General features: G+C 39.6%; 3 protein-coding genes across 9 annotated transcripts; 2 read left to right on the forward strand and 1 right to left on the reverse strand.

Moving 5' to 3' along the window:
• Window positions 1–4,792: 4,792 nt before the first annotated feature.
• MYRIP (myosin VIIA and Rab interacting protein) lies at window positions 4,793–209,385 on the forward strand. Of its 6 annotated transcripts, none has more exons than XM_054273385.1 (19): window positions 4,793–5,067; window positions 18,788–18,937; window positions 96,607–96,828; window positions 156,138–156,274; window positions 157,952–158,032; window positions 158,637–158,734; window positions 159,052–159,132; window positions 160,668–160,817; window positions 173,060–173,237; window positions 174,130–174,225; window positions 177,639–178,288; window positions 185,668–185,907; window positions 194,472–194,534; window positions 200,284–200,478; window positions 204,226–204,387; window positions 206,011–206,115; window positions 206,212–206,272; window positions 207,054–207,172; window positions 207,861–209,385. In XM_054273385.1, the coding sequence occupies exons 2-19, from the start codon at window positions 18,828–18,830 to the stop codon at window positions 207,891–207,893; spliced, it is 2,781 nt and encodes a 926-aa protein (XP_054129360.1). In that variant the 5' UTR covers window positions 4,793–5,067; window positions 18,788–18,827; the 3' UTR covers window positions 207,894–209,385. The 6 variants fall into 6 exon arrangements, with proteins under 6 accessions (XP_054129360.1, XP_054129359.1, XP_054129363.1 ...); XM_054273384.1 differs by having other exon boundaries at window positions 4,794–5,067; window positions 157,949–158,032; XM_054273388.1 differs by lacking the exon at window positions 174,130–174,225 and having other exon boundaries at window positions 4,794–5,067.
• A 2,987-nt stretch (window positions 209,386–212,372) lies between these two features.
• Window positions 212,373–214,335, reverse strand: LOC128935784 (prolactin-releasing peptide-like). Its single transcript, XM_054274330.1, has 2 exons — window positions 214,188–214,335; window positions 212,373–212,590 (listed from the first exon to the last, which is right to left on the reverse strand). Exons 1-2 carry the CDS (start codon window positions 214,333–214,335, stop codon window positions 212,412–212,414), a joined length of 327 nt encoding a protein of 108 aa, XP_054130305.1. The 3' UTR covers window positions 212,373–212,411.
• Window positions 214,336–226,091: 11,756 nt separating this feature from the next.
• Window positions 226,092–234,562, forward strand: EIF1B (eukaryotic translation initiation factor 1B). 2 transcript variants are annotated; one of them, XR_008482951.1, is made up of 5 exons: window positions 226,092–226,365; window positions 228,499–228,662; window positions 229,357–229,458; window positions 230,035–230,220; window positions 231,580–234,562. XR_008482951.1 is itself a non-coding variant. In XM_054274001.1 (4 exons), the coding sequence occupies exons 1-4, from the start codon at window positions 226,335–226,337 to the stop codon at window positions 230,077–230,079; spliced, it is 342 nt and encodes a 113-aa protein (XP_054129976.1). In that variant the 5' UTR covers window positions 226,092–226,334; the 3' UTR covers window positions 230,080–231,363. The 2 variants fall into 2 exon arrangements, 1 of the variants encoding a protein (XP_054129976.1); XM_054274001.1 differs by lacking the exon at window positions 231,580–234,562 and having other exon boundaries at window positions 230,035–231,363.
• Window positions 234,563–288,358: the final 53,796 nt, after the last annotated feature.

Here is a 288,358-nt window from a genome sequence, read left to right on the forward strand (position 1 = left end):
CTGTGAAGTCAAATCCTGCTTAATATGAGCATTTTCCTGTTTAGTTGGAGACTTGCGTGGTTTTTCTTATTCCTCCCCTGGGCACCACAGAGCTTTTTCTCTTTTTTTTTTTTTTTCAATTTGTGGAGAAGAGAGCAGAGCTGAGCCATACTGGAGATGCTACCACATCCTCAGTGCCACTTTGCCCAGGACACAATTGCAGCTCTAAAGAAAAGCATCAGTGGACCACATCCCTCCTGCTGCTTGCTCATCCTCGGATTGATGACTAAGAAGGAGTTATTGCTTGAAAGGTGGGGCTAAATGGAGAAAAAATAAACAAAGAAACAGAAAACCACCCCCTGAGGATGAAGGACATCCTCACATTGTTTCATATGTTTCAGCCACTGCCAAGAAATGAAGTCTATTCTTCAGGGAAATTGAAGAAGTCACCACACCTTTTTAAGAATTTTCTTTTTACTTGCAGAAATGTAGGAACTTAATGTCGTTGCCCATACCCATTTAGTGACAGTCATAAGGGAAGAGCACCAAAAGAGTCTTCATTTCTTTGCATGCAGCTTCTTCTGCAAACACCTTCAAGCTTGCATTTATGCACCCAGAAAGAATGAGGAAATCTACAGTAACAGCAATACAGCAGCATCATGTTCTCTTCTACAACTTATTAGCATTCTGATTATTCCCATTCTTACCAATAATCATGGAAAGAATTTTTCTTACTAATTATGTATCATATGTTTTTTCTCTACCATCTCTCTTACGAACTCATATTCCTGTTATTGCCTTTTCATTGACCACAAAACCACAACAAAAATAACAAAAAAAAACCCCTCCTTTTTCTCCTCCCACTGATCATAAATTGTTCTTTCTGCATTAGTTACAGTATGTCTACAACTGTTTTCATCCCAGTTGTGAGTGTTTGGTAAGTTTGTGTATTTTCTAAGCATTCGCTTGCCTGAATTCTTTGCTGCTTGGTAAATACCAAACTTCCTCAAGCTCTCTCCCTAACTAGTGTAGGTATATAACCCTTATCCTGTCTTCTCTCAGATTTCCTTTTACTCTTTCCACACTTAGCATTTATCAGAGCTCCTCCATACACTGTGAGGCTTGTGGGGCAGGGAGCATGGCTGTTGAAATTTCCAAAGGAAAGTCATGGCAAAATGTAATATCAAATGTAATGCCCTATATATGAAGTAGTGTTAAAAATGTGTCCATTCTTTTCAGTTCTTTCTCTTTGTACTCATTTTCTTATGGCCTATGAATAACTTAAATATTTTAACTTATTTATCATAATACTTTATGTTTTGCATGGACATTTTGCAAAAATTATTTACGTTTATGAAGTTCTTTAGGACCCTAAGATAGAATGTTACAATGACTTACAAGCTATTACCCTCAAATTATTGTTATTTAAACTTTGTGAAAATACTCTGAGGTCTTAAGAGATCAGTTGAAATTAAGAGAAACTTAATTATTTATTACTGTCTTCATTTGCTGCCCTGAGATACCAGTAGGCTGGAATAAATTCATAATTTGTCCTTGTGGCTAACATAGCAGCTGGTGGCAAATCAGCAGGTACTGTCCATATTTGCATCTCCAATTTCCCTATAAAACTCCCTATAAAACTGAGAAAGTTGGGACACTCAGAAAGCAAGCTTCATAAAGGCCTCCTGGAGTAACCTGTGATTGTCAACGAATAATCCAGCATGACTGTGCACATTGGCCAACATCATATTTCTGCACCGCCCTGGGTATCCTCTGAGGGAATACCAAACCAGCAAAAATCTTATTTTCCCAAAAAACTATTTGAAGGTTTTGCAACAATCATATGCTGTACAAAAGATGGCCAAATCTCCTGATCATATGAACTGTGCTCCAAAAATCTTCCTATGACTAGCAGCCCCATTCCATTGATGCTGAGGGCAGAGAGTTCTTTGTAGAGTGGGGCCTCTGACCCAGAACTACTGCTGTCTGGCTAAGGCAGGGTCCCACAGGCTGCCCTGACCTCCTTACACCAGTGCAGCCTGCTGGTTACGCAGCACAGCTTGGGGACAGCCTGAAGAGTCACCTCTCAGCCACTGCAGCCTTGTAGCCACTGTTATGGCGTCACTGGATTTAGTGCTGAGCATTCCAAGCAATACCAGCCTGCTTATTTCGGTCTGCATTTGGATGACTTTTTTCTTTATGGAAAAAGGCTGTATTGTGACAAGAGAAACTTACCACCATGAAAACACACTATTTTCTTGTCCTGCACCCCGTTATTACCGGATCTACCTCCCATTTTTACAAGACTTTTCTCATGCTGCTGCCTAAACAGCACCATGGTTGCTGTTACTACACATGTGTTCCCTGGGCCCGACTTCTTTTTTGCTTGTCTCCACACTGAGGTTATTATCACTGAAAGAGTGCACGGTCTGTAGTTTATCTTAACTGTTGTCAATATATGGAGAACTGGGAATTTCAGAGCTATAGGATGTGAAATAAGCATGCAGGGCAGTCTTCTTTCCCTGATGATGGCTCACTCTTGCCTGTATCCCTTGCACCTCTCAGTGCCCTGCTCCCCTCTGCAACTGCCAGGCACTGGGGGGGAAGGTGCTTGGGCACATGCTGCTCATGGGGTAAAAATTGCCATGCCACCACTAGGGACTTGCCTCTGGATAGTTTCTCTTCCTTTGACTTCTGTTTATTCTGCAGGCTTATTTAGATACTTATTTTTATTAGTCAATGGCCGTATCTCATGTGATTTCAGGGAAAGCCTGGCATATCTCAGTTTCCCCATCTATCCCTTATGATTTGGCTTGTAGGGGTGAAAAAGAGATTTTATGCAGGTTTGGGGGTTTTGTTTTGTTTTGTTTTCTTTTTTTTTTACTGTGAAACACCTGCTACAGATGTAAAGAGAAGTTGTTTTCTCTCCAAGTGAGACACCAAAACCTGTAGATGAGGACAAATAGAGCATCTAACAAGTACAGTGGAGAGACATACAAATTGAGAATTCCAGCACAGTAGCCACAAGGTAATTACAGTATTTCTTCACTTTTGCATGGTTCCCTTTCCCCTCTTTCAGTGGCACTCTGTCAGTTGTTAACGGCTGGCTTATCTGTGTCACTGATTAATGCCTTCCCTGTGGAGTACTCTTGCAGTAAAAACATGTAAATATAAAGATGTAAAAATATACTGATTTACATGTAAACATGTAAAAATGTATTGGTTACTGTACTGGTGTGGAATGAAGGGTCTCAAGTCCAATGCTTTATCTCCAGTGGTGAAAATGTGAAATATTACCTTGAAAGGAAAATACACTCTGTGTACCTAACTGCAGAATGCTGAGGCAAGGGCGAGACATTACTCTTGAACTCAGTATTAGCGCAGTAGCTTGAGTGTGAGGAGCAGGATCTCAGACAGCTTTATCTGTTTAACTTAATGGTTGTATAATCATAAGCATTCTAGAATTACTGGTATTGGTGGCTGACTTTAAAACATCATTCTTCCAGTGTTTCAGCTGGAATCATTCTTCCAGTGTTTCAGCTGGAATATTGGAGAGGGGTTTCTATCCAGATCTTTTTCCAATTATTAAAAGTGCTCAAGTGTGTTATCGCTTACTCTTCTAACACAGGCAATGTGTGACCTATTGTTTAAGTCAATCCCTGATTTGTTGCCATGTCGTGTTGCTCTTGAAAAAATGTTACTGCTGAAAATGACTGCTTCTTTTTCTTGTTTTATTTAAAGAAGAAATTTCTTCTGTTTGGGAAACACCGAGAGACATGTATTTACCAATAGATGTGTTTGGGAAATACAAAGTGATGTCTGATGCAGAGTACTTCCTAAAGTTGTTTTTGTTTGTTTGTTCTTTGCATACACATTTAAAATGAATGTGATGTCTGCCTCATGGAATGGCACCCATTTTACTAACAGAGGCAAGTGTAGGTTAGCATAGAAGTAAACGTTTGCTAAACTAGTTAATTTGTTATACCGTGAAATTCATGTAAACAAAAATACTCTCCCAGAAAATGTTTTCTTTGAACACCTGCCAAAGTTTATTGAATTCATCTGTCTTGACAGAGCACTTTGGCTGAGATCAAATAAGTCCATACCTTGCAGTGAACAGCTGCAGCTACTTTAAAATGCAGTTAAGCAAGCATGGAAAAAAAAACAACAACAAAAAAAGGGGAACGAAAAATAATACCAGGAGAAAAGTAATTAGCCTGTTACAAATAAAATCTGCAGTGATTCAGGACATAAAAAAGCGCTTCCACGTTAGAGCAGTGACTCACAGATGAGCTGAGCGACTGACCAGGCCGCACCTTCCTTACGACTGCCCGGTGCGCCGCATCCATACGGATGAAATTCTCGTCCGTTCCCAACAAAACGGCCTCTCCTTTCCTTTGCTAGACACCCGCCACGGGCGGCCCGCACCCGGCAGGGCCTGGACAGGCACCGCCGGGCAGCACCTGTGCCTCTCCCCGCCAGCTGGGGCTCAGGTGGCGGCCGGGCCGCAGGTGTCCCCCCCGGCCGGCGGGTGTGACAGCGGCGGGCGGCGGCCCCGGGGCACTCGCCGGGGCGGCGGGAGCGCAGTCCTTGCCTGTCGGGGGCGCAGCTTTGGGGATGGATGCGCACCGGGGCGCGGAGGTTCGCGCAAATCCCGCCCCTGCCGGCCGCGCCGCCCCCGCCCCTGCCCGGCCCCTTGCCGGCGATTGGCGGCAGCGCCCGGGCAGGTGCCGGTGCGCGGCGGGAGCTGCCGCCGCTGGCACCGCAGCAGCACTCGGCGCGTCCGGCGGAGCGGGGAGGGCTGAAGGCGACAGCGACAGCAGCAGCGGCGGCGGCAGAAGCAGCAGCAGGAGGAGGAGGAGGAGACAGCGGCTTTCGCCTTGCACTGGCCGGTGCGGAGCGGGATCGGGGCACCTGTGCCCGGCGGCTCCGCGTAGCTGGTGGCCGGGGGCCGGCGCGGGGCGGCCGCAGACCCCGCCGTGCATGAGGGACGGGGCGCAGCCGCCGGAGGTGCCTCTGCCCGTGCCCCAGAGCGAGGCGCTTCCCGCCCGCCTGCCATTGCGGTGCAGCCCTCGCACTTGGCCGGGGGTGAGTACGGCCGGGGCCGGGCCGGGCTGGGCTGGGCTGGGGGCCCCCCTGCCGCGGCAGCGCGGGGCCGGACGCGCCGTGGGGCGGCCTGCGGCAGGGCCGAGGTGCGGGGCCGCAGCGCCCGTCGGGGCCGGGCGGGCTCGGGCCGTGGGGGGCCCCGCGCCGCTGGGGAGGGGCCGGGTAGGGCCGGGGGTCCGGGCGGGCCGGTGGCCGAGGGGCCGCCGCTCTCCGCGGCGTCCAGGAGCGAGGCGGGCCGCTCCTCCGCGGCAGCGCGGCATTAGGCTGTGCTTTAATTACCGGACAGATGTCTGAGCAGCTTCGTGGTGTTCTGCTGGCCGCGTGGCTCTTCGAGCGCTGTCACTGCAGTGCATCATCATCATCCTTATCATTGGAGTGTTTTACTCTGATCAACTTCCCCGGGAGCCCGGGGAGGGTTTCAATGTGGCGCTGCCGCTGTCCCCGTTTCGTGGGAGCATCCCGCCACGCTGCGCTTGTAATTTATGCCTCAGACAGAAGCAGCGTGCGTTTTCCTAGTATCAAGGTCAGTTTATCGTAACTGCTGAGGAAAATACCATATGGCTCAGACTGACTTTTCTTAGGGAATCTAATTAAGTCGGAGCCTGTGTTGTGCTGGGATTTGTGTTATGTTTCAGGCAAGCGTAACCGAATTAGATTGCAGAATGCCTTATAGCGCGTGTGTCGCTCCTCAAGCGTGTTTGCGGGGGCATTAACTGTAACTAGCAATCTATTTTGACAAATTATGCTTTTTTTGCCTCATACCTACCATTTTACTATTTCCTGCGTTTCTGAAAAGGTGGGTAGCTGCCTCCCTGTGGAGCCAGGAGTTTTTTATAATAGGCACAGCAAAGATTTTAGCAATAAAGGCTTTCACTCATTCCTTTTGTAAGCCTTTTCTGGAACGCTAGAGAGAGAGAGAATGGAAGGATAGTTAGTCTAGTTCTCATACTACCAGACATCTTTCTGATTTTGATGGACTGTCATCAAACTGGACAGGTGTTTATAGTTGCTTATTTATGGTGATAGCTATTCTCCGTTAACTGCTTTGGGACCACTGACTAAGCCCGTGTTGTTAAATGTCAAACAGTAGTGTTTGCTGCTTAATTCTACCTTTAGGAAATGAACAGAGCTGTGCAAAAAGCAGAAGATGCTGTATCTTGTACGTAGCCCCTCAGGCTACTGCCATACCTGTCATTGCTCAGGTATCAGATTGTATCAGAGCGTATTTACTGATGCCTTATGCCTGAGCATTTAAAAAGGTACTTGGCTCTTGTGTAGCCTTCCTGGGGAGTTTGTCAGCTAACTTAGTAGATTGCAGTTAGAAACAGGGGAGTAGCCCTCTCAATATCTTTGATATGTTAGTTATGCCGGTGGTGAGAATGCACACAAGTCAATTCCGCCCTGGTAGCCCTCACAGGGGTGAGATGTACTTAGAGCACTACCCCCTGTGACAGGATTTGCTTCTTGGACCTGCTGCATGTTCAAATGACACAATATTGTCTTTTCAGGCAGGGTAGTGCCTTTTTGTCTTCGTCTGAACCACTGCTGTCTGGATGTAGAAAACTGGGTTAGAACTTTCATTTATTTTCCTGAGTTGGTTTCTTGCTTCCATGCTAACCTGATGAATACATCTGAGTGCACTACATAGAGTGTACCCAAGTGTATAAGCACAGTAGGAGTTCACCCTTCTCACTTCATAGTTGCAGTAAACAGAACACTTGAATGACTTGTATTTAAGTAAAGAAAAAAAAAATCCCCAAAGCATGCATGGGTGATGATGGAGCAAGGCTGTATGTACCAAGTGCGCTATTGTTCATAAACAGTACATTGGTATGAAAATGCGACTTCTTTGTATTGCTGCCAGCATTAACATGCCCTATTGTTATAAGGCTGGAAATCATGGTTTGGCAGTGTAAACCACCTTAACTTGCCCTTGGAAAGCTGGACAAGTTGAAAGAATCTAGCCGAATATAATTCCATGAAAACCACAGGGACAGCTTTTCTTATTGAGAATACCCATTGAATTGTTTGAGCAGATTACTGCTGCCTTCCTGTGGAATGCTTTATTCACCTTCCTTTTGGATTCAGGTAGGTTATTTTTTTTTTTTTTTAGATAGATTCTTAGAGATAATAAAGGCTTCTGACTTACCTGTGAACCACTGACAGCCAGAGAATAAAACAGCTCCAAGTTTCTTATACTCAGAGATTTATAGCAGCTTACTTTCAGAAGAAGCTTTTAGGGCTTAAGGATGAGGCAGGTGAATGCTATATTTTGGTGTGAAGTGAAGCACACCATACTATTCCTCAATTTACCAAAGAAACTTCAACATTATGATAAAACCAGGCAATTTTACAGAAGGGCTAAATACAGTGTAATTTGATATGATTTTAAGCAGTGGTCTAATTTTGCACATCTCTCTGTGAGATTAGTCAAAGATGCCTGTGTCTGAAATGTTGTGGATTTACAGAAACTGAAGAGGAAAACCTCCCATATATATCTGATACACCAGTTCTGCCACTCATGTGGTAGGCTAGTGATTATGATGTGCTTGCTGTTTAACTTTCAGTTAAAACATGCTATCTTTTTTTTTTAACAATCTTGTAGACAAATGCCATGCTGTATTTTTTAAAACTTCATTTTCTGTGAATCAACATTATGTTTGGCATCCTGTGTCCTGAAAATAAATAAATGATGCACATGTAGTGGAAAGCAGTTTAATCATAAATGTTAGCAGCTTTATCATAGATGAAGAGGGTATAAAGACTGCAATGGCTTGATTGGTCAAAAGCTAATATCAGCATATTGCAATAATGACAGATTTTTAGATCTTATGCATGCTATTCAGGGAATAGAAACACAATAAATTTCCAAGCCAGTATGTATTAAATTTCAATACCACAGCAATGTATTTATGTGTATATATAATACTTTTTAAAGAGTGTTCTACTAGTAAAACACCTCATGCAGCAATTTTTTACTGACCAATTACCTCCTGAACTGAGTAAAAGAAACAAAATCTCTTGTTACTTTTTATCATTTTATGCTTCATTTACCTTTTGATCCATTGATGATCAGAAAAAGAAAAACTAATATTGATGTTTGGTATTCAGATTATTGGAATTATTTCTATCTACTGGTTGTTTTAAGATATAAAGCATTACCACAGAAAGTGAAATACACCTTCTTCAAGGCAAAGTTTACCTCCAAATAAAATATCATGCATTGGGGTGGAGCTGACTACTGTGGAGATCAGTCTTGGTGAGACACTTTGAATGGCATTGTCCCCATTGGCTTGTGGTAATCAATTCTGTAGTTTTCTGGAATTTTGCTGGCATTGAGTTTGCAGGCAGGCAACTCTATCCTGTCCTCTTGCTGAGCACCCAAGCTCAAGTTCTGCTATATAGCAGTTTCAAGAAGCTCTTTCTAGACTCTTTTTTGCAGAATGCGCTGCTTATTGATGGAGAAGAATAAATGGGGCAGCCGTAGTTCCTGGATTAAGTCTGTTTAAAGGGTGCAGAGATAATTTTCTGTAGAAAGTGTAGTATCTTCTTGTGATAGCAATCTGAAGTGTAGGCTCACTCAAAGGCTGTTAAAGTTCATGGCGTTCCCACTGTCTTTAATGAGTCTTGAAGCCAGGCAATATCCTGAGGTCTTTGGGTTTTATTAATAACCAAGCAATCCCTTCCCCAGCACCCTCCACCTGTTACCATGCAGAATAATAGGTGGTTCTGCTGTTGTAAACCAACTTTCTGCTCTTGGAGGAAGACAGTACATAATCGGTTGTTTTCTTTCTTGAAAGCAAAATATGTTTATAACTGGTGGAATAAACTTTCTGTTCTGCTCTTGTGATGAATTTTATCTCTTCTGAAACGAATACAAGAGCTTATTCTTTGCTTATTAGGCATTACTTGTGGGACAGAAGATGTTTTTAATGGGGTTTTCTTCTGGCCCTTTTGAGCTGTATGAACAGGATTTTGTGTCCCAGGATAATAAAAAAACCCCCACTGGTTTGTGTCATCAAGATTAATTGCTACAGCATGGATGTGCAGAGAATGATTTAAGTGCAGTTGACAGGGATGCAACTAGCACTGACCAGAAATACCTCAAATTTCAGGGATGCACCTATTTTTCTATCCATTGTTAAACTTGCAAGAAATTGATTACTTTTTTTTTCCCCTTACGAGGACTGAATCCTTTTGCCTCTCGGGGATCATCCCCAGGAGTGCTTGGTGTAGCTTTCTGAAGTTATCTCAGCGCTTGCATCTTTCTGTCATAAGTGCTTTGATATTTGTTTGACAGACCGTGACTTGGATTCAAGTTAAATCACAGTGTGTGAATTGGAGCACCATCAGGTCTCAAAAACAATTGAAGGAGCTTTGAGGAGGATTCAAAAAGGTGATGTTGTTTCTCACTACATCAGTTGGTCTTGATCTAAAAGTGACAAAAATCATCCATGTGTTGATCACTGCAAGCAGAGAAACCATGAATTGAGTCCCAAATGAGCAGGAATCAGTTCACCTCTAGAGGAGGACAAGCCTGATTATTCTGTCTCCCACTTCTTTTCTGATGTTTAATGATAAAGTTTCAAATTCCTGCTCCAAGGTAGTATCACAGGTCAAAACAGGCAAATCATTGGAAATACTGTGGACTTGGGTTCTGCACATGATTAAGTGAGGAGCCCTTGTTAGCTCCTAAAGGTGGTGGCTTGACTTGGTTGTGCTGTTCAAATAATAAGTTCTGTGGGACTCAAAAAGGGGTGTGTGCTGGTTGGATGATTTCCTGGGCCTGTAGGAGGATGAATTGGTTCTGTAGTTAAAACTAAAGGAGCTGTGACTCTACTCCAGTTTGGTTCCAAATATCGGTGAAGCAGCAGTCAAAACCTGACACTGAAGTTGGCCTTTGAACTCCAGAGAATAACTGACTGTGTATTCTGCTTGAATATAAACATGCTTTATTTGTATAAATTTATGATCCAGAACTTCAGGTGTGTATTTATTGGTCTAGGCTCAGGTTATCTCCATTGTGCAGTGTCAATATAAAAAAAAAATCAGCTGAGCACTGGTCCAAAGCAGAGTGTCTTCTGAGTACTGTGTGGAGTAGGTCCCAGTGTCAACAAACGGATCCATTAACTCCCCCACCTGGCAGATTAACCCAGGTCCTTTGGTTTTCACAGGCTTTCTAAAGCTCTGGCTCTATTTAATTCATGTCTTATGTCACTTGACAAATGGTTACCTAAACAAACCAAAGACAACCTGCTACTGAAACCCTTTTTACAGTGCACAGGGCATACGGTGTGTGTCAGCCAACTGCAGCTCGTCACAAAGTCTAAGTGAAATGGGAGATGTGGCTTTATACATTTCACTTCATTGTTGTGTATCTTGTGATTCTTGCTTCTTCGAGGGTAAATCAGGGTTAGAAGCATTTTGCAAATGTCACAGTGAATGTGGAAGGCACAGTCTTACGAATTTATTTTAGCTTTTTATTTTGTTAATTTACTTGCTAATCTGTAAAATTCAGTAATTTGCAGTGGGGTTTCCTTTCAGTGGTTTGAATTAACAGTGATTTACTGTATTAAATTTGTTTTCACATCTGGCAGCACTAGAGAATACTGCCTCATTGTGGCAACTGCTGTTGGAAGCATTTTCTTACCTCTAAAAATAGAACTTTTGTCTTTCTTCTAGTCCTGCAGGAAGATTCTCTCAGTGAAAGTTTAGTTCTTGGATAAATTTTAATTATATGTTCATGGGTGGTATTTCATAAGAGGGATGAGGGATATCAATTAGTGCAACAGATGTTGTAGGGAAAAATACCAGTTTTACTGTATAGGATATTTTAAATGTGCCTGTGGTATGTTTGCGTATTAGTTGGATTTTATGTTATGGATGTTGTAGTAGCAGCCAAGCAATCCACACTTAATTGTTTACTTTTGTAGCTTGCAAGGATTAATCACAATATGGCTTTCAAGTTATGATGAGTTTCTTATTTTGTCATAACTCTTTTGCCTGTATTATTGAAATGCAGAATTAAACACAGATGCAAAATGTGTAGTGCTTCCAGAGCTGTTTGACTTTAGACAAAAGCTTCACCTTTTCTCTCTTTTTTTTTTTACACATTAAAGATGTTAATAACTCAGATGAGAAGCCTTGTCACCACTTAACTCAATAGTGATGCTCTGGCATTGTGGAGATGAAAAACTTATCTTAGTGGACCTATTTTCTTGGTTAGTTTATTGCATGTTATCTCTAGTTGTTTTAACAAATAGTGACTGCTGTGGTATAGGGGAAGGCATTTAACTTCGATACACATACTTGTCATGTGCTGCTCCACAGCTTGTATGGCAGGGGACCTTCTGTATCGTTCAGTTGCTTCAGGCCATACAGGAAAACAGGATGTTGGCATCTGAAATAGGGATCTGCACAGTAATATCCAGAATGGGTCAAGTTGGAAGGGACTATCTGGTCATCTGGTCCAGCGTCCCTGCTCAAGCTGGGCCATCCTAGAGCACATGGCACAGGATTGCATCCAGGTTGTTTTTGAGTATTCCTGATGAGGGAGATGGCACAACCTCTCTGGGCAGCCTGTTCTAGTATGTGATCACCTGCTTGAAGAAGCTCTTTCTCATGTTCAGGTGGAACTTCTGACCACCAGTCCCTGTCCTTTGCCTGTTGTGCTGTTTGGCACCACTGAGACAAGCCTGGAAACAAACATCCTCTTGGCATCCTCCCCCCCCACCTTCAGATACTTACAGGCATTGATGAGGGCTCCTCTCAGCTGTCCTCTACAAGGAGGGAGATAAACAATTGAGCCTTCCCAGACTTAATCTGGCATCTGACCTGAGTTTTTCTGGGTGCCAGTACTAGATTGGTATTTGCATGTATTTATACTGGTAAAGTAAGTGCTCACTTCTCTGTCTGCCTCTTAGAATGAGAGAGAAACCCTGCAATTCTTTGAAGGAACCAAGAAGTATCCACTATTTCTTTCATCTCCCTTCAATCCATGTAGCTCGTTTGAGGGCCATTGATTGTGAAATGCGGGGACTACAGGTGTCTCAGGAAAAGTTGTGGCATGTGTAATGCAGCACAGGTGGGTGAATGCATTTTTGCAGTCCTCACTCTTGAGCTGACGCTGAGGGGAAAGGTAGGAGTACAGATGAGCTTTTTGTTTTGTATCCTTTTCATGCTGGCTCAAGCTTAGCAAGTACAGTGTGAAGCCTGATTTGCCAGGTGTGTTCTGGTTTGTGTTTTGATGCAAAGGTGGAAGAGGCATAACTCAGTTCAGTGGCTGCTGCTCTCTCTGTGCAGGGAGTCCAGGCATATAGAATTAAGCTCTGAGCCCCAGTTTGCAGGTTAGGCATTCAAAGGGAAGCCCTGCAGTCTTGTGCTTACAAATGTGCAAATTTCTGATTGTGTTGGATTGTTTGGGATCAGTTGCATTCCCCAAGTGCACACACTGGCTTTCTTGCTGGCCTGTGATGATTCACTCTGGAGTTGGTTGACAGTCCATTACAGTAATGAGCTGGATTTCATGCTTTAGATTGAAGGCACATGGAGAAGAGGCAAATCATCCAAGATACAATTCTGTGTCAGCACATTACTGCTCCAATTTTGTCTTTTTCTCCAAGCTGTCTTCTTCATTTCTGGAAGAGCGATAGTCAGTCTCACACAGTCAGAATATTGTCAGACCCATCATCTTTACGCACTCTTCCATAAGACAGTTGCTATTAAATAGAGAAAATAGAACTGAACATGATTTGCCTAAATTCACATAAACAATGGAAGAGGAGACTGAAGTAGAATGAGAATATACGCTAACTAGGAATCCACTTGCATGTGAAATATGTGAAATCAGTATATGCCAGATAAGCTATGATCTTTAGCAGCTGCAGGGATTTTTGATAAGACTTGACTCAGTTTTACCAGTGAGAAAATTATTCTGGTCCATCAATTTAGCTTTTGTATCACATTTTGAATCCCCAATGCAATTTGTACTTGTGTATTAGTTGTAGGCCTGATACATAAGTATAAAATGGTCATTAGTTGCTATACAGATTCTCTTTTTTAATATGACTTTTTTTGAACCCTCAGAGGTAAATGACAAATTAGGTTCTACAGTGCAACCTTTAGTATTTTCTAATTTTTTTTTTTTTTAAATAAAGTAGGTTCTGTTTTTTTAGAAACACTTTTATGTGCTGTGTTCTGCCATTAGGAGAGTGCTATCCTTATATGAGAGATACCATTCTTTCTTGAATGGAATGGGACTTCACTAATATTTTTAATTCTGTGTCATGGTTTAACCCCACCAGCTACTAAGAAGAAAATGAGCTCTATCCAAGCTTTCACATTCTGCTATTTCATATTCAATACTTAAAATAACATAAAATATACAAGCAAGAAGAAGAGCGTGAAACTCCTGTTTATTTCCTAAATAGCTTAAAATTTAAAACCATGCAGTACTAACCTTTGACCTGTAAGGTTTAAAGTTTCACCCATTATGGTATGTTCCAGCAATATTTTAGATAAATGTACATACAAGTATTGTAATAACTTGCATTAATAAGAAACATTTCTCCCTGAAGGAACTGAATGAACTTCATGTTTTAAAACCTGCTGCTTTACCCCTCACACTCCCCAGTGGAACAAATGTAACTTTGCTCGGGAACTTGCCAGCCATTTGTTTTGCTGCTTGCAAATCTCTCATAAAATTAGTCCAAGGCTGAAAGCAAGATAATTTTTTTTTGCTTTGGTTGTAGACCAGAAAATATGTGCAGTAAAACTCAGCTAAAATCAGTGTGGGTACAAAGAATAACATTGTCTTTGAGATCTTTATCTTTCATCTCATTTAAAATGTGATGCACCAGATACGAGTCAATCCCATGTTGAAGTCAGGTGGGTTGTATTTAATTTTTCAATCAAAGAGGTGGCCTTTTATTTCTGATGAGTATATTTTCCCTTTTCTTATTTTGAGACATTTGTTAATTTTGAGTGTAAAGAGAAGAATACTCAGTGTTTTTTACTCAAGCTTCTAGACATTCTAGGAGTTTAAAAAAGATTAACAAATCTGTGGCCAGAGTTAATTATGCCTCATTTCGGACTTAATGATGTGCTAGCTGTAGTAGAACTTACTTTGGACAGTGATGTTTTTAAAATGTTGGCTTGTGGCTGAAGTCTATTTTATTCAAGTGTGTTGATGTAACTCAAAGCGCTATTACCTTTTATTTTTCAAATGAAGAGTATGACATAATGTCACAGTTTTGTGATATTTACTTTTAAAAATTATCATAATGACTTCACATGATCAAAGTAGCAATTTCTTTTGGACAATTCAGTAAACAAAACTTTTTAAAATACGAGGGTGGTGAAGGAGCGCTGTTGAGGACAAGCTGCTCGTCTTCCTCTGTCTTATAAAGGTGACTGTATTGTATGATTTAAAAGGGGAAGAGGTTCACCAGAAAGATTATACAAGGAATTTCTTATAGTACTAAAAGAATTCTGGAAAGAATGGCAAGAAAGATTGAGCAGTATTATTTGGGTCCTGACAGACTGCTAAAGGAAGGCAAGATGAGCTTGTTGATGACAGAAGCAAAGATATAATTGCTAGTAGGTTTCTTCTTGATCTTCTACCTGGAAATTTTCTAAGTGGTAAAGTAGCAAAACAGAGTAGAACAGTTCTGATTAAGAGTTTGGTGACTCTAAAGCTGAGACTATGGGGGGAAAGGTATTATATATGAAATATTTCAGTTGCAAATGACTGGGTTGAAGGAGTTTGTGGTGTTGGTTCCTCAGGTGTTACGTTTCATCAATGCACATCAACAACATTTTAGAGCAAAACTTATACTGTCTTGTGACAACCAGTGAAATCTTGATTAAATACGTGCTCAGAAATTGAACGAATTGTAGGATATTCTTGTTTGGAGAGCTCTTTTCAGATACCCATTGTATATACTCCCCAAGCCTTCTCTTCTCCAGGCTGAGCTGTCCTAATACTCCCATCATCACTGCCTGTGAAGGGTGCTCCAGTCCCTTAACCATCATTGTGGCCATAAGTATCTTTCTTGTCCTGGGAAAGCCCAAACTGGACACAGGGGTCCAGATGCAGTCTCACTAGTGCTGATTGCTTTGCTACAGCATAAAACTGAGAGATCTGTGTTGTACAATATTCAGTGTGACCACTTGCATAATTAACTTTATAATGTAGTTCTTTGTCAAGCCAAGAGTCTGTCTTAAATATTAGTTGTCACTTAGCCCAAAAAACTTTTTTTTTCACTCACCCTCCCAGTAATGCTAATCATCTGCTGAGACTCCAAGTCTAAACAGCTTAGCTGTCATATGGGTGAGTAGGAAATGAACTACTTGCCCTTGTTTCTTGTGTTGATGCCCTTGTGTGTGTTAAAACCATGCATTGCTTGCAGTTCTTGAAAAACATTTCATTTGCTTGTTTTTCTTTTTGCTGGGGTTTGGTTTTGTTGTTAAGGTTAAATTCAAGAAAGGTTTTCAATGTGGAAGTTTTAATTAGATTTTAAAATAGACTGTAAGAAATGTGAAGATTAGAGTATTACTCAAAACCCAATCCTGTTTTGTAAGCCTAGACTTTTCTGTTACAGTGTTTTAATTTGTTGAATAAAAGTTTTCTAGGGAGTGATATTATTCCTTGTAAAGTCTGTGAGATCTTAGGTTTTGTATTCAGTTTGAGATTTACCAAAGAAGTACTCATGAAGGCAATCATCTGAGCAGCCTCATGTAAGTTATTTTAATTCAGGCCAGAAGTTATTTTAGGCTTAGAAGCTATTTTGTGTGTTTTAAGGTAGTTTTAAGTGTAACTTGTTACATTTTCTCTAGAGGATTTGCCATTGTGTATTTCTAAAATGCATAATCTGGATCTACCACAGAAAGGACTTTTGAGAATTGTTCATAAATATTTATAAACTGCTGTGATACTCCCAGATCAGAGGTGATTTAGTAATGTGATGAAAAATTATTTCCTAGGAAAACACACAGCATTCCTTAGAGGTTAATGTAGTATTGGAATGCAAACTGAGAATACCATAGAGAACTAAACCACAAGAAAGTCTAAAGTTAAAGTTGCTTTTGATTTTAAAGCATATATACTTGAAATGAAGTCTTTGCAGGCCCAAAAAATTAGAGGTGGTGGGGCTGCCCACTTATTCCCAAACTTAGGGGTAAACTTCGCCTTTCTAATACATGGTCACAATCAGCACTGGCAGCTGAATCAAAGGGACAATTGCATCTCTGGAAAAACATTATTGGTTTTTAAACAATTTCCAAAAGGGTTTTGATGAAGACCTGAAGGGAGAACTTATTATGAAAATGTTAATTCCAGTTGTTGACTTGATACTTAAGATACTAGGAGATCAAAGAGGAAATTCCAGTTACCTTCATCATCTCATGTCTCAGAAGACTGTAGCCCTAGCATGCAGGTGTCTCTACTGGCTCCAGGAATTGCTTAAAAAGGTTTTATTTGCTTTGACTGTGCATCTTATATTTTCCCTTTAAGTGTATATGCATGAAGAAAGTTACTTGGAAAAGCCCTACTTACTTCCCATGGATGTGGCTCTCCTTTAGTGAAGCCCTACCATGTTTTCAGAAAGGCAGAGATACCTTTGCACTCAATTGCTTTCTTTGGGAAGAGCTGAGCAGATATCCCTAAGCCTGAAGGGAAGGATGTGTCCCAGGACATTTCATGCTCTGTCTTTGAGCTTCAACACAATGTTACCTCAGCAAACCCTTTTCTTTTCCTTGCCAGTGCTCAGTGAGGTTTTGGTGCAAGAACTGTAGGCGTGAGGACAGAGGAACATCTTAATATTTCATTGAAAATTTTGAGAAGATTTGTGCGCGTGTGGCATTGAAACAAAACCATCTTGCCAGTTGTTCCTCACTATGTTTTAGCCAATCTTTAATTTAAACATATATTCTTGGTCTTGCAAGTGAGATTAATGAAGACTACATAAAGCCCTTTGTTTCTTTGGCACTTTTCTTCTATGCAAATTAATTTTTTTTAGAAACAAATTTTTTAAAGCCTTTATTAAATACTCATTGTCATCTTCCTTAGTAGATTCAGAGTCAAGCTAGAACATTGTGGCCTTTTTTTTCATCTGTATGGGGAACATATATCTTGTTGGAGGCATCTTGTTGTCTTGATTTCAGCTAAGCTTGTGTACCATCAACTTGGTTTTAGTGAAGTGTTGTTTTCCTGAGCCAGGAGTTTAGAATAAACTTCATGAATAGTGTAACCAAAACAGCCTAACCAAAAAATATGCAGTTCCCCCCTTTTGTGTGTGTATGTTTTTCTTTTTTGAAGAATGGTAATCAGATAATTGTAGAAAGGTAAATATTGTACTAAAAAACCTCCACCAAACCAACATAAAAAAAAAAACCCCAAACAAAACCAACCAACCACATCCCACATCATTATCTGAGTAGCAAAACAATTGTTGAGAAAATAAAACTGACTTTTCCCCCCATGCTTCTACTTGCAGTAGTACTTGGAGTACTTAATTGTATGCCTTAGCAGTTTTCCTTAGAGGTATGGTATTTTTGAGCCAGAACCAGCTTAGATGCTTTACATAGCCTCATCCAGTTGCTACTCACCATGGATGAAGAGTCAGTAATAGTTTCCTCTTGTATACTGTGGTAGGAACTGTAATGTGTTCATGGTTATTATGTACATTGCTGGGGGCTCATAACAAAGATGCAAAGACTGTCTTATGCTTCTGAAGCTGTAACACAACGTGGAGATGGACACCTCTGTGATTGCCCAAATAATTGCATAAATCAAGTGACACAAGTTAATACTGAGAGCTGAATTCATAAGAATTCAATTAAATGAGTAAAAGTCATGAGAAAAATAAGAACAGATTTCATTAGTGAAACTTAATGGACCAAGCTCTAGTTCAAACTCTATAGTACCTTCAATTCACACATAAGATTAACTACTTTTTTTTCTCCTCCAACTTTATAGTGGTGACATCTAAATATAGATAGTGACATCTAAATCTTTTCAGTCACTCTGGGAAATCCATTTAAAATTTATGTGCTTACTTTTATAAATGATGCTTTAAAATAATTCCTGATTTTGAGTGTTACAGCAGAATATGTTCTCTGTTCATACACAGTGGCAGGGATTGCACTGCAAGCAGTTTTATAAAATCTTAAGAAATGTATAAACCTGATTTGACCTGACTGAGTTAAGCATGTTCCTTTTTGAGAGCTACATGAGGTCTGTCCTCAGCATCTCATATTATCCCAAATAATTTATCTTTTTCATTTATATTTGAATGGGGGGTGATTGCTTTCAGTGTGTGGAACCTGCCGAATAATTCTGAAATGAATCCTTCAAGTTGTACGAGGGAAGTTTAGTTGGGATTTTAGATGTGATTCCATCACTGAAAGGTTTGTCAAACATGGAAAGGTTGCCCAGGGAAGTGGTTGAGTTGCCATTCCTGAAGGTATTTAAAAGATGTGCAGGTGTGGCACTTAGGGACATGGTTTAATGCTGGACTGGGCAGTGCTGGGTTAGTGGTTGGACTCAGTGTAAAAGGTGTTTTCCAGCAAAAAGATTCAAATGTTTTCTTTTCTGATGTTTATGGCAGCAGCTTTCTTTTGTGCCTGTGATCTCCGCGCACTTGTGAAAACTATGAGTGCTTTCAATTTATTTTTCTATTTTATTTTCCTTTTCTGATTTCAGGTATTCCTTATAGTTATTCATATCCAGGACCCAGTGTAGAATGGGGAGAAAACTGGACCTTTCTGGCTTGACTGACGAAGAGGCAGAGCATGTGCTCCAGGTGGTTCAGCGAGATTTCAGCCTCCGTAAGAAAGAAGAGGAAAGGCTGAGGTAAGGATAAAAGCAGGATTAAAAATATTGGTGTATTTTGATTATGACAAACTGGCTTTGGAGGAAACCGGAAAACACTGCATTTTGTGGTGTTCTGTGCATTAATAATCATTCCTGTCACAGAGGCAAGAAATATTCAAACTCCTCCACATGAATTCAATTACTGAGTAGTAATTAATTTTTGCATTGAGTCTATCTGAGATTAAACCACAGAAATGGTCTCTAAATCACCTGTGTATATCTCCTGGGTAGAGGCTAAGTAGTTTTTGATGTAACAAAAGCAGAATTTTATGTTAAGAGAATTTTTTTCCCTACTGTAGTCAGTTCCGTCTTTTTATTCAAAAACTTTGTTTACATGCAGACATCTGAAAGTTATGAAGTTCAACCCATCTCTTTCCCCCGGAGCAGTCAATGGGATGTGTTGTCCATTGTGTTGAGATAACTTAACTTTGCTTTCAGTAGTCTGTGTACAAAATGATGGCAAACAGAAATAATCCAGAAGAAAACAGATGGAACTTGTTGGCAAGGTAGCTGAGGAAATTTGGTATGTGACAAGGGGACTATGGATAGAGACCTGAATTGGTAGATGCACTATTTTTCTTTCTAGTTTCAACAATATTTCCTTGAATTATTATGCCTGATTTTTTACTACTTTCTTTGAACACATAGTTATTTATTATCCAGAATGCTCTGAAGTCTCTATCTATGGTTGGCAAATGCACATTCTCTTACTGTGCTGCTTTTATCTCAGGCATCATCTGTTTCATTTATTATCAAGCTGAAGTCAACAGAGCAGGAAGATGACTGAACTCAACAGAAAACTAGGCATATATACCATGTGCAATTGAAACTCCCTCACCTGGAACATTAGGAGCAAGAAATGTGTCTTGCAGCATAGGCCTACTTCAGTTTTAGCATGCTGTGCACATTCTTGCTTGGGTTGGTAGTGCAAGCTTGCTGCAGGGAGAAACCACTGCATGAGGATGGAACACAGATTTTTTTTTTTTTTTTTTTTTTTTTTTTGACTGTTTGTTGCACCATAGGTTGTTCTGATTACTCTGGTAATTTTTCACAATACAGCCAAGAGATTCTAGAAACAGCTTAAGGAGGGTGAGTGTGTGAGCTCTCTCTGGCTTTTTGTACCATGACTGGTTGTATCTTACTGGAGCCAGCATACCACATCTGGGAAGTGCTGGGGCATCTTGCCTCTTCTGTAGGATAGATTTATAGTGGGAGGAGGAGGGGCAAGGATGAAAGGCGTACACACAGAAAATTGACTGGAAAGCCTAGATAGAGAAAATTTCTGCTGGCGTTTGTGTTTTTTCATTTTGCTGCTGAAGTTTTTTGTGACACCTAATTTTCATGACACTTAATTTCACAAGTAGAAAGCTGGTGTGAGAAGACAGCTAGAACACTGGGAAGGTAGGTATATTTCAAGTATATATGACTTTTGTCTTCTTACAAAGTTATGCCTTTTGCAAGTATTAAGGTATGTTAAAGTGCTGCTGTATAAGGAGCTGTAGTGACAAAGCAGAAGTTCTGAAATTCAGCTGTTATTTAAGTAGTTTCAATGACACTAAAATTGTAAGTGAAAATCAAAGCTTACTTCTGACTTAAAACTATGACCTTTTTTATTTTCCTTATTTTAAATCAGGCTACTCTGGTGGATTTTGGTTGCTTCGTTTGCAGCACACCTTTTTGTCTTACTATCTGATTGAAAATATATAAGAAAATTACATGATCTTACTATAGATTAGATTTTTCAACATGTAAGAAAAGAGATTAGATTTCCTTTGATGTTCTTGGCTCTATTGTGTTTGTATTTAGAATGTTATCAACTGGCAGAGTTTACCATGTAGTTTCACTTTAGGAGTGAAACTCTTTAAGGCTCTGTAATCTTTTCTGAGATAAAAAAGCTGGCGCATATATATATATATATATATATATATATTATTTGTTAGACTTTTAGACTTCTTTTAACCAAGCTATATCTAATGGTATAGTTTTGACTTTCTTTTTTTTTTTATTCCTGTAATTAATTTGTGGTAGCAGCATTAGACTTTAAACAGAACTGTTGAAGTTTTTGCGTGTGATACTTTCTTAAAGTAGGATTTCTGTATAATTTTCATATCATTGTTATCTTTGGGTGCTTTTCCCCACCAAGATTTAAGTAGCTATTTCACATATCTCTCTCTGTATTATTGCCATTGGTAACAATTATTTCTAAAGATCAAGAAATACTTAAAGGAATATATGCTAGATTTCCACTGTATCAGGAGAGTAATGAAAGCTAAAAATCTGTGAGTGGTTGATAACTTCAATTTTGCTTTTCTAATGGCAGCAGAACAGTTAACTAGCATACTACAAGAAGTGGAGCTTATCTTTACTTCTGATAAATGTTTTAAGGTGGTAAAATAACAAATGTTTTAGAGCTAACATTCTAATGTTTTTTATAATATTGCTGGGTTTACATGCTAACTAATTTTTTCATATTCTGTAATGCATGGAGACACAATGCATGGAGAAAAGCCATACTGTTGATCTGCATTTTCTGCTGCAAAGCTGTTTTGAATTTCTCTGCAGTGAGGATTTTTGCAGTGGTTCTCTAATTTAAGTCTTCTCACAACTATATCTCTGCTGTTATCAGACAGTTTGGTCTTACACATTTTGTGAAAAAATTAGTTGGCTACAGCTGGTAAGATAACAATAAGATAAACGTGTACATGTTTAGTGAGGAGTGGTTGGTTTGTTATGCCTTACTGCTTAGTATCGTTTTAGTTTCTTTTTTTGCTATGGCTTTCAACCTGATATGAGATTAATAATACTTATTGTTCTTTGACACTTGTTCACTCATTATCTTTCTGGTTTGATTATGTGTTTGTTGTTGTCTTTGGCAGTGGTGTTATTTACCCCTGTGTTAGTGTAGTCACCCAGAGCCATTGTGGCTAAAATTATAATACAGACTTGCAAATGAATGGGCTGAGTTTACTGTGAATCGGTTGAAGTGGACAAACGAGGCAGATCTGGTGTAACTAGGAAGGTGATTAGTTTGAATTTCTTGGTGTGTATGCTCAGGACAACCTTGTGTACATCCCTTCTGCCACTGAAGCTCTGCAGGCTATCTCTGGGCTCCTGGGACACTAAGAATCATACATGGCTTTTTGAGGAAGTTGACTGGACATGCTAATGACTTGTTTCCTCATCTACAGATTTATTAATCTTGAATTTCAGACTGCATGCAGCTGCAGAATGTCAGCAGTGGAAAATACTGGACTGTGTTGAGCATTAAACATCTAATATTTTAATATTTTGCTGTGCATAACATCTTTGTTGTCTGCAGTTCAGGAAGGACTGTGTCCTCTTTTTTTTTAATGTTTATTTTTTTGAAAGAAATGTCAGAGGACAGCTAATAAGAGCTTCCAAGCCCAAATGCTTGTGTGTGAGGTAGGCTTTATACATAGCCAGATGTGTAAAAGTGTTTGCTGTCTTCTATTTGTTGCTTGCTTATTCAGTTTTCAAGACTGCCTAAATATGCCACTGTTTATTCTCATCCACTGTGGACAAAATCAAGTCGCCCTTTGGTTTTGTTTTTCCAGTTCCTAATGTATTTATAACACGTGTATCCATTTGTTTTAGGTCAGGAATGCTGAGAAGTCAAGGTGTTTTAAATAGCTGAAATTATAATTTCACAGAAAATAATTATAATTTTGTGAAATTATAATTTCACAAAAAATAATTTCACAGAAAATAATTGTGGATCACCTTATTGTGGTATATGTTCCTGATCTGTTATGTTTTAGCCATGTGGACAGGTTGAAAAGTGGCTGTTCTGATTCTAACATTCAGAGTGGGCACAAAGGGAGGCAAATTAGAAGGTCAGAAGGGTTCAGGCATGGAAAGAACTTAGTGGACATCAGCTGTAAACAGAGCAGACTGCAAAAGGAGCAGATGCTTTACCTGTCAGCAGCTACTTTACCTTAGGAGGCCATGGTTGGAGTGACTTAAGCTGTCTTTCTGTAGTCATTGGCTAAGAAGAGTTTCCATCACCATAGTGAAAGCTGGATCAGCCATTGGCAGGCTGGTGTTTTAGTGGTAAAACTTGCACTGGGCAGGGATGAAAGTGCTTCTTTGCAGGCAGCAGAGCTCTCTTTTGTTTGAACCACTGCTGTTAATCACCTGATAAAATGTATTTATAAAGAAAAACTACTGACCTTCTGGTGCCACGTGGGTATGTGATCATAACACTTTAACAACTTAATATATTGATGTGGGGTTTGCTGGAACAGCGCAAGGGAAGTGTTGCATCACCATGTCTTGCTTGATGTTGTGTCTTTCATAGCTGGGTTGCTGTATATCAACTTTGCTACCTTTATTTATAAAGTCACATTTTCAGTTGTAGTAAAGGCAGATGCAGTGATTTGTGATTAGTTTTGCAGAAGTGTTTTATTTGCAGAAAAAAATGAGATGTCTGTGCTCACAGGAAGGCCCTCTCTACTCTGGTTGTTCTAATTACCTTTTTAGCCAAAGAATGAGTAAGGGATTAGGACAGAGATTTGTGTAGAAGATTATGAAATGGTTTCAGTTACTTTTACCTACTTTATTCTTTTTGCTCCTTTAGAAGTATATCCTATTGTAGCATGAGTAGGCCTGTGAAGAGGCTTCTGCAGAAACATACTTGACAAAACCCAGAAGCCAGTTTGGCACTTTCTTGTCAAACTACAGTAGACTTCAGTGTTTTTACAGTATGTGTCATGGGTCTTGTAGTGGATAAAATATTGAGCTCCTTCCAAAGCTTGTTAATCAAAATATTGCTGGTGTGAGTCATATCAAACTGGCAAAATGCCAGGACAGACATTTGGGTAGCTATCTGTTGATTCTACATATCAGTCCTTGTTCCTCCTTCCTGTGGCAAGCTTGTACTAAATACCTTAAACCAAACAAAAACCAATCAAAAAACCTCTCCTGTCTGTTTTCCCTCTTCTTTCCTCCAAACAATGCCATTTTATAGCTGTTTTCCTAGTGAGGAAAGGTCTCATTGTGTCAAGCTTCAGAGTTCCAGCAGATGAACTTGTTGATCAGTACCTTAATTGCTTGCAGGGATTTCATAAGGTCAGCCTTCCTGCCCTTCACTCTGATGAACAGTGTGGGGGAAGCCCATTATGCTGACTTTTAAATTTTTTTCAATTTGAGCTGGTAGTCACTGTTCTGCTTCCTGGGTTGTCCTGACAGATACGTTCTCTCCCTGTGATAAAAGGTCTTAGAGCAGTTAGCTCCTCTGAGAAAGTTGTTCTTTGTGATTCTTGTGTTAAAACAGCTGCACACTTCTCCAGTGTAAGGTTCTGCTGAGCTGTCATGAGTTTAGCACTCATATGCCTGGAATTATTTTTGGGTGCAAGAAATGATTCATCAGAATCATAGCTGCTGAATAAATACATTATTTTGCTAGGGCTTTGACTTATAAAACAAGATGATTAAAACATATGTAGGGCACTACAGCTCTTTCCTGGAAGTAAGGGTTTATTAACAAGATAAGGAGCAAGACATCTTTTTTTTTTTTTTTTTAATAGCTTATCACCAGTTTTGTTACATAATGTTCCAAGATGCAAACCTGTTTTCTAGCTCACACAGCCTGTCAGGCTTAAGAGTTGTCAGTAACTGCATCTGTGTACTAGATGCTTAACCCTGCTACTGTGTTGCCCTCTCTCAACAGCTGTGTTTAATATTTTAACAGCTATCCCTTAGCAGTGTTCTCAGGTCAGGATAAGTTGCTTATCAAAAAATGGCTAGCTACTTGGATGAATTCTGCATGCAAGTCATAGCTAATGGTTGCTTTTGCTGCAGTCAGTAAGGGTGCAGTTCAAAATTCATTTAGAAACTGTTAGTTGCTGCTAATTTCAGGAATTTTGATCCAAGCATGCTGCTTGCTATGTGATAATGCCGTGATTGGGGTTAGACAAGGAAGGAGGTGTCTCAGCAGTGATGCAAGGTCTTACCTTGTGCAGTGCAGCAGCATTTTGAGTCCTTTCTGTGGTTTGCCCAGAACTCCCTGCTTTGACACCTCAGGGTGCAAAGGTGGTGAGTGTGTAGGTTCTGCTGACTCTGATGTTGATCCCAGTCTCACCTGTAATTGGAGAAAGTGATTGCAGCTGACTAAACAGTAGGATCTAGTTTATGCTTTACAGGAGAGAAACCAGGGCACTGGGAAGAATCTGGCCTTTGAAGCAAAGAACTGAACAAAGAATCTGTTTCAAGTTATAGATTTGGGCCCAGTTTTTTTGCTGCCTAATGGAGGAAAAAATGCCAGGCTGCTTCCAAAGAGCAGCTTATGCTTAGTTGCCTCTAAAACTAGTTCTGTGCATCTTGCTTTTGAATATCATGGGAACCCACCATGAAGTTTCTTGCTGTCTGAATGGCATGTAGATGCTGTAGGAGAAGCGCAGATGGAACTTCTCAACAAATTCTTTCTGCCAAGTATTTGAATAAAGGCAATGCCAGATGTGAGTTTTGGCTTTTTCAAAATGTATTTACAAATGCAGCTTCAGCTGAGAGGAAATTCTGGTGAACCAAGCATCATCTCTCCTGTTTCTTCATGCTTATGAAAAAGTGCAAAAAAAAAGCTTAATTTTAGGGAATATTCAAGAAACTTGTATAGAAAGAAATGTTTCCAGCTCACATTTTTAATATTGGACAGGCCATAAGAGATGTAGCTGAAGTACATCCCACGTTCAGTGTGCCAAGCTTGCATAAACTGTGGCTAAGTATTTAAAGAAAGCAGCATGATGTTGCAGAGATGTTATAAAACTTATTGCACAATTTTTTGGTGTAATTTGGTCTTCACTGTGGGTTATGACTAATCAAATTATTGGCTACAATTTAGCTAAAAGCAGTGAGTGTTCCTGGTGATAATGAACAGCTATAATGTAAAATCAATATTTAATCTCCAATGTCTCGTGTATGAAAAGTCTGAGCTGTCAAACGTGACTTGTAGTAGTAATCTTCTTTCACCTGACTGGCCCTGCAGTGCAGGCAAGGGATGTTCTCTTGTGTATGAACTCCTGTCTTTACAGTTTAGTCTATCTTAAGTGTTGGTTTATCTCTTTGCATGTTATTATAGCAGTACAATTGGTGGTACTTTGAAGCTGTGGCAGAACATGTAAATAAACATGAGAAGAATGGCTGAATAATGTATTTTATTCAGGATTTATTCTTCATATTAGATTTTAGAGAACAGGGATACTCTGAGTGCATTTCCATAAAATGTTCAATAACTTGTAAGTAGTGCCAGGTGTTACAGTTTTGAGGTGTTGTATTTAATATGCTGTATTTAAAATGTGGGTTGGGTTTTGGTTTTGGGGTTTATGGCAGAAGGGATAGGTTTTACTGTAAGTTTCTATTGCAACATGCCATAGGCCTGCCCTTGTCTACACTCATCTGGATGGAGCTGTCTGAAGCTGCAAGCCTTCCTGTCTTTCTTATACTCACCTTTGGTTCTCAAGAAAATAAGAAATCCTGCTCATCATTATGAGGTTAGCTTATTATGAATCTGAGCTATGACTTTTCATTTAGATGTGAAATTTGACTTGTAATCCTTTTTTTTAGAAATATGCATTATGGAATTGTAAAAGTATACTTTTGAGAAACACTGATGTTTCTGAAAGTAAAAGAATTTTGCTTCTGCCTACAATATATAGAAGTATTATAATATTTCAGAGACAGGACATCTAAGGAAATTAATATTGACTTAATTTACTGATGTTTTTATTTCCAGTATTGTTGGTGAATCAAGGGATAATATTTACTTTGCTTATTTCAAGCATTTCCATGTTCTGTGTTCTTCACAGACAATGAAATTTCTCTCGTCATTTTTTTGTGGCCAGCTTCTGTGCCCTGAATTTGGAGTAAAACCAAGAACAGCTGTAAGAAACAGCACAGGAAGGTGACAGAATGAAAAAGGGCTGCTGTGAAGTACAGTTGCCCTTGCAGCTGAGCAACTGACTATGGAGCTGTATCCCACTGTCCATGCTTTTTGTTATAAAAAGGTGCATTTTGAATACTTCCTAATACTTCTTTTCTGAATCCTATGAAGAACTGAAAGCATTTTGGAATCCACATGACAAATAAATCTTCTGGATTTAGATAAAATTTCTGGGTGTGGAAGGAGCACTTCGGGGAGGTAAGGCTGCTGTACTGAGGAAAATTGGGTGTTTTGTTCACTGTGCTGAAGCTCAAGGGACTATGTCACGAGATCTGCCTCAGCCTATTGAATCAGCAGAGGTGAACACTAATAAATTGCTTTGGTGATTTTTGTATTCACCTAACACCTCATCCTTCAGGTTCTCAAGTACTCTTGTCTTTTGTGGCTTCCTTCTCAAAGCTGTGCCAGAGGAATAAGCTGTGCTAAAGGGGATGTGGTTTTTAGAAATTCGTCCTGAGTCTAAGAATCTGTGCCTTAGAAGGCCCGTGGAAAAAGAGCTACTTTATAAATCACTTGTGCCAGGCTCTTCACTGTTATACTTCATTCCAAAGTGAACTATTGCAAACTAGAATCTGCTTGCTTTCCAGAAATGCCACCATGTGTTGGTTAAGGGGAGTTCAATTTTTAGTGTTTATAATAATGTTCTGTGTTTATTGTGAGTTCTAAAGACTACCAGTCAGCTTCTGTGAGGAATGGAGGTGACTGAGTTAAGGTGTATATTAGAGATCGGCGATCTCTGTTTCCAAAATGCCGAGATTTTCAGCATGAAATTTTCTAAATGAAATTGTTGAACATTTTCAGCTAAAGCAAAGAGGGATATGCATGTGTGGGAGAATACCACAGATGTCAAAACACTTTGTCAACACTTCCAAAGTGTAGCTTCAGAAGTATCTGTGTTACAGTTAAAAACTATCTCCAAATTCTGCCACTTGTTGGTTCATATTTGACATAAAATGGATTTGCTTTGGTTACTTTTGTGAAAATAATAGAAAAAGAGTAGTAGTAGTAGAAATTAATAAGTCAAGTTTTGCATTTATAATATTTTACACATACAGAAATTGTCAGGTGTATCTCAGCTGATGGTATTACTCAATATACCACAAAGTTTTGCTGCAGTGGGTGTTGCCTAAGTACATAAACCTACCCTATGATAAATACAAGATAATTATAATTTACCCTTGAGGGGTACAGTAAGGAAATTCATGTTTGCCTAAGGGAAGGAACTAACATATGGACAGTTACTGCAGTCATACTTTTTGCTGTAATTTAACTTGGGATAAGTTGTTAATGTACTGTTGCCTTTATTTACAGTTGGTATATATTTGGCTCTGTGCCTGAGGCAAGAGCAAGTCTTTGAACTGCCCACCAGAGTTGTTTTTTATTGGAATGAATTATATCTGCTGTCTATATTTGCTTATGCATCTTTTCCTTTATTGATATAATAATTTGATTCTCTTTCTAGTTATGACTTCAGGTTCTCTTGAAAGCAGTTGAACTCAAAGATACTTTATAAGCTTTTTCCTCTGTGGTACTTATTTTATCCATTCTGCTATCCTAATTCCATAAATGAAAATAAAAATATCTCTATAAAGCTGGTTTACAACATAATGAGTATCTTAGAGCATCATAGTAAGTCTTCATTAATGCTGTTCTTCAGTGCATTAGGAAGATGCAGCCCTAATGCCAGTTTATGGCAAATTACATGTGGTTCTTGGTACAGTTTGGGTTACAGTTTGGCTAGTAAATATTGGAAGATATACTGCAGATGATAAGGTGTTTCTGCAGCACATTCGGCTTGAAAGGCTGTTCTAAATTTATCTTGGTTTTGTGAAGCACATTGGAAATGGAATGAAGCACAGAAGTCAGTGTTTGCATCTCAATCAAAGTCTAAATCAGGAAGTAATTAAAAAAGATGTCTGATGGAGGTGGCAGGGATTTCATAATTTTTTTCTGCTGTATGGAAACACTCTGATTGAGCTTTAAGAAAAGAATCTTTAATTAATCTCTCTTGACTACTGTGTAGCATTTGTCAGTGAGGGTGGCTGATTATGTGCTGGTGGCATCTCTCTCCTTTATCCCTCTTCAGTTTTCATCAGTGCATGATGGTCTTTATGGTTTTTGTCAGCATAGCACTAGGAGGGAGGGGACCATTGTATTTTGGTAGAAGATTTATCATTAAAGGGGGGAAGCTCATTAGTGCTGCACTGTGGTTCTGTGGTTCTAAAGTTCTTGAACCTGCAGGAAATGTTGAATTATTTGCTTCTGGTTTGATTTTTTGCGTTCTTTTTCTCATTTGCCTTCCTGTTTAAGAATAAAAATAAACTTGTGTTCTTCCAGAAGAATGTTGAACATATGATGAATTTTAAAGGCTTTTTTGGAGCTGCATGTAGGCTGTCAGTTATCCTGGAGATAATCCTGTGGTAATCCTTCCACTATGTTGGTCTCACAAAAGAATGAACCTGTCTTTTCAATTGATGTTCCTTCAGTTGATAGCAAGATGTCACCTGTGACTGTCTTTTGAAAACTTCATTTTATTGGATTGTGGACTAATGTGAAAATAGTCACATACTTGTATGGCAGGTATGGAATATCTCTTGCTAGATAGGAGACTGTAATCTAAATAGTGTCACTAGTAAAGAAACCTGCTCCATGCCATGAAATATTGTTTGGAGTTTCTATACGTGTGATAGATTTTGCCTGTTGTTATTTCACTGTTAGACTATTACAGGTAGCCAAATTTAGTGCATAAAAGGGGAATGTGAATTTGTGTTTCATGTATAATTAGTTGGTTATCTAGATAAAAAGTAATTTTGTTGTAAATCAATTACAATTACTGTGAATTTGTATTTATTTTACTTTCATATTTTATGCACTGTGGTTCTTGAGAACAATTCTTCAGTGCTAACATGATACCTAGTTAGCTAGTGTGATCTGTGAACTGACAGATTTGTTCTATGGTAAGTGGTGAATCTGTGTAAAATTTGGTTTCTTCAGTTTCAAGAAGGAGCTCTTAAACAGTTTATAAATCAGTCCAGGACTGGTGAATTTTCTGTGTCTCAGCAAGCAAAGTATACAGTAGCCTGAGCATTGTTTTCTTTTCTTTTCATTTTTTTCCCCCAGAAGCTTTACTGTTCTATCATTATTATACAATACTAATAATATTGACTGTTTACTAGTTTTCTACTAGTATAGCATATAATGAAATGCTCATACAACCACACTAGCAAAGTGTGCCTTCAGATTGCCAGAGCAGGTGAGAAATCAGAGGAAGACAGCCTCTGAAATCAGAGGTTTATAACGAGTCAGACATGTGTGTTCGTGTTTGCTGTTAACACAGGCTGGACTTGCAGCTCTCCAGAGATGCAAACTTGTGATTTAAAAAACTAGCTTAGAACTTAGGAAGCAGCCCAGTTTCAGAAAGGCTGGACAGAGATTGAATTAACTTTCATGTGTTTGCAATTGTCTTAAGCACAGTCTTTTGGATGGCATATAATTCACAATATGCATGTTTGCAATCAACAAAAATTGTCTTTTGCTTCTGTCAGCAAACTGTAAATGAGGGTTTTCCTGACATAGAGTACATCAGCTCTCTCTAAGTTCCTGCTTGAAGGAGTTTTTAGTGTTTTATAGTGGTCTCAGGAGGAATAGTCTTTAAATTCCTTAGATTTGCCAAATTTTAGTTCCTTTTCAGGCTGATATTCTTATATTTTTGTATTCTGAATAAAAATGAGGACAGAACACAAGTATTAGTAACACAAGTGGGGATAATTTTTCTTTCTAGTCAAATAAAATATTATTCTAGGCCTTAGTAGAGTCTATGATCTCCAAGAAGTGTTTTTCTGGTCGACAGTTCTCTCAAACTTCATTTCTTTAATCAATCGATGAAGCAGTTCCAGGCACTCTCATGCAAGCCATTTCTGCCCTCAGGTAATCTAAAAATATGCAGCATTCCATTAATCAACTTAGGACTCAGTTTCATAAAAGGAAGGCAGTAACTCCACTGTCACAGAAATTACTTTGTCCACTTTTCGAGAGTACTTTGCTTTGACCTACATGTCTCTGGCTAAGTTGATAGCTTTGGCATTTTCGTGGTAACACAGACTATTTTTCAAAATTTTCCCCAGTCTCATGTTTACAGTAGCTGAATTAAGTAAGGTATGTTTCAGATGCATATCAGTAATGACTCCTGCTAGGAATAGCAAGTGAGACTGCTGGGTTCAGTAGTTAAGTGGTTTTGTATGCTATTGAACAGGAGATTCCTGACAACAGGAAAGTCCTGTAGAGAACTCTTCATTAAAATGTTCTTTTAAGCAAATAGTCCTGGCCATACAACATCTATTTTTAATGAATTACAGCAGACGATAATGTTGCAAGAGGAGAAGGTGATATCATCACTTTGAGCAGAAATTATGATCTTAAATACATGTTATCTTGGCATTGAAATCATTTCTGCTTTAGCATCAGTTATTGACATTAGCATTAATTACAATTAATGTGATGAATAAATCAGCAGTACATAATTGTAGTGTATATGAACAGGTAACAGTTTTTAAAACTGCTGTGATGCTTTTTTCATTCAGAGGAAAAATCTTCAAATACTGATGTTTGCTGCAGAATAGCAATGTCAGAAATTTGCAGAGCATTTTAGTCATGTATTTGATGTCTCCACATTTAACTTGCTTAATATGGTGGCATTTTCCTTTGATTAGTTTGCTTCATCATTTTAACTTTCTAATGGTGATTTGGGTTATCTAAGATAAGGGATATTAGGAAGGAGACAGAAGAAGAAAGAATATCTTTGAAGTCACTGTTATCTAGTAAAATCTGATGTTCCCTTTCTCTGCTTATTTTCTCTTGATTTGGCTGCTTCTGTTGTGGCTTATGAGTTCAGCTCAGTTGGCTTTGCATAGATTAAACTCCTCTTCAGCACTATGGATTTCTTTCTTCACTCAAACAAATACTTTAGTTGTAGACAACAGCAATTAGCATGGAGGATGTAAAGTCAAGACCTAGTCATTTTTTTCTGAATAATAAAAACCAAACTATGAGGTACTACAACTCCAAGATACATATATATTGAAGTCTCTGCATTTGTAGTTGCCTAATGTAGCAAAACCTGAGACCAAAATAGCTTATTGTAGATGGTAATGGATGTTAGGCTTCATGAAGCAGTCAGAAAATGAAGCAGGCAGAAATAACAAACACTGTACCTTTTTATATGCTGCACATTTTGATGAAACAAACATTCTCCGTAGATATCTGTGGTGAGAAAAAGTCTGTTAGTGCTGATTAGATCTGTTGATACATGTTATATGGGTTGTCTCTCTTTTTGAACTCTTCATTTGTTTCCAAGTATTCTGCTGTTTTGCAAAGCTTTAAGTTGTGCTCTGTGTTCATTTTTACCTACATGGCTTGTGAGCTACTATTTACTACCTCGTGTTGATCACACATGATGCACTTCCTAGAGAAGCATTTAGGTTGCTTTAATAGATAAGCAAATGTTGAGAAGATTGCACATATTGCCATAGTTTTAAAGATTGAGACAGAAAATATACTTCTATGGCCATAATAAACCACATAATAAATAGAGTGGTATTTATTGCAGAACCTGTTAGTTATATAATTACTCTCTCTGTTATCAATGTCAGAAAAGGCAATGAAAATAGTACATTTAAACAAAGCATGTGCATAGTCCTGATGATGGGTTGTTTGAAAGTGGATGTTGCTTCCTGGCAGGGATCATTTGTCAGGGTGTCCATTTTCCCTCTACCTTTTGAGAAATCTGGTGAAATTACCCAGGAAACTGACTGGAAGGGGAGCCTCAGAAGGAGCTGTGCAAAGAGCAGCTGTCATTAAAAGCAGAAAAGCCTGTTTCCTGTGTACCAGAAGCCAGATGCCATTGGCATTGGGGTGATCCTGGCTGTTGATTTAAAGCACTGGGGGTGTAGGAACTTTCTTCTTGTGTCGGGAAAGTCTCAAATGGCACTAGGGTTTTGTCATGCTATCCTTCATATCCTGCCTCATCCTTGGCTCATGAAGTGTGTAGTAGGGGAAAAAAATGCCCTGATCTCACTGAGTGCCTGTGTGTGTGCACACAGAGGATTTCGGGTGTGGTCTGGAAGCTCTTCTGTGTGATGCCAGAATGGACTCACAAATCTGTCCCACCTTGGGGAAGAGAGGAAGGCTTCGCAGAGTTTGGCTGACTGATTTAGCAAGATGCAGCAAGGTGTGCTCATGTGTGACTTAATGAAACCCTTTAATGTGCCCCTACTTCAAAAAACTTGAATGAAAAAATTCTTATTCAAAGTTCCATATTCACTGTTTCTTGGTATTCTTTTATCAAATGCATTCTCTACCCCCTTGATACTAACTGCAAACTTGACAGCTGCTGCGAAAGTTGATCTGAGTTCTTTAAATTTGATTCCTTGATGTCCTTTTAAAATCCCTGAAGCATTGGTGAGATGGAAGTATTCACTTGTGCAACCTTTTCATCACCAGTAGGGTTGCATGACTGTGAGTAATTAGATTTTTTTGTAGAATATTGCACAAAAAGTAATAAAGCCATCTGTGTTTTCAATTTAGCAATGTTATGTCTTCAGGGCTTCTGAGGAATAAGAAGTTATATACTGATTTTCATCAAACAAGTATGAATACTCACTGGGAGAGAGTCTGCAGTATAAAAAAATAAGAGAGCTGTGTTTCAACTCAAGTTAATATTTCTGGAACCATTATCTCACGAAGGCACCCCTGAGATAGTAGCACTTCAAGAGTTAAAATTTTAGACATATTGAGCCTTTTGTTTAAGACCTGTTATTTACAGTTGTCCTAATTAATATTTTTAGTTTCCATGGGTTAGATGCAAATGAAGTACCATTTCTGTGTCTGTTAGCTAAAATGAGTCTATCATATGAAGGGCTTTAGCTTTCATTACAGACCTAAATCTTCAATAGTTAGAGAACTGGGATTGTGTCTTTCATCTATCCATTTACAATTGTCACTCAATGTTAATTACAAAGAACAGAATTGTCACACAAAAGATAATTTTTGTTGATTGCAAACATGCATATTGTGAATTATATTAATGTTTACTATACCTCAGGGGGTTTCCATTAGCATTGGCAGATAATCTGTCATTACCTTTTGTAGCTAAAAGTGAACTGGTTATTTAAATGGTTAACAGTGAAGTAGGCTTTTAAGGTCTTTGCCTACTAATGTTTGTCTTGTGCGAGAAACAAAATTCATATAACATTGCAAATTGTAGTATAAATACATCAAATGGATTTTTTTTTAAAATTTCTGAACTCATCACAAGGATTTGGTAAGACTCTTCCAGGTGATATGACTGCATTTTCCCCCGTTTCCTGCTTTGGGCAAATGCAGTGTTCATGCCTTCAGTCTACTGTACCTTTTTGCTAATGAATGACAGATTTGTTTATTATTTAGTTACTGAACACAGCAGTGGAGTGTAGGCATTGTATTGATATCTGGCACTGAGGCAATTTTTCAACATTCTATGTAGCTGTTATTCTTGTTAGATGTATCTATAAGGAGTAGTTAGCTATCATGGGGATAATACTGTAAAAACTTTATTCGTCATCTGAAGGGAATTTTAGATGGCTGAAGCCTTTATCTTCACCAGCAAATGACTGTTTGAAGACGTTTATCTGCTTATATAAAATAAATGGTTCCAAACTCAGTCGATATTGGCTAAAATACTGTCACTGCTTTGAAGAAGGACAGGTGTTCACTTGAATGTTCTTGAAGCCTTGCCATAGGCCAGTTTTCCATCTTGACAGAAAGAGGAGAGGGACTAATCTTCTGGGTCAAGACAGTTTTCCAGGGACAAATCAAAGCTCTGTTCACTCACTTGCATCTTCCTGTACTTCTTTCCAGCTGGTCTGGTATTATTTCATTAACTCTGAAATGAGGAGAATGGAAGATTGTAGACGATTAAAGTAAATGATTCCTGATACTGAAGAGGTGGGAGAGCCTGCTTGTCTCTCACCTGTCTCTGCTTACTGGTAGGAGGTTGAGAACACTTGCATAAGAAGGGTCTTTGTTGCATTTACTGCCACATTCTCTTTTCTCCTTCAAAAACTTTCCTTTTTCCCTACAGATCAGTGCATCTCCCTACAGTCCCCTACAGATGGTTGCATTGACTGGGAGGTGTACCTTGTAGTTGTTAAGCCCATCAGCATGTTTTGTTCTTGCCTTTTGCTGGAGGAGTGAATACCTGTTCCGGGCTCTAAAGAGAGACCAGTGCAGCAAGACTGGGCCCCACTAAGCACAACTATGGTCTCAGGGCTGAAAGGGACGTATTCCCTGATAAATCCCTGCAGGGCTTATTGGCTCCCAGGCGGTACAAACAGGACTAAATTGTTTCTGGAGTTAAACAGATTTGTTGTGCTCCTGACTGTGCTCCAGCATGGATGCAGTCCTAGAAGAAAAATCTGTGAAAGTGCCTACATGAAAGAACCTTGCAACAGAGAACCAACTGCTGTTGTGTAAATGGTGTTTCACTGAACTATGTGTAAGGGAGAAGATAAATCACCTCAGTATTGTCAACTCAGGTATTAAAAATACAACCCGCCCTACAGTAAATTGTTTTTCAAAGACCTCTGGTATAAGAAGGCGAGAGTTATTAACTGTTCTTTTTACGTCCAAAGGATAGTATTTCCTACTGTCTAGGAAAAAAAACCCTAAAACATTTTATGTTCCTAGGCAAAAAGAACTTTGCTTTTTAGGTGTTTTTCTGTCATCTTTCAGAAACACTTGGGGAGACTAAAAGAAATACAATGTCAGTTTCTCATTTTTATGTGCCTCATCTTGTTCAATAGGAACTTCAAATGTGTTGCAGTGTTAAATAATCTATTCCTGACCTAAGAAAATTGAACTTGGCTCTTTTGAATGTAAACATTAAAACATGCCTATGTTTTAAAAAAATGTTTAATATTGTAAGCAGTATACACAGACTCTTATTGCTTGCTTTCACATAATTAGGTTGATGTCAGCTATAAGTTGCTCATTCAGCTGGAAGAATGGACCTTTATAGTGTATCAGAGAAGTCTTTCAGTTTGATGAACTCACCAGAACTGAAGTTGTGCAGTGATAATTGGTTCCAATATATTTAGCTGCCAAGTGTGTTAGAGTGGCCTTTTTTGAAATGTGAGTCACGCATCCCTGGCAGGATAAATGCAGGATCATTAAGGGTTATTCAAGTTCTATAAAATCCTCTGTAATCAATTTGATAGTACTTGAGGGACCATAGATGACAGAGGCATGGGTCAGAGGGAGTTCAGAAAGGTTTCTTTGTTTTGGGGAAATAAGCTTAATCTGAGTTGAGTGTGCTCTTTGTTTTTTCCCTCATCCCCTGCAACTGATTTTAAACCGGACTTCTGGTAGAGCCTTTTATAGTAGAAGTATTCTGGGAAAGTTTTGTAGTTACTGGAATAAAGTATTTCACGCGACAAATGCAACCTTCACACCTCTAGCATGTTAGTGCAATTGCTGTTGTCTCCATGAAATGTTTCTGATTGCTGTTGCAGCAGCACTGTTTTGACCTCATCTCTCTCAGCTGATCTCACTGCAAAGCTCTTCAAAAATGTCACATTCATGCTGTATGTCTAATTCTTACCTGTTTCTGGTTAATCTGTGTGTACTGCAAGCCTCTCGCCCTTGCAGGTTTTCTTTCCTGAGCATTTGAGCATGAGTCAAGAAACAGAAGAGGGTTGAACTTGTCCAAGGAGTGAGGAGTGCTTCTCTTGATGTAGCCAAAGGGCAGCTCTAGTACAGTGTAAATAGTGGTGCATTTCATCTGAAATTAACTCTGCTATTAGCTGCTATGTTAATTACGCTAATTCAGAATTGGTCTCAACTTGGCTCTGCCTCAGGGGAATGTGGGGCAAAGGAGTTGGTTTGCTTTGTGGATCTTTGGTCCTGCTCTGAAACTAGCAGCCCTGTCTGGTTCTGAACTGTGCTGCTTCTTGGAGGTCTCCAGTCTGGCTACTGACACTTCATACAGGAATTTGAAACCAGACAGGATCAATGTAGATAGATGAGAGGCTGATAACCAGTTTAAGCATCCTGGGAAATAAACTTGATCCTCATCTGGTAGACTTGCAAGCTTAGCTGAGCACATTCTCGACCTGAGGAAACCAGTGGTGATCTGTGGGTACAAAGACTGTAGCTGGGCAGAGACCTTTACTTAGCAAGGGATTATCTGGGTTCAGTGACCTGGGCTCCTGCCTCAGTTGTCCTGAGAGTGTGTTGGGGTTTTCTTTATCTTCTTGAATTTGAGTTAGGACTTTGGCATTTCTTGAAATAAGCTTATGTATCTGATTTAACAAGGTTTTGTTCTTGCTCTTTGTAGTATTAATAAAAACCAAAGGTTTAATCTTGAAGACACAAGCTCTATGGAACCATGCACCCATGGAGATTTGTCAGCTTTAATCCTGTATGTGACCTTCTCAGTAGAGCATAAGAGGACCATTGTTGCTGTCTTGGCTTGTACTCTTTACACATTGTAGCAATGGGACCAGTGATTTAAACTTCAGTTTTTTCCTTTATGTATTAAAGAATTCTGTCAATAACTATAAACTCTATTTTAATTAGGTAATATATAAATGAGTTTTTTTTGCTTGCATCACTTCCCCCCAAAATTAAGGAATAAAATAAAGAAATGTTGGAAGAGGGAATACTTGGCAGAAAGAGAGTTTGTCAAGCCAGAAAAGTTCCTTTGAGGGAATGGACAAAGCAGGACAAATAAGTTTTCCTGTGTCAGGCTGCAGTAGAGGAAGCAAAGCAAGTCAGATTAGTGATGCATACAGATTTTAGTGTTTGTATACTTCAACACATTAACATCAGTGCTAACAGCTAGAAGAGTTGGGACAAAAAAGTTGGGGTAATAATCATATAAAGGTGTAAAGGTTTTTTTGTGGGGTTTTGGGAAAGAGTGGGGGAGTCGTAAGACCAGCTTCAACCTGAATATAATTTTATTACGTCTGTTTTGCTACCCACTTTAGTTTCATTCTGTTTTTCTATCATGATGAGTTCTTACTCATCTCATTCAAGAATGTGTGTATTTAATACTAGTTTTTTCACTTTAAGCCTTTCCTTTGTCAACATACTGTCTTGTTTTCTAAGTCTTAAAAATGCTAAAAGATACTTCGAATCACATTCTTTGCATTTTGTCATCGAAAAAGTCTAAAATTACAAGAGGCTGTATCTTTTGGGGAGCATTTAATGCATAGATATTCCTGATCAGAATGAGACTTTTGTCAGACTTTTCACAGGTGGAGTTGGTCATTGCATTGAATCTGTCCTTTTTTTATCTAATAATTGTGATGTTAATTTCAAAAATGAAGTGGAATGTGCCTGTAAAGAAAATATATTGGAGCTTCATGTGCTTCTGCTTAATATGTTGTTATTATGTTTTTTCATCATGTTACCAAGAATTAAAGTTAGTTTCTGACATACTGACAGCTTCATTCCCAACTGGTTTTCAGCGTCTTTTGCTTCAAAGTATTGAAAAAATATTAGTGTTTCAGAGGTGCCTTATCTTTGATGTTTGACAACCTCCACCCTCAGCTAAGAGCATTGAAGTGCAATATTCTGTGGGCCAGGCATGTCATGCTTAACTAATGCCTGTGAACCTCAAGCATCCACATCCTCCTTTGAGAAAAGATATATTCCAAGTGACAGGTTGTCTATAAGTATATGTGTTCTTCTTTTAAAGTCGGGTTGGGACATGTTCTCTGCCAAGCTGCTGACCTTGGCATGAATACATCTATAAAATGTGATTTTAGAATACGGTGTTGGAATAGCAGCTATTGTTGAAAAATAGATGGAGGACTTGAGGTTTTAATTTTCTTCATTGTCTTCCACTAAATTTCAAACCTTTAATTTTTAATGTTTGGGAAACACTTTAAAGTGTGGCAAAATCTGTCAAAATAATTTGTTATCTTTCCAGTAAACCGAAGTGTGTGCTGCAATAATTCACAGCAGGCATAGTTGCAGCAGTTCATTTGATGGACATTTAACCTTCTACCCATGCAGTAGAAGTATTACCTGACCTTTTTTTTAAATTTCAGTTTTATTACACGAAGGCCACAGGGATAATGAATGTATTTTTTATCTCTGCTTCCTCAACAATTTGTTGTAGGCTTGTGAAGCCCCTTACGAAGATGCAGCAACATCCCAATTTGTGCTATGTTCCCAGTGCAGTGGCTTTGGGTGAAGCTGTGAGCTGAGCACTGAGTGGGCTAAATTTCCTATTGTTTTTCTCAACTTACAGCATCCCTGATCTCTTGAGGTAGTGGTAGGAATTTGCCTAGGTGAAGTTCATTTGAATACAATGTCGTGTAAAATTACTCTTCCCTTGTGTGCTGGACTAGCTGTGGCCATAATGCCTGCACTACTCCCAGCACATGACAGGTGCCTTTGGCAGCCGAGGCACACCGTGGTGGCAGGTGCTCTTCTCAGCAAGGGTGGCTGTAGAAGAATGCTATCTTTTTTTAATACATGGCAGTTAATGGCTGTCTTTCTGACTGAAAGTGTCAGGAAGCAGATATGTTAAGTAAAACTGTGTCCTTTCCCCACCCCAGCTACAGGTAATTTTGTAGTGAGTAACTATTCTTTGATCTGTTTGAAGCTGGCGTGTATTATTCATAAAGGATAGATTGGTTTTAATAAAGATAATTCTCTTCAGATAACGTAGAAAAAAATACTCATTTATTTGGTTCAGGTTCTTTGTATTCCTGGGGCACTGGTTGTGAACAATAGCTCAGATATGGTAGCTTTTTTCTTTGTGTTAAATTAAATGGTCTGGATTTTTTTTTTAATTTTATGTTTTTAACTAGACTCCTTCTGTAATTAAAAATATCTTTTGTCCTTCCTCCTTCTGTGTGTTGGCAAACATCCACAAATTTAAATGGAAGCAGCATGATGTAGCTAGCAAGCTTGAGATGTCCAAATTTCTTTCTCAGCTGCTTTTGGGACACATTTAGTTCAGGCTCAAGCTACCTTTTAAACTAATGACTGTTGGGAAAATTTCTCTTGTAAGCAAAGCTGATATCTTGTAAATATATCTATGTAGATATATAGATATAGATAGATGGTCTATAGTGGTTTATCAGCCTTCTGATACTAGTGGCTTCTGACTACAGCATGGGAGATAAGGGGAGCTTCGTACTGGAGGTACCTTATTGAAGAATGAAAAATACCCTGAAGGTCATCAAGACTGTATCAGGGGCAGATTTCAGGAGTATCTTGAAGCTCTAGCATGAGATAGTGTAATTAAAAGCTGACTCCTAATGTAGAATTAATTAATGACACATTCTGTCTGAATTAATGTATTTCCTGACACTTGTTAAACTGTGCAAGCATGACATCCTGTGGTGCTACTTTTTTCAGTAGAGTGCTCATTTGTTTTTAATTGGAAGTAAAAATAAATTTCATTGTCTGGAAGAATTTTCTCATCATTGTTTTTTCCATGCATTAGGCTCAGTAAATGAAGTCAGGGGTGCTTCCTAGTCCTGTCTCATTAAGAGACTATCAGAGAAGTACTGAGTGTTCCTAGCTCTGATTCTCTGTCTGAGAGCTGAAAGCACAAATGTTTGCACAGCAGATGAGGTATATGACCCCACCTCAGTTAGGAGATGCCTCCTGTAATGTTACCTTGTTCAGGAAGGGTGCAAAATTGTAAGAGTTGCATCTATCTGTGGTTTTAGAAATGTTTTGGGGGTTCCCCCCCCCCCCCCCCCCCCCTGAATCCTGGGCATTGTAATCAGAGGGCATTTGTAGAATAGCATATATTCTGCTTAGAGTTGTATAATAGAGCCTATGAGTTTGAACCTAAGCAAGATGTTTTGGGTAGTCAAACCAAATTAACAATTAAATTCATGTGAGGCCTAGAACTGCTGGTGGGGCTGTTCCAAAAGTTTTGATTGAATGCCTTGGGGCATGAGGGAACATGTTTTCATGTATTTGTTTCCAGATTTTTATTCCATCAATGATTATTAATGGATGACTTTAAATTTACAATGAGGAGAAGCCAGTGATATTTAAACTGGCATGCTCTAGATGGGTATTTCCATTCAATGCACTTTAACATGAAAATTGATGAATTAGAGTTATTGTATTAGGTGATGCATTATAGTAGTCTGTTAAATCTTTGTCTTTGTACTGTGCTTGTCCAGCTCAGGGTCTCATTTTGGAAACAATGTGGTCTTTGCCTGTTTAATCTTTGATGGATGTCTCTTCTTGTTCTCTATTTCTGCCATGGGTAGCATTTGTCCCATGATAATTTCATGCTTGATTGATATTGCTTTATTAATTAACCTTGCCAGAGGCTTATTCAACACTGTGATTTATATTTAATATCAAAGCATAGTAAGAAAGTGGAAATTTTTTGCCTTATTACTGCAAAAAGTAATTCTCAAACATAATTTCATCCATCCTAATTAAAGTATTGATCCAACAGTAATACTTAGAATTTTGCCAATCCATACATATTGAGCCACCTTCTAAAGATTGCTTCATTGATGAGACGTACAGCTCAGCATTTAGTAAGATTGCTGAGGTTTAAACACCATGAGAAATTTAGAGTGCAGTTTATTCTGAAAATGATAAATTGCCATACTTCTTTCATTCTTAGCTGCTGTTCACAAAATCATAGCATGGTTGGAAGAGACCTCTGGAGGTCCTCTTGTCCAATACCCCTACTGAGGAAGGACCACCAAGAGCCAGTTTCCCAGGGCCATCTTCAGTGACTTCTAAATTGCTTCAAGGAAAACTGCACAGCATCCCTGGACAAACTGTGCTAGTGCTCTCTCTCTCTCATGTCTCTCATGGAGGTGACTGCTGTTTCCTGATGTTCAAGGATAACTTCCTGGGTTTTAGTTTGTACCCTTCATCTTTGATCTTGTCACTGGGAGCCTCTGAAAAAAGCCTGGCTTTGTCCTCTTGGTGCCCTCCTTTCAAGTATTTATGAAAAACTGATGAGATGCCCCACTGAGCTTTCTCTTCTCCTGGCTGAACAGAACCAGTTCTTTTTATAGGAGAGGTGCTATAGTCCCTAAATAGTCTTAGTGGGCCTTTGCTGTACTCCTCGGGATGTCCATCTCTCATTTGTACTGGAAGCCCAGAACTGTTTCTTATGGATATCATAAATACCCCATTTGTTTCAAGGTTTGATGTCCACATTTTTAAAATGACATGATTTACCCATAGCAATGACTCAGTCACCTGTAGGACTTTTTTTTCCGTCAAGAGAGGAGAATAGCAGCTAGTCCCATTAGAACGTCAGCTGGATGTCTCGTATTTTGCATCTCTGTAAAGCTAGTCCCACCGACAAGATGCAGCTCTTATGTGGGTCTGCAGGCAGGCTGACTTTTCAGGAGCCATGGTATTGAGAGGTGGTCCTTGAGGAGTGATGCTACTTATGTGGAAAGTTATCACATTATGTATGAAAATGGCCGAGGAAGAATGACCAGACCTCAATTTGCCCCTTTTTCTTTTTACTGAGGACCCAATTTCAAAGAAAAAATGTATTTTGAAGACAAAGGTCAGTCCATTTAATAAAGTGCCTCAAGTGGAAAACTTGTTAATAGCTTTGAGAACACAAGTCAGAGTAAAGCTTCTTTCTACCTAAAAGCTCCTTTCACCAACCTTACTTGGTGCTTCTAAACTAGAACCTTCCTGTCTGCACAGTTGCTTGGGGCTAGTTCTGTTGTAGAGAGCTGTAAGCATATTTTTTATCCAGGTGAATGCTTGTTGCTTTTCACTTTTGTTTCTAAGGATAGGTGTGCAAGTGGTCTCATACTGGTTCACTTTGCTCTGGTATACTGTTACATGAGGATTAAATCAAAGTGTGACTTGTAGGCACAGCACAGCCTCCTGTGAACTGTTTGCAGAAGCAGGACTCAGTAAGTTTGGCTTTCTGTGCTACTTGGAGCGTTTCAGTAGTGCTATGCCCTTATTACCGTCTATCTGTGTTTTGTTCTCTACTTTTTTAAAATGTTTATTTTAAAAGGATCAATAATAAAAAGATTGCTATAAAATATTCCTGCTACTGCATTCTGGAAAGTGTAGGGAAAGATACACTTGTGTCCCGTCCATAAAAGCTGGATCCATGGTTCTTATAAATCCATCTGCTTCTGATCACTTTCAGTGTGACATCCTAATCCTCTGCATATGACACACAATCCTTTTCACAGCAACCATTTGTGAAAAATATTTAGGATTCCCAACATTAATATAAGTTGGGTTTAGGCCTAATTAATTGTTGTTAATTATTAGATGTTTATTTATAGGGAACAGAATTTTAAAAGCTGTTGTGAAGGTTCCGTAGGCATATTAAATTTAACATTGGCAAGTCAGTTTTCACTGCCTTTTTTTCATTTATTGAGCTCCAGCTTTTTAGCTCAAAAACCTTTCCTCGACTGCATATAATCAATATTCTCAAAATACAAATGGTCACTTAGATGCGGTTGACTTGCAACAAGTCATCCTGGAATACTAATTCATGGTGCCTAAAAGACCTACTGCAAAAGCATTTCTTTCTTACTGAAAGAAAATGAAAACACATTTCTCAGGTTTGGATTGGGTTGATTTGTTTCTTGTTGGTTTGGTTATTTCTTGCTAACCAGACGTGTTTCTGTATTGCAGTTACTGCTTATTTGAACCTCTGTGATTTATCTTTTCTTGGCAGAAAAGAATTTGTGTTCTACTGTGTGCCAAAGGAACTGTCTTTTAGGAGTTTGGTCTTTTATGATCTAAAAGAACTATTTATGCCAAACAAGCATCTGATCAGAGTTTGTGGCAAGACTGAGCCCTAGAGATCACTGGAGAAGTAGCATTAAGAAGGGTAAACAAGCCCAGAAGCTTTCAAATTTTGTATTTGCATTGAAAATGAAAAATTAAGTAATCGCAGTATGTATGTGGTTACAAACCTTTAGTAAATAAGTAAACTAGAGTGAAAAAAATTATCTAATATATTTTACCTATTTAGCCAAACAAAACCAAGCCTATGCATGCTTGATGTGTGTGTAGTTTTTTTACCACTCAATGACTCCAATTCTGTAGTAATTTAAGAGACATAGAATGGTTTGGATTGGAAAGGGCCTTAAAGATTGTCTAGATCCAAGCCCCTGCCTTGGGTAGGGACATCTTCCACCCGATGGGGTTGCTGAAAGCCCCATCCAGTCTGGCCTTGAGCACCTCCTGGGATGGAGTATTCATAGCTTCTCTGGTCAACCTCTTCCAGTGCCTCACCACCCTAATGTCTCTCTCAGTTTAAAGCCATTCCCCCCTTGCCCTGTTACTCCATGCCTGTATTAAAAATCCCTCTCCATCTCTCTTTTAGCCTCTTTAGGTACTGGAAAATGCCCTAAGATCTCCTGGAAGCCTTTTTTCCTCCAGGCTGAACAGATCCAGCTCTGTCAGCCTGTCTCTGCAGCAGAGGTGCTCCAGCTCTCTAATCATCTTTGTGGCTCTCCTCTGGACTTGCTCCAGCAGGTCCATGTGGATCCTGTGCTGGGACCCTAGAGCTGGATGCAGCTCCCAGATGGGATCTCACCAGAGCAGAGCAGACAGAATCCCCTGCCTTGTCCTGCTGCCGTGCTGCGTTTGATGCAGCCCAGGGCTGGATTGGCTTTCTGGGCTCTGAGTGCACATTGCCAGGTCATGTCAACCTCTCATCTAGCACCACCCCAAAGTCCTTCTCAGCAGGGCTGCTCTCAATTCATGTTTTGCCCAGCCTGTATTTGTGCTTTGGATTGTCCCAGCAATGTGCAGGACCTTGCACTTGACCTTGAAGAAGTTTATTCTGTTATTTAGATGGGATGGACATAACAGACTCAGCTGTGGAGGTGCACAACATAAAAATCTTCTTTTTTTTTTTTTTTTTTGCAGGTGGGGAGGAAAGAAAGGATGAAAGGCTTGAAATTTCAAGTAATCTTTATTAATTAAGGATAGAAATACTTTGCATTGCAAAATCGAGTCCATATGTAATCCTGGAACTGTTGTGTTACAAGCACACAATTTTGTTTAATTGCATTCAGTGGTCAGCAAGTTTGGTCTTCATAGTTATGTCACTAGTTGAACAGTTGACCAGTGTCTCTGATTTTTTAAAGCTTATTATTTTTGGACTAGATCTTATGTGTCTTTTGCCTGAGACTGAGGAACGATGGCTGTGAATATGGAAGCCTTTTATTCTTTCAGAGCAATTTCTACAGTGGAGGTAGTGACACTGCTGTACCCTTTTTTTACTTTTCTCTAGTGTTTTGAGTTACAGAAAGGATTTTAATTTTAAAAAAGAAATAAAAGGAACAGGTAAAAGGAAAGGTGCTTGGAGTCAGGATGAATTATGTTGAAAGGTAGAGACTCAAGAAAATGTGTCTAATTAAGGGTAAAGTCTAAAAAGAAAGAAAAAAGCATCAGAAAGCTGAATGAAAGATTTGTTGAAAATAAAAATGCTTCCTTTAAAAAGTGAAGGCAATATCCACTGAAGAAAATGGAAAATATGTAAACACTGCCCTTTTAAAGACAAAATAACAAAAAACAACCCCTTAAACTTGTGTGTAACAGCTATTGATACATAATAAGCAAGAAGCAAGTTTGCCAGGAGTCAGCAAAGCTAATAACTATTAAGATGAAAAGGAACTAGTACAGGTGGATAATGTGATTGCAGCACACTTAATTTAAATATTTTTTCTTTGGAGTTCATATCTGAAAAACTCAAGAGTGTTTGCTCCATTGAAATATTAGACAAGAAGTTGCAATATGTTGACAATTTTTCATTATAGAGAAAGATTCTTGTGAATCAAAAGCAACCATGAAAACTTTGAGTTTTCATTATTTAAGTGGGGGCTTTGTGTTTTCAGTATTTAAGTGCAGATGGGATAACTTTGGTAAGTACCAAGCACTTTACATGGTGAAGAAAGGAAAAAACTTACAAACTGTAACCTTTAAATTAATAAATCAGCTGTTGCCATTAAAGAAGGACTTATGTCTTAGGAATTGGTTCAGTACTCAGTAGTTCTAGACTATCTAGAAGGAATCTAAAAGGATGTTGATGATAGACTAGTAAAGGAATAGAGAACAAATCAGAAAACTTCATTAGTACAAATGCTTTAATTTCTACTGCATCCACATTTCAATATTATGCACTTCCCTAATGTTATAGTTATCTTTAAAATACGACATCAGTAGTAAATAAATAGCAAAGATTGTCATGCTTGATCAAAGGTATGGAGTATTTTCTGTCTGAGGACTAAAACTTAGTGGAAAAAACCCCAGCTGTTTAGGGACAGTTTAAACAGGCTTTCAAAACCCTGAGTGTAGTGAAGAGTGTGAATATAGACTTTGTTTTCATCATTTTGCATTGGTGGTGTGAATTATACTGCACGGGGAATAAGGAGGAAACAACTTATTTAAAAAGAGCAAATGAATGCCAATGACTCTTCCTTCAAAGACCTGAACCTGTTTCTACTGGTGGTATGGCCAAGATTGTCTACAGAAAAAAAAAGAAGATAAGATCTGTAGGAAGAGGTTATATCCTTCTTTACACCAAAAGTCACAGTCACTAAAATCAGACTAGACTGAAAAAATTCTTGTGTGTTGGAAATATGTGTCCTCCTTCTTCACCTCGCCTGCTGCATGAGCTTCTCAAATAACCAACTTGTGGAAGTTACCATGGATTAAATGAGCATGTACATTATGTTTAAACTGCATAGATTAAACAAAGGAAAAGCATTTCTTTAGAACACAGATTTTCTTGCATCTGTACCTGGTTCTTCTAATGAATCCTTGTCTCTCCATGACAGTGTGAGCATTGCAGACTGATGGGTTTGTGTCAAAGGCTCAATTGTTTCACTCATTTTTAATCTCTCTGGCAGCTGTTGTGCCAGTAATGCATTTTACTGTAATAGTATTTTTAGGCTTTACATTTTAAGTTTGACAAACATTTAAACTGATTATCCCCATTTCCAAATATGTGGCCTAGTTATTGATAAAGGCTGCATGTTCTTAACAAGCCCAGTTTTGAAAAGCTGGACAATTTTGTACGGTGTGTAAGAAATTATTAGATCCATATTTATGACTAGCTGTAGTCCGACAAAAGTTCAGATGTCTTTTGTGTTGTTTGCATATTTTTCTTGAGAAAAGCCAGTCTATTCTGAAAGACAATCTAGTTGACATGTTAGATGGAGTCCCTTTAGAAAGGGAATTAAAGGAGACCAACTAGTAAGCAGGATGTCTGTGAATCATCTAGTCATTATACCAGATATAAAAACTGTTACTGCATCAAATGGCAGAAGGATCTGCACTCTCTCTACTGTACGTGAATATCTTGCAGTTAATCCTTTTCTTCTTTTCCCTAAGACTGAACTAACTTTGATTTTCATTCTGCAGTTCCCCTAAAGCTTAAATATATGGCCTGTAATCTTTCAGATTTCCAAGTCTGGAAATGTTAGCATTCTCCACTGATTAATGTTTTAAAAATATAAATACAGCAGTGTTATTTTAAGAATAATTAAAATAGTCTTGTTTAATTAATCACTGATTTGAACAGATAGCCCTCTGGCTTGTCAAATTATTTTCATTAAGCATGAGTACTGTTAAGAAGAAAATAAATTGCAAATTTATTTTATTTTTCCTTCTGAAAGTTAAAATCTGACATACTTATTTCCTGAGGGGAAAATGGACCATTTCAATACTCTTGTTCGCCAAGATCTAAAGATGAGCTGTACATCTTGCTCATCCTAGTGTTTTGATGGCCTGTCACATTTCAATTCACCTAATTATTTTCTACTTTTTCTGCTTATATACATATGTTTGTTCTAGTTGTTTTTGCTATTGTGTTAGTCTTTTCAACTCTCAGTGTTTTGATTCCTTCCCCACTTAATGTTTTCGACTTTTTGACCTGTAATTATATGTGGTTTTCCTGGTTTTGGATTGTACTGTTTTTCTGTTTTACAAGAACAGCTTCTGGCTTCTGAAATGTCATGCTTAAGCCTTTCCTTCCTCCAATTGTTGCTTACCTCACTGAGAAATAAAGAAAATCTCAACTAGGAAATTGCTTGACCCTTTCACTCACTTGCAGATCATCTTAGTTACCCATATTTGTCAGGTTGAAAAATTGTGCAGCTTTAATTTTTAACTCACAAAATACTTATAAAGTTATATGGAGTTGAGAATAGTATTGTTATGTTTTGAAAGATGCATAGAACATTAAGTCAAAGAAGCAAACTTTTAGTTTGAGAGAATAAATTTGAGGATTTAAGTCATTCTCTCCTTGCCCCTTAATCCTTCCTCAAGTGGGACAACACCCCTGTGAGATGGGCACTGTTGTGCTGGATGTGGGCAGCTACCCAGCTGACCGTGTACCCAGCATACTCATTTTCCTAGTGCACCATTTACAAGCTCACCTCACTATTTAGTTACAAACATGCCTTCATCTAATAGAAGCATTTATATCCTGTAAAGTGTAAGGAAAAAGTTATACTTTTACATGCCCAACCTCCAAATGAGCTCCTGTTTCATAATCTCAGGGGCCAGATGGCCTGAGGTGCTTTGTGGACATGATCCTATAGACAGAAGAATGCTTTGACTAAGGCCAGTATGGATTCTAGCAGTCACTATTAAGTAATGGCTCAGCTACAAAGGGCAGACTTATTTCAACTGAAACTTTCAATTGAGGCAAAGAACTTTTAGTGTCTTGTTTAGTTTTATTTGTTATTTACTTTTATTTCACTCTGGTTCTTATTTCGAGAGCTGAGTGTACAGTGAGACGGTTTAAAAATTCCCTGTGGTTGCTATAGCTTTGAATAAATTTTTAGAGTAGGGACAGGATTAAAGTTGCTTGACAAGGTGGGATTTTCTCCTCAGCTCCCACTGTTGGTATGTTTATTTCTTTCAGTAGTTGGTGCATTCAGGGTGTCTGGGTTATGTGTGTGTACCTGTGTTACATCTCTAACACCAGGAACTGGGTTGGATTCATATTTTACTGATGAAAAACTCATGGGGAAGGCAGTGAGTTTGTAATGTGTGAAGTGTGAGAGTAAGAAATGCTCCGTGCCTTTTAAATAGCGCAGAAGTTGTTCATATGAGGGTATGGAAAGGGAGAGGTTGCAGCTAGCAATAGTACAGGGGGAGAAGCTGGATACCTTTGTGGAGAGAGCATTCTTGTGAGCAAAGCATAGCCTGCTGATCTGTTGGCAGCTGGAGACAGCCTTGGAGCAGAAAACTTGGTTCTGTATTGCTTCTCCTTGGCTGCTCTCTTTTGTGGCAGTAGGAATTCTTAACTTGGAGCTCCAGAGGCAGCATTTGATTCAAAAAACTTTCTGGACATAGGGAACCATATGTGTTGCAGTTCTCACAGAGTGTAATGACAGACATCTGTATTCTGACAGTATAGCTGACAGGAAATACCCCTCCCCAAAAAGGCTGGAGAAGAAATATTGTCAAAACAGAGGGAGTAAGAGGAGAAAGAAGCAGTTGGCATCAGCTGGTTGCACACACAATATTACAATCTCTCCCTGGTTATCCTTTCCTTCCTCATCTTGGGGGACTCCCCTTTGCTTTCCTGTTCTATGTTCTTCTTGGAAACCACTGGAAGGGTCAGACCCCAGTGGACCCAAATTGAAACTGGAAGTCCTGTTAAGTACTAGTCAGCATCAGCATCTGCAATTAAGAGCCACTTGGATTCTGAATTTATAGGTTCTATTGATTTTTTTTTTTCCAAAATAAACTCGCAGATGTTGCCATGTGGTACGTCAAAAAGACAAGAAGCAATCAGTGCACTATATTTAAACATTGCAATTATAAATAGACAAAACTGCTGTCTTTAAATGATTCATTAAATATAAATAATGGAGCAACTTTGCCTTTTTTTTTCCCACACGAGAAGAAACAAAGTGCACTAATGTTTGACTCAAATTTTAGTTTGAAAAGACACTGTCAGTACTGATGTAACATACTTACTCTTAATTATTCTTTATCTCAGGATTAAGATAGGTTAGCTAGAACTGGTTGGTGACTTCTGATCATTTTTAACTGTAATTCCATAAAGCTTCAAAAATTTTATGTATGTCACAAAGCACTGGATGTTAGTATAGGTCTGAGACTAAAGAGCAGCATTCTTTCCTGTCTCCCTGTCTCAAGAGTTTAAATTAATATAATAGGACAAAAAATGAAAAGGTATTTAACACTATAGTTTAGTGATGCAAGATTTGGTTGTTAGATAAATGTTTGAGTACTGAGGCCTCCGTCTATTTGAAAGTGAAGTAACCAGCCAGTGGTTGGGGGGGAAAGAAGTCTATGTAACTTTTTTTAAGAGGAAAGAAACACAACAAAATAATACAGTTAAATACAGAACTATTTTTTTGTTGTTGTCATAATGGCACCTGCTTGTTTCTGTGTCATATAATTTAAAATTTGGGATTAAAATGTTACAGGCATACTAACTAGTACTTCTAGAGGAAAGGGGAGGGAAATTAGAGTCCTCACCCAGGTGGAGGGGGGCAGCTGATGCTGTTGGAGTGCAGTCCTTGCTCTCTTAGAGCAGCCCTCAGGACAAGGCATGGAAGGGAAGGGCAAAGGAGAGAGAGAGCATTCATTTCTGCAGCCCGGGCTCAGTGATGAGGGCAAGTAGGAAGCATGTTCCCTCCTTAACTCTGCCTGGCAAAAAATGTTGAGTTTGTGTCATCCCAGGGCTGCTTAAAGCACTGGCTTCAGTATTGCCTTGGGTTGCTGACTTGCAGCAGTGTTGTGCAGAGGAAACCATCCAGGTTACCAAGATTATACTTCTTGAAGCAGAGGGCATAGAAGGGGTGGGGGTGAGTGAGGAATGAGAAATGTCTTTCAGGATTTAACTGGTGCTGGTGGCTATGAGCTGTCTTCTTTACCCTTCAGAAGAGAAGAAAAAGATCCTATGACTTTCTTTTCTTGTGTCACCGATAAATGCTCTCTCATGGGGTCAAGATTGTCCCCAAGTTTACTGAAGTGTAGGTAATTAACTCACCTCCATTAATCAGCATTCTCCAAACAAATACTCGTGGCTTCTCTTGCAACTCTTAAAAATTTATGTATATTTCCAATCAAACAGCTCATGCAAGTCAGGTGTTTTAGCTCTGCTTTGTTTGGTTCCAGTGCCTTGATGGCCCAGTTAAGTGAGCCCAGCAATTAATGCACAGTCTTCATCTGGTGATGGAGAGTGAAGTGATGCTCTCATAGCTGATAGCAAATCATCTTTGGCCCTGAGGTGGTGGCATAAGTTAGACGAGCTGAAATGATGGGAATGAAAAATAATTGCAAAGAGGGGATAAGCACAAAGTGGGAATGTGTTTTAGGTGTGTGCCCTGCAGGTTGCAAAATACGTAGGAGTACTGTGATAACAAAATACTGACCTGAATGGTAGAGCAAACAATAAAAAGTCCTTTTAAATGAGAGTACTTTCTTGTAAATTGTTTTAGTACTGTAGCGTGAAAAATAATGTTTACCAAAAAAAGTAAAAAAGGAAACTGTTTCTACAGTAATTGCAGTAATTGTAGAAATTCAGAAATGGAAGAATGGGTGTTAGAATTTGCTTGGCAGATTTTTGACTGGGCTCTGCTTGTTTTAAGTTAACAGGAAACATTTCTCCTAGGTTTACAGTAGCTAAATCATTAAGGTTTTTTTACTTTATGAATGTAAGTTTCTTGTTTTTGTCAATGTCCTGATACTTTCCATAGTCCTTGTGAAAATAAAATCTTCTGTTTTGTTTCTTATTACTTTCTTAATTGAGCCAGTGAATCTGGACTGCTGTTGACTCAATATATTTTCTTCCAGCTTCTTGTGGGTGCTTTCTTTTTTTATTACACATTACAGTGTGTACTGTAATGAACTCTTTTTTGTATCAAGTTTGCAGTTTCTACTTCATTTAGGGTCAAATGAGACTTTGCAATGAGTCAATGTTCATTCAACAATATCTCCTTCCTGAAGGATTCCATCATTTTGCTTTCATTTACTTCAGTTCTTTCTGCACTATTATATGCAGTTAAAAATAGCATCAAAACCATCTCCTTTAAAATCACACAGAGTGCAGAGGAACCTCTCTGTGAAGAGTGAGAGCCTGTTCTGTTTCCTCTCTACCACGGGAGCACCAACTCCCCATGTGTTTTCCTATGGCTCCCAGGCAAGGAGCAGTACTGGAGGGAGCTCTCCTGGTGCTGTTGGGGCGCTGGGGTGTTCCTGTTGCCAGGCCTGTCAGTGATTACCAAGTCAGCAGGGGAATAGCTGAGCTTTCACTTTAGGCTAAACAAAACTGCTGTCCTCTCTGTTGGAGTCTGACCCTTCTGATCACCTAATGAACTCTGTGCAGTCTTGACTTTACTGCTTACTTTAAAAATCTTGAAACCTGCTAACAGTCTCAACTCATGTAAAAAATACTGCTCTGAGAGAAACATCTTGCAGCAATCTACTAAATGCAGGCAGATCCAGATTTTTTTGTCCTAGATAAGAGTATTCAGATGCTCTTGGACACAGCCAGTCTTGGGATTATGCTGTGTCTGTTAAGAAGTGCTTCTTCAGCACAGAGATTCCTTCAAGTTTCTTTCTGTTTCATAAATTTGTCCTTCCTACTCTGTCTTGACATTGATTATGTTGGCAAAAATTTGTTGGTCTCTGAGTGTTCTCCAGTTTTGCGAAGATGAAAATGTTTTCTACATATTAAAATTTATTGGAAATAGACTTATTTCTGTGTTTCATCCATTCAGTACAAATTTGATATGTATAGGCATAATTTACAGGTCTAGTATATCATTGTAATTTGAACTAGAAGCAATGACATTCTTTTTCCATAGTTACTTCTTAGACAACTTAGAAACAGTGTAATTTTTCTCTATATAGAGAAGTGTATGATCTTGTTTTACAAAGTAATGGATCATTTTTGACTGCTCCATTAAGGAGAGAAAAGGAAGTTAATTATCCATGGTATTAAATCAATGTTTATTCTTCAGTCCCATTTAGCTGAAAGGTTACTGTTAAATTTTTGTGTTGAAAGTAACTTTCATTAAATTTCAGTGTGTGGCTATGTAGGAATTCAAAACACAATAATAGACTCCATGTTCTTCATTCATACTTTCTTGGAGTAGGGATATGGTTCACCAAGGAGAAGTACAAAGTCTTGCACGTAGAGAGGAACAGCCCCAAGCACTGATGTATGTTGGGGGCTACCCAGCTGGAAAGCACCTTGTCAGAAGAGGACCTGGTGAACACCAACTTGAACGTGAGCCAGCAATGTGCTCTTCCAGCAAAAAAAGCCCTAATGATGCTTTGGGCTGCTTTAGCCAAAGCACTGCCAGCAGTTTGAAGGTGGTCATCCTCCTCCTCAGTGCTGGTGAGGCTGCACTTGGAGTGCTGGGTCCAATCCTGGGCTCCCCAGAACGGGTGAGATACGGGCATACTGGAGGGTGTCCAGTGAAAGGCCGCTGAGACTATTAAGGAACCACAGCATCTCTCTTACGGAGAAAGGCTGAGAGAGCTGGGACTGTTAAGCCTGGAGAAGAGAAGACTCAGGAGTAACTAATGTACCAAGTTCTTATAAATACCTCAAGGCAGGGTACCAAAGGGGATGGAGCCAGGCTCTGTTTGGTGCTTCCCAGTGACAAGATCAGAAGCACTGGGCACCGACCAAAACACAGGAAGTTCCCCCTGAAAATCAGGAAAAATTCTTTCCCTGTGAGGGTAACTAAGCACTGGCACAGGTTGCCCAGGGATGTGTTTTGAATTTGGAATCCACTGTAGTGAAAGCAAAGCAGAAGTGGTAGGTAGCTAAATGGTGTTATATAATAGATGAATATAATGGAAAAGAACAAAATAAAGAAGTAGCATCCTATTGTAGAACTCTAACATGTACTGTGGTAATATAAAGGGCAGGAACACACAGGTATGTGTACAAACATACATTCACTCATTCTGGGGGCTTAATTATGCAAAACATTTTATAATTAGGAACACTGCCTCATTAAAACTAATTGCAGAATATAAAAGTTTAGAACATCACATACATTCGTCACTCTTTAGGAACGAAACTACTGACATATAATTAAATTGCCAGTAATAAAGCCATATAGCGGTTAAAAAAAACCCCTCACTGTAATTGGATAGGATTTTACTTTGTGATAATTAGTAAAATATGAGGAATTTTTGCTCTTTAGTAACTTCAAATGAAAAAGACAGGATGTATACATCATCTGTATTGCTGAGAGCAATGGATATCACAGGAATATCATCAGCAGAGGAGCACAATGGAAAGGTACACTCTGTGCATCACATTTTGTGGCAATGACTTCACAGACCCTTCCTCCACAATTGTTTTCAACAGACTTTGCCATTTACATTACTGTTCCTATGTTTAAAGAACTAAATAATTATAATACATTGATGACAAGGATATAAAGCTTTTTGCCTGAAGATCACAAGTTCAAATTTAAATGTAAGTGGCAATGACAGAGTAGTTGCCCTCTGCTGAGCAATCTGTCGTAGAGGGGCTGTTGGTCCTAGCCTTGAGCTCTGTGGAGACATGCCCATGTAACACATGGCATGGGAGTGATCAAGCTTCCCAGAGGGTATGAATTAAACAGGCATCTGGACACTTAATTATTCTCTGACTCCTAAAAAGTAAGTTTATTTTTGAAAATATGTGGTCAGAACAGCAGTCAAACTCAGATGGATTGCCTCTGAGTATTTTTTTTGCCTTGACTCTTTCTGAAGCTGAGACATTATATGAACACCAGCTCAGAGATGCGTGCGTACTTCTTTAATGTAACGCATAAATGGATGTATTAAGTGAGATATGTTTAGGGAGAATTAATTTTTCATGTGTTTTACTTCAACTAAGTTTCTCCAGTAATGTCAACTTTAAAGCTGTCCTGACTCTTATTATTCATAAATAAAATGTCTTGTTCATTATTATTTATAAATTTTTTAAAAGAGCGGTTATGTGGATGAGAGATGAGTTTTTTTCCCTATTTAAGTATTAATGAAGAGTTTTTTGCTTTTGTCAACCCTTTTTTATAACTGTAATTCTGTGGCCAAAATGTATTCTTGTAAATGCCTCTTACACACTTTTTAATCTGATAAAAATATCCATTGACATGTTTAAGTTGCACTGGAAAAATTCGGGGTTAAAACTGGCTTCTAGAGCTACAACTGCAATCTTCCAAAAAGACACAAAGCTTTTTAATGTTACACTTCTTCCCCCTCTCACTTGTATTTCAAGTAGGTATTTATTAAAAGGCCTCAATGGATACACCTTGGGCAGTACAAGAGCCCAGCCAGGGCTACACCCAAGATGAACCCAAAATGGACGACCGGTCATGAGGTCTCTCACTTTTATAAGTTCTGGTCCATCAGCATATTGGAGTTAACTGTCCAATTATAGCTTTAGATTATGAAGTTCCATCCTTCTTGTTTTCTCTCTTCAGTCCACCATTGTTTATGATCTTGGGCCTGAAACTTGGATCAGTTGTCCTTGGTCCTAAGCTAGAAAAGGAATTGTTTTGTCTACCTACGCTGGGAAGAGAGCTTACCATCCCTTAATATGAAGCTCAGAACTACACACTAAAGAAGCACAGAATCAAAAAAATATAGAAGTTAAAGTCAAGGTTTTGGTTGGTTCTGAGGACAATCCTCCCTGTGCTGTTTCTTCCTTTTTTCTTTTTTCTCTTCTATAGGCAGTAGTTGCCAGTATACTCTTGTATTGCATATGTGAATTCACAGATGTTAGAGAGGATAGTGTATTTCTAACTCTCTGAAATTATATAGAAATCAGTATTTTTAATACTGTTGCTGATTCCAGAGGCTTTATCAGATTGTGGCCCTTATTTAGTTTGTACTTTATCCATGTGGAGAGAGAGAGAAAAAAGGTTCCTGTCCAACATTTTGACTATTCCATCATGAAAAAATAAACCACTGTTACCAAATTGATAATATACAAGGCACTGAACGCAGGGATGTGCGTGGGGTTTTTTGCTGATTAAATCATAACAATTATGTTGAAATTGGAGAAAAGAGTTAAGAACATAAAATTAGGCAGAAATTAAGAGTATGGAGGTTGATTTTGCTTGTTGACAACAGTGTTCTGAAATGCTGGAAGCAATGTCTGGAAATTGTTTTTAAGTTGTTAATTTTTTCAAGGGAGATTTCTCAGTGATGCTAATTTGGGAACAGTGCAAGAGAGAAGAATAAAATAGCTGAGATTTACAACTGTGGTCTGCTGAATTTTTTTTATTTGTTTTGTCAAAGCTGAATCTAGATAGTTTACAAAATGTGCCTGTTATCAGTCTGCTGTCGTGTCTCAGCTGACTCCTTCCAGTTAAATATGAATTTTTCATTGCATTAATTAGGGTCTTTTGCAGGCTACAAAGACAAAATTAATCAAAACACAAATTTCCAAATATAGCTATTCCAACAAAAATTAAGGACTAGTTTGTCAGTTTGAATTCACCTTTTATTTGGCATTTCAGTATGTAATGAAATGTTTTGTATTCATTTTCTCACACCTGTAACATGCTCTAGTCATAAATTATGCTTCATTTGTCTGGATTAAAGTAGAGATATCTCTTACTATGGCAAATAGAAGTGTGTTATTGGCAATGACAGTCTCCTTGACTCAGGATTGTTCTGTTTCCCTGACCAGGTCTCTTTGTTATGTTCTGCACCCTCTACCCAATCTGTTTATTTCCTCTTTTATTCCTTTCCCTGCCTGTGAATTTCAGCCTTTTACAAACATGCCGAATACATATCGTGAGCATTTCATTTTAAGAAAGGTGAAGAGACATAGAAGGTACCTTTGGAAACCAGCCTTTTTTTTCTAGACTTAATAATTTTTATTAGGTAGATGTTCTTTTTATATTTTTTATTTCTAGATCTCAGATCATTCCAGTTGTGCTGCTGACTGTATTTGCTTGGGGCCTATATTGCTGAAAAAGAGTACCTTACTCCAGTTTAAGCAGCTGACCTGAGACCTTACCTGTGTAAAGCAGGGTTGTTTGAGGTGTTTTTCAGGTTGTTAGTCTGTCTGTGCTTTGTGGTTTTGCCGTAGTATTGAAAACATTGTTGTCTTGTATTCAGCTTTTGCTATTCTCGGACTGCTCCACTGTTGTCTTCATCTTGTGTTTGCACTGTTGATTCTCTCCGTGTAAGTCTCCAGCCTTGGATTTGTCCCTTACTGAATTTCACAGAGGTTTCTCTTTAGCCAGTTTACCAACAATCTGAATTATGTTGAGTTTCTTCTGAATGCCTTTGTCATCTGGAAACAAACATATTCTTTCTTCAGCCTCATTAATTAACAGTGAACAGCTGGCAGCACCACTTAATCTCTTTCCATTTTGAGGGATGTGTTGGCAGCTTCCCTTTGTCTACAGTTGGCCAATCCATTCAGCATCTATATTTCTTATTGTCAAGACTGTGCAGCACAGATTAGTTCAACTTTATTTTTAATGTTTTTTCATAAATGTCATCTAAATGTTGTCGCAGACATCTTTTATGAAAAATCCTTTCTTGGGATTTTTCCTTCTGAGAAGCTGCAGTTTCAGCAACAAAATGTAAGCAATGATTATCTGCTGCTGTAGAATGCAACTTGTTTACTTGTAATTAGCTTATCTTGGATGTTTATAATTAGTAGTCAATGAAGGACCGAGCTATCTCGGACAGAGTCCGAGAGAGCTACCTTTGTTATCATTCTTTTCTTTTCTATTCTTAGCTTAGCTAGCTTTCTGAAGGAACCTTTCCTTCTATTCTTTTTAGTATAGTTATAGTGTAATATATATATCATAAAATAATAAATCAAGCCTTCTGAAACATAGAGTTAACATTCTCATCTCTCCCTTCACCTGAAAACCCCTGTGACCACTGCCACAAAATGTTTGTAAAGTTTTATAAAGTTTTCATTAAGAAGTAAAAGGGAAGCTTTTTTGAAGGTCACTGAAAAACTCAGAGTTAGTTCTTGCTGTAATAGTCTTGTAAAAACAGCTTTTTCTCTCAGATGCAATTAATGGAAATTGTGTAAGGGAAGCTGATTAGGTTAGATTTTGCTACAGGTTGATTGCACTTAAATAGGACATAGTAAAAAAATTAAACTCTTGCCGTGATTTCTTTGTTCTGTTATAAGCTGGGTTGCTGTGACTAATCTACATCACCCCATTCACCCTCTGAATTCTGAAGCAATTTTGCTTCCATGTTTGTCATGCTCATGAGAACTCCTCAGTCCCTACATTAGCCTTGAGGAGCCTGGTTTGCACCAGTGGTCTCACATAAAAATAGAAAATCATGTGACCAGAGCAGAGGCGGAGTTAGAAAACTTAGACGTCTGCCCTTGGGGAAATGAGTTTATCCCACACCTTTTGGAGATACTTGAGTTCCTTCCATTGATTTCCTTGAGGTAAATGTCTGAGTGCCTCTGAAGGGCCAAGCCTGGCTGTTTATTTTGAGTAGTTGAAGTTAAGTAGTTGAAGGCTGTGCTCCACACAGACACGGAGCTCCCTGCCGTTGCAGGCAGGGATGTTCAGCGATCACATCACCATGTTTGACTGAAATCTTACTCTGGATCAAATGGACTATGTAGTACCCTAACACCAAAGTAAATAAGGAAAAAATGCTAAATGGCAGTCAGGTGCCAAGGTCTCCTGGTTAATGAAAAGTTAAAAGAAGAGGTGGGTTTGACTGTAAGACTTTGGTGCTTAAATTGTCTCATCAAATTCTAGCTGATGATTTTCTTGAACTTGTACGGGTTTTGATACATCCTAAGGGATATCCAATATACCTGTATTTCTCTTTACCTTATTAAACATTAGATTTGCTTACAAAAGGGTTCATTCTTCCCACAGAATTCTTTGTCCTTTTTTTTTTTTTCCTTTTCATAAACTCTTTAGGAATTTTTAGAGAAGGAGTCTCAATCTTCAAAATGTTTTTTTTTCTGGGTGGGATAGTCAAATTTGTGTAATAGTAGATTTCTTTCAATACTACTGTGTAAAACCTTCCTTGACTTCATCATTCCTCATTATGTTCATATTCCTTCCTTTTCCCATTGAGTTGTGTTGACCTCCATCATGTAAAGAATGAGTGTACATGGGCTGTGTCCTTGCATATTTTGTGAAATGTACTTTTGATGCAAACTATTTCAAATTTTTTGGGAGGTCCTGCAGAGACGACTTTCTTCTGAAACTACATTTGACTTCTGCTGTGAATGTGGTCTCTGCATATTTCACTGTGAAAAATGTTGAAGACCTGGATGATTTCTTTGTAGTCCCTTTAACTCAGGTTTAGAAAAGAAAGTGTTGCCTTCCTTTTTTTTTGAGATATTTGTCTCTTGAATGAATCCCGTAGTTTGTATTGGCTTTACTCTGACCCAATGGAGCAGTGAGCACAGATCATTTTGTTTCTGCAGCTTTTATTTGATATATTTTAGTTAATTATAATTTGGGGAAAGATAGCTTGCCTGCAAGCAAAATTCACTTGTCTGCATGATTTAATTAATAGTTAATGATATCAGAATCTGTATATAATTAAATTATGCAACCACATTTGTGTGTAAATGATTCCTTAAAACTGACATTTTAACATTGATAGTCTCAGGAAATAAGAGCAGTTTTGTGCATTTTCAGCAGCCTTTTTGCTAGACTCAGGAGACTATTTCCTCCTCTTGCTGAAGGTGATAGGTGTTTGGCTGGATAGCACTGTGGGTTTAAAGAAAGCTGTTGGAGTCAGTCTAATTCCCCAGTCTGGAAATGACATGATGCTGTTCTTGAATGTCAAGAGCTGGCTGCATGCTGTTTGGGCAGGGACTTAGCCCCTTTCTAAGGCTAGCAGCTGCTTCCCTCTCTGGCATTACTTCTTCCTGTTTACTTTTAAAGCTTTGTAGTCTTTGATAAACACCAGAGTTGTCTATGTATCTATTTCACTTATTAATATGTACTTAATCTTCAATTGCAGTAGTATCTGCATACCCTGTTCTCTGCAGCCTTTTATGCATCCCTGAGACTTCAGGATAGCCGGGTAAAATTGGGGTGCAGGTCAGAAGGCAAGTGGAGGCCAGAACACAAGAAGTGACTTGTCAGATGTTGCAGAGGAGTTCTCCATAGTGCAGGTCACTACCTCTGGTGTCCAGGCCTTAGTTCAAGCTCTCAGCTTGCCTTTCCTCTGCCTAATTGTCCTGAAACAACCATTTCCAAGGTACTGTTTTCCACATATTGCAAAATATGTGGCTGAGGGATGTGTTATAATAACAATGGTGCTGTCCTTTGGACTTCAGAAGTATAAATAATAAATTTTTTCAGTAACTGGTTGAAACAGGCCAGAAAGTATGGGTTTTTTCTGCCTCTTTAAATGTGTGTATGTGTGCACGGAGAAGTCACAGTACATCATTTGCAGAAGTAGCCTGTTTTGCCTGTCTCTGTTTCAGATCTAATTTTATGTACTGCTTTCATTTCAGGGTCCTGAATAGCACTGCTTGTTTGTGAAATTGTGCGTATTCTGAATCTTAAATTTCTAGTGTATCTATATTTGTACCCTCCTAATGAAAGTGTCATAAATAAGCACCCTTTAGAGACCTGGCACATTAGGGATGTAAAAGCAGATAGAACCAAGCTTAGAATGTAAAAATTTGTGATATATTGCTGAATGCTTTTATACCAGAGAAAGAAACCATAAAAAACCCCAACCATAAAAATCCCCACCATAAAAGCTAACTTTCCTTTGGATTTTTGACACGAAACATTTTTTCCCTTTATATTATCGTATAAATTTTTCAACCTAGCTCTCATGATAGTGGAGTAATTGGTATCTTGAAAATTAATATTTAATGTTTCTATTTGTTCTATGTTCTGAATTTATTTGTTAACTGCAAGACATAAAAAGGAACATAGTGGAATGAGGATTACTAAAGCAGAAAGTATTTCAGAATTGTTTCATTTTAGATGTGTTTAGCTGCAGATCACTTTTTTTCACTCTTTTTTTCTTTCTTTTTTTTTCCCCCTTTCTCTAAGATGAGTAGCTGTTCTTATTTTCAGACTTCTGTAAGTCTGGAATGTCAGCATTGTCTGGGTCATCTCACATGTAACTGTCCAAAGTATTCACAGTAATGTTGATTGGGAGGAGAAGAATCAAAATTTTGAAGTTACTAGAAAGGAAAGTGTTATGAGGGATTTAATTTAACTGAGATCAGTTGTTACAGTGGTAGTAAAGGGGTTAGCTACCCCTCTGTTGCACAGCAGCTTTCCCTGACATACTTTGAGGCCACATTGCAATGGGGGGTTGTGTGCCATTATCTTGATATAGAGTAGGGACCAAAAATGTAAGTCTGAAGTTAAGGTAGGGTGGATCCACTGCTTTGAGTAAAGGGGAGTGAATACTTTTTACTGTTTTGCCACCTGTCCTGGTGTAAAGGTGTATTCAGTAGAAGTGAACCTAGTGCATCCCACATCTCTTCAGAGGTCTGTGGTACAGAGAAAAGGTGAGCAAGCAAATGAATATGGTAAAGCCAAAAAGACAAAGGTGTCGGGAAGTTTGGCTTTTGTAAAGGTGGTTTTGTCTCTTAAGGTTGAAAATGTTTTAGACTGAAGTGCAGTGGTGAGCTCCTTGGGTGGGAGGACGGTTCAGGCCTGTGGGTGGTGAGGTCCTCCATCCTCCCTCAGCAACCTTCCTGTGAGCTATGGAGGAGGAAGAGGAAGTGAGCCAGATGTGCCTTTGGTAAGGTCCATGTGCAGTTTTTTCTGCCTTATTTCTTTTCTTCTTGTTTCTGCCCTCTCCACTTCTGTGTGATGTGGCAATGCAGATGTGGAGCAAGCATGGAATTACTGTGGGACAGCTTTATATGTTCTTCCTCTCCTTCCCAAGATTTTTGAAACACTCCTAAGATGCCTGTTACAGAAAAAGTAGTTTTTCTTTATTCCTGGCGTACATAGTGTACTCAGAGCTGTCTAGCATCGATATACATTATTCAGACTCTATATGATGGCAAGCAACCAGCAATGTACGTAATCATAAGATCAAAGAGACCTGGAAAAGAGCAGAAAAGAGGCTGTTTCCTCATTAAATTTAGAGATAAGGACATAGGCAGCAGTTGAAATGAACTTTTTTCATTAGGGAAGAAAATTAATGCCTGCAGAGCATCCCAACTGTTTGCCTAATACTGCCAGGCTTTAAAGTGCTTGCAGGGCTTGTGTTCTGTGCACCTATTTCCTTCATAATGCGCCTTCCTTGGGCAAGATAATCTCTGTGAGAAGGGGACAATGTGACCCAGAAACAAGGCAGCTCTGGTCTTGGGAGAGCTGGGAGAACATTGTGAGCCCTGTGACCAAGTGGTTGTGTGGGTCTTGGCAAGTTAATTCTCTTTGTTTCTCAGTGCTTTGCCTAAGCAGGCAGGGCAGGCAAGGCCGGTTAGCAGCACAGTTAAGGTTTCTTAATCTCCACATGTAGAGTGCCTAGTACAGGTTATTCCTCACTGTAAAAGGCCTACAGTGACAGAGAGAACACACGTTGTGAGCTGTACAAAACAGTTTCAAACAGACCCTCCTGGACAAATTGTAACGTGACACAGTTTGTGAATAAGAAAATCAATACTTACTAATGTTTTTAATACTTTAAACTCCAATTTCGTAACTTTGATCCTTTGGTAGATCCCCAAATGACGAAAGATTTTGATGGCTAACTGTAGAGAAGGGAGGCAGTGGGATAACATGCTGGTTAACTAAATAAATGTTGTAAAGAATGTGCAGTATTTTCCATTATTAAAAATTTTAATTCTGTTCTCCCAGGTAAATTTTTCAGATGTGTGTTTTTTTTACCCAAGAGATTGGAATTGCAGTTAAGCAATATTAAAAAATGGATGTTATGACCTAATAGGCCAACAGTGTTGAATGTACATAATTACATTTCCACAGCTTTTTTTCCCCGAGTTTGTAATGTTAATAACTTCTGAATTGTTAGGTATTTTGGATGTTTCTTACTGAAAGAAGCAAAAGGTTTCTTAATGGCGAAAGTAGAAATAAAACTACAGTCCTAGAACAGACTTTTTTTACTGAATTCATTCTTGGAATGAATCTAGGACGTGTACATTACCCTGACTCTGTTTTTCCCTTTTGTGGGACAGCTGGCACTATCGAGAGATATTTTGGAAATATGCAAAAGAGTATCTCCCAAGCTGAGAAGATTTTTCATTAGTTTAGGAAAACAGTTTAAAATAAATCACATGCAGAAATTTGGACCCAGTCATCTGCCAAAGTCCATATTTACATGGACATTTAGATGCTTATGGTATGGAAGTGTGCCATCCTAAAAATTAGCTCTCTTTCCACAGTTATTAAAAGTATCATGACTCAGATCTAAGTTTTCAATCCATGCTAGCCAAAAACAACAAAAAAAGGTGAGATCTAATAATAATCTAAACTGTATGATAACTTATTATTGAACGTAATGGGAGGTCTCATTTTCTCTGCAAAGTAGATATTTTACAGTATGCAACATCCCAAATTCAGATGACCATATTTGCCTTATTAAGATGACATTTGCATGAAGTTGAACACACTTTCAGTAGTTTTTAAGTGGACTAATGGCAGTGGTAAGGTTTCATAGTTTTTGGGGCATAAAGTACCAAGTATCTCATGTAGTAATCAGTATGCTAACTCCATGATCTTTTTCCACTTCATTGGTTAGCAGAGGAGTTTAATAATTCAAGCTACCAAGTTCTATTATTCATGATGCAAGGGATGGGACATTTCCATGAAAAATCAAAGCTGCTATATATATAGGTGTCAGTGAGTTGTATTTCATGTTCAAGTGTTGACCATTCTTTCTGGTTTGCATGTTTGAGTGCATAACCCACTCAAAAGGCTGAAGACCCTCAAGTGTTCAGTGAGGAAGCAAAACACAGCAACAATATAACAATATTTTGGCTTCACAAAGCTCTACTGCTAAGCAAGTCAATGCAGAATCAGCCTTTGCATATTGATAGAATGTGATGGAGCAAAAATCCTATAAACCCTCACTAAACACAACCAGAGATCAGGAAAATTAAAATGTTACTATGTTTACTAAACATAATTTGAGAATTTTGCTCTCTTGCATTTGATCAAAATGATTTAATTCGGTTTTGAATTTTACAATAAATTCTATCTGGGTATGTGTTTGCTTTAATGTTGTTTTAGGTTCTGTCTTGCCTCTGGTGTAGTTTTTCATCTGCATGAGATGTGGCTGAGTGGGGTGTCTGCCTTACTCAGGAAAGTTACAGTCTGTATCACTGTGGCCTTGGAGAACCCAAGACACCTTTATTATTTCCTAAATGGTCCCATTTCAAAGCTGGAGACTGAGGCTAATAAGGTGATGTAGTTAAGCCCTGATGTATTCAGGAAGGACTTTGTGAAGATAAATCTCTTAAACCCTGAAAAAAGGAACAGCTCCAGTGCAAGAGAGGGTCTCTTGTGCCCAATGTGGAAGGAACAGGTATCAGAAAAGCTGATCTAGACACACTGTGGGAGCAGGGCTTAATATCCTGCAGAGGCAACTCAGCCTTCCCACCCTTGTAGGTATTGCCCTGAACGCTGCCCCAGCTGGGCCCCTTTTCTGGTTCTCGCCCACTCTGGGTCTCTAAACTGGTTGCTGTCTTACTTGATAATGGAGAAAAATGCCTGCCTCGATAAAAGATGATTAAATGCCCTCTACCTCTCTGAGAGACGTTCCAGTATGTAAATTTAAAGGGATTGTCAGAAAAGCCTTAAATTTTGTTATCAAGTCAGATAAATTTCCATACTTCAATGTCTTTGTAAATGTAGCTTAAGATTTTTGAACTCACTGAATGTGTGATTATATAAATAGAATATTTTTAAAGGTCTTTTAAAAAAGGAATAGCTGAAGTTTATTTCTATTGGGGATTTATATTTCTTGCCCAAATGTTACCAATATTTTTACTTACTTGCATGGAAGTGAAAAAACTCTGGTTTTCAGCCCTAAATAGCCAGACCACAAGGGTTTGAGCCTGTTCTTATTAAAAGTGGATACCTTTAATAGAAGCACCTTTTCTTTTTTTTTCCTCCTCCAAAGAAATTATGCCAGTGTATGCTTGTGAGATGTTTAATGAAAGAACACTGTGAAACTGTCTGGTAGATTAATGCAGCCCCTAAGGCTTATTTCTATATGTTAAAAGTAAAGGAGCATTTCTTGAAAATTTACTATTCTGTCTTGGTAGTGGTGAGGAGACTATGCACAAAGTGACTGTTGAAAATAAAATGAGACTCTTATTTTTCTCTCCAAGCAATTTGAAATGAAAGAAGCCTGAAGCTCACCAGAAGTGCTTTAAATAATGAAATTTGAGAGATTGTTTATTCCTGTATGGCAACAACAATATCCACATACTCAGGGTTCATGGAGCTGTATGTTTGTCTCATAAGGGCAAGAGGAGTTTCATCATGTAAAGGCTTGCAAGGTCATTCAGCAAATGACTGCAAGTTTAAGAGTTACTAAAGCAATGTGCAATTTCAGAAGTAATTTTGTATATTTGTATATCTGGATGTTATGAGTAATCTCTGCACTGGTGAGTGACTGGCTACAGCTTACACTGTTTTAAAGAGGATGAGAATGTCTGAAAGCTTATCAAATGAGGGCATGCTGATTTATGTGTGGGGGTGTTTTTCCTTACTGGCAGTATTACTGTGATTACTTAATAGATACTGTATTTTTAGTGACAGTGTGGAGCCTTAGACTTACCACCTTGAGCTGAAATGTATACTTTTGGCATGTGAAAACAATATAAGGTTCTTTGAAAGCAAATTATGAAAAACGCAACCAAACAACCAAAATCCCCACAATAAGTTCCAATCTCTTGTTATTTAAATAGCAACATTTTACCCTGTTGTATGGCATGGTTTTTATTCTGTTGTATTAAAATCAATTTTCCTTTTGTTGGGAGCTGATATGTGTAGAAATCCATCCAGTGGAAAAAAATGCAGTTAATTAAAATTACTGTTCTGTTTGCCTCTGTTGGCAGAACAGTCTGTGTCCACAGGGTATCACATGTCCCCTCCATACAAAGTAGAACTATATATATTGTGTAATCCTATTCACTCTCATTGTGAAACAGGTGACTGCTGAGTGGATTTTGTGGGTTTATCTCACTCCATTCTCTCAGCAGGCAGTATCAAAAGATGCACTTGATATAGCTGGCCTGAAATGCTGAACATCATGTACCATAGAATTCTGGAGTAAAACACAAATTTGAGTGTTTCTGTAACTTGCATTGAAGTTTCTATCACTTTAGGTTTCTGATAAGATTTATTTCTCCCCCAAGCTTTTGTGTTTATATAGGATAGCTGGAATTTTATAGGTATTTTGATGTGCTTTGAACATATCATACCAATGCATGCTGCAGATTCTTTGTTTCCTTTGTTTTTGGATGAAAGCAGAAGAGGACTGTCTTGAAATAAGACAGATTATTTTTCAGAATATATTTTGAATCATTCTGTGGCTTTCTAGTGTATCCCCCTCCTGGTGTTCGCTTAAAATGGTCTAAATTTCATATAGATATTTATTTTTGGAAACCACACAAGTAAACTCCTCTATATTAGAAAACTAGAAAACTGAACAGTGGTAAAACCTGCTAATTGCCCTACTCTGCCCTATATATACATATACATATACATATATATATATGTATGTATGTATGTATATATGTATGCATATATATAAACAATTGAAATATTTAGTTACAGAAGTGAAGATAAATGAAGTGGGGAAATAATAATTTCTCTGTAACCTTTCAACATTTTTGGCTTACTTTGTAGCTGCAACTCAATGAAATATTTGAGGCGTGTTCCAGCAAGTTTAGATCAGAATGAAAACGCATGAAAAAAAATTCCATAATTGTGAGTTACCACATCATATTCTCATTCTTAATTAGTCCTTTCAGGTTCTCTAACTCTCCTGAGATATTTTAGTTTATCCTGGTGAGCATTTGTAAAGTTAATTAGGCCTTTATGGTTTGACCTTCTTTTATTGAAATTCATTTAAACAAAGCTGTCATGAGTAATTATAGGTGTACATTTGTAAGAAGCAAAGGAAAAACTTTTCATCTTTGCCTCTTTATTGTTGAATGTTTTACCTCTATCAAAAATTAAAGATACATGGGTTTGATTGACATTGTGTAGCAGTTTGCTGTATGACAAGACTCAGGCAGCGTTTAGACTATTAAAGCAAGTTTTATTCAAACTCTGGAGATGAGAGAATGTGGGGAACATGAATTTCAAATAATCACAGACAGGCAGTCTTCATCCATCCAAAGGTTAAAACCTAATTCCATTTTTGTGTGATACTAAAAATTTCATTACATTTGTGCTCTTATTTTTGCAGTGTCAGACCAGGGTGAAAGTAGGAATCCTTCTTGGGCAATTTCAGTGCAAGAAAATTAAGAGTAACCTGAACTCGGTCAGCTACCTGAGGAAACACCTTCTAAAATAAAGTGTAAAATGATTGCAACTTCCTATTGTAGAGTTCCTCTATTTCAGATGCTATGCTATTCTGTATTGCAGTTATCTTAAATAAGAATTTTCAGTTGCTTAATTGAGATGCTGAATGAATGAAGTAACATAGGGTGGATGCATCTTTATTGCTGCTTTTGATAAGTCAGAATAATACAGTTGTTCCTGAAAAATCTGATCAATTTGGATAAGTAGGAACTCCAGGCTTTGGAGAGATCTTGAGTTATTATTCCTGACTGTTTAAGATTGAAAGTAGCTGTGAGGACTCCATCTCTTTAGACTGGTACCACATCAGACTTCGATTGTAGTGTTTCAGTGTTATCCATTTTCACCTAGCATTCATTTCTACTGCAGGTTTCAGTGCTTGATGGGTGATCTTGCTCACTTTGTTAACCCTAAACTGCTTTCTATTTTCAGGAAAGCTATTGCATGTTACATAGAGTACTTTTTGACCTCTTCTTGTACCATTCTGCATATGTGGTTTCAGCCCAGGCAAAGTTGCTTCAGAATAATCCTATTTGTGTGATTTACTCAGGAAATATTTTCACTGTGTGCTCAAAAGATCATCAAATGAGTGAGTCAGTGAGGTGCATAGTACAAAATGTAAGGCAATATCTTTAGAGTACATAAAAATAGGATAAAGGCTGATTTCATGGTTGGTATGGAAGAAGTAGCAGAAGTAATGAATTTTAGTTACATAAAGATTTGTTGGATTTCAAAAAACTTTTTTTTGTTCATTTTGTAAAAATTATTATGTTAATTTTTAATATACCGTGTCATGTCTGTGCCTGTCTTCCTTTGTAAAGATTAGTCTTATTGAGCTGATGGATGTGCATGATGTGTACACTTGAGTCAAAGAGGTTAAATTGTCCTAATTCCAACCTCATTAAATGTTTGTCATATATTATTAGCCCCTTGGACAGACAATAAGTAAGTAGATGAAATCTATTGTGCATTTTCCTTTCCATTGTGGCCTTTAGAATGTGGGCTGGAGGAAAAAAGAGAAGATGGGGTTTTAAAGTCTATGTGTTATGGACCTGATTGTTAAGCTTACAGGAAGCAGGTACTTCCCCCAGTATTTTAACTTAATTCACTGTATCTGCTGTGGCATATCATTCAAGCTACTACCTTACACAGTCTCTTAGATACAAAGCTTGCTTTGGCAGATGCTTAGTAAGGTGTGGAAGGCAGTGGCATGAACTCCTGAGAAGAGGATGAATGGTCCCTGACAGTCACATGAGAAGAAGGAAGATCAGCGTGTATTGAATTAAAAAACATGAGCATGTGTGTTCTTCCCATTTCCTCATTTGATCATTTCTGATGTATGGTGAAAGTGGCAGGAACTTTCTCAGTAGGTGTGCATCTCCCACAGCTTCTAGCCTGAATGCTTACTGAACAGCTGCTCTGCAACACGGAGAAACCTCAATTAGACAGGTGAAATAAATGCAGTGTGCACCGAAGAATGAGTCTGAAATACCTCAGAGGTCCTGCAGCCTAGCACAGTCAGGCTGATGTGTACTGCACAGACTGAATAAGTAAAAAATTGGAATATTGGAATAAGAGCGGGGATAAACAGCTGGTGTTAGGTTATGAATTAATCTGTTTAAGTTGAAGGGAGGGTTCACATGGAGAAACACCATTAAATGCTGAGGGTAGTGAGACCTTATAGTGCTTACCTGCAAAAACTGCAAGATCTCCATTTCTAGCAGTGTTTTGGAATAAGGAAATACTCACTAGGAGCTGTATAGATGTAAGTGAATCAGCCTTGGGGGGAGGCATGAACTAAATGTTCTCATGAAAATGCTTCCTTGCCCAATTTGCCATAACTCACCTTGTATAATGTAGGGTGATTGGTTGCCTGACACACACCATCTCAAAAAGCATAAATTTCTGTCTCAGTGTGTCAGGTGAAGCACCAAGACAGACATCTCAGCTGCCTTGATCTTTGCTCAAGGCACTTCTAGTCAGCTGCCCTTTAGTAGAACAAATGACAGGAGGTAAGACACTGAAGATAACATAGAAAATTTGTATTCAAAAGTTGTCTGAAATTCCATGTTTTGAATTTTGAGTTAAAACTATCTTGTAATTAAAAAGAAAAGGGGGAGGAGGAGTAGAAATACAGGTGCCTAGATATTGTATGGTCATATTACTTGTGGAGAAAAGTGTCAAATTTTGACCTACATGCTTTTTATAACTAATATCCTTTTGTCCATCAGCCACAAAAGCTTAGAGTCTGGTTTGATGAAATACAAAGTTCTACAAATACTTAATGAAACATTTAATTTAGTCTCTTTTGTTTCACATTCTTTTCAGTCTTAATACATCTGCAGCAACTAAGGTTGCAAGTAATTACAGCCAAAGCTCCCAGTAGTAAAATGTCTTGATATGGAAAATTAGTAGAATGAAGTTTTAAGGTATCCAGCACCAAAAGAGGGGAAATGTTTCCTCACCTAACCACTGTGCGAAACAGAACCATGCCATGTTCTTTTCTTTAATCTGTGAAATACAAGTGGTGTTTCAGTGTGTTCCAAAATACACTGCTAAGATGTCAACTGTGGTCATTATCACGATGTAACTTCATAATATCAGTGGTCACCAGGCATGGAGTCTGTTAATAAGCTGTGCACTGTCCTTTCCCAGGCAATTAGTCCTTCTAGCCCAGGCCAAGAGCAAATGATGGTTGTTGACAACTGGCTGTCCACGTGAACTTACAGCACTGCACTCTCCTGCGTGTCTCCACTGTATCACAGTACTGACTTCTTTGAAATTGAGAATTGTTCTGAAGTTGCTGCTTTGTATTAAAAAAAACAGCAACAAAGCAACAAAATTCTCCAATGGCCCAATTCCCCATCATGCCCACTTGTTAGAATTTAATTTCTTTAATATGTTCTAATGTATCTCCATTCCATGTGTAACAAATTGGGGAAAAGCTTTTCTTTTTTGTTGTTAATCAGGAGTGATACTTCCATTGAGGAAACCTAGAAAAGCTCACCCTCATGGTCTAATGGACCTTATCTAGATACTGGGTTAGCCTGTGCTCTGACCCTTCTTAAAATGGCATGGCTAGAGGCAGCCAGGGTGGTCTTTTTTTTAGGAAGAGAAAGGCATGACTTTGACTCTGCTATGAGCTTCTTTTTCCCTGCTGGAATTTAATGAACTCAGGGTTTTTAGTTGATGAGACATATGGAGCTATTAAGACTTGGCATCTGAACAGCTACTTTTTTCAGTACAGCAGAGCTTTCATTCTTTCTTTTAATAATAAAGTGCCAATAACAAAGTAAGTGATTTTGTACATATTTTTCTTGGTGCTGAGTATGTTTTCTTTTCCCACTGTGTTTTATATTTTTACATTTTTGAGGATATTGGAATTAAGCAGCTGATCATGTTACAATATGTGAGAATAAAAGTCTATAATGAAAGTAAATATGAAATCAGAATGTTACAGCTCGTTATTTCTGATTAATAAATTCTCTCATAAAACCAACCTAAATTCAGTGTTAAGGCACCTTTACTGAGGTTCTTTATTGGACTGAGAAAAAGAGGACATTACAAAAAGAGTGATGAAATAACATTAGAACATTAGTTTTTTAAGTATGTTTTGTGAGCCTGGCTGTGTGTTTCACTGAGTTTTAGAAATCCTTTGCCAGGATTTTACAATATTTCACATTTAATTAATCTAAAGAAATACAGAATTTACCTAGTGTATCCATAAGAAAGAACAAAATGAGGATTGTCCCTCAAACTGGGATGCATGCAAAAGTGAGATTGCTAACATTAGTTTTAATTGCAACAGATATTTTTATTACAGTGATGCTAAGGCTTTGACTGAAATTGCATTAATCACAGGGTTTAAAGGGCTAGAAGAGACAGGTTGTGTGCACTTTCTTGCTGGACACTGAGATGTCATGCCCCTGGATCTTGAGTGTTTTCTAATTGTACTTTTTGAAAGGAGGACAATCCATTTGTTCACTCTGGTACAGCAAAGGTGATAGTTCATGGTTCGTGGCAGACATTAAGGAAACTTGATCACACATGCAGTGACTTGGAGATGTGCTCTGTGAAAGTCTTTGTCCCAAAAGCAAATGCCCAAAACCTGTTCTGCTTCCTTAGAGCTGAGTTGTTAAACTGTTGGGATTTTTTGCTGCTGAATTTGCTGAGCTTTTATTTTGCAGTGGTCTGTAACACAAATGTTAAGTGGCTTAAATGAATGAATAACTATAGCTTTTCTGTCTTATTGGATGTGGAAGTTAAAACAAGATGGAATCAGGAAAACTGCAGCTTCACTGCAGTCACATCAGCTCAGGTACAGATGCCCAATGTTATAGCTAACTCAGGTATCTCTGTTTGCAAAGCAGCAGAAATTGCATGGAATTTAGTGTCAGTGCACCAATCTATTTATGAGCACCACTTTTGGAGGGGTCTCTGCTGCCCTGCATGTGTGGATGGTACTGGCCACCCTCCTAAAGTCAGCTTGAACTCCTCAGTGTAGTGTTGATGAATGTGAAGCAAGGTGTTAAACTTCCACCTGTCAACATAGTTCTCAAGTGTCTCAGTGTCCTTGAGAGGGGTTAGATAATAGCAGGTAAGGGAAGTGCTCTTGTAGCAAGGTATGACTCAAGGCAGAACAGTCCTTGTGAATGCCTGACATGAAGCCTGGCTTCAGCCAACCCTGTTTGCACTGCTGGGAAACAGGAAAAATTGTAACTTCCTTGAAATGGATACATTTCCACTTACTATCGTAATAATTAAGGACAATTATGTTAAACAAGGCGTTTAATATAAATTCTTCCTCAGAGGAGAAGTTTTCATATTTATTGACTAAGTCTGTATTTGCAAAAAATGACAAACTTGCAGTTTCTGTTTTTGGAAGTTTTGGCAGCAGTGCTGCATGTAACTTCACTTACTCATCTGGCCAGCATCCCATGCAAAGGTCAAGAAGGTTTTGATGCTTTTTCCTATGAGTTAGGTTTTGTTAGTGTATGCTTCCTTATAAACTGTGCTGCTACTGAAATATACTCCTTTTTAGCATACACCCCTGTGTATGCTCAGCCAAAGCTTGTAGTGCCATCTACTTGATACACTGACAGATCCTAAATTTTGGAGCTACAGCAGACTCCAGGATGAGACAGAAAAAGATTTCTGGGATTAGGATCTTGGTGTGTTCATAGCTGGTTTGCATTCTGGGCTGTGAGCCTTGCATTTGATGGCTTCACATTTGGCAGGTGACATTTTTAGAAGCAGTTAACATCAGGGTGAAGGAGTGTGCCTCATAATCCAGCCTGGGGCTCTGAGGGAAGGTGACAAGAGTGTGTGAAAGAGAAGCCATATGTTGCTACTCTGACTTCTGCTCTGTGCAGCTCTCTCCTCTAACGTTGTTACTCCATTGCGACCCCGTACAAGCAGATGAAGCAGGATTATTTTCAAATTCCCAACACACCTTTTCCCTTTACTTAATGTAATGCAATCAGTTGACTTGACTCTTCATGCCAGTTGGTTCACATGAGCAAAAGTTGACTTCAGTGTGATTCATTGGAACCATCCTAATTTTATGTTATTAAAAAAAAAAAATCAAAGATCAAGCAAAAAAAACCCACAAGAACTTCACAAATTCCTTTTCCCTTTTCCTTTTCCTGTCCTTTTCCCATATTTTATCCATGTTAAGTCACAATAATTTTAAACATCCATCCAGTTATGGTTACAAATCTAGTGATATTATCGCATCTGAGGACTGTGAATGCTGCCAGGACATGGCAACTGGGCAATCTCATTATGTTTCCGAAAGAGCTGGACACACAACTTGTGCTCTGCTGTTTTCACAAGCAGGTTAAAACTAAGTTTTTTCAAAAGTGCTTAAAGCCTGCTGATTGGGGTAGTGGTTGTGGGTGGACTATAATGGTTTAATTTGGAGCAGAAGGAGACTGACTGTCCAATAGAGCATATAAGTTGGATCAGTGTTAATTTTGTGTATGTGAAGTTACTGGTTATTTAAAACAGGCAACTTTTAAAATGTTAAGTTAAATAAAATTACTTTCATCTTTGAAGAGTTATGCGAGTTATAAACTGTAGTTTGAAGCTCAAAGATCACAAATTGTGCTTTTCTGAGTATTATATTGCTGTAGTATTTGAATGTTTTTGTGATTCTTAAAAGGGAAGGAAGGGAGGGAGGGAGTCTTTCTTCTCCGTTGATAATCAATTTGTTTAGAAAGGAGAGTCTTACTCAACAAAATCTGAGTAAAAGTCTGACCAATGTATCAAAACAGCTGAGCTGCTGTGAGACTGTAGGAAATGATCATCTAAGACTGTGGGAACTGATCATGTAAATTTTGCCCCTTGATTTGGTAGGGATTGGTACAGCATTGCTCCTCATGTCAATACAAAAAGTCCAAGCTTGAGCTGGCTGTCATCTCCTGTTGCTCAATACACTCCTTCTCAGACACAGGAATCTTGCATGTTCAAAAATCAGGAAAAAATCCACAACTGGTGTTGGACTTTGATTTTGGCCTATGCAGTGCTTTGGTATTTTTCAGAGAGGTTTTCACTCAGAGACAGTGGTGGTGAGAGTCAGCTGTTTATGCAAGACGGCAAGACCTGCTGGGGAGCATATTTCCCTTCTCTTCTAGGGCACTGTGTCAGGAGCTGAGTGGGAGGGTCTCTGTCTCAGTGGGTTTCTTACCCTTTTTCTGACTGGGATGGGGAGCTTCACTTGCCTAAAGGACCTCTGAAGAACTTCAGAGTGGGATTTTACATGTGGCTGGTTCTCTTCTTCTTCTTACTTTGGTATTCATGTTTTTCAGACATACTGCTTCGTTGCAAAGGGGCAGGGTGGAAGGGCATGATAAGAAATCTCTTGCACTTGCCACACCCTGGAAATGCAGATTTGGGAAATGCTTTCTCTGCTTCAGAGACAGTAGGTGGAGCTGTTTGTTACACACTTGAAACCTGCTCCTTCAAAAAATTAGAATATCAGACATGTCATTGAGAAACAGTTTTCATTTTTACTGACGGAGTGATGTATCTTAGCACTAGGTTGATCACCTTAGGGATCTGAGACGCTAGTTCTTTAAAGATCTATCAATTTAGAAAGAAGAGTAAACTGGTGTTTTAAAAATAATGCAGCTTCTTAAATGCTGTTTTATCTGTCGAGTCTTTCTTCTACTATTAATGCAGTTTTCCATACTGATCAAATGGAGCAGTTCTGTCCTGCTGTAGTGCACTTGGCTCTTCCAGTTTTGTCTTCTTGTAAGATTACACAGATGTTTGTGATTAAAATGCTCATATTTTTAATATGATTCATTTTATATTGGTTATGTCACAGTAGTAGAGTCGATAATTTACTTTTTGTTTTGTTTTGTTTTACATTATAAAAGATTGGTTTTTTAAACGTAGTCCTGTGGAGGACCAACATTCTTCTCCATAGCTCTGTTTTGCAAAAGTGATGTAAGTTGATTTTTCCTGTACTGAACAAATAGAAATCCAGCACAAGTATCAGCCAATTGACCTTTGAATAGTTTCATTTGTGTAGAGGAGCTCAGTTTGATTTACATGAGATAGAAGAACTTAGGCTCAGAAAGGATGGGCCTGTTTGGATATTACCCTTGATTTTCAGTGCTATGAGTGAGGATCAGGTAGATCCAAAGAGATAATCCGGATACTGAAGGTGGTCCAGGAGTTTTCTCTGAGAACTTGGGTCACTTACAAAGATCCCCGACTCCTCTCTTTGTTGAGCTGCTGTGCTCCCTGCTGGGCTCTTGGAGGTGTTCTACAAGAGCTTTCTCAATCCCTTTGGGTAGCAAGATCAAAATGTTTGGCTTAAGGGAAACTGACATGATAACTGAATTTACATAGATACATTTATGTTGCCTGTTTGCAAGGTTAAAGAGCAAAGTTACTGAACTAAGCCATGAAATACTTGGTAGTAATGGATACTCTTCTGTTTTCTTTTGTTAATTAAGCCAATAAAATGGTAATTGCAGTTTCTTTTGCCAATCTGTCCTGAATAATAACCTTTGATATAAATGAACTTCTTTCATATAATAGCTTTCTTTCCAGTGTTGGCAGGTGAGAAGATTAAAGTAAGCATATAATTTAATTTTCTGCAGCAGGTAATGTAGCAGAACATTATAGTGCACAATCAAGAGCACCAGCAAAGTATTAGTTGCAGTCTTTATTTTCTTGGTGTTGCACTGGACACCAGTTAGTAAGGTTTATTGGCGAAATAATCATGTTTACTGGAGAAATAATAAGAAATTAACAGCAGTATGTTATTTGAAGAACCCCTGGGTACTCTTGCTTAGTTAACTGTATGCTCAGTAAAACTATTCTTGGAAACCAGAGGGATCTGCCTTTACAGTATTACATAACTGCCGACAGAAGTCAGGAATCTGAAACTTTGAAAAAAAAAACAAAACAGCAGCAAGAGCAGCTCAGCATCTCATTTTAAACCCAAATTACCTAATGACTTCTAAAGCGAATTACTCAGTAATGAAAAAATAGCAGTGCATCATTCGTTATTGCTATTATTCATCTTATCATCGCCTCTGGTAGACTTCAGGGTGTTCCATGAATACAGGATTGTATCTTATTCCAGTCATTTGAAAGCTCTCGTGTAGGTGATGGTGTCTTTCTGTAAGCCAGTGATAGTAGATTACTCATTTCTGAAATACATTTGGCATTTTTATGGAATGTGATTATTTTCATAAAAAAAAAGGATTTCCTGCAGGCATATCCCCTTTGATTTTGAAAATTTGAGCAAAACATTTGGCCACAGTTTTGGAAGTTTATGATTTATGAGGAAAACAAATTGCGCTGCTTTATGGAGAAAGCTTTGGAAAACGTGATTAGAACCAAACCAATTAAGTCATGTTTGCTGATTTTGCAGAAGGGCTGAAATGGTTCTTTGGAGGTGTAAATTACCCCATTTGTATTGATTCGGGTGGCAATATGGATGCTCTTAGTGGTAACTATTTTCTGGCCATCAAAATGTTTAGGGAAAGAGAAGTAGCAATCTATTACTAGGACTTGAAAGGAAAAGGAAGTTTCTTTGTAGAATTACTAGCAATTCAGTTTTGATTACTTCCTTTGGTTTTCTGTAACATGGGTGACTGAACTGGCCAGTGAATTAGTACAGCTAAAGTGCTTTTTAAAGATGGGGAAGTAATTAAAAAAAAAACAACAAACCAATGAGCCAAAAAACCTCAGAATTTTATGCAGATCTACCAAGAGGAGGATTTTCTGGAGTATTTCTGAACGAGTCTGGTATCTGAAGAGGAGGATGGAAAAGGAGCACTACAGGAAGATAAAGTCAGTTAATGACTGCAAAAGAAATTGTTTGCATTGACTTCCTTTGGTTTTTTTGTTTGTTTTTTCGTTTTTGTTGTTGTTGTTGTTTTGTTTTGTTTTGTTTTGTTTTCATGGAAGAGTTTAGAAGAATTTTCACATCAGTCTCTCTCTGTGTGAGGGCTGCCTTAATTGAAAGTGTCAAGGGAAGGTTTTAGACTAAATCAGTAAAGAGAAATAGGTCTCCAGAACCAGATGGCAATTGCTCACAGGTTTTACAGTAACTCAAAAATGAAATGTTTGAACTGTGATATGAAAATAACATCCTAAATTGTTCTTGATACCAGGAAAATTAATGGATTTTATATGTGATCCTACTTTCTAAAAGAGGATGCAGGAATGGGCAAACTGCACACCAGGAAGGCTGACTTCTATACTCAAAGAATAATGAAATTGATAAAGAAAACAGTCATACTCAAACCAGGAATACCGGGGAGGAATCCACCTGATTTGGGAGATAAAGTCACTCCTTGCAAATCAGGCAAAGGACCTTGAAGGGTCTGACAAACGTGAATTATGGTGATCAAGTTGCTGTACTGCACTTGGATTTAAAAGGTTTTCAGTGATGTCACTCAGTGGAAGCTCTTGAGGAAAGGAAGCTGTTGAGCAGTAACAGGGAATGTATTTCGTGGATTGAATACTGATCTTTAAAAATCAGGCCAGGCTGAAAAATAGGACTAAATAATCACTTTTCTTAGTATTAGATTATTAGTGGATTTCCTTTTAAAACTGTGTAAGAATAAATAATGAAATAAGCAAATTCGCTGAGAAAAGTTGCTTCTGATCCTTAGTCACTGCGTGGGAAAGCAGCATGTGAGACTGTTGATTTATTCCATTTTTTAAATATTTTTTTAATGGAAACACACTGGTGTTTCCTTTAAAAAAATTATATAAAAAACCTTAAGATCTTCTCTTGTGATATACATTTTTTGGTAGGGAGAACAGAATCCATCATAGGAAAAGCGTTAATGATCATCTTAATGTGCATTGCTTGAAAAATTTGAGCCCAGTTTGTGATTCATGCTGTTGTTACATTTGGGAAGATAATTTAAGCCATTTGGGAAGACTGTTAAAGCATTTTTATTCTGCTTCTCTATTCAAATGTTGATAGCCATTTTTGCTTACTAAAGGTTGAAAAGATTTGTGACTGAGTCACAAATAGATGTGTAGAAAATTATTTATTTAGGCCTACACAGAGCAGGAAAATGAAGTTGCTGTTGCTTAAAGTAAGTTCTAAAAATGGTTTCAATTGTAATATTTTCTTCAATAGAAGCTTAAATGTGCTTGGGAAAAATCTCTCTCTTATGTTGGAGGAAGATAAAATTTTCTTAGGCATGCCTGAATAATTTGAACACAAGAATATGTGATGAGGTTCAGAAGATAACCTCGCCACCATTTCTAGTAAAATATTTTGATGTGGTTTGGAGTTCAGCTAATTTTATACAGGCTGCAGTGTTCCATGTATGTTTTGGTTATTCTGAACTATATTTAAATACAATTGATTTGTTAACATAATGAAAAATCTTTTTAGCTGTTTGTTATGTTAGACTTTAATTAATAGGATGAAAAATTATTATAGATTTGGAATCATCTTACCTTACATTGAAATAAAAGTATGTTTTCAATTTTTAATGCCATTATCTCTAGCAACAAAGAATAAATTAAGATGCATCCATTATATAGTACTTTTCACTTGCAGGTGTGATGGTGCCTTAACAGAGTAAATGTTGTCATCTCCATTTAGCAAATGAAGCAAGAGGATTGTATTATTAAGGAATTGGGTCCAATTTCAATTAATACATTAGTGTTTGTCTGAACATTTAAAAAGCAGTAACCATAACATCTATAGTTTATATCAAACTCTGTGTGTCAGAGTTAAATTTTGCATCTTGAATTTTTTTGCTATTTGTTCTGCCAAACTCCATAGTATTAATTGTTTTGATTTCCAGAAAATGTTTGAAAAAAAAAATCCTATTAAAACAGAAATAAAGAAAAGGTCATGATGTTATCAGGAACTTAGAAATAAAGAATTGTTACAGACTAGAAACTGCAAATAAATTAAGGAGTAGGAACAAACTGTGAATTTTCAGCTTTGGTTAGAGGCATGTGGGGCTTCATGTTAAAGGGCTTTTGTTCATTAAGTTTTTAAACAATGATTTAGAAATGAATGACAAAGTCTGCAGAAGCAACAGAAGGGTTTCAGTCAGGTTAAGTCAAAGCTGTCTCCAAGGATGGGGGTAATAGTTTCTTTCAAGCTCTGACTGGATTGGGATTTTTTTGTTTTTAATTTTTTTGGGGGTTTTTTAGTTTGTTTGTTTTTAATTGATTTGGTTTTAATTTTTCCCCCTCTATTTTTTATTTCTTTTTTGCCCTTTTGACAAATGCTGGGCAATGCCACCTGGATAGAGGAACCTAGCCAGGTGTGTTGTAATGAGCTCCAAAACTCATGGGAAATAGATAGGAAGATGCCTCATCAAAAACTGTACCCGAGGCAGGCACTAGAGGATGTAAAAATTATGATGAATGCAGTGCTGATGCTCTTGTAGTTCCACTGGCAATCTGAAGGTGCCTTCTTGCCTAAAATGGTTTGCTTCTGATCAGGATAGAAGCTAATAGATAGTAATGAGAGCTTTCATTAGCAGCTTTCTTGTTAAAAGAAACATGAGAATTTGCCTTACAGAAGGGACAAGAAGGGATACAATTAAAGTACAGGAGATCTACACGGTATAGAATTAAGTGTTCTTGTAGTTCCTTTTGACAACACATGTAACATCATCAACTTTACACTACATAAATCCAATTATTTTTGCATGGTTAGGCCAGGGAATTCATTTTTCTAGTAATACTGTGGTTCATTTTTCACAGGATTTTTGAACAAGCAGACAAGCAACAAAAATTCATGCTCCAAGTCCTCGATACAATAGCAACTTTTGGAGAATAAGACTGTTTCTACAGACAGGAGCAGGGAGGGAAGATAAAAAACCCCAAACTTTCTTTGTTCCAAAAACTCCTTCCCATCCCAAGTGTTACAATGGACTATAGTCAATCATGGAATTTACTTCTCAAGCCTAAAGTTACTCACTGCACAACTGTTAATCACTAAACTGAAATATGGAGGGGAGGGGAAGAAGAAGGAACAATATGAAGATTAGACAGGGGAGGTAACCTGATCAAAGAGAGGGAGGTATGTGTAAGCTTCAAAGTCTGTTACAGACAGCCCAGAACGCAGCCTTGACAAACTGTTGTAATGCTGATTGCAGGTTTTGATTATGCTCATTTCAAAAGAAAAAAAGTGTGAAATTTAAATCTGAGATGGAGTTTTTAAGTGAAGGCTGAATGAAGAAGCTGTTGAGATAAATTACTAGCTGTTGTTTAAACAATTAATTGAAAATATGTTTTAAATATTCAGTTTTAAGTTATAAAGTCTCCCAAGCTTCATGTATGTGAACAATCCAAATTCTGAGAGCAGAAGGGAGAACATGATAATGCTGCTGAATAACAGCAGCAAGAGCACAGCGTACTGCAAGTGTTCCATACATCACCTGCTTTAGACAAATGGATTTGGGCTGGCATGGAAAAAGCATGGTTTATGCAGGAGCCTATTGATTTTTATATATATATATATATATATATCTACACAATAAATTTTTGTGCTAGGGTAACAGATATTTTTGCAATCTGCCAATGAATTCTTTGGTCTCTGGCAGACAATTAACTATATCAGGTGCTCTAGGGTCAATATAAAGGAATGCACTCAGTGCTCTAATACTCAGAAGGTGAAATGAAACCTTTAATAGAGGCAGATAATTTTTCATTAACTCAGGGTGAGAATTCTGCTGGAAAAGATCACTGGAAATCTAAAAAGAAGAGTAAATTAACAATATTGGAGAATATGAAACTATTTTTTCCCTAAAAAACTTCACAAGATAGGTTTTTGCTTCTGCTTAAGCAAAATGTGGCATAATCTGGTTTAAAATTCATATTGGGGAAATAGTAACAGAAGTAATATGTGTTTAGCAGTATTTGAGTAAATAAGCATTTTGCTTAGGAATGGTGAAATTTCCAGAGGGCAGTATTGTAATGACACCTTCCTAGTTCCTTTTCTTTTGGCAACATTTGGCACTGTGAAATGCAGTGGGAATTGTTACTGCACAGTTAGGCCTTGGGTTAGATGAAGTAAATGTTGCTGGCCGTACGTCTCCAAAGTGACATTGATGCTCTCAGAAACGCATCAGTTGCCATGACTTCCTTTCTGGATGTGCCAGCACAAAGCCTCTCATGACAACAGGTGTGTGTGTAGTTACTGCTTGTAAGTATTATGGGATGGATTGCTGCATTAGCAGAACACAAAAAAGCAGGAGGGGCAGAGGTGAAGGGTGACGTTGTTCCTCTGTGCAGTGTTACAGCATGTGTACTGTTAGCTGATGACTTGCAAACATGCAGGCTGTTGAAGGGAAAAAGTAAAGGAACTACAAAATAAATGTTGTGAATAAATTTTCGGTGCTCCAGGAAGACAATCCTAAGTAAAACATTGAATCCCAAACAGTGTATTTTAATATCATCTCCAAGCTGGAGAAAGATATCCCCATGTGTGGAAGAGGAATATTTTCACTGACTTGAAGGGAACTTAAATAGCTTGAGTTACTGAATTATATAATAGCCCTTAAGGAACCACTTTCAATGGTTGGATAAAATGGTACAAATCAGGATAACTGGTAATGGGATGCCAGAGATGTCTTAGAAATACCAAGCCTACTAATTACAATCAATGCCATTGCTCTTACAATTTTTTTCCTTCCAAGCAGCAGATCCTGTTATGCTTGTTGTATCTGATGTAGTGTGTAATATTGAGATACTGAAGTAAGTGAATTTTGTGTCACTTATATTAGGTTACATACATTCATACCAAAGTGTTGTGGGTTGTACCAAATGACTTTTATTATGCTCTTATTTTATTGAAGGGCAAAGCCCCTGTCAATCTCAGATGTGCAACTCAGGGTGCTAATTAAATTTAGGTGTCATGGTTTTATTTTATTAGGTTGTTTGGGGCTTTTTTTAGTAGTGTTACCCACGAAGTCAAAATGACTCACTTGTGCTTTCTTGAATAGAACATTAGACCTCCTTAGATGAAATACATGCCTTTCCAGGAGGTTGGGTGGGATTTTGGTTGTTGTAATTGCATAAACACAAACATAACAGGCATATAATGCATATTTTAAAATGTCTCTCCAATTAAGGTAGCTTACTGTTTTCTTACTGCATCTCTGTTTCTTTGATCTTTTACAAACTTGCCTTTATGTTCTCCTGATTAAATAATAAATATGGAAATTTCTACCCTCTTGTAAACAAATATTTTACTTTTAAGGGTTTTGACGAAGTTGAAGTCATTGAACATTTCAGAGATTATTGGAGAAACTTCTCAGCTACATAGAGTAGCTGAAAACTACTCTTTTGTAAACTATATAAAATTTGTATAGTTTACTTCAGCACAGCATTTTATTTTACCTGGATATTTGTAGTATAACTTTAGGATAGAAAAAAATGTGCAAATATTTTTGTACGGTGTGTTGAATATAACCCATTTGAATGGAGTTGGACAAGAGCTGATATTGTACTAAGTAGCAATAGAGCGGAAAAACTCTATTTGATCAGTGCTGTTGTATCTTTAAATTTTGAGATATGCGAAGAGAGAAGAAGTGAGGAAGAAATTAAGGGGCTTGATTTTCAAGAAGGGCTAAGCCTTCCCTGAAAAACAAACTTCAGTAAAACACCTGTCATTTTACATTTCATAACTGAGGAAACAAATATCTGATCTTTAACATCCTACTTGAGTTATCTGCAGTACATGAATGGTATGATCTAATATTCACATATATCTGTACAGACAGGCTGAAAACATTCAGAATGAAATTTTGAAAAATACGTACTGAACACAGAGTACAAATGACTAAATCTAATAATGACAACCAGCTTTGCATTGCTTGGTTGTGCTCTGGGGTTTAGCTGGGCACTGTACAGCCAAAAATCTCTGAAACTGATGCTAGCTTTTATAGCATCACTATAATTATTTATTTATTGAGTGTTATTTGAGCTTAGTCTGTTCATTTTCTAGCTGTTGAGTGTAGCTGATGTTGATCTGTCCCATGTGAGACCTTAAGTGGTATTTTTGCCAAGTTAGAGATCAAGTTTTGTAAGTGTGCTGGGGAGCTTAAATGTATTTGTAGAGTGGTTTAAGTATTTCTTGGGCACAGATTTTGGTGGCACTGTTCAGAACTGAACTGAGCTGCAGTCAAGGGAATCTTTGTAACCTCAGTGTTTCTTGCAAGGAGAAAATATTTGAGATGCTACAGCTTTCTCCATAATTGATTATGTGTGTTAGAGCCTGTGCATACTTTGCCTATATAGCAGAAAGAGAAATGCTTTGCTTTAATTCCTTGCTGATTTCAAATAATGTTTTATATAAATCAGCTGCTCTTCTCAAGTCTGCTTCTGGTTTTTGAATTAAAGCTTTGCTTTGATTTATAAACTGCTGATTGTACTCAGAGCTTTGTTTTATCTGCTTTTGTAGTTACACAGATATAACCAGAGTACTAAATTCCTCTAAAGCTTTTCTTCTTTTTTTTTCCCCCTCAAAGGGAGACTCTTGATTATAAGTATTGCTGCATTCCAATTTGTGTTCCATAGCTCTCAAAAATGTTATGTATAATTAGCCTTTTGCTTTTGGAATGAATTTGTGCAACTGTTTTTCTCAGCAAAAAATAAGTACCTGTCAATCAAAATGTTTAGAAAATTTTTGTGTTTGTAGGTCTGTAAGTTCTAAAATACTGCCTTTTTTATTTCTGATTTACACAGGCTGCCACAGTAACTGCAATTTGCATGCCTGGCCTACAATGGTGTTTGAAACCACCTTGAAATGTTTAGGAGCAAAGTAGAGAACTGTGTGAAAAATCATATAGCCTTGTATGTGAAGAAAACCATCATCTTCCTCTCTCTGTATTTGCTTCTGTTTTTTCTACTCTTGACTGAATATAAGTGGCTGCTAAACTGCCAACAACTAATTCTCGCTTACTTGCTTCTTCCACCCCTGCATCTGGGGAGACCTACTTGCCTTTTCTTGTGATCCACCTTTGATCTTCTATGACATATTTTCTGAATTTAGCTTGCACCTTTTGATGTTTGTACTCCAGACAGAAAATACATAAAAGTGTAAAAGCTGTAAAGAGTGTGGCATGAGATGGAAGTGAGCAAACAAACAGAAAATGAATGGTGATTGCTTTGCTTTCTGTGGAAGGGAAAGGAATGAGAGAGCACCTTCATGGTTAGGAAATATTTCTAGAAAACATAGTTATACCTTTTCTAAGCAGTAAAATCTTGGTTAAATATGAATTTTAGAACTGTTTTGAAGGAGATCTCCACTTGCATTTCTCTTACCCTTTAAGCATCCAGTTGGTCACTCTTTAGACTTTTCACTTTAGTATTTGCAACTAAATGTATAAAACTAAACTGAGGACTTAATTTCTTAAAAATAAATACTTATTTTGTCAACACTAGAATTTTAAATTGTTAATTGTATAATTTTTAATTATATTGTAATGGTTTCCACTGGAGAATCTTTTTCCACTTTGTAAAAAACAGAAACTTGCAATTTAATTAAATGAATTTTGATATTTGTTATAAATCAACCAATATTTCACTTACAGAGGTAATCCCTTGTGACGACTGAATCATTCAAGTTTTGAAGTCCTGAATTTATGGACATGCCAAGGCTTTTATATTCTAGTGATTTTGAAAGATCAGTGTTTCATAGTTACTCTTTTTTTCCTTAAGAATAAATGTTGGATTTTGAGAACAAATTGTTAGTTTAAAAGCAGTAATTCTCCTTTTGATGTATATAATTTAAAGTCACTTACAGTCACACATCAGAAGCAGATTTCATCTGTAATTCAGGTGATGGTGCATCAATGCAGAACAGGGCTTTAGGAGGGACTATCTGCTAACAGTTCTCTGCTCACAGGCTGTCACTCCAGCTGCTCTGTCCAGAAGGTAAATACCAGGTACCTATACCTTTAAGGAAAGCAGCTTGGTAGAGCTTTGGTTTCATTTGAAAGCATGGTAAGGGAAGGAGGAATTAATTGAAGCACAGACATCTGCTATGTAGCAGAAAAGTCTGAGAGAATGTGTTAGTATTTTCCTGAGAGAATCCCTAGATTACTCTGTACCCATTTTCTGCTGCTGAATAAAAACTGACAGTCTGGCCATTCTCTGGCACTGTATTTCAGGCCATAGCTACAAAGGTGTAGCTTTTGTCTCCTTGTTCCATTACCTTGTCTGTCTTCTTGGACCACAGCGCTGATGAAATTCCAAAAGTGACACCGCTGTGAGCCAAGGCAGTGCTATGGAGAATTAAATCAGTTAGCTTCAAAGGTATTTCAAACTAACTGGTGCAAATTAGAGTCCTACTGGGAATGCTTTATAAATCTAAATTTTAAGTATGACAATCCAGAATATGTCTTGAAATGAAGTGGGTGTAGGATACATTGAACTTCCAATGTTATTTCAAAGGAAATTTTCAAAAGCCCATGCACAAGTCTTCTGGCCCAGTGATTTCTTTAAAAAGAGAAAGAATTCCTAATCAGAAGCTAGCCTACTCCTCCTCCTCAGTTATTACAGCATGGTTTACAGGCTGGTTTTGGTGTGCACAAACTAGATTCCTTCTGGAAATAAATAAATCAATGTTTCTGAACCAATGAATCACACAGCCAGAAAGGTTCAGACTATGTGCAGTGCCGGAATGTTTGTTCCAGGGAATGCTGTCTTCCCTGAAGCCGAGCTGTGGATCTACATGCTGTGTAGGTGTAGTCCTTCAGCATTGCCTAGTTCAGGCTACTGGTCTGCTCTTGGTGCAAGCAGATCTGACAAATTCAGACATAGCCAGAGGGTCTACCCCAAGTATGCCAAGCAAGTCTGGGGTCTGACTGTGCCGTAAACTCCGCACAGAGGAGATGTCTTCCATTTGAAGAGAGGAAATGCTCAAGGGAGAGAAGAGAGGCATCAGATATCTGAATGGTACTATCCACAGAAGAACTGAATAGTAGTATTTGAAACTCTTTTATTACAGAAAAAGTAAGAACAAAATGACATTTTTCAAATTCAAAACACATTATTTTAAAAATGGTGAGGAACCATAGTGTCTTTTCCAGATGTGTACCACCTAATTACCTTTCTGAATTCTAATTGTGAATTAGGTGAATTTCCATTTTTCAGAAGCTTTTGTGTTATTTCAGTTGCTTTGCCATTTACCAAAAACATCCCACTGAAGTATGTTTGGTGTACTTCAGATTGATAGGAGCTGAGTGGGAAGATCAGACAGCACAAACAGGCAGAGAGGAGGAATGAAAACGACAGCTTTATGAAGTTCCCCTTCGTTCATTTTCCTCTGGGACAGATGACTGCCCTTAGCTTTCTGTGTCTGGCTGAGGCATGCTATCAAGGGCTAAGGAAGATTTACTGGCATTCATAGAGCTGTAGGAGCATCTGCACAAGAGGACTTTTATTTATCTCTAGTTCCTTAATATGCTGTTTATCTGGTAACCTGGCTTTCCTCTTCTCCAGCTAAATTGTCTTGTCAAGGACAATCCATACTACTGTGTTTCCATGGGGATGGGGTATGGAGAGTACCAGGTGGGTGAGAATCCTGATCTTCACTGTCAAGGTGTATTGAATAATGCAGTTTAGCTATAAGTGTATGCAAGCTCACACACATAGGCAGAATAAAACTAAATAGTGGCACTTCTAGTCACAGCTACAGAATAAAGATGATTATTTTCTAAATAATTTCTAAATTATTGGGGGCTTTGTTTCTTGTGGTTGCTTATGGATTTACTTTCAGTCTATTAGTGTATATGTTAAAATACCAGTAAATTTTTAAATTTGCAGAAGCATTCCCATAATGAAAAGCTTCCAGATTAAGAACATCAACTGTAATATAGCAAAAGTGTTATAAAAATGCTAACTGAAGATTATGTCTTTGTTAAATACAGGTGTTACTATAGGAATAGTAAATGCCAATATGTTTTTAAAGGACTACCCAAAATACTTGTGTTTGAATGAGGAAGTGGAGGTGCTGTCTATATTTCTTGGACCTTTGTAGATATTTGTCTGGTTTGTAAGACACAAAATGATACTGCATTCAGAAGGTATCGATATTGTTGATATGAAACACACCAGGGTAACACGTCATGTTAAATATAAAATATATTCTGTGAAAATAGATTCTTTTGTCTGCCAAAATATTTTTCTTGTGTACAGTACAGGTGAGTGGTAGTTTTAAGCTTCTAAGTCTTTGTCTTTAAAACAAACAAACAAAACCTACATGGAATATGCAAATCATTTCTGTAGTTGAAAAGATAATTGTTTTTGTGCTTAAATCTGTAAAAATATCAAGCTGCTGGTTTTGACACACACTGACTATTTGGAATTGGAGGGCTTGCAGTCTTAAAGCTACTTGAATTGCAGTCTGTGTGGAATATCAAAGAACTGCAGTAAACTCTGTGATAGGAGCATGGGCAGTATGAAGAGGAGTTGGACTGGGGAAATGGGCTTTAGGAGCTGTGTTATGCAGACTTATTGAAAGGACAGTGTTGAGTGCTATAGTTGCAAGGAATTCACTCTGAGACCAAGTTAATGGGAACATTGTGGTGTGATCCTAGGATTTCACAGGAGTCTCACCTGAAACAAGCCCATGGGTGGCCTAGTGCATTCGTTAATGCCTTCTGCTCTCTTCTTGTGCCACATTGGGGCTCCAGGGGTTGTTGCAGAAAGTTGTGAAGTACTCAGTGGATGTTGGCGTGGGAGGATATGTGCTGATTTGTGTACTGCATTCCCCATGGAGGACTGTGGAGGACAGGGCTTCCCAATGTTCCCATCCCACAAGAAGGCCCTTGAGTAGGCAGCATCACTCATCCTGTCTGTACACAAACCAGCATGAACATCTTTGGCTGTTCTTTCTAACAACACACTCACAGTCGTCTGGCACTGACTCGCCAGGCTGTGAGACCCAGCTCCTCAGCGAGCTCTGCTGTTTGCTCTGCTGCCTGCTCTTGTTTGTTCTGCTGTGTGATCTGTGGGGAGGGGTCAAGTAACAACAGCAGTTCTAGAACAAATCTTTCTACGCCTGCATTGCTAGAAGTCCAGCAAGAAAGAGGGAAGAATGACTCATAGTGAATACTTCAGGGATTTTCAGAGCCAATGTCTCAGTTACTCTCCTGCTGTACACTAGCCAGGCTATGAATTGTGCTTTATGAGGTCAAGCCAGGTAGCACTGTGAAAGGAGCACTGAGAGAATTGTTTAATGTAGGAGGACTGTTTCTGTTATTAAAGGAAGTTTTTCAAGTTAATATGGGCATAAAATTGGATTCCCAAGAAAGGTAGACTTACAGATGCCACCAGTGATGCAAAGAATGTATTGCATGTAACTATGATGGATTAGTATGTACATTTAAAAAATATTTTCACTAAATGTTTTTGGGATTTTTGAATTGAAAAAATGCTTTATTTTAAAGAATGCTTGTCTGTATTTATCATTCTCTAGGAATGAACCTGTACTGAAAGTCAGGACCTGATAGGAAAAAAGGTCTCCAGGGGGAGGTACCAGACAGGCAGTGAGAAATACACTTCAGGGAGAGCAAAATTGCACTTGTTGAGAGGAAATGAGATAAAGGGAAATGTAGCAATATTTGTTTAACTAAAAATCACTATCAAATGTGGAAAAGGAAAAAACAGGAAAGTGAAATAAGAAAGGTGGTAAAGCTAATGATATTTTGCCAGGTTGTTAGGAAGTTTGATAGGGTAGTACAACATAAAGTATTACGTGTTTGTCATCTAAGAGGAAAGTGCCCCAAAATGCTACTGTAAATAATAATTTAAGCTTACCATTTTGTAGTCACATTGTAGGGCTGTGGAACATACTGGCAAAATTATTTTAAAAAATCACTCAGATTGTAGTGGTTAGTGGTTAAATATGGACATAATAGGGGAAAAAGGAGAAAACTTTCCAGCTTATCACATGCAGTTGTCCAGTATGGATACATACCTTTTGATCATTCTGAGTCAAACCCAGGATTTAACCAGAGGTCCTGTAGGATTTAACCTGCAGCAAAAGTGCTTGTCCCTGATACTGACCCATTATTTCAGCTCAGACTACTGTACCTTACTGCAGACCGAGCTGTAACAGAGGTAGGAGAGCAGATGAGAAAGAAGAGTGAGGGGCGGAAAGTATGTCAAAACCCAGCTTTATTTTCATGTCCCATGTAGCAGTAAAAGAATGGGAGGGCAAAGGAGTCCGTACTCATGGTGCTGTCTTGAAAAAGATCATTTCAGCTTTCATGTGGAGATTCCAATGTCCCCAGAGCTCCCCAGAATATCTCCTCTGTAATTCAAAACCTGCTTCACCCTTGCTGTTCCACTTGCCCACAGGAGGTTTCAAAGCCTAACAGTTAGATGTGGTGCACAGTCTGTGCTCCTGTGATATCAAACATGACAAAAGAAAATGGGGTTAAATGCAATGTCCCTTGACAATTTATGAGTTTATGAAGTGAAAAGGAATTTAAAAGAATACCAGTATAGTATTTATTTAATTTATCTACTGTGACATGTCATTCAGTTCCATGATGATAGACACTGACTGACAGTGCTTGTGCTTGCAAAAGAAAAGGAAACTAATAGCCATTAGCACAGTGTCAAATTAATACAGGAGCACTCACTCATTTTGTGAAACAGCTTTGCCTCAGCATGAAATTGTTATTGGAGTAGGATAGAAGCTGGTATGACAAACTACGTATGGTCTGGGGCAAGTGCACCACAATTTATCTTGGTGCTGACTCTTTCTAGCAAATGCAGTGCCTCAGCTGTGTTTTTTGACAAGGGTAAGTGTTGAGTATGTTGGCATTTTTCTGATTCTCTCAGCAGTTTAATTGGTTCAGCTGTGATTAGCACAAAACTCCGCAGGTTAGTCTTTACAACATTTATTTTATGGCACCTAGTAAGAAATATTAAGCTGTCAAGGCAGTTTTTTTCCCAGTGTAAGAAATGTTTGCAAATCTTAAAAAAAACCAAAAAAACAACAGTGTTTCCACTGTGATGGATTTCTTTTTTAGAAAGAGATTGTCCCCAGATCAGAGTATAACATATATGCAGCATCATCACTGTTTACTCCTACTTTGATGAGAGAAGGAAAGAAAAATATAAAAAGTGAGATTTTATAGGAATACATATTAATATTATAGAAATTTAATTGTATAGAAATTAAAAACTGAAGAGGGAAAAAAAACCTCAAGAGATGCTGGTAAGATTTTAAATAAAAGAACACAACCACAGTGGGAGTAATTGGACTGTGAAATATTAATCTTCCTGATTTTTGTACAAGTGACTTACTCATAACTATTTATGAGTTTCTTAGCACTCAACTCCCCCTATCTCCCCCCGAAGATTTTGTGTTTTGCTTTTTTGCTTTAGGATGTTGTTACTTCCATTACACCTCCCCCTTTCCCCCCATTTATGGTACAGTCCCTGCTTTCTAATCCTCCCGAAAAATGTCAGCTACCGCTGCTGGACTGATATCCCTCTGAAGAGATTAAAGTGATGTGTGTTCCTCCAAGGCTCCCCAAATGCAAGTGGTGTGCTTGCATGTGTGCTAAGCATGGCTTTTTGATAGTACCAGCAAAGTGTAGAGCACTATTTCATGTGCTGAGTGTTAAATATAGCACAAGGCACAATTGTGATAGCATTGATAACAACTTAGGAAAAAAGGCCTTGATTATAAGATAATGAATTAACTTGGCATTTGCTATAGTACTATCCTGTGCTCCACTTTTTCAGACAGAAATTAGAGTTTCACTAGGGGAAATTTAGCAAAGACATAAAAAACAAAAGGGTGGTGTTTCAGTACTGTCTGGAAGTTGTGTTAGATGCCTGTCTTGATGGAGAAGAATAAACTACTTTAGAAGAAGAGGCAGCAAAACGAAATTAGCACTGAACCCTGAGAGAATAAATAACAATGGAGGCAAATTCTCCCTACTGGGAGAAATTGGTTCTTAGTGTGTACGGCAGAGGGAAAAGGTGTATGATCCTTTCAGCATAGAGCTTCACTCCCACTTGCACCATTCCACAGTTTGAGATGCAAGAAACCTGGAAGGGATTAACCACTGAGCAGCTCTCCTTGGCAATTTTGGCTTGTTCTCTCAGATCCCTGCCTAGGAGTCAGGCTTATAAAACTTCCACTGAGTGTTTTTCCTAAATGTAGCAGCGTTTTACTAACCTGGTTGGTGCATTTTTGAGGGTTTGGGAGATTGGGTGAAGAAGAGAGGAAGTTAGGGCTGAGGTGGGAACTACTTGCAGTTATCAAATCTAGGACCTTGATTGTCAACTTGAAAATGTGTGAATGGGAGAGAAATTTCAGTCACTGTACTGGTAATCGAGGAGTAAGAGTCTGTCATGTTCTCCACAGATTAAAAGGTCTTTACCCCAGCTCTGGCATCTGGTGCACATCTGGCAGGTTTAAGGAGAGTGGAAATGGGAACACTTAAGCCACTTAATATGAAAATCCCTTTGTCCTCCAGCATTGTAGATTAGAGGGTATTGGTAAAACCTGTATTTTCAGGTGATATTTGTAGCCCAAGAAAACTTCTAGCCCAATACACCAAATTTGGATTGACTGTGCGAGTGGAAAAACATGAGGTGCAGTGGTGAAAGTGGTCTCTCTGGAAGGCTGGAAATGGGGATATCTGCTCTCCAGAATATGCAGAAATCCAGATTTTTTGCTAAGCAAAAGGCCTCCATAGCTTGTTATGCATGGATGAGTATTAAGGATGCCTGAACAGAAAAGCATCTGAAGGTGTTCTTTTCTGTGGAGGGAAACAGCATTTTAGCAGTTTTCAAACTAAGATTGAAACCAGTTTTAAGAGGACTTAGTGATCTTCATGCACTGCTCTGAATCTATTCTGTGAAGTGAGGCAGTGCAAACAAGTGCAGGGAAAAGAGACAACCAGCTACCCAGCTGAGCAGAACACTTGTTCTCCTAAGAAAAGCACTTTGCAGTGTGTGCTATGTGTTCATTAGTCTTTGAAGTAAAAAAGGCTCTAAGGCCAATGAATAAACTGTGGCTTATTCTATGAAATAGGTGTAATTTGAATTAAGAGGACAGGAAAAAGAAGAAACAGAAACCCTCATCTCTAGTACCAAAGGAGAAAGTTTCTACCTGTCTTTGTACCTTGTAAAAGCACTGCTTCTCTGTTCATCAGGAGGGAAGAGAGGTGAATCTAGGAATGTTGTCCTTCCATTTTCCTCTTTGCCTGCACAGGCAACTAGAATAGATTTAGCCTCTGCTCTACTGGGGAAGATAAAAAGTGTTTAAACAGCAGGAAAAATTGTACTTATCCATCACTTAAGAAGGCAGCAGAGCAAATGGGAACCAGTCCATCTGGACTTTGCCTTTGAACTGCCAGGTTTAAACTCCTGAAATGGAGACTGGTGTGAGACAAGAGTAAGATGGTACAGGCCAATCAATAACTGGGCTCAGAGAAGCCCTTAGAGAAGAGCAGAGAGCTCCATTTTGGGGAGCCTGACAGACAGACTTGCTTATACACACTCTGTCTTGGAGCTCAAACCAGCTATCAGATTTTCACCAGGAACTGTTCTCTTTGTTATATGAAAAACAGGGGAATTTTTAGCTTTTTGTTGTAATACAATTGCCTGTTTTATGGACTCCTTTGCATTGCTGCACCCAGAGGTTTAGAAATTTATTAGAGGAGAAGGTGTTGTTCAGGCAAACATCTAAAAATTGTGTTTAAAACTGCCAGACACTAGGAAGAAATTAACCATACCAATGGAAGCTATTTAATTTATGTTTTAAAAAGTCACAAAAGCATAATGGGTGGTGAGGGGAAGACATCTATTCACCCTCAGAATATAACTGAAGAACCTACATCCAAAACAGTGTGATGGAAAGTGTTCCTAATCTGACTGTTTGTGGGAATTACAGGCCAGGAGTCTATCACCCAAAACATTGACTGAAATTATTAATTTTTTTAAAAACACAAACTGTTTAAATTAATTGATAAAAGCTTCTAGAAAAATTTAGTATTCACTTGCATATTTTTGAACTTATTTGGAACTTGGAACTCATCAAATGTTCTTTGACAGAATTGGTGATAGACATGTTGGATATCTATTGAGTATTTTTTGCTTCTTTTGTACTTGGAAGCAATTGGTGAAATGCAATAGCTTGAGAAAGAAAATGAAACCCGATCTGAGATTCATTCACACAGCAGGAGTTCTCTTCTCCACAGGTGCTTATTACTATGTTACACATAATCATAATAGCTGAGCCCCATCAGTTGTGGCTTCCAGATCAGTTCTGTCATTTGTCGTTCCCACTGTTCTGTCTTACCCCTACGTTTTTTGTGCAGTTGTATTTCATTGCTTGTTTTATTTGCACACATATTCTGTGTATACATCTCTGAATACATTGCATTTCCTCCTTGGGGAAGTAAGCACACACAAATACAGATTCATAGAGGGAGAGGCATTCTCCCTCTATTTTCTGTCTCATTCCCCTCAGCTGTGCTTTGTTGGGGGAAACAGTGTTGCATGGGGAAGAAGGGGCAATGTTTGCAATGACTGGCTGGTTCAACCTTCTTAGAATAGCTCCTGCACCAGTGGCTGTTGCATTTTTGGAAGCAAGTTTCACTTTGTGACACAATCAGTTGTTGCTGGCTGCTGCCCTTTCCTTAGACCATTCTTACAATCTTCTTGCGCCAGGTGATTTGAACGTCCTGAAAGTAAAGCCTGAGTTTTTCAAATGTGGGTGCCTTGAGGTTCCTGTATTTCAGTGCAACAAACTTTCTCAGTGTGTTAGCATTGATGCCTGCATTAATCATCCCACTCAGGGTGATCATCCAGATGGAGTTAAGTCCAAGTAACGTTTTCTCCATATTGCTGAGAGTATATCAGGGCCTACTTTTCACTTCAGCTAATTTCGTCTAACTAGGAAGGCTTAATTGCCCAGCAGAGTTATACAGCACTTTGCTTTCATATGATACCCATGTTTTGCTTCCAAGGAAAGAGTGTGGAGAGGAGCCTTTTGGCTTTAAATGACAAGTCCAGTTGACAGTCCCTTTTGCCATTTGACTCCTTATAGAATAGCCTTTGGCAGGGCGGTGCGCGAAAACCTTAATTTGTTACAGCTGTCAGAGAGACGTGCATTGCTTTCTTTTCTGTTCTGCCTGCTTTCCTCTGGAAATGAGGTTTTTTCTGTCATGCTCTCCCTCTGACAGGCTGTCCAACCCTATCCTATTTACTTTTTTAATCCATTGGCCAATTTTAGTCCTATTTAGCACTGAGGCAGATGCCTTAATGATATTGAGTTCTACCACTGTAATGAATACTGGCAGCCAGATAGAGGAGAGAGATGTAATTAATGCCTATTCTGATGAAGAGATTTCAGTGTGAGCTCAGCTTTTGCTAGGTATCAGGCTTTATTAGCTCTGCTGTGAACAAAACTGCCTGGGTTTATATTGTAAGCATTATTGTAGCACTTTAATTGGTGGCTTTGCCTCTGTGATTTATCTTGCTATCATGCATCAGAGCCCTAATGAGGGTTCAAAATGCCATTGAACATGACAATGTTGAGTATGTGGGCTGATACCACCAAACATCAGCATTGCTAAGTCCAGGAGATAACAGAACTACATAAGGACAAAAATCTCTTCTTTCATTACTCCCTCTGCTGACCCTGAACTCCTTAGCTGTTCTTGTTTTATGGGAGGGCCAGTATCTGGTGCCTGGGGTTTCCATCCTGAAGCAGAGATTGCAGCATCTTGGGCTGCCAAACACCTTTCCATGCCAGAAATCTTCCTTGAATCATACAGAATTCACCTTCACCAGCTTTTGTCCTGGGAGCCGGGGTTCCTGCCTGACCTTCTGTGCAGAAACAGTGCTGTGTCTCATCCCATTGCTGCAGAGCAGCATGCCTGCTGTGGATGGAGGAGCAGCGTGGAGACAGTTCACTTCCTCCCTTGTTCCACTAGAAAGATTGTCCATGTAGTACCATGGAGGGAGTAATGGAGATTAGGACAAACTAGTCTAGTTATCCCATTGAATTTCTGGGATAGTTATGTCAGTTTACCCAAGGAAGCCAGTTTGACGTGCATAATTCAGACATTTCTTCTCTCAAATGATAATCTCTTACCTTCTGCATCTTGCACATTCTGTAAAAATGTGGCAGAACGAGCATGTTTTGCCATCTGGACAGAAAAAAAAAATCATAATGATTATTTACTTGAAATTGCAAAAAGTATGTGTTTGAGCACCTAGTCTTATTTAGTCAAACCCTTGCACAGGGTTTGAGCACCAACACCACACATTGTTTCTAAATTTTAAATTTATTAAAAGGCATATATTGGGAATACGCTTAAATGGGTTGTATGTGCAAGTTCAAAAATTATATGGTTTAGATCACTGCTTTACTTGTCTTTTAGATTTGAGGTTTAGAATTGACCTGTCAGATTTTCATAAAACAGGCTGGTTTTACTTTGAGTTATGAATCTGCCACAGAAGTGGCAAATAAGGTGATACATAGCCCAGTAATGTGATTCTTTTTAAAATTCCAGGCTTGGCTCACAATGATGTTCATAGATGATCTTGGTTGCCTTCCTGAATAAGTATGCAATAAGAGTATTCTTTTATTCTTGTAGCAAGATATTTAAACATTAATTTAAGAGTAAGTCAGCATGTCATGAATAAATACTCCTGCAGCTTAGACTGCTCTGTGGTACCTCTAAATTTTATTTAGATTTTTGTGTTACTCTAGTCATATAAGTGGTTTTTATCAGCAATTGGAAATTGTAAGGTACTCACCACTAATTCTGATAAATAGAGAGAATGAATGTAAGAATGTGCACACTGTGTTAAAAGCTTTTATTTTACTTGTTTTTCATTGCTTCTTATTTTTTCTTCCCATAGAGTATGTCCTAGTTGTACATGCCAGAAGATGGGTGATGAGTTTGCAGAGCTGTCTAGCTTCACAATTCTTCCTTCTGCATGCTTTTTTATTATTCCTGTCATGGAATATATTGCCTAATTTTTAAATATGAAAAGCACTGTAAAATGAGAGATAGCAATTTACTTAATACCATGCATGCACAATTTATGTCAATTTTTTAAATAAATGAGCTCTTCTGTTGGAATACAGGAACCTTTGTGCAGAGTGCCTACAAACACTTTCACAGTTAGCAGTTGTCTTAATATTGGTCCTAACTAGTAGAGCACCCAAATCTCTTTGAAATGAAGGATATCATAAATGTTGCTTGACAAATTAGAGCTATTATGAATAATATGACCCTATGGATCAGAACAAAGCAAACTTTTTGTTTTCAAAACTATCGGTCAGAAGGATTTTTTTATTACTGTGCCAACCTTTTTTACTTCCATAAAGTGATTTTTGATTTGTAAAGGGTTCTGAGAGTAGCCCTGAGTTTTCACATGGTCTCTAGCGCTTGGCACAGCTGGAGTGCCTGAAGCAGCAACCTGGCTTTCCTTAGGATTCTCTCTCTGGAACTGAGTAAATTTTGCTTTGGTTTGTGACTCAGAGAGAGAGTTTAAGTGGGCTGGCCATGGGCTTTGGGCTTAAGGGAACATAGGAATTTTTGTTTTCCAATTCTGAATTTAGCATGTGCATTTCTCATATTCATTTCACATCTACAGAAGTTATTTGAAGAGTAAAACATGAATATGTGGGAAACGGGTGAAGAGTTCCCATTGAAATTTTGTTTATGTTTTTGTTCTTTTCCTTTTCATTGCAGTGAAATGAAGCAGAAGTTGGATGAAGAGGGCAACAAGTGCAGCATCCTTTCCAAGCAGCAGAAGTTCAATGAGCACTGCTGCATTCGCTGCTGTTCCCCTTTCACATTTCTGATCAACAGCAAGCGACAGTGCCAAGACTGCAAGTACAACATCTGCAAGAGCTGCAGCACTTACCAGAAGAAGGAGAAGGCTTGGATTTGCAGTGTCTGTCAGCAAGCAAGGTAAAAGCCTATTGTTCAGCAACTTGTGCAAGGCACCTGGGGCCTGACCTGACCTTTTCCTTGTATTTGTCAGTAGTTAACGCTGGTGGGATAGGACATGAAGTACCTGTTTATGTAGAGGTTGATTTATTCCTGATGTGCCTGGTTTTTCTAGGGGCTAATTTGTTCTGAGAGTGTTTGGTTGGTTACCTGTTGCATTTTCCAGGCTTGTTTAGCTGGACTGATGTATCAGCAAGCAGGAACTGGGCATAGCTTGTGCAGGACTGGGATGTCCTGAAACACCTTGGTTACTAATGGAACCTGAGCACAGATGGTGTTAGGACAGTTAATAGTTTGGCAGCTAATTCCCTTGATGGGTCAGAAATGGAAGGAGGAATATTTGTGAATAGATCATCCAGCTGTGACTGTGTTTTAGAGTGCTTTTCTAAATGCTTTCTAAATGCTTTTCTTATTGGTGGGGATGCCTTGAGCTTACTTTGGCAGGTATCCAAAGAAAATAGTGGTGCAACCTGTTATAACATCTGCTAAAGAATATGCTGCCAGGCTTCTATTTGCAGAGGGTATCAGAGATTTACTGTCTCACCCCTGTGAGGGTAGCAGAGGCCCAACATTTAAAGATAGCACCAGAAAAACAAAGCCAAACACTTAACAGCAGCAGAGGGATCATTCCTTGAATGTAACTGTTATAGTCCTTGTCTCCAAGTTCCAAAAGCAGCTGTAGTTGTGGTGACATATTCCTGACCAAAATCCTTTAATTCAGACAAGAAGAGTGAATGAAGTAACTGAGTTCCTTATGGTTTAATTTTTACCCCTGGTGACTAAAGCAGCTGAGCATATGTGACAAGAATGGCTGTTTATTCTTTATCTTTCTGTTTAGTGGAGAACACAGGATGAGGACAAGAGACAAGTCCCTTTGCAATGCTTTATGATACTCCTGTGCTCACCAAAGCCATACTATTCCCTCTTTTTTCCCATTAACACCCACTTGAAATCGTGGAATCATTAGGTTGGAAGAGACCTTCAAGATCATTGAGTCCAACCCACGCCCTAACAACTCAATTAAACCATGGCACAGAGTGCTACATTCAGTCTTTTTGTAAACACATCCAGGGATGATGACTGCACCACCTCCCTGGGCAGACCATTCCAGTACTTCATCACTCTTTCTGTAAAAAACTTTTTCCTAATATCCAACCTATATTTCCCTTGGCACGGCTTAAGGCTGTGTCCTGTCGTTCTGTCATTTGCTGCCTGGAGAAAGAGACTGACCCCAGCCTGACTACAGCCACCTTTCAGGTCGTTGCAGAGGTCACCTCTGAGTCTCCTTTTCTCCAGGCTAAACACCCCTAGCTCCCTCAGTTTTTCCTCACAGGGTTTGTGTTCCCAGCCCCTCACAGCCTCGTTGCCTCTTCTGGACACATTCAAGCATCTCAACGTCCTTCCCAAAGTGAGGGGCCCAGAACTGGACACAATACTCAAGGTGTGGCCTCACCAGTGCTGAGTACAGGCGAAGGATGACCTCCTGCTCCTGCTGGCCACACTATTCCTGATACAGGCTGGGATGCCATGAGCTTTCCTACAAGATGTGTGAATTAAGTTTGTGCCCTTGACACAGGTCCTTAAAATCACAGAGATCCCAGACAATGCCAATTTCCAAATGTCAGTCTTTGAAGGCGAAGGTGGCTGTGTTCTTTGGGGCACCTGATCCTTCTCTTTTTACCCTGGAAAACCTACAGAAGCCCTCTTTTCCCTGGTGACAAGACAGATGAATGACAGGAGAATCTTTTCCAGCAACACAGAGAGCCAGTGCTTGTTTCTGCCTTTCATATTGCGCCTCTTTATTCCATTTATCCTGCGTTCACCCATATGGGCAGCAGCACAGCAGCCAGGTTTGTGGATGCTGATGAACTGCATTTAAAATATCTTTTGCTGACTCCACAGAAAATGTCTCAGAAGAATTTAATTTCAGAAGAAAAATCTGTAGCTATATCATAAAAATGCTATTTCTGACCCTTGAAGTCATGGCTTTGCCTGTAACTCAGTTATAAACGTTTTCTTTATTTATGAGACTTGAGACACAGCTTGAGTTATTTTTCAGTGAATAAATTAACTAACACTGTTGCTAATCATGTTATATTCTGGTTTATTGGACTGTGCTACTTACAAATCCCTGTAGGTAGAGGGGGGATAGTACTCCTCAGAGGTTGCTGGTGTATTTTGATTTGGTGGGGGCTTTTTTTTGTGCTTATGGTGGGGGGGAGGGGAGGGTGATATAACTTTTTAGGGTTTAACTCTTGGTCAGTATTTCTTCCAGGGTAAAGCACAACAGTATTTTTGAGTTCTTCTCATCTTCTCAGTGACTTATCCCTCAGGTGGACTCTGTTCTCCTGCCTCTCCCCAGCTTCTCTGCTTGTGTCTTTTATTTTCAGGTTTGATAAGGCAGCACAGGTAGTGGAGGTGGTTCTTGCTTTAGCTGTTATTTGCCCACTTATCTTACTGCACAATAGAAAATGAGCTCTAGTGGGATAGAAATATCTGAAGACTGTGTTGTACACTCAAGAAAAGCTGATGGTGAATTAGTCTTTCAAGGCTTGACCCCAGTGGAGATACCTGTTCTGTTGATCTTCATCTTCCAAGGCAGCCATCTACATTAGCATTGAGCAGAGAGCAAAAATTCAGGTCACCATTTGAAACATAGAACATTTGTAGAAAATCAGTCAAAAAAGTTAGTCTTTGCTTCTTCCAAAAGCAGAAAACTCACCAATAAGCCAGTGAAAACTTTGGTGTTTGAATTCCTTTTAAGCACACCTTCTGTTGCTATACGTCTTTTAAAAGTTAGAAAGTGGGCTTGGTATGGAATCTCAGGCTCAAAAATGTCTTTACAGCAATTTCTGAATTAATCTTGTGAAGAACAGGAGAACCTTACGTAAATTTCCTAATTTCCCAGATTTAGCATACATTCTGCTAAATCCGGGAAATTGCTTTTTGATTTAGATTTTTCAATCAAAAATGCTTTTTGATTTAGATTTTTCTCTGAATACTATTATTAATGTTCTCAGGGGCTTCACCTCTCATGTATATCTTTTTAGTCTGTAAGTACTCTTTGATCAAATTGCATAACACTAATTTCGAGTTTTTGATTTCTGTCTAGTTCAGTTCCAATTCTTGTGAAGCCTTGTACAATGTCTCCTTGTTAGACATCTGTCAGACAATGCATTTAGGCAGCTTGCTGAGATCAGTACTTTTTAAGTCCTCCTGGCTAAGCTGATTCCAGGCACAGTTTCTTTGCCCAGTGGATTAATGCTTTTGATGCCAGACACAAAGGTTCTTTGCTCATTTAGTAGAAATAAGACATGCTTTATATGTGTCTGAGACCACTCTTCTGTTTTCCAAGGAGCCATATCCCAGAACACCCTGCTTGTGGTATTCTGCTTTCTATTTCAACTCTTGTAGTAATAAAAATATTCTTTTTAAAAGCATAATCCATTAAAATGCATATTTTTGCAGGTTTTTTAAACAAATCATGTTTTACTCCTGGATTAGTATGAGTATATAGAGTCCAATCAAAAATAAGGTGTACAAACATCTGGCTGTCCACCTCAGCCTTTCATGACTATCATGCATGAATTCCCCTGCGTTCTTGGTTCACTTCTTCTGGTCTCACCATCTGTATGTCAAAAGATTTCTGTCTCTGTTGTGAGTGGGAGCATGGGCACCTAATCCTTTCATGCATTCACATCCATCTGTCCTGTGATTTTCTCACTTGTTCTCAAACGTCTTGCTCAGGTGGTGAGAGTTCATCACTTAGTGGACTCCTGCTTTGCTTTCGTGATCCACGCCATGGTGAGAGGGTCTGCAGAAAGTCATTGTTCTGCTTTGTAAGAGCTGCTTTGCTCGTGGTGGTACTTTGCTAGTAACAGTGACTAAGAGACAGAGACTCAGACACTGATCCTTTTCTCCTTTATGTCATTAACTAGGGAAAAGCACAGTCATGCTGCACATACTAGACTTTGTGCAGTCAAAGTAGTGTTTTAGGTGGCTCAAACTGAGTCTCAAAAGTTATCACACTAGTTGCTTGCAGCACAGATTTATTTGAATGTTTAAGAGAATTACTCTTTTTTAAAAAAAAACTTTGGTTTTTGTACACCCAATATAACTGCTACTTTTAAAAAGAAGAAAGCAAGGGTATAGCAATTACCTTCATCAGCTCTTCAATGCAGAGTTATTGTTGAATGTTCCTTACATTTTATTTTGAGTTTTTTGGGGTGCCTTGTTGAATATAACCAGACTGTAACAATTTGCATCAGTAGAAAATGTAATTGTCTTTCTGGAATTTGATGATTAGTTAGACTACTTAGATATGCATTAAGGTTTTTGATGCACATTAGAGTGAGATTTGAGAAAATGCAATAAGGTCTAGTCTACCTGCAGTACTCTGTACATTTTTCTGCAACTGGCATGAATTTGGATTAACACTAAAATGAAAATGGAGCAATGCTTCTGATAAAATGAAAATTGCAACAGAAAATAAAGTTCTAGACTCACTTGGCAGGCAGAACGCTCTTCAAATAAAAAGGAGCTTTGCCAGCCTCAGGAACAGTCCTAAATAAAACCTTTATATTTCATAGGGGTTTTTTGGAGGGCTCTATAAAACAATGTAATGTGTTTTAATGTCAGCAGAACAAAGCATGTATTTGTGGAAACATGATAAAGTTCAAGTTAGCCTGACAAAAGGTACATATTTTCTGCTTAGCTGATGCAAGTTTTAGTGTAAAACTCTTTACAGTCTCTTCAGGGAAAAAAAAGAAAAAAACCACAAAATTTGAGAAAACCTTGATATGGTACTTGAGGAAAAGTAATACTTCTAGTTAATAACTGAACTTTGTATTTGTTTGCCAGTGCTTTTGGCTGTAACAAAAACAGTCAGTTTCAGGACTTAGTTGTGGAAAACTGATGAAGATATAATGCTGCTTAGCAATTTTGTTTTGCTTTGAAGCAGGCTCAGCCATCTGGTAAAAGGAAGCCAAAATGTATTTTAGGTAGTCTGCCTCAGCCGCAGCTTGGAGTTTTGTATATAGTTTTGTGACAGTTGCTATTTCTGCTCTTTGAGGTCCCTGTCTGACATTAGTGAGAACTTCTACAGAACTTGGAAGCTGTGACATTGTCACGTCAATGCCAGGAAATGTGTTTTTGCTCCTGAGATCATAGAATTGTATAGGAACATTCACTTGCTCTGTGGCATAGCACACAAGAGAAAGTCTTAGTTCTACCATGGGCATGTTGTTTTCATTTGACCCATATGGAGGTCTTGTTTTGCCTTTTTGAAAGTTCTCTGAATGATCCTATTCATATTATACTTAAGGGATTTACTAATTTTAAGTAAATTGCGGTGAAATTATTCTTCTCAGCTGTATATACTTGTAGAAATTGATGCAATTCCTTCCAAAAATGCATGTTGCTCTATTCAAATTTTTTTCTTCCTCTTTGTCTTGCCATTGTCTCTGTTTTGTATCCTGTTGCTTGACCTCCTTGTCCTTATCATGCTTTAGCATCACAGTGGATCATAGACACCACATCCTTTTTCTCATTGTGCCTATGAAAAGCAAGGACAAGAGCTTTGATTTTGCACAGGGGCCAAGAACAGTCTTGGTTTAGTCAGTTGTTCCCTAACTGGAGGAGGAGAGAGAGAAATGTGCAAACTGGTTGCTTTGACAGGTTGATCTCTGCTGGGTTTTTTGCTATACTGATCTGTCTTAATTATTTTGAAGTATGCACTGTGAAGAATTTAGTTTCTGCTAGACAGAATAAAGCTGAACTTGCATAACACACAGCAGACTGCAATGCTGCACTTAACTTTAAGAAAAGTATCTAAAGATAGAATTGAAGAGGAAAGTAGGAAAGAGAGGTCTATTAAAACAGCTAAATACAAGGGCTGATTAGGCAATCTTTTCTAGCTTTAAGTAGCCTTGGAAGTGAACATGTGTCTGAGTGCATGGAGGACTAATCAGTGTTTTAGAAACTCTGGATCCCAGTTTTAGCTGTCAAGTGACCTTGGGGAAACTTCCATGTGTCAGGTTTTCCCCTGTGCAGAATGGATTTGATGACCCTGAGCTCTTGGAGGTTAGTGGTTAGAAAGTTAAATGCTCTGGTTGTAAAGTGCTAAGTATTATTAATGTACTGTTATTAGAGGAGTTTTGCTGCAGTCAGCATGCCTAAACCTTTTTGGTTTTCAGTTCCACAGAAAGGTAATGCTTGGATTCTTCTGAGGAATGAATGAGGGCAGAATATCATGGCTGCATGTTCAGTGTTAATATATAAATGCTTGCCTGTGTTTGGCTTCACCTATCTTCAGCAAGTCATGGCAAGAAAGGCTATTAAACATTTTCCCTAGTAGTAATAAATATTACATAAATAGTGTGCAAAAATATTGGGACTGCTAACCTGGGAGAAGCTGGATATTGAAAGGATGTAACACAGTTTTTCCACATAGTAAGCAGCCTACAAATTATAGGTTGGACTTACTTAGCCTTTCAGTTTTGCAAGAGCTGAAGGAGTCTCAGTGAGGGTGACAAATTAAAAGCTAATTAAAATTGCACAAGATTCTTTAAGTATGGGCACTTAATGTCATGTGGGAATATCATGCCTTACAGTAGCTGAGATGGAAAATATAAAGTATCAAGCACAGCTCATGGAAGAACTTCCCTTGTTACAGTTCTGCATCTGGAACTTCCTGTGCTGTTCATCATAAAATGTATGTAATAAAGCAGGAAGCCATGGTGTGGTTTACACTCTGGAGGTAGCTGTAAGCACAGCAGAGTGTCATTTCACACAGACATAGCACTGAACATTTTTTTATTATCACTAATGAAAGATTGCTACCTGGTTTGATGTATGTTTGTTTCAGCATTTGGTGAGTCTCCATGCTTTCTTCTGTTGTATTTGTGCAACCACCAAGATTTAACAGTTGGCCGTGGTTAGCAAAGGGGTTTTATTCTTGGTGAGAAAATTGGAAAACCTCTGGACTTGCAATGAATGGCAGTAATAAATGTGTCTTTCCTCTAGCTAGTGCAGTTTGCATTATTACTATCCTAAAATGTTCTTGTGTTGCCAAAGAAGTGAGAATTTAATTTGTCATTTTAAAAAAGATTGACCACATCAATAAATAAGTTACTCTATGTTCTTATTGTTCAGGCCCACCTTTCACATGAAATAGATGCTGAAGCACTGCTTAAGTGTCTCCAATAAGAATCTATGAGATCCTACATGTCCTATCCTGCTTCTGCAGCTTGAGAAAAGGAAGGTGGAAAAAGCAATTGTGTCTGACAAAGACGAGGTTTTATAGACTTGTGTGCTGAATTAAGTGTTTGGGTTTCTTGTACTTTTTTTGTAGTAGCATATCTTTTCTGCATTGAGGTTTTTGTGAAGTCTTCTTTCAGATAGGCCGTGCATGAATCTGGTTGGAGAGTTAATTACTCTTCTTATATCTTCCACTCTCAGCTTTCAAAGTATGATCCTAGATTTGGGGATCATGAAATAAATGGAAATGGTTACCTGTTAGGTATTCTGGAACTATGTTTCATGCATTTTCCTCTTTTACTCCCCACCTGCATCTTCTGCTAGAACTGTCCATGTAAACATCTTGTCCATTTTAGCCCAGGAGCTAACAGCCATCTCTTTCATTTATCTTGTTTTCACAAGCAGGATCATGTTAACATAGTGGAAAAGCCATTTGTGTCCTAAAGCCATCTTTGAGTTTCCACCCCCATTCGTTTCAAGTTGTTTTATCCTTTTTTAAAATTTATTTTTGCAGAAACAGCTTCAAAAAATGAAGATTGAATTTTGACATCATTCCTGAACAAAAATTGCCTAAAACCAGAACCCTTTTGTTTGCAGAAGTTGTGAACTCTTTGGAAGTGATGTTTGATCATAGCAAAAGAAAGCTCTTGTTTTCAGATTAGTATTGGATTTTTAGTGCACTTGGGATTTACTTTGATAAGTTGTTTTCATCAGAAAGGTGCTATAGTAAAAATGAAAATTCTTCACAGTAACTGGAAAATAATGAGAGCCAACATAAAAATAATCATAACACATATGTCTTCCATTCTCCTCATACCTCACATCCCTCACCAAAATATTTGAAACTTATGTACCTTTCTGGGAATCAGTATGGTGTGGCTTTACAGCTTGATTTTTGTCTCTAGATGTTTTGAAGGAGTTTTGCTAGTCCCTTTTTTCAAGGGCTGTTCTGTGATGGAGTGGCCAGAGCCTTCCTGCCTTCCTGAATGAACACTTTAGCCTTGAAAGGAATCTTTGTAAGGTCATGAGGTGGGTGCAGCTGCTGGATCTATAATACTGCCTGTCCTGATCTTTTTGATTTGAAATGCAATAGCTCTAAAGTTTGCTGTTGTAATTTGGCAAGTGATTTCTCTGTGCTATGTGTGGGAGTCAGTGCCCATACTGGTTCATTTTTGTTTCATCTCTGTTTCTCTCCATTGATGTGAAGATTTGTGCGGTGCTTCTCCAGGCCTCAGACTGAAAGAACCTTCTTTCTCTTCTTATTAAGGCCCCAAGAGATAATTAATATTGAATGAAAATTTGTTCATCTTATTAGGAAATACTGTTTCCCATGATCCTACCCACTTTGAGGTTCTATGTGAGAATAATAGCGTAATGGAGACGTCATGGTTCACATTGTTCTCAATTTGCTGTTGACAAATTTGCTTTGTGTTCATGTTTTTTCCTGGTTACCAATGTAGGGGCTTGTAGAATAGTGCCTGGGGTATGGAAACTTGAATAAATGCTTGTGAAATAGAGGAAACACATATAAAGAATGGTAGAAATTGCATCAGGAATCACAGTTGTAATCTTGTCTCTGATGTGTTTGCAGGACTTCATAACCTGGGGGGTTTCTTGAGCTCTCTGTGTCTCAGGTAGCTGCAACTGTCAAAAGCACTTTCAAACTCTGGCAAGATAAAAAGTGAATAAATATCTGTTAGCCGTCAGGAAAACATTATGATGACTTGTCCCAATCCTGCAAACTCACCAGTAGCCAGCCTGTTAGTAATGACAGAGCATACCTTTGATCAGACATGCTTTTGGAGACTGTCCCGACGGGAAAAGATTGTAGAGTGCTGTACTGAGAAGTGTGAATGCAGCTCCTCTGTGAGCTACATCTGGAATGACCCTGCTTCCTGTGCTTCAGAAATTCTGAGCCATTCATTTTTGAGGGGGGAAGTAGTTCTCTCACATGTTCTAAAAAACCCCACATTACAACTGGTGCCTTTCAGTCTTTGGCGTTGTGGCCTATCACAAAATACCTTCTTGTGTTTTGCATCTAGGATCCCAGGGCAGTTAGATGTAGGGGAATTTAAAGCTAATGTTTTGGAACATGTCTGTACCAACATTGCTCCCTGAAACTCCTGTGAGTATACACCACTCACACAGAAAACATACTTAACTCGTGTCTTTGTTAGTCACATAGTGTGGCAACAGTGGTTATTCTTCTCATTGTGGAAGTTATAATTAGAGGTTGAATGTTCTTGACAGACACCAGCTTTCAAAGCAATCTTACATAGGGTTTGGGTAGAGAGGGTTCATTTTGAGATGTGTGAAAGCATACTTTACTGAGTCCATTCTGTGCAGTACATTTTAATAGAGTATTTTCTACTTTTAAAGTGTTGCAGTTGCTACCAAAGAAGGTGGTTCTGGCAAGAGAAACAGCAACAGAGTAGAGTGAAAGAAGATTGACAGGAAAAGTATAAGGAGGAGGGTGGGGGAAATAGTACAATTGTAGTTTGAAAAATTAGTCATGTAACGTGTCATTTTAATTCCCAGCTGGCAATTAAACAGCCCATATCTGCATAAGAGATGAATAACACTAGAGGGTAATGTTCAGGAACCTGAACAGCACTTCCAGTACGTAATTTGCAAATGGTTTGATGGATACTTGCCTCACACACACTCCGTAAGCTACCACATTCCAGTGCTTAATATAATTTACAAACACAGACTTCCAGCTTTATAGGTAGCTGGCTATAACTTTACAATATGTTGCATTAATAGACTTAAGGGAAAAAAAACAATGGGACAGCCAGCTGGAAAAATTACACTGTTTATTCTTCCTGAGGTCAGGGTTCTGTAGTGACTGGGGCTCCAGCAAGCTCCTCTCTGGTGATAAGAGAGGTCCACGGTGAAACAGGGCAAGTGATTCACAGCAGGTTCTGCAGGGCTTGCAAAGGCAGCGAGAGCCTGAGAAAAATGCAGAGGTAAATTCAAAACAATGCACATTGAGTTTTCTGTAGCAATATCACTTTTGTGATACCTTTTTGTTTTTGTGACAGCTCACTTTTGATAGGATTAATGGATGCCAAATAAGCTTCTCAGGTGATCAGCATGGACTAGCTACAATAACAGCGTCTAGAGTAATCTGGATGTGAAAAGCATTGAGGAAGGAGTTTTGGGACAGAAACCCTCTTTGATCTCAGACAGCCAGGACTTCAGCCTTGCAGGCTTTATCTAAATCTGCTGACTTTCAAAGGGATACAGAGCATTGTGCTAAATGAGCATATATGTCATCTCTGGAAGGTTTGCTACAATTTTGGCAGTGTCCTTCCCACAGCTGCCATTGCTCAGATGCACCAGTTACTGATATTAGGGCATCATGTGAGAAAATTACTGCCTCGAAATTCTGAAGGTCAGCTTTCCTTCCAATGATCTCTGTCTGAAGGCAGCTGTGTTACACTTTGCATGTCCCAGGTCCTTTTTAGTGAAATATAATAGATGACGATGGTAATTTAAGTGTAGAGTTTCTTGGGAAAACACCTCCTCTAAGTTCTGCTCAAGTTTAAGGCACAGAACGGCTGATGGGTGCTACCAGAATGTAAATACAGATCAGCAGTGCTTCTGAGCTCTCTTATTTTACAAAACAGTGGGGTTTAGCCTGGGCTTTGTTAGCTCCTATCACACAAAGATTCTGCTTCACTCAGTTCACATATACCATGCCAGTTATTTAAGGGTACATTGAAAAGTTGCCACTGCAGCATTGCTTAAGCTGAAAAATGTTGTCAGAATTACTTTGTAAAATAAAAAGTGAATGTATGTCTTCTCATTGTTAAAACCAGGCAATGACTTCTGAATTGTGTTGAATCTCATGAGCTGTCTGATATTTGCACAATTTTCATTTAGGTTATGAAGGCATCATTGTGGCTTTCAAAATTATTTGGACACTTCCATTTTCCTGGATGGTTGCTGATGCATTCTGTGCATTTCAAATGTCTTTGAATGGTTTATGAAGGGCAGAAGAACTTTAATGTAACTTTGATGTATATTTAAAGGTAGAAAATTAATACATAGATTCTGCTATGGAGGAAAAGAGTGTTTCTTCCATCTCTCTATATATCTTATATCACAGATATATATGAGGACTTTTAGAGTTTTTTATAGTACAGGAAGGGAGGAAGTATTTTTATTACTCTGTAGGTGACAGAATTCAGGTGAGGAAGTAGAAGGCGGGCCTGGGTTCTGCTTTCTGCTGAGAAGGTGCTCACCATCTGGTGTTGAGTAGGTCACTCTGGCTTTCCCTGTTTTGCTCCATTATGAGAGAAATGCAATCCCTACCTTGATAAAGCTCATGTGAACTTTATATATATATATTATATATATATATATATATATATATACAAACAAATATTTATATATATTTTTGATATATATATATATTTTTTAAACTTGCTGTCATACAAACCTGGAGCCTGGAGTTTAAATAAAAACCATGGATGTGACAGGCTCCATATGGGAAATTAGGGTTTTGGAAGGCTCCAGGCTCTCGTAAACTTACTGCGTCTTGAATGATGAAGAACAAATACATCATCCATTTAGGTCAGACATTTTAAAACTTTTCTCCTTCTGCATCCTCTGTAAGGATCACTCCAGAGCCTCATCTCATCTATCAGAAGGAGAGTATCTCCAGTCTGCTTTTATCTATTGTCCTTATTGTGTGTCTGTGTGTTCTGTGCCTCACTTTAGCCAGAGTCTGCAGAAAGGCTTTCCAGGGCAGCAGAGCATGTTACTTTGTTTTACACACAAGGTAGGCCCGTGTTCAAAAAAGCATCAAGATGGTTCAGATTTTGCTGCCCTGGTTGCTGTAACATAGGAAAACACTGGAATGGTAGGGAAACAGAGCTAGGGTTTCTGTCTTCAGATTAAAAAAATCCCACACTGTAGACTTTTGAAAGTTGGTTCACGCTGCAGTGGTGTGTTTTTCAATGGTCAAGGCAGTGCAGTTGAACCTGAGAGAGACCTGTGGGAAAAGCAGCCTTTCCTGTCCAAATGATTGTCAAGTGAAATCTGAGGAGAGCTCACTGGAAAATTCCTTAGTGGAGAACACAGCAGATGGGAAATCTTGATCAGAAAAAAACCAAAACATAAAAATAAAGCCTTGCATCTAGCGAAGGGAAACACCTCCTCCGTAGTAGCTGTCTTTAGCTGCTAGATTTCATGGGTTTAATAATTTTTTTAAGAGTGAAGCAAAAATCTAAATACTGTGCTTCTTCTGGATATCACATAGACATTATCATACATTCTGATTAACAGACTGTTTCAGGCTTTGTGATTTGGAAATTGGACAGCTGATACAATAAACTCTAAAAATTGTCTTTTTAAATTTTAAAAATTTTTCACAAGTAGACTGGTCCATTGTGATGGGATTCCTCAAATCATAGCAAATCTTTTTTCATGAAATCAGATATGGGTATACTTATACAAATGGAAACTCCTGTTCTTTCTGGGAAGACCAGCAGATGAAGATTACAAAGATGCACCTGGGAGCCAGGCCAGGAATGTCAGCTTAATATCTGTAAGGAAATGAATTTCCTTTTAGCAGGGCTTGTAGATATAGAGTGAGCTAACTTACATCCTACATGTTTTATCCTGCGTGTTTAAACTACCTTCCATTGTTATAATATGTATAAGAGAAAACCAGCATGTAACAAACACAATCCTTGTCTTCCATTAGTAAGATCTGGATCATTCTGCAGATGTGCTTTGTGTATCAAGGAGGTATTTATTTAAGCATTATTGATAAAATCTCCCAAATTGTGTTATTTACATTTTGCAAGAAAAAAGACAAAGAAGTCAGACACTATGTGGGGGGAAAGAATTAGCTTAACCAGAGAATGCTTTTAACTGGGACTGTGTGTTAGCCAGATTTTCCTTAGTAAGTGGGCAGTTTCTGTTGAGGCAAGCCAGAAAGCATAACTGCCTTACCATGCTTTTGTGATGGCTTTCTTGTGCTAAAAATGTCTTTTGCCTTTGGTAGCAAAGATTCTGGCAAGTCTAAAGAGATCTGGGGTAGGGAACCAGGTGCTAAGTATCTTTATTGCTTCTCTGTGATATGACTTCTTCTAATTCTGTCAGAACAGCAACATATTGGTTGTTTGGCTCTTTTCCCTATTTGACATATATGTAAGACAAACAGAAAACCATCTTTTTTCCTCATTTAAAATGACTTGCTCTCGCTAGTGCACCATCTTCCTAGAGGAGGTAAAATGTTTCTTGGTACCAAAACGCACATAACAAATCTTCAGAGCTCCTGCACTGGCACACTGCTGGTTCCAGAGCACAAAGGCTCGCTCCTTTCAGGCACAGATCTCACAGGTCTGTTCTGCTTTTAATTCTAGCTGAATAATTGTCTCCAGATGCTTCTATAGATTCATCTTAATCTGAACACTGCCATCAGAATAAATGCAGCATTTACAGCCTTGGAGAGCCTGCAGAAAGTAAAATGCTTCTACCATTATCGTTACTGTTGGGATTTATTAGACTGCTGCTTTTATGCCTAATAATTAAAAAACCTGCAGCATCAGGGGATATTGCTCCAGGTCTGAAATAAATTAATTCAAGCTGACATCAAGATTTAAATGAGCTTTGCTTTTTTTTTATGACAGGGAGCTGTACCATCTCACTTTTTTTTTTTTTTTAATCAAGTTGCTAACTTAGTCTGGATTTGCAATAGAAATTTTTTTTTTCCAAGAGATAATAAGCTCCTTCTGTGAGGTGAGTTACCTAGCTTTCTACTTTTCCAAAAGAGTCAATTTTTTTGGTTATTTTCCTCCAGTTACTGCTGTTTTCATAAGTTTACAGTGAAAGATCACGAATTAGGGCCTTTTGTGGTTTACACAAAGCCTGTGCAAGATGTCATTTGAGGTTCTTTGTTTCCTTTGATGCCAAGGATTTAGTTGTATGTAAAAGTACCATGTCTAAATAGCTTTTCTGTGTATTTCCAACCTCTTTGGCCTCATTACAAGAAGGACATGAGAAATGTTAATCTAGGATATTTAAAAATCCACAGTGGTGCTGTCAGAGGGAGGAAAAATCACCCTGAAATCAACCTTGCCTTTCACAGTCAGTGTGCATATATCTAGTGGGATCATATGGTCCTGATTTATCTTATATAAATAAATATGAACAATAAATAAATATTCACTAACATCATCTGTGAAATTTACTTGATGTTATTATGTCAATACTGTTTGTGTTTCCATAATTGAAGTTAAATTGAATTAAATATTTGAAGCAGAGCTCCACTAGAGTGATACTTCACAGGAGGTATCCTTCATATTGCTGCTAAGATGAAGAAATGCATCCAGGGGGTTGATGTTAATATTCTGAAAATTTTATAAGTATCTTGATTAATTTTAATTTAATCTAATTTAAAAATAATTTCTCTCCATAATATAGCATAATGACAGAACAGAGCAAGCTGTTCAGACTTCCTATTTCACTGAATCACTGAAGCCTTTTGTTACGTAAGGCGAATTTCCTCTTGCCGCATGGTTTTTCTGCCATTCTCTATTGAAAGTTTATTTTTCAGCAGGGAATTAAGACATAATGTTTCCCTGACAGAAACTCTTAAAATCCCTTTGCTGTCTCAAAATTACTTTCCCTGTATGCTTCTGTTCAGCAGAACAGTCTTTTAAAAAATGCACCTTACTCACCGATCTCTTGAAGGGAGTAGATCTCAGTGCTTTCAGGGCAGACAGCAACTTTGAGCTATCCCTGCTCTGTTCAATATCCACATATTCATCTTGCACTCCCAAACGAACCAAAACTTTCCGTGTGCCACAGAATAGTATGAGTGGGAATGAAAAATATTCTTTAAAAATCTTAAACCTGGGACTGTGAGCCTTATAGGACTGCAGGCTATGATTGGTACTGCTTTTAGCTCTTTCTGTAGTACTGCTTTGCAGGTACATACCTTAATGTAGCTGGATCTATTTGAGATGCAAGTTGACCTTTTAGTTTGGTGGGTTTGGGATGACAAATTTGCAGATTTGTATTGTTTTTTTAACTTTAGTTTATTTCTACAGACTCTTGACTGCAACGCTAGATTGAAATAGGCTTAAAATTTAAACCCAAATGTTGAAATTATAGAAGGGGTAAAAAAATGCCTAGATTTTTTGAGACAATTTTGGCAGTTCATTTCCCAGTAAAAATACTAGGAATTTCGTCCTGTAAATAGTAGGTCAGGTACTGGGAAAACGCAGAGCAAATGAACACACAAGTGAATGACTGCAAAGAAAAATATAATGTGCTGTGCTGAGAAATTCCTTTCTTTATGAGTCTGTGCTTACACCAGATACCTGCTATTTAAAGCTGGAGCCATTTTCCCAGAGACCTTCTATTTTTCATTGGTCTTTGATTTTATTTCCTTGGTAACATTTCACTTTTCTGTTTTCCCATTCTCTAGCTTTACCTGGAAATACAAGAGCTGGTTATTACTGAGAAAAGATACAGTTTAAGTCAATCTTAGTTCTTCTGATTACTTTTACCAACTTTATATTTTATCAGCTAATACTGTATATTTACTCTTTGAATCAGTAGTGATCTAGTTGTCTTTTTTTGCTCTTAAACATTTTTAACATTCCGTAGAATCTCGAGGGCTGCAAAACAGAAAATCGCTGGGATCGGTTAAACACAATCTAATGCTCTAAGTATCTTAGAGACATAAAGGTGTTTAAAGAGCATTTTAAGGTGCAATGGTGAGCACATGAGAGATCTTACAACTATTAAGAAAGAGGACTGTGAAAGGATAACTCAAATGCATTATAATTCCTTTCAGTCTGTGATTTATCACTGGTTTGCCCACAGGACATCTGACTTACTGTGGTCCCAGTGCAGTAGAGAAAAAAGGACTATCTAGAGGTTAAAGCTGTTATTTGTTTTATTTGTTTCAGAAGCTGAGAGTAATGTGGTCAATAAGCCAGAAATTGCCCTGGAGGCACAGCTTGTATTTCTTTACAGGAATCTTCACAGCTTCTGTAGTCCTCTTGCAAAGAAAAGCCCAAACCGAAAGAAGTCTTCCTCATTTGCTGTTAGAGTGAGATCTGTGTGCATCCTTAGCAATGTCTGCCTGCTTCTGCAAACCTTGCAGGTCTTTGGCACTGGAGGCCAGAGGAGCAGCAGGTGGTTGTTACCCTTCGAGAGGCAGCCTGAGAGTAAAACGTGGTGGTGCTTTGTCAAGTTGTTTGTTAGAGATCTGTCAACAGCAGATGACTCAGGCTCTGCTCCTGCCTTTGCAAGGGTGTGTGCTTCAGTGAGCATTTATTTTTACATAGAGTGTGTTGGCAAAGTCACACCAAGCTGCAAAGTCTCTGTAAACTTCACTGTGGTTTCTCAAAATCACATCATTTTGCCAAGGTTTCTTTTTTTGTTTTCATGGAGTGAAAATTCACAAACTTTCTGGTATCTTTCAGAAGTTGTCCTCCAACACATGCAAGAGCAAAGCATCTCAAGGAAAAAATCTGAAGATTAGTGTTTCCAAATATGTGAAAAGTGTGTTTCTAGCCTCATCATTAGAAACTGCAGAACAACACTGATATTTTTTTCTAAATATTTGATGTTAGACAAATTCCTAGCACAACACAATTCAGAGAGTTGAAGTTTATCAAAGTAATGAAGAACAGGTGGAGATGTCGGATAATCTTAAGAGAGTAAGAGTTAATAAGCCAGTTACAATACACTTCAGGCTTTACCTGCCCAGCTCCTGACAACCTGTAACACTTCCTACCACTGATGAGTGTTTTCCTTTCTTACTGTGTGTTTTCATTGGCAATGGCAATTATCTGATTATTGTACCCGTTTTGTGCTTAGAAGCTAATTGCATTACAGGGTATATTTATCTTTCTGTACACTTAAGTAGATGGTTTCAGCGAGGGAGCCACCATATAATGGTGTCACACTGCCTTGGAGCCATATTGCTTTCTGTTCTAATTCTGCTTGGTTTTGCAATGTGTTTTCATTGGCTGGAAGAGCATTAAGACACCAGCAGGTGCTGGCATACAGCAGAAAGCAAGAGTCTAATTTCCATTTCAAGCACATTTTTTTCCTAATTTCTATTCTCATAGCGAGGATCAGGGATTTATTTGGGGTTGTAAGATGTGCTCTGTGAGGCAGTAAAACCCCGTCCACTCATTTGGCTGCAGCATAATTAAAATCTTGGAGTACGTTGCTGTAGTGGAGCCACCCATGTGCTGTGGTTAAGAACATCCATTGAGACTTTAGTAGATCAGATTGTTTTGCATATTGTTCATAGATTGTTCTGCATATTGCCAGATTTCAGGCTTTTCTGGGCAGAAATTATCTCCTTATACTTTTTTTCTCTATTGTCAGGCATGGTGGGGCCTTAATATGGATAGACTTTCTGCAGAAATCCTGTATGATATTGAATGGCAAATTCTAGTACTGTTTTCCTTCTGGAAGGTAGCTTGCTCTCCTCCTCACAGCCTGCTGTGGAAATTTCCTTTAAAGCCTGAAAATCAATTTATAACCTTAATTAACGCTGAGCTGGGAGTTGTTCCATCATGGATTATTTGATCATGTGAATGTGGCTTCTCTTATGTTTGCAAGCCAGGCTGAACTCAAGATCCTTTTACTGCTCCTGATGATCAATTAAGTGTTAACCACAAAAAGGAAAATTTAGTAGTGGGAGAGATTTGCCTATTTTGAATTTAAAGGTGACATTGGAAACAGTAGACCATATTGAAGTTTTACTGTGAAATCTTAATCCATATTTCTCCTCTCTTGCTGGCAGATTGGGTTTGTGCCTAGAGTAACTGAACTTTTCTTTTGCTAGAAACTAGAATGCTGCACATCCAGAAGTCCTGAGAAACTTTATTTTGCCATAACCAAATATGCCCTTTCCTGTACGAATTCTTCTAACAAACTAGCCACAGTAGTCTGCTTTGTAGTGTGAAAACCACAAAATTTAGTTTGGATTTGTTTTTTGTGGTATGGCTCTTACTTGCTTTCTTTGATTGCACAACAGTATTTACCTCAAACTGCAAATTTTAGCTATACTGAGGTAAAATCCATGTGTCCATCCACACTTAAGAATATGGTGGACTTAGAACATAGAGAAGGGAAACCACATCTTCAGTTTTCTTACCTTACTATTGCTCTGTGTTATGGAATTCATCTGTTTTGGAAAACCTCTTTTTTTACCTTTGCAACCTTACTAGGAATTTTAATGTTTTGGGTTTCTTTTCTTCAGGAAATTACACAACATAAATTTCCCAAGCTTGGCTTTGTTTGGTTTTTTCACTCTAGTTTGACAATGTTGTGTTTTGAAGTGTTGCCATGCTATGCAGATTACAAGAGGAAACTAGAATTGCCATAGCCAGAGGTTTTCATGTCTGATTACTAAATCTTAAGACCAGTTACCATACCAACATTGTCATCATAGTACAGAAGTCAATATTTTAGCTTGTAAGATGCATTATAAATCTAGAATTACTGATTTCTTGATCAACTCTGCTTAGGAATAGTGGAATTTTTACTCTTCAGATATATAGTTTTCTTTTTCTTTTTTCCCCCAAAGGAGGAGCAAGCACTAAAAATAATATACATTGAATAATATGCTCAAATCTGTCAACTTATATTTTAAGAAAGTTAGAATGTTTTAACATTGTTAAATTAAGTATTTAAGATACTTTTCTTCCTTCACTTATGGAATTTGGACATGTCAGTGTCTGAATGTGAGTCTCTACCTTTCCTGTATTAATAGTTGATTGCAATATCTTCATAAATTGCAATGTTTCACTCGCATTTCGCAAATTTCTCTGACTTTTGTTCCAGACATGATTACTTCTGTAAGGTAGTTTCCTCTCCTTTCTATAATGAAATCAGTTACATACTTCCCTTCAATTTAATTTCTTCATTTTCACTTGTAGCAGGAATGAGGTAAATGAGTGCAGTTCACATGCCAAAAGGGGGAACGGAGTGGACTGTGCACAGCAGCTGTCACAAGGACACAAGACACAAAGGTGAATTACACCAGCTTATTAAGGAATTAATTACTTGTCACATTTAAGTCTTAAGACTGGAATTAAATTCTTCCATTTGATGCAATCTGTTGTTGGCAGAAGGAGAGAAAGCACACCAGGAAGCCATGGGGAGATACTTGCATACACTTGCACCAGCTGTAGTTGGGTCATTGCAAGCAAACTGTGCTGTTTATGTACTGAGGCACCAGCAAATCACAGAGTCATTAAGGTTGGAAGCAACCTCTTGGGATCATCTTGTCTAGCCCCACTGTTCAAGCTAGAGCAGGTTTTCCCTGAAGGTATCCAGCCAAGCTTTTAATATCTTCATGGAGAATCCATAATCTCTCTTTTGGCAGCTCGTTACACTGTTCTACCACCCTCAAATGGAAAAGAAGTGTTTCCCTGTGATTAGATGCAATATTTTGTGTTTTCATGTGCCTATATTGTCTCCTGCCCTATCACTGGACATTACTGAGAAGAGCCTGGTTCCCTCTTTTTAATTTCCTCCTATCAAGTGTTTATACACATTGATAAGATCCCTCCAGTAACCTTCTTTTCTCCCTTATAAAGAGTCTCCGGTCTTCCAGACTCTTCATCTCCCATAGATGGTCCAGTTCTTAATCATCTTTGTGGTCTTGCCCTGGACTTCCCAGTAAGTCCTTGTTTTTCTTGCGCTGGGTAACCTTGAACTGGACACAGCACTCCAGATGCATCCACATCAGTGCTGACTAGAGAAGAAGGATCACCTTCCTCTGATGAGGATGATTATCCTAATCAGCCCAGTATGCTGTTTTACCTTCTTGGTTTTTTGCTGTGATAGTGTGTTCCAGGCTCATAGTCAGCTTCTTGTCCAGCAGGATCCCCAAGGTCCTTCTAGGCAAACCTGCTTTCCAACCAGTCAACTCTCAGACTCTACTGGTGATTTCTGCTCTTCTATCAAAACAATCATCTCATTGAGGAAGGCAATAAGGTTGGTCAGGTGTGATTTCCTCTTTGTAACTCCATGCTGACTACTCCCTTTTTATCTTTCATGAGTTAGGATATGCCTTCCGGGAGAATTTTCTCCATCACCTTTCCAGGTACTGAGGTGAGGCTGTTCCCTGAATACACTTTCTAGTACTTCTTCAAGATCTGAAAAACATTTGCTGACTTCCAGTTTGGGGTATGAAGGCAGAGTGTGTACTACCAAGGAGGTGTATTTATGAGCTGAAAGAATTCTGTCTGATTTTGTTCTGGAATTAATGCAGTAAAATATTGATGCATTTGAGAAAAGTTGTTGGAATGCAGGTAATTCAATTCCTGTTCCATGAGGACAGCATGTGTGGCTGTTCCTCCTGCTGAGTCCTCCAAGTACTCTGGCATGTGCTTGTTAGTTTATCTGAAAAACTGCTTCAGGTACACGTTGGTGGAAGTCTTGTGTTTGCAATGTCTGAAGTGACACTGGTGCAGCCCTTTAGAAATGTAGATGTAGGTCTTTTGGAAGACTTCACTGCATTTACAGTGGCATTTGTGGGGGATGAAAAATTATGCTTTAAAAGGACAAGCGCCCTGCAGGTTGGAGTGGTGTCGAGCAGCCAGGATCTTGATAAGTCGTCAGCAGTAGCTCATGTGCAGTGCCACGTTCTGCACAGAATTTCCCCTGCCAGTTTGAGAGCTACTGCAGACACCCATAGAGTCTTCTTCAGGGCCAGATCCTTCCTCAGTTGCTAATGGTATCTGACCTCAGCTGCATTCTTGAGCTGCATTTCTTGTCCAGGTTTGCTCTGGTAAAGGCACTGATGTTTACAAAGCCTTCAGAACTGCAGTAACCCTTGTCTCTCCTGGCAGAGGAGTAGCTGGTAGTCAGGGTATGCTTTCCAGTCCCTGTGTCCAGGGGCCTTGCTCTCTTAGCAAAAGTTCTCCATGGTATTGTTTCTAAAAGTGCTTGTGTGGCCTCGATTACAGCGGTTCAGTACAGTGACATTGTCATCATGCTTTATTTTTAAAAATGACAGCAGCAAAACAGAAATACCAATTCAATGTCACATTCGCCATGGGAGATTCAGTCTAGTGGAGAGAACAATGGCCTGACAATCAAAGGGTCAGCCTCTATTTTTGGTTTGCTGGCTGACTGGCTGCATAGCCTTGGGCAAATTGCTTTCACCTCTCTGTGCTTCTGCTTTCCCTCCAACTCCCTGCCTGTCCTTTTCATTTAGATGATTAGCTCCCCTAAGGCAAGGAATGCCTCTTGTTTGTACAGTTTTCTGTGTTTTATTGGAGGCCTTGGGGTCTCCAACTCTAACAATAGGGATTCACATCACTATTACCACTTACCTCTCATATACCGTCCCTAGGAGCCTGGTTTTCACAAAGGGATGGATGTTCCTGGCCCTTGTGTTAATAGTGTACAACAGGGAGCTATAACGACAAGAATCTTCTATTTTTGATGTGTCAGAGCTATCACATCTCCAGGGCTTAGATCAGGACTCATGCAAGTGTTGTTCCTGCTGATGCTGGTGTCACTCACCAGGAAGTGTGGCATGTCCTGTGCTAGTATAGGTGGCCTAAGTGTGAGATGTGCTCAGTCAGCACATGGTCTGGCAACCAGCTGGCCGTGTGTATCTGCAAGGTGTGCTCATGATCAGGCCTTGAGCCACATAGCAAGTTTTGGAATAGTTGATTCCCTGTGTGATCTGTCTGTATTGCTGTTTGGAGTCTGGAGTAGCCAAAGATCTTACACATGGTTAGGTCCAGATCTACAGGAGCTAAGAGAGAGAATAGACAGTACTGTCCTCACTCAGGGCTGGTTGGAGCCATGCTCTACTGTGTTTGCATGTAGAAGCAGACCAGGATACCCACTCTTAACTGGCTGCTGTAAAGGTAAGCAGCATATAAATGCCTTGAGGTCATGATTTCCCTAATCCTGACTTGTTAGAGCCATTCAGTCTTGAGGCAATGCTCTTCTTTTGAAAGATTTTTCAACAATTGTGTTTGCCTTTTCTCACAGCTGTCACCAGAGCAGGCACTGCCTATTGGGCTGATATTTGTGTGTCAGTTCCCTCACAAGCCCCTTCTTCTTTCCCATCCAGAAGTGTCCTAGTTGGGCTCTGTTGTACATTGCTGTGACACTCATGGTCTCACATTACTTGCTGTTCCTTCCTTGTGAGTTCTCAGTAGTTTGTGTTTAGCAACAGTGATGCCTTAGTTTTAGCTTTTATATCTTTCAGATTCTGTGCTGTTTTGGTGTGTAGTTCTGAGCTTCATATTAAGGGATGGTAAGCTCACTTCACAGAGTGGGTAGGCAAAAGAATTCCTTTTCTAGATTGGGACCAAGGACAACTGATCCAAATTTCAAGCCTAAGAGCATAAACAGCGGTGGACTGAAGAGAGAAAAACAAGGATGGAACTTCATAATCTGAAGCTATAATTGGACAATTAACTCCAATATGCTGATGGACCAGAAATTATAAAAGTGAGAGACCTCATGATCAGTCATCCATTTTTGTGGCCATTTTGGGCTCATCTTGGGTGTAGCCCTGGCTGGGCTCTTGTACTGCCCAAGGTGTATCCATTGAGGCCTTTTAATAAATACCTACTTTATTCTGTAACTCTGTCCAGCCTCTGTTCTAGGTCAGCCTTCTCAAGGCATCAACAATATGATGTCATTAGGGAGTTTCTTCTTCACATGCTATGTGATGTTCCTGGTAGTCATGATTTTATTATGGATCTAGTTGTGATTCCCCTTAAAGCTTCAGTGTCTACAGTAATGGAAACTCAGGCTTCTTTCTTAAAAATAGTGCTGATGCTCAGCTCTTTAGAGCAGAAAATATGATTCTAAAATACTAGAATATTGAAGCAATAAGTAAAAATACATCAGTTTGTTCTATTTCTTATACTCTGAGTTTTTAAAAGGTCAGGATTGACAGAACTAATTACATAATGTAGGGAAGAAATTATAACCTGCTGCCACCCACTGTCCATGCCATTTTAGTGGTACTGAACACCCACCTCCCTAAGTGGAGGATACACTCACTTGATAGATCCATATCTCATCTCTTGTCGTGGCAACAATACAGGCTGGGATGTGTTCATCTTCCAAAGCATAATATGACTGTGATGATTTCACCAAATGCATGTTCAAAATGGACAAGTATTATAATAGGATGTGTCAGTGTGTTTTTAATTTGCATAGGAATTAGCATATATAAGCCACATGGGGATGAAAATTCTCCCTGAAACTTCTCTGAGTTATTATTACTGGATTACAACATATAGTCATTACTATATCATTGTGAATACTATTAATACAATAACCATTACCATTGCTTTTTTAAAACAACTAGTTGTAAGTAATATTGTTGTTTTAAAGCTATGGGTGAGGGAAAATTGGGGTCATATCCCTTAGGGCTGCTCATTAAAGTCAACAAGGACAAAAGACTGAAGTAATTTAATAGTTAGAATTCCCTTAAAAAGTCTACTGTTAGCAATAATATGTATGAAAGCAAATATTTCAACTCCTGTTGTCTAATGCAGAAGGTGCATTTGTAGTCAGGTGCTGGGGCTGCCTGTGAGATCACATGTGGGGGATGCCTAGGATCCAGCCCCAGGGCTGGAGGAAAGTGCCAGAGCCATACACTGTACATCAGCTCAGCCCCTGGAGCTGCCTGGGAGCTGCAGCAGGGAATGCCAGATGAATAACCCTCATGCTCAGCCTGAGGCTCAGCAGGTCTTTTACACTCCACTTACATGATGGCTGGATGTGCCTTGCACATATCTGATAAAAGTCTGATTGTCTGGCACATGTGCTGTGTAGATTTGCTGGCTTTTTGTACATGCAGAATAATTTTTCATCTCTGTGGTCACTTAAATTACTGTTCAGTAAAGGGCTGTAAACAGGACTGTCTAAGCACCTGCAAGGGTTAATGTCTAAGTTGTTTGTTCATCATCAGAGGGGAGAAAATGCTAAACAATACATTGGAGAAAATGGAATCTGTAAATTCTTGTAATCTGTAAATTAGTGTCAAATGAATCTTGAGGAGGGATAGTAGCAAGACTGATTTTGCAAATAGATTTCAGGCCAAAGATGTTATCTCACACCATATTGCTGTTTGTCTCAAAATGTACATCACATTACAGGAGCTGTAACAGGGAGGTGTTGATATTGCTATGGGAAATGTAATATTTCGCATTCCCTAACATTGGTTATTTTAGCCAACTCCCTGTGTTAGATCTTACACAGTATCTCAGAGCCTTAAAATCTTTGGTGTGCCTATCCTTGTGTGGGACCCCTGTGAAAGAGAGACATGCAGCACTCCTTAGCTGAAGAGAGAAGCAGCTTCCTGAGCCTTTTCTTCCCTTGCTTTCCCTGACACCCCCTCCTTCGCTTACACTGGCACTTGAGAAATTCTCTCGTTATTCCACTGCAGGCTGTTCCACTGCGTGTGCTGGGGAGAGGAGCGCTGCTGAGAGGAGCTGCACACACTGCGACTTCCCTCCAGCAGCATCCTTCTGTCCACCTGCAGCATCTGAGTTCAGCTGGGAGAGCTGGGAATGGGGGCATTTCTGCTCCCCCCACCCTCTGCCTGCCTTCTGAAAACCTCACAGTTCTTCACTTAATAATGAGGAGTACATCTGCTGTGAATAAAATATTATTGCAAAGTGGGGAATGTACTTTAGGGGTGTTTATCCAGAAAGGAATATGAAGCAAAGCAGGAATAGAACACAGTTACTACTTCAGGTAAATCTGCTTATTGCTTTTATTTTTTACCATTTCTAATGATAATACCCATATCTTTGTCATGCATGATAGAACAGTGAGATGACTTCATTCCTTGTGCTGTGCATCACTGTCCTTGCAATGCAGTTCTTTCAGTTCGTAACATTAGTGTGTGATTTAATCATAGGATGGGGAGTACCTTGAAATATTGAATGCTGAGATGCAGTGAACATGACAAAAATTTTAAGTTTTGATTTGCTGAACTTGTGCCAAATGTATCTCTGCACAATATTTATCTGGACTATGTAGGGGGAGCATTGATTTTCTTGAAGATGCTTTGATTTATCTTTACATTTATAATGACCTTAAATAATGGTTTGAAATAGCTTATTCCCCAAATGCAGACTTTAAAAATAAAATCTGGCAACAGAGAGGCTTACATGAATAAAATAATTTTACTTCTTAAATTTGTGAGTAAGTATAAATGTTTAGCCAGTGTTTGTTGGCACTGCTAAAATCCGAAGCAATGCAGTGCTGAAGTGGACACAGCCATGGCAGGAGTTCCTTGGACATGGAGATGTGCTGAGAGCTCACTGATGCAGAGTAAACTACTTATTGATTTGATGATGTTTTGATGATCTACAGTGTTCTCTGTAACTGATGTAGAACATGTTTCCTTCAGCATTGCATCTGTTTTTTTGTATTGGCAGTGTTTTGACAAACATTCTGTAGTGTTCCTGCATATGTTCTCTCTTAATGCATTTTAAGCGTATTCTAGGAAGCAGAATTAACATTAAACACCGTTTTCTCCTGCTGCAGTCATAACACAGGTTTTACAAGCATCAATGTGAAGTCTTGCCAGATGCATCACAGCATCTGTGTTGTGACGCTGGAGAAGTGGTGTGTTATCCCACTAATGTAGGGGGAACCACCACTTCTGAAGTGAGCAGAAGCTGAAATGTTATTCCACTGCATATACTTAAGCATAGGTAACGGGAGGATAATTCTCTCTTCTGTATTCTGCCTTGCCAGCTGCAGCAGCTTCAAAATCTTGGATGTTTATTTTTATTGTAGGATGGACAGCAAGAAAAAAAGAAGTTAGGCATGTGTAAGTAACTGATTATTTTGGTTAATTGAGAAACATACTCCTTTTCTATCCACACAGCTTTAAAGGATGTAATGTCTCTCTTGCAATTATAATCAATTTAAACAGAGGGCATGCCATGAGAGACTGTACCTTGGGCTTGTTGCTGCTGAGTTGTTCCCATCTCTGCTGCCTGTGCTATGGAGATGATCTTTGTACTGATCTTAAAAAATAGGGCTGTGAATAACTGATAGTTATTCATAATTCTGGAAGCAGCAGCCACCGTAGCTCTGCCTGGCAGTAGGAAAAGTAGCTGCGAAGATATTGAAGAAACTTTAGCCTGGGGATCTGTCATGGTTTGAGAGGAAGTGAGTTTTTTGGGATGCTGTGGTCCAACCAATGGGTGCTCAGATTTGAATATTGACACCTGGTGTGGCCACTGGGGACATGGAAACACTTCTGAGAACACAGGGATTTAAAGCAGAGAACTCCCAGGAAATCTTTCTCTTGGGTTCCAGCAGAGAAACAGGTCATGGGGGCACTGGCATTGCGCCAGTGTCAAACCATGACAGGATTCCAGTTTTTATAATAATAAAAATTTCCCTGGAGTTTCCTCTATTGATATCCACTCTGGAAAAACAACTCTCTTCTGGCTCTGACCTTTGCCAGGAGGCTAATGAGAAATTTCTGCCATCTCTGCCAATGCTTCTGCAATTAAAAGGGAAGGCCCTTGTAATGGAAAATATACATGAGCTGCTAGAGTGTGCAGTAGGAGTGGAAGGCTGAGGGGGAGACCAAGAAATCAGCTGTACCTTTATAGGCTCAGGTTAGCAGCAGGGGGACTTTGAAAGGATGTGAGGTCCACTTGTTTGTCCATATGAATTTTAGGCAGCTGGGTGAGAGGCACAGGCAGGGTATGGGAGTTTGGAACAACCTGCCAGTCAGGAACTCCTGACTCACCCTCTTCCCCAAGTTTTATAATACTTAGCACACCCACCAGGGTATTGCTCTACTTCCGTGGCTCCACACTGTATGTGGTTGGATATTCAGTCTCTGTCAAGCGAGAAACTAAACACAAGGATTTGGCAGCAAGTTCCCCTAAAAATATTGTCTTTGTTGAACCTTTACAAGCAGTTGTGCAGGTGCAGGGTACCACATGCACCAGATCTGAGGTGATTTTAGTTGCATCCATTTACATACTTCCTTAATATCTGAGTTGTCAGGGGAATGTTAGATGCAGTACAGAACAAAAGGGCTTGCACAGTGCTGTGGAGAGGAAGCAAAGATGAACCGGCATAGTAAGGAAAACAAAGGGGCCAGATTTAGTTGCTGATGTATTACGAGCATGGATTTACCCTGGAAATGCCTGGGAAATGTCTGCAGTGGTGCAGGGTGCTGGCAGGTGTCTTTGGAGCTGAGCTCTGACATATGCTAAGCACTTCTTTCCACCTGCTCCTCTCTTCCCCTCTCGCTGAGAGACTTCATGCAGCCTGTCCTTGGCGTTCAGTCGGGTGGAAAGTGTAACAGCCCCATGTCAGTCAGGTTTCTCCTGCTGTGCCATTCTCCACCATCTTTTGACGGGTGGTTGGACCTGGCCTCTGTTTTCCCTATAAACCTTTCTTTGCTGAGCCTTCACTCTTGGGAAGCCTTAAAGGTCATGGCAGGCTTCTGGCTATAACTTCTGAAGAAGGACAGTGAGGAGAGAGAGAAAGACTACAGGGTCTTCAACTGCTGACATTTCTCTGTGCAGTGAAATTGGACTTCTGGCCCTGCTCCTGCCCTGGCTTCAATAGGAAGAAAGTAAAAATTGTGATTGTGTAACTGGTAGCTCTCACAAGTGGGTTGTTATTTGTCCCCCAATAGCCACCTCTATTATCCAGTGATCATCATAATTCTTGGGGAATTAGAAAGCTAAAGGTGGGTTTGTGGCTCATGCATTAATTTAGGAAAAAATCATTTGAATCTGAAGAAAGAAGATCTGCTTGGGAATCATAAAATCGACACGAAGTTACCCCATCCTAAATTTGCATTTCAAAGGAAGTTACCAATATACAGAATCTTTGAATACTGGTAAAATAGCAAATGCTATTTTAAAATATATTGATCTGAAAGTAATGTTTGAACATAATCTGGAAAGAAATACTTGTAATATTTTGGGGTTTTCTTATGCTCTCCAATTCAGGAAAGGACCGAACAACCAAAAGTCTCAACAGCTGCCGTCATAGAGGGCCAAGTCTCATATACATTTGTAAACTGTTTATATAATGTTTATACAATGACAAACTTAAGGTACATTTTCTTTTCTGCTTCTATTGAGTTTCTCCAGTGTTTCTCCAACTGTAAAAATATACTTCACTTTATGCAAAGAAGTTAAAAGCTATAAGAATGTTTGTGTATGTATGGTAGAAAATGCTTATTGTCAATTCATACAAACAGCAGACTATTTTATGTATGGTCTTAGAGGAAAATACAAGTCATGCTTACTTCTATGACTTAACATATATGCACACACATATGTAAAATATGAATGAGAAAAAGATATGGAAAAACGGGTATTCTGATGATGTAAATATAGGAGAAAACTCATCCAGGTGGCTAGATATGAAATTTTATGTCAAATATTATAGCCATTTACCAGTAGTTGACAACACAAAAACCTGTTAGTTGATTTCTTTTATAAGAGCTGGATAATGAATTTAAATAAATAGAGAACAAGCGCTTTCCCAGCACTTGCTGAAGAATGATGCCAAGAATACAATTAATTTTGTTACATTGCTCCAGTTCAGTTTATGAATGAAGCAGAACACAAAGGTCTTTCGTGCACAGAGCTGAGGTGTATTGTAACTTACTGATTAGTCACAAACCCATTTCCATATGCCTTGATGTATTGCTACACTGTGTCACCCTTAGAGGAGCTAATCATAAACAAACAGTCAAAAACATTTCAGTCATTTAGTTAGTTGCTCTTAGGATGAGGCTGACGACAGCCTGAGATGCTCCACTGTATCAGACATTAATGGCCTTATTTTAGAGCCTTGCAGTGCAGGGCAAAGCCACCAGCACATTCAGAAGTGCAGGTTTGCACCATGAAGTTCCTGCTGAGGGCTGTATTCCAGCTCCCACACATGGATGAAACACTAGATGAGAAGGTAAAAATACATAAAATAATCACATGATAATGGATAATAATTTTGTAGTCTCAGTGACCCAGCTGACATTTCCCTCACTTTGACAGAATAACTAGGCTGAATATTTTTAGACGCTGTGTTTCTAGTCCCTCCAATCCTTTCGAAGAGTTTTCTTTGGATAAATTGAAGGATAATGATTTTGTTTGTTCATTTTTTCCAGGCATTTTTGAGGTGAGCAGGAAATAACAATGAGCTGCTAATTTCCTTTGGGCTCTGAAATAGTGCGTCCTGTAAGAATTAATGATTTTTATCACAAGCATAGCTCAGAAGTCTCTGTTGCTATACAAGGCTCCTGAGCAGGAAACAAGTACCAGATAATTGCATGTTGTCAGTGTTCAAGTATTGAGAAAAATAAGGATCCCTTACAGCAAAAAAAGGAAAATGCATTGATTTACTAAGGCAGAGTTAAAGAATATCTGGGCAAACTGCTGTATTAATTATCATCAGTCTTGAATTTTTCCAATGTTCTTTTACTATGAAATGTATGTAAAGCAGTAGCAGTTCTGTTCCAAGGAAAAATATCTGTCTTTCCAAATCTAAAAATTTGTGCATATTCAGTTTAAGTTTTTTTTTAATTTAAGAACTGAGCTAGATAATTATCACAGTTAAAAGAAGACATAAAAAGTATTAAGAAGGAATTTTACTGAGCTGATAATTGGTTGCTAAACAGAGTCTGTTAATTTTGTGACTGTAAAATCTTGCTTACATCCCCTTTAGCCCCCTGTGTCCTGGATTTCCCTTTTATAAGAGTGAGCAATAGTATTCCCCACCACTGTAATGCAGGCTGGGCTTCTCTGGAAGAAATCATTGTTCAGAATTAGATGTAATTCTGACTTGTTATGCCAGTTGCTGGAACATGTAATTCAATCTGCTTTCATGACACAAGCTTCATCAAATTCATTATATTGACCCTAGCATATTCCTGCTGAGGTTCCCGTGGGTAATATCCAAAGTGTGAAATATTACTGCTTCATCCTACTTTAAATGCAACCTGTGTTTTTTACCCCCTTTTCCCAACCCCCAGGTTATTAACTCAGAAATTTTGCCTTTAAAGTTGCAAGAATTGTTGTAAGGAGTACAAAAAGCCACAAAACCCCTAAATCAGTTCTATTAGGTTTATCCTTTTAATGAGTGCAGCTGCATATATCTAACTGCAATTATTGAATTCTCCAACCTCCTCTTTGACCTACAAAATATTAAATATGCTCCTGATAAATTGTTAGTCCTTCAGAAAAGGTAAAACAGCCTTAAAATCTGTAATTTGTTAATTGTCTACATCTTGACTAAATGCAAAGTTTCCCCTTGAGACATAGATAGCTGATATTAATACAGTGCTCAGATTTGGTCAATGTGCCAACTCTGCAGAAAACTAAAAAAAAAATAAATTCTTTTTTATGCAGACTAAATGCAGCAACTAAACCCTTGGCTGTGGTTCTCAGATCATAGCCTGCCCTGGGGCTGGTGCATGCTATTGGGAACCAACTGGCCTCTGCAGTGGATCAGCGTTTTTGTGTTTTATAGGCTAATCTAAAAATCTCTCATTCCCTTTCTGTGCTTGAGATGTAAAAGGCATCAGGCCATGTCTGGACAAGTGGTTTTTGCCTTTTGACATGGCACCTTGCTCCTTCCTTGCTGGCGTTAAGAGCTAGTTGTGAAACACCACAGGTTCTAGACCATGGGCTGGTGGAAGTCCAGGTCTGTTATCTGTGCAGCTCCTTTTACAAACTTCTAGCTGCAGCTCATGCTTTGTGGCAAAAAAAATTCTTCCATATGCTAATTGTGTTTTTCAGCAAAAAAAAAATCTTCAGTCTGACACGTGTTTTTTTTTAAGATCTGTTTCACAGATAATCTTGGTGGATTTGTCTCTAGCTTTTTTTAACCCACATCTTCTGTCATGTATAACTCTCCTTTTTAGTAAGTCTCATTATCCCTCACTTCAAGGTAAGAGCTGGTCCACTTCTCCCTGTCTCTTTCTATAGGTGTGTTGCAACTTAGATTGCTTAAGACACCCAGATAAGATCTCTTTGATTTTAAATATATTTCTGATCTATATTAAGTGGATATCTGAAGGGGCTACTCATGTGCATGTCATGCGTGTTTTACTCATTAAGTTACATTTCGTTGGGTTTTTGTTGTTTGTTTGCTTGTTTCATTTTTTTTTTTTTGAGGGGAAAGGGGGTGTAATTTAGGCACATTTAATTCACAGCTTGGTGGTCTGTACAAGGAAGTTAAAATTGTTTCTTCCAGTGTGTCATCTTTCCTTTGACAGCCATAAAGCTCAGCTCCCATCATAGTGCCCCATTTGTTCATTTGTGATCAGTCACCCTGAGGAATATGGTCTGCACTGGCCAACACACTTGAAAGGAGCTGCTCAGATTGTATGACAGGACAAGAGACTCGTGTTTCTCAGTGCTGCTGTCACAGAGTTACCCTGGGGTGACAAAAACTCTTCAGTTGCCTCCTACATGGTTGGGAGCTCCTAATCCATGAGCTGCTGCTGTCCCTCTTTAGGGTCCCATCTAGTTTGTAATAACGTCACTTGCTTAAAATGATCCTAATTGTGTTTGTGCAGGCCATTGGGGTATTTGAAAAGTAGTCTGATCTCATAATGGAAGCAAAATCAGCTAGAAAACCAGCTGACTCTATGAAACAGTTGTGTTTGGGTCTTCCTAAAGTTGTATTTTTAGATTCTGCACCACACTTTTCATGCAAAAAGTAGAAGAAAGTATGTGATTCTACTTGGTCCTAAAAATGGTTAAAATAATAAGTCTTAAATAGAACTTACAAGTAAGGTTTTGATTTCAAAGGGATGGCTACAGCAGTTAGTGTCCGCTAGCTTGCTATGAAGCCAGGCTGGATTGTCTCTGACAGCCAAATGCTGCCAGTGTGAGCAGTCAGTGACTACTGGAAAGGCCTTCGTTTCCCTGAAAGGAAAACAGAGAATTTTTTGTGACACTATTTGATCATAACATATAGTTTATTTACCTTCTGCTCAAAGTAAAAAATAAATGAATAAATAAAATTCTGAAAGGCTAAATCCATTTCTTCAGCTACAAAGTTAAAAAGCATCGTGAGAGGCTATACTAGGAAATGATGTTGCTACTTCATCTACCTCTAAAACACATTTATGAAAACAACTGAATATGCATTTTATGGAGAAGAAATCTTAGTTGTGTATTTAAAGTTAAAAGCTAACTGCAGAAAACTGGACAACAAAGAGAACTGTCAGAACATAAGGAGATTTAGAAAGGCATTGCCTCTCATGAACAATTTTATTTTAAATCTTTCCTTCCTCACTTTTCTGACAGCATGAGAATAACATGGTAAAAGTAGGGCATCAGAAGAAATGGTAGGAGTGGAAAAGTTCAGAATGAAAAATCTGGAACAGATGCAGAAAACCCAAAGCACTGGACAGTAATGGCAAATTATTATTTCAAGAGTTGATTTTTTTTTTTCATTTTATAGAGTATTACCTACAAAACCTATACTAGTTGAATTGAAATATAAGATGACCATTTCAGAATTCTGGGAATGAAATTGCTTAATAATGTCAAAAAATAGAACTTCATGAAAAAAAAAAGTTATTTGAAGGTTGTTTTTACATTCCCCTTATCAGCATTACTTTTGTATAGATTTTCACATTATAAATGTCTGTAGACATTTCAGTTCTGAATATGAGCTCATCATATGGAGAGAGATGAGTGAGTGTGATCTGAAGGGCTCTGGGATGTGGCTTATGGATTTGCAGTCTTTTCTTAAGTTTAAGAACCAATAACAGAGTTCTGATAAGGGAATAGTCTATTACATTTGTTGGTATTCTTCTGTGATTTTCTGTAATACTCTGTGTCAGCATGGTGTGATTTCAGTGCTCTTCCCCGGTTATAGCTCAGGAGCAGAAAGTTGGGGCTTTGGTGTTTTGGTGGGATTTTTTTTAACACTTTATTAGAGGAAGTGATTTTAAAAATTACTTTAGCAAGTTTCCAATTTCGCTGGATGCTTGCAGAGGCCAGTAAACTCTACAGCATAAATCAGAGAGGGAAGAGTTGATAACTGACAAAAGTGGGTTTTTTTCCATGTGTAAGAATTTATGACCACATTTGCTTTCTGGAAGCATAGGTTAATACCCTTTACATATGCTCAAGAATAAATCTTTCTAAAGAGACACAAAGGCAATTGAGGAATGAAGGAAATGTGAAGTGAAGCAAACACAGCTTAAAGCTAGTCCTGCCCTTTTGCATCAGGAGCCTTGCTTCAAACACACTCAAGTTTAGTGAAATTTTGAAGTGCTCTTGAATATCTTGAGGTGTTTGGCAGCACTGCTACGCAGAGTGCAGGTAATTCAGGAGAAATCCTGACCTGCTCTGTGGTGTTTCTGACTTCAGGAGGCACATTTGTAACTCCTGAACACATCCAGTGTGGGAAGCCTATAACACATTCATTGACTTTAAAACATGCCTGGGAATTGAAGTTTTCCTGTCCTGTTTCCATAATGATCCTACTTGATCCACAGAGCTTCAGTAGCTTACTAACTTGACCAGACTGGAAGCATTATGGGAGCAGTAAGAGAGAGCTCAGGCAAATTCTGTAGCAAACAAGTGGGTGCAGGGAGAAAGCCAAGGCTGAGATTTTCTCGCTACTAATCATATTACATACAAAAGGAAATCCCAGTAAGAAGATTTAAAGAGAAGTGGGAACAAACAAAGATTCTGTTTAAGATATTTGTGTGGCCTCTGTAGCACAGTATTTCATAACCTTTTATGTAATTAATAAGAGCAGGTAAGAAGAAAGAGATGTTGTTGTTTTAATAAGCCCCAGTTAAAAGAAAGGGCTGGGTCTAGAAACTCCATCTGCTGAGCCAGTCTGCAAGCCTGTGGGTGTTTTTTTGGGAGGGAGGAGTATTGCTGGTTTTAATATCACATCAGGGATGGACAGTGATTTGCAATTTGTAAGCAAACATGATTCTGTCATTAGGGCAGAGAAGGGGCTATTTTTAACTTTCTTACTGTAATGCTTTTAACAAGCTTGGCATGCTTGTTGCTTTTTCTGTATCAGCTCAAGTTGCTGCTATAGCTTTGGCTCTACCTTGGCTGTCATCATTTCTTGTTGAAAGGAGAAGTAACACTTCTTTTGGGGAACAGTTGCTTAGAAAATTGATATGTCCTCTCTTTTGATTTGTTAAATAAATTAATCACATACATTTTATGTGAGAAAATCAGTCTCTGTCAAAAACCATGATGCCAGATGAGAACAACATTTTGGTAAATAGTCTATTGGATATTAGGTTTCCTTTCTATTACTTGGAGTGCAATGAAGAGATTAAGAATGTCTAAGTTACAGGAGGTTGGCTAGACAAAATAGAGTTTATGAAGTAGGCTTTCAGCAATGACCAAAAGATCCCTAGTGGCTGAAAGTGCTCATGAACTTTATCAAAGTTACCTTTTTGGGAAAAGATTAAGGCATTCATTTAGTGTTGTCTTGTATTAGAAAATACTAAATTTACCAGTATTTTACCAGTGTAACATACAGTCCAGTGCAATTCTTGCATTCAAGGCCTGGTTCTTCCCGGGGTTGTTCCAAGAAGTTTGTGCAAAATAAGCAAAAATAAGCTAGGAGAATGTGTGCACTTAAAATCCTCCCTTACTTCCTGACTTCTGATAGCAAATCAAAGTCAGGGAAAGCAGCACCATCCATTCCTGAAGAGGTTTTTATCCAGAGGCAAAGTAGGAGCCACAGGTTTTATGGATGCTGGTGACAGATGTTGCTGCTGCTTCACAGGGCTTGATTTTTTCCATGCTGGAAGATGGTATCATTGCCCCTTTGCTCATCTGGATCATCTTTTAATCTGAATTATTTATCATTTGTTCACTGTCTCTTGTTACTCAACATATTTATCGCTTGGCTATAAAGTATTATGAAGTTGAAGGAACTTGGTTTTGTCAGATATGAGAAATGCAACAACTGAATGATGTTCTGGCATGTTAGCCCCTAAATCCTGGTGAAGGAGCCTAGGATTTAATCCTGTTTAATTTCTGGAGTATTAGGAGAAATAACAGCAATTCAGGCTTGTGTCGTTACCTTGGGGTTTCTGACAGGGTTTCAGTTGACATTCATGCCAGCCCATGTCTGGCCAGTGGAGGAAGATGCTCCTTGGTGTCAAGTGATTCATGTGTGACTCTGAGGAGCTGGGCTTCCAGACAGCCTTAGTCATGCAGAAACTTCTCTGCTTCTCCAGGGGAATAAGTAGTACCACTGGAAGAATAAGCCCCATTTGATAAGCCTTTAGCAATCAGTCTGTTTCCATTTATCTGGGGGTGAAAAAGTGCAAAAAAAATTAAGTGAGTCCGTTTCTCTTTCTTTACCAGCTGCCTCATGTCACTTTTTATCTCTGGCTCAGCCTGTCTCTGGAGTCTTCCTCTAAATTGTATTGCAGGCAGCAAAATAAGAATTGTACACTATCAACAGTCCTCAGTTCATTTACTTCTTGAATCACTGGGGACCACAAGAATGGCCTCATGTGGCAGTGTCCTTACTTTCATAATCTCTCTTATTCACTTGTTACTCTGGGTCATTTGATAAAAAACTGTGCCTAACACATTTGTAGTGGATTTGCTTGTCTGCCTATCCCTTCCCCTGTTCCACCAGCAGTAATACAGAGCTGGTGAATTACTTGACCAGTCTTCTGTAGAGGCAACACAATGTGTATGAGCCAGAGGGCCACGTGCTGGTACAAGCTTCTCTGATTAATCCCTTTGTTAGCATCTGCTGGCACATGTTTTTTAGCAAGTGCCAGATACCTGGGTAATAGGTGGAGGAAGGAGTAATAGATGGAATAAGTGTGAATTTCTTTCTCCCTGTGACATAATGACCTTTGGTGCTGCTGCAGTTGGTGATGTGTTGCTCTGTTTGGTGCATATGTGTGGATGTGAGCAATGGATCTGTGCCCCTTTCAGCTTCATCACCACACACTTGTAAATCAGCAGCATGAGGGAGAATGTACTTGTGCCTGTTAACACACAGGTCAACAAACTGAGATGGGATTTCCCTTTTTGCACATCATTGTTTAAGGACATTAAACTCAAATATTTTGTTTCCTTTTAGCATCTCTGTTCCTTAAGTATTTCTGTAGGATTTAAATGTAAGTGCTAAATGACCAGGTTGTTTGGGACTGCTTGTGTTGATGCTGCTGAAGGATTCTGTATGTTTTGGAGGCTGGAAGAAAAGCATGCAGTTGATTTGTGAGGTGCTTTACCTAGAAATTAGTCAGTGTACCTATGCCATATTCCACAGTGCTCAGTGCAGCAACATTTGTAACCAGTATCTCTCCACTCCCATTACTTTATGAGAACTCTGGTTCCTGGAGAATTCAGCTTCTGCCTGATGTCCCGTAGTGCAAAATTTATCTCTTTGCGCATGCATTCATATTTTTTGTTTCTGTAGAAAGGCCACAAACAACAATACCAACGTATTGTTGTTAAATTACTACAGCTGAAAGCTTGCTGGCCAAGGTGAGCCCCCAGATTTTATATCTAAAATAACACACTCATGCTTAAGTTATGCTCTCTCAGTGGACAGCAGGAGCAAAGTAAAAAGGAAGAGCCTGTTGTCATTGCACAGTACTCCAAGTCTGGAGAGTTTTAAGGGACAGAAAGTATCTGCTGAAGTTCTTTTTTCTTTTTTTCCTGGTGGACTTGCATGTGTTTTGCCCAGCTTTGGGACAGCTGATCCATCAGAGGCACTGAGGATGCCTGAGAATCCTGGGCTTCCAGGGGCTGTACATGAATGGTGCATAGTAGGTGAGTTTTGCTGAAGTCAGAGATGCCACTGATTCTGCGGGCCCTGGGCTAGTTGGCTTCTCACAGTGAAGAGCCCTGGTACACAGGCAGCAGCTCTGTCCGTGTTGGGCTGAGTTGGTAACTGCAGTTCTCAGGGGAACTCACATCTAATGGCAGTAAAAAGAAAGGGAGCAAGTCTGAAATTAAAATTGACCAGAAGTGGTACACCTGAGACCAAGGGAAGACAAGCAACATAACTTTGGTACAAAAGCAACTCGGTTTGAAACAGAAAAGTCAGCATCAAACACCAGTGTGCGCTTTGTCTGTCTTATTCCCAAAATGAAAAACAATGTTACTGTTAGTGAATATTAGTAAATGCGTGTGACAAGTGATAAAGAATTCATTAGATGTTGTTGTACTGCAAGCTAAGGATAGCCACCACTCTCATTTCTGGGTTACTGATAGTGCTATAGAGAGTGCTAATAGCCTTGTGCCTCCACTGCAGGTCTGAGTGCCTTTCTAAATAGTTACTGCAATTTAACATAGATTTCAACGTGTTTTCTTGAGAATGTCCCTCTCTGGAACTTGTATGACTGGCAACTTTTGGAATTTGTGATTTGGTGGTCACTTTTCCATTCTTCTGCAAGAGCTTTTTGTGCGTTTTTACTTACCAAAGGCTCCAGCAAAAGTTTTTAGTGAATTTTGCACCTATGGCAGTGTCTTCTGAGGCAGAAGAATATATGCAGTCTCAGGAATGAAGTTCTGATTACAATGACACCAAGATAAAGGTAAATTAGTGTTGATGCTAACAAAGATGTTGATGTAGAATAAAGAGGATCAGCCTATATGTAGGGGTTTTTTTTAATTGGAGTGGTTTTTTGTTCTGAGATTTTATGGTATTTTCTAATGAAGTACTATATCTGTTCATTTTGGACATAATCCTGGTGTTCTAGAAACCAGCTATATAAAAAAAATAAAGCTGACCCATCTATTCCAAACAGCCAAGCTTTGGGAATAACAAAGCATGAACAACTTTGGTATTAGAAATATCTTTTAATCTGTAGGACTGTAAAGATATGATTTCTATTCTACAGAAATCTTGTAGGTTTATTTCCAAATGTCTCCTCTTCTACATAAAAGAGATTTACTTGTTGTAAGAAGGATTTTCAGAACAAATGCTTTGAAATTTTTCTTGAGTAAAGCAGTAATCTTTACTCCAAATTCAATATTTCCTTTTTACCTTTATATAAGTTGGATAAACTAGCACAGTCTTAAATTCTGATTGCAATAAAAATGCAATAAGTGGAACAGAAAAAAGAGTACTTACTATTGTCTATTATACTCCCCTTGCAAAATTTTAGCGTGCAATCTTGTGGTCATGTTTCTTAATCCTTAGGTATGTGTTAGGAATAAACTACTTTAATATTATCTGTTTTCTGTCTTTTGGTGTCTGGGGCAGAGAGCTGTCTGTCACACAGAACATTTCTTGTTTTACACATGTATATTTATAACTCATTAACTTTCCTTGGGTCCGCATATATAAGGAAGAATCCCAGTTTTTATCTTTAAAGTCCAGCTGCACCTTTGGTTTATCTATTCATGACTATTGAAACCACAAGTGCCTGACAAACTATACAAGTGAGTCAGCTGACAATTTAGAAATTAATTTCAGAAGCTGCTGCTACAAATAACTTCCTATCAAATATCATGAAATAATTATGGTCCCAATACTATTCTGAACAGTCTGGCTGAACTTTGACAGAAAGCATGGAAATGACATTTAATGAACTGAGGCAATCATTAACCTATCTGTCTCTGTAATACTCTTCTCTGACCTCTTGTTTAACCAAATAGATGTGCACATTGTTTCCTATGATAGCTCTCTTCCTGCAAGAATTCATAGTGAATGCATGTGTAATGAGCTTGTCAAAGACACTCATTCTATGTAACCTTCTGAAATACATAAACCTGTATAATATTTTGAACATGTTAGTTGGCAGATTCATTGCTGCACCAAGTGCATTCGATCCACCTTTCTCTCAGAAGAGTGAGGAAGAAATTTTTGGTGGCATTTTCTCCTTTCAGCTTGGACTACACTTATATAAAATCTCTTTTGTTCTTTGCTGCCTGCAGTAGACTTTTTTGCCCTGCATTTCTCAAGATCACTACCAAACATACTGGCAGTGGGGGGCATCCTGTTCCAACAGGTGAGGTAGGCAGTCTGATATGGGCAGTGGGTGGCCACCGCCAGTTCACTCTCACACCAGCACACCAAGTGTCACCAGCAAGCTGCTGATGATTGCCCTACACCTTAGGTCTTAGGTGAAAATATTTAAGTTATCCTAAAGTGAAGAAAAATTTTTTAATCAGATAATCTGCATTTTTAAATTTTCTTTGATTTTTGATAGGTAAGGAAAGTATCAGTAGATGAGAAGCAAGAGCCAGAAGAATTGGCAGACACAGAAGAATCATCTGTTGAAGCCAAGGCAGGAGGCGGCATTTAATTATAGTAGGGTTTGCTAGGCTTGGGGTGTTAGTTGGCTAAAGTGTTGATGTGAATTTGGCATAATGGGTGTAATGCACAGAAGTAAGACTTCAAACAGGCATTTTGTTTTGAGGGAGGATTTTTGGGATTTTTGAGCACCTCTTCCTGAGCTAGACTGGCAAAGAATTAGACCAAAGAGGGAGGGAATGAAGGAAGAAATCAAGCACAGGTGAACCCAATCCCCCTTTCTCACTATTCTGACACTTCGCCTTCAGAATCCGTATTAGACTTTTACCAAAACATGTGCCCATCACTTAGACCTTGTTAGTCTTGCTGTTAGGGCTGAAATAGGTCCGGGCAGAAGCATCAGCATGAGTCGGGAAGGAGTTCAAGGGAATCCCAAGATATGCAGAAGGTAATGCAGATCTTACAAAATGGGTTTCTTCGCCCCTTGAGTAAAACTTCTATATCTTGTTTGCACAAGGAATCCATTTTCTTTGTCATCTTTCAAAAAAATGTTGTAGTACCAGAGCTTTTAAAACAGGCACATAGAGGCATGCAAAATTTTCTCAAGACTCAGATGATTGTTTGTGGCACTCACTTTGTTTACTCCTTCAGGGAATGGATGCTTGTTATATTCCCATCTTTTTCAATAGCTCTAATACACTGCAACAGCTTGTGGTGACACTGACAAATAGTGAAAACTTAGGGCTTTTATGGTTTGCCCTAAATCTTTTCGGATAGGGCGCACAATAAGCACATGCTTGTTGGGGTTGCATCTATTACACTTCCTTGCATTGATACTCCAGTACTGCTTCATGGCCCCTCTCTTCTACCCAGCTGAAGGCCACAGCTCCTGCTGTGCTGGTATCCTGGCTGGCTGGCAGCCTCAGCGAGGGCTGTTGCACAGGTTGGGCTGGAGTGTAGGTTTGACAGCCAAAACAGGCAGACTACCTGTTCAGACAGACCATCTGATCACTGCCTACTTGCTGTACACCAGCCACTGCCAGTCACCTGCTGGACAACCTGTCAGACATGCCAAAAGTCTGTGAGTTTGCCCAAGGGGTGCAGCTATCAGTGATGTGCTAGCCTTCCCCTGGCTGAAGTGCTCTTGCTTGCCAGTGAGGCTGCTATGTTATGAGGAGAGGATGAAAGGAAAGTGTAGGAGAAAGAGAAAAGCTCTGCTCCTAGTAATTATATAGCCTCTTTAATTGCTCAAGGTTTGTGAGTGTTCTGTATCTAATTCTACAGAAGAATTCTAATTCTGTATCAAATTCTAAAATTTGAAAATGCTAATTTTAATGTTTTAATGTAATGGTTGGACTCAGTGGTCTTAGAGGTCTTTTACAACCTCAACAATTCTATGATTCTGTGAAATATGCTCCTTGGAAACTCTCTTCCTGAAAGAGTTAACAGATAGTATTCAGGGCTAACTGAATAACTGACACTAACTGTCCTGAGTTAGTTTCAAAATCAAACATAATCTTTCACTTGGAAGGGACAATATTTTCAAAATACAAATTTGAAATATTCCTATAAAAAGTACAGTTGAATTTCTTATTACTTGTGCATTCTCTGTGGTTTTTAACGTGCTTATCAATGCCATGTAAGCACTCTAGCCTCTATCTGTGACTTTCTAATGGCAGTTCTTACCAAAGCCATTGCAAGTTTTTGGCTCAGTCTGCTTTTCTGTAAAAGGCAGCTGTTTAAGATATGTTTGCTTTTGTTGAGAAGGAAATTATGAAAAATGGCTTCAGCACCAATGGGTGTCTTACAGCCACCTGTGCTACTTCAAGTTCTCTGCACTCAGACAGCAACAAAAGCTGTGATAGCAGCTGTCTTTACCAAAAACAAAAACCATGAGTTTTAAGAGTAGAGAAAAGGCAGTGGTGGAAGCAGGGAGGGTTGTTCCTTTTATATGTTTGCATCTGTCAGAGTATTTTGGCATTAGACAATGAAGACAGTGAAGAGGAAATGTTGCAGGACATTGAGGAAGGTCTAAATGTCAGTATGACTGTGGTTAAGTTGCTCAGAAACCCTTTTGGGGTGGACGTTCATACCAAAGTGCTTCATCCATCTTTTTTAGGTGGATTGATTCATACTTCTGTGATTGCCATCCTGTACCTTCTTCATCTGTAAAGAGAACAGAGGTTGCAAAATGCTCTTCACAAAACACCTGGAGGAAGGCTAAGGCTTAGACTTGCTTTTGTGTGCTCCTGTATGAGGCATCTGCTACCTGTAATTCATAAAGGGGAGATGAGCCTGCTTTTCTTCAGTGGCTCTCTAGCCACAGCTCACAAAGAGAAGCGGTACCTGGTCTTGCACCTGAGACTCAGAGAGAAACAGGAGCTTCCATGGAGCCATGAGAGATCGTGGAGCCTGCTGCTCCTGCTTAATCAAATGCTGCCTGAGCTCAGGCAGGCAGGGCTTTTGGAAAGCGTCAGGAGAGTCATAGCTACCAGCTGAAAGTTCATTCATTGAAGCAATGGCCAGCTGAGGATATTAGGTGAGGTCGACTGCTTCTTCCCTTCAGCCAAAACAGCCCATTTGCAGGCAGCATGAGTCCCTACATCCAGCTATATGGATGAAGAGAGGTGATGAACTATTCGTTTTCTGGCTGTGACAAAAATTACTTTCTCTCATATAGGAGAAGTTTGGCATAAGGCCACAAAAGACCTGTTTGTGGAGGAAAGGATTATGAACAGTGTATAGCAAACCCCAGAAAAGATTCCATCTGCTGGAACTTTGTGTCCAAATATCCCTGAAAGAAGATTGGGTACAACAGAGAAAAGAAAAACCAGACAGACGTGCCTCTTGTCTTTTCCTTACTTAATCCTCACAGTCTCAAGTCTTTGAGGTGTTAGTGTGTCCAAAGAAGGGCAACAGAGCTGGGGAAGGGTCTGGAGCACAAGTCTTCTGAAGAGAGCCTGAGGGACCTAGGGTTGCTTACCCTGGAAAAAAGGAGGCTGAGTGGAAACTTCATTGCTCTCTAGGACTCCCTGAAAGAAGGTTGCCCAGGGTTGCCAGGTGGCTGAATCACCATCCCTGATGCTATTTAAGATAGGGCATTTAAGGATATGGTTTAGTGATGAACTTGACATTGTCAGGTTAGGAGTTTGACTCAGTGATCTTAGGGGTCTTTTCCAATGTAAACAATGCTGTTCTGTTCTGTGGAACTGCTTATGTCTGGTTTTAAAGAAACAGCTGGAAGCAACCTATGTACAGCTACATTAAAAAAATACTAATGAAAGAGTGTGTGTCTCACTGTAGTAACTGACACTGTGTACTCTAATTTTTTATTTCTCTTTTCTTGTTACTCTATTCCCAAATTGCTAATTAGAGTCAACAAATTGGCTGTAGAATACAACAAGACACTATGTAGTCTGCCAAAAACAGTGGCTGGCATTCGTACAAATTGGGTGATGATGTGTTTGAAGACTTAATGTTGGAAAAATCTTTCCATATTCTCTTCATCCTCCCTGTCCTCCTACTGAAGTGACTCAATTTCAAAGGCAGCCACATATTGCTCCTTTGTTGTCAGAGGTTTGTTTAACAGAAATTAAATCCCCCGTGAAAAGCTTGGGTCCTCTACCAGTTAAGTTTCGTAGTTGTGCTAAATAACCACTAAGTGCAGGCCCTGAGTGAAGGAACATAACCCAGCTGAAGTGGTGTGATAATGGCTGCAGCAGTTTGGCTTGGCAAGCCTTGCATGTGCCTTCTGTAGCTGCAGAGTGGCGTGTGTGGAGCTGCTGCAGTGCTGTGGTGCTGCACAGCAACGCACATGTGCTGTGCTGAGTGTCCGTGTGCTCCCTCCCGTGCCTCACAGCTCACATGTGGGTGAGTCTGGAAAAGACTGTTTAGAGTGGAACTGGAAATTCCAATTTTTTTCTGTACTGAATGGTCTGAAATGACAGTGTCAGCACCTTCACTTGGTTTTTTGTGGTGATTTGCTATCCTCATATCCCCATGTAATGGCCAATGACTTATAGTGACTAATTTGTTCTGAATTCACACGGTGATGCAAAGGTTAAAGCAGAGTCCTGATGTTAATTTACCAAGTATATTTTTACTGGCACAGTGGCAGACACATTTCGATATCAATGATACACAGAAATTTCTGCAAGTATTATTTTCCAACGGGATCAAAGACTCATTATGAAAGCTTTTCCTCAAAGCAACATGCTACAGGTGGATTGAGAGGTGACATTGGAGCCTAGGGTGGTATCAGGAGGGAGAACAGTTCCCTTTTCTTCTGAAATCTACTTTATCTAGCTTTCAGTTAGCCTAGGATTCAGTAATTTTCAATAAGCCCAAACTTGGAGTGATGGTCTTGTTTATAAAAAGGGAATATAACTAAAAGCATTCAGCTAGGTTGACCTGACTCCTGCTACTGTGGTGTCTTGGGAAATGAAGCTTTTTTGATCATAGTAACCAAAAATTTTTCTAGAATATGTTTCCCCATTGATAATTATTGTCTTGGGGAATGATGATCTTTTCTGAATGAGGCAGCATGAGAAACCTTACAGAAGCCTGTAAGTGTGGGCATGGAGCTTTTTCTGTATCATCCCAAATCCCCTGAGAATAAGGCCGTGTTTGGGCCACAGGGCATACAGCCTTGCATGAAGGGATTTGTATGGCAGGAGTTTGCTGGGACACACAGTATGTGTTTGTGGCTCCCTGGCTGTAAAATAATAATGTCTTAATGCTCTGATACATTTTGGAGCACAGCAGTGAAGCTGTTGGAACAGAAGCAGTGCTAAGTAGGCTTAATGGAGATGATCACTTTTCAAAATTTGCATCTGCCATCATATATTCAGCCATTAATAATTCTTGCTGTATGTCTTAACTAAACAATCTGAAAAATCCTTGGCTGAGGGCTGTTTCCAAGTTCAGATATGCTGCTTGTCTAGTGGATTTGGAAGGAGATTGCATGCATTGTCACACTCTCTTATTCAGCCCTTTGATCTCACTCACAGTTCTTCATGCGTGAAGATTTTGAGTGTTGGTTTCCTTTTCTCTTCAACACAAGCATCTAGTGTAAAATATCTAATCTGAACAAATTGCAGATATGAAAATGGAGCTTTAAGACAAATGTTTATTGGCTCAGAATTGGAGAGGGGTCAACTTGAGTGGAAAACCCAAGCCTTAGAGTCAAGATATATGAATTCTTTTCTCATTGATTTCCAAAGTAACTGGAAGCAAGTCTTTTGGTGCTTCAGTGAATTTAAAGAATATTTGGCCCTTTATTTTATTTACTACTTGTGATTTTGGTCGGCTGCCTTTTGAAGATCTTGATTGCTTTAAAATTATGGTATTATTGTCAATGAGGTAGCAAGTTATTTGAAACTTACTGTGGTATATTGTATATAGTTACTGATTGTAAAGAGTAGTAAAAAACCCATATAAAATGTCTATGTAAAATATTTTAACTAGCTGGTTTACCTACCTTGGAATTGTTGCACTTTTTCCCTTACAGAGTTAACCTCTAAAAAAATTAGGAGTTGGATCATAGGTTGTATCACAGGATTAGTAGCTGGCTCTGACCTGAAAAAAATACTTTGGTTACTATTTATTAAAGTTCTTTGTTTTAACTCTGTTCTAGACATTTTCTGGAAAATCTCTTTTCACTACCTGTATTTTTGTTTTCAGTATACTTAATGAGTAATCCCATTGTTGCAGCTTGCAGAGTATTTGTTGTTATTATCTCAGACTGTGTTATTTAATAGTATTGAGATGGATTAGATGTATAATACCCAAATATTTTAAAGCAGCACTACTAACCTGTCATTATTCAAGGTATGATTAATTCTAGGAGTCAAATGCCCGTGTAGATCCTTTTACTATTTTACTTAATTTGCCGAAAGTAGATAGATACTCCTGATATTTTACATTAATACAGCCTCTTAGTTTTGGGGACTGGTGGAGAAGAATTATCTTTTTTAGCCATCTTGAAACTCAAAGTCATGTGCATTTTTTTCAGATTTTTGTGTTTTCCCTCCTTCCCTGGTGTTTCTACTCCTGAGGTCTGTAGTCTTTTTCAAAAATGAACTTATGAAGGAAATGAGAAAGAATATTATTTTAATGAAAGTTCATCATAACTAAAGGAAAGTGGAGGGCAAACACCCTTGAGTAGTCCGTATTTATTTGTTTGTTTCATATCTAGAATAAATAATTGGTTTTATGTTTTCACTTTTCTTTACAGTTACCAGATTTAATGTATCCATATGACTCCTTATAGATTAATCTGTCATCTTAAAGACTAATCTGTTCTGTGTCTCAATTATATGATTCTTTTAATGGTTTTCTGTGTTCAAAATAATTTTAAAATTGTTTTGGTTGAAAATATGTGTGCCCAATCCATAAGAACATCCTTAAATAATTGTCATTTAATTATTTTCTCATGGGCATTTGTGTAATGGAAATTACTTTAGCATCTGCACTGTCTTTGTAGCAGGGTAAATGCAGAATTGCACCCTCTGTGGCATAAAATTTAAGCAGTATGTGTACTAGACATTTCATATCCTTGGTTCTGCTGGCCTGATGAGTTCTTGTAGTCTGACCTCCTAAAAGAAGGTTGGTTTGTTAATGAACCAGCACATACACTGGGAACATTCTTAATGCATTGCCTTCTGCCTGCCTGCCCTAGTACTCTGCAAATTTGTCTTCAGTTATGCAAGCAAATAATTTATCCTACCTTCACATTGCCCCAAGGAAAGGAAGAAGAATGGAGAAAAAAGGATGACAAGAAAAAGGGGGGAGCAGCATGAAGTTACCTATAGTGACTCACAAAATTGCCACATATGTGCAAAGAAGGAAGATTTTCATGTTTTTAAGGCATCTACTTAAGCTGTAGAGGGTAGACAGACATGCACCCCCCTCTGTCTCCAACCCACTGGGGCTCAGCAGCCATTTGGCAGCCTCTGTCATGAGCCATATTAGCAGCTGGTAGTTCAGACTACAACCAGCCTGCTCAGTGGGTGACCCTAGTGACTAGGATTGCTTCCCCAAAAAAGTGTTGTCAATTTCCTCTTCTCTGTGGGAGGAGTTCTGCTTGAGAATTGGCCTAAATTCTGTCTCCCTTGAAGAGAGGTGAGAGTAAATGATGCCTCAGAAATGAGAAATGGCTTCTGTTGGCCCCATCTCTCCCTGTGGTCACCACACACAGGAGGGATGCCCAAGATGCCTCCTGTTATTGCAGTGTGGCCTCCTCTGCCACTGCCAGCTGAAACTACACAAGGGTCTCTATGCAGCAATTCTGCATTAAATCCCTTTCTTCACTATGGGCTTAAGTAAATATTGGAAAAATGTTAGAAAGAACTTGATTTTCTTATTCTTCTATTGGTTTCCCTTAATCAAACATGAAAAGCTGTGGTAGTGATACTTCGTGCAGTTAAAGCAGGAAGAGACATCTGGGCCAAATAACATAAATCCTTAATCTGTGAGATATTAATTGCAGTTTGATGGGAACTCAGAAATTCTTGGTGTGGATTTCTTCTGTGAGTGAAGCAGGGGCTCTTCTCAGCTGGGCCTTGTGGATGTAGCTGAGGAGGGCTCTGATGTTTGCGCTCCATTCGCTGCCAGCAGCTGAAGGCTGGCACCAAGGGACTCAAAGGGACACTGCACACTGGCATTAACGTGTGCATGACCAGGGCAGCTCTGCAGCTCCTCTTGTTTCCATCCCTCCTGTTCCTGCACTGATTCTTCTAGTTCCTCCCATTTTTTCTTAGTTGATCAAACTTGCTGGTATCACATGCTTCTTCTCACAGCTGGATGGCCCCGTGAGGACACCCCCTGCCTTGTGCAGATGAGAATAAGCTTGCCTTGGAGAAGGCAGGAGGATTGTATGGCTTTGAAGATTTCTGCTGTTAGGGAAGTGAATCCTCTGGACAGCTGATCAATTTTACCCAGAAGCAGGAGCAGTTTTGAGAAACAGCTGTATTTCTCTGACAGTCTGGCTAATTTGTGCTTGGTTTTTTTATTACTCTGATACAAGCATTTATAAAAACAGAGATTTGGGTTTGGTTTGTTTTTGTTGTTTTTTTTTTTTTCATTTTTCATTATTCAAGTAACCGAAAACCCATATGAAAAGTACATTTGTATGTGTGCCCAGATGTAGAGCCCCTGTTAGTAAGGCCAGCTGGGATTAAAGTCTCATTTGTATAATTTATATAGGCTTTGGAATTTTTCCTACGGTTTTCAGCTGTAAGCTGGAATTTAGCTTTTGTCAGACCGCTAGACAGCTTGCACAATAAAGCTTCTAACTAAAAATATTTTCTGTGCAGCCCAGAAAACCTCACCATTTTAAATGCAGTGACTGTGGAGCTGGTTTGAAAAGAAATTATTATAAAAGAAAAAAAAAATCCCAGCAGTCATGCCCTGGGTGTTTTAAAGGTTTAATCAGTGAGCTCCATGCAGAAGTAGCACAACTGATAGAAAAGCAGAAATGGAGTGGTAAGTAACTTAGGAGGCACATTCAGGATGCTTGGGATGCTCACAGCAGTAGAGTACCCTTGCTCAGCAGCAGATACTCTCTGATGGGTTGCCCTTGGTCCATTTGGGAAGAGCTGCTGAGGTGCAGTGAGTGATTGAGCCCACCTCCTGGGTCTGGCCAGCTATTCTACTTCTGCCCATTTTTCACTGTAATTCAAGGGAACCTCCTTGCTTGAACTGCTGGATAAACACCTGAATCTTCTCTGGATAGTTGCTGTCCTGGGTGCAACATCACTCCATCTAATTCTTCCTCCTACCACAACAGGAGGGTTGGTAGCAAGGAAATACTTTCCTTACATGTCCCAGCGAGGGACCTGCATGGGAGGATTTGGAATTGTCATGCTCCTGCTGGATAGCACAGCAGTGCCTCCAGTGTGTTCCTGAAGCTTTCTGTGGCTTGTGGAGCTGCAAAGCGACAAGAGTGTCATCTCACAAAGGGCTGGTGGAGTCACTGTGTGCACAGCTCCTGGAAAAAAGCAGTGCAGCCTGCTCCAGCAGAAGTTGGGCTTGTGGGGTGAGGTAACCAGTACAAAAGATAGGAACTGAAATTGCATCTCTTCACTCCCCAGCAAAATATTTTTAAAATTTTTTTTCACTTTTTTTTTTCCTTCTTTCTTTCTTCCCTAAATAATCTTGCAATGAGCCCAGCTTTCTCTTTGATTTTGCATGGTGATGAATCTTCTCATCTTTGCTGGCATTTCACAGCTGTTTGTTCACAGCTTTCTCCAAATATAAGAACAGAAACAGACCTTCAAGCAGAGGATTGTTATCTTTTTGGTGTTCTTGAGCTCTATATTAAAAGCCCTGCGTATTTTTCTAATCAGGATTACAGAATTAATTTGCATGGTTTATCCTCTGCTATTTTTTTCTGATGGAGCAGAGTTTGTATCTTGTTTGTGAAAATTTTTATGCTTCATCAACCTTATTTTTAATGTTCTTCACCTGTTTTTCAAGAATCTGTGGATTAAAAATGAAGTTTACAGCAAGAAAAGCCTTCACTTAGGTAATTTGAGTAACTAATCAAAGTGCCTTTATGCTCTGTAGTTTCATTTGGTATCTGCTGTGGTTATGGAAAACATTTCTCATGTGGATGGGTGAATGGTGGATTTATTCTTAGCCATTTATATTCAGTTGTATTTTGACTATAAATAACTTTTGTTTCAGTAGCATGAATGTAAAGTTCAATGAGCAGATGTTCCTGAGGGTGTGTTGATGTTGCTCTCTGCATTCAGAAGTTTATTTACATAAGGTTTCCGTATGAATTTTTGTTCACTTCAGTAGGTAGGTGCAAAGGATAAATTTGTAGTAATAGCACAGCAGGAAACGAATATCTCTCCAATTGAGAATTTATGAGCATCTGTTGCTGTTGTTTCTTAAGAAAAGCAGCAGGATGCATTCGTTTTGAGGTACTGTCAGCGTGGACTTTTGTTCTTTCTGTGTCTCCTTTCAAAAATCTGAAATAAAAATTAGACTGATGCATTGTAGCAACTAGAAACAAATATGACAGGGACAGCCAATATATGTGTGTTCAGTGTAGCTGTAATAACTTGTTTTGATTCATGTTTATTTGCCTTTTGCTTTAACATGTTGTGTGCCTGGGAGTGTCATAAATTCACTAATGATGCAGTATTGATTAATTCTTATGATTTGCCTAGGAAAATATCTGGTACCAGATGGCCAGGATATAAAATTCCTTTCCTTTGAAAAATTCTGCGATATTAAAAATGTATTTTATTGCAAATAAAGATGAGGGAAAAAAGAAACAAAACAAAAATTTTAGGTTAAATTAAATTTCTGAGTGAAATTACTTAAGGGGGAAGAATTGTTTCAGAGGTAATATTTTTTATTTTTATGATTTTTGCGTCATGCATAAATTCTCTGGATCATATACAAATGTCAGGAATGACTCCTGAAAAAAGCACTTTGAAGCGAACATGTGGAATGTTTCATTTGTGCAGTATCTGAGTGTTACAGCTTTTACAGAGTGGTTTGGACTTGTTTCCACTCAGTTTCAAATATCCAGTGGTTACTTACTTAATTTTTGTGGGGGTTGACAGGTAGTATTAATGAGCTGTGCAAAGATCTGCATTTTAATGAAAGACTTAAGAGGGAAATACTTGGCAGTGTGGTGAGGAAGAAATTTCCAGGCATTGAATGAAACACCTAGAAGGGCTTAGAAAAGAAGGGGGCAAGTTCTCTCTTTGCATCTACACCTGTGGTGATGCAGACTGGTTTTGGCCACTGAATGATCTACAGTGGCTGGCAGTAACATCTGGGGATTATTACACACCAACCCAGAAGTGAAAGCCAGAGTCAGATGAGGAGAACTGGGCTTTTTTTGCAGATGGAGTTGGTAGTGTTATGGATATGGCCGTAAGGCTCCTTGTGAGGGACGGGCTTCATGGTTCCCTTATGTGGCAGAGTCATTTGCTGATCAGTAACAAGGTGCTAACTACCGAGTGCTAGTGAGAGACATTTTAAACCTCATTTAAGAAAGCATCATTCATGTAATTACAGGTTTAAACAAAAGGTGGATTGAAAATAGCCTTCACTTTGTTTGACGAGCTCTTTCTAAAGAGCTGGCAATTTCTGTGGCTGTAGTCTTAGCAGGACTTTGAGGGATGAGTGACTCAGGGCATTGTGTAGCCCAGATTCAGGGTCAGGGTGGCATATCTGGTGCTCTCAGTGTGGGATGTCATCCACTGGGACTGCGCTGTGCAGAGTCACATCCCCACAGTCTGTGTTTAAAGAACCATACAGACCACTTTGGTATTTTCTTATTCACCCCAGGGGAAGAAACAATGGTAGCAATGATTGGATGACCAGAAAACGTGATCTGGGATGAAACAGGATTCATTAGCCTTTTTTTAAAAAAAAAAAAAAGGAGGAAGGAAAAGAGCAAACATCTTAAACTGTCTTGTTTAAATAGAAACAAGGAAGGTTCAGCTTAAATGTTAAGAAAACCTTTCAGCATTAGGATAGGAAAACATTGGTGGATGGCTGAGGAGCTCTGCAGCATCAGCAGTCATTACGAACAGGCTGCCTGTGTATCTGCAGGGAGTGATAGAGGTATAGCTCATAATGTTTGGGGGCAAGGTGAACACCAATGTGATCCCATTGCTTTTATGGCCTAGGGCTCTGCCAGAGTGGCGTGAAAGCAGCGGTAACTTTACTGCAAGCTCCCCTGCAATGCAGCCTTTTGAACTTTACAGTTCACAAGTCAGCTCTGAATAAATAAATATCAGTTAACTGAGGCTCACTTTACAGGGCAAAGATGGGGAAAGAACATTCGCTAATGGCTGTAAGACATGGCAAACATTCTTATAAGCACGTTGTTATGGCAAACTTTTATTAGCTCATGCTGAGATAATGTCAGGAGCTGTATTGGATGTGGCCTCTTACATCTTTTACTGCTGGTAGATGCCTGAAGAGAGGTACTTCCCCTTCTTAGGTCACTGCTGTAACTGTTGTTAGCTCTCCACAATCATGTTGTCACCCCTGGAGTTTATAGTCAGCTAAATTACAGTGAACCACTGGGTTTGAAAACCCTCTTCTTTTTAAAAATTGACTTTAATAACTGCTGCAAAATCTGTATTTCACTTGGGTTACCCTAAAACAAAACATGCTTTCTGTGAGCAGCAGGTCATGTTAATATGTCAAATACACATTTATTTGTGAGCCAGGGAATCCTGACCTACAGCCTCACAGGGAAAATACAGGGCAAAATAGCTTAGTTAAACGCTGACATGTTCTACTGTTGTGTCTGTTTTCCTACTGGAGGAAAGACTAGCACAAAGATTACAAATATCAATCAATCTTTCTCTTTTTTTCTTTTATTTAATAAAACATGGACTAAGTCTGTGATTTTCTTATCACAAGGGGTGCTGTATCTTCTCCATTCTAGTTTTCAAAAAGGCTGTTAGAGGCACATGCTTGACTTCTGATTTTTTCATACTGGTTGCTGTCCAATAATTGAATGATGTGTTTAAGGATCAGCAATCTCATGGTTTATTTTAACATAGAGTAGATTAGATCAGTCTATCACTGGGCATATAAGTGAAAAACCTATGGTACAGAGAAACATCTGTGAATGGAGAAGGGGTTAGTGGATTTTGCATACCGCATATTTAGATATTTCTGCTTTTTTAGTGAGCTTTGAAATGTTACTCAGTAGAGGGAAATGTGATTCTACACAAACTTTAACTCAATTTGAAACCAGCACATTACTTGCTGGTTTTCCTCAGCTGTTCTACAATGCCTGTATTTTCACTAAAGCTTTCTCCCCAGTTTTGCATGCTGGTGTTACACAGCTTTGCTGCAGCATCTCATGACAGGGCATGTATGGGGCATCCAGATAATTAGGAGGTAGATGTTAAAGTGAAGAAAGGCAAAGCATCCCCGTATGGCAAGTAACTGCAGACTCTGATTGTCAGAGAGCTTTGAATGGGCCAGAAGTATGACGAGATTCAGGTGAAGTATAGCCAAATGTATGGAATATAAGTCCATCCCTATGTGTCTTTTGAGGCCTTGGTTGCTGTAGAGTCAAGCACAGAATCCTGAACTGACCAGTGCTGAGTGTGCTGAAGGCAGAGTCTCTGCTTACAGGAGCTTTCCTGCCATCTCTTCCATGTCATTTCCAGTGGCCAGACACAGAGTACAAGGCTAGGTGAGCCTTTTATTTGAGCTAGTATGACTCAGTATCTTATTTTTATGAACCAGCAGTCACTTACTGTGGCCTGCTTCATAACACAGCAAGTGATTCCTGCACTTTGGCACATGCTGCTGTGAGCAGTCCTTGTCATGTCCCTTTGGAAAGGCACTGACACTTGGTTTAGAGGGCCAGGGTGGTAGAGGTTTTAATACTTCCCTCAATAACCAGCATTAGGTGAACTTGTCACAAGTTTTTGTCTTTCTTCCATTCATGAAGTATATGTAGGTTTTCTGGGTAAAACCTACTCTGTTTCCCTCATCCAACTTCTTAACTGCTGATTTCAAAGGTAAAGGAGACTGACCAATTTGAGAGTTGCACATACTGCTATCTTTCATAAACAAACAAATCTTCGTTTCCTCTCTGCTAACCTTAATTTGTTATCTCCTGTGTGTTGTTCCACGTTGAAATTTAAAAACCCAAACTGAAGCAGCAAACGTCTCAATGGCTAGGAGAATGTGGATTTTTAGGAAATACCGTATGTGGTACTGTCTTGGTGGTTGAACTCTCTGAATAATTAACCTACTGTAGCCTGCAGTGCAGTGACTGGGCCAGGTTCATGTCTGCGGCACAGTAAAGTCTTGATTTCACTGCCAGGGACATGGACAGTTGTTTTGTTCCCCTTGTGAGAAAGACAGATGATGTTTTCAGTGGGGTAGACAGTTTTCATTCTGGGGTAGGTGCTTTGACTCAAGAGAGTCTCCCCTCTGCTGTTACTTGGATTTTGCTGACTGCACAGAGTGAATTCATTGTGCCCTGCCGTGGCCTTTCCTGTGACGCACCTGCATGGCTCAGTGTGCTGTACTTTGACCTGTCACAGTGTAATCTGTGTGCAGCCCTTTGCTGTGGATAATTGAAGGAAGGCATTTTCTGGAACAGCACTTCTTGAGAGATGGGTGACCTGAAGAATGCCATCAAGAAGAAAATAAATTTGATTTCATCTTAAGGCTTGGGAAGGAAGTGTCACAAAGAGTTAACAATGGTGTGCTGGGATAAATGATTAGGAACTGTTTTTCCTGTGTGAATAACTGCCTTTCATAAGCAGGGGATAGATGTAAAACAATCAGGGAAGTGCCCTCTTGAAATAACATGAGCTTGGCCAAAGATCCTGTTTAGGGCTTCAGGGTGCTGAACTTTCTCAATATATGTGGGGCTTTAAGTCTGATTTTTAAAAAACTGAGCATTGGTACGATATTCATGTGTTATAATCATTCATCCTGAGGGGAATGAAGGTGAACCTGGAAGTAGGTTTGATTTCATTGAAACTGAAAGAAACTGAAAGCCTTTAATTCAACAATTTATAACGAGCAGTACATTACAAGCTCTAAAGTATCAGCCCAAAGGAAAAAGCAAATATTGCTATTGGCAGAGAAACAATAGTTCAAGATGTTGAGTTTGAAGCAATTTTACTCCAAAACTAGTAAATAAGAAGTGACAGGTTAAATCTTAATTGTTTCTTGGGGCACCAGGTTGAGGCCACTTTGTGCTGGGAAATGGAAACAAAGGCCTTGAGCTTCATATTGCGTGTGAGTCAGTACAGGGAGAGAGCCCGTGGCAGGGGCTGTGACGGGCAGCGTGCCTCTCACAGCTTAGTCTGTAGTAGCTGGAGTTTCCCAAGCACTGATGCATAACATGGCACTACTGCAGCCAGGGGAGATGGATGTGCAGCTCCCCAGGAGGGACCAAGGCTTCAAAGGATGTCAGTCCCCACAGCAGCAGTCACCCATCTGTGGGGAAACATCAGGGTTAAAGGCAGGAATGTTTAACTGCAGCACGGCTCTTTCTCCAGCCCAGCATCTGGCTGAGCAGGGCTGCTCTGGGGGAGTCATGTCCACCAGTGCCCCAGCTCTGACAGAACCCAGCAATCAGTCTTATCCTGGCTCCCACCCCCTCCATCACTTGGCTCCTGCTGATCCTCCAGGCAGTTCAGTGAGCCCAGGGAATGCTTTCAAAGAGTGAAAACTAAACATTGATGTTGCTCTTCTGCTGACGATTTGCATTTCTAATATTTCTTAAGTTTGATGTGGTTGTGTTGTGCTTTGGAGCCTTCCCACAGATGAGCAGTTCTGACCCGTGCATAGCCCTGTATTTCAAAGAGGGGGTTTGATTGGCTTTTTAAATTTTCTTAATTTTAAAAAATTGTCACATCTGCAAAAGTAAAAAGTCCAAGAATTGTAAAGCAGCTCCATTCCTGAGTGAAACGAATCACTTGCTGAATGCAGATCTCGAGTGACCTAAGGCTGGGTGTTGTAGTAGGTTATGGGTGCAGTAGGAGAAGCACAGGACGGCATTTGAGGGACTAGAATAGTTTACTGGCCTAGTGTCAGCACAAAACTGTGGAAGATCTCTTGAGGCAGGTATGAAAAACTAAAAAAGGAGGCTTCATTTTCCAGTGAAAGTCAGTAGCAAGGAAAATCCAAGTGATTATGTGTTCACCCTGACAAATGAAGTGTTTGTAAGATTTCAGGAAGCACCTCCTGACTTAGAGAAACTAGACTGCAGCTCAGTAAGTGCGTAGTTCATCTTGTGGGGGGAAACTTCTTACAGAGTTCATGGGAAAACAAAAACATGGAAAAAATGTTGTTGTAAAACACTTCTTTGTATTATGAATAGAGATTAAGGTCATACATACTAAATTGGTACTACCTTTTAGAGAAAAGTACTTGCAGAAGCTTCATATTGCCTTTACACCAAGTAAAACCTCTTAACTTTTTAGAAGAAAAAATAATTAAAGAGGTAAATCAGACACTAAAGAATCTCCTATGTTTTGAGTACTGTGTGAGTGATGTCTTTCACGTGATTGTCTTCTGGTCATCACTGATAATGAGGGAGGTGGTTCATGTCCCCACTTCACAACACAGCTGGTGTACTTTTTTTCCTGAAGGAAGGGCTAGAACTTTACTATTTGGGTGCTTCAGGTGAGAAGTGTATTGAATAAAAATTGCAAAGATTTTAATGGACTTATCCCTTCTCATGGTGCTGCTTGATTAAGACAAAGACATTATGGCACTAAAAAAGGATGGGCTTTATAGTACTTGTTCAAGTTTTAGTGTTAAATCAAAAGCATTTTCCTGGCTTTCACACTTTCTAATAAGACAGAATTTTAAAATCACAGTATTTTCCTCTGCCAAAAGCACTTCAAAATGCAACTCAAATCCGTGGCAATATTATATAACATAAATAATGTCCTTAGTGTTTAAAGCTATTTTTCAATAAAGACAGAACAGTCTTTGTTGCACTAAAGAGCAAAAAAATGGCTTTAACCAGTCCTGCTTCTTTAAATTCAGACAAATAATATCCTTTAAGTGTGAGTTTTTTATTTCACAGAGAGAACTTGCATACTTTCTGTTGAGGCTAATACGGGAAGTGTTTCATTCCAACAATTTAATGCAAGCACTGTCGCAGACTTTCATTATTCTCGACTCATGGACCGCTTTTGCAGGAAACAGCTTTAAAATATAGGTCAGCATTAAAGGATTTTGAAATGAGGTGAAAATGCTCTTATTTCTCTTTTGAGTGAGTCCTTTATTTTAGTATCTATAAGAGAAGTTCTCTTTTCTCCAAATCCTTTCTCCGTAGGAGGAATCAGTAGGGACATTGTGACTTATGTGAAAGTTAAGAGGCTGAAAAGCTTTAAAGGAGGCATTGTAATCTGTTATAAAACATGTTCAGGACCTAGGCATAGATTTGGAGTGTTGGTAGCTCTCCAGCTCATAGGAGAGAAGCATGAAATGATTAGATTACTCACAAAGTGTTAATCCTGCAGCAATGAGGAAACCTAAAAAAAAAAAAAGAAATAAAAAAATCGTTGTGTTTACACCAGATTAACTAGTACAAAGAGGCAAGCATCTCCTTTCATGGTTGCTTTGAGATATATACTCTCTATTCTTTTGACTCTTCCGAAGTTCACATACAGAAAATATTATCATTAGAAATGAAAAACCTCTTTTAGTTGCAAAGCATTCTCACCTCATCAAGAAACCAGTGCTGTTAGCTTTCTGCTTTTATACAAGTAGTATTGATCAAACCTAGAAAAACATGGTGACACAGGGAAAAAGATGAGGACGCAAGCTTGCAATGAATCACATCTTTTGTTTTCCCAAGCTGCCAGGTCAGCATTCATGACTGGCTATCCTAACTCACAGAGCATTCAAAGATAGGTGACTCTCTCTTTTTTTTTTAAAATCTTGTCATTCTGTCTGAATATTAAGAACTGGGTCTACTTGGCTTCCAAGATGACAAGTTTAGCATTTTGAGCTGGTGCAGCTGAGGTTACTTGGTAAACATGCTGAGGGAGTTAGTGAGGATCTTCAAAGCCCTAAAACAATGCATTTGAGGACTCCCAGTGCTGTGAGTCCCCTAGTGGTGATGGTGCTGCAGTACTTTTTTGTGGACAGCATTTATGCCCAGTTAATGCAGGAGAACACTGCATTTACTGGGCAGAAGAGCATCCTTTCTGGTCAATAGCTCCTGCTAAGCCAGTTCCAACCCAGTCATGCTGTTTTATCCTTCATAATGATTGTGACTCTATGCTATTGACTGAAATCTTACCCTGACATGTTCTGTAGAAACTCAGTGGACGAAAGTGACGGAAATTCAGAAAGAAGAAGACAGTATTTTGATGTAGTTTACATGAGAGCAATTGTTTTCTACCCACAAAGGAGGCAGATTCTCAGAACGCCAAAGAATTGCAGGTTTGGGAGAGAAATTTTCCTCCATTCAGATGCATCACTGCACCACAGTGAAGCTTTGGTCAGTGGGTCAGGTCTTGGACAGGCATCATAGCAGATCTCTTAGTGGCAACATTATGGGGATTCAGAAACCCTGTATTTCACAGACTGACCGAGGCATCCTTCCCATTGTTTGTGCTCTGGATACTTTGTTTCATCAGAGTAGTTTCTGCACCACGTGTAAGGATGTTTTCCAAAAAAACCACCAACAAAGGATTTTTGCCCATGTCACATGTTAGTAATATTTGTACAGTGGTGAATGTTGGAACTAATCAGCCTCCTGGGAACCATAGTTAGACTTGGGATATTACTGTGCAAATAGATATTAAAGGGCTAATATTCTTATATTATCTGTAAACATCTCTCCTGCATCTAATTGCTGAGACAGAATGCAGAAAAAATAGGCTTCTGTTCCATTATGAGCTTTTTCTTCAGTTGTCTTCTGTAGAGCAGCTAATGAAACTTTAAGGGTTCACAGTTTGAATACGATAGGCTTCAGTGATTTTTATTTTTAATTTCCCACTGCTGGTGTTTGCTACTACACACTTTCTGATGATGACAGACAAGTGGACTATATCATGATGTTCTGCTTTTCATGAAGTGGATGTTCATTTTTATATTAAAAGTCTGAATTCAGGCTGGAAATGTGTAGTTGAACCCCCAGGCTCATCATGTTTGTTTGTTGGTTACTGAGAATCTCCTGAGGTTTGGTGGTGCTGATTAAGAACTACATTTCTAGTCTCTTAGTAAGTGACAAAACAGAAATTGTTCATTGTCTCTTGCCTTGCACTTTACAAAGAAAACTTCAGAGTCCCTGAAGGAAAATGTAAAGGTGACAGTGAGACTGTAATTTTATTTTGTTTTTCAACATAGCCCTGGGTTTAAAAAATGGGATTAAATCATCTATATATGTTGAAGTCTGCAAATGCTGAGAGTCTGGCCCTCCTGGTGGTGACACAATTTCTTTAGGGGTTCATATATTGACACTGGACACTGACTTTAGCCTTTTGTTCTCCTAAATCTGCTGTTAAGAATAAATCAGCTTTAATTTATAGATGGAACCCTAGGATTCCCTCCAGTGACATCCTCAGTGGGAAATGTAAAGGTCTGCAGTGGATTTCCCTGCAGTCACCCTGAAGCTGGTTTTGCCTGGGAGTGTGGCACAGGTTCTCTCCATGCACTGCTGAAGGTACAGGTGGAGCAAGTTGCCACATGCCACACTGGAAACAATACAGGGCTTGCCAGTATCTCATGGCTTTATAAAGAGTCTGAGCTCTGGGGACAAGTGTGTTAAGATGAATTACTTTTGTCAGTGATGCTTCCTGTGGAAAGTGAGAAAGCAAACTTTGGCTCATTCTGCTCTGAGGTCCTCTGTTAGGCTTTGTCTGCTCTATTGTTTTCCCCAGATAAAAGCAGTGATGTATTTTTATGTAAATGGAGGGGTTTTGTGGCACATTGATGGGCTTGTGTTCTTATGTTATCTATAAATCTCTGTAATTGAAGGCTATTTTTAAGCCCTGTGCTGTTTCAAGACTCGTTTGTATTTTATAAGAGGTTGTAGTGTGAGCATTATAATGTAAAAGGGGAGACAACCTCCTCTGATAGTACCAAAACCAAATAAACCCTTGAGTAATGTGAAAAAGATATTTACTTACAGCTTAACCATAAGTAAATGGGTTTTTTTCCTTGCTGTAGCATACCAGACACTTGCAAAATACAAACAATAAAGAAAGTATCCAGGAATTAATAGGTTTGTGATCTGAGGCCTAAAATATTTTTTTCCCACATTTATTTGTTGTAGAATCATTCCAAATATGTAGTTTATTTTTCTGTTTTAGGCTCCTAAAGACCCAGTCTCTGGATTGGTACTATAATAATGTCAAAAGCCGCTTTAAGTGTTTTGGAAGTGCCAAGGTCCTGAAGAACTTGTACAAGAAGCATAGACTGGAGAGTGGACTTTGTCCTGATACAATAGGTAAGAACAACTTCGTTGATTTCTTACAAGATTTATTCTTATCTGCTCTAACTCAGAAGCTGAGACAATGGAAATTCTGAGATTATTTCAAGAGAGTTTTTTAAATACAATTTTCTTGTTGTGAAAGAAATACCTCAGTGGAGAGAGAAAAGGATGAAATGTCTAGAGAGCTTTAAGAATTCAAACAATGTTTAATCTTAATTATGTCACTGATACAGAAGAACTGTCTATAAAGTAAATTGCAGTTTATATTCTAGCTTGTGTCCCCACATTTTTCACAGTTCTGAGTAGTCAAAGAATGATAAAATAATTTTGCATTCAACATTTGACCATAGGCATATTTCTGCAGTGTTTGAAGCAAAATTTGATTAACATGATATACATTCAGTATGCAAGTTGACCAAAACTGACATTTCCTTACTTAGAGTTTTGCATGCTTAAGGATCTGAAACTGGCCACGTTTTATTTTTGTATTGATGTTTGTAAATAGGTGAAAGATACTCATAAAGTATTGGCATCAACTTTTTAAGTGATGACACGATTCACTCCTAACTATGCTCTTCTAATGCCCCCACCCCATAAGAAGAGTGATTGGAGTCAGAAAATGGGTTTGAAGAAGTGAAGCTTGGTGTCATACTGGTAAATTCAGCAAGTTACTTAGAACACAACTAGCTGAATATTTGGCATTTCACTGGATTTATTGAACCAGATAATTTATTCTTGTAATTATTTGAAAAATTTGTAAAGAGACTGTTACTTTTCCAAAGTCCCTCCTTTGTCTTTTTGTGGTAAGTATAGGACGGTAAATAGACTCTCTAGTCCTGAGTGGAAATTTTAGGTGTTTATTATGAAAATTGACATAAAAGCTTCCAGGAACAAGCAACCTAGTTATTAAATTGTGATTTAATACTGTTTTTCCCTTTTGGGTAAAATTTTGCCTTTCTTGAGAAGATTCCTTAACAGCTGAGAACAAATTTGTGTGAGGACAAGCAAATCTTGTTTCAGTTAGGGCACAAGTGGGACAATGAAAGTAAAAACCGTGGCCAGGGATGCTCCCCAACTTTTATAAGATGTATTGCCTTTTTTTAGCCATAGTCTCAGTGAATGGGTGCTTGAATGGAAGTGTGAACGATGCAATGATGAGTTGCAGTGGCATGTGCAGTCTCGGTGAGACCTTTCTAAGGAAGGCCTGTGAGTCTAAATGTCATTGCTAACTTTCTTCTGCTATCCCTGTGACTGTTAGGTAAACCTTTTGTTCCCTTTGAAGATAAATACTAGTATAGGTGTCTGGGTTTTGCTTTATTTATACAGCATTGCCCTTTAAAATGTAGAATCTATTTCTACACCAAATGTCATAGTAAAGTCAAATTCCCTATACTTAACTTCTGCCATGAATGTAAGTTTTATGCCTGGTAGCTTCTTTTTTTCTTTTTTACTGTAGTAATAGTTTTTTCTATTCAAAATGAATGAGAAGCCTTTGAGATGAAAGCAGTCATGTTTTGTACAAAAGCTGCTGCAGTCATGATTTATCCAACAGCAACAGCTAGGAGGAATTTTCCAGTTATCCCTCATTGTGTGCAGTGCTACCATATCTTGAGTGAATATTCTAATCTAAAAATGCCTTGATTGTTAATAGGTGCTTCTTATAGGAACACATGATTCTGTCCTTTTTAGCAGAAGGAAGTTTGTATGAAGGCAGCCTTGAGAATGAAGGAAGCATTTGTGGCAGTGACTCTACCTTCTACCAACAGACAGAAGGTATGCTGCTAAAATCTCATTTGATTGAAAAGTAGTCCTTACACTTTGAATTACTGGACAAGTAGCTTAGAGTGCTGGGAAGTCTTGCCCACAGGTCCAACAATGTTTTGGCTGAATCATTCAGTAAGACTCTTGTGTACTATGCTGGGACATCTTGCTTCAGCATTACACTGACTACATGCCTATGCTAGTGTGATTTTCTTAATGATCAGGTTTTGTTACTTCCCTCCCATTTCCTTTCCTGTGCTCATATTTTTTTTTCATTCTCTTTCCTAAATTTTGTTGTTCCTGCCTAAAGGAACTTCACAAATTTTCTTTCAATTATTTCCTCCAAACTATTTTGCTGCAGTCTAAAATAAGCAACATAAAATATATCATGTTTTATTGTATCTAAGATTTACATTTAGGGAGAAACTTAGAGATTGCAACAAATTTCTCTGTCTTTTTTATTTCACTGTGCATATTTATGGATTGAGGAAATAACTTTTTCATGAACAATTTAAGATTTGAATAAGTGTCCAGAATATGAGTCTGAGTTTTGGAGCTCATTATGCAAAATGTACATATATAAAGAACATGGTATTTTATCTTATTCTTCATCTAGGACACAGCATGATGGATACCCTTGCTGTGGCCTTACGTGTTGCAGAGGAAGCAGTGGAAGAAGCTATTTCTAAGGCAGAGACCTACAGTGACAGCCTGGTAACACTTTCAAAAAAAAAGTATTAATTTAAATAGGACGATCATGTTTCTTTTAATTTGGGTAGTGGTATAAAGGAAAACCACTTTTGAAGTAGTGACTGTCTCATGATATACCTAAAGAGTTCGGCATGGGTTTTATGAACTGGTATCCAAGACGCACATTGCATTCCAGAAGGTGACATGCACTTTTTGACGTGCTTGTCATTTCTTCCCACAGTGCCAATAGGGCATATTACTCATTTCCCAGTCTATACAGTTTCTGTGGGAAGGCTGTTTTTATGGGATTTTAGTAAATACAGATATCCATTTTCATGCAGGACAAGCAGAATGAAGCTTGTTACTTGCAGGAGCACAAGGAGGACCTCATAGAAGAGCTGGCCACAACCATTGTGCAGAAGGTATGGCATGCTTTTTCCCCTTATGTTTAATGGCCAAAACACAATGTTTTAGACCTGAAACACTGCTAACAACAAAAAGAATGACACCAAAGTAGAAAGTAAAGTAAATGAACTATGACAGTGTCCTATCAGCTATGTCTGACAGACATCAGTTTATAAGTAAGATCAATCCAGTACCTAACCTGATGTCCTACATATTCAAAGCTGAGAGGTACCAATCCCTGAGTGATGCCCTTTCTTGCAGCGAAGTTCCTTGCTTGATGGAATTTTACATCTGTATTTCCCTTTACCCACGGGCACAAAGTTTTCTAATGTCAAGAGGTATGGCTCTTGACCATATACATCACTTCCTAAAAGATATAGTTTGCCAGTGACCTGACCACACCTTCTACTGAACCTTGCAACATGTTCAAAGAAAACAACATCGATCATTAACACAGAATTCTCTTAATGATGCTGTGCGAGAGAAGCTCAAAAATCACATTACCCTTGGCATGTCTGAATTTTGAGGCTTTTAAAGTAAAGCTCATTCTTCTCCCTGCAAAGCTCATGGTTGGCAGAATGAAAGCAGAAGGCTAGTGGGAAAAAAATACCCCTTGAGTTTGTCTGGACAGTTCGGAGTAAGGCAGGATGAGCGTGAAAGAGCACTGTTAAGGTCCTGTGATCAGGGAAGTAACCACTCTGCTAAGTTGGTCTCCTTCCATGTGAAGTAAGCTAGGTGCCACATCTCTGTATAGACTGTGGCATTTAACAGTGTGTGGATCACACACCAGAAGAGGAACATGTTGTTTATAATGCTGTCAAGAAAACCCAGAAGAGCAGCAGCTCACTGGAAAATAATCTGTCTTCTTTTTAAGGGTGATGTTAGACTATCAAGTAAGTCTGTTTATCGAGTGTTTCATAGTCCAGAGCCCCTCTCAGCCAAGCTTGAATTGCTAGTTTTTGTCAAGAACTGCCTAACAAGATTTTTTATGCCATAGAATAATTTTCTATAGATGTATTTCAGTTGTGGAAACGAAGTGTAGCAGGATATAATCTGTCAGTGTAGGGAGACATGAGCTCTCTGTGTCTTAAAATGGTGTAGATTTTCAAAAATAAAAATAGTGTCTAGAGACCTTAGACCTCTTTGTTCTCACTAGAATGTGTCTGCGTGTCATGGGAGCCTTTGAAATTCCCCTCATATCTAGTATTTTATGTTTCTTTGCAAAAAGTCTTGTCTGAGAAAATACTTGACACTTAGATGCTGCTAAAGTGTTACTGTAGCAACAGGTTTCTATGTTTATTTAATTCACCTCTGGTATTCCTGCAGGCACTGTTATATATTGCATCGCTGCTTATGTGCTTGCAAGCGGTAGGACTTGAGATGAGAAGTAATTGCATGAGCTGGAGCTAGAGCAGAGAAAAAGTCAAATGCTTTTCCTGGGGAGCTTTCCTTAAGACGGGGTTCATTTAGATCTTCCCTTTATGGCTCAGACAGTATTTCCCCAGCAGCATTTTTCTGTCCCCTCCCACCCCGTTTCTGCCCTACCCTGCAGATTATAAAGAAGCAGAAGAACAAACCCGAGCAGGCCGAGGCTGACTTGGAATGGCCGCCGTCGCGGAGCAGCGGCCTGGCGTCCGGCGCCGTCTCGGACCAGAGCATGCTGACATTCCCAGGGAGCCGCAGGGGCTCCTACACCTTGTGGGTGAGTGCCACTGCACAGCTATCCCTGCCTTCTGGGGCACAAAGCCAGAAGATTGCAGTCATGGATAAGTATACTTGCTGCCTGGAATGGTACGTAGAGACTTGCAGAGAACAAGCATTAATTCTGTGTCTGGACAAGCTGTCACTCAGTTGCATGCTCTCCTAACACCCCATGGGCCGTGGAGGTACATGACAGACATTGTGTTGTTTTGGTGACTGTGCTGGGAAGGACTAAGTTTGTGATATGAGCAGTCTCACTGCTTGATTTGAACGCTAACAGGACTCAATGCTTCAGTGTTTATTCCTCAAAACAGTTTTTCTGCTCACTTTTATGTAAGTCTTCACTGACTGTTATGTTTCCTTTTGTATAAAGTTAGGTTTCTGTAATGTTTCTTTTTCTCCTTAGCCATCTTACAGAAAACAGCCCCCACCAGCAACAAAAAAGGAAACTCAGCTGCAGAACACCATTTATGTCTTACACTAAAGAGTGTTTCCTCCTTCCACTTATTTCTCAGCACAGTGTCTTTATCTCCTGCTATAAAGCTGAAGAAAATTTGACAAGCTGTAACAGTTTTAAAGGAGCAGCAAGTAAAAAGCAGTGAAAATAAGCTGTAGGCTTGGACAAGCACTTTGACAATCAGAGAGGGAAGACAGTGACAGATGAGTTAGTTCCAGTGCATTTTGACACTGTGGTTTAAGCTGCTGCTCCCAAGTGTCCTGCTGCTGTTCCAGTAACCACCTCTCCCCCCCTAGGCAGAACCACCAGAACTGAACGTGGGCTATGTCCTAGTTCCCCCCTAAGTTTGCTCACTTACACTCCCAGTGAGAACAGATCTATGCCAGAATATTGACTCTGGGCCAGAGTTGCTGAGATACAGACTTGCATCCTAGTCTTCTAACTGTTTGCAAAATGAAGGGATACTGCCTGTAATGTCCCACTGTTAATAAGTGATCATAAGTTAGGGTGAGCACGATTCAAAGGCTTTGCTCTGTCTCTCCTAGACAAGTTGTTTGTGGAATATAAAGGCCAGGAGAGAAAGTTAATTTTGTGTCTGACTCAAATGAATTTTCTTTCTTAAGGACAAGACTCAGAAATACACTGTTCAAACCCTCAGTCATTATGACAGAAGCTGTTCTGCATTTGGAAAGTTAACTTTGAAGTCAACACATTTTGAAATTCCCTTCTGAAGTAACAATTTATTCCTGATTTTTTTTGCCAGAGGGAGGCTCATTACTTTGAGTAATAGTAGACTTTGTGAAAAATACTAGAAAAGCAGAAATGTCACGCTAAGGTGCAAACAACTTCAAAACCTCTCTAGCCATCAGTCAGTACTAGAGATCCAGACATGTACAGTATTTTATAAGGACACTCCACCTCTTTGTACAGGGTCTTTTGCCACATTTTTCACCATTTGTTCCAACTGTCTTCCCAGAGTGTTTTAAGGAACACGAATGAATTTGGCCATCTGCTGTAACTTGTTTCATCTCTCCCATAAATTTAGTTTGTGCTTTTGCTTTGCTAGGGTTGTGTTATCATCTTCTTTTCTCCTTTGAAGTGTGTATATGTTTATTTTTGCTTTGCTCTGAATAGAGGAGATTTTTATTAGTATGACCAGACACCCTTATAAAGGAAGTATCATCCTGTCATTCCCATAGCTAAGATAGTTGCACTTGTGTTAGGCTGTTAGATAGCACAATTAAAGTCACTGGAAAGTCTACTGAAAGGCAGTTTGTGCAGAGTGATTGTAGAGCACTTAGAGCCTGCTTGATTCTCACCAACAGTGCTGAAACAACTCAAATTCCTTTTCTGAGCTTGCTTTCCATTCCACTTTGTTTTCATTCAGCGACAAATGGGAAGCATGCATCTGTCAGTAGATTCGCAAGACTAAACCGCACCACTTTCTCTTCTGTATATTGTGTGACAAAGTTATCTTTTCTGCCAAAAGAATTGCAATTTTTTTTTTCTTTCCATAACAAAACCTAGCTTCTACAGAAGCTGGCAGAGAAGCCCTATGCCCATTCTAGGCAAAGCTTCTTACTGTCTCCCAGGAACTCTTGAGTCCAAGTCTGTAACAGCAAGTCTTGGATTCCACTACAATAAGTGAAGTTTTCTTAGTTCTTAACTGATGACATTAAGTGACAAAAAAACCCAAACTCTTGATTTCTTATATACATCCTAATATTGATCTGTGTGTGATGACTTAGATTAGGCAGAGATCTGCCTGTAATGATAAAAACTTTTTAATATCAATACACACCACAGCTAACAAGCGATCTCCTGCAACAGATTAATTAGCTCAGGTGTTCCTAGTGTAACACCTGATAGAGCAAGGTTTTTGTGGACAGACACAGTAGCCACAACAATCCAAAGGGAAGGAAGAAGAAAAACAAGTTTTCATTTTTTTTTCTATCAAAGCTATCCAAGGAGACTATTATTGTGACAGTTAGGTACACGAATGTGTTTCCCAGTAAAGGTTATTTAACTAGAACTTCCCCTGTTCGAGTACTTCTTTGGTATACAGGCTAACAAATTAGCAAAGGCAGGATAGATTAAATCAAAGGAAAGAAGAAACATGATTAACAGAAAGACATGCCAGGGAAAGGGAGGTAAGGATAGCAAATCTTAAGGCAGTCAGAATTTCATAATTTAATACTGAAAATTTCTCTTAGAGGAATTTGTCTTCTGTGCAGAAGATAATATATGTGGTTTTGCTAGTGCAATGAAAATAATAAGATAAAATACATGACAATTGTATGCTGTAACACTGGCCTTTTGAAAACCATGTTTATTGTTGCATTGTTTTTTATTACCAAAGTCACTTCTTACAGAGTCAGGGGGTGCTGTAATAATCACAGATATCACCTTGTGGTTTCACCTGCCAGGAAATTTTTCTTTTTATCACAGCTATTTGTGTACAGCTCATCCATATCAGCCAGAAACTTCAGTGGTCTCAGGAAGCCCTGCATTATCTCCCTGCTCATCCAAAACCACTTGCTTTGAAAATGTGATTAAATAAGTAAAAATTCCCCACTTGCCCCTTCCAAACTATAGTATTGATTGTTTAACTGCAGTATTGTAGTGTGCTAGTAGCTATAGACATTCTCTTCTCCTTTTTTTCCATCTTAGATTTCTTTGAGAAACTTCGTCCAGGCTAAAAATAGTGAAACAAGGCTGAATATTTTATTTCCTCGTCTCATAAAAAGAGATGGATGGCACCATCTGTTTCTCATTACCAATAAGCAAAGGCTGTGCAGTGTTGGGATAGGAGGAGTGCAGAGCAATGGGTGGATGCTCCTCTGTTCTCTCAGTCCAGTTCGCCTGCCATACATCACTGCCAGCCAGAGAGCAAACGACCAGTTGGCAAATTGTATCCCATTTAAACATTGATGGAGTGAAGGCACCCTGGTGTGTTTTAAGTGCTGTATTAGTGGTCTTTATTTTACAGCATAAAGATTGCATATATAAACAGAAGCTCATCCATAATTTATAGTATATAAAACAGCTAGGGATATAGGGAAAAGGAGGATTTCATTAAATACACATTATGATGCATCTCAGGGGAAGCAGAAGTATACTGGTTAAGCTAATTTTAAGGTCCAAAGTGTATTGAAAGTTGTTTATTTTTTCTTCCTTTTTTTTTTCCGCCATTTGATTTGTTTTAAAGAAAAGGAAGTTTCCACAAACTTGAGGTTTAGCACTGCTTTGGAAATCTCCAGAGGTTTTGCAGGTGCCCTGTACCTTTTAAGGTTTCTCACAAACAAAAGTGCTTGAAGGAAACCTTTTTGAGGAGGAATTCTGTTTAGCAGTCATGCAGCATAGTGGGAGAGGGATTTCAGATTTATGAGGCATAGCACTGTAGATACCAGCTGACATCAGTTCCTACCTGTCAATGACTGCATCAGAAACATCATATTTATGTCTAATAAATAAATGTGTCATGTCAGAGGGAAGATGGAGCTTTTAACTTTTATACAGGAGCTGGCATCAGAAGGTTGCATGGCATGTATTCCTGGGACCTACTTCCAGTGAGGCAGGTGTGCATTTATCCAGAAGTTCATCAGCTGGATCCCAATGGGTTATTTGCTGTATTGTTTCCTTTGAAAGAAGCCAACTGCAGTGCCATCATCTTTGCACAGAATGGGAAAGAATAGTGCATTTTGAGATAGAAAAGCATTTGGTGTTCTAAAAATAATGTGTTGTTTTCATTAATATTTATTATTTGAAGATCCAGCTTTCTCTAAATACTTTCCAGGTTACAGATGATACTGGCATCTGCTGACTCCACAGGTGACACTGTGACATTGTAATCTCGGTGGAAAAACAATCTGGATTTCAGATTAAGAAGGCTCTGTCCATGGTAATCTGGTTGATTTCCCTCCTTCCAATCCTGCAGAAGGATAGGATGCAACTAGTCTCTGATTCTGACTCAGCAACTAGTGCCAGATTTCAAGGCTCAGGTGGCTAAATAATCAGTGCAAGGCTAAACACTACAGCATTGTTGTCTTTTAAAGTTGTCTGTGTAGTTTGAGTTTGTAATTCTTCTTGAGATGTGTCTCTAGCATAACATTACTGATTTTTGGTTTCACAGTACTATCCATCCAATGACAAACTTCCAAGACAGTTTTGGATGCTAGCTACATGACCGAGCCCATGCAGGCCTACATTCAGCTGCATTGCACTTACTGTCAGCCAGCCAAGATAGTTTTTAAGGCATGCAAGGGAATAGGAGAAAGGACAGAGAAGGGTGGTAATTGTATAATGTAATTTTCCAAATAATTAAGCTCATATGTTGTTCTTTCAGCTTCATTTTGTTTTAAAGATGCTATCATAATACATTCCTGGGTTTCGCAGAATTTTCAGGTCTAACTTAAAACCTGTGATGCTCAGAGCTGGGCTGCCTGACAAACCTTACTTTGTTTTTAAATTAAATCAGGGTGTATATTGCCAGAGGAAGAAGTAAATAAACACAGAACACTTCAGGCTTCCTCTGGTGTTGAGTAGGGCATACAGTGATTCTCTCTGATGGGCGAGTGCTGTGCTGAGTGCAGCTTTGTAGATGAGGATCCGAACAGGACATGAAAGGCTGTGCAGGGAACTGAGACACCTAGAGATGGATAAAAAAAGAATAATGTGTTTAGTGAAGAGTATTCACTTGAAAAAGAGGTGTGTTTATGTGTAAGGCTGCAGTTAGACCTGAAACATGGGTGCTAACTCACCTCCTCCCCCTACCCTCTTATATACAAGCACTCTTCCAGAGAGATGTGCTATTAGCAAAGCAAAATCCTCCTGTCCTGCACCAGAAGCAGGGATCTGGCTTTTGCTGTTCCTGTTTCTCTTCTGCAAGTAAAATGGCAATACTGTCACCACTGGATCCTAACTGAGCTCTCAGTGTCTTCAAACTGGGAAGTCTTTTCCCTGTTTGTTCTTAGTTTCATTTGTTTAGGTTTTTTCAGAACATGTCATACAACATTCAAAGTGTGGGAGAAGGGAAAAAGAATGGGCTCTGGGGGAACATGTGAGGAGCAGTAATGGCTAAATGAATAAGAGTACCTTGTAAAGGCATTGCATGGATTACAGTTGCATTGGTATATGTAACCTTTGTTCCACAAACTTCTATAGACTTGCTCACAAAAATTCATTACATCGATCAAATGATGGTATTTTATGCTCCTAGCCCTTCCCTAAATTGTTAACCTCAGAAGTACAATAAAGGGATGTTATACTCATATTCTGAGATCAATATGAAATATCCATTATTACTAGCTTACAAATTTCTTGCAAACAAAGCAGTAGCACTTTCACATGTGGGCAAGCTTTTTTTTTCTTTTTTTTTTTACGCTATAGGTGATGGTGTAGAGCTACTGGCATGCCCACCAGCATTTGTTGAGGAATAACCTCTTGTCTCTCTCCCTTACAACCCTCCTCTCCATCTGGTTAATCAAGGTCAGCTAATCTGAACTGACCCAAAATAAATGTGCACCCAAATGTGGCTCTACATATTACCACACAGCTGTGCATTCGTCTTCTGACAGACCCATTCCTGATGAGCTAATCATTATTTTTGAAGTATTTTTAAAGGAGCAATGCTTTTAAGGGAATCAGATGTCTAAGAGCCCAGTAGAAGAATGAAAACAATCATTTGCAACCAGAATATGTCTGTCAGTAGTGAACAAAAAGCCAGCTTGGGGAGACCCTTGAAGGACATATGTTCTAAGCCTTTTGCAGGAGAGGGACCAGTCATCTTTGTTTTCTCCCAACCCGCTGTTCAAGGGCTTGCCCCATGGATGGGATATCCATAAGGGGTGGTTAGGAGGGAATTTTCTTTCGATTGAGTGTGAAAATCTGCCTGTTCTTGCCCTTTTTTAGAAGGTTGTTAACAGATCCTTTTCCACATACAAGATTAACTAAGGAACAGATGCTCAAAACCCTTGGTATTTCACTCCCACTGCTAGATGTCTGGACTGCATACATTTGAGCAGAGCAAAAATCACTTCCAGGATAAATAGGCTGTGGCAGAGTGGCATCATTTGCAAGCTCATACTGTCTCCTTCCTGGTGTGGGAGTTTTCTTACCAAAGGATGCATAAGCTGTTAATGCTTAGGGATTGCTACTGTATTTGCTACCAGACCTACTGGTTCTGTCTGTGCATTGATTGCATTCACAGAGCACAGCTGAGAAGGGGATTTGCTGCACCACTGGCAGGCATAGCTGCGGAATTTGCAAGGGAGCAGAGGGGATCAATAAGGTTGCGTTTAAGTCATCTGAGTTTATGTATCAGTTCTAGGTTGATTCCCTTAATAAACAAGGTAGTCCTCAAAGCCCAACTTGGCAGCTGCCACTCAGGTCAGAGCTTGCCCAGCACAGGATTCAGAGTTTTGCCCAAATCTAGAGGTACCTGTCCTCAGCATGGGTGTTGACGTCCCTGTACCTGCAAGGGCTCCTACTGTGGTGACCCTGCAGCTGCTCTGTGGCACCCAGGGTTCCCAGTCCCTCCTGGACCTTGAAGAGTCCTTGGCCTATTCCAAATAATTGCAGAATAAATTACTGTTTCACTAGTTCTACCAGAATGAAGAGTGGAATGTAATAGTGGAAACAAGGTGAAATAAGAGGGAAGTGGGGGAAAAACATGCATGATCCAGTTCTAAAGTCCCATCAGATGCTTTTGTGACCTCTTTTGAATTACCATTTTGGCTTTTCTTTAGGAGAAAGAGGAATTCTTTTTCATCTTTTGGTGAAAACCCAAACTTCTTCATCTTTTATTGCAAAATCTTCATGTTGTCTCTCTAAACAAAATGCATACATATAAGGCAGTTTTTCAAGGTAAAGAATCTATAGATTATCAACATTAGACTCAATATTCTTTATAATGGTTTATAAAGTTGTTCTTGCTTTTGGTTACTTGTTTTGCTTTTATTTATTCTGTGTTCAGAAGAATGAGCTCGTAAATTGTTACTGATAGAAAATGGAATATTTATATTTATTAAGGAATGGAAGATGGGATTATTTTTATTCACTCCTTCCTTCTTTAATCTTCACAAGCCACTTTGTCTTTTAGGTTTTTTTTATTGAATGCCATCAGTGAATAAGATGATTCCTTTTAGTTCTAGTTCAGTGAAAAATGAAGGGAGTTCAAACATAAACTATGCAACAGAAATCCATGAAGAGGAATTAAAAAAAAAAAATAAAGGATGGTAATGTGTCTGTAATTGAAACAAACATGTCACAGGAGGTGCCACTAGGCAGGATTTGGCGGGGAACTCATCTAACTCAAGTGTCTGGAAGTGCATGTCAATACCCCAGCTGTATTTTGTGAGCTGTGCTGTGCTGCCCAGCACTCCAGCGTGCAGCAGCTGCCTCTGTGGGGTGTGTGCAGAGCACAGCAAATGATCTGTGGGGCCGCAGTGCCATCTGCTGATGCACCAGTTTGCTGCAGAAACCAGCAGTGTCCAACTGCAAACGTACAGGGCAGCCTTGTCATTTATAACACCTAAATACACCTAAAATAGCACTTGGTGGATGGCTTGGGGTTTTTGTTTGCTGAGGAAGCAGAACTTCTGGCTAGGAAATACACCAAGTATCTTTAGCTCCTTTCTTGACATCTCACATCTTTATAAATCAAAACCAAAGTTCCTACATATCTGCCTTATTTTGAAAATGGTATCTAGACTCCTGTATTTTTTTGGACACTTTCAGTTCTTCTGCCCTGAGATCTTGATGCAATCCAAGCATGTAGGCCGTTGATAAAGCTTGAGGGACATGATTCCTTCATTTGGTCAGTAAAAATCCCTTGTTCCAAACCAAACTGATCTAAGAGCCTATCAGGGTAGCCAGCCTTACCTCCAGTACCTCTGTGCATCCATTCACAGGGAAACCACATGGACCATCAGCCCCCAGGCAGGCTTCTCAAGCCTGCTCCCTTATTTTCAGTGTTTTGCTTCCTCTACAAATGTCCCCAAAGAAAAGACATCTCCTGTGGCTCTACAGATGACCTGTTTCCTCTGTGAAGAAGAGAAGCAGTGATGCAGCACAGTAATGTGTGCTTCTGCTGCCTGCACAGGTCAGTGCAGCAGTGAAGTCACCCACAGGGAAGGAGGATGTAGCCCATGCTGCAGCTGCAGGGCTGGGGAGTTAGTGGTGCTGGCTGAGTTTAGGTTGATGCAAGTGTGCCAGCCAGGATGAGGGCTTTTGCTGTGTTGTGTCTCACCAAATAACTATCTTTCTAGTTTGCTCTTGATTTGCAAAAACAACAAAAAGAGGTCTTGAGGTCATTTGCATTTCAGATAGAGTCCTGACTCGGGCTGCTAATTGATTGGAGATTAACTTGTACACAAACATTTGCTTTCGTGCTCTGAAAAATACAGTCAATTTAGACTGGATTGTTCTCATGCCAGAATGTGCTTCTGTCCTATTCCTACACCAAGCTTGGCTATTGACACACTTTTTTTCTGTCATTATCAGTGCTACCAGTGATTTGCACTGCTCAGAGATTAATGTTTATGCTTTCTTTCCATCCCTGCTTGTCTGAGTAAAACAATTCTATTATCTCACTCCAGCCCTACCTGAAACTAAATTTCAGAACAAGAAATAACCTAATCCTCCACTTTTATGTATTCTTCTTTGGAATTGCAGCTTATCAGAACGTTGGTACTCCTCGATCATTTCAGTCTTGCCAGATACAAGAACTATAGAGACCTGCAAATGTAGTAGTGAAGAGTGCAAGTTCAACGTCTCCCTTTTTCAGGGTCTAAATGTAGGGGTGCAGCCAAGCTATTTTATCATGCCATTACTTTTCTCTCCTTGAGCCTTCTTTGACATTGAACCATCCTCAGTGAGAAGAGGTAGTATATCTTGCAGAGCAGTCCAAGACAGATTTTATCAAAAATTCACACAAAGTGTAGAAAAATAATGAGGATGGCCTCAAGCTAAGCTTTGGAGGCACCACAAGCCTTACTCCTTGCTGTATTTCAACTGGATTTCTTGGGAAAATTTCTTAGCAGTAGTTCCTGCCTAATACCAATTTCCTGCTCCACAGAGACCTTGCAAACTGTGGAGAGCAACCTTCCTGTGATCGACCCAAAAGTTTTAGCACACAACTTTAAAAAATCAGCTTTTTGCTAGATAAGCTTGTTTGATTGAGTTTATTTCAGATCCTAGGCTACTACACCACATGGGACTGTGTCCAATTTCTTTTCTCTGCTTCCTTGTTTTTCAGTTCCTTTCATCCTTCAGGCTGTTCATCTTCTCCTTTTTAAATCCTTTAAGCTGTTGTGTCTCTCCTAGTCCCTCTGAGGGCTTATCTGCCCTATAGTGTGAATGCACCTGAGCTGGCTTTAAATTGCTCAGGCACTGCTGGCCGCAGCTTTGCTGCCAAAGCATCAGCCTGGGAGCAGGAGTGTCCAGCTACTTCAGGAGGTTTTGCAGCCTCTGCCAAGTTCTGCCTTGTCAGGGTTAAGCTGCTGGCAGGTCTTAGGTGAGTTGAGAGCAAAGAGCAGATGCTGCCATCACTGTGATGGCATCACTTTGCTGCAATGTTTATGAAACGATGACAAGGCACACAAGAAGCTGCCATTTGAACAAAACAGGAAAGCTGTCAAACATAAAGATAGCTCTCATTATTGGAATCTCAGTTATTGTTTTACAGACTAAAGTTCTTCCTGGTATTATTCTTCTTAAAGATCCAGTTCTTTGATAATAAGGGAAAACAGATACTACTGATTGAACTGTAGGCTATTCCTTCTTCTGGGTCTTCAGCATCTCTTATCTCTCTTGTTTGCTATATGCACATGGAAGAAGAATGTGCCCTGAGAGAGTATTCATGGACAGCCACCACAACTTGCTGCTTCCAGTATATAACAACTTTAACACAAAGATTTCAAAAGATGCAGCAGACACCAAAACTAATTTATTGAAAGCGTGGCAAGTTCGGTAGTTCTGGCTTTACAATGAATGAAGTGAACAACAGCACGGTTAACACTCAGCAGAGTTCAGGTGGCAAATCTGTGGCAGAATTGTTTATATTGTCCACATATGCTGCCAGGATGAAATCAAAGTTCATGAGCAAATTCCCTATAGTGAAACAATTTTTGTACCTGTATGCATTGCATTAAATTATTTTATTTTATTTTATTACTTTTTCATGGTTGAGAAGGATTCAGATGATCTTGATCAGTGAAAGATGTAGTTCAAGGTTTGGAACAGACTAAATACACACCTGAATATGGCTGACTTGGAAAAGTGATGCACCTGAAAGATTCCCTATAGTAAAATTACTTCAAACTTCTTGTGAATAGTTTATATCACTAAATTTGTCCAATGCATCATATTAGGACCTATGTCTTTGTATGGACAAGATTAACAAAGTGGTAGCTATAGAAAATATAAAAAATATCTAGTGCAATAATTTTGGCTTTTCTTCATCAATTCAGAAGCCAAACTAAACCCGTGTGTTTAATTGAGTTTCCTTTTACTGCTGCGCCAAGGATACAGGAAGATTTGAAGTTAATTAAATCTTCTGGCATGGTACATGGGTCCCACAGAGGAGCATTTCAGATGAGAGGAGGTGCAGCCAGAAAGTGGTATAAGTGTGGCTTTCGAGCCAGCAGGACTCCCAGCAATGCTTATGCTGTTCTGGGAATTTAAGGGACTTGAAAATAGCTGAAAGGCAAGTTCTCCTTTACCTCACCTGCACCAGTGCAAAGCAGACCTGTGATACAGGCAAAGAGTCGCCCTTTTGAGAGTAACACATTAAGTTAATTATTTGTATTTTGAACATCACTAAAAATGTACAAGGATTTGAGAGTGCCAACTTGGCCTGTGCAAAGCAGCTGAGCCGCTTGAAAACCTGGCATATCTGGTCTACTGACTCTGCTGGGAAGGCAACTTGACTCGAGCTCTGAGAGCCTTGTTTCTACAACTACATCTGTGATTTGATATGCAAGTGTGAGTTCTGCTGAAATCAGCAGGACACTGACAGGACTAAAAGCTTTTCAGAATGGGACAAATTTAAATGTGTCTTCTGTAACTGTCTGACTTCTCTGTGCCTAGGTCAAAACTAAAGTGTCTGATCTGTTTATGTGGAACCAAAGGCATGTCCCTTCCCCCTCAGTAGCAGTCAGGCTGATTAACAATTGCAACACTATTTTATCTTGTTATGCCTCGAAATGTGACCCTCCTAGAACTAAACAGATGTGCAATTGTAGGCTAAGTTGACTTCATTAGTAAAACAGAATAAAACTGCTCAGCATATTGGGTGTTATGTATGTATGTCCTAGCAAACAGAATTCTGCATTAAAATCAGTTGAGTTACATATCTCTTTCTGGGGAGCAGGCTGTTTATTTGCTTTTTTTTCAATTTTTAACTTCTGCAAATTGTTACACCAGATGGCCTGTTGAGCCAACAATAGATCATCATGTCTCACCACAATGGGATCCCTTTCTGGCTAACTTGAGTCAAAGCAGTTCAATATCAGTCCTCACCAAGCACATTCCCAACAACTTCACCTTAATTATTTCTCTCCATCTGGTCCATGGTAGTATAAGCGATTTCCTGCCTCTTTGCATAGCATCAGAAATGCACATAAATAAGCAATTTAATGCTGAATTCTTTTGAATACATTAAATCCCATTTGTGATGTTAGCAGATCCCACACTTCCATGGGTAACTGAATACTAATTATGGTAAAGAGTTGAACAATTTACTTCTTCTGTTTTTAAATTTCACTCTCTGATTTTTAATCCCACAGAGGTCTCAGTCTGCATTCTCCCTGGCTAGTGAAGATATGGCCAGTAAAGGACAAGACCCTGCATCATCTGTGGCCGAGGCCCTTGGGAGGCAGCAAAAGGGACAGTCCAGGAAGCAGAAGGAACACAAGCACTCTGCTTTACCCAGCTGGAAGAGTGTAGACAGGCTAAATGAAACAAGTAAATATTTCTAGTACGAATAAGATTCTTTTTTTGGTTCTCACTCATGTGTGGAATAAATACAACTTAAAGCAAGGACCTTCTCTAGGGCATTTCTGCTGACCTTTGTGCTTTCAGAGGTCACATGTAAAATGTCTATTTGATGTTGCCATGTCACAATTTCATTGGGCTATGTTATTGCTTATCTTTCTTTTAAAAAATGTATTCAAAATTTGGGTCTTTGTGAAGTTGATTTTAGGCTGCTACAAAGTTTATACAACTGGTTTGGATATATTTCAGGGCTTCTAAGACACAAGAGCTCAAGGGCCTTTCTTTGTCATTGGTAACCTGTCCTCCAGTTGAGGGAGTTTGCAGCCCATTGTATCCCTTCCATGACACAAGGTTACTGTTCATGAGCATTTGTGGTGAGCCAGTCATTAAAATAATTCACATTTAGAATTCCTCCTTACAACTTTATTTTCAACTCTGATGAATTCACAAATGCAGTGTTCTGTGCAGCCCTACTCACTTGTGCTTCCAGACTTGTCTCAGGAAGCTGTATGTGTAGGAACTCCACAGACCAGCAGCTCCCCTGGATCTGACCGCTGTCATCATGCATTAGGTATAGATGTAATATGGATGATGGATAGTGAGCAGCTTTCCAAGTCAGCTCCATTCCTGCCTGAATCAGCACCCTGGATAGAATGCAATTCCCTGCTTACTTCTAGATCACATAAACACAGGTTGTAACTGTAGAAGATACCAATCTGTATAAGTATCTCAAGGGAGGGTGTCAGAGGATAGATCCAGGCTTTGCTCAGTGGTGCCAAACAATAGGATAAGAAACAACAGGCAGAAACTGATGCACAGAAAGTTCCACCTGGATATGAGAAAGAACTTCTTCACTATGCAGGTGACCAAGCGCTGGAACAGGTTGCCCAGAGATGCTGTGGAGTCCCCTTCACTGAAGATATTCAAGAACCTGGATGCAATCCTGTGCCATGTGCAGGTTGGTTGGACCAGCTGACCCACCGTGGTCCCTTCCAACCTAACCCTTTCTGTGCTTCTGCAGATGTGGCTCCTGCTCTTGGGGTGCTCCCATTTCCATTGCCTCTCTTGTTCTGGCTGAAGCATTTGCAAGGCCTCAAGAGTGTAGCACCAGGCAACTCCCTCACTCTAATGTTGGTTAGTTTTTACCCCTACAGTTGCACAAGAGGAAGAGCTGAACTCATTGCAGCAGCATTCCCTGGTTCCAAGTGTTGTCATCCCATGGCAGAATCTGCCCATTCTTGCTTCTTCCCTTGTAGCAGTTGTAGAGCCATCTGACCCCTGTAGCACACTGGTTCATGAAGCTGCACAAGCAGAAAACTTCTTTTGTGGGGTGAGTTCACTGGTGCTGTAGCTCCCACAGCTGCCCCACTAGGCACTGGCAAGTGCAAGCAGTTGCAGGGTGTGTTTGGGTTTGGCGGCGACCAGGGACTGGGGCTGCTAGGTGTTCAATTTGTTTATCTGTAATGCCAGTTGGTAACTGGGGAGACTGAAATTTAGACAATTTCAGTACTTCTCTTCCCCCATGTAAGAATAATATTAAAGTAGCACTAAAATCTAACTTAACCAAGTATGCATTACTCTGTGAATTTCTTAACCAGCCCACTGTCAGAAGTGTTTTTCTCCTGGGCATTTTAGTGGAAGGCCTATTTTCAGTAAAGCAGTTAATTTGCTCCTAAAGTTTAAGCACCCACTTGAATCCCATTGCATTCAACTGTTGAGCAATTTAGTATTTAGCAATTGCTTAACCACAGCAGAATCACAAATTGACCTGGGTTTTTTTGGGCACTCTACACAGAGGATTTGTTCTGCTTCTTTCATCTAAAAACACATTTGTGATGAAAGTGTGGTGCCTATTGAGCTAATAGTAAATAGCTGACTGTGCTAATATCTGTAAAAAGTGGTCTCACCTATGCAGTATTAAGCAGCTTTGTATTATGATACAGAAAATAAGAGAAATCTCAATGAAGAGTTTGGTGTGGTAACATCAATGGGCCTTTTAGGCATGTAGGCAAAAAGTAGTTCACAATTAATTTTGGTTACAGTTCATATTGGTTTAAATGGTGACTCAAGAGCTTTTATCAATAGTCTTACAATGAAACTTCTTCAATCTTTTTTTCCTTTTCACATGAATGAATTATAGCTTATGCCCAAAGAATTGTGTGAAAAAAAAAATTCTTTCAAGTGATTTCATTGTGGAAAATCAGGAAGGGAGCACTTGACACTGTAGAATAAAAGTGGGATAAAGCTGAGTCAGCTTTCTGAATATAAAGGTCTCAGTTGCTTTCTACCCTGTTTGTCCTCTAAGATGTAATCAACTAGTATCCTGTCCTTTCTTCAGTTAATTGAGGTTGGCAGACTGCTTCTCATGTGGTGTTGTTAAATAGAATAAGGGAATATGGTTTGGGGGAGAAAAAAAATTTGTGGCTCTCCATTACCTTTGTGCAATATGGTGCAGCTGAATTCAGTTCCTGTTGGAGATTTATATCCTGCAGAGCTGTTGGCTTTGTTTGAAGGAACAATGTTTTAAGGAAAGTTCTTTCTCTCAGAGGAAGTTCTTTCTCTCAGAACCCTATACTTAGATTTGTTAGTATAGTTAAGAAAAGTAAACAAGCAGGAGTTTCTTGTGCTTGATAGCTTGTTTGGATTTTTTTTTTCTCCAAAATCAGGGGTTAATATAAAAAATTATTAGTTCTCCTTACACACCTGACTTCCGTTATATCCTTGCTTGATCAGTGCTACAAGAGAACTAGTATTATTTTGATTTCCTTTTAAGCAGGAGTAAGAATTATATTTTCTCAAGTTCTCTAAATTGACTTAAAACTTAGGAAGTGAAAACAAGCCAAAAGGATTCAAATGAGTAAGAAATGCAAAAGTTGTCATAAAACTCTCATAGCTCCTAAGTTTAATTGCAATTTAATTTTTGTTTTGTGTTTTTGTGGGAGTGTTTTGGTGATGGTAGTGCACCTCTGACTGTTTTTTTTTTTTTAAACTACGCACAGCTTACTGCATACTAATGTTCTTTATGACCAGCTCCAGGGAAAAAGTAATCTTCATTTCATCCTAGTATTTGTAACCATCTAATGCAAAATGCCTAATTATATTCTACAACCCACCCAGATATTGTGTCCGTTTGAAAATAGTGATGTTCTGCTTACATTATGAGAAAACCAATGGTTTATATTAAGTATTTTTGTAGGTTTCTAAAAATAACAAATTTGAACCCATGGGAGGAATCCTTAAGTCTGAAAAGTTCATTAAGTAGGCTGGATTACTGTGTAAATCCATGGCATTATATATTTTTCAAGTGCTGCAGAAGGCAGAGTCATCGCACATCCATACTTCCCAGGAGGGGGATTTTCAATTTTGATTGGAAATTAAATCTAAATTTAGAAGAAATAGAATTTGCGGAGTTAAGAGAGTTAAAGAGCACTTTCTGGCCATATTTGTTGACTTGTTTTGGTTTTTATGTTGGAATTGTAAAACATATTCTGAAAGTGTGGAAGGATACAAGAGCAGTAGTGCTTGTGTCAGAATCAGCACATTTGGTATTTAGTCTGGGGTACAACAATAGCAGCCATAAGCAAGAGTCTAGGAGAGATTAGGACAAAGTAAGTATTTTTCATACTGCCTCTAAGTAGGCTCTGAATCTCTAGAACTGTCAATTTAATTACTATCTCAGCTAGAAGTGCTTTTCTGTATTCAGTAAATTTTAGTGGATTTCTCCTCCATGTTCATAGCCCTCTCTGTTTTATCACGGATAATTTCAAGCATCCACAACAACCTTAGGCAAGAAGTTCCATAGGTCTGGTATCCATTGCATCACACTACTTTCTTTTGTTTGTTTAAAACCTTGATTTCTCTAGCTTTATTTCATGCCCTGTAGTAGTTAGGTTGGAATAGATTCCCCCATCTCTTTTAGTATGTATTCTCTCAGTCTTCTGTCCTCCAGATGGCAGAGCTCTGGCCTACTTAATCATTCCTTGAATGGACACCATTTCAGAACCTGGTACAACCTATGTTGCTCTTCTCTGATTCTTTTTCCATCTTTCATTTTCAATGTGGGGGACCAGAATTGCACACCATTTGCAAAATTCAGGATTTATGCATGCCCGTGTTCTTATGTTCCATCAGTCTTTCCTAATCATTCTTTTCGAAAAAAACTTTGGTCCAAGTATTCTCCCATTTTAGTCATAACCATGACTTAAAGTGGTGGCTTCTGAGTAGTAGGGCAGCTTGGCTTTCAACATGGTAGAGTTCACGTGGCAGCAGCACTTGTATTTGTTTGTTGGTTTTGTCAAAACTTTCAGTCTGTGGCAAGTAAAAGCAGCCACTCACAGTGTGATCACAGCTGTTCTCGTTTCCTTTCCATAGGTCCACCTTCTGTTTTCCAAAGCACCGATGGAAACTGGGTGGCTTTGCAGAACGTCACCCTGCCTCGTCCTCGAATGCTGGCCAAACCAAAGAGTCAGGTGTTCAAAGCTTTGGAGAGCGAGTCCAGCATTGTGTCTGCCTATGACGAGATGGGCTCGGACAGCGAGGATGACTATGACTGGCACGTGGCCTTGAACAAGCTGCGGCGGAGACCCCGGCAATTGCCAGACGACTTCTATTACTCCAATTCCCAGTATGGTACCGAGTGGGCTTATGGCAACGATCAGTGCCAGACAGTGACCTCCCCCTCCTCTGGGTTATACACCAACACTGAGACACTGCTCTCCGATTCGGAAACATCTTCAGTAAACTCTTCCCAGGAAGCTAAAGGACCTAGCAAACTTCTCTGGTTGCAAAGCAGAACTCAAAGGGATAGGCCCAGAATGGAAAAGAAGCACTTCCATGGAGAACTAGATGTAAATTTCAATCCACAGGCAACTAGCTTGGAGTATTCAGACAGCAGTGAGACTGAAGGAGTCCATTATGATTTAGAAAAGAGATCAAGAAGGTGGAAGAAGAACAAAGCCATCTCTGAAGACTTATGTGAAGAAAAGAATCAGGCAAAAGCCAACAAGATGAATTTAAGTCAGGTAATTGTGTTTGAGCTTATCAAATGCATTTTCAAAAAGAGATGGGAAAAACTAATTAAACCATGCTGGCAATATCATGTGAATCATGAGTGGGAGGTGGAGTGTTCTTGCAAGCTTTATCTTCCTTATGTCTCCTAAGTAAGAAGAAGAAAAAGCAGGGTGTTAGACAGACTTTACCTTTTTCTCAAATAGGCCACTTTCATCCAATCAAAGACTTCGTTAATGATGTAAAATACAGTGCTCTTAAGAAAAAAACCCTCAGGATTTGTCAACAGCTGAGAAATGTTAATTAATCACTTATTTTGTTGTGCTGGGGTTTTTTTTTTTTTTTTTTTCTGTTTTCTTGGTATAAGAAATAACTCATATGCCTGGAAATCTGCTCTGCAGTGTCTACAGATAATCTGGTAAGGAATAAAGCTAATGAGCAGCAGAAATTCAAAAAGGGCTTTTTGTGAAATCCAGTCCAAGTGATGTCTGTTTTTAGTTGGTCATCTTAAGATGAGTTCTGATGTGATAGGGCGAGAGTTTGCAAACTGCTTCCATTTAAATAACTTGTCTCTTCATTAAGAAAACAAACAAAACCTGAAGAAACAAGCAAAAACCCCAGACTGTACTATCTCAAACTCCAAAAAATTGTTCATACAGCTTGAAGACAGCAAACATTTGATTTAAATTACAGGTGGATAACCAAAAAGCCAAGTCTCCTCTATTTGGAGTTTGTCCAGACCTGGGACTGATATTAAGGGATCCATTTGTTCCCCAGAATTTTGTTAGCAGTGCAAGCATACAAGCTCAGGAGAACATTGACCCCTTGTCCAGTTCCATTTCCCACATCCTACCCCTCTTAAATCCTGAAGCTGCATCATTGCTGCAGCAGGGTAATAATAAGCCTGAAGCAAGGAACTGAGGGCTGGCTTCTCCCCGTGTTTTTGATTACAAGCAGCCTGATTCAGTCTTAAAGCTATCTGACCAAATTTAGGATGCCTGGAACAGTTTTTCTTTCCTTGTGCTACTAGCCTGTATTTCCTATAGAAAAACATCACTACAGCTGATTCTAAGTCAATATTAGGATTCTAGATTTCAGCAGGGTTTTAATGCTGGATGTCATTAATTCTGGACCCATTCCATCTGGTTTTAGGACAGAGTGTGCGTGTTCAGGGTGTTCTGTACTGATTCATTCACACTTTTGTCCTCATATATTTAAAATCAACAGTTCTCAAAGGGAAGTATGATGTAATATAATGTGATCTGATGACACATCAGTGGCCATTATTGACTTCCTGGAACATCAGGCAGAATTACAAGGCTTTACAGGGACTGCACAAAGATTATATCTTGTACACAGACTTCTGCATTTAGCTTTATGACTTTGTTTTCTTTCTTTCGTGACCTCTGTGTGTCTGTATTCATATTGTGGCTTCCTAGTCACAGTAGACAATATACAGAGCATGGAAGATCAGAGCTCACAGAGAAAGTCCTGGAGACTTTATAGAATCATAGACTCATTTAGATTGGAAACACTTTTAAGATCATCAAGTCCAGCTGTTAACCCTGCACTGTAGGGCTGACCACAAAACATTGTCCCTAAGTGCTATGACTACATGTCTTTTAAATACCTCCAGGAATGGTGTATTAATCATTTCCCTGGGCAGCCTGTTCCAGTGCTGGATAATCCTTTCTACAAAGAACTTTTTCATAATATCCAATCTAAACCACCCCCCCCACCCCCCGCTTGTCCAGGTGAGGTCAGAAAGGCAGGGTGCTTCCCAAACATCTGTGTTGGCATCCTTTAGCATCTTAGTGTGTGCTTTAAAGTGCAAAATTAGTGGAAAATTAGATACTTCTTTCCCAAGTCTTTGTGAGTTGCTTTGTCTCTTATAACCTCTCTGATGTGCTGAAAGTGCAAGATTGAGAATTCTAACCCTCTCTCCTCTTCATTTTACCCTTGAGGCTAAAAGAGGCTCTTCCTTCTCCCTTGCTTCCTCAGCCTCAGTGGGGCAAGCAGAGGCACAGTGCCTCCAGATCATGCCACTGTTTCCAGAGCAATGAAATTCTCACTAGGAAGTTTATGTATGGGTGGGTTTGCATGTGTTTATTTGGTTGAACAATTCTAGGAAGCAAGTAAAATTGCAATGTGTGTGCGGAACCTGATTTAATGTATGAAAATGAATTAGCCAGACATCATTTACAGTGCTCAGGTAAATGAGATTAAAGGGATGTCAGAGTTTCATATATTCCCCAGAATTACTTATTGATCTTGGTAAAATGATTGATTTGAGGCTGCAGCAGGGAGAGCCCTACATATAAACAGTTCTACAAAATTATAATGCAGGTGTGTAAAGAATTACAGTGATACATAGCCTTAAGAAAGATTGACTGCAGGGTCTTAAACGAGGCATAGCTTTTCACATTATGAGATTATGCAGAGATTGCAGAGACCATACAAACTCTTGTTGAACCAAGATATTAGACAGTGAATAACTGATTATATGTCAGTTGCAGTAAAGGAACACTTTTTCAGTACTTCACTGCATTGGAATATAATCTTATTTTACTGCATTGTAGTAGTAAGATGATAATTTGTTAACCATTATGTTTCGTCATCATTGTAGAACAGGATTTCAGTTTATCAGTCTAAAAGTTGGGGTTTCATTTTTAATTTTCAAATAGTGAAAGTTGCTTTCTTGTTTTTTACTCTCCAGGTATCTCAGTGAGATGAAAACAAGCCCTTTTTCTTTTTTATTCTGAGTCTAGGGAGTTGTAAGCAGTTATGGAACCTGCTTACAGTTTCTGGAAAAACTGTAGTCAGTTCATAACTCATAACTGAATTTCAATTTAAAATTGGGTATTTTTTAATCAGGATCCAATTCCTAGATTAAGATAATGCTGTGGCATTTTTTAAAAAATATATTTTAGACACAATAATGGAATGCCGACTTTGTGACTGAGAGAGAATTTTTTGTTTAAAGTCTTCAGTGCCTTAGAAGGGGAAACCTGAGAACAGATACCAAGATGTGCTGTATCTGTGGAATTTTTTGCTTAATGAGAGGTAAAAGAACAACCTCCTTTACTGAGCTGTCTGTAGAGATACCATAAACACAGTCATGAAGCAAGATATGAAAACTATCCTGATAAAACCAGTCCTGCTATAAGTAATATCGGATTGCTTATATACCACAAAAGACATATTTCTGAGGTAACTGAACTGGAAAATGCAACCTTGCTTTAAATGATTATTTTTCAAATGGTAACTTCTTACAAAAAATGGGCACTTAATCCACCAATAATTATCTGCTTTTATTATTAGTAATTGTAATAATAGTTGATACTATTAGTAATAATGATTATTGACTCCCATTATCTTTTTGAGAGAAGGATATGACTGTTGCTTAATGTAGCTGAAGTTCTTATGTTTCTGATGCAAACTGGAGTGCTTAATTGCTTCAAGTGAAAGAAGTGCCCTCATTATGAGTTTGCTTCTTTGATCAGGAGCCCCCACCTGTTAATTACAGCCCTGCAGCCAGGTAAGGGGTGAGCACTGTCAGGCTGCCTGCTCCCACGGGATGGCGCTTGGGATGCATTCTTTGAGAGCAGCTCCCTGAAATCACTCTGGCTCTTGATGAGAAACTGCCTGCAAACCTCACAGTTTGTGTATTCTTCTAAAAATTTTCATTTCCAATTTTTGGTTTCCTAGATGAAGGGAACTTTCTCACAGGAATTTATAGTTGAACATAGATTTTGTTCTGGAGCATCTTTTTTTTGTATTTCGTTTCCATCTACTCTGATTACATTGAGTTATCAGCGATTTGTGTGCAAGGATTTGGACACTTTTTGTGAGTAAAGGTGTATTTGTTGTTTTCATTGTCTCCTAAAAGACTTATGCTTGCATAGAAACACTTGATTTTCTTTTAGTGAAACTGGGTTCATGGCTGTTTCAGTCTGCCAGACCCTCACAGAAACTCAGTTTTCAGATGAAATGGTAGCCCTTTATTCTTGTTTGCAGTTATTAGCATAATGTATTGCTGATTGATGCAAATGGGAATTTACACAATTATATGGCACAAAAATGTCATTAAACTTACCAGAAAGAGTGAAAACACGAACAGTAAAGTAAAAGAGAATTTAATGGATCTATTCACTAATAATAGTAGTACCTTTCAGTTTATTTATTTTATTGTTTTCATGGCTGCTAATGCATTTTTTAACTTGTCAGTCCATGAAAGAGGTATAATCTCCTCACAAATAATTTTCTGCCACTATCTGAAAAGCCCAACACACAAATCAAGCAGCCTTCTATTAACAGAAACCACTAAGTGCAGCAGTGTAAGGTATCATTATCTCTGCATGTACACAGGAATTAACAGCTCTAGCCAATACAGATAACCCACCCACTCATTTAAAGGAAGCTGGAAAGCTAATAAACGGGTTATAGACATACCTGAGCCCAGTGTAATACAGTCAATGCTCTCAAGAAACAATATGTATTCAAAACACAGATTTAGCTAATGCAGAATGAGACTCTGGAGTTGCCAAGGCATCTCATTACTTTCATCTGTGCTGGCAGACCTAGCAAAAAGATCTTTAAGTTGCTGCCATGTGTGATTCTATGAAGCCTGGTATTTTGGGGGGATTGAGAGGAGTTGTCATATTGCTGTTGTCAATACAGATTCTTTAGATTAACTAGTGGGGCTTCCCATGGGTGTATCTGTGCACTGCTACTCCAATAAAGCTGCTAAGCAGTTAAAGCTAAGCAGATCTATTTAAGAAGCCCCCAGAGGACTGGTGCATGTCCAGCTGCACAGTGAAGTCTGTCAGTACAGAAGTGAGGAGGAAGTGTGGGAAAATCCACCACTCTGGACTGCCGGCCTCCCTCACTGCTCCACTAGATTTTATACACACATCTGTAACCTCATCTGAACCAGGATAACAAATTCTTGTCTGTACAAGACTGATCTGCTCAAATGTCTGCATAGAATGGGATTTTCTTCTTTTCCTTGAAGACTTGATCTCAAGGTAAATTGTGTTCAGTCTTCCTCAACACTGCTAGAGTAAGCCCACACCCCTAGTGCAGAGCTGTAATCCTAAACCAGGTTTTGGTAGATCAGAGCTGTACCAATTTTTGGAGGCACCAATTAAATAAATGGAGGTCACTCAAGTAAAGAGGAGTTCCATTAATTAGCTTAGACTAGATACCAAGCTATAAATACCTCAGGTTTAATAAGCTGTATCTTCACTAAACTGCAGTCTCATAAAATACAAGCATACAGTTTGGCTGGGCTTTCTGTCCTGTATATCACATAAATTATGATTGTTTCTTTCCTGGGTAAAAATTGATGGACTGATTGATTCAGCAGCAGATTTCAGGGGTATTTTTAATAGTAGCTTAGTGACTTGTGAGTATTGGTCATTTGGCAGATTGTTGGTTGGAGTGTAATACTGATATTTGTAATGAGTTGTGGAGTGATGTGCAAGAAACATCTGAAGAAAACTTCCCTTGCAATTTGAGGAAACATCGTTATGGTAGAGATTAATTTAAGAGGTCAAATGCACCAGTCTTTTACATGTATATAAGAGAAGGTCATATTATAAAACTGAAGTGAAAGCACACTGGTTTTAAATCTTGTTTTTGATCATTGAACAGCTTTTTAGCAGAAAAAGCTTTTTATTTTGCAGAAGCTGATTGTTTGGGAAAAGAGTTTCAGCATAAACCCATGGTTCCCCTTCCATTGTGGCTCTCAAATTTCTGTTGTTCCTTCAAATTCTGATTTTCTAAAAGGGCCTTCTGCATACTGAAAGTGAACTATAAAGGAATAATTTAGTTGTGTAATTGATTGAATTACAAATAACTGCTGACAAAAATTGTCCAGAACACTGTGAAAGTGCTGAACACTCCAGTATAGTTTACTGTATGAAAGATGAGAACTGACATTATGAACATGATGTGTCAATCCCTTAAAAGCAATTTGGGGGTATGGTTTGTGATGGAGTGGGCAAAGTTAACATTTCCTGTGAGAACTGGAGGTAATTGGTTCATCCCTGAACAGTGCTGCTACAGCTGCTCCTGTTTATGTATTTCCAAATGAATGGAAGACAGAACACAGATTTTAGTCTCTCCAGCAGTGTCTGGTCTTGTCACAGTATGAGAACCTAAGGCAGATAGGAATAATTTCCTCTCTGAGAATTGCTCCAAATCATCCTCCTAGGCCTGCTGAGATGTGCCTGCCACTCTGGTCCCAGGCTGAATTCTTCATAACCACCTTCTAGGTGGTTTTGCACAACTATGTTCCATTTCAAAATATCTGTCACTTTTAAACCTACCTAATACCATCTTATTTCATGGACTTGGCTGAAGCACCAAGCAAGCTAATGATTCAAAACTTTCTCTCAGCAGTCATCAGGGAGAGAACACTTCCAGAAGGCAGCAAATGCTATAGGTGGAACAGGTTGCTCTGGGAGGTGCCTGTCTCTCTCCAGGGACTGTAGTACAAATCAGGGCAAATTGGGTCCTAATCAGACAGCACAGATCCAGAAAATTAATTGATACATACCTGGGGATTAGTTTGTAGAACAACTATGAGATATTCTCAGAATTTGTCAGCAAGGGCTGACAAAACTATCCCCCTTTCCACCTTATTAAATGCGGGGCAAAGATTTTGCTTTTCTTCTCTTCAGCTTCCAAGGGGACTTGTGGCCGAGTCTGTAGCACCCACTGTATTTAATTGACCCTTTAAGTGTTTCCCAGCTTTAAGGATCCAAGACTCAGAACAGAAGGTGCTCCTGAAGACTGAACTTGCTTCACAGAGGTTGGCATTTGGAAAAAAAAATCATCTCTGTAGAGGATCTGCTTATGCAAATAATCACTGGGAAAGCTGACAATTTAAGCCACATCATGTAACAAAAGAGGAGTTTTTCAAAACTTGTTTCCAGCAGTTTTTAAGAATAACATGGATAATGCTCAAGACCAAGCAATCAGGGAATGAAAGCACAGCTTTCAACTGAAAGCTGAACACAACTGCCAGGTTACAGTTATTTCATTCCCACACCACACTTTTATCTGCACTGTGCCTGCAAGGGATGGCAGTGCTGGAAATACTGGCATGTATTATTAGTTGCACCCAGATACATAGTGATTTTCAGTTCCTTTTTAGATAACATGAAAGTTAGAAGGAATGATGAATATAATCCAGCAAGTGTTGGTTTACTGGCATTCCTTTTTTATTAGAACACTTAGTGTGCTTTCTTTCTGGCTTCCCTGCAGAGTGATCATACCTATATTTTCTAGAAAGCTAGAAAAATATAGCTAGAACTAAAATATAGCTAGAACTTTTTCTTTCTATGCCTACACAGGATTTTATATGGTTTTTCTAATGTCTTTGTAGGATTTTGATGATTTATCAGAAACAGATGTAAGCAATGAGTATCAGCACCATGATGTCAAGCCTGAACTTACGGAGGACGAGCTTAAATCCAGGTTATTTCAGCTTGCTGCTAAAATGAGTGATAAGGAAACATCATCTGGTGAAGAACAAGAGTCAGAACCTGGAATAGATCTGGAAAACCAGAAGGAGAGTTTGTCCTCGGAGGAAAATGGCAAAAGTATCCAGGAAGAGTTAAAGAAGGTAAGTGGTAGTTAGAAAGGAGTAGGAATAGTACTCTAAGAGTTAGAATGCAAAAAGGAAAATTCTGGCTAGAAAACTGAACACAGTTGCTTAAAAAAACCTGAAGTCCTTTATACTGGTCTAAGCCTGAACCTCTTGTTCAGATAAAAGTTAATGTTTTCCTCTCTGTGAGGAACAAAAAGCCTACAGCATCAGTTCCAAGCAGGGAACTTAGCCTGTGCAACAAAACTGTTAACTGGGTGATATTAATGGAATTATGTCAACTTATATTAACTGAAAATGGACTTACACTTTTGGATTTTAAAAGCATATCCAGTTTTTCTTATTTTGTGTCCTTGCTAACCAGTGGTTTTTTCCATCCTTTTAGTTGCTCCTCCCTTTGTAGTATTATCTAGTTCATGCTGATGACATAGATTCTTCTTTTGCATTTCTATAAAAATATTTAGTGTTTCTTTAAAGCTTTCCAACCCTGTTGCCCTGTCAGCTAATAGGCTTCTGAGAGTAGTAACATTTTCTAATGAAACTGAAATTTGGTGTCAGTTCTAATAGTGCCTGAGATCCTTCCTTTGTGCCATTTCACCCTTACAGTTTAACTACCAGATTTCAGTGTCACTCACAGGATTTACCACCTCCTCTCTTCCCTCTCTACCTCTGAATTTTTCTTCAGATTGTGTGGTTTGCTTGAATTTAGTGCTAGAGGAGCCCAGTGGTGCCCCTTTCCAGTCAAGCACTCTAATTCCTTAGTTCCACTTAGGTTTATTCTAGTTTGCTGCATATCTTGACTTGCCTTTTGGGGTATTGTGTGCACAGCAGCTCAGCTTTGACAAGGAATGTGGACAACTCTCTAAAGGAAATCTGTTTGTCATAATTTGAAAGATGTTTTGTTATATTTGTTATATTTTTCTATATATTTTGTATATTTTGTTATATTTGTTATATTTTTCTATATATTTTGTATATTTTGTTATATTTGTTATATTATGAAAGGTGTTTAGTTCATTATATAAAGAGCTGATACACTGGGAGGTGAACACAGGATGGAGTAGTCCAGGCAGATGATAGAGGTGCTGTCCAAGAATACAGGAACGGTGTCACAAAAGCCAGTGCCCATCTGGAGCTGAATGTGTCCAGAGACACAAAGGGGGAAAAAGGTGTTCTACAGGTCCATGAGCAGCAAAAGGCAGATGAGGGAAAGCTGGGCCACTACTGCAGTGATCTGGTGACACAGAACGTGGAAAAGGCTATTACACAACATTGTTTTCACCTCAGTTTATGGGTAAGATTTTCCCTCAAGAATCCCAGGCCCCTGAGACCTATGGGAAAGCCTGGAGCAGTGAAGGCTTATCCTTGGTAAAGGGGGATAAATTTAGCAAACATTTCAAAAACTGGGATCTGCACATGTGCATGGTGTCTGATGGGGATGCACTTCCAAGACCTGAGGGAACTGGCCCGTATAATTGTGAGGTTTATCTTTGAAAGATCATGGTAATCTGAGACATTCAGATTCAGAGAGCTATGAGTATTGTTTATTTTGGCTTTAACAAGACTTCTAGCAGTCAAATGCAAAGGGAAATGCAAGTCCTGAATATGGGAAGTGATTAGCTTATGCATCTCTGTTCAGTGAAATTGGTGAGACCATTTTTGGAGTGCTGTGTCCTGTTTGGGGCTCCCCAATAGAAGGTACACATGGACACATTGAAATGAGTCCTGTGAAGGGCCACAGAGATGATTAAAAAAATGGGGCATCTATCGTATGAGGAGAGGCTGAGAGAGTTGGAATTGTCTATCCAAGAAAAGAAGAGAAGGTCTGGGAGAATTTCTTCAATGTATTTAAATATCTAATAGGGGAGAATGGGGAGTGTTTGTTATGGGAAATAAAGTGGAAATGCAACTCTTTCCTCCGATAGGAATGGAAGCAGTGGGCACAAACTGAAATACAAAAAATCCCATCCAAATGAAAAGCTTTTTCACTGTGTTCCTGTTTAAATACTGGAATAGGTTTCCCAGTAAAGTCTATGTTGTTGGATACAATCGAAATCTGACTGGACAACAGCCCTGGGCATGTGGTTTGAGCGGAAGAGTTGGACTAGGTGATCCCCTTACATTCCAAATATAAGGAGCATGTGACTCTTTGATTCTGAGTTATTTAGCCATGGACTACACAGGAGTGTAAATACCTTTGTTATCACATGTGCAAATACCTCCATGATGTACACACAACCTTTCCAAAGAAATCACATAAAGGATTTATTGTCAGGGCTTGTTAGCAGCATTTAATTTATTTTCATTTGTTTTGCCAAGACAAAACAGCAATATCACATTATTCAGCAGCATATATGGGCTAGCTGGGGTTATAACATTACGCAAATGAAATCCAGAATTAAAGGCTGTAAAGAGGACTTTCTGAAATGCTCCTGTATAGAGAACTGAGCACAGAAAATGCTGAATGTATGTTTTTGGTGTACTTACTCATCTGCATGCATCTACAGAGTAATATTGGTAGGTTTCTTCCTCTCCTAATTTTGCTATTTCTTTCAAATTTGTATGTCAGTTATCTAAAATCCAACAAAGATTAATATCTTTTCCCTCAATAAGATTTTTTTGAGTTTTAAAAAAGAAGTGCTTACCATGTTCAGCAAAAAAAGGAATGCTTGGAGTTCCTAATCCTTTATTTGATTTGGATAAAAAAGTTATCTTCATTAATGGTCACAGTATATACTCTTTTTGTCTATAATAAAGAAACCAGAATACTCCAGTACTCTTCATAGTTTGGAATTCAGTGGAAGTGGCAGGGAAACCTTCTCCAGGTGTAGAGAAACAAGCACCCTGCTTTCATTCTTATTCTTGGCAAGTCTTTCAGTTGTCCTTAAAGGTACTTTTAAATCATCTGATATGTGCCTTCTCTCTGGAACGTTGGCTGGCCAGCATCTTACCAGCAAATACTGAAGATGACAGTGTATAAAACCAGCTGGGGCTGTGGCAGTCTAAAATACAGACATACCCAAACTCATAAAAGATGCAATAACTTTAGGATGAGTAAATGTCATGTGAAAGACAAGCATAAGAGAACCTATTTTCAGGCAACCAATGATTTTAGATGCTTTCAAATCCAGAAGTCCCAATATGCTTTCTCTTTAAAAATCCTGATTGTTGGAAAATGCACATTTTACAGATCTTTCAGTCCATCACTCACCACTATTGGTCAGAGACAGCCTCCTGAGCTGGGCATCAGGTTTCAAATTAAATATACAGAAGCATTAGTTCAGCATTGTAGGGGCGATGGGTGGTAGGATGGTCGGGACAGATGGAGACGAGAGATCTCCAAAGTCATGTCTTGGAACTTGGGCTTTATTGCCAAGGGCCTGGGTGCAGGGCCCTGCTGGGAGCCAGCCACAGCTTGGAGCAGGCCCCAAAGAGGAGCCCAAAAGAGTGAGAGAGCAAGAGAGAGTGAGCAAAGAATAAGAGCTAAATGAAAAGAGGACAGAAGAAGAGTAAAAGAAGATGAAGTTCCTGTTACAATACAATACATTTTCTTCTGCGCTGAATATTATAATTCTCACTAACCAATCTAGTACAAGATACAAATCCTATAGCATTTACATGCAGCCTATAAGAATCATTACATTACTATACTGTGTTACATTTTAAACCCTAAAAACTGCTCTGTGGACCACTTCTGCCAAGCTAGTAGGGTCTGCTCTGACCCTTGGACCTGTCTGCAAGCAGAGGGTATTGTTCCATCAAAAGGGGATTACCTTCAGTGGCTATACTGTTGTTTTCCTGTTGTTCAGTAACTAAGGGATCTCAAAGCTTGCTTTCATTTCAATCTTGCTTATAGTTTCCATATACTCAAAATCTTTTGCCAGGCAATCATATTTATAAGGGTTTTGTGTTTCATCTTCCCCAACACTGCGCCATTAAAATGAGAGCTGGAGTGCCTAGATTCTGCTTTTTGTTCCTGAACATAAATACTATACTTTAGCCATCTTGCTTTTATTTTAGCCATGCTGCTTGTCTTTCTTGGTCTTTAATCTTCTGTTCTCATAAGCTTATTCTGGAGCACTTCAGCAGCTTTAAATTGCTGGGAATTTTTAGTTCTTGTACACCTGACCATAGGATAAGACTCAAAAACATGTATTGTTTTTGAATCATTGGAAATTAGGTACCTGGTGCTTGGCTGACCTTCACCTGTCTGCACCTTTAAAAACCAGGACTTCTGTTTTAATTAGAATTTAAATAGAAACAGGGAATCTCATGTAATCACACATTGAGCTGATGCTTTTAAAAGGATATTTAGTATATTATTATCTGAAGCAGTGGTAGAAGTGGTGTCCTTCATGGAGAGTTAGCTGAAGTTGATTGGCATTTATGGATTCTCAGTTCTCGCTTCAGATTGAGGTTTTGAATTGTATGTCTGCCTTTAAGATGCAAATTTGAATATGATGACCTTTGAGTTAATTATTTAGTTCATCTGAGATACCTGAGGACTTAAGTCGGTATTAATTAACACAAGTTAATTTTGGGACTTAGACTTAAATCTTCTTAGATTTTCAGCACCTTCATTTTCATTATCCCTCAGTTTGTGATTGCCTAAAATGGTCTTGTGGAGATTCACAGCTCTCATTTTAAAACAAACATAATCCTGCAGCAGGCTTGTTTTTTATGGAAAGTATTTTGTGCTTCTTAAGCTACAGAAGTAATTAATGGTCTTTCTGGGGTATTCAGAGCCCTGAAAAGTCCACTTGTCTTATTTGTGCAGTGAAAGGCCATGGTTTTCACCAAAAGCCGTGTTTAGGGCAGAGTTGGATTTCAGCCCCTCTAAACTTCAGGTGTGAGCAAACCAAAATTAAAATTGTACAACTGTTGTCTTAGTGAAACATCTTTTAGTAGCGCAATGATTTGCACAATTCTTTCTGTCTTGCTCTTTTTTTTTTGATCGATTGGTTAGTTTTTGCTTTATTCCACCAAACCCTAAATGAATGCCTAAAGAAAAAAAGCAAAATGTAAATTCTCTTTGAAGTATCTTAATGGCACTGATCCTGAGAGTGGCAAGCATGATAAATGGAATGTGTTTAGTTCACAGTCTCCTCCATCCATTCTCCTTCTCTTTTAATGCTTTCATGAAGATAAATTGACTGGGTCTTTATTTCGTGGTATATCCCAGAATTACATTCTAGAAGGCTATTTTGGCCGGTTGCAATTTGAATGCAGTCTATCCCTGTGACCACTTTATCAGAAACTATGGAGATTATGTTAAAAAACAGATTAGCCCCTGCCATTTTTTCAAACATAGCATGAAAATTGAAATAGTTGTTAAAACCTTACTTGTGTTTTTTGTCACCTTCTACTTAGCGCTACAACTTTCTTAAGATATACCAATGAGCAAGCGAGTTAAATTTCCATAGTAATGTGGAGTTTCCCTCCTCTTTGCATTAGCTTGATGCAATGTGCTACGTGCTTAAGGAATTTCTTTAAATCCCTTTATGCATTTACTTCTGCTCAGAGAATCTTACAACCAAGGCTTAGTAACTTTGTTTAAATCCTGTTGTTGTCTGTTGCCATTACTACATTGCCATTACTGCAATTACTACATGCCATTACTACAATAGCTCTTCTCTGAATGACAGCCTCTAAGTGAGTTTGTTAAGTAGCACAGTGGGATCATGTTTCCTAAGTCAAACCTCCCAAATCTCTTGACAGTATGAATAACAGCATAAATCATCTTTTCATTAAATATTTATGCTTCCATCCTCTGGAAAAATTTTATTCTTCTTAGGTTTTAAAAAGCTTTATTTTGGGGAAAGCATGAACTATGAATAACATTTTCATGTTGGTTTTTGCCAGAGGCCTATTTCCTTTGTTTCAAGAATACATCTTGCTTTTTTCACCAGGTAAATTAGCACTGCCCAACTGCTGGCATAATGAGATTGAGACTTGTTAGAAAATCTGCCTGGCTTCTGTCTTTTTAGCAAGAAGAATAGCCGGTAGCTGTGCATGTGGGTGCATGTTCCTGCAGAAGAGAGGGCCAGCTCCCTGGTGTGTGTGCTGGTGGCTGTGCCTTGGAGGGGGTGGCCAGGGCTCAGTAAGGGAGGTCAGGCAAGTGTGGGGCTCACTGGACACAGTCACTGGAGAGACCTTTGCTCACAGCCTTGATGGAGCTGGAGAATGTCACTGGACATGCACATGCCAGTGAATCCCTCCTGTACAGCACAGACCTGTTGAAGCATCACGGCACGGATGTCTGGGAGGCTGACACAGCAGTGCTGGAATACCAAGAGCCTGTGTCTCCTGGTGGCTGGGCTTCTTGAGGCATTTGTGCTGGTGCAGGCACTGTCCTCACAGAAGATGGTGTCATAGTGTTTGTGATCATTATCTTGCAACAGTTGCAAGATAATACATGAATTCCTGAGTATTTTGGCTGGTGTCTTGGTTCAGGAAGGGGTTTATAGGAAACTGCCATCCAGCTTCATATGCCTAAAAGCTTTAGAAGTAAAAGTTTACTCTCTGAATAAAAGTTTCTAAAGGAGAACCAGTGGATCACTTTGGCCAGAAAACACAACAGCGTAAGTACAGTAGCTTACTAAATTGCTGCCATTATGGTAGTAATACTGAACACTGCAGTACAGTGATATCTTCCTGGGTTAACAGCTTGGAAGTTATTTTTGTGTCTGTTGTATCACAGTTTTTTGTGCAAGATGCTCAGATTAATTCTCGTGTTTTCATAGATCATTGCTTTTAAAATTATGTTAATTATCTGGGCAGTTTCCCAAAGTCCAGGATTGAAAACTGAATGTGGACAGCATTGTAAAAAGTGATCTTTAAGGTTTATGAACTGCAGATAATCTATGCACAGGATTTTCAATGACAGCAGAGAAAAAAAATTGGGTTACGGAAGATGAAAAGCAGTATGAGACAATAATCTTCACATTGGGCTAATGGATCCAAAGTTTTAAGTTCTCAGTTTATCAAAGCAGTCAAGTATATGTTCAGCTTTAAACTGAGGTTTAAGTGGTTTGCTGGACAAAATTCCCATTCAAGGTGTTTCTCCAATGTATTTGCTATTATTAGTCAGTCTTTAGTATGAAATATCAAGCTGATCCTAAGTTTATTTTGTCAAAATGTGAGTCTTCTGTTTCAAGCATCAAGACTATGAACATTTATTTTTTAAAGTTTCCAAAGCAAGAAGGGTTGTTTGTGTACCTCCAATTCTGACACTTCCTGGGCTCAGTACAGTTGTGTAAATATGGATGTAGATAGACCATCTGAGATATCTTAGAGTGTCCCACAGGGCCTTAAGCTGCTAGTCCAGAAGAAATGTGAATCTCCCAGGTCCATGTCATATCAGACAGTATTGTTTCAAAATCCTCACACACTCCAAGCTGTTTCAAATTGTACTTTGTCTACTGGTGTTTAAGCAACTGAATCAAAGCTCTGTTGGATCTACTGGTGAAGGGCAGTAGAGGTGACACTTCAGCTGCCTTCACATGGGGAATGCAGAAACTTTGTAAACAGCTTTTTTCTTATAGTCTCAGTTCTGACTCCTGCCTACATGCTCACCCAAGCCAGCTCTTGTAGTGTGCATGCAAGGGGAATCTCCTCCAGTTCTGTCCTTGCCAAAGATTTATTTACTTAGGGAGAAAATGTCCAAGCTATTCTACAGATACAGTTGCAGAAAAGCAGTGAACATTAGTGTAAGCTGCTGGAACAAAATAGTGGGAAAAGAGACTATTTTTTACTACCATTTTGTCTTCTTTTGTAAGCTGCCTCAAGACTGGGAAGTGAAAACTGAGGTCTTTCAGATCTAGCTGAAAGAGTTTCAGGGAAATGCTACTCCTCAGCTGGAAGATACTTCTGTCACAGCACAGCCAGCAGGGCAGCTGTGGTTTAGTCATTACTTCACAGCAAAACCAGCCAGTTCAGTTTAAGCAGGCCTAAGGAAATTAGGGAGATTGCTGTAAGCCTACGGGCTGGTCACTGGAGACTTGTACTATGAAGGGTTTTACTTGTTTGTTTTGGGACAATGAGTCCAGCACCAAAGAGTAGGAAGTGATTTGGCACAAGACATCTTGCTTAACTTAGCCCAGGTGTTTTTCTCACATGGGCATCTGACTGTGGCATAAGTGAGGTACAGACTCTTTGGTAACTACTGTCCAAATTGCTACCATGTACACTCCAAAAGTGAAGATAGCTGGCTTTTCTTCTTCTTCTTAACACTGCTGCAAAAGTGTTTTTCCATTCCTAGTGACATTTTTTGTGATGGTAGAAATAGTATTTTCCCTCTGATTCATTTTATGAACAATTGTGTGTGATTTGCAATTTCTGTCTCAATGAAGTCTATTGGTCTAAATCTCATAAATAAGATTAAATTAGGCATTGCTTTATTTTAAATATTTTAGTAATAAATGTAAAATTGAAATTTTATGCTATTTTAATCTTGGTAGTTTCTTTACCCTTGCTGTTTATTCTAAACTTCCCTGTAAGTCTGAACCTGTATAGTTGTTAACCTCTGTAGCTGTTAATATAATTTTTCTGCCTTTTTATTTAACTGCTTTCCCACTATCTAGGAAAAACAAAAGGCTATTGATCTTCATTTAAAGCTGCAGTTTTTATCCACTGTATTGCAGCAGGTGAGAAAGCTTTGTTTTGTTTGTGTCTTCTTACATCTCTTATGTAGTAAGAGATGCATTAACGTGATATTGAGGGTTTCCACATTTATCAATCAACATTCTTAAACCCAAAATGTTTTCTTGGATATATCAGACCTGAAAAATCATACCTTTTGGCCACAATCAATAATCAGTGCAGAAAATTATTTTATAATCACAGTTAACATGTGGAGCAGACTGGCTCCCTTGTTTGGCCTTGTGATGAAAATTTGGTTTTGTCAGTAAAGAAGAACAGAAGACAAAGATAAGGTGTATGAACTTTCTATTCTCATGTACTCACCTATATTAAGAAATTTGGAAGGAAGTTTTACTGGCCATAGTGGTCTTCAAAAATCTTTCTAAGTTCTCAATTTAAAAAATAATTAAAACCCTTAATTCATTGTACAGTTTCCACAGTAAGTAGATATTTTCTCACTTTGCTGCTAGTGACTGTTGCTTATGATTCTTTTAGGCAGAAAGAGGCTTTTATATTCTGTGCTATTTAAATCTCAGCTTATGAGGATCACGAATTAAAAAATATTTTCATTATATTCCCTGAGCAAATATATGCTTATATTTTAAAATACGTGTTATTTTTAGTATGTCATACATCATTCTCTCAGTTGTAAAATAAGAATCATTTTTTTGTGTTAGAAGTTGATGCTTAATTTAGCAGGACACTTCTCCTCTCATTTTTTTCCTTGCTCTTAATTTTTTCCTATGAGTTTTAATCATCTTTTAATTATCTTAATTTTATTTAGTAAAATATCAATGGTAACATTAAAGAAAAGGTGTTTTTACAGTTGTGAAATGTCATCAGTATGTGTCCATTGTATATCACAATCCTGTGTGGATTTTAAGATGGAAATATTTTCATTTCCAACTTCTCCTATAATATTTCACCTCTTGGAAAATAACTTCCATTCTCATTATTAGAGGCAACTTGTCTCTAGAAATAAGGCATTAAATAGTAATAAGCATAACAACTGTAACTATACTAGGACAGTGGACTGAATTAGTAAAATGTAATATTCAGCATTACCTAGCACAGTCAAAAAGAGAGACTTTATTTCTCTGTGTTATACTTTGGAGACTATCAGTAGAATAATAGCTCTCAGCCTGTAAGATAATTTGGCTTTCTTTTTCTAAAGGAGTGCCCATAAATGAAGATATTGATGATAAAGGTTAAGGCAGGTAGTCTTAAACTTGAAGAGAAGAATAATTCTTTGATATCACAGATTACCATGGTATACTTGTCTGCCATCAAACAGCCAGGCAAAATTTAGCCTTTTTTTCCCCACAGTTTTCATGGTAATGAGTGGTTAGGGCTCACTGTTGGGCCAACGATCTTTTGAAGGTCAGGGTTGACAACTGCCACAGATAGTTGGGCATTGATGGCTCTTTTCTTCCCACACTGTGACTTGTGTCCCAGATTTCACTAGCCTGTGAAGGACTTTCATTGGGCTTTTCAGGGCCTTCTCAAAACTCTACAATGAACTCCCATAGGGTGGGGAGATGAAGGAGACAGGTTTGAGGTTTGATTTTGTTTTCACCCAGCTTGAATTCAGTCAGGTTACTCTGAAAGGATGAGTTAATCAGTAGCAAAGCAAAACTTATCTTCTCCCCAGCTCCCCTTAACTCCCTATAAATCCCTATAAAAAGAGGGATATCGACTGTGACTCAGTGCATGATATAACGCCTTGACACTGGAGCTAAAAATGATTGCACCACTAGTCATCAAGGATGTGGTCAATAATGCCAGGACTACTAGTGATGGAAAGGTGTTCTTGCTCTACTTCTTGATCTAGCTGTTGATGTCACTGTTCTCTGTTGAATTGCAGGTCACCTCCTTCCATGGTCTTTAAAAAAGCCCAATGATGGCATCGTAGTGGCAGGAGAAAAGAAAACAATAATGGCTGAGTACAATAGGCAGAATAAAATAGTGCTAGTGATAGAGAACTGAACTATTTTAAGAGCATCAAAAATAAAAGTCATAATGTTCATGCAAAGGAAAAGATGTGAAAATGTCACAGGCTGCTGAGATGCATACAAACACTTAAAGCTCACCTGCTGTTAGCAGTTTGGGTACTTAATATTGCTTCAGTTTTATCATCCTGTTTTCCTTCTCTTACATGTGCAAGAATGCAAATACTGGTCTATAAAGCACTTCCCAGTGTAGGATGCTTGAGTTAAACAACACAGGAAATATTGTCAGCATCAACAGGGAAAGGAAAGGAAAGGAAAGGAAAGGAAAGGAAAGGAAAGGAAAGGAAAGGAAAGGAAAAAGGAAAGGAAAGGAAAAAGGAAAGGAAAGGAAAGGAAAGGAAAGGAAAGGAAAGGAAAGGAAAGGAAAGGAAAGGAAAGGAAAGGAAAGGAAAGGAAAGGAAAGGAAAGGAGAAAGGGAGACAACAGAAGGAAAGGGAAGTGGCTAACAGTCAGCAAGACCACTTTATCTTTAGACCACTGAAACATAACAGGAATATTTTCCATCTGTAAAGTGGAAAGTATTTGATCTGATATTTCCAAATATCAGTTTTTCAAGATATTTGTTGTATTCAGTGCAAACATGTATGTATGCTTGCATACACACACATTTTTAGCATTTCATTGGTTTTAAGACTCAACCACAAAGAACTCAGAGAAATCAAGAATATTCTTTTGACTGTGTCCTTAACATTTGGCAACCATGGGTGTTAATTATCATAAAAAAGATAAATGCATGTTTTCCTCATTCCGTTAGATGCTTAGTCTCACATTTAATAAAAAAAATAAAAATTCTTATAACTCTTAGAAACATTCATACTTGGTCTGCTGCATGGATTTGATTTGGGAGTGGTGGGGTTAATTCAGAAGTAGGGTAGCATAGCTGAAATCCGAATGCATCCCAGAGTTTCAAGGAGAATGGTTGCACTTAGCTTTCCTGTGCTGGATATTTGTACCAGAGATTGCTTTCTACATCTACCACATCCATATTAGTTCTCTGACTTGCTTGACAAGACAACATTCTGTGTCATGGCATGACAGCTGTCCCTGTGAGTCACTTAGAGGTGTAAGCAATGACCTTTCCTGCAAGGGCAAGATAAATCAGATAGCCAAGAGGTGTTTGGAGCAATTTGAAATCCACCTACCAGGATGATCTTGATGTTTCTGTGTCTGTGAATTTCAGGTAATTTTTATATGGTCTTGTAAATGCTCAGTTTGACATGGGTGGTCAGGGAAGGGAGAGATTTGTGAAGTACTAAAACCCTGCAATTAATTTTTTTTTAAAATTTATTTTGGGTTTTTCCCATTACATATGTTAAATAATTATATCTAGAGTACCTTACCATATTTTCAAACTGACCATTTTGGAACATAATCTGTTTTAACAGCTTTGGATAATTGCTCAAAAGGAGGGTAAAACATACAGAAAATCATTAACTGAGTATCCAGCTTTTTACAAATCACATTTCTGCACTAATGGAGGATTAGAGTGGACATTTGGAAGCATTTTTTCACTGTGAGGTTGCTCAAACATTGGCTTCCTAGAGAGGTGGTTAGTGCCCAACCCTGTCAGTGTCTAAGAAACATATGGACAATGTCCTTTAAGGACATGCTTTAACTTTTGGTCAGCCCTGAACTAGTCAGGTAGCTGGACTAAGTGAGCATTCATCACCTTGCAAAAGAAAAGTTATTCTATTCTATTCTATTCTATTCTATTCTATTCTATTCTTTCCTGTTGAACTACTTTTCCCCTATCCATTACCTATTAAGAAGCTAGGGTATTTTTCACTCAAAATCTTGATTTCACAAAGGTATCTATCACAGACAACTTTACCTGGAAAACAGAAAAAATATTTTATAGGAATTGGTCTGTTAAAAAGGCCAATAGGGATTATCATATTGTGGTATAAAAATAACTTTTTCTAATTTAATTTAATCTTTTTTTTGAAATTGATCATTAACTACAAAGGATAATAAAAAATTTAAGAAATAATGAACACTAAAGTGAGGCTACAGTTCTTGAAATGGAAAACATACATCATTGAATATGACGAAGAATATACAGTGTCTGGCCTTCTCCCTTTTTTGTTCACTACTCACAGAATATAAGAACTAGGTACTTGTAGAAGTAAATAATACAAGAAAGTAGCATTGATTTTTCTCTTCTTTCCTATAAAATTATTGATCTGATTTTAACCTAATTGGCACTTGTGAAAATAAATGGAGTAAAACTAGTAGGCTTTTCATGGGGTTCAAGTATTTGTTCTCAGTAAGAGTCCCAGGCCTGCTTGTCTGGGGCTGTGTTGACTGTCCTAACAAGCTAAAGATCGAGTGCTGTAGCATACTGTACTTACTTTGTTCTTCTTCTCTTTAATCTCTCATTCTAATTATTTCTTGTAATTCAGATGAGTAATAGTGCTAAAGATGCCTTAATGTATTGATACACAACAATTGAGCATGTACTGCTAAAAACGTAGCTTTTCAGTAGAAGTCTTGCCTAACATAAGAATGGACAGCTGATTAAAGGAAAGAAATAATGAAACTAGGTTTCCAATTTACCCCATCAGAAATTGTGGGAATTAAAAGAACATTATTTCTCCTGTATCCTGCCTATAGACATTTTTAATGAGTTATACTCTCCAGTACCATAGACTTTACTGTATAGAATCCAAAGACTGTCCATTTCCTCAGTACTGATCTGCAGATACTTTGTTTGTGAGAAAATTTAAAGACAGGTGAGCCCCTAATTCACATGCATAAATACTTGCAGGTTTGAGGAATTAATTAAATTTTGGTTTAAATTTTTCCACACTTTCTTTTAGGCAAAGCAGCTGTAAAGGTATTGCACATATATTCAGTGACAGTAATTTTATTGGATTCAACAAGCTTTGGCTCAGTCTCCAAGCTGTATAGTTTGGATGTTGAGCTTGGTGCTTGAAGGTACATCTGGTGAAATTTTTTTCCTTCATCAGAGGAAGGTCCTGAAGCTTAAAGCTATGTGAGAATCATAAGAATCAGGACAGTTAATTACAAATTACAAGTAAGGAACATTGATAAAAAGGTTTTCAGCTGTTTTTAAAAAATCTATAAAACTGCATGCTTTTCCTTGTATTTGATATAATTTATTCCATATTAAAAAAGAGGTAAATTGAAATTAAAAAAAAGTAAAAGGATACAAGTGTTTGCACAATTATAGTCAATCTTTGTTTATTTGGGATGATCATTTAGTTCATAGTAATCATTTTAGTAAAATGCTATCCTTACAGGGCTGCTGAAGATTGCTTTTCCATGTTTGCATCCACAATGAAATGGCTCTTGTGGATACAGACATAGATGATTGCATATCTCTTTGCCAGTATCCAAAAAGGAAAATTGTGTTTTAAACATGTTTAAAACACTTTTGCAAAACCAGCTTCATGTAGCTCATGTAGAGTTTAAAGCTGGATCTTATGTGCTCCTTTGGGATAAGATTTGGATCATCCCTCCAGTAGAATTCTGTTGTAGAAGAATTGCATGTGTACGTTACTTTGCATGCTGTAGCAGTGTGGTATGTGAGAAATGGAAAGAGGAAAAGGCAAAACAATTCCAGTTCCATTACATGGTTCTTGAAGTGTCTGTTTGCAGCAGAGAGCCATGGATATGGTTTTAGCATGGCTAAAGCTGTGGCTAGTAGAAGGTGATTTATATCTTACCCCTCTATGTTAATTTAATGCTGTTCTTTTCTCTGTCTGTTCTTGTAACAAAATAGAAGTACTCTGCTGTCTCTCTCTGCAACATATCTACAGAAGTCCTGAAAGTCATCAATGCCACTGAAGAGCTGATAGCAGAATCCACCGATCCCTGTGACTTCCCAGACGACGTTCAGGGCAGAGGGAGAGGAGCCCTCCCACTGGGCACAGATCCTGTCAGACTTGATGAGCAGCTCACCACGCTGGAAGAAAATGTAAGGAGATGAATCAGCATGTGAAAGAGTGACATGTGTGTGTGAGTGCACCTGTTTGTGTGCACCAACTGGAAAGGGAAAGCACACGGGGCAGCAGCAGTGGATGTTCAAAATTAATTTGGGGTTTTTAAACAAATACACCAATAGAAAAAAAATGGTGTTTCAACAGTGCTTAAAACTGTGTCAGTGGGGGGTTTTTAATATGTACTCTAAATATAGAGGGGAGGAGGAATTGGATGCTTTGGGGTTTAGAAGCTCTATATCAAAAGCTCATTTATGCCCTCGCCTCTATGGCAGTGTGACTGTGCCACACCTGGCTGCAACCACACATCTCCCAGTCTCAGCACCACCTCATCGTTACTCCAAGGACAGGTGGAAAAAGCATTATTTCTCCAGTCACACAGAGAAGTGGAAAAGCTCTTCCTCCCCCCTACATCTCCAGCACACCGTGCTGAACACCCTGGAAGCTGGAGCTGCCTCCTGTACTGCTAGAAAGAGCAGGCTGGAGAATCTGAATTAAATAAACATTTGTTTGGTGACATCCAAGTCATCCATCCTTTTTCATGAATACCTGTAATCTGCAGGGGAAAGTACAATGCTGAATCATAGAAGGAAGTCACTACTCATTGAAAATTTTTGTGAATCCAATTAATGGAGTTGGTAGACTTCTAACTTTCTCTTCTTCCCACATTTAAGTGCTCTTTCCCTTCATTAGGAGCTCTTAAAATCTCATAGGAATCTGCACTGTCCCATTATATCATCCTGATCAATTCAAGAAAATAAATCCTCGTTTTCTTTAGCCCCAAGAAAATTTTCAGACAGAATCTTCTCTTAGAGGATAAAATCAGTTTGCTCCACAGAAACACATTTCCACAGCAGCCCCAGATTAAGAACTGGGTGGAAGATACTCTGTGGCACTAAAAGCCAGTCCTGGCACTGGACTCCCTCATGAAATAGTAAAGTATCCTAAAGGTCCAAACACCACAGAATTCATCTGGTAGGGGAGTGAATATAGAATAAAAATCCAAGTGCATGCTGGGCCACATCTTCAAAAGAACTAAGAAATTCTGCAGGACAAAGAGCAATTTGGGGAAATCTGGTCCTACATGTTTTTTTCTGTGGAGAACTATGTTGTAAACTATCTAAGGTGCATGTTTTGTTTTTTTCCCCAATTGCACTTTGATAATCCCTCCCAGCAATGTGGAGCTTTGGCATCTGTGGTGCTGTGGCCTCAAATCATTCATTTGGGCCGAGCATTTCTGACTGAGCAGACACTGGACACAGAGGCAGAGCATTTCTTGCTTTGCCTTTGCCCTCACTGCAGCATTTCTGCTTTAGCTTCTCCCATTTCTCTGCAGAATTCACAAGGTATCCAGGACAGCCTTGCTGTGTCCCCACAGAACGTCTTTCTCTGTGCCACACAGGACATGAAGTAGATGACAAAAACTTCACAGTTTGAAGGTTTCACCATTACACTCCATGGTAAAGAGCCTTTAGAAATCCAGGAAACCATAAATTTTCCCATTACAGCTGGGGCCATATCTACATGAACCACATCCTCTTTGCAGCAACTTCTGCACCCAGAGGATCTGGGTGTTTATAAACACTTTGTTCATTTTTGCTCTCTCTAGCCTTTTGAAGACTGTGCATGCAACAATGTGGAGAACGTAGGGCCATCTGTACCAGCAAAAGGTTGGGGTTTTGTGGAAGTTGTGCATACCTAAATGACAGTAAAATAAGTCTCCACAATCTAAATATGAATGTATGAATAAGGACATAATTTAGGGTAGACCTGCAAGGACACCATTGCTGTTTGGAGTGTAACAATTGTCCAGGTGAAGGGAACATTCTTTAGAAAAATATTTTCTTTAGCTCCAGCTGGAAAATGTTCATTAACATTTCACAAATGTAGGGGCTGATTGAGTTACAGAAACACTGATGACCTTTCTTTCCCACATTTTTCTATCAGTCCCATTTTCTTTAGATTTTCTTCCCCTTCTTGAAAATAACATCTTACTGTACAGAGATTTTTGCCACAGCACTTAAAATGCATCTTTTCTTTAACTTTCTAAAGATGCTGCTGTTCAAAATGTTTTATTTCTTCTTTCTTTAAGCTTTTAGATGTGACAGGGAAATCTAAAAAAAACTGTCTTTTAATCTGAACTGGCTGCAGTATGTCATACTTAAAAGATGTATCATTTAAATGAACAGTAAGAATAATTAAACCACGCTAAAGCAGCAGCATTTCTATTTAAATCATCATGTTGACTTTATGGACCACCTGTATCCCCAGGTACCTCAGCAGAAATTTTACATTAGATCACCTATTTCTTTTTGGTATGTTTTTCAGAGATTTCATGCCTGCAGTTAGAAAGTGTTCTTACAAGATGTGGTTTGTACAGATGTAGTGATTTTGTTTCTTAGCAAAGTCACGTGCTTGGAAAAAACCTATCTACAACTGACACAAAGAAAAAAGAAAACTATTTCAAGCAATTAAGAAACAATAATGAAATAGAAAAGGAATAAAAAGTAAAAAAATTCAATCTGGTCATTCTCTACCATTTTGATCCATGAAGTCACAGCATTACCATAAATTATTTGAATATCTCTTATGTCAAAGGACTGAATGATCCAGGAATTGTAGGCAGATATAATGACTGGAGTAAAAGATGTATGAAATGAAGGTATTAGCTCAAAGATCTGCTTCAGATCCTGTTTGCTTGCCCTTTGTACCGTGAAGTCAGCCACGGCCATGTTTAATTCATGCTAGGTTTGTAACAACCTGGTCTTTACTACTATTGCAATGGGGGAAATCAGAATATGTATTTCATTTCCACTGTGCTGTTACCAGCCTCATGGAAACAAGTCTCTTGGCTAAGGAGTAAATGGGCAGAAAGAGCAGTATTTTCATGTGGTTCTGCACAATTTTAAGCTCAGATGTCAAAAGCTAATGCTTGAAAATTAGCCTCTTCTATACACCAGTGACCTCCATGTACCTTAGGAGGTTTGTGAAATAAAGGAAACTATAACACACAGTGTATGACTAATTACTGCTCTGAAGGGCTGAATGGGAAATGAAACCTTTAGCTGTAGTTATAAATACCAGAGGTGAGCCAAAATTGTAAGAGTTTTTCATTTTTAGGGAAGAACTCTGAATTACAAAGTCAATAATTCTCTCTTATGTGGCCCAAAGAAGCCTCAAAGGCCAAGGAGGTGGGAAGGTTTTGCCTGCTGCCTGTTTGGGTGAGAGCGGGATGGGATGGAAAATCGTCATACATATAAGCACATTTACTCCATAGGAAGTTAATAACTATTTGCTGCTGAACAGTTATTCATGCAGTTTTTACTGCCAGAAGGCATCAAGTGGGTTAAAGAAACACAGCTTTATATGAGGTGTGATCTGTTGCCTTCCCTTTGTGGACTTAGGGTATTATGCGATTGAATGTCAATAATAAAAAAGCAATCTTTTCAACTTTTTTCTTCACTAATCAATCTGGAACAAATCTGGTTTGGAATATCATTGAGCTCCTATGAAATCTGTAATGCAGCCACCTCATTTGTCCCTTCTCTTTGTGGATGTGTGTTTTTCAGATTATTTCCCCATGACTTTCCTCTGCCAGGTAAATCTCCCTGTGGTGGGCTAGCAAGCAGGGAAGTTTGCAGGCATGATGGAGAATGCAGTCTGCTCAAACCTGCATGCCCACAAACCAGGAATCACTGACACCTGTCCTCACCTTGGCCCTGCAGGTGTACCTGACAGCCAGCACCGTGTATGGGCTGGAGGGGCAGCTGAACAACCTGGAGGATGCCGCACGCAAGATCAACAGCGTTACTGAGGAATCTGAGCTGGCCGATCTGGAGGATCAGGTGGCCACAGCAGCTGCCCAGGTTCATCATGCAGAGCTTCAGGTGAGGACAGCAGCTCCTCTCCACCTGCAGGTTTCACACTGCCTTGCCTAACACCCACCTCAGCATACGCACTTTGAATATTCTTCTGTACTGCCATAGTCTGGTGATCAAAGGATGCTGACTGCATCACAAGCTGGGCAGAGCGTTAACTGAGCTGTGTAACTCAGCCCAGCCAGATGTACTGTATCTCTTTATTTCTTCCCTCAGCTTGCTTTTGGAGATGGCACTGCAGAGCCTCTTACTGCAGTACTAATGCTGGACTGCTCCTTGCTGCCAGGCAGTTCCCATGGTGCGCTGTGTCATGTGTGTGGCCCGGGTCAGACAGCAAATAGAGTCTGAGGCAGTTTGTCTAATCAGCACTTTCCAAAAGATGCCACTGTTGGCAGCTTTCTACCAGCAAAGGCCAACAGCAGCCACAGGCTGAGCCAAGGGCAGAGCCTAGGGCTTGCATGCCTACCATGGGATTTAGGTGCTAAGCAGCACACATCCCAGCCAAAGGCAAGAACTCTTGTGCACGGTGATCTAGCACCACTCTAGCAGGCTCCAGAAAGGCTGGGGCTCACAACACATCACAATCTGGTGCTAAAAGCTGAACAAGATAATGCTGCCAGTCCTCAAAGGGCTGACACTGCTTGCAGCTCACTGCCCAGTCTGTACCCAGCAAGATGCCCTGACATGACTCTGTCAGGATTTAATGGCAAGTACCTGGTGATTTTACTTAGTGGAGGCATGCTCAACTCAGGACTGAGCAAAGATCTGAGAGCCTGACATGTCTCTGATGTCCGAAGTGCTTGGCAAACTGGCAGTGGTGTTTTTCTGGCTTTGGTCACTATTTTAGGGTAAATCTGTTAATGGGGGTGAGAGAGAGGAGGAGAGAGGCCTAAACTATGCAAAGAGGCCGATGGAAGATCTTCTGCAGAGTGAAGCCAACTGTGGCTTCTGGAGTCATTGTGAATCAGTTGTTGGGTTATATATCTGACTTCTCTGACTCTTCTTTTGTGAATACTTGTCTCCACTACTCTCAATATCAGACTATTTTTCCCTGGCAATTTGTTTTCCATTCAGTATTTTTATATAGTGTATGCCTGCCTTTATGCATGCTTGTGTTTAATATGCATATACATTTGAACTATAAATATTTAAGAGAAATGTTTAGATTTTGTGACAGAGGATGTACTTTGCACGTGTATGAAATTAGTTTTGAGTTAGGAAATGTGTCCCACAAAGTCATTGTTTGAATGTAGCCCTTTAAAAACACATCTTGAATGAATTTGGGATTATGCAGCTAAAGGTAATCGGGAGATAGCAGATGCAGGTTTTCTCTCCTCCTTTCTTTTTTTCCTCAAAAGGAGTAAAATGCCTCTTCCTTAGAGTCACAAGGTAGGTTGGATTGTTCTTTTACTCCATCTTTACTAACAAATTGTGTCCCTTTTAATGTCAGGACTAAAGAATGCAGGAAAGTGTCAGAATTGCTGAAGAAGTTAGCCATCTGTTTATATTTTCTTATTAAAGAGGATTTTACTGGGGGAGGGTTATTATTTCAGTAGTGGCATCCACAGTAATTTTAAAACTTCTTTTCCCCCCTCCCCATCTGTCTGTCTCTCTCTTTTCTTTTCTTTGAAGATTTCAGATATTGAGAGCAGAATATCAGCTCTCACTGTTGCAGGCTTGAACGTGGCTCCCTGTGTTCGCCTGACAAGGAAACGGGATCAAAAGCAAACAAACCAGGTGCCAGAACATTATGTAGTATTCAAAAAATACATTGGGGAAATCTTGCCTCTTTCTCTATAATGGAATTGAGTAATGCATGTATGTTGTTTACAGATGCATACAATAGACACATCAAGACAGCAGAGGAGAAAGCTTCCAGCTCCACCAATAAAAGGTGCGCCTCAAGTGTTCTGTAAATGAGAGGGACTCTCTTTGTAAGATTCAATAGAATATACAGGTCAGCAAAGTAGGGAAAAGTTCAAGTCACGAAATGAACAGAGAAAGCCTAATAGACTGTCCCATCCTCCTCATTTTCCATGTACTTGCATTTTATAAAATACCCCTTTGTCACATTTAAAAACATCACCACTTTCTCTTCAGTGAAAGTTGTGACAGTGACAAGTAAACAAGAGCAGAGGCAGAAGGCTGGAAAAAGCAAATGAGGAATGCTGAATACTTGCCCTGCAAGAGGGGGGCTGCTGCTGCAGCATGGCTGGGCACCCCATAGCGTGGCTGCCACCCTCCACAACACACCACTTCCTTAAAGTGTGTGTTTGCTGATTTCAGTCTGTATTAATGGCTCAGCAATATTCCTGGTATGTCAGAGGATGGCTGTGAAATGTCTTTATAAAATCAAGTGACTTTTTTCTTTCATGATTTTTTGTGGATTTTGGCCCTTTTTTGGGGGGTTTTTAACTCTGCAGTGCATTATCTCTGAAAATTCTATGGTTTTGTTCACTGCACTATTCTTTTGTAATTCCACTGGTTGACATGGCCTCAAACTTTAATTTATCTGGAGTACCACAGCCTGCTGGTTTTAATTTAAATTAAATCCAACTTTTCTCATACATCTTAGGGGAAGTTTTATCTCTCTAGAAACTGTGACTCTTCAGAAGTATTTTTATATCTGCTTCAATCTCTTATGTGAAAAATCTCCCCTTTTGTATTTTTCCCAGGTGAAAAAATAGATGGCTCTCCAGTTACCACTGTCAGAACGTTTAACAGAAACTTCATGCTTCAAGGATCTCTAACACAAAGAACTAAAGAAAGGAAAAGCACTGCCAAGGACTTAATGGTAAACAAATATTTTTAAAACTCTGTTAAGATCATTCAAATAGAGAGATAGCAGTATCTGAGTAGGCAGCTGTATTTCAGTACCTTCAGAAATCTTCTCTTGATAGTTTGAGAAAAAAAATAGTAGAGACTGCTGAGGCAACTCTTGAACAAATATGACTAGTGTCCTGGAAGACGTCTGACTATATACTATAGAATAGCAGCTCCTGAATGTCAGCTTGTGATAATGTAGCCTGGCTGCCAGGTCTACAGGAACGTGCTACCCATATTTTTTAAAGAATAAATAAATTAGTTATGCCCTGCGTTTCAGACTTCTGAACCAGACCCTCACAGAACCAGCTGTGCATTGTAACTTGGCAGGTGAGAGTCACCTTGAATTTCACTAATTGCTGAGAAATGTTCAGAGGTTATCTAAGTTGAATTTAAGGGGTAGACAGGTCACACATTGGCTCTGCAGGATTTGAACAAAGAGGTTTCACTCAGGACACCCAGGACAGCTGTCAGTCATTTCTTCTGCAGCAGCCATAGAGGGATAAGGGAAAAAGCTGACTGTCCCAAAGCCGTCTGCCACAGGACATGTGGGAAACATGTGAGGAGGTGAGAAGGGAAAGGACCCAGCTGTGTTCTTCAGCAGGTTTGTTTAGTTCTTCACTCATGGTTTTCTTCTTTCCTGTCCCTCTCTGTTCTAGGAACCTGCTATAGGATCTGCTGTGATGTACTAAATGTACTCTTCCCTACTGCCAATAACACACTGCCTAAGGCTGTACACTAGAGTGCCTTTTCTTAACAGCCATTGTGTATGTCCAGCTGAAAATGGACCCTCAAGAACCCACAGAGCCTCAGTTATAGGGCTTCATTTGGATACCTCACTGAGAAAGCTGTCCAAGTCTTCAGCATTGTGGTCCGCTACAAGAAACTCTGCCTTAAAGTTCTCAGAGGACTCTAGACAGGATGCTATATTTCAAAAGCAAGGCTCCACATTTTAAGATGCACTTTTCTCCCTATCGATTGTACTAAAGTATGTAGTCTTTAAACTGCAGTATGTTTTTGTACACTCAATCAGTCATAATTATAGGCCAATTAATCTGCCAAAGCAGACCTGTGATCCATATTTGCTGGCCTCTTACTATTCATGTGGGCATCTGTCTTGTCGAGCAATAAGAACAACTCTGTGCAGTGTGTGCTGCTTTTCAGCTGCGTGGAGGGAGAGGAGAATTTGTGTACCTCACTCTGCTCCCAGGGAGTCAGTGGAAGTCTTGGGAGAATTGGTAGGAGGAGGAAGAATTCTCTGTTCTCTGAGAGTACATCTTGCAGATTGAATGTTCCAGCTCCATAGCTAGGGATATTGCTCTAGGCAGCAGGGGGGTCATGCTGAACCAGGAACTGGTGTCTACACTTGTGGAGCAGATGTCTGCTGAGTTGGGATCCCAGTGTCTGGAAACATCTGAACACTGTTAAAGAAACCAACACCTTCATATGTCTTGTTCTTGGCAGCATTGTCCACTTGGTGGTGGCCAACCATGCTGCAATTCAGAATAAATTGTGCCCAAACCTTTAAGATTGGAAAAAAGAGGTGAAAGTGTTGGGGATCTCTGCTGACTGACTGGTGGTTGAGGGGTGGCTGCAGCTTGCAAGAGATTCCTTTCTGATGTTTACTGGTGTTTTTGAGAAGGAGGCAAATGTAGCCCAGACATCAGCTCCTATACTAATCTGGAGCCACCAGAGAGTAGCTGGGGCCTTTGCTGGTGCCAATGGAGCCCACTGTTACTGGACCACTCTGAATTGGATTGTGAATAGTAATATTATTTCTTTCATTTCTTGAGACCCTTAACAGGTGAGTCAAACTAGAAGGCCATTTGGCAGATGCCCAGGAGAGAGGATGCTGTTTACAGGGTGTCTCTCTCACCCTTTTGTGGGAGAACATTGCAAATCTGTGCTTTTTTTTGCTCTGAAGAATACAAAGAAGGTAGTCAGAGGAGGTGATAAGCCAGTGAATCCCTTACCTTCCACACCAGTTGCAGAGCAGGTACCCAGGTGCAGATGGGGTTGATGTGAAATGTGCTACGAAGGAAAGCACGGGCTGGCAAGTTCCCCTCAGCATTAAGGACTGCTGAGCTCTCCCAAGAGCTGTGGGTGCCAGGAAGGAGGAGTTCCTTCATTCCCTGGGCTCCCAGTGAACACCCACAAGCAGAGCGCCACCTGTTACCTGCCACGCTACATGTTACCTGCCACGCAGCAGGCAGGCAGTTCCCTGGGACACGAGGCCATGAAATGTCTGTGGCTGGGCAAATTCCTGCAAAACTGGGCAAATTTCCTGACTAGGCTGGATTTAGGGCGGTGAGTGGGGAAAACAAGTAATGGCTGGATGGGTTGATTGGAAAGACGGTGCCAGTTGCAAATCTGCCATCCACATTTGACATCTAGCTTGTCAGTACTCTGATGTCCAACTGCATGTGAGGAACCCTTGGAATAAATACAACCATCTTCCCACTTAAAATACATAAGTGTTACTCCATTCCTTCAAGGAATTTTCATCTGCCCAAGATCTGACCCAATGTCTTCATTCTGGGTGAAATTAGGCCTTCTTTTACTCTCACACAATACTAGTTCTCTGAAATTGGTTTGCACAGATGTGAGGGAAGAATTTGGCCCACTCTGTTTAATATATAAATATATATATAAAACAAATAGATTTTATTTATATATGCAATCCAGAAAAGGAAATTAAACAGAGTAGGATGCCTAGTAATTTTTTTTGTTTTTCAGTCTGCTCCTCCATTGACTGTTCTTGTGTATGTATACAATACATTCCCAGGTTCTGGTTTATGCAGGTATGCGTGTTATGAAATGTCATTAATGGTGGTTGGTCTGCATATTCGTCTAATAAATAATAACTAATATTGTGTATGTAATATCAATACAGAAATGACTAATTTTAATAGAATAACTCTCTGGCTTTTGTTCTGTTAGTGTGATTTAAACAAGCCAACAAAGTTTGGAGTAGGTTGTTTTCCTTAAGAGGCATGAAAAGCAACTATTATCGTGTTACAATGTTAAAATATTCAGTCTTCTTTGACAGACAAATGTGTACTGTGTAGGCATTGCAAAAAAAAAAAAATCTTAAAAAAAATACCACCTGCTCTCAGCATTTGAATTTTTACAAATGTTTATCGTGCCAAATATGTGCAAAGATATAATTTACTGTTTTAAAAAAATCATAAAAGCATATGTTATAGCACACAAAGAATTATTTTGTCATCAGGTGATTTCAATCTTTAGTGTTAATATTTATATTTAGATTAATTTTTATAAATGAAAATATTTTAATGGGTAAAATGAAGACTATATGACCTATTTGATTAAGTTTGAGTGAATATTAAGCTTGCCTTGTTGTTGTTATCTGCATACTCACCAAGAATTATTGTCAAGAGAAATTATAAAAGAGTAAAAGCGATTTATGAAAAGAATGCCTTTTCAACGACTTGATTCATAAAGAAAAAGAAAAATTTCTTCTCTGTTGTTTGGATTTATGTGCACTTTGGCCTGGAAGCGTGCAGAACTCACAGCCACACACACATGACACCATCACAGCCGGGACACAGGCATCTCCACAGGGGTGCCAGGGTTTGCCGAGAGCAAGGGCACACGCTCGGTTCACACCCCCTCCTCCTCCTCCTCCTCCTCTTCCTCCTCCTCCTCCTCTAGGGCTGGGGTGGGAGGAATCCTGCTAGAAACATGTGCTGGTGAGTCTTCTCCAAACCATCGAGTCTGTTGGCTGAAATACCATCTCAAGCAGTTTCTCAGGCAGAATTTCTTGATCTCTCTCTGGGATTGCTACAAAAACTGAGCAAGAACCCTGCCAATAATCTTGGTCTCGCACTTCCAAAGTTCCTTGCAGTGAATATGGATCAAAATATTTATCAGCATATCTTCTCCACTGTGAAAGCATTAAAATTGGTGTGTTTTAAGTAATAGTTTGGGTCAGCAGCTTTGTTGTATTATTAATGAAAGTAACTCCCTTATTATAATAAAAACCCGTCCTTTCCTGACAGGCCATTTGCAAAAAGAGAAAGAAGGGTTAAAATGTCTGCAATGGTTAATTCAGCCATTATTCAGTTTTAGTAGTAATTCTCACAAAGCACAACTAGAAGTGGAAGTCCATTCAACTTTATCCTTTGCAGAATGATTCATGGCCTGGATTTAACCATCAGTTATTACCTAAGTTGTAAACTATCTTTTTTGTATATGAGCCATAGATAAAACTGTATTATTCCTGCCAATAGTTATTAATCAAGATGAAACACATTGTAAGTAACACTTCTTATAAAAGTAATATAACAAAGGTATATTAACATGAGTAAATAGAGGTATTGAGCTGCATCTCCAGCCTTATTGATGTGGACTAATGGAATAGATAGTACATGGCTTGTGATCCTCAAAGAGCGACTTCAACTGACTCAGACAATGTACTTGAAAATAATTACATTGTTTTAAAGGGAATCAGTTCATTCAGGCCCTTGCTCCTTTTGGATTATGGTTTCTGATTATATGCAGAAGGCACAAAACTACTCCAAGGAGTTCAATTAGCCAATTTTTTTTTTTCTTCAGCAGGGAGAAAATACTTATCTTCAATAGGAGCTTCTCTTTTTCATTAATATATCTCTCCAGCAGTACAGGAAGAATTGTGGAGGGCCAGTGGGCACTTCAGCGAGTGCCAATGGATGGCACTTCATCCATTCTTAAGAGTGGATGTTAACAATCTCTATAAAAGCTACAAACAGAGAACCAGCATTTCATGCCATTAATGCAGGTACATTAAAAATTGGTAAGAGCCTTTTTTCTTTCTTCCAACCATTGCTTTTTATTTTTATATATCAACAGCCATTGACTTTGAAATGTGACAGGAAGGTTTCATGATACATTTAACACTGCAGAGTTTAAATCCCAGCCCAAAAGCCGTGTGGGTTTTGGATAAACCTAGCAGTGAACAGGATTGGGAGATTGCTGGGGATGCACAATGAAGAAACATTTTTATAAGCAGTGGTGGCACTCAGTGCTGGTGTCCATGCATTGTCTTTTACCTGCGCCCTGAAGATATTTCTTTTTGAACGTACTTGCACAAGGAGCAGAAAGAAGAGCAGGGTGTGATTGCTAGGCAAAAGCAGAACTGTAGGTCTGAGGTGCAGGGGAGGACACAATTCAAAGAACAGAAGTTGGGTTGCCACCTTGGGGAACAGAGATCACCAGTCACTGTCCTCTGTGTCCAAGGACTTTTGCTCCCACAAAGCATTCAAGATGAAATCCAGGTGTCTGCTCACAGGCCTCAGGCTGCCACTGCTGCTTCTCAGCTGCCTCTTCCCAAAGCGACCGATGGGGCGAACGCCACGGCCCACATACCAAAAGGGGTCAATCTCAGGACCTGGAATTCAAAGCATTCCGTGAGGATGTACCACTGCACTCGGAGGCAGTATTTTCTGACCATCTTGAGGGTGTTAGACAACTTACTTGGAGCCCAGGAGAAAAAAAAGAAAGGAAAGGCCATAGCCAGACACACAGCTTACTGGTGCCTTTGAGAGTTACTTTCCATGTGTAGAGCCCAGAGGAAGAGGATTCCATTGCAAAATTAATTTTATCCATCTGGGCTGCAACCTGCATTTCTAACATGAGCCAAAAGGCCCATCCAAGTTTTCTGCAGTAGGTACCAGGTACACTATTTCTACAGGTTAACAAATTCACTGGATTGCAGAGGGGGTTCCTACACGAGAGGTAAACATGAAAAGTTAATTCTTGTTCACTTAGGAAGTTGTTTCCATGGATGACTAATTTTTTTTTTTTTTTAAATTCTGATTTTTGTGGTTACTGCACTTTTGGAGCAGGTCTGCAAAGGTTTATAGTTCTATTGAAAGACTATATTAAAAAGAATATTTAAAAAGCATTAAAGGTTATATTTTAAAAGATAGAGCAGCAAGGAAATTCTAAAACATGTTGGAGATGGTGCCACCCTAAGGAAATCCCAAATCATTGCAGAGACAGACAACTGTCAGGAATAGGAATAAATTACAATTTAAGTGCATTATATATCATCCCCATCACATGATAGGTTCTTGACTGAGACTTTCTTGTCCCTCGACTCAAGGGAGGAGGAATTTCCCCTGTGCATTTTGATGTTTGAATAGAGGAAAAAATTCACCTTGCCTTTAAATTTCTCTGTAAATACATCTTTTAAGTCTTTCAGCACAATGTTTAACAGCCTTCCTACTCAACAAAACCCAAGAAACTTTCACCTGTGTACCTAAAACCTGAGGTTCCCAACACCTCTATTTTCTTTAATGGGGAGAGGTGTGGCACTGAGCCCACAAAATTTGCTCTCCACAACTCCTCTCTCCCACTCCACCTTCCATTATCAGCCTATACTCCTTGGGGAAGATGAGATTTCTTGGTGATTTTCTCAAAGATCTTTTGGATTGTGTGCTAGTTTAAACTTGGGATACATGGTGTCATCCCTGACCTGGATACTCTCAGTTCTTCACAGCATCTCTGAATGGAGATACTTCAACCACTTATATTTGGACTTTCAAAAAATTCAGAGTCCCAGACAGAACTGAAGATGTCTGTAAAGTGAACTTAAGCTTCTGGGCCATTGCTTATTTTTTAGAAGTAGTTTTATTTTATAGAAGTAGTTGTGTACGTCTACAGAACACAGCTGAAAATTTAGTGCTTAAATATTTGATGTATACCTCTTTACATTTTCTTGTCTGTCCTTTGCACATTAGTGTCTTCTCTGATATTTATCAAAAATAATGCTATTTGCCTTGGCTAATTAAGGGCTGTGAGAAGGACATGAGGTACTGTATATGCACTGACAAATGCAAATGGAAGCACAGGGCCTCACACCAAGGTGACACCATGGAAGCACCTGCGTGATTTGCTCTTGAACTTTGCCTGACAGCCCAGCCCTGATCCCTCAGTGCAGCGCAGACTGTGGGGTCACCATGTCAGGTGAGAGTCATACTTACTTCTGTTGTCTATCTGGTGTTTAAATGGCCTGCTCTGTCCCGAGGCAAAGCTGAGTGACACCAAGAGCATCAGGACATAGACAGTGACTAGCTTTAAGTGGTTTGGTGACCACTGGGCACGTGGTGTCCAGGAGATTGGATGCCACATGATGGAGCAGTTCTGAGAAGGCTGTAAGGAGAAGAGTGAACATGGGGAACACATATGAGTTAAAGCTCTCAAGGTGAAGGAATGTGTCAACTTTAACAGTATGTTCCCATCCATCAGAGCCATTTCATGGCTCTAAGTTTTGTGGAACACTCATGCTGGAGATGTCCTGGGCATTTCTGTTTGAAGGCAAAGGTTATGAAATGGGCCATCTACTGAGGTAAGAACTGGAAAGTTTTTCTCTCCAGAAGTGAAAGCTTTCACAGGACACTTGAGTCCTGCCCCTGAGTTCACTGCTGATTCTGTATGGCGCTCTGTACGACCACACGCATTGGCCACCAAAGTATGTTTTAGCCACTACCACCAGCATCTTCTCCTTGCTTGTAAAATGTGTCTAACATTTGTGTTTTACACACTCTTTTTACAACTAAATGCATTTCAGTATGAATGGCAATGCTCCTCTTGTGCCATTACCCCCTTTTTTGCCAGCATGCAAAATTACAATTTACAGTTACAGTTTCCACTGGTAGATGTCCCAGTCCTATAAATGCACGCAGATGCAACAGAATGAGAAATCCATCCTAGCTTCCATAGGATGGGCTGAGCAGAACACAAGGTGCTGAGCTGGGAAAGTTGCATCCAGGAAGGGGAGGGAGCCAGGCTCTGGTCACCAGTGTCTCTTGCATTTTGTACAAGCTTCCTCATGGCAGCTCTCCCAGCTGTCACACCAGGACAGTCTGTCTTGTGACATGCAAGGTCTGCCTCTGCATTTGACATCCTGGAGCCTCTGCCTATAGAGCAGGAGCCTATTTGCTTAAGCATCATGTAAGTGATGTAGACATACAGGTAGAGAGGCTGTAGGAAAACCTCTCAGCTATGCCTACACAGTAACTTCTCTTTGTGTATAGGTGGAATTTTTCCCCAGTTGCTGCCAAAATCTTAGCCTGCTTTCAGTAAAGGCAGAGCAGGAATGAAAATCTTTGATGCAAGATGCTCCCAAATACACCAAACAGGCAACACAGCAAAAACACATCAGGAAGTTGGTTGTGTCTTTCACTAAAATGCAATCAAATCTCCTTCACCTCTAGTATTCAGTGAAGGTTTATCAAGGGTGAAACTGACAGTGGCTTACCAGGCAGCTTAGAGGAAAGTGATTTTAACTCATGATTTCAGAACTGCAAATTAACTTTTTCTGACTTGAAACAATCTCATGACAATCAGGACTAAATTGTTTTAGCATGTAGAATATCACCCACATGGGGTGAATTCTGCCTTCAGTTTCAGCTGGGGTACCTCTCCTGTCGCTTCATTTTCAGCAAAACCTTAGGTTCAGTGAGACAAAAAGAAGGTGTTTTGGGGCATCTCTGTGGTGTGTTTACAGGGCTGCTGACAGGTTTTCCCGGTTACTTGCTCCCTGGTTTTGTGTCTTGGGTTTTTTTTGGGAACCGAGTTACAGAAGGAAGAGCTTGCCTTGAGCTCATTGTTGATGGAAGACAAAAATACAGGGAAAAGCTTTTAGCACGCACTTTTTCATAAGCACTGCTGTGCTTCAGTCCCCACCAGCTGGTCCTGTGCCACTGCAGCCACTTTGTACAGCCACTTTGTGCAGCCACTTTGATATATATTGAACTTTTTGTTCATACCCTTCTCCTGGCTAATGTTTCTGTGAAGCATGTCATTCTCACTGCTCCTCAATAAGTAATATGCCACCCTAAATAATCAGGGCACTCAGCACCTCTAATCCTCCCTAATTTTTCCTACACTTAATTGCCCCACCACTGTTTATATGGGAAGAAAGAGAGGCTGAGGTACTGCTACAAACTTGATCCTGAGCATTCCCAACACCCAGCTCTATCTTGTCACTAAGCAAAAAGCCTGGTTACCTATGCACAGACTTTTCAAGAGTTGTATGGCTGAGATGGTCCGTGATCTCCTCAGGTCGAGACCTGCAGCTTCCTTCCAAAAGGAAAATTGAAAAAGAACAAGACCTCACACCGTCAAGCTGAGTGCCTCCATTTTCAACTATTAAATGATCATGAAAATTTTAAAACTGACTAGTTGCAACCAAACTTGACACAATTAAAAGTTTCAGGAATAATTTTGCTCCTGAAGCTCAGCAAAATTCAGTGCCACAGTCATTTGATCAACTTGCCATTTCTGCTTGGTGCCCAAGCAGAGTCTTTAAACTTTGGCTGAGCAACATCTGTGACAGAAGTCTGGCAACTTTCATCGACATCAGAGGGGAAAATTAAAACCATAAATGAAGCCACAGTGAAGTAGCAGTATCACAGCTTGCCATGGGTCTGCTTCACAAAGAGTTGGAGATCAGCCTGGCTCTCCCTCTGGGCACACAGGGCTCTTATCATACCAAACTCAAGCTGTGCTGCAGATCCATCAGGTACACCCCTATCACGGCTGTCCTCGGAAGACAAGATGCTATTAACTCTTTACACCCTAAAGCAGCATCTTTGTTGAGATCAGCGGCTGTGTACACCCCCTCGGATGGATATGCGGAAAGCTTTCCTGTCGGAGGCAGCCCGAGGGATCGGAGCCCGTGTGAGCGCAGGCCCGGGGCGCGCTGGTTCAGGGCCGGGAGGTGCGGGGCTGTGCTGCGGGTCCCGGCCGCGCTCTGCCTGCAGGCACAGCCTGCCCGCGGGGTCAGCCACCCCGCCTCGGAACGGGCCGCTGCGCCAACAAAAACTGGGCAAAAGTTACTGAGCACAGGGCACAGCTGCGATTGTGAACCCGGCTAAGCTACAGCCCAAAAGGAAAAAAAGGAAATTCAGCAAGAAAGAGCCTGGACAAGCGCTGAAGCAGACAGGGGAAGGCACTCACCTGCGTGCACAGAAGCTGCTGTCAGGTAGTCGCTGGTCCAAGCAGAAGCAGGGCGGCTGATGGGGGCATGTGCCTTTTATACTGGAGGGAAGTGGACTTGAAGCAGGGAGGGGGAGTCAAGAGGTGGGCCAGCAGGACGTCAGCAGTACCGGCGAGCAGGATTTAAATTTACAAAAGGAGGGGTAAGGGAGAACGGAGGCTCTGTTAAAAAGCCACTGATCAGGGCAGGGAGCAGGGGTTGAAGGCAGGGCCAGAGGATTTTGGAGGGGGGTGGCATGGCAGGATAGATGACTGAGCCCCCAGGCCCACCAGGAAGACAGCAGAGGGAAGGGGGCTGCTGCCATGTCCCTATGGGGGGGCGGGGGGAGCAGCTACATCTGCAAAGGACAGCCAAGCTCTCTGTGCTGCCCAGCCGAGATCTCTGTCTGAAGAGCATGTCTGCAGGGGGAAACACTCGTGGCTGAGGATGAGTTGTGGGGAGAAAGAACAGATGAACAGTGGGGAGGTATAAGAGCCAGCAAGCTGGGACAGGCAGTCCACACACTCCTTTCCCAGCCCTTGTTCCTCTTGCTGTTGTCCCATCTTTGCTTTTTCCTTAGCATCTTGATGGCAGCTCTTATTTCATTCAGCCCCAACCCACAGCTGGGATCAACCCACCCATGCATATGGTTTAAGTCACACTGCAACACAGCACACAATTAGCTGATTAAATAAATAGTGATTCAGCGCTTAAGCAGGCCCTTACTAGTTTTGTGGCAGAGAAAATTTCATGTGCACGAGGCCAGCATCTCAAACAATACTGTATTTCCACAATAGGTGTCTCTTCTGAGTGGTTATTTTTAACCCTGTCTCTTGACTAATGTGTCACCGCGGCCTTGCTGTCAGGGATCTTGCTGCTCTGGAAGCTAAGCCCTTGCTTACTCTGGAGCTTTGCAGGGGAGAGCAGCTGAACTGGCAAGTCCTGCACTCCTTGGGCACCATCCTGCAGAGAGGCTGAGATGTGAAGCGTAACTGGGCTGACTGGGAGCCACAGGCCCTCTCCTCACAGACCCATGTTCATGTTCTGTTCATGTTCTGTTGGTGAGGTACCCAAAGGAACACTTTTAAGGCTGTGCTTTGAAAGGGGGCTCTGAGGCCTGACCCCACCTGTAAACTGAGATTGCATAGGAAATCCTGCAATCCCACTAGGATGAAGTTCAGTAGCAAATATGTTGCGTTTTTCTATAAAGACACTTCAAGTTGGGAAAACATCAAAGCACAAATAATGCTATTTCACTGTAGGCACCTCTCAAAAGAAATGAAATTATTTTATTTGCTATGGGTAATGTGTAAGGTACTTCTATGAGGAAGCATGGTGAAATGTTGCCTGACCCTGCCCTTACTCACCATCCAAGCACCAATATCACTGGGAGAGTACAGTCACTAATTGCAGGGGTTTTTCATTTCTGTATAATAGTTTGGTTTATGAGTACATGTATGAACGAAAACTGTAAAGAAACCTGAGAAATACTCTTCCATTCTCCAATTTGCCCCCAACAGCAGCTAAAAGAAGTGTCTTCCTCATCCAAGTTTTCAAGAGTTTACTCAGACTACTCAGGATCATAACTTCAAAATATGAAGAGCACTTCAAGTCCATGGTAGCACAAAAGGTCTTCCTACAGCTATTAGAATCAATAATAGATATACATGCTTTTCTCAGAAATCTCCTTTTAGCGTGTTCCCTTTGAACCTTGCAAACACTCCCTACCTAAAAATCAATCAGCGTCCAAGAACCAGGCAGTGGCTGTGCTTCTGCTGTGCTAATTTTGTGTGCATGTGTGCAGAGGGTATCTTCTTAGTAAATAAAACTCTTCATGGCTTCTCATTGTAGATCTTTTCCCTTACTGCTTTTCACATTCATTTTGATCAGAAAATGTGAGTATCTTTTCATGGTCCCTAGTGGGCAATTGCTGGAGTAAAGGTTTCTTTTCTCCAGGGTATACAGGATATGGGCCTTTCTTCCTTTGTTGTTTTGCTAGTGATCCTGTCATCTTAAAATAGAAGCAAAAGTTTTTTCATCCCATTTACTTTTTCTAGTCCTGCTGACACTGCAATATGAGCCTTTCCACAGCACAGATCATTTTCACTGATTGTCACCTGCATGGAAGTTACCATATAAAACAAAATTATGCAATGTCTTCATATTAAGAATGTTTGCCTATTGGTAAAGATTGCTTGCAAAATAATACACCATGCAAAAATACAAAAAAAAAATCATTATTAGGAGAGCCAGCATTTAAAAGGCTTTCATATGATCATCTACCTTCATTCTGGCCTGAAGCTGATCCAGTGCAGTATATTGGTTTTGACAGTGGACAACAGAGGATATTTATGGAAAAGTGTAGAAACAGAGTAGCTTATTTTTACATTCCTCACTATACTCTTCTCACAGACCCTCAAGGCCTGTGGTCCAGAAACTTCCCAAACCAAATGTTTATGTATAGTACATAGCCCTTGATGGGCTTTCTTCTCTTTCACTGTAGCTTCCTGAACCCATGTAAATTCTCAACATCACAAAATTCTGTGCCAAGGATTTCACAGCTCTTTCTCTGCTACAAGAAGGATCATGGCTGTGCATCTGTTCTGCACACACTACCTGCCATTTTCAAGACCTTTAATTTTCTCTTTCATTCAAGTATTTTCATTTTCACTTTTAATCATTCTGACTCCATGAAAGGGTACTGTAAAATGTTCTCAGCAATTAAGACTAATAAATTATGTGACAGCCTGTTTAAATGAGCCTATCAGGCATTTATTTTACCGAAGTAAACTTTACTTCATTCTCGTTCACTGGACATCATCATTTCTATCCACCAGACCACAAGTGAACCACCACAGTGCTAGGTACAGTACCCACAAGCTTTCACAGAAATCATCCGGGTTTCTCAGGGTCTTTTCAGGCAGCTGTGATTTTATTTAATTTTGTTACCCCATCTATAGTAGGGTGGATGCTTTGGCTGAAAAAAGCAAGACAGCTCATGCAGCACAGCAACGTGAAAGCCACTCGACTTGGGAGGAACTGGGAAAGAGCTGTCAGGGGAACCAGAGTGGTGAAAGACCAAACCAGACAGATTATCTAGAGGACAGCTTGGTCTGTAGTGAAGGTGCAGATGTTTGTGTGTTAAAACTTCCATTCTTTTCCTGCTTCTGAGGGAGAGGCTGGGCACATGCTGTCTTCTTCATAGAAGATCCTGGAGAAGAATTCAAGTCCTGCCTCACACACAATTAAAGACTCCTGCATATAAAATTCCTGCATAAGTTACAAGCAGGAACAGGGCTGAGCCAGCTGATAGCTGGAGTGTCTCAGTGGGAAGGCTGACCAGGGATGCACTGGGATGCAACTAAATCAAAAGGCAGTAGTAGATACACAGGTGTCAAGGGCTGTGAGGAGGAAAGCAACTTCCCAAGGTAAGGAGAGGTCAGGCTTCTGGGCAGGGAATGCTGAGGGGGATGAATGGAGATGATAGGAAGGTATTGCCTGGAGGCTAGAGTGACCCAAGAGGGTCCAGGTACCCTGATGCAGAGAAATATTCTTTGACAAGACAATACCAGACCAGAAGCCAACAGTGAACTACAGTTTTGATGACAAAACCTCCCATTTAGTCTTCTCAAAGAACTAATCCAAATCTCCTTTTTTCTGTAATTCTTTTGCTGGTCAGAGCCTTCTAAAAACAGAAGGTGAAAAACCACAAAAGCAAAGACATTTGATGCAGCTGGATGGAGAAACAGCAACTTTTTTCTCCTCCAGCTCACCATTCTTATTGTTTCACATACCAGTCTGGGAAAAGTTTGCAAATGCCTTGAACTACTGCCTGACCTATGAATCTGCCCAGCCTTCTGTAGTGGGGTGGAGGTCCAGTTGCACTAAATGAGTTTGGAGGGCTTATGAAAAGTTGTATTCAAACCTATTCAGAAAACTGTGTCAGTTCAGTCAACTACATGAATAATATCTAATAACATTTACCTTTACAAAGAAACTGTTCTCTACTAACATTCAGGTTCAGAGAAAAGCCAGGACTGGCTTTATTTTGGAGCTACTTTTTTTCTAATTTGAGAAAGAGGACCATCTAGTGGTTAATGCCAAACTTATCATCTTCTTTGCAATCATTATTGAGCAGGGAATGAACCCCCCACGTTTCAAATGAAAACGTGTATCTCACGTAACTCCAGCTCTCTTGAGCCAGGCTGGATATCCAGGTGCTTATCATCAGCACAATTTCCAGTTAGCCTAGGTATGCTTAATGGGACAACTTGTTAGCAGCTGGGCAGCTCAAGCACAGGCTGCAGCTCAGGACTTCAGCCACAAGCCCTTCCTTAGCTCACTGTAGAGCTCCAGAGTTGGAGCTTGGATGGAAAAATACAAGTCAAGCTTGGCATGGTTACAGCCACTTTCAAAACTATTCTGTTGATGGAAGAGGGAGGATTGCTTCTGGCACTTTTGCTATTCTTCTTCCCTGATAGAAAGCTACCGGGCAGCCTTCTGCACAGAGGTTTGGGATGTGCAGATTCCAAATGGAGCGGGATATTGTAGGTAGAGTCGTGTAGTGAGAGCAGGGAAGATTAAAGTTCAAGAAGAAGAATCAAGGTTGGAAATATTTTTGCATATCTCTCAGGACTTTGACATTATTTTCAGAATGCCAACGTTAGACCAGCATATGCTGGCTTCTGGCGCTGGAGTGGAGCAGCATTTGTGCATAGAGCAGTTGCACTGCTGGCATGCAGGATGGAAATTGGTGCTACTACATGCCATTTCATGCCATTTGCACGTTTCCTGCACAGTCACTTTGTCAGGCAACTCAAACTGCTCTTTGAACACCATGTGCTTCAAGCAGTAATTGGGTTTCCAGGCCATTGCAGAGGACAGGTCAGCATGCAAGTCTGACATTTCTGGTAAGGCAGGCTGCAGGGCCAGGTACAGGAGATCTGCCTACCAGAGCGAGCCCTAATTAAATTCAATTTTGGCTTTGTAAAAGCTCCGAAGGTATAAAACTCAAAATATTGGAGTGCTGCACCTGAAAAAAATAGCACTATATATTGAAACCATATCTGTAGAAAGTAAAAAACAATGTTGTTCATTCTGGTTATTACAGAGGGGCAGGTGCAGACAAGGGTGGCCTTTTACATGCACACAACCAAAGACAGATGCCATAGAGAGTCCTAAACTAAAGCACAGGTTTAGCCCTACTGCATGGCTGACTTTTTTGCCTGATGCAAGGCTTTCTCATGCCATTTCCAGCCTATTTTTCCAACACAGCAATCCTCTGGAAAAACAAAGTTTCTTCCACTGGTCTGGGTTAGCCATTGCTGCTCAAGAGCACCTCAAGTGTTTCTGAGAATACCCAGTGAAGGTAAGGTTCTGCACTAGAGTGACATTTTTTACTAAAGTGTACTTTATGGCTTTAGTATGTCATATTTATCCTCTGTATGTCAGTAAGCCCCTGGTTTTAATCCCTGAGGCTTATCCAGTCATAAATAACCTGTAATGATTCACATACAGCTTGACAGATGAACTGAAATACAGTAAAAGGCAAGCAAGGGGATCTCTAATTGCTATTCATAACCAAGTCTTGCAACTATTACATTTAAATAGCTTGAAGCCGTGATCAAGTTAATTAGAGATGAAGTTCTTTTCTGGCACTGTAGTTGGCAGGTTATACATTAGTCATGGAAAGACAAGAGTCTCATTCCTAAAATACTGCTTAAACCCTGATGTCTAATATTAGTGAATGAGATTAACTCCAGCCTCAGCTCTAGGACGATCTGAAATTTAACAGTTTTCAAAATGTGAAATTTAACAGTTAAGCAACACCTCTTATCTTTACTTAAGTTTTAAACCTATTTTAATTGCTTCTACCTCTTTTGCTTGCTGCAGGTCCATGTCTGCTTTGTCCCCTTTCTTCAGTCTGGCGTGACTGGAAGCCCCCCACAACCAGGACTTTCACAGTCTATTGCCACAAGACTGCTCAAGAGCAATGGGAAGGACTCAGTCAGGTCAAAGGACCTCAGGACAACTCTCCTGCTGAGGGGCAATAGCAGGAGCAGCACATCTCCAGCAGGATGCCACCTGCCTCTGTGCTCAGATACCAAAGTTTGGTGCAATGTGCTGGCACAGACAGGATTTGTGTCAGACCTCAGTGATGGATGTGACATCGAGACCAGCAGCTCCCTGTGAGGAGGACAGCAAAGGGAGAGTTCTTTGCACTGACACAGCCCCACAGAGACCCCGCCAATTCACATGGACATTGTGGAAGACTGCCAAGAGAACAATGATGGTGTTGGCCACCACCTTTATTTTAATTGCTGCACAGTGCAGGCCAAGCTGTGCAGTTGGGGGTTGTTTCCATTCCCTCTACAGTTGCCAGAACTATTCATTGTTGTTTCAATTTAAGGATAACAAAGTCACATCTCTTCTTGGCTTATAAAAGGAGCTTTGTTGCTTCCCAGACACCCAATCTCATTTGTCTGTAAACTGTAGGATGAATTCCACAGACGCTCAGTGAGCCCATAGGACTGGATTAACTGTGCAGTGAGAATTAGAAGTGTAAAACTATTTTAAATGCATGAAGATTCAGAGTAAGCAGAAGAACTGACACAATGACTGGTGTATAAACCTGCAGGCTCAGACTTGGGGGTTTGTGTCTGAAGATCTGCTGTTCTTCTCATCCATGGCCAGCCTTGTTCTTCTCAGTTCTCTTAGCACAACTGTTGCAAGATTATGCAAGTGGAGCAGATCTGAGGCTTTAACATTTGAGTTTTATTTTTTAACTCAAATCAGTTTGCTGATCTGGTTCATCCCAGTGCCCCACTGACACCAGTACTGGCACAGCCAAGGTAACAAAAAAGTGTCTGGGAGAAAAAAAAGGATGATGGACCTGCTTTGCCACCAGGAAAAAGTTTCATGGGAGGATGATGGGAGAGCAAAAGATTCAACAAAATCTTGCAGAGAGACACGGGATTAACAAAAATATATCAGAGCCAAAATTCCTTCACATTAGTAGTAATAGAAGTTTTCTGAGAAAGGTTCTATTGATATCCTGGGGTCATGTTCCTGAGGATCGGTGTCCTGAGCCTCCTCAACCTTCCCAGAAGGTTTCTCAGTGTTTAGCTCTGCATCCTTAATCCACAGATATCGTCCAAACTGTGGCATCAAGCTCTTGCCCAATCCTCCCATTACTGCCCCAATAGTGCCTTTTGCAGCTGCTTGGGAATGAGTTAAGCAAGTCCCCTCTACAGCCCATAGGGCTGTGAAAGGTTTAATCAATGATGGTAGCAAAAGGCAAGCAGAGGTTTTGTGCCATGTGGCAGTGGGCTTGCTTTCCCCATGGGAGAAAGAAAAGCTTCCTTGCAAAGTGCCAGGACTAGAAACTCATTGCACACTAGCATTCATAAAACTACTACACTGCTGATCCAGACCTTGGATCACAGAAAAGAAATATCCCATTGACATAAGAGGACTGAAGTTTAGCATAAAAGCCAAAACTGGGGGGAAAAAAAGAGAAATACAGGTTCTGCCACTTCTGTCAGTGGAATTAGCTTATTGTACATCTGCAAAGCCATTAATCACCTCACAAGGATCTGCAAGCTTTGTAACATCTGCACACCATTTTAAAGGCAGACTTTTCCCATTGCAGCCCCTACACTGCTGATATCCTCCCAAAACAGGGATGGACAGTGAGTGACTGTCACACAAGAGTCCTGTGAGGCCACATGCCAGCCATCCATGGTGGCCCCTAGGGACTGGGGAACAGCAGCTGCACCCACCTGAAAGGGTGTACAGTTCTCAGAATCACAGGATAGGTTGGACTGGATTCTCGAGATCACCTGGTCCAACTCCCCTGCCAAGGCATTCTGACTTCAAGCAGGTGACATAAGAACCATGTCCATGTGGGTTTGGGATGTCTCCAGAGGTGGAGACTCCATACCCTAGGCAGCCTGTTCCAGTGCTCTGCCTCCCTCAATGTATTGCTAAGCTGGAACTTCTTGTGTCTCCAAGTCGTACCCAAAGTAGAGACACGGGCGGTTTGTGGGGTGCTGACTGCCCCCCTCACCACATTCAGCATTTAAAGCAGCATTTTGTCCAGTGAGGGGGCCTGAGGGAGCGGGGTTTCCAACATATTTTAATGAGGAAGGGGGAAGCACTCTCTCAATGTCAGATCAGCTGGAAAAGTACCCAAGCCAAAGGGATGTGAGTATGGAAGGGCCTCCATGGATGGAAGGGTCTCCATGGGGGTCACCCTTACTGGGACATAGGGGTCCCTGAGGGCCAGCAGCATGGAGAACACGGGGCTCCAGCAGCATGCCAGCAGTGCTGTTGGGGATCCACTGAGGAGAAGAACATTGTTACGAGAAAGGACATTGGGGTGCTGGAGCAGGTCCAGAGAAGGGCAATGAAGCTGGTGAAAGGTTTTGCACACAAATCATATGAGGAGCAGCTGAGGGAGCTGGGAGTGTTTAGCCTGGGAAAAGAAGGCTCGGGTGACCTTATTGCCCTCTGCAGCTGCCTGAAAGGAGGTGTAGCCAGGCAGGGCACAGTCTCTTTTCCCAGGGAACTAGCTACAGGACAAGAGGATATAGCCTCAGCCTGCAGCAGGGGAGGTTCAGGCTGGACATCAGAAGGAATTTCTTCATAGAAATAGTGATTATACATTGGAATGGGCTACCCGGGGAGGTAGTGGAATCACCGTCCGGATGTGGCAGTCAATGACACGGTCTGGCTGCCATGCTGATGCTCGGTCACGGGGTGCACTCGGTGACCTCAGAGGTCTTTTCCGAACGAACCGTCTCCGTGATTCCGCGCACCGGGCGGCTGCGGGGCCGTCACGTGCGGGACGCCATTTTGTGCGGAGAGCGGCGGGCGGCGCCCGTTGGCGGTGCTGAGGGGCGGTGCGGCCGAGGGGCGGGGGTCCGTCCCTCCCTCCACGTTTTATTTCCCTTTGCGCTTCCTTTTTTTCTTACTCCTTCCTTTCGCTCTCGCCCTCCGGTTCGGGCTCGCTCCCCGCGTCCCTCCGCTTTTGTTACCCCTCCCTCGCTCCCTGCCGCTCCCCGCCCCCGCGTGGCACTGCGGAGCCGGAGACGTGACCCGAGCGGACTCGCTTCCCCGCAGCTCCAGCCTCTCGCCGCAGAGTCGCATGTCCTCGATCCAGAACCTCCAATCCTTTGGTAAGAGCCGCCGGCACTCCGCCACCCCCGCAGCCGGTCCCTCGGCAAACCCACTCATCGCCCCCGGCCCCCTCGTTCTGCCCCTGGCCCCGCCGTCCTGCCTCCGCCTCCCGAGGGCCGCGGGCCCCCCGCCCCGCCGCGGTGACATTGAGCGGTGTCGCCGCGGAGCTCCGTGAGGCAGCGCCGGCCGCTCGTCCTTGTCCTCCCGCGCCGCCGGCCTCGGGACGTGCTCAGTGTGTGCGGCGAGGGGACCCGGGGGCAGGCTCAGCCCCTCGCTGCTCCCGAAGGAGGTGCTGCCATGTTCTCAGCTCTGACACCCCTTATCAGGGGCTCGTATCCTCTGCTGAGGAAATAATTTCATCAGTTACAGTTCGTTTGCTGTCGCATCTTCTCAGCAATGTCCCAAAACGCTATACAAGCCCTGCAAAGGTTATTGTTTCTATAGAGTGAGGTACGCAGATGGCAGATCGTTTCTCTCCTATCAGCGGGGAAGTTTAACCGTGCCGAGCCAGCGTTCTCCTCCTGCCTTATCTATAAGCAGCAGAAGTGAGCAAGTTAGCACTTCGTACAATAGTCTCATGCTTTTGGTCACAGTTTGGACTCTAATCTTCTGCACGTATAAGCCGTGTGAGAAGGTTACGTTCAGTCATGATTTGGGAGCTCACCCTGTGCTTAAGGAAGGTGCCGCCCAGAGGATTTGTTTAAAGGGATCCAGTGTTGACACCTACAGTGCTGGCTTATTTCCAGCCTAAAGCCCTAAACTCTGCCAAGCTATCTTGGCTTATCTGCAGCCTAGAGTCCTGAACTCTGCCAAGTGATCCTCACGTCCAAGTCCTCTTTTTCTTTCACTTTTTCTTTCACTAAGATTTTCTGTTAGTGTTTGAGCCACAAGCTCACAGGGAAAGCTTGTGGGCAATAGTAAAATTCAGCATGATTTAATAAATTCCATAGTAGAAATTGATCTACTCAAGGTTCCCAATGCTGTATTGTTTCCTGTGGTGCTTGAGTCCTCATTATGTTTTCAGTGTCTTTAATGCTCATGACATTCTTGTTTCTACAGGGATCTGCAGCTGAACTACTTTTTGTGCTTTCTGTTGCAGTTTTATCCATTGGGGGCATTTCTTTCTAGTGGATGGCAAAACTTGACCAGTGTTTTTAGAGCTGAGTTTTGAATGGAAGTTTGGGAAATTGTAGCTTGCATGGCTATTGAACCTATGTGGGGTCTTAAATATTGTTCTGATCAGTACAAAAAATTCCTTGTGATTATTCTTGAAAAGTAATAAAGTACTTCATGCTTTAAGGTTTTTTTGAAGCTACTGATTAGGACATTTGTAGAGCTGTAAAATTTCTTGATTGAGTGTTAAGTATTTTTTTGTGAAGTACAGAGTATAAGAAGTGTTAACCCAGAAGCCCCCTTCTTTCTAAATGTTTTTCTGTTTTGTCTCTTCAATAAATGCTAAGCTTGGAAGAATTTGAGAACTGACCTTTCTTTAGTCTAAGCCTAAATTCATTTTGTTACATTTCTTGACTAAAGCTGCTGACTGGAGGAATTCTGGTTTACAGGAAACCTCTGACATCTGTTAGAGTGTATCTCTCTGTTAGTAGCCAAGAGTTACATCCATGCCTTAACATGCTGGAAGTGTGGTAGTTACCACAGTCTTCTGTTCTGGACCTGTAAGGAAGTGTCTGTTCTAGAGCTTTTCTATTTCTCTGTTCTTATTAGTTGGTCTGATAAGAGATACAGTTGCTTTATTTCACTTTAAATGTATGTGGCTGTCTAAATGTGCATTTGATGTTCTCTCAGAACCATGTTTTCAGGTTCAAGATTTACAGTTTGCAAGAAACAGTGAAGCAAACTGATACTGTGGCAGAAAATCGTTCATACCTGGGAAGGCGTGGAAGAAACTGTGTGGTAGTTGAGAGGGCTGTCCTGAGTGTGTACTGTAATGACATTTTATACAGCTGCAGAAAAAGCACTTTGGTTGTAACAGTGTGGTTTTAAACAGGGATTAAACATCAAGATGATACCCTGGGTACAATAATAATATTCTGTCAAGTGAGAATCTTCCTCCTTAGTTTTGAACTTGGGTGTTTTCCTTTGTGGGAATTTCATGAGTCTCTTTCCTCCCGCAGACCCCTTTGCTGATGCAACAAAGGGCGACGACTTACTCCCGGCGGGGACTGAGGATTACATTCATATAAGGATCCAGCAACGGAACGGAAGAAAGACACTGACAACTGTTCAGGGCATTGCAGATGATTATGACAAGAAGAAACTTGTGAAAGCTTTCAAAAAGGTAAAGTTGCTGTTTTGATTTGATAATGCTTATATGTAAAGGCGTAAGATAGCTTTTAATACTAAGTAACAAAATATTTATTTCACTTCATTCTTTCCAGTGCATGCCACTTTTATATTCAAGTCCCTTCCCTTTCTCAAAACACCTATCAGAGTCCAGTGACACTGATTTTGCTAAAAGGTTAAACTTTTCTATCTTAACAAGAAGTTAAAAAAATTATTTTGAATGTTTCTTTTAAATTTCACAGATCTATGGCTTTGTTGATATGAAGAATAAAATCAGTTTAAAGTAGAGCTGATTTTTATTCCTGCCTCTGTTACAGCTGGGCTGTTGCTCAAAATAGAGGCCTTTAGTTTTGCCAGGATAAAAATACTTATTTTAAAATAGTGGGGAGTTGAAAGGCTGTATCTTATGACTTTGTTTTTCACTCTTGCAATGACTGTTGGCCATTTCCTTCTGCACAGTAGCTAATCCTGTCATTGCCTGAATTTACCATCAGCAGTTTAGTTTGCATATGTATGTGTCAGCAGATCTATTCCATTTGCTCTCAGAGCCAGTGAAATTGATTTAACCTTTGCCTGGTTTGGCATCAAAATAGTAAGCAGCTTCTGAGACAAAGTTCTTCTGAAAAGACTGACTAAGCACAATCACAATGTACATCAGATGTCTTATAATATGGATGTTTTTCTCTTAGAAATTTGCTTGTAATGGTACTGTGATTGAGCATCCTGAATACGGTGAAGTTATCCAACTGCAAGGTGACCAGAGGAAGAACATTTGCCAATTCCTCTTGGAGGTAAGGGACTGCAGATAAATATCTAAACCTCTCTGGAAGCAGGAGGGAGAGAGGTGGTACTGATGCTAATTACCCAGCCAAAGATGGCCACTGTAGTTCTTTTGTGTTTTCAGCCAGAAAGTAAAATGACACTTGCAGTGTGAGAGTAAGCTCTGGTAGGAATCAAAGCACTGTAGAGTGCCTTTGCACCGTTACAACACACCACTTGTTCTCTGGCAGTGCAACTTGAGCTCTGTGCTTGTAAAATCAAGTGTTCCATGCAAACCATAACAGTGAGACTGAAAACACTGTAGAGGAAAGAGGCAACTACTCTGATGCAAATGATAATGCAGAGTTGTTACACCATCAAAGGATAAGTCCTAGGACTACAGAACAAATTAGATGTCTGATAAGATTTTGTTTAGTCAGTTGTTCTGCTTGGCCTAGAAACATTCTGTAAACTACAAATATATTTCATTGAGTGTATACACTGTATAGCAGTTTGTTTAATCAAAGTGTAAGGTTCTGATAACTTGATATCATTGTAATTGCCTCAGTATGTAATCTTTACTAAAATACATTGTTTCTCTCCTTTAGATTGGCATTGTCAAGGAAGAACAACTGAAAGTTCATGGTTTCTAATATACCTGTACTCTTATGAAGAACCCTGCAGTATTGGTCTTACCTATCCTGGCTCTTCTGTGAAAAATGAATCTTTGCAGTGAATGGACTTCCCCATTACCTGAACATTTACAATTTGATTTGCATGACTTCATGAAACAGGTGGTGTGTAGACTAGAAACACATAAGAAAACTTCAGTAAGATGGTAATGAAGACCCTTGTGAACTTTAACACATTTCCAATGGAAATGTATTAGTGATGATTGTTCCGTTTAGTACTCTCCACCTGAGTTAAATGTGTGAGTTTTATTCAAATAGTGTGTGTTGTTGCTTAAAAATAAAAGTTTATTAATATAATTTCTGGGATATTTGAAATGCTTTAGCCTAAGTTTTGAACTAGCACTGCAGCCTTGCTGAAGAATGGCTGAACTGCTTTGTGGCAAGTGTAGCTCACTGCTGTTTGGAGAAATTGGAAAATCTACATGATTAAGTACTAGCTGATTAATCAGTAGATGAGCTTGATGTGATCTTACCCTGTAGCTGTAAGACTAGAGCTTTAAAGCCTGTAGTGTAGGTGTACCTTAGTAGCAGCATAATAAAACATCAATTGTTTGCTGTCTAAGTAACTGGATCCTCTCTAAAATGTATTGCAGTGACTATGAGGTATTAGTATGAAGCAAAGTAGGGGTAAGGCAAGCTGAGCTCCTCAAGGCAAACATTTGGGCAGAAGTCCCAAAACATTTGAAGGAAGTGGATGGGAAATTTTGTCTCCTCTGTCGCTGAGTAGGGGAAAAAGACATTGTGTTGGCTTCTGCCATGAGTTTGCATTGAAAGTTGGCAAGCAGAGTGCTTGACTGAGTTGGTAGTGTTAGCTGCAGGAGCAGGGAAGGGAACAGGGTCAGCACTAACCTTCTCCCTGCTTTGAAAAGTTTTCCTAGGATTGGTGGTTGACAATTGAGTTTTGTATTCGTGTTTGAGTATTACTACAGAAAGCTGATTTGGTTTACTTTTCTAGAAGGCAATTCTTTCAGCTTTACTGGAGGTTAAACAGGTTTGTTTCACCATGCTTGTAAGCTAGTTTTAGTTAGCTGTAGTCATTTGCTATTCTGCTTGTAGGATATGTCTTGTGAAGAATGACATGAATTCATTTGGTGAAACAAGCAGATGTTGTCTTCCTTTTGAGGTAGACATGGAAATTTTTTCTGAAACAATTCAGAACACACTGAGCTCCAAAACCATAACAATAGTGGGAAATGCTTAAAAAACTTGATGTGATATCATGCATTTTTTGGAAAGAAAGAAAGAGACATATCTCTACTGCTAAGTCTTACTAATAACTTAGCCAGAAAAAAATATTAAATTGATAAAATAATTGTTTACTACCTAAGTAGTAAAGAATTAGGGAAAACTGTATTATTTAATATCACATGTACCTGTACTTTATTTCCTATTCATATTTGCCTTTCTAAATAGAAATGTTTCAATTTTAACTCATTTGAACTTTTTTTTTTCTTTTTTTAGATTTTTGAGTTCAGAAATGAATCCTTAAGGCACTAGCAACAATTAGGGGAGCATTATGTGATGATTTCTTTCTCCGTCTGGTCTAGACAATTGCACTTGTAAAAATCTAGTCTCTCAATCTCCACAAATACTGCCTGATGTTACAGATCTTAACTGTTCCACAGAAAGGATGCTCCAGAAGATGGTATACTGTTAAGGTGCAATACATTCAGGAGGAGGAAATGCCTCATGCAAAGCATAAAATACCCACATACCAAATGGAAATCCAAAAATAAATCTTATGCAAGTCTTGTAGATGAGCAGAATAAAGTCATTCTAGTGCAAGTTTACCTAGTATTGATTCTTAACTGCTAAAGTAATCAATCTTTTGGGGGTACACAGCAATTAGTGGTTTTCATTTTATTACATGCCAGAAAAACTGATGTTCTCATTTAAAGCTTGTTCTCCTGCTCAAGAGGAAAAACAAGCAGTATCTTCTGTTTCACTGGTATTATACAAGTACTTCTAGTGGGCTCAGAACTGAAGATTAACAAATGACTCGCAGGTCTCGTGTTACTGAGTCAGTCTCCATTTCAGATGGCATTCCATTAACTTTTACTACCTAAGCTTGAGTCATTTCTCCACAGTCATTCTGCTTGAAACAAATAAGAAAAATCTTTGATTTTCTTCCTCCTCATTTAAAAATCCTTTCTATGGAAGGAACCTTGCAGTTGATAGGTGGGTTGGGTGGAGATGCTCATGTTTTGACCTTTGAAGGGCAAAATTATAAGGAGATGGAATAAGACGTAACACATTTGAAGTTTTAAAGAGGTGAGATTTGTTGTGGCAACAAACCAGTTGATCTTTCTAGAAGGAAAGCAGAAATTTTTGTCCATGGGTGTTTTAAACTGAAACAGTGTTTCTAAGACTGTAATTAGCCTTGGTACAAGCCCAAACCTCTTTGTATGTTCTAGTTGAAAAGCTTCGACAATATAATGTTTTGTCATCTTACTCTGAAACTTCTTTGTCAAAGCTAAACTTATTTGGAATACATTTCTGTGTTTTAAAAATGCTGAAAATGAAGGCTTTGGAAAAGGACTTGTTAAAATGCTGCCACAGAAATCTGTTTTCAGAATGAAGGCACGTTTCAATCTTTTCATCTATTTGAAAATAGGTTTAAAAATGTTGAAGCATGTGGCCCACAATTGCCAAGGCAGTAAAAATGAGCTTATGATAGAAAACTCTTTTGAAGTCCACTAGTAGGACTTGAGGCTGGCCAAGCTCAGCCTGCAAAAAATGAAGGCTTTTTGTTGGAATGTTGTGAAGTGTGCGTTCTTCAGACCTACCAACCAAGATTGCCTTCTTAGTGATACTTAGGCTTCATCTCAAGGTGTTACTGGATGTAGAAACTTGTTTTGAATTCACAGCCTTGTGCATAGTTTCATTAGGCTGTTCTAGCTGACTCTGAGCCGATACCTTGGAGTGAGGTGTTGCATAAATAAATTCACTAATTTGTCTGTTCTGAGTCTGCATCTACATAATGCAGCTATGAGCCCAAATGCCACTGGCAGTTCTTGTTTGTAGAATATGAGATTTAGTAATTTAAGTTTGTAAAATGCCTACTTCCTCTCCCTGTGTGAGCTGTCAGGCCCTTGACTGTCACCTATGGTGTACTAAATCTGGCTGTGTCTCAGAGATGAGCATGAGGAGCACAACTATGGGCAGATAATTCTTGAGTGGAGTAACCTCTGAAAAGAGGAAGGCCTGGGCTGTGTGTGCATGCTATTCATTGCTTCAGTGGCTTTGCTTGAACCTTTATTCCTGAACTCCATTTCTGCACAGCCTAAATGAGTAATGTTTTGTTTTGGAGAGCTTCTTTGGAGGAGGAGGAGGGAGCTAGTAAAAAAAGCTGTCTTAGGAAATATGTTTATATCTGAAGTTTGTTTTCATTAACTTAGATTCCTGGACTGCAAGAGCTCTGTAACATTGTTGTTTCTCTCTGTATCTTTAAAAATCCTAATTAAATGTCCTTGGAATCTGACTTTTAAGGCTCTAAATACATCTAAAGCCATTATAAAACTCTAAAATGCAAAGTCATTGAAGCTTAAGTTTCAAATATTTGAAATAACAATTAGGCAGAACTCATTTTTTCCTACACTGCCATCCTGCTTATACTTGGTTTGTAGTTGCCCTGAAGATGCATGTGTTATTTACAGCCAGGCAGTAATCAGATATCCCTGCTGTAATGCCATACCCTGTTTGTAGGTTTTTTAAATTTTATCTGATGTGCTGCACTCTTACAGGCTGTACCACTCTAATTTTGCAGTATAGGACAGATGTACCTGTACTGACAGAGTTCCAGTCAGCAATTAATTCCTTAATCCTTCTGCAAGGCTCTAGTGTACAGGATCCATGTGTTACATCTTTAAGTGTTCAGTAGTTCCTCACACTATGTGAAAATGTATACAAAATCAAAATTTAGCCTGTTTAAGGAGGGGGAGGTGTTTTCTACAGCTGACTCTGAGACACAGTAAGAGTTACTGTCCCTTGTATCTGTTCAGTGTTGATCAGTGTCACTGAGCATTCCTCTAACTAATGTGCTGCTGCCACTGGGGAGATGGAAGTGGGCTTAGAGCGTTGTGTGTATTTAAGCACTATGACTTTCTGCATCCATACTCAGTCAGGAATCTGTCCCCTGAGCATGGCAACATGAAGGTTGTTTTGCAGTTGCCAGATCAAAAGCTCTTGAGATCATTAAGAGAAAAATGGCATAGTTGTTTTATGTTTGCTGTATAGATGTTTCATGCCTACTGTTTCCCATTTAGATTAAAAATACAAAAATAATCTCAAAAGAGGATTTGTACTTTGCTTGCCTTTTTTTATGTTTGCTATGTGCCTGTTATTGATCTCTTAATGAAAAAGTCTTAACCTGTATTGCAGTATTGCTACAGAGCTGAGACAACAAAGTCTTTTAAAATAAAGTGTTCCAGTGTTATTTGATGTATGCTTTTCTAAAACAAATGGAATTTTATGTTGTTTTTAAGGAGGATTATATTTTTTTGGTGAAGATAAATATAATTTAATAGAGATGTGTGTGATCCTCTTGTAAAATCAGCTTTGATTTCATACAGAAATGTTACATTTCCTCCCTTAAATTTCTAACATAATCTGTGACTTGAAAATACTGTGACTTGTCCTGTAATATTATGGCTCTAAAACAAAATGATTGGCTTGAGGTCTAAAACTTTGGGTAGAAGAGGATCCCTGGTTGGTCTAATTTCTTGAATAAGCAAAATGCACAGTATTTTAGAACAGAGCCAGAAATGTGCTCAAATTTGGTTTCAGCTCTTTTAGAATATCTTGCATCTGTGAAATTTGACAGCACATTTCTGAAATGAATTTGGGGCCTGATTAAAAGGACTTGTGTATACAATAAATGGGGTTATTTTTATTATTCCCTTTATTTTTATTTACAGCCCATTTTTGCTGTGATTATGCAAAAAAAGAAAAAAAAATCACCCCCCCCACCCCCCCAAAATCAGAAAACCCACACAACACATGATCCAAGCTCAGCTCTCCAAGTAGCTGAATTCAGCAGATGTGGTTCCAAGTGGAATGGTCCTGCTCCTCACTGAGAGCTCTCAGTGGTGTTTGTGGTCCCTCTCACCATCAGACAGGGGCACAGCTCTGCTCCTGCTGTACACTCAGACAAGCTTTGGGTGTCGCAGGACAGCTGACCCCAGGGAAGGGGTGGTACCATGGCTGTTTAAATGGTTCTCCCACAAATGAAGGGTTACCCTTTTAGGTAGACCCAGCAAATTACAGAAATGCATTGATGTATAATTGGACAGTAATTCTGGGGTAAGAAGGGTCAAAATGGTCTATTCCCAAGGATCTTGCTGGGAAGATCTATTGAAGAGCAGCCTCCATCACAGAGGAAGCAGCCTTTAGCTACTGTCTACCAGGGAAATTTCTGTGATGGGATGGCTCCTGGCTGCACCCAGTGAACAGCCTGAACAGACACCGGTGTGAGCACAACTGTACTCAGTAACAGTGGGGAAAGATGGCCCTGCAGACTGGTACAGGTCACCATCTGACAGTGTCTGTGACCTACACCTGCCACTGAGTGCACAGCTGGAGATGAATTTCAAGGTACAGAACAAAAACACTGTCCAGGTTCTTTTAGTAAATAGTAACCCATAAATTAATCCACACGTTAGTTAAATTATGTGAGTGAGTATTCCATATGACTTCCTTACATGCAATATTGAGCAGAGAGTATTTTCTGTGCTTAAGTGCCTTTCCTTTCAGTAAGGTTGTTGCAGTGATATGGAGAAACTTTCTGATTGTCCAGCAGTGGTCTTACTTCATTAAAAATACTGTGAACTTTGTTCTGTTTGAAAGTAGCTGTACCTGGAATCTTCACCCATCTCTGCCATTTGTGATAAGCTGTTTATAGGGACACTGAGGGGAGAGACCTCTCTTGTCAAATTGTTTCATTTGTCCTGGTAGTAGAAGTCAGTTCCGGTACTGGTTTAAATCACCCTAAAACTAGATCATCCATTGGTAACTCTATGGAAGATAAAAATTTGTTCTGGAGAGGTTGTGGGACGGAGGTGTTTGCATCCTGCTTCCAAGCAGAGCAACACAGAGCCCTTCAAGCTGCTGCCACCTGAAGCCAAGCCTGAACGTGGCAGCATCTGCTGCCTTGTGTTTACACTGTGCAAAAGGACCTGTGCTATTTCCAAGTCTTGGCTACTTTTCCTGGTTGTTCAGACTGATTCACAGCTGGGTCTCTGGTGGTAAATTCAAAGTACCAGAGCACTCTGGTACTTTGGTACACACACATGGGATGTGGCCTGCCCACACAGAAATGGACACTACTGTTTATGTCCCTCCAGTCATTTAATTACTTTTTGTTTGTGTGATAAAAGAAGCATTCTGACTTCAGGGCAGTACCCTCTGGGAAGGAAAATTGCCATTTTTTGGCTATGGAGATTGCAGGAATAAAACTACAAATCATCAAGGCCAACATTCACCTAAATCACAGGAGGTGATCTTTAGTTTCCTATTAGTTTCTAGTATCTTCTTAACTATTGCAATTTGATTTTAGGCTACTAATATTCACATTGTGGTATGTTTTCAGGAGGAAGGCCTCAGGAGTGCTTTAAAGGAAAGCTTAGCCTTAACAACTGAGCATAAAAAGACAATGTTGGGATCTTCCAAGTGTGTGAGTTAGTTGTTATATTTTTGTAATGAGGCTTTTAAAATTGATCCCTGTCTCATATTCACCTAGAGACATTTCCCGCCCAGATGAGTTCCTGCTGCATTTATTTCAGTTCCCCAAATCAGCCCTGAAGCAGTGCTTTCTTCCAGGTCCCCACATTGAATCTTTTGGAGAGCCTGCTGCAACTGGTGCTGCTCTGATGGGCACCAGGAGATTGGCAGTTGCCTGTGACTGCCCCAGGACAGGCCACCAGCTCTGGCTGCTGAGCAGCACTGCTGTCGGATAGAAACAACAGCAGTGGCAAAACCAGAAACAAGAGGGTTGGTGATTGCTCTGGTGGTTTAGGGATCTGACCAAGTGGCTGCTGGGAGCAAAGTGATGGATTTTTTTTTCCAGATACTTCACATATACTAACCAAGAGAAATTTCCCTGGATTTAATGGCATTCGATAGACCATATTCTCAGGACCGTGTCCTGCAGTGCTGATGCTGGCAAAACATCCACTGACTTTTATTTTTCAAAATTTTACTTGACCTCTACTTTTGAGCTGATTTTTTTCTGTTCACTTGAATTTGGACCACAGATGGCACGGCTTCATTTGCTCAGACCAAAAGTTCTTAGAAAATCAGCAGCTTGCCTCTCCCCATTATCTCCACAAGTTTTTGTCCATGTGAGCATATTTAAATATATAAATTTAGTTTTGGACATGCAGGCCTCTGATACATGTATAAACACTTCTCTTGATGCCTTCTTCAAATAATATGTTCTACATTTCCTTCTGCAATCAAAGAGATGTATTTTTTTTAGGCCCTACAAAGGTCCAGGCATGAATTAGCACAGAATTCTTTCTGTGGTTGGGCTGTGAATACTTAGGAAGTCTAGATTTACTGGGGAAGGTGTAGATTGTACAGTCACACAAAGTCTGTTTTGAAAGAGTAGGCTTACACTTTTCTACATCTTTCATGTGATGTATTACGCAGGCACATGGTGGGTTTCTGTCTAATCCTGCTTGCCAGTCCCTGGTTAAGTTCTGGAGGAAGCCTGCCTGTGCTCTCTAAAGAAATGAAGGCACAGTGGGAAGATTTGCTGCTGCTTCTGCTTTGATCCTGCAGGGATAAGCTGTTGAACACTGTGAACTGAAGTCTAACATGCAGCTAGGCTGCAAAGCAGTGTAGATTGAGCCACTGTTCCCTCTGCTCTACTGCTTCCATCCTTTGGTCCTGCCTTGTCCTGCAGGTAAGATCTCCAGAGCAGGGCCCATATCTTAGTCCTGTGGAGGACTGAATCACCAAGCACAGTGACCCTCTGTGAGCAGGGGACTGATACATAAATGTAATGAGTAATTTAGTAGTGGTAGAAATGAGTAAATAATGGATCCAACTACTAAAGAAACTTGTTTGATCTTTTGACCTCAAAGTGGTTTTTTCCTCCTGATGACATTTGCCCTTTTATGTGTTTTTTCATTAGTACTGATGTACATTTATCTTGCTTGCATTCTTCATACCAGAGCAAAATGTCATTTAATGCCATGTCTCTGTAGGCACTTTATGAAATGAATGCTAATGCACATGAGTTGAGGAATGGCCTAGAGGCATCAAGTCAGTCCTGCAAAACATGCAAGATTCTTTTCACCTGATCTTAATTACAATTTTTCCTTAAGCCTTTTGTCTTATCAGTTAGAAATATGTTTTAAACGATGCCTATGTAAGCATCCAGCTTGCAGTTTTCAGTCTCTATCCCTAGATGTCACTGGAACACAGCATATGCTGAAAATAATGACACTGAAGCCAGGAGAAATTACTGTAGAGTTTAGATAGGGGAATGTGGAAGTAAAGATTTGGTAGAATTCCCAGGTGGTTGCAGGCATGACCCGTGTGCAACTGTTCCCCACATTACCTCTGCTTGAGAGGTAGAGGATCTGGAAATCTGTTCATTGATCTATCCCTTCCACAGCAGCTGCACATCATGGATGACTCCTAGCTCATTGCAGGAGCACCAAAAAGCCCTGTGCAAGAGGTGTGAGGAAGGGTACTGTGCACCACTTCAGAGAGAAGAAAGGAATCTACTGGGAGAGGCAGGAAACAACAGCTATGGCTTCATAACAGGTGAAAGTCAGTTCACGGCAAAGTGTCTCAGAAAGAGGCAGACCTGCCTTAGTGCATCTCCACAGTTTCCACCAACTACTGCTGCCCCTCCTCAGACAGCAAGCCTGCTCTGGGGTGTGAATCATCAGTAAATTATCTGCTTTTAGGGCTTAAACAGTCACTCCTTCTCCACTTAGTTCTCTGCAGGCTGAGAGAAGGGATGGTCTTGGGTCTGGTGGAATGAGGTGGAAAAGAGCTCAGTGCTCGTGTGCATGGAGGCAATGAGAGTGACTGCATGCCAGACCCAGCCGTGTACAGGAAAGAGTTGTGATGATCCAGCCATTCAAAGCCATTCAAAAACATGGAAGAATTCAAAGGAAGAAACTTTAAGAATCAGAAATTTGTACATGATGGTCCTCTCCAGTGCCACTCCAGGCCGGCTGGTCCCATGAGGGTGTTTGAGTGGATCTGAGTATGGACAATGTCTGGGAATCTGCTCCCTTTCCTTACAGCTGCAAGAGTTTGACGCAGGCCATTGGATATGGGCTCTGCAAATGCTCTCAGCCATTTGAATTTCAGTGGAAATTTTTTCTTGAAAGGAGACTGAAACCAGTTTTTTAACATCTATAGGATCAAAACTATAACTGACTTTCATTAAAACTCTCATAGAAGAGAAAAATGCTTTGATTTGGTGAATACTCCTAGGACTTTTGCTAAGAAAGGATAAAAGTTGTTACCACATGATCTTTAAGGAAGTCAATTCCTTCCTGAGCTGAAATTGTACAATGTGAAGAGTATTCAGCACTTGATTCAAATGTCCTTGTGAGTCAGAAGCAGACTTTCTCTTGACCTTAGCAGGATTCAGGTAGATAAAGGGAGCTTTGTACAACTGAACCTTCCTTTTGTACTTTAACCTTTTTTATTATTCTTCTTATTATTAAGAGTGAAGAATCAGCTAGAGTACAATGATTGGAACATTATGTGATTAGAAAGTATGCTGTGCCCACAAGGCTGGAGTTTCTGAAACTCTGGAGCCAGTTATGTATAATTGGAGTTGACTTGCATGGAGTGAGAACCTGGTTCACGGGCATGTGATTGCAGTCAGTGCCAAGACACAGCTCCAGAGAAACGTCTTGGTAATTGGAACCTGTTTTCCTAAAATAATGTCTCTCCTTCTGATTAGAGAAGGGATGTGTCTTTGCAGAGGTGTACAGGAGTGTAAGGCCAGGCTGAAGGATGGAAGGAAACAAAGTGGCCTTTCACCAGCACCTGCTGGAGTAACTCGGTTGGTTCCACCCCCACAGAACTGAGGGTACATTCCATGAGAGCAATGTCCTACCATGCAGCTGTAAGGGCTGGTTCCTGCCCAAGGCCCTGCCTGATCTCACCTTTGTAAGACCTCAAACCACAAGTAGCACTCATAAATAGCTCGGGTCCAGCAGCCTCCCTGCTGCCATCCTTGCAGCTGTAGTACAGAACAAGCTCTAATCCAAAATGTAGCCTAACATCTTCAGCTCACATGTGGAGGGACTTGCCGATATTCTGTGGGGAATCTTCCACATAAATAAATAAATATACATACATAGCATTTCCTGCAACATAAGAAGGTACTGAATGTTTTTTTTTCCCCTCATACTGTGGTATACTGGTTCTGTTAAGGACAGCTATGTGGAAAGTTCTAGCTGCCGATGGAAATATTAGCCCTGAAGTAAGGGGACTTTTTGAGATGCCTTATCGTCTCTTTCTTTTGAGGCTTGTAGAGTAGGCCAGGTCATTCTGCATTGTAACTCTCAGATCTGGTAACTGTAGCCTACTGCATGCTGTGATCCCATGGACACTTAGTTCTGTGAAACAATGACAGCTGCCGCAGCCACCTCATTGTTCCTGGGGCAGGAGCTGTGATCTCTCTAGAACAAAGTGCTAAGACCCATGGCTTGAATGGAGAAAAAGGAGAGCAAAGCAGCCAAAAGCAGAAAACTGGCGCTGAGCTCACACCACTGAGACAGAAACTTGTCCCAGCTGCATTCAGGATGGTCTTGAGGAGCAGTGGTTATTTCAGGTGAGTGGCTTCACAGCAGTATTTAACCTTCATGCACATTAATTGAAGTATGTCACACCTGGTAGAGATTTAAGAGTCAGAGGGCCTTACGTGATCCATGGGGGTCCAGTCCACATACTTTACTGGATAGGCATGGCAAGCTAACTCAGACATGTAAATGTAACCAAATGCTACAAAGCTATCTGCAGCTGAGGCTCCTCTCACTGTGCAGAGCTCAGATGAAGCCTAAAGGGGTTTTCTAATTTTCTGTATGAAAAGAAACATGAAGAGAAAGCTTTAGGCTTACCTGTTCCCCACGAAGATTTACATGTGAGGAAGGATCTGGCTGAGCTACTTCAGAGAGAAAAAAGGTGGTCTATCAGCAACGCCAGGAAAGAGGCTATGAGTTTGTGACTAAGATCTACTAATGATCATGCCACTGAAATTAAATTATGAGTTGCTTCTACTAAGAGTAAACAATTGCAACTAGTTACAATACTAGGAGTTGCTCTCAGACCAGGAGCCCACAGTAATAGACACTGTGCAACATTACAAGATAGTGCCTGCTTCTCTCCAAATGACTTGAACAGTCAGCATCGTTTGTGGGCGTAGGAACAGAACTTCAGAACCACCAGGTTTGATGGTATAGCCATGATTCCCAGCTGCCCCGAAATGTGAGCTGAGAGATGACAAAGTAAGCACAGACAAAATCCTGATTCTGGAGTCAGTCCCCTCCCATTGACTTCGCTGGTGGTTGTGCACACCCAGGCATGGATGCAGCCCAGCTGCTGCTGCACCACCTTTGGAAACCACCAATATTACTCAAGAACAGGCTCCAGTGAGTCTCTTAGGTGCCTGAATGCCCATTAATTCCTGTAGGACTGTAGGCACCTAAATATATTTCTCTATTTGACCCAAAGTTTCCCTAATCCTCTCACTGCCATCCCTTTCAGGAAATTGAATGAGTGGAACTGGCTTGTTTGTTTGGGAAGCAGAGAGGTTCCCTAGGAAGAAAGGACATGCAGATGTGTTATTCAATTCTGGAACATATTCATTACAAGATACAGAATCCCAAACCAAATAATTTGCAGGTCAGATGGATTAGAGAATAATCCTTAATGATTTCATTCCTGGTCTTTACAGATTAAAACTGTAAATATAACTTGAGCATTTCAACTGCTGCAAGCAACTCCTCATAAAACTTAGAGACCAATCCCATCAGTCTAGATATCAGAAAACCATTTGGAATTACATTTAAACAGATTGAATTGGATCAGTTTAATTGAAGTAGTGTCCTTTTAAATGTTGTTTGGGCTCAGTGCCAGTTGCTTTATCAATATAACATTTTTGTGTAGGCTTCCTCTCACCTTGCTAAAGCCAGAAAGATACTTCAATGGTGGTAAGCTTTGTCATGCACTGAAAGTGTGATTCTCTTACCTGCTGGGTAAGGTCTGGCTGGTTTCAACTTTGTTACAGAGATTCCCACCACAGAGACCAGAGAGCTGTAACCTGAGCTCAGCAGCTCTCCTGAGGTCAGGAGCTGCACGATGGAACCCAGCCCACAGCTGACTTTGAGACCAGTAGACCTGGTGAACAGGTATCCTGAAAAGAAATCTGTCTTTAGGAGAAGCTGTAATACTGGAGAACATGGATACCAGGCTCAACTGGTCTTTTGGAGTCTATCCATTGAATTCTGGAAGACACCATTCATAATTCATTTTACAGTAATTTCTTTTGACTGCAAAATAGAGAGTAAAGGTTTCAGATTTGGATTCATAGCTGGGGATACAGATCTAAATCAATGTTATTTCTGCCCCCAAATTGGCAGTCATACAACAATTTTGACAACTGGGCAAAAGGTAGCACTGAAGCTGTTTGCTCCCAACTGAAGAACTGGACTGATTTGTATTGCATATTAGAGGGGTTGTTCAGAGGACTTGTGGCATTGCTTTAAATAAATGTTGATGATTGAGACCCAGCTGGAAATTGATTCCTTGATCAGCTCTTTTGTAAGAAAAGAAATTAGGTCTGGCTGTCGTTTAGATGACAAATTGAGGTTTCATGGGACTGGTAACTGTTCTGGAAGGCATGAAATGGAGTTATGCTGGAGGTTAGACCCAAAAATCATAAATTGTTAACATTTTTGAGAAAAAATATTTTATAAGTAAAACTGGATACATTTAATAACCCAGATAAGCAGGGCCTAGAGTGATTTTAAAGGCACCTTTGCATTTTATCAAATTTCCAAGATTTTGCTCCGTTCTTTACCGGCAGCAAGTATCCCTCCCTAGCATGTTGTCAATGTCCTCTCTTCTTACCAAAACCAGCAGGGATACTGGGGATTTTTCCTGCTGAAATAGTGTTCATCTGGTCACCTTTTTAATCTCCTCTGACTCCTAGCTGTCTTTTTCAAACCTTGATCTTGTCCCTGCAGCCCCTTTTCAGCAGGAAAGACAGAGCAAAAGTGACTTCCTGATAGTTCCTTGGTGCTGTGCCAAGATTTGAAATGCAGACTTATGGATTCAGGAAAAGGGATTGCCCCATGTGTCTGCAGGAGACCTCTCCTAAGGAGCTCTCCTAAGGAGTTGGGGGAAAAGATGCAGGGTTGACACTTTCATATTGCTGGAGGGAGAGCATCAAGCAAGGTGATGGAAGAGGTGGGAGGGAAGGGGCTGGTCAGCGCTGTCCATTATACAAACTCTGGAAACAAAATGAATGCTTGCTGAGTCAATAAATGCATCTCTCTTCAGCACTAACAAAATACTTCATTCTAGACAAACCCAGTCTCTCTGTCCACCCCCACCAAAAAAACCCAAATAACTGAAATAATCTTGCAGAGCATGAAATTTCCTTGGAATGAAATGTTTAATGTCTATTTCTACTCTTACTTAGTTGTAAACCAGAGGTGAGTAATTGAAGAGCTACTGGTAGTTATGCAATAATGTTTAATGAACTGAGAAATTGTCTGCATGTAGGAGGAGTAGTAGCTCTCTGCATATTAACCTCATGAGCTGGTTAGTGAGAAAAGAAAATATGTTGTGGCATGGATCTGCAGCTTTCAGTCTTCAGTCCCTGGGCTGAAGTCACTCCTACCATAGCCAAGCCAGGCTTTCAGAGAAATATTGCCTGGGTCTGTTGGGCTAATAACAAAACCCGGTTCCTTCTCAGTGGGTTTTCTGAATATTAAAGCATTTCTCTACTTTTTAGCTCTCCTGAGAATGCCTAGCCATGAAAGTTACTGCATACCTGGGATTTTAGCTTCATTGTTGAAAATGGTATGTTTAATCACAGGGAAAACAAGTGCTTGTGAGGTTACCCTGCCCTTAAAAGCAAAATCCTAGAGACCAGAGGCATTTTACCATGGGATAAACTCAAGAGTGGCTGCAACTGATGAAGTTACCATTATGGGTTATTTCCAGGTAAAAGCCATAGTGCCCTGTCACCACGGCTGTGCCACAAAGAGAATAATATTAGGCATTGGTGAGTGTAAAAGTTTACACTCTCAGATGATTTTGGATTTACTGACTAATGGGGGAGATTGCAGAAGGGATGGACACAAAGGGAGGAGTATTCCCTGATATTAATGCTGCTGGTGCAGTATGTGGTCCCTGTTATGTATTGAGAGAGGTTGATATAATTTTCAGCTCCCCTCCTGAAATGTAGCTCTTGGAAAAGTGTGAGTGAACAATTGCTTTAGAAAAGCAAAATCTCTACAAAGAACCTGGCATGAAAATGGGGGACCTCCAGATGTTTTCTTTCCAGTATTAAATAGAGCTTTTTCTCATATTTTCACTTGGGCTGAAGTGTTGGCAGCTTTCATTTCAATGCCCAAAGAATGTAAAAAGCCAACTCCATTGCAGATTCATTAGTGCAAAAGAGAGAGAAGATTAAATCTGGAAGGGGAACTGAATGACCTAGTTCTAGGCCTTCACAATGAACACCCTTGGTCTTTTATCTGCACAATAACCCGACTTTTCTACAACACACTAAATAACATAGTTGGTCTGGCAAGAGAGAAGAAATATGATGGTAGAAAAATGGCCATTAGAAGTATGTGCCTCAGCTCCACCAGTAAAACAACAGTAAATATTCAGTCACCATACCTGCAATGAGTGTCATCTGACAGCCTCAGCTTTCGTCCAGTTAAATGAAATCCAAATTCTATTTTAGAGTGGTGGATGTGGCAAAAACACAAATTAAAAAACTATTTTAGATTCTCTTGGGCCCTAAATATTAATTTCTATAAATAGTGTTAGCTGTGGTAGTGGTCTGTTGCCCCATTTGTTCAGTCTAATATTCACACCAGTGTTTAGTGCAGTTTCCTTTTGATGAAGTTTAATTTCTGTGGCTTTTTGTTCTATCAGTTACAGCTATGTAAAATTAAACTGCAATTTACTTATAACACAATTACGAGTTCTGGTCAATTAGAATGCAGTTAAGTGCTGTAAAAATCCATTATGGTAGAAAGGCATGCTGAAATAAGAACTTGGAATCTCAAGTGAAAGGACACTGCTGTGCCTGTGCAGCCCCCTCCAGGCAGTTTGAATTCAGCAGATATAAGATACAGACATCAGCCTTCCCTGCCATTTGCCAGGATGGGGATACCTGAGTCCGTGTCTCCCTTTTGCCAAAGACCAGGGATTTATGGCCATTGTCTTTGATGGCTGTACCAGGCGGACTTTTCTCCTCTCACTCCAAATCTGGCTGGTGAGAGCAGGCCAGGATCACTCCCTTATGTTTCCCCATAGATTATGTAACCCAGAAGCCATCACAGTGCCACACAGCCATGGGAATACCCCTCAACCTTCTGTGGGACCATTGGTCTGAGACCTCCCCCAGGGCCTGGGACAGAACAGCAGAATTTGTTTGCCGCTACCAGCTGGACCCCAAAACAGTCACTCACGCCCACTCAGCCTAGAGCTGAGCCTCTCCCAGCCCCTCTCCCGGAAGCTCCCAGGTGCCATGGCAAGTGTCAGCTGCTGGATCCACAAAGTACTAGAGCTGACTGCCAGCCCCCGTGTCTGAGAAAACACAGCTGGTTGTTTGGCCTTTTGCCTCTGCACCACCTGCCAGCAGTCACAGGGGACACTGGTGTTTGTGGGACCCCCAGGCTGCAGGGTGATGCTGAGATGAGCTGAGCTGGGAAGGATTTAGCTGAGAAGTTCCTGCAATGGGGTAGGTAATGAACCAGGAGTCCTGCTGTGGGTCAGCAGGTTCAGGAGAATCCATGCTCAAATGGAATTAGTCTGATACACTGTACCAGCAGGAGGTTATGCAGTCTGGGCAGACATTAGATGGCACTAAAAACTGCACATTTCAGGAGCTCATTCAAGCAGAAATAGGATTAAGACCTGCCACTGCTTGCAGGTCACTGGGAAGCAGCCTGTAGAACTGAAAATTATAAAATCAGCCTAAAAAACAATTACCTAAGACATCTTCACAGACTATTTGCTCAAACAAATTCATTTTCATTTGGCCTCTAGTAAATCTGGAAGAACTATGAAAGTATTTTCAAGGGGTTACTAACCACTGGTGGTAAATTGCTGCAGATGTGAGGTGTAGCTTGTGAATGTCCTTGGACTTTACATGGCAGGGCTCCTGGTGCAGGCACCTCTGGAACCGTAGGGGTTTTGAATGTCCCTGTGGCACTGGATAAAAGAGATGCTTATTGAATTGCTCTCACAGTTGTGAACCATGATGGTAGCTGGTCCAGAGACATCATTATTGTATGGCCCACTGATTGAAGCTTAACTAAGAGTTTGAAAATAGAAATAATCAACCAAGAAGAGGGTACATTTTCTGCACGTTTTTTCTTGTAAATGGGGAAGGTCTTCTGGCCAGATAAATCTTTTCTTCACTTAGCCATGTCAGAGCTAACAACCAAATGTTGTCAACTCACAGTTTAATTGCAATGCTGGTAAGCGTCATGGTAGCTCTTAGGGTTTGGTTTGTTTGGTCTATTTTAAAGTCAAAACAGCTTGTAAAGGTAACCATGTATAGGAGGTTTTGATTCTTTTGTTCACCTGGTTTGCTTTTAAATAGGTGGTTTACTCCTTCTGCTTGAATGAATGAATTCTTGAATAAATGTGAATGTAAAGTCTTTGCCTGAGAACCTGGCAGAGTGCATTTGAAAGGTGGAGTTGGACAAGGTTTTGCTCAGCCCAGCCAATGTAATCTATTCTCTGAGGTGCCTGATGAGGATCTCAGGGCAGGCTAATTTAAGGATTCTTGTTGGGGATGGAATGTTGAAAGGCATGTCATATGGCTGAACTCTTCACTCCCACAAGGAACCCCTGGCAGATGGGTCACACTGCTCTTCGTGTACAAAGGAGCTGCATACTGGGTTTTTTTTTTGGCATTCATTCATCTCTGGCAGTTTGCTTTCTGTAATTCCTCAGCATGAGTTTCGATCTGTCTGTCCATGTTTAGGAGAGCATTTGCTGGCAAACAGCACAAGTAGAGGGGCAGTGAGGTGCTGCTGTTTTCTAGCAAAGTAATCCCTGGCAGTTTGTGAGCAGTGCACCCGAGCTCTGTTCAGGGCTCAGAAAAACCTTTAGCTGTCTGCCCCTTAGTGAATTAGATGGAAATGAGAGAACTCTCAATCTCTGCAAATCAAACCTTGAAGTCTTTCCAAACACTCTGAGCCTGGCTTTTCACAGGAGGCTGCTCTGACAATGCAGTCTCGGAAACTCATTTTTATTCCATCTGAGGAGTCCTGTAGTGTGTAGCCAGAACAACCAGGAGTGAAACATATGTGACACAGTTGGTGCAATGTCCCATGAGAAGCACAGGTGGGTGACACAACACAGGAACCTGCAGGCTCCACTGCCCTGTGCTGTGGGGCCTCTGTGAAAATTGGCTGCCTGAACCTTATTTCAGTGAGGGTCATGGTGAGGTTTGTGTGAGTCTACATATTAATGAGGCAGGCAATTACTGCCAGAAATCACTCAACATTATATATTGGTTGGCTCTCATGTTGGAGAGCTCTAAAATGTGTCTTCTAATTTTATTCACCTAAGCCAACTATTAGCTCACATGAAATCTCTTGGGAGAAATCCTTAAATTTAACATACTGTTTTTTGTCACTGAGTTGATGGTCAATTTAAGGTGTTTGTGATGTTATATTTTTTTTCCCTCAAGTGTGCATTTAAAGCATCTTTAAGTAGAAATTAGTTTTCTGTGTGAATAGTTTCAAGCAGCAGTTTCAACTACAAATCTTCTTTTCTCATCCAGACCTGTCTCTGTACAGCAGAAAGCTGCATCAATACCCTTATGTACTGCAGCAGGCCAGCTGGATAAATGAGTGCATCTATGGGAATGAAGTAATTAAATTTTAATGTTACCAAAACATTAAATTTTAATGTTACCAAAAGATGTAAGAACAGCAGGAAGCAAAAATAATGACAATTTGTTATCATAGCTGTCCTGGTATTGTTTTGCAAAACTAGTATTACTTTTATCAGTACTTTGGTCCCTTTCCTGCTAATGGGACCCTTCTGATAACAGCAGCACATTGCGGGCAATGCAAGCAGAGAATAAGAGTTAGATCCTGGGCTGAAGGTAGGAAAAGAAGGGGTTCTGAGAAGGGCACACAACTTACAGGCAGGAGGTTGTGAAAGGAGCCACAAATAACTGAACTACTTAGGATGAAGGGCTCGCACTGAGGTCTCTTTGGCTTGCTCCAGTGTTTTCCTTTTAAATCCATATTATAATGGCAAGCATTTAAAAAACACATGCACACAACAGAAAGACTGCAGAGGCCTTCTGTCTGTGGGTTGTGTTGAGACAAATATGTCATCCCTTGTTTGGATGTGCACAGTAACTACTAGGTGCATTTTGATGTGGATGGTTGTAAGTGGCTCTTTCCCAGGGATTACAACAGAACATGAATTTAGGTGGCCACATTGATTCATTACCAGCTTCCAGTAAGATAAAGTAAGATAATGCATGAAGTGAACATGAAAATCAATAAGGCAAGCAAAATGAAATAGCTTGAGATAAGCAAGGGGATACAGAAGAAATCAATGTAATTCAGCTACTATGGTGGTGAAACAGAGTCCATAGGAGATCATATTAAATTCTTAAGTCAAATATTTCAAATACTGATCTGTAACATCACATGTGACAATAACTGTAATAGGGATTGGCATCAGTATATTCACATGATTGCCATGAAATCCTCCAATCAGTGAGCTTTTCCTCCTACAAATGATCACAGTAAGTTTATGGCTGTGTCAGGTTGTGTTTTCCAAGAATAACCTTTGTATATTTAGTATAGAGAGATTTATTGATAGAAGATCAAATATTAACCTACATTTCATGACCTGGAAAAAATATGCCACATTAAGAATAAAGACATTGACTCTCACCTGATTGCTGGTTGTGAGTGTGCACAGGTACATAAATAAATACATAGATAATACAGCAAAGTCCTCTGATCAAAAGCGATTATTCATTTCATTCTGGCCATTTGCTCAGACTTTTTGCAAAGGCTGTGTATTTTCAGTAGGAAAACAGACTGAATGTTTTCTTTCTCCACATTTTTTTTTTGCCTAGTTTCTTATTTTTGCGAGTAGTCAGCTTGACACTGTGAGAGGGAAGGATTTTCTTTCTTTTTCCACCTAGGACCATGTCATACAGTAACATTATCAACATCTGATTTTAAATGCACAATGCAGATTGTACTTTTCACAGTATTTTTCCAGTGATCACAGGGTCTCTCTCTCTTGTTCAAAATTTTTGGGTCACACCACTACATAGTGGTTATTAGATTTTATTAGATTCCGTTTGCATTTTGAAACCTCTCTTTAAACACTCTTTGGACAAATTAGACGTAGTCCGAGCATGGTTGAGCTCAAGAAGTATAATGTGAAGGCAAAGGTGTTGTGTTACCATTAAAAAAAGTATTTTTTCAGGAGGCAACAGAGGCAGCAAAGGTCTGTTCCACAACCCAGTGAAACAGCCTGGCTGCTAAAGCCAGAGTGACCCTTGCACCCAGGATGCCTGCAGCTGCAGGGCTGAGATGATTTACTAACACCATCAAGAAGATGGAGATTTGCCTTTTTTGCAGGCATTTGCTTGTGAAGGGGAATTCTGAGAATATAATAATTTTCTGCATAGGTCTGCCACCAATTCTGGGGGCCTTTTTTTATTAGCTTTTTACAATTTCTCAAATAAGAAGTCAACCTTCATTTCTTCTAGCTTTTTACTCATCATCATCATCATCATCATCATCATCATCATCATCATCATCAGTCTTTTGAAATCTGTCAGCCATTCTAACCTTAGTTTTAACAGCTGAAACTAATAAAATATCCTAAAATCCTAGAGGTTGTCCTACTAGGGCCTTGCAGCACCAGAAAAACTAAACTCATAATGTGTATTATTTCTTCTCCTGAAGTCTGCTGCCCGACAGTTTACATCTGATTTATTTCTAATACCACTTGCTGTTGTGTTTTTGCCTTCCACTGGGATATAGCTGGCTTTTTTCCCCTGGAAATAGATTAACATATATTTTTCTACACTGAGCAATATTTTAGTACCTAGATGTAACACTGTTATAACAACCCCCCTCTGTGTTGCCTTTGCACCCATCATCAGAGAACAAGTACTTGCTTATGCTGAGGTTCCCATCTGGAGATGTATCCAAATTCTCTTTGAAGTTTGCCTTTTGAAACTTAGGAGAATCCTGCCTAGGCTGGTGACTCTGTGGTAAGGGCTGAGGTTGTCTTTTCTTGAGTCTGTAATGTGAAGTATTGGAATCACTTGTCAATCACTTATCTTTGTGTATCATTTCTTGTGTTGCTTTTATTCTTCATTTACTTAACTGTTTGCATGCTTATGACTCATTTAATGTCTAAGGAAAATAAAAAACATCCCGACCACACTGACTTGCCTCTTTTCTGGGGCAGGTTTGCTAAGTTTCCCTGAATTCCCAGCTTATGTCTTGGGGAACTCTAAATATAAGAATTAGCCTGGTGATGTGACCCAGCTCAGATGCCTAATTGGAATTTTCACCCTTAGATGTACAGCTATTTGGGATGATGCTTCCAAATGCAATATCTTAGTTTTCAGACAAATACACAAAAGTACGTCCCAGTTAGATTTTGTTTTTCAATGAGGAGATCATAACTTTTTACAGAATATGTCTTATGAAAACTTTGCACTACATGATGGCCTTTGTGAATAATTTGATTGTACTTTAAACAACTTTTTCAGTGAAATTTTTCCAGGAGATCAGTTTTCATTTATAAGGCATCAGTGAAGGTATTTGTGAGGAATTCACTACTGTTACAGACTTGGCAGCTTATTCATTTTTGTTAGAATTCTGCTTCTTTGTATCCAATGTTATCTTTAGTATTTCCAAATACTGCCATCAAATTGTATTCTTGTAGTTATAGAGAGAGTAAAATTGGCTTTTTTTATGCAGATACAAAAATAATAATTTATCTAAGCAAAACTAAAGCACCAGCACATTCCAAATAGCTCTTTTAAATCGTCTTTCCTTCTTCTATTACCCAAATAGTGCAATTCCTCAGATTTTCACTGCTGTAAACACAGCTGCAATCCAATGTTACTGCATTCATTTCAGCTGCATTACTCTGATGTGATGCAACCCAGTGATAGGACAGCACTTGCACTGAGAGACATGAGGAAAAAATGGGAGCATTTCCATCAGCAAATGCACTAATTTAGCAGCAGACATGAAGTGTGGCATTTACAGGAAATTTAAACAGACCTCTTCTTTGGAGAAGGTGTATCTCTGTATGTGCGTCTTAACTAAACTTATCTCTGGTGACATTTGTAATTCTACCTACTCTAGATTTAGTGTGAGAAGATCATATGAAAGCCAGTTAATCTTGTCCTTCTTTCTCTTTCTTGGGGAATGTATGGTCTTGGTGTATTTTAGGCAGTTGTCTGAAAGTGAGACAACTGAAAAATTTGTCTATCTGTTCTATGCACCAGAAGCCACCTATTTGTGACTTGTTATTTGCAGTCTCCCATCTCATGCTGGCAATTTTCAGGAAGGGAGCCAAGTCAGAAACCAGCCCTTATTTCTATCACAGCAAAGGGAAGACATCACTCCCATCCTTCTCCTTCACCTCTGCATCATGCACTGGAAATTAGAAGGACGGCAGGAGTGAGTCAGTGTTCCCAACTCTGCAAAAGTCATTCTCTTCCAGAATATCTTTTGAGTGTCACTCTCCTGTTAGTTAGTTACTGTCAGGAAATAATGCATTGGCCTTAAAATAAATCATCTCTCAACCTATCCCCACGCACACATATGGTCTGCAGTCTCCCACATCTTGCTGGGGTTTACAATACTGCAAGGAGAGCTGTGACAGAGCAGAGCCAAAACCCTCAGGGCTTGTAGTCCGATCAGCAGGACGGACAGAAGTAGAAATGGAAGCAGGAGCATCCAAAGCCTAATGTGATCATGGAGGTCAGGAAAGTCTTTGTTAGTGGCTTTCTCACTTGCCAGAAAGGACCTTGTAAGAATACAACTCTGCAGTGAGTTTCCTGAGTATTTTGACAGAATGGTTTCCTGTCTTGATTTAGGGGAACCCTTAACCCAGCATCACAGTCAGGTTTTTAGAGGGTGGAACAGGAGCTCCTGTAAGTCTGACAGAGGCCATGACTGAAAGCTTATTTGCTTTCATTCTCTTACCAGAGATGTATTGCCTTCACTTTTCAGAAGCATACATTAGTTCTTTAATTTAATTTCAAACAGCACAGAGAATTCTGTGATTTCTTTGAGGCTTCTTCTCTGCAGAGCAGAATAGGAGTCACTAATCAAAGTTAGAACTGTGAATCATGATTTTTTTGCTCCTCTGGCTCAGGTACAAAATATTTTAGGCTTTCAGTCTTCTGGCCTGTACTTGCAGGCTTTCCCATGGTGTGAACACCTCGTGCTCAGGGTGAGCAGCACTTCATGGCTACCCATCAGGGCCATGGAAGGAGACAAGTGTGCCCTCAAAACAAATACTAGTTTTGGGCTAAAGGAAACTTCCAGCTGCAGTAAAAATAAGGCTCACTTTGTTACCTATGATGGAGCCAGGCTGTTTTACACCAGTAAAGAAATTAGGAACCAAGAACAAAGCAGCCTTAGGAAAAGACATGTGGGAGAAAATCATTCCTGTTTCACCAATAATACAGTCAGATTTAGAGCTCTCTTTATGTGGGGGCACTCTGCTCTTACCAGTTTAACTGGAAATCAGAAGACTCCATATTCTATAGATCAGATCTACACAATGTTTGCTACTCCTTGGGGAAGATCTTCATCACACAAAACTCTGACTGCCTTTTCAGACACCTCTATATGTTTTCTGGGATGTCCTAGGCAACCACAAAGCTCCGGCACTTGAGCATCCATAAGCTTCTCATAATTTCATTAAACATTCATTATATCTTCAATTTGCATTTCCTACAAATCTTTGTCCTACTCTGTGCTTCATTTTATAGTAATATGGCTTTTTAAATACTCTATTTTGGAGGCTTTGGTTTTTTTGCCTTTTTTTTTTTTTTCCAGAAGAGGGAAGGAAGGCAGGGAAAATAAAGGCAGAGATTCTGCTCAGCAGGGATGCTTGGCATAGTCTTATCTGTAAAAATGGTGAGAAATAAGGAGGAAGATAGGGAAGGCTTTGCTGAGACATATTTTGGATGTGGTGTTAACTGTGGTGTACAAAATCTTGTCCCATGGTGAAAGCAAGAGGATGTTTATCCTTCAGCTGAGACCCCCAGCTTGTTCATCCTGCACTGAGGAGGCAAAGGCTTGGCAACAAGTACCCCAGTCCCGTGGTCTGCCCTGCTGCTCCCCAGTTGTACATGCCCATGTTGCTCCAGAGGGGAATTAAAGCAGCTCCCTCCCGTGGGACGTGACCCTGTGTCCCCTCAGGCTCTCTCTCACGTGGTGCTCAGCAGCTTTGCCACCGTGCAGATTTTGTGGGGCCGCACCATCAGCACTGAGAAACAGAGCACAAAATAAACCACAGAAAGCAGGTTAGACAAATTTTGGCACCTGATTCTTATTCCTATAATGATTCCTGTTTGGAAAACATAGCTCTGCACATATCTTGTTCTGCACATGCACTGTGTTAAGACACCTCTGATGAGGTACAATTTAGTTGCCCCTTCAGCAGAGTGATGTGCAGACTACTTTGCTCTTTCCTGGAAACATCAACCAGTGAGGAGTGGAGCAGGCTAGAATTCCCTCTGCCTAGTCCAAGGGTACCTTTTGTGTATCAGGTCCACTTAGGTAAGTCTGAGCAGCCTGTGGTGCCTCTTCCGGACTTTTGTGATGGTGAGAGTCCAGAAACTGCATGTAGGCAAGTATAAAAAGACAATAACCCCTTCTAAGAAGTCCTAGAAAAGAAATGCTGTTCTGAAAAGAAATAAAAGTATGTTATATAAAAAATGGCATTGTTCTTGATTTTTCCTTCTCTTTGTGAAATTGTCTCTTATTTTCCAAAGAGGAAATACAGTCCTTAAATTAGATCTCACAGGGATGCTGGCTCCAGAATTGTGAAAATGAATACACAAGCAATTAAATTTGAAAACAAAAAAAATCCCAACAATGAATCAGGAAAGAAGTCGCTGACATTAAAACCAGAGTTATGCAAATTAAGTCATAAACTTTCAGCCAAATTTAGGAATTTTTTTTATCTTTAATTCACTTCACTCTGCCATCAGAATCCTTCTTGCCTATTTTCCCCCAGGATAGAAGTCCATCATTAAATAATGGATGCATAAACCCCTCTTTTTATTTTTTCCTCTAAATAAAACTCTTTATAGGAAATACTGAAGAGGAGCAAAAATTAAGGATGAAAAGAAACTACAGTGATGGTAAGTGACAAACAAAGTCAGGGCTTGAAGAATTACGTTCTCTGAATTATACTGATCTTATTTGCAAGGTCATTATATGCATCTTTGTTTTAGACTTCTGGAGAGTCCTACACATAGAGAGAGGAGTAAAATACAGTCTTCACTTGATGTGAAGTACACTGAGTTTTGATTTACTTGTTTTTTATAAGGAGCTGGAGTCTTGCAGTACTACCCTGCAGAATCAGTAAAGCTATAACTGTGCCATTAGCAAACAAACCCTCTGAAGCCATCGGAAAGCAGAGTCATGAGTTCTTCAGGTAACTCAGCAAAATTTGTTATATGAAATCAAGGGAGAACTGCAGCTTTTCAGGGTGGCTGGTGGACTATGAAATTTGTACTTTGGCTTTAGTAGTGCTGTGTACTTCTTTTAATCTACCGAAAACACTTCAAGTGATCAGTATGCACATTACAGCCTGGGCTGTGCTGCTCAGTACTGGGGTCACCCTGCTCTGAGCAGGCCTTCACAGTTCCCAGGCAAGGTGTTCCCTTCTCCCTGGGGAAGGTACCTAGTGTCAGACTGACTGGTATCTTAAAAAGTCATGGCCCATAGAGATATTCACAATTATCTAGAAAATATATCCACAGCTGTCAGTGTAGCTAGCTAGAAACATGGAAAAAGTCGAAGTCAAGTAGGTGTAGATTAGAAAAAGCCACAAAAAATCTTCTTCAGTAATCTTGGCTTGGTTTTTCATGGATATGAGATGTGACACAACCAGATATTTGGCATGATGTGTAATGGGCTCAGCACCTTTTGGTTTTGATTTCCAGGGAGGTGGTGATAGAGCAAGGGAACTGCTGCCTCTTTGGCAATAGTGGACTCTTCAGAGCAGAGTTATAGCTGTTCATTTTAACTCCAGGAAGATCTCTATACATTTCAGCAGCTCAGCTGTAATTAAAAGTAGTAATTGATAGAGGATTAAAGGCTATATCATTAAAAATTACTTGACCTTACCACCACAGATTATTAGATTACTGAAGGAAAGGAGACACTTTCCAATAAGACTCTTTTACTCTTCTTTTACTCTTCCAGATTATTCTTGACAGCTCCTGCAATGAAAATGTCAAGATAGCTATGCTGAATGCCCTTGAATTAACAAGGCACATTATCATGTTTGCAAATTGTTGCCAAATTACACTCATCAAAGGGGTATTTTAATCCATTGATTGTTGCCCTCACAGTAATACAGAACTAAGACTCTAGAGATGGATGTCCTTGTGCAGTGGCATTTTTGTCATGTTGTCAAATCCCCTTAATCTTCCTTTGGTTCATCTGTGCTCCTAAAATACCTGCAGTATTACTTGTATTTCTGTAATATTATGTATTATTCTGGTCTAACACATATTATCTATGCAGGCTATAAACATTGAAAGTGGCATTAGAATTACAGGGGGATAGCGGGGGTGAAGGCTCTATTGTCATTCATTATACAAAGAGATTAATTAAAGAACTGCTGAAAGAAATGGTTTAAAAGCATCTTCAAAATAATTAAATGTAGAGAGTCCTGCATTAGCAAAAGACTGATTGTGGTAGACCAGAAGAATATCTGTAGAGTTTTGGGTTTGGTTTTTTTAACATTTCTAAGCACTGCATAAATAACAAGCATTGCCAATTAGTAACATTTTCACAGTCTGTCTTGTGAGACAGATAGATAGATAGATAGATAGATAGATAGATAGATGTATAACAAAATTTATATCTATTTGGGGTTTTTTTGAGATTCCTATGTAGATTGCATAGAAATTTCACAAAAATATGTGTAGATAGTAGTTACACATTTTACTTAAAGCCCTACTTTGGCATCTGAGATTTGTATGAACATCTCAGTTTTCATATCAAAGGTATACATGGCCCCTGAGATCAGGAAAAGGACATGCTCTTACTCTTCCATTTTCACTTCCTCTTTTTTTTCCCCACAAAAAATAATAATGGGAAAGTAGAATACAAATAAAAAAATAAAATTTCTTTTCTTTTCCTTTTGATATTTCATAATCTGTAAATTGATCTCATCTTTGTTAAAGTCTTTGTAAATACAAAACTCAGTATGCAAAACTGGTCTCCACAGCAGAGATTCTGTTGTTTACAATGTGTCATCTCTTCAGCTTTTAGCAAGGAACAAGCTCAAAGTAAGCATTATAATGCTGATAACTGTAACAGGAAGAAGCACAACATGTTTTTTTATCTAGAGCAAAGTGGAAGGGGTGCTGGTGCTCAGAGACCAAGACTAGAACAGAAAAATACACTATTTGAAGTGCCCTGCTTGGAAATTTCCTTTAAGAAACTGAAAGTTCACTTTTCCTAGTTAATTTGACCTTCGGAAGGAAGGTGAAAATTTCTTCAGAGATGACCTTGACATCAGTAGGGGATAGGAGGGTTGAGCTTCCTTTTGTCATCTTTCTTTCCTGTGTGCCAGGTAGCTTTAGATACTTCTCCTAAGAAACTCAAGTTTGAAATTGCCTTCCTGTGCCAAATTTTAGATTCAAGAAAGCAGATGCATCATTTCACAAGTGAGGGCCTGTATGTGGGGCCCCAATGATACAACAAATATGTGGAGAACCTTGCACGGACCTGGGGAAAAAAGTACAAAGATGTACATGCACCTTAAATTAATAAAAATAATTTCTTCATTCATTCATTCCAATTTATTTTCTTATTCTGAAAGCCCTGGGCCTGGAGAAACAATATAGCTTCTGCAGTATTCCAAGATTTTCTCACTGAAATTTATGTTCCAGATTTGCCACACAATGCCTAAGAAAAAAAGTCAGTGGTGATTATCAGAGTCAGCATGTAATCAGGAAACAATTTTATTCAGACAAAAACCAAGGACAGGGGTTGTACTGTCCTACCCCATCTGATGTGCATCTGCATCAAGGAGATGCTCGACTACCTGGGTTTCACAACTTGTTACACCTCCACGGTGGCAGCAACCCACAGCCAATTCTGATTCGTAAAACACACCCAAAACAGTAAGAGGAAGGCACGCTGGCCTTTTTTTTTCCTCCAGGAGCTCAGCATTTCAAGTGACACAGTTCAGCTAGGTTAGTGGGGAACCTGGGATCAGCCCCTTCCACAGCGCACATTGTGTTTCAATATATTCAGATACCTACAGGTGCCTTCTCTTCCCCTAGGTTACAGATCTGCAGAGATTCAGTACAGAGAAAATTGAAAGGTGCAAGTGACACTTTTTTCTGGCACTGTCAGAAATGCTGGAGCTTTTTATTAACCTTATATCAATCCTAATGAAGGCAAACCTTGAAATAAATAGAAATACAAAAATCACCATTTCAGCTTGATGTGTGGGGTCTCTGATAAGTAGTCTTTTGTGAAACCCTGTCATTCAATTCCCGAATAACTGTTATTTTATAGCACTTTCAAGAGCTGGCTTTTATAAGCCATTTCTTATTATTATCCACTTATATTTTTCCTGTACTTGAAGCACCAAGAAGCCACTCATTCTGTAGTCCCTGCATCCACCCTGCCAGCATCCCAGCAGCACACAGCATGCATATGTATATTAGCCAAGTGGAAAATTCCACTGAATGGGAGCTTTCATAGTACCCTTCCAGGCTTACACCAGTTTCTGTAAGACACGGGAGTGGAGGTATTCACTTTTAATGAAGAAGTTTGCCAAGAGCATTCACCTTTCACTGATTCCTGCCCTCCTTCCAGATTCAGTGGGAAAGCCACATGTGAAGATGGGCAGGACTCCTATTTGATGCATGCCCATGTGTAGGAATTAAGAGCCCTGGTTTGCTCCCTGACATCTACAGTCCAAAGTCTGATTTATCTTCCTCTCTCAGTTACAATTCTAAGAGATTACTCCCCACCCTCCTTAGCCTACTCATCTTTTCCTTCCTGCCAGCAACAATTCATATTATTTAACTCCCAGGAGTCACTGCAAGCCACCAAACCCTGGCAGGTAAAAGTGAGCTCTTTGGATGGAAAGAGAGCAGCTCAGACTTAGCAAATGACCAAGGAAGGGATGGAGATGCAGTGATGGAGATGCAGAGCAGGTATCAGTCAGGATGGAAAGGCACAATGTCCTGCTGGCCCAGCCACAGGGAGGTTGAGAGCACTCATGGATGCAGACGTGTGCTTGCTGTCCCCACAGAGCTGACACTGGGTTTGATTTTAATGACCTGAAGAATTGCCACATCTGAGGAGAAAAAAAAGGCAGCAAGGGAATCCTGTCAGAGGAACATTAGTGTTGCTGAGAGGTCTACAGGCAAACACCTAGAAATAGTGACGTTATGTTACTCTGCAGGAGTGTGACAGTATCCTTCTGAGCACCTGCACAATGTGAGCTTGAATGTTCTGCTTGCCAGTGATCGCCCTGCAGCATTCCTGTCCTACATAAGCAGCTGCTTTAATACTGGACCCAGGCTGAAGAATAAGAGAAAGGGATTGCAAGTGCATAAAATATACTACACAGTAAGCATAGGAGTGCCTATTAAAAGCTTCTTCATTCCCCTTCTTGCAGTACAGATCCAAGCAAAGCATGTGCCTCTAAAACCAATTAACGGTAGAAGGAGCTACCAACAGCATGAAAATAAGCTGCTTAAAAATCCTGCTGTTAAAGAGACACAAGCTGGGTGCAGCTCTGTGCTGTGATTACACAGAAGTACACAAGATGATGCCTGACTTAGGGCATCTTTAACTGAACACAGTCCCTACAGGAAATTACTGCAGTCAGCCAATGCCATTCCATGCCTCAGTCAACGCAGATGTAGCAGTAAGGCAAGCAAGTGCCATGGCAAGCACAGAGCCTGCAGATTAATGGCTACACAGTAATAACAGCTATGAATTCAATCTAGCACATGCCAATCCAATCTGTGATTATCTTGAATCCTTTGAGCCCCTCACTGGACACCAAGAAGAGCTGTTGTGGTTTAACACCAGCTGGCAGCTAAATACCACACCCCTGTTGGGATGGAGGTGGGAATCAGAAGAAAAAAAATGAGAAAACTTTTGGGTTGAATTAAAGTTAGTTTAACAGGTAAAGTAATCGCTGCACACACAAGCAAAGCAGAACAAGAAATTCATTCACCACTTCCCATGGCAGGCAATGGTGTCCAGCCACCTCCAACGAAGCAGGGCTCCATCAAAAGTAAGTTACTTGGGAAGACAAAAGTCATCATTCCAAACATGATCCTTTCCTTCTTTTCCCCCCACTTTATATGCTTAGCATGATGCCACATGGCATCAAAAAGTCTCCTAATTTTTCATGAGCATGGGAAAGAAGTATGATGCTACAGTACTGGCAATAGAGAAGGATCTAGAAGAACATGATGAACTGATGCAAAAAAATACAAACAAAAAACCTAAACACCAGTGAATCGGTAGCAAATGGAAATCAGGAAAGTGATGTAGCTGCTACTGTTATTTATGAAAATCATCACAATTTCTGGATATTATTATTATTATTGCTACAAGGCTGTACTTCACGGACAGCAGTGGAGCGTTTTCCTGATTGCATGAAGACTGCATGATCTCTGATACAGATCTGTGTACCAAATTCATGCCATTCCCATGTCTCATGTTATCAGCCTGTAGCTCAGCCTAGCATTGGTGAAAATCACATTTTTAATGTAACAATGGAAGAAAAGGTACTTGTCTTGCAGTCTGGCCTTCTCACTGAGCTCTTACATAACCACAAGTGAAAGCAATGCTCTCTGCCAATTTTCTGGCATGGTCTCACTTTATATTCCTGGCCCAAAATACTACTGTGTGACCCATCTCATCACCATCAATAACTACAGTATTTCTGGCTGGGTTTGACACTCAGCTGCAGAGCATCCCTTTTCCTGCATTCTTTTTCAAAAAAATGCGAAAATGGAATCTGGACTAATCAAACCCTGCTGCTCACCACCTGCAGCAATTTCCAGCTTTCAAGGCTACAGTGGCAACAGGAAAGGCTCATCAGGACATGGTAACATTACAATTGCTTCAAACCAAGGGTACAAATACTGGCCACATCATCACAGCGAGGCTCTCCTTTCTAAAATGAACTCAAGGCTAAATACCATCCCCTTGCAATTATTTATGTAATTATTAACTGGGAACAGATGTGGGACAAATCAAGGCTAAATGCTCAGAAATGTAGCTACTGCTCAGCTGGGTCCAGTTTACAGGAAAGCCTATGTAGAGCACATATTACCAGTGCCACCTGCTACTCAGAGGACCTGACCACTGGCAGAGCTAAAGGGGCAAGCTAAGAGTGAAACCAGCCCAACAACTCTCAATCTTTTTCGTTTTCCTTAATGTTTAGGATACATGTTGGTTGTAGCTATAATGGAGCCTTCTCACTTTAATCCACTGGAAGGGAAGATAGATGCATGAAACGTATAAGGAGACCTTTCTCAAGTCATCAATTTCCAGATGATGAAGCAAGTCCTGAGCTTCACTTGAGCAGATGAGTTCATTGCCTGTAATTATTACAGCAACTGGGGAAGAAGTAAGCCCTTTGTAGAAATGGGCTTCTAGGTGAACAAAACCACAAGCTTCTAGGGGAACAGAAATGAACAAAAATGCTCTTGACAAAAGTCAGGTGAAACTTAAACAATTAAAAGTTTCTAATGAACTTAAAACCCAAAGAAAATTACAGTATAGGGAAACAGATAAAAATTTCAATTTTGCTAATTTCCAGTCCCAGACACTTTTTGAAATACCCTACTTTTCAAGATGAAAACTTTTTGCTTTGGAAAACATCGTTTTTTTACCTTTTAGCAATGATGTAGTGAAACATACAAGGGTGTTGAATCTCATTGGGTTTTAAAGCTTTAACAGGAAATTTATTTCAGTTGATGCCTCCTTATAGTAGGTTTTGGTTACTACAGATTGGCCATTCCAAACAAAATATCATAAAAAACTTTTCTCATCTCTACATAAAATATCAAAACAGAATTCATCACAAGTGCCTAGTTTTAGGAGGAAGCAACATTAAATTGAGTTTTGTATAACTCTTCTGAAACATCTACATTTGTTTAGATACACCCGAAAATTTGATTTCAGGTAAGTGATGGGAATACTGAGCTCCAGAGAAGAAGCTGACTGGTGGTGCCTGGTGCTGCACCCTGTAACAAAACTGGGCTGTTTGTGGTTTCTGAGTGACAGGTTATTCAGTATTGAGAGGGATTCGAGCAACTGATGGAGAATGAGCTTTGTTTCTGCTCTGACTAATCTGAAGGGAAATTTCCCTTCAGCTCCACATGCTGTGCCTCTGTTGTTCTCAGCCAGTTACCTAATGAGGATGAGCTCCCTCAACTATATTTTTTTCAATCAGATAGTCAGTATTATGCAAATATTTCATTATTCCCCAAAATCTTGAACACTGGAGAAATGAATTTTTTCCTCCCAGGAAAAAAACTTCCTCTTTCTCACTTCTCTCTTCCCCTCTCTTGCCCTTTCTCTTTTTATACGGTGTAATGTAAGCTTTCCCTCACTGCATCCACACACAAAAGAGATGAGAATCTATTGCACAGCTCTAAGCTAATTTACACTAGTTAAAATTCTAGCACTGCTAGATGATAAAACCTCTCCTTAAATTTAAATAGAAACGCATCCTTAAGACTTAAAAATGAAATTATGTTTGGCGTTGAATAAATATCTTTCTTCTGACAGTCTACTAACAGGAAACAGCGGGAGATCACAGGAGTTTATCTCAGCCAATGCAAAAAGTCAGAAGAAGTCTGAGCTGACGTTTTCCTCCAGCACATGCACACAGACACACGCCTGTGCTTACGCACAGACGCCGGGACTCGCCTTCCTAACAGAAGGAGCCCACTCACACGAGACGTGAGCAGGAAAGCTCCACAGACCTGCAGTTCCAGGGCAAACGCATTTTTGCACGGATGTGCCTCCCAGCATTTTCAAAGATTTCATTACTCTCAGCCAAGTACAAAAAGAATATTGCACATTTGATATTTGGGATACGTGGTGTCACCTGTTACAGCAAGTGCATATCAAGCTGTGATTACAGACGCAGCCGTCTCCTCTAGGGTTTAATGTTCTCATTCACAGCATTGAAAAATGTACCCAAGTGCTGTGTGTGTAATCTGTTATAAATAATTCTTGCCCTGCAGGTTATTCAAACTCAGAACTGCCCTCTGCAATTAGTGGTTAAAGATGAAAAAGTAGGAAGGGATCTGTTTAAGACTGCAGCATTTGAAGTACATATACTCTCAGGAGTAATTGATTCCCATAACACTTTTGATTCAGTAGCCATGAACTCATTCACAGAAAATGATATATGCACACCTACACATGTATAAATCACTGTTGTCCTACATCAAGCAATTTACAGGAAATGAAATCATGATAAATATTTACACAATTGTGGAAAGACTCATATTTTAAAAATTAATAAATAAACAATTTTCACAGCAACAGCATGACTAACTTCTACAGGCAGCTATTGCTGCTGTGGGATTCAATACCTAATTGTCATTTCCTTCACGGTGTGCTTTAACTGCAGGAAATATCTCATTTGGATATAAGAGAGCCACTAGTTCCTGGATGCCAGAACATGAGCAAGGCATCATCAACTAAGATTCAGAAAAGATCCCTTTTAACAGATTTTAAGGCTCCAAGGCCAACAAAATAGTTCTACCTGAGAATTTAAGGAACAATCTTATATCCTGTGATTTTACATGGGATAGTTTTAAGTTGTTTTTAAACATCCTAGCTATTCCAAAGACTATTTTTTCACTAATTGTTTAGAGCATATTTTCCAGCAAGGTCTGATAGGGTTTAGACAGCTGTATTTGACAAGTTCAATTAGCTGGAACTACTTTCATGGTGATCCATCTGTCCTTTAAATCAGTGATTGAAAAGGCCTGACAGATGGTTTGTGGTTTGGTTAATAAGAGGAAATCCGTAGCCCCATACTTCATGTACTTTAGGTCTCAGTCTCCACCAGGACCAGGAAGAAGGAAATCTTCCATATTCTGCAAGAAGAAGCAGAAATACACCAACACTGGGACACTCAGACATTCAGGGGCAGCCTATGGCCATTTCAGCTGTCTGAGCCCACTGGTGAAATCATGGAAATACAAGATACAAAATTCAAACCACAAGATCAAAATTCCCCACTACTGCTGTATGTTTACAAGTCATGATGAAAGGAGAATTTATAAACCTATGTGGCACAGAGAGACTTCAGCAACATTTTGGAGAAGAACCAAACAGCCCAGGGTAAAGAAAGAAAGGAATGGCTGTGCCTACTTCAACTGACCTAAACAATTGCCCTTTGATATATAACTGCATTTTTAATATGTCTCCAGGGCAATAACGTGGCTCTTACAGGCCACGCACTTTCAAGAAAGCCTTTTGAAGTGTACTGTTTTGATCACAGCAATCACATGGGTTCTTCAAAGCAAATCTACAGCAGGGAAAGGCAGGTGAGAGCAGGGAAGCCCTGTTCAAACAGGCTACACTCACACTGGGCATCCAAGTGCTGCCACATTTGTGTTGGGAATCAGCCAGGAACTCTAGGCACCAGCAAATGACACCATGACTGCTGCCAGCACAAACATGGTTCTGGTCATGCCACCAGCAGCCTCCACTCCCTGGCTCCCTTCCAGCCAGGCATGAGCTGCCATCTGCCTGTGAGCAAGACCCAGATATTGCCACCAACTTTGCTATGGTTGGAAAGAAGGAGGCTCTTCATGCTTTCCCCAAAAGTGGGGATATGAGTTCAGAGGGGTGGTGAGGTGAAGGGAGGTAAATTTGATGATATGCAGCACTTGCTTTGCTTTACAGAGCTTAGAAAACAAGCCCACCAGTACACAACAAAGTGCCTGTATAAATTCACCTCTTGAAATGCAGCAACACTGCTGTACCGCAGGTGCTAACAAGTTACAGCAGAAATGGAATTTTCTCATAGAGATTCATAATTTTCTTTGGATTTTATGTCCTGATTAATGCAGATACTCGAAAGTATAGCAGCATTCAGATTCCAGTGCAAGGTAAAAATCTGAAATCCCTGACACTATTTCTATATCCCAGCAATGCAGAAGTGTCTTTTTCATGTGAATTTCCCTGTACACTGGTGAATGCATTTTTACAACATATTTCTTCCAAAATTGTGAAAACAGCAGAGCATGTGAGGAAGCAGGAATTCATCTCAATGTCAGTGCCAGTGAAAGGAGGATGGGTTTCTTTATTAACAGCCATCCTGATTGGCAAAACAAGTACAGACACAGTCTGCTCCCTCCAGACTGTGAGGTCATTATGGAACCCCGGGTCTTCTGGAGGACATTCACCATTCTTCTCCACCTATCACCCTGGATAGCTCCCCTCTTATCTCAGACAATGGACACCAGGATCTAGAAAAAATATGTTTTCTGCATTTTCTTTAAGGGTCAGTGTCGCAGATAATGGCCATCTCCTCCTGTAGGTCTCCCTTGGTCACCTCTTGGTCCATCTGAGGTACTGAATGCAGGCCTAGTACCTCTCACTGCTTTTTATGGTTTGCAGCCATCTCACAAAGCTTCTGTCTAATGAAGGCTCCAGAATGTGCTTTCAGGAAAAAGCCCACCAAGAGTGTAGGGAGCAAGAAAGATACCTGAAATGTGATAAAGGGAGAAAGAAGTAGCACAAAGCAAAGGTAAAAAATCAGTTTCAAGATGTTGCGTGCTTTTGGAGATGTAACAGAGAAAAAGAGCCAGGCAGTCCTAACCTCTTTAGGATGAAAAACTGAGGGACTGTAGAAAAACCCATTTTTGATAATGAAGTTCAATTCGTCTTTGGATTCATTTTGGCTGTGATGGGCTTCTTTATCAACACACCACATTGATGCAAAAATAAATTCAGAAGGAATGAAACAGAGGAAGAGGGGAAAAAAAACCTAATAGTCAGGAAGAGTGAAGCCAGGTTACCTGGCCTTTTATTACTTGCTGCTGTTTTCCTCTCTGCAAGTGATGTTCTGCTATAGATCCAATGCATGGATCAGCAAATGACAAAGTCCATACTGTGCTGCCATTAGAAAAACATCCATATGATTTTAAGTATTTGTAGCAATCAGATTCCTGAGGGAGAGGAAGGTTGGGAAGAGATCAAAGGAGCAAATGAAAATAATTTATTTGATTGACTCACTCGTCTTTTTTCTGAATATAATATCAAATAAACTAACCACGTTTTCCCCTGCAAATGAGTCACTATCCAGTTGTCTCTTCTGCAGTGATTCTAAATAAGGGAAAACTGCATGCAGAGTGAATGAGGTAGAACTGTTTAATAGTATCCTATATCATATTTTAACACATACTGACATTTTAGCTCTTTTTCTTACAAAAACTTTTCAGCCTGGCAAGAGGAGGAGGAGGAGGAGTGGGAAGGCACTTTTAAGGTTTGGGTTTACTTCTCATTATCCTACTCTGAATTGATTGGTAATAAACAAAACCTATTTCCCCAAGTTGTGTCTGGTTTGTCTTTCATTATATTTTCCTTCCCCTGTCTAGCTGAGGAGAGGAGTGATAGAGCAACTTGGTGGACACCTGGCATCCAGGCAGGGTTAACTTGTCACCAGGGAATTTGGAATATTTGTACTGGCTTGCAAACATCCGTTTATTCCAGTTAAGCAGTCAGGTTTTTCACTAGGAATGCCACCCTATTTTGTGAGGTAGTGCCATGACTAGCAGAGCTCTTCTGAGCTTTAACGGGAAAAAATGTACCAGTCTGGGGAGAGGGGATTGTTTGGATTTTTCACACATATGAAGCAATTTTTGCCCCACAGCTTTGAGCTGCAAGCAGGACTGGTTCTAACACAGTCAAGCCTCCACAAACCACAGAATAGTCTCACCCAACAGTAACACTGCTGCTTTTCAAACAGCAGAAGATAAATAATGAAAATTATTACTTTCCCAGGCTAGTAACCAACACCAGTAGAATGCTCTGCTTTAGGAGGTGGGTTTTTTTTGCCATATACTGATCAGTAGAAAAGGGAACAGTACTTATTGATGCAGCAACACTTTCTCTCTGATAATTTATGTTTGGTGTTGCAGGGCCTGTATCAAGCCAATGGTGTCTATATGTCAAAACTCAGTGAAAGGAAAGCAGTGCAAGTACAAATTTTCATGGGAGCTTACTTGAAGGCTTTTTATTGGTTTGAATTTCTTTTTTTAGTATTTTTGTTTTTGTTTCGTTTTTCTGTAGCACAAAAGCAACACAGAAACAATGCTAAGGGATAAGGAACTAAAAAATAAAAAAAAAAAAAAAAAGAAAAAGAAAAACAAACCAAAACCCCCAACAAAACTAAACAAAAAACTCAACTGTGACTGAGAACAGAAGGCAACATTTGTGATAGAGAGCAGAAGGCAGAACAGACACGAGACAGTTCATAACAGAAAACGAGGAACTCACAGGTCAATTGCCAGAGAATGTAAGGCCAAGAATATATCACTGCTAGCCAGGAGAAGGGTGCAAAACACAAGGGAGGAGGGAAAATAGTTGCTGAAAATCCCCCATATGGGAAGAGAAAGATGCTGCACTGGAACAATAAAAAGTGAAGTGCTGAAAGGCTCAGAGGAAAAGCAGCACTGTAGGGGGCTTTAGCAGGAGATTGGGTTGTAGGTCTTTTCTAAAAGAAAATCAAAAACTTGAGATGAGGAAGGTACAAGATCCTTTCAGACTGGTGTAATGCATAAGATTTTTAGGGAGTTCATTGTGATTTCACTTACTATAAGACTGACAGTCTACAGAAAGAAAACTCCCCAGATCTCCTCTCATCTGCAGCCTGACACTGCCATCCCTTCCACTTTGGCCCTGTTTGCCCAGTTCCAGCTCAGTACCTATGGCCAGCTAGGCTGGACATTTCTTTGGGTAGGAGTGTGTGCAGCCAAAACCTCCGTGGCCAAAGCAGGATGGAAACCCACCTTCCTTCACCCCCTGGGAGAGTGCTCTGACCTTGGGTGGGGGTAGTGTAAAAAGCAGGGGTCCCACCATATGCCACACCTCCTCCTTCTTATTTTCTGATGTGCTTGTGTGGCCATATTTATGCACTTTATTCATATAAAAAACATCCTGACATCTGCATCCTCAGTAGACAGAGAATTTCTAGCACAGCTTTGTAAATTCTACCCCCTTACACAAACTACTGGCAATTGCCATGCTGATCACCATAACATCTCTCATGGGCAGGTCCCATGTAGTTATTTTAAGTAAAAAACAGAGAAGGAAACAATTTCCAAAATAAGAAAAAAAATCCTAGATCTTGTTTTGTGGCTTGCACTGCATTACATCATGCTTCTGTGGAGCAGTCTTGGAATTGATCAGTGCCAAGGGGGTGGGTGGAGCATTAAACATTGTCACATAAATCTGACTTCTCAGCCAAGTTCCTGTTGATGATATTAATGACAAGTCTGCATGTTACTGTGCTGCTAAATAAAGGTGGTGTAATTTTTCCAGCAAGATTGCTTTTTCCTGCTTGGAATAGTTATATTATTATTATGTTGTATTATAGTTACACTACTCAGCAAATATGACCAGGAATACATATTGTAAATAGCTTTTCTGGATTTAGCATATAAGCTCAATACTGCTACTGTTCCTGAGAGAATACATCTGATGAGTAGTAGGAATATGTATTGAATAAGTTATTCAATTAGGGCTATCAGTATTGTGTAATCACAAATTAAATTTATTAAATACAGGTCATTTCCCCTTGTTGCTTGACCTGCATTATTCATAATGCAGTTGTCTGGGCACTACTCTGTTGAGCTTATCAGCACAGTACCTCATTTTGAGTTATTTTCTTATAACATTATTTTAATTTCTGATGCACCCTGAACTGAGATCTGATCTGAAGTAACACCTCCACACAAGCCTCTGAGAGCATCCCTGTTCCTTTCATGAGGTGCAAGTGAACCCAAGTGTAATGTGGGTGATGCAGTCTATTGTCTAACGCAGCAGCCCACAGATCTCACTGTGCTAATGACACCAGCCATCAATTTGGTAATTCGAAAGTCAGCACAGGATCAAGAGCTATAGACATATCAAGTTACACAGCACGTTAATTATGTGTAGGAGCAAATGCAGTGCCTTGTCTCACTCTGAGGTCCTGATCTTTGAGTGTCACTTTTTAATGCCAAGAATTAATCAGGGAGACGATACGTTCTGTGAAAAGATATTGGTACTGACATGAGTGAGGGGAAAAAAGCAGGCAAGCTTTAGGAAGTAAAAGCCTTTCTTCAAAGCTGAAGTGGAGTTTATTGAATTTAATGCTAAATGAGGGTGGAGAATGATCATTCTGAATTTGAGTATGTCAGACCGGTTGAGTGAGGTGGTGGTGTTAAGATGAAAGAGGCAATAAGTTTACTATACTCTACACAAGAGACAGGACTGAGACACAAAATATTTAAAAAATAATGAATACATGAATGAATGAATGAACAAATGACTGCTTATGAAACATGAAATTGTGCACAGAGACACAGGAAATGCAGTTTGACATAAAATGTGTGTGACATAAATGCAGTGTGACTACAAAGTCTAAGTGACTGATTTTTTAGAAGGGATTACAAAATGACACTTCAAGCATCTTATTGTAGTCTAAGGCTATGTCATCTGGTAAGACTTTATTTCTTAGGCTATGTCTTGGTGTGAACCCAAGCTCAGCCATGACATAATAATAAACCTTCTCAAGGAGCAGCCACAGTCTCACAGACTATTTTAGAGCACAAGGAATGTGTTCATTTCGAACAAGTCTATTGCCTATATAATCCCATTGGATCCAAAATTCATAATTTGACTTCAAAACAATAGTTAACTCTATAAAGCCTTGACAAGTTACCAGCAGCAGTGTAAAATTATCAATACTGCAACAGAATCTGCAGTCCTCGCAGTTTAGAAAGGGAATTAGTGCAGGAAGTAAAATGTTCTCAGAGGCATCGAAAATCAAATGCAAATTTCAGTCTAAAGGTCAAGACCAGTTAACATTAAATACAACCTTTCATACGCTATAAATGCACTGAATATATTTCCATCTATTTTCATATAGATAAGGGACTTGCATTCACTCACATTTTAAAAGCAATTTTTAAAACAGTAACTCTATGTAATGCTCTGGCTCCATTAACTCTCTTTTGTATAGTTTTGGGCAACAAATCTGAGCTGTCAAGGGTATGGAATAATTCAGCACTTCATTATAACTTCAGAAACACAGAACATTTTACCTTTGCTGGGTTTTGACATCTTTTTATACTAAAGCTTTCATTTTTACTTAATGATTGCAATAATTTTATATCCTAAATGGAGGACATGAATGTTCCTAAGCTCTTTCTTGCCATACTCTGCTTCTGAAGCATTATCACTAAGCCTCCACTGGCACCATAAATTTACAGGCACAGTATTTGAAGGTGGAAATATGGAGGAAGGAACCTTTATGGTGGCATTAAAATGATCCCTTAGCCAAACACCACCATAAAAAAATGTATATTGCTGCATTAGATGGCTTCTTTCTCACAAACTCCATTCATGATTTGGCATATGGTTTCTAAAAAAACAAGGGAAGATTTGAAACATACTGCTAGGAAAGCTGGTAAGAAAACCATATCTGAAACACTGCACTTTTATCAACCAGAGACTGTCAGTAGGTGTGAGGTAAGGAAAGCAAAAGAGAAAATGCCTAGGAGCCTATGATGAAACACCAATTGTTTGCTTTAATTCCTCTTTGAAGAACAGAAAGAAGAAAGAAAGCTGATAGCATCATTCCTATCAGAACTTGGAGGAACTAGCTGTCTCTTTTGCTTGGCAGCCTGTATTGTGCAAAGCTCAGCCAGCCAAGCAGAAGTTGGAATAATTTCTACTGATTCTTCCTGCTGTAAAAAGGTAAAAAGTCTTTCTTTTACAGTATAGCTGGGCTCATTTCTCATATGTTCTGTACATAACTATTTTGAAATTTTATTTAATTATGTTTGAATTTTCTGCAAAAATGCAGTCTAAATAAAAAATGAATGCAGTGAAACTTTTCATACAGATAAGTAGCAAATACCAGAAGTGTTTTTCTTCTGCTGGATGACATTTAACACCACAATGTAACATTGTAGAGGAAACTTGATATTTTTATATAAAATTAGTTTCCTCTAGGGACTTGGGGGGAAAATATAAACAACAAAATGTAATTTTTTCTGTAGTTCTGACTTTAAAAAGCTATTAAAAATTGTCTAAAGTGGCATTTATTGTTATTTTCAATTTTTTTAAACAATCCATAAACTCTAAAACAATTTTTATTCCTCTTTCGGGTTTTCTCAGCCTGAGAAAGCAACAGAGGTCACATAATTAAAATAAAACTGGGCATTGCACTTGGATAAACTAATAAATTATTGCATCTAAATTCTTTATTAACAGCCCTCTGTGTACACTGAAAATGCTGAAGGAGTATTAGACAGAGGAATGTGCTAAAATATTAACACATTTTCCCTTTATTTTCCTTCAGCTTGATGTTTACACATGCACAAAACATACAGGTAAGTAAAACTTTTAAATTGTCTGCTGTCCTCACACCAGTAGAAGACAGCCCCAAATCCTGCCTGAACACTTGACTTTGCTTCTAGAGTGTAAATGAGGTCTCCTCTCCTGCCTTGTTTCAAGAGCTCCACTGGGGTTTCCTGTCATGGGCAGCAGTGTGATCTGCTCCTGCTCAGGTGTGGACAACCCCCAGTCCCTGAGCATTCCCAAACCTAGGTCACTCAGGGAAAGAAACTGGGTATTTCCCTGCCTAAATATCCTGATGAGGCAGAAGAGGCAGAGACCTTTGTAGAACATACTATGTGCAGGTAGAGGCAGAACATGTTTAGAGGAGAGGGAAAGGATGCTTATGCTTAGTTTTGCTCCTCATTTGGTCCTCATATTCCTTTTTAGGTTCCCATTCTGAAGTTTAACCCAGACAGAAGTCCTTATGAACCTCTCTATGGTTTCTTAATTCTGCCACATCCCTGGGATTTTGCTCAAATTAGTGACTAGTTTGTTGAAAAAGGTAAGCTTTAAGCCATGCTCCTCTCACCAGTGCTAAGGTCAGATGGCACCTTTAGCAGCTCAGACAGACTATCTTTTTTGGTACCTAGTCTTCCCTACATGAAAAAAAAGCACTCAAGGCACCAATTTCCATCTGTGGATTCCTGCAAGCAGCAGTTGCCTGATACTTGGAGAATGAGCATGGCAAAACTTCCACCTTTTCATAGGGCTGGCTGTTACTGGGGGAAAGCAACCAAGATTAAGAAAGGAAAGATACAAAGACAAAGTGCTCTAAGGATGTGCATGGCAGAGCAACCTCCACATGGCAACCAGTAATTACATCAAAGATCTCCCAAAGGGAGAAGGGGCAGGCAGGCCCTGGAGAACATGGCCAGAAGACATCACCAGCATTATTTGTCTCTTCAGTTTGCATCAAGACCTGTTCGCTGGAGATCCAGAATAAATATCTTAGATTAAGGAGAACTTAGAGATGTTAATTGAAACTTCCTGGGAGATCAATGTCAGATTTCACCTGAAAAGACATGGTGGAATTTTTTCAGGAGGACTTTCCCTCCTCATAATGTTAGGAGAAAGGAGTAGGCCATGCTGAGGCAATATTCCATGGGCAGTGGCTAAAGTCCCATGAACAGAGATGTTTCTAAAGCTGATATTTGGAGGAACAAGGCTTAGCACTCTGGTGGAGTTTCCTAGCTCTTCAATGGGGAGGTGAAGAGAAGCCCAGGAGAATTTACCCCTTCACAGTGTTGACAAAACATTAAAGCTGGGGCAGCTTATACAAGCAGGAAGACAGGTGCAAAAAATACAGTAACCTTTCTCACTTGATGTATCCATGTGAGCAAAGTAAAATATTTACCAGGAAAATATAAAAGAGAATCACCTCACTTGCTGAAATATTCAGTTGCGTTTCAAGGGGACTTTTGAAATATTTATTTGGAAGGTTTTTCCAGGTGAGAAAGACACAATTGTTTGGCACCCTCTCCCAGGAAACATACATACCTTGTGCTTCATCTCCTTTTTCTGCCCTTAGGCCTTCAGCAACTTTTGGACTTGTCTGTCCACCCCATCCTTGCTGGCTTTCTTGATTTCACCTGAGACAAAAGAAGCCATCTCAGTTCACAGAAGAACAGATCCCTGCCTTTAGCTATGCTATTCCTGAGATAAATCAATATATCTGCTTCACAGCATATCAGTTTCCCCTAGGTTATCTGTTTGCTATAAATGTTTGCATCTATAGATTTCTTTATGGGCATTCTGAGTACTTCCTGCCACAAAGGGCATTGTTAATCTATTTTAATGGTTACATCCATTCCCACTGGTGTAGGACACAGACAAAGCAGCACATACTGTGACTGCCCATAAGCAAGGGAAGGGGTACAGCCCTGGCCAGACAACCTGAAGTACCTCTCCTTCACCATCAAACCCCAGGGCCACCAAGCCCCAGGCTAGGCAAAATAGTTGCAGTGTTACCATAGCAACAGTGGGCCTACAGCACATAGCAAGACTCATGGAGATGAATTTTGGCCTGCTTAGATTGTGTGCACAAGAGGCAGAACCCTCTCCTCTCCCTGAAGAGTGAAGGATATCCAACAAGCCCAAAGAAGATCTCTCAGCTCCATATATCCATTCAGGTTTACAACAGCATCTGCTCCAGCTTTGTGACAGGTTTAACACAGGACACTCCTGCACATAAGCTTTCCAACAGCACTCAGCCTGCTGACCTTCATCACCACTCAAACTATCACCCTTTTTTCTCTCTGGCACAGTGCTGTTTATTACACCCCTTATCATGCCAGAAATATATAAGCATCTCTATGTATTTCTCACCACTTGAACAGACCTATTCCTGGACTGAATCAACCACAATTAAAAGGGAACATTTAAGGTTAAGAGCTACTGCATTTCCAGGAGTGACCTGGAATCAGTTTAAGCATAGCAGCAAAGGCTGTAGAAAGAAAAGGGCCAGACCATTCCCAAGATCTGCTTCTAGCTACAGTTGCTGATCTTTTAATTGGACACAATCCCTGGTTATTATTACCAAAGAGAACTGAGTAGATTTTATTTTAGCTCAGAGTTATTTAGCTTAATTACCCAGCAAAAGACCTCGAGGTAGGTATGTAAAATGTAATTAGCATATTTTACTTGAGGCAGCTGAGTTGTTCAAAGATATTAGGGATTAAAGATTGCAGTAAGGTCTTATGTGTACACATTAAGCAGGCACGTGCCGTCTTCCTTTAAGCAATGTGCACCAGCTCTGCTTGAGACTTTTAAAAAGGCATTCTTAAGCATGCCTTAAGAAAATCTTAAGATAGAAGACTTTTGTCTTTCTTGTATTGCAGCCTTAGGCCAGGACAATAAAGGAATGCTGTTTGCCTTCTCTGTATGCTCAGGAGACCAGAGGTAGCACAGCTGCTCCTGTTTCCATTTGGCAGTGCAACTCCATCATTTTTTCATGGCAAGGCCAATTCTAAACTCTGAACTGTAAAAACTAGAAAAATAGTTTGAGTAAACTAATGTGTACCCTGAATTGCTCAGAAAGACAAAATGAGACTGAGACAAATATTCTTCCTTCAATGATGTGTCTATTGCTACAAATTGTGATATGTCTGCATCCAGCTCTTATTGATACTAATTGGGGAGTATCTATTAAATGCCTTACAGACTCAGACTGTTTTCCTCATCGCCTTTATGCATTTTGATGGAAAGGATTTGATTTAATGCCCACTGAAATCCATAGAAAGTCTAAAAAGGGAATGGGACACAACCCCAAACTGGACTACTTGGATATGGAAAAATGCTAGAAACAGTGCAATAAATAGTGCTATTGACAATGCAGTCATTAAAATAATGAGTATCAGACCTCTTGTGGTCTCTTGTGAGGCTTGTGTCAAGAAGTGGCAGCACTGGAAACTGATCCCCAGCCCCATTTCAGGTCCCACTTCAAAGACTCTGGGAACTTTGGACAAGATTTATATCAACTTCTATTTTGTAGAAATTCCCAGATTTATCATTCCATGGAAAGACACACATGCTCTTTTCTCAGATAGAAACTGTGAAATTTGCCACCTATTAAGAGAAAGTAGCTGTTCAGACAATTAATTCAGTCTTAGTGGTTCAACAAACATATTTGACCAGCTGGGTCATCTTAAGCTAGTGTTTTCTCTATCCAATATGAAAAGAAATAAAGTCAGAAAAGGTCAAAATATTACACTTGCATCAGCTCAGCTCCAGACCACAGAAAATACGGAAATGTAATTTAGGCAGTTAGATTTTACAAGCAGAGAAGAAAATGGGAAAAATCTTCAAGCCGAAATCACAAGCAGTAAAGCTGGAAGCTTAAAGGAGAAATGATGAATAAAGATTAAAAAAAAATCTGTTATTAATGATATTTTAAATCTTTCTTTACATCTGCTACCAGAAATTACTTTCATCTCTTTCTGTGTAAAGCAGTACTACTTTGAAAGATGTCAAGTGAAACTGATCAATGAGGAATCAAATGTTGATAAATTTGTAATAAGGATAGAATAAGTAATTCACAAAAATTGTATTCATCGGCTCAGAGAACTGACTCAGTTCTGTCTTTGTACAAACCATTGAAAATGAGCATGGCTGTAAATCTTTCAATCCATATGCCAATTAGGGATCCGTGTCCATCTTGGAGCAGAAGAGTTATTGCACAGGGATGAATTTGCTTTGTCTACACCATGATTTCAGGAACAGCACAGCAAAATTAGATCTTCCACAAGGTGAAAATCATTAAATACCATGTGAAAATTATTTCATTCACAAGTGTCACACAGCGTTCAATTGAATGGGCATGGACAGCTCATTTATTTTAAAATATTTGTATTTGTCAAGCCTGTCATGAGAGCATGCACACTTGAGGAAAAATTGCTTTTGCCTCTGCTATACCATCTCAGACAGAATTTGTCATCTGATAGGCAGGTATTATTACCTTGGCCTTTTACACTGGCCAGGGACCTGTTTAGCAAAAAATCAGTCTAGTGGGGCCCCCATCTCATCAAAACAGACAGGAAAATAAGCATAAACATGAGGGAAAAGTAACCATTTTGACTGTGAGAGTCATCAAACCCTGTCACAGGTTACCCACAGAAGCTGTAGAGTCCCCATTCTTGGAGATATTCAAAACCTGAGTGTCTATGGCCCTGAGAAACCTGCTCTGGCTGACCCTGTTCTGAGCAGGTGTGTTGCACCAGCTGATTTCCAGAGGTCTCAGTGATCTCAGACATGCTGTGAGTCTGTGAACAGTTTCTAGCTCATGTTTGGCACCAGGAGGAGAAGGCCCTTTCCCTCCTGTCCCCACACACCACTATGCACAGGGGACCCTGATAAGAACCCAGCAGTAATCAGGGCTTGTGGTGCCTCCATGACCAGTTGGGATGACAAAGGGAAGGACTCATTCCTCTCTAGGGTACACTTCAGAACCTACAGACTGAACTTTGGGACATTCTTTAATAAAAAACTTACAAGATATTTTTTCCTCAAAAAACACCCCAACAACCAACAAACAAACAAACCAGAACAAAAAAGGCCAACAGGAGAATCCAGGGCGATTTCTGCCTTGACTTGCAGCTTTGCAACCTCATATTAACCACCTGTTCCTTACTGCCTTTGTGTCCCCTCCAAGATGCTTTTCTCCCACATCTATTTTCCATGTTTCTCCTCCACTAGCTTTTCTTATCCTGCATCCTGGGTGGCCTTCTCTATGTGAGGACACTTTCCTTCCTAGACCTACTGCTTGGAACCCACTGTCTCACTGGAACCATTCCTCTTTTATAGGCAACTGCAGCTTTGGAATGTAGAGCACACACCTGTGGGTATGTCTATCTGAATGTGACTGTATGTCCTGTCATAATGGAGGTCTTTTCTGGAGGAAGAGCTTGATCTTATTGAAATCAGGTTAATCTGAAATTGGTTTTCCACAAAAGACAGCATCAAATTGCTAATTTGACCATTTTTAATCTCCTAGGTTAGATTTTCAAGAGAATGATCACTCTGCTGTCTTTGCAGTCACCAACTGATCCCTTTGGAAATTATTACCTTAATGGAGATTAATAACAGTGATCAACTCATTATTAAATCATCTTACTAAGGAATTGTCCATACATTCAGGAGACATTTTGGAAGAACAACAACTCCCTCTGCATCCTGTCTCATGTTCTTGGACTGCTGCCAGAAAGAGTCCTTCTGTTTATTCTTCTGTCAAACAAACTGAATAAAGAAATCAGAGTGTAACTCCAGAGCCTCAGCCACTAGCCTGTGATCTAGCAGGACAGACACATTCCTCTGGTCCTCTGCTCACCTCTTGCACATACTCTGTTTCCCTAACCGGCACTGCCTGTACAAACAACACATGTGGGATTAGACCCACTTCAGTATCTGTCCAGAAAAGCAGAAACAACTCAGGAATTCTAAAAGTTTCTGCTTTGGATCATTTGTTAGCAGCCTCTTGAGAGGAAGCAACACTGCTGAAACACTCTAGGTTTCCAAACCTCCACCAAAACAACCAGTTTGAGAAAAAAAATGCTTTCAGGTGGCAAATCCTGTGTTGGCCCCACAGAGAAAGGACTCATTTATTTTTCATTAATACTCATGTGCCTGTCAAGCAATACTCATGACCAAGTACAAATCCTTCTGAAAGTGCAGACACTCTGTATAGGCAGAGTGCCAGTCCCAGTTCCTATCTATGCACCCTGGGTGCAGATGTAGTTAATTTCAATTCTTTTGGAACCCACAGTCTGTTCAAATATTAAATATAAACCACAAGCAATTGACAGAGGTATCACTCTCCCTAACTGCTGACAATACCACTGTCAAACAGATTTCTCTGGCTTTGGGGAAAATTGCAAATATAATTCTTATTAGACTTACCTAGCAAAAAGATCTATAATGTTGCTAACACTATTTCTTTCTTATACTTTTAAAAGTTTCTTTGAGCTGAACAGACAAGCAAGAAATATAATAAAAATGAATGGGTTGGGAACCTGTTTTGAAAGGGAAGCAAATTCTGAAAAAACTGCAATGAGATTTCAGCAATGCCTATGTGCTTCTACTACAATCCATTTATATTGGATTATTTTGTGCTTCTACTACAATCCATATAACTGATTTTGATTGTCCATTATCTGCAAGCTTCCTGAAAGCACAGCTGTCTACAGCTACATTCATCTCATCTACAGAGCAGCACATGACTGAGGCACCTGAGACAACAGGAGAATAACTTGTTGGGCACTCCATGGGCAGAAAGCAAGATGGTCACTGCAGGATGTGACCAAGACCATCAAAGACCTCTCACTGACTGTGCTGAGAATGGTACCAGCACTCCTTGTGGGAGAAAATGCAACTTCCTTATGGGTGCAGATTGTTATTCACTCACTCCACACGAAATAAGCCTCCAGACCACAGAAAGCCTTGGCCTTGAGAAGGATCTTTTTGTACATAACACAGACATTAAAAAAAAAAAAAAAAGTGCTATATAATGACTGCAGTATTTCTGTACAAAGCCTCTATATTGTACTGTCTGTACTGAATTTTACCTTTTTATTATCTACACTACTTGTCCATGATAAATTAGATTATAGCACAGACTGGAATGGTTTGCTGCAAATATCCCCTGGTGCTCCATTCAGAAAATTCTTGTTATTTTGTACTTGACCTCCAGATTTCATGGGTGTTCCTCTACTGAAAGGGAATGAAATGGAAAATTTCAAAATTGAAAATTATCAGCATTCGCACTTAGTTCTTCTACATCAGTTCACTTCCAATGACATCTCTGCGGACACAAAGATACCCCTTAATTCCAGGAACTCTGGATGTCAGAAATAGAAGGGATCTTATTCAACAGCACATAAGAAGTTATAGGGAGCTGTTCCTCTGGGGAAACTTCTCCTCTGGGAAAAATTTTATTGTAACATTCATGCTTGTTATTCCTTCCTCCCCCTTCTCCCCCTTTTTTTTTTTCATTGAAAGAATTTCTTATCCTGGCATGGTTTTCTCCTTTTGCACTCTGAATAAGGACTCAATCAAAGAGGTAGAAATTCTCCTAGCTTAAACTTATTTCTCTAAGTTGTTTTAAATTTGTTGCCTTTATAATTCTACTGGGCAAGCATTAGCTCTTTTGAAGAAGTGGTAGAAAACACTAATCTTTAAAACTGTCTGAGGTGTTCAAAAAGCAAGTAAAGTATGAAGAGTTCTGCAAAAGGAAACAAGAAGAAAACAGTGTTACATACCACATGTTACATTACCAGCATAAATACTTTCCCCATATTTTAATACATTATGTAGTTTTGATTACCCAATTTCCCAAAAAGATCCAGTAGAAAAAAAAATTACATATATAGCAAAAAAGGTTGACTAAAGATAAGTCACAAAGAGAAAAGCAAACTCAGGTTTTTTTAGAAAACACATTTTCTAAGATATGTTACACATGGGAAATGTAAAAACCCCACACCACTTCTACAAAGTGTTTAGAGAACCTCAGGTTGCAGACCTTAAAAAGGAACTGCTAATGGATTTTGGGATAGCCTGGTACTGAGTACTGCATACTTTAGATTTCTAATACTTTTCTCTGAAAGTATTGAAAGAACTGAAAGAACTACTCTCTCGTTTTAAATTCTTCATTTTAATGATAATTCCGGCCTGACTTCTATCCTCATTTATTCCTACATGTGCTCACTAAGTGAATACAAAGGTATGACATATCAGACAGGAGATCTTGGACATGTTGGCCTCAGTTTAACAGTATGTTCTGTGTAATAACGCAATCTTGTGTACACTTGCACACCAACACACAGACAGACACCCTCCAACACAGTCAGTGCCCAGATTTATAGTCAGCCTCCTTGTCCATGTGACAATTTGCATGAAGATCTGCTCTGCAGAAAAGTTTGTTGTTTTTTGGGGTTTTTTTTTCTGATTTATCTCCAAATGCTTTATCTAGGACAGTCAGGACACAAAGAAGACCAGAAAATCTATAGAAAATTCAGTTGTGTTTTACACAGGTGAACTTAAAGATATTAAAGCTAAAGACTAGTACCAAAACGAAACAATTTAATTTGTAGATCTTAGCATCTGAGAAGGAAAGACAATATATGCCAGCATTTACTTTTAAAGGCTTTGGGCAGTTTGGCTCAACTCCCTTCAACACCCTTGAATGACACTGTTTGCTTTTAATGAGCAGTTTAAAGCTGAATTTTTATCTCGTGAATGGATCACTGACGTCAAGAGCCATAATTCTGTGTCCATCTATATTTGAAAATGTGGGGTTTGGCTTTGTTTTTTTAAAGATGTCTTGATGAGATGTTTGTACACACCAAGCAGTGCATGTCCTTGCCCTAATCTTCATTGACATTTGACCATTTACTTTGCTGTCTTGCACAAGATGCATGTTGACATCAGACTGCCATAAACAGTTGATGATTGTGGAATTAATGGGCCGGGAAGAGAAGGCCATGTTGTAAATTTAATTTTCATTCTGGATTACAAGTTGATCCATGGCACTGCATCCTGGCTGCCCTATTGATATGGGAAGCTCAGGATTCAACGTAATACTTTCTTCAATATTGTGACTGGCATTTTTTTTTTAACAGGCTGGCACAGCTTTGCTTTCTCTATACTTTCTGATCAATTATATCTACTGCAGGATTAAGATATGCCATTAGAAACAATTTAATGATTGAACTGAAAGGTTTTTATACAAAAGCTTCATTTTTTTTTTAAAGGGAAATGAAGATAAGATGTATCTTTGAATAAAGTTTGCTGTCTCTAGTAATGCCTCATAAACTTGCTTTAGCTCTTTATAGACGTTAGAAAGAGCTAAGGACTCTTTGTTGATTCCATTCAATATTTCACTGGCAACAGAGCTTAGGGTGTTAGGTGACAATAGCATCTGTTCCCAGAACCCAGAGGACAGTCTGTCCTAGTTGCTACAGAATAAGGCCTCCTTCTCCATGAGAAAGAAGGTACAGAGCATAATGTGCTTGCCCACACTGAGGCCAGCTTCTGTCTCTCAAACTACATATAGTGATACCTGCCTTACATCTCTCAGGAGCTCTATCACAGGCTTCCATTTTTCTTTGAAGACCCCACTCAAAAGCAGTGTTTGTAAGGTCTTCTCCCACTAGTACACCTCAAATTGTTTCCTGAGAAGATAAATAGTAGGAAAGAAATTTTTCATTGTGGTCTGTTTTCTGTACATGAATGCACTTGCAGGTGTGCAGGAGAGGCTCAAGGGGAAACTTGCTGGAGCACAGTAGGGAGATTCTGGCCATTCTTGGGGGTCTTAGCAGCTTTTAGGTGCTCCTGGGAAAGTCTATCCAGCAATCAGTGATTTCCTGTGTGCATTAGTCATTGAACAATACTTCTGCGGACACTCTGCAATAACTCAGCAGATTCCTCAGTTCTTGGGCTTTTTCCCAAAGTTTGAAAACAAGGCTGTATCTTTCCAAAAGCGAAACATGATTTTCAAAGGTGCTGGCCTTTATGTGTGGGCTTTAGGAAGCAGGATGTTACTTGAAATGCATCAATTCACCAGGAATGTAGTATCTAAAAGGTCCCAGCCTGAAGTCTACTTTTGCCTGATGATTGTCATTCACCACAGGCCAGGAGAAAACATTCTGTTTTCATAAAACTTTATCTTCTATTGAAGAAAGATTTTCAGGTGTGTTTTATGCCCATTACCATTTGTGGAAGGAATGAATTGGTGGTACTGACTTGCAAATACTAATTGTATCCCATGGAAAAACAATCAGTTCTGATTGCATCACTTTAGGAGGGCAGTTTATAGCTGGGGTCATGGAAGGTATACTGCTACATGCAGAAAATAGCACTAATGCATAGGGAAAAAATTGGGTTTTACACCTGTGAATGCTATTTTAAAGTAGCATAAAAAACTTCATGCTTTGCAACAACAGTTATTTCTCCTGTCAACATTTCATACTGATTTTTTTATGCACACTTGCACACCAATACACAGACAGACACCCTCCAACATAATCAGTGCCCAGATTTATAGTCAGCCTCTTTATCCATGTGACAATTTGCAATAAGATATGCTCTGCAGAAAAGTTTGTGGGGCATTTTTTCTGGTTTATATATCTCTAAATGCTTTATGTAGGATAGTCAGGACACATAGAAGACTAGAAAAGAGACTGATTTTTGTCTCTTTATTAAACTTGCTGTTGTTGGACTGAAGCAGACTGGAGAGGACTTGCTCTCCTTGGCAGCTGCTGTGTACAGCTCATGCTTTCTCAGGGCCTGGCTCTCCTACAGATGCCCCAGGGCTGCACTGGCTCCAGAGCACCCTGCCAGCTCCTACTGGCATGAGGGAGAGCAGAGCCCAGCCACCAGCTCTCAGACCGTGTCTGGGGGTACAGCTGGACACAGCCTCACCCCAGAGGGTGCCAGCAGCACCTTTAGCCAGTGCCCAGCCCCACTCAACATGGGCACTGCTCAGCTGAGCATCTTCACTTCCAGGGCTGGAAGGGATGGAATATGCCAGGTACAAAGTTTCCTTCCTCAGTATAAGGCAGCTGGGAGGAAAGCAGTGGCTGTGATGTGCCAAGCACCTGGAAGAGCACAGCAAGATGCTGCACCTTGCTTGGATCAGGCAAGCACAAACCCCAAACATGAAAATGTCTACTCCAACTTCTTCATATCTGTACTAGATTTAAATTGCTGCTGTGTTCTGGCCCAATGACATATCAGCTTTGAAGTAGTAGCCTGAATTCTTGGTTTGGGTCCATTTTAAAAGGAAGATTTGAGTCCTAGAGGCTGGTAATAACACTCAAATGCATTCAATTTCAAGCTGTTCCTTGGTCTAAACAAAGCAGAGAACAGATCAAAGGAAGTGGTACTCATACCTTCAGGCATTACCTGCATTTTTCCATTTCTGGGAATACAGACAGAAAAACACATGACCCAATGAAACAGATAAGAACTGAAGGGGTCTATAAGGATGGAGGGACGGAGAGAAAAAGAAAAATGTATCAAAGACTTGTTAGAGAAGGATTCCTAAATAGACAGATGAAAGTAACATGTTATTTCTGCCAAAATCAAGAAAAACAGATTGCAAAATAAATTAATAATGAAGGGCAGCATCTGGAGAAAAGTGGGTGCATAATTTTCTGATTTATTCCAAGAGGAAATATGAGAAACCCAAAAAACTAAATCCCAATACATTGTAGTTTTAAGTTTCTCCTCCAATGATTATCAGTCTGATGAGCTGTTGTTGTCCTGTACATTGCTCAATAGTAGACAAAATAAACTGATGTGTGGATAAGATTAATCACAGCTTGTTAGCCATGAACAAGTTTAATTAACTAAAAGAGAAGAAGCCATTCATAGAGGGACAGCCATCTCCAAAAAAAAGTTTGCTGTATGATCTGGAAAAGCAGTCCAGTAAGGAATCTGGCTTCCACATTAGGCAAGCTGGTGAAAATTATCATAAAGAATCAGTTCAGTAGACACAAGAGCAATATGCAAATTAAAGCAAAATCCTTTACAGAATACAGCTTTAAATCAGAAATAACTTGAGTGCTATAACCAAAGATGTTTTTGTTAGTATGGTTTATAATGCCTTGAGAAGGCCCCTGAGTGCTTTACAACACCCTGTTTTCATGTAATTAAGTAAAGTTGACTAAGAATTTAGATGAGGGATTTAGATTGCTAGATAAGAGTCTATGAAATGGCAATCATAATTTTTAGGCAAGGATAGAAACATATGATCAATTTTAAAAATTGAAGAGGTTTGTCAATGGCACCAATGCCTTGATCTGTGATGATCAGCAGATTAAGCAGTCCTAGAGTAAATAGTGATATAGGATCATTTAGTACTGGACAAAAATATCCAGGATACTGAAAATGACTGCAGAAACTCATGATACTGAGAGGCTGGTGACCTCTGGGTAAAACAAAATCTTTTTAAAAGAAACATAAAAGATATATACACCATGATGGACTCAAAATGGGCTATACTGAGTCAGAAAAAATTTTTCAACTCAGTGTGGGTGGGTCCAAAATTTAAAGGAATAAGAGTTACAATTTAGAACATACCCAGGAGACTCTAGAGGCCACACATAAGAAACAGTAGCCATTGCTCTAGCAGCACACATTGAAAAGTCACATAAGCAGTTTTCATGGCCTGGCCTCAGTAGGCTATTTAATTTATAGAAAAAAAAAAAACTCAGAGTATCACAAGTATTGTTGTCCCAAAGAAGTTCTTTTACCCTGTGTGCAAAAGGCCAATCCCCATACAGAATCAAGGTATTTGATTTATTTACAATTCTGCACAGAAAAGGGTGCTGTGGGCCACATTCACAAAGCCAGCACCATGACTATCAAAACTTTCACTACTTATATATTTTAGCAAACAAAGGCACTAATGTTTCCTTGGCTACAAGTTACACAGTTCTCTTAATAAGTGGTATTCTGTCTTCTATTGGTTAAATGATTCCATCTCTTCTTATGCTAATTAAGCCACATGTTTGTTATGAATATGAATGAGGTCAAACTCTCTCTGGGGCAAGAGGCTCTCATTTATTAAAATAGCTGCAAGGAACTGAGTACCCGGGATAAGCCCAAGCACCCACACAATGAGCCAGAAACAAAACAGTGCGCTACCCCCAAGTGCACCGGAGTCTCCCCAGAAAAAAAATTTCTAAGCGAAAAACCCTTACCCAACCAAACTCCCCCCATTTATAGCCCCCTTCAAGTCCAGGATTGGTCCATTTTGGATCCGTATGATGATTGGTGCATTTCCAGGCTTCTCATTGGTCTTTAACACCGTTCATTCTGGACCAACCATTTCTGCAGGGCTTCGAATGATTGGTCAGATCTTCCATCCAATCCCTCTTTGACCTTGCCTTGCCCCGCCACACCGCCCTTCCACCAAACCCTGGACCCTTCTCCTAGAACGTTCTAATAACCTCCTCCCCAGTCTTAACATAATACAATTAATATAACATAACTAATACAACATAATTGAGCTATACCCTAATTTAACATAACTTAACTTTTACTTATAACAAGTTCAGTGTTTCTCATGGGCTGGTGGGTTTCTTGAGTCTGGGGTCTGTGAGGTGGTGGTTGTAATCTCCCGCTGCCTTTTCAGCTTGAGCTGATTTCAGCACAGTTGCTGAGCTGGCTTTAGTAGTTTCTCCCTTATCTAGAGGGTTCTGCCAACGTCCTTGTGTCCCCTAAATGCTGCATTCTTTGTGTCCACCAGCAGTGGTACACCCTTCTCCCCAGGCTTTTGTCAGCCTCTCCCCAGCTCCAAGATCATTTGATCATTGGGACACATCAAGCTCTAAACATTAGCCAGGCAATTCTACCAACAAGTAATCTATCTCTCAAACACCTGGCTATCAGTATGTCCCAGCTTTTGAGCTGATGAAAAACACCTTACACTGTATACCTGGCTAATAACATCCTTCACCTGCAAAATACATCACATTCCTCAGCACTGGTAATGTACTGACTTAGAAATCAGCCACTGCCTGTAAATAAACTGTGCCCGTGTTTATGTGTAGAAACTACTACACAACTCCCAAAGCTAGCAATGCCACATCTGTTAACAATAATTAGATATTAACTGAATTTAGCAAAGAACAAAGCACTGATTCCAGAGTAGATGGACATTACATAGGATGTTTAATAGTCATTGTATGTCATCCTGAAAGAATAAGAGCTTTGTTCTGGAAGGTATATTTCATGGAGAAAGAAAATTAATGCATTCTCAATAGGACAAAATCTTTCCATTTACTTTAAAAAAAAAAATCAAAGTTTTTTTCAGGGGGAAAAAAGTAAAAGAAAAAAAGCCTAAAAAATTCAAACAAACAAACAAACAAAAACCCCCACAAACAAACAGACCAAAAAAAAATCATAAATTGCTTATACCCCAACTTCCTTCTCTATTTCCATTTTCCTTGCAAAGGATTAAGCTTCTCTAGTTTGTTCTGAAGAAAGTGCCCTAGAAATCATATTTTACTAACAGAAAGATCATGCATGACAGGACAGCATCAGATCTAATGAATGAGTTTAATCCAGGGGCCTGGATTAAATGAGATTGCATCGATTAATATCGCAGAGGGCAATCCTAAAAATTCAGGGGTAGTGTCACTGAACTCTGAGAGGTTGTGCTAATTTAGAGCAGTTAAACTCATTCCCTGTCATCAGAGGAAGTGAATATTAACTTATAATTAATGTAACTAAATATGAATACACGTGTCAAAAATTGAAAATTAAATAAAAATAACTTGCATATGTTGCACAGCTATTCCAGTGCCCACTTCCAAGAAATGATGCCAAAGATTAATTACACAAAAAATAAAACTGAGCATTAAGGAGCTGGAAGCTTTGGGATTGTATTAAGGTAAGCAGTAACCAGTGATAAGGTTTCTCCTCATCATTTGAAAAAGTGTTTTAAGGGAGATAGACAGCTGTAGAAAGTACCAGACTTGACACCTATACACAAAGAAAACCCTCATCCACAGATGCTATTCAGATGTTCTTCTTTGCTTCAGACTTAGGGTTTGAGGCTCTTTTTTTTACCTGCCAATCCTTAACTTTACATCTATTCATAACTACTTTTTCCTTGCTTTCTCACTCAAGCTGGAATAAAACATTAAGTGCATATGTGCTTTCAGAAGTTTCTCCATCAAAGACATGAAATATCTCTGCCAATGAACAATAGTGAGCTCCTCCTTCTCCTTAGGACATCTAAATTCACTGAGGGTAACGCAAGAAACAGGAGCTGCTACCATCATAAATATTCCAGTGTAAAGAACATTCTAGAAAAAATAACTGACTGAGTGTAACTAACAAATAGGAAGAGAGTGTGTGTTTCATGGTAAATTAATCAAAAAAGTTCACTAGAACTTTGATAGCCTTGAAATGGCTAGAATATTGATGAAATCACTGACTGGTTTTTGCTTCTTCTTTGAAGAGACATGACAGTTCTTCAGGGCTTAACCTGACACTGAGCTCCTCAGTTTCCTGCTAAGTTGTTAATAACACTAGAAAATCACTTTCACTCCTGGCAGATGAGCTCTGTAATACAGACACAAAGGCAGGGTGCTCAAACAAAAAAAATTTGGGAAATTCCTGTGGAGGCTGGTTGGTCATTGGTTTCTCTTCCCTAGTTTGGAAATCAAGAAATTTTTTACTTCGGTTAGATTTAGACTAAAATAATTTTCTTCTTGAGCTTTCCCTCAAAGTCTGCTTTCCACAACCTGCCTCTCTTGGACATATTAAGCAAGATTTTTTGGCTATTCAAGAAAGGCTTTTAAAAATACAAGCTACTGCCTTATTAAGATGCAGGGATCAAGCAATTCCTTCAGAAAGTTGCAATATAGAAATTGGCACTCAGTTTATGGATGTGTCCTTCTCTATCATGAGCTTAAAAAAGAGAAGAAACAATAACAGGCTCAGGACCAGAATTGGGAAGAGGTAACCAGTTTCCAGAGAGTGACTTTCTCAGCTACATTCAGTTAAGTCTGAATGCAGCAAAGAATTTGCTCCTTTCACATTATTCTTGGAGCCTGCAAATTACAAAGCGCTGGAGAGGGAAACAACCCAAGTGTCAGGAGCTCACAAGTCATCTGATTTTCTGGACAAAAACTTGGAATTACCAGATGATGAGTGCAGAGATAAGTCTATTCAAAATCTTGGTGAGGTTGTTCTGCTGTTCCTTGTCCCAGCATCCATCTACAGCAAACCTAATGAAGTCACTACTACACACATGCAAAATCAAGTATTTCTGTTTTCATGGCATGAAACAGTAAAATCTGTTCAGAAAAGCAGCTCACCAGAATGTACAATGGTACAATGGCCTAAATGAGAAAAAATCCTGCTGATTTACCCAACCAGACTTTACTAAAATTTATGAGGGTGGCTCTGAAAAACAAGGAAAAAGACAACACCTGGCAGATTCCCTGAAAAAACCTCTTGAGCAAATCACTCTTTCACAATTCAAATTCAGAAGCATTAGGAACAGAGCATATACACATTCTTTGAATGATCTTCAGCTTGGTCAGCCTTATCTTTGTTCTCAGTCGCTGAAGTAAAATTACTTGTAATATTCTATATCATAAAGAGATATAGAATATCCCTTTATGTAAAGGGATTATAAACTACTCCAGCCACAGTTTCTGAAAAGCAAGATTCCCTCATCCCTATCTCTTCTGCAAGGATAACAACAGCACTATAGCAAAAAGAATGGTTTGGGCAGGAGAGTACAATTTTGAACAAATTCCTGCTGCACCGTATTAGTCTCTGTAACAGATGGATGAGAAATCATTTACTGAACATAATTTATTTCACAAACTCAAGAGTATAAGCAATCCTCTTTTGCCTCTTCAGCTGTGGGGCTCATCTCTCTCTCTGGATAATGAGATATATAGATACAGTTTTTTAAAAGGAAGAGACTTGATTAGAAATTAGAAAATGCATTCTTACCTGTGAATGGAAGAGATACAGGATGCTGATCCTTAAGGTAGTGGACTAGAATCCAAAACACAGCTTTTGAAGACTAGCAGTACAGATACAGTACAATGCAGAATATTTGGCAGGTTTCGCTGTGGCTTAGGCTT

The sequence above is a fragment of the Melozone crissalis genome, unplaced genomic scaffold (assembly GCF_028551555.1).
Source record: "Melozone crissalis strain CALT ecotype California unplaced genomic scaffold, PUWL_Pcris_2 ptg000016l_1, whole genome shotgun sequence".
Lineage (NCBI taxonomy): Eukaryota > Metazoa > Chordata > Aves > Passeriformes > Passerellidae > Melozone > Melozone crissalis.

What these genes read in the sequence shown, in the direction of transcription:
- MYRIP (XM_054273384.1), top strand. Translation starts at nt 18,828, where the DNA reads ATGGGGAGAAAACTGGACCTTTCTGGCTTGACTGACGAAGAGGCAGAG. An exon ending in TCACCACGCTGGAAGAAAAT is followed by an intron (nt 200,479 to 204,225) that starts GTAAGGAGATGA and finishes TTGGCCCTGCAG; the next exon opens with GTGTACCTGACAGCCAGCAC. An exon ending in GCACTGCCAAGGACTTAATG is followed by an intron (nt 207,173 to 207,860) that starts GTAAACAAATAT and finishes TCTCTGTTCTAG; the next exon opens with GAACCTGCTATAGGATCTGC.
- LOC128935784 (XM_054274330.1), bottom strand. Translation starts at nt 214,335, where the DNA reads ATGTGGCATCCAATCTCCTGGACACCACGTGCCCAGTGGTCACCAAAC. An exon ending in ACACCAGATAGACAACAGAA is followed by an intron (nt 212,591 to 214,187) that starts GTAAGTATGACT and finishes TTTGAATTCCAG; the next exon opens with GTCCTGAGATTGACCCCTTT.
- EIF1B (XM_054274001.1), top strand. Translation starts at nt 226,335, where the DNA reads ATGTCCTCGATCCAGAACCTCCAATCCTTTG. An exon ending in CCAGAACCTCCAATCCTTTG is followed by an intron (nt 226,366 to 228,498) that starts GTAAGAGCCGCC and finishes TTCCTCCCGCAG; the next exon opens with ACCCCTTTGCTGATGCAACA. An exon ending in TTTGCCAATTCCTCTTGGAG is followed by an intron (nt 229,459 to 230,034) that starts GTAAGGGACTGC and finishes TCTCTCCTTTAG; the next exon opens with ATTGGCATTGTCAAGGAAGA.